The sequence below is a fragment of the Parasteatoda tepidariorum genome, unplaced genomic scaffold, assembly GCF_982258835.1.
Source record: "Parasteatoda tepidariorum strain Cologne lab strain unplaced genomic scaffold, Ptep-v5.0 scaffold_15, whole genome shotgun sequence".
In the NCBI taxonomy this organism is placed as follows: Eukaryota; Metazoa; Arthropoda; class Arachnida; order Araneae; family Theridiidae; genus Parasteatoda; species Parasteatoda tepidariorum.
The window spans coordinates 151-288,508 of NW_028257374.1; the positions used below are offsets into that span (position 1 = coordinate 151).

The 288,358-nt window shown below is 31.7% G+C and overlaps 1 protein-coding gene and 2 long non-coding RNA genes across 5 annotated transcripts; 1 reads left to right on the forward strand and 2 right to left on the reverse strand.

Annotated features, from left to right (window-relative positions):
* Nucleotides 1-3,150: 3,150 nt before the first annotated feature.
* LOC147800836 (protein CFDP2-like) lies at nt 3,151-3,663 on the reverse strand. The gene has a single exon (XM_087156351.1). It carries the CDS (start codon nt 3,661-3,663, stop codon nt 3,151-3,153), a length of 513 nt encoding a protein of 170 aa, XP_087012477.1.
* An 11,313-nt stretch (nt 3,664-14,976) lies between these two features.
* On the forward strand, nt 14,977-133,950 carry LOC147800837 (uncharacterized). 3 transcript variants are annotated; one of them, XR_015431076.1, is made up of 10 exons: nt 14,977-15,046; nt 24,544-24,595; nt 46,560-46,602; nt 67,351-67,524; nt 77,826-77,908; nt 97,330-97,406; nt 102,532-102,583; nt 110,797-110,864; nt 115,031-115,082; nt 132,489-133,950. It is a non-coding gene; the product is annotated as an uncharacterized LOC147800837 (long non-coding RNA). The 3 variants fall into 3 exon arrangements; XR_015431077.1 differs by lacking the exon at nt 46,560-46,602 and having other exon boundaries at nt 15,006-15,046; XR_015431078.1 differs by lacking the exons at nt 14,977-15,046; nt 24,544-24,595; nt 46,560-46,602 and adding an exon at nt 54,124-54,353.
* Nucleotides 112,603-114,461, reverse strand: LOC147800838 (uncharacterized). The gene is made up of 2 exons (XR_015431079.1): nt 114,089-114,461; nt 112,603-112,816 (listed from the first exon to the last, which is right to left on the reverse strand). It is a non-coding gene; the product is annotated as an uncharacterized LOC147800838 (long non-coding RNA).
* Nucleotides 133,951-288,358: the final 154,408 nt, after the last annotated feature.

Below are 288,358 nucleotides of genomic sequence, written 5' to 3' on the forward strand. Positions count from 1 at the left end.
ATTATATGCTTTAGAGAAATAAGTATTATTTTATGCGTAACAAACAAGCGACTTCTTGTATCATTCTAGCTTAAAAAAAAGTTGTGCAAGATCAATCATAAATGTCACATACAAGGACACACTTAAAAAAAAAAAAAAGGTTGTGCAAGATCAAAAGACAGAATCGTTTGGAATAAACTTTTTCTGGCGTCATCTCCTTCGCCCACACAATTCATACGATTATTTGAAACGTGGAGGTCTTTTCAAAAAAAAAAAAAAAAAAAAATTGTTTTCGAATCGTCTGGAATAAACTTTTCTAAAGTCATCTCCTTGACCTACCCAATTCATACGATCATTTGAAACGTGGAGGTCTTTTCAAAAAAAAAAAAAAAAAAAAATGTTGTTCGAATTGTCTGAAATAAGTAGGTTCTTTTCGACTGGATTTATTTCCATCTTGCAGAGTATAAAAAATTAGGTGTAATTCAAAAAATATTTGCTCTTGAATAAGTACTCTGAAAAAAAAAAAAAAAACTTGATTAGTTTAGTAGTAAGTATAGTTCCAACATATAACTTTCCTCTAATAATTTTTTTGTTGTAAAATTTCGTTGATATCTAACCCGAATAGGAACTGTGTTATTAGTATTTTTTCGTTATTTCAAGCATATAGCCATTTACTATCTGCTGCTCATTCGATATCTAACGCTTGTCAGGTACATCATAACGTTTGAGGTGGGGCCGATTCAAAACACTGAGGATTTATTTATCCTCTTTATGCAGTTATTATATAGAACATGGATTAGCAGCTTTCAAATTTACCAACCTTTCCAGAAAAATAAACACTCGGTGTTTTTTTGAATGTTTATAAAATGTGGAAGAAGAAGAAGAAGAAGAAAAAAAAACGATTGAATCTGGTAAGTACTAGTAAAGATTACGAGAAATAAATATTTTTATGTGGACTGTTTAGAGAAATAAACACTCTAATATTTTTATGTGGACTGTTTAGAGAAATAAACACTCTAATATTTTTATGTGGACTGTTTAGAGAAATAAACACTCTAATATTTTTATGTGGACTGTTTAGAGAAATAAACACTCTAATATTTTTATGTGGACTGTTTAGAGAAATAAACACTCTGTTTTTTTTTTGTTTTTTTTTTAATGTTTATAAAATGGATTTATTAAATTTTTAAAGCATTAAAACGTTCGACTACATTTTTTACAGACTGTACTGCCCTAACAATAGCTTTGTAAACAACTATTTTTGTCTTTATTTCAATATTTGACTCTCTCCAAAATTTATGTAATCCCTTAAAACATGTTCTTGCTTTGATTATTCTCTGTCTAGTATCTTCACTACTTCCACCTTTTTTTATCTACAATAGAACCTAAATAGCTAAATGACTCTATGTCATCTATTTCGTGATTTGTGATTTTAATTTTGTCATTTTTCTTTTGATTTATTCTCATTACTTTAGTTTTCTTCTTGTTTATGAATAAACCTACACTATTTGAATATTTGTTGAATTTGTCTGTTTTAAGCTGAAGTTCTGTACATTTGGATGAAATAAGTACGATGTCATCTGCAAAATCAAGGTCTTCTAAAGTAGTTGTGAAATTCCACCTTATTCCTCTTTTTTCATCTTTCAAGCTGTTTCGCATAATCCAGTCTATCACCAGTATAAATAAAAATCCTGATAAAACACATCCCTGTCTCACGCCAGGTTTTACCAAAAAGAATTCAGTTAATTCTCCATTTACTTCTATACATGTTTTGCTGTTATCATACATATCTTATTATGTTAATATATTTCTCTGGTATAGTATAAAGTGATAAAATTTCCCATAATTTCTCTCTCTTAACTGAATCAAAAGCTTTACTGAAATCAATCAAGTTTAAACATAAAGAGGTATTAAATTCCAAGCTTTGCTCAATGATATTTCTAAGTGTGAAGATTTGCTGCATTGTTCCATTTCCACTGTGGGAACCTGCTTGTTCTTCTCTTGAAATTTCATAAATTTCATGTTTTAGTCTATTCAAAATTATCCTTCCAAATATTTTTCCCGGTATGGAAAGTAGGTTAATGCACCTCCAATTTTCGCATTCTGTTAGATCGCCTTTCTTGGGAATTTTCACTATTACTGCTTCCTTCCATTGTTCTGGTATTCTTTCATTTCTCCAGATTTCATTGAAGAGCTTTTGCAACTGTCTTGTAGCGGTTTCAAAATCTGCCTTAAGCATCTCTGCCACGATTCCATCTCACCCTGCAGCCTTCTTTGGTTTTGTGGCCTTCAGGGCATTCTGTACCTCATCCAGCGAGATATCTTCCAAAGAAAAATCTACAGTAGATGCTACATTTAATGTAACATTTGGGAGTTGCTCAGAATTTTCAACATGGTGTTATGCGTATCTTCAAAATATTCTCTCCATCTTTCTTCGATCCTCTCATCCGTAGTAAGTAACGTATTGTTTTTGTCTCGTATTGCACATTGCGAATTTCGTTTATTTCCTTTTATTTGTTTCACTTTCTGATAGAAAGTACTTATTTGTCCTTTTTGCGCTGCATCTTGAGCTTCAGTGGCAAAGTCTGAAATATTTCCTTTTGTCTTTTCTAATTGACTTTATACTTCTCTATCAATTTGACTATACTGCTGTCTATACCGATTAAATAATCTTTCAGACTTTGTAGTTTCCATCTGTATTTTCTTTTTCCTTCTGTTTTCAATTAGAATTAATGTTTCTCCCGTTATCCATTCTTTGCTTTTCTTTCATTTCATTTTACCCAACACTTTTTCTGCTACATCGCAATAAATGTTTTTGATCTGTTCCCAAGTCTCTTCAACTTTTTCTTTTACCTCATTTTCTGATTGCTGAGTGTTGCTATGATTTTCTTCTTCCCTTAACAGCTCAAATCTGTTTTTCAACTCGATTGAAAATTCTTGTCTGCACTCTTTGGCTTTTAACTTAGCAATGTCATAGCTTATTGTTTTATGTCCCGTCTTCTTTGATGATTTTCTTAATTTTATTTTTAATATTGCTAGAATCAAGTAGTGATCTGATCCAACATCGGCACCTCTCATCGCTCTTACGTCTCTTAGTGAGCTCCTGAACTTGTTATTAATTGCAATATGATCTATTTGATTTTTTGTTCTTCCGTCTGGTGAGGTCCATGTTCATTTATGTATCTCTCTATGCTTGAATCTACTCCCATCTATGTTCAAACTATTTAGTTCGCACAGGGAAACAAACAGTTCTCCATTTTTGTTCCTGTCGCCCGGTGATTCGTTTCCCATGGAGGTTTCATCATCACTAATCCGTTTTCCAACCTTAGCATTAAGGTCTCCCATAAGAATTATCATGTCATGTTTTGGAGCTCGATTTAAAACACATTGTAGTTGATCATAAAATGTCTCCCTTTCCTCCTCATCGGCATCATTCGTTGGTGCATACACTTGAATAATTGATAGTTTAATGTATTTTGAATAAAATAAAATTCTATCATTGATTGGTTCCCATTCCAAAAGACTCTTCGCTGTTTCTTTATTAATGATTAGCGCCACGCCTCTTTCGTGCTTTTCTTCAGCTCCTGAGTACAAAATGATTTGTTCACTTCCAGTTTTAAGCTTGCTAAAACCTGTCCATCTTAGTTCTGATATTCCCAAGATATCCAATTGGTATCTATCCATTTCCATTGACCTGTCTGCTTTTTCCACATTGGTACATAGTTCTTACATTCTAAGCACCAATTCGTAACTTGTGTTTAGGTTTCATCAATGACTTCTTCTGCATCAAAAGCTCCAAATGGCTTTCCCTTCGACACTTCATGGGCCCGATTTCCTCATTCCAGATTAGATAACTGTCATTTGAAATTTCACAAGTCATTGCTTCCGCCAAGAGAATTTGGCCCGATATGCTTTTGGTTTCTGTAGTCAGGGATGTTTTACGGGGTAGGGGTAGAGGGACTAGCCCTACGCCCAACCCTCCTCCTTTATCCAGGCTTGGGACTGGGGCACGGAATAGCCGAAGCTATCCATGTGGCGGAGTTGATATATATTGTTAGGCTAAATTTAAAACAAAAATTAGAATTGATTTGATAGATCTAATGGTTCTCATGTTATAAATATTTTATTACTAAAGAGTAAGTCAAAATTTGCATATTTCATACATTAAATCCTCATTTCTTCTAAACAATTGCTTCAAAGGACTATTTTATGGGATTAAGCATAAAAAATTAAATTGGAAGAGAAGCCTTACTTGTCTAGATATCAATGTCAGTTGCATAAAGTGGTACAAGTCAAAGTAAAGAAAATGTTCTTTCTACACCGGAGACTTTTATAAATTTTTGAGTTGCTCAAGTATTAAATCAGACAACTTGGTTTTATTCGATTTCGCGTGTACGATACCTCACTTGCCTAGCTAGCAATTCTAGATACGTAAATATGTATAAATAAACTTTACTTTTATACATAAAACATAAATAACTTTTATAATACTAGTCACTCGATTGAACGCAAAAAAATACTAAATAGTATTTAATTCTATTCCCCTTTTATTATCTCTTTAGAGATGCAACATGGAATTCATTTGCATCTTAATATCATATTCATAAAAATGAGCTAGAAATCATAATCCTTTTTATACTATGCGAAATTGCTACTGCGAATTTACTAACTGCGAAATTGCCTTTAGAGTTGAGTTTCCGCAAATTAGGACTGGGCTATAAATCGATATATCGTGACACATCGATTTAACACCGATACAGCGACTTCAGTGGCGTAGGGAGCTTAACTCGCGCCCGGGGCACAATACCCTTTTAGCGCCCCCCCCCATTCGAAAACTATATAATATTATATGTAAAATATACTAGCAAATCAATAAATAAATAAAGTCATAGACTCAAGCTAGGCTTTAAATTTGAGACAAAAAATGTAGTTGAGAGAACAAGACTAGATTTTGAAATGTATATGATCATCTAGAATTAGTTCAAAAGATACCTATTATTTATTTTACATATTTATAAAGAAATATTTATAAAGAAATATTTTAAAAACACGCAGTTTTTAAACAATAAAAAAGTAAATATTTATTATCTCTAAGGAGATACATATATTTAATAATCATATGATTATAATACATTAATAAAACTATTACTATGTCTAAATTTTCCGTGCTTTTGATGAAGAGAATGTATCAATAATATCATCAAAATTGATCATTTAAAAATGTTCTCTTTCCACACTTAAAAATGCTAGGTCACTTAGGCGGTCTGTCAAAATTAATTTTAATTTGCAGAATGAACGTTCGCAGCTAGCAATTGATACTGAGATAGTCGGGAGTATTTCAAATGCCGCTCTCAGATTTGGAAAAACATCTTCTCCATTCGAGATTGATTATAAAAGTAAGAAATTCTAATGGAGTTTTAGGTTTAATTTCTTTTCTACTGCGGAGTAACATTTTGCTGTCACATATTTTGATAAAAAGTTCTATTACATTGAAATCTGTATTATAAAATTCACCCAGATTTTTAAAATTTTTTTTCAATGTCGTTATCAACATTATCCTTGTTTAATAAATTTTCAACGTCTAGTAGAAATCCAAATTTGAAATTAAGGTCAATTAATCGTTTACACATTTCTTGTTGGAGACGATCAAAAGTGCTTTTCATAACGCGAGAAATTTCAATTTCTGCGGAAAGACCACCATAGCCAATTCTCCAGGCACGTATTGTTGTATCCATATACCATTTTTCACAAAGAGACTCTGCTTTTTCTATTGCCTCTTTACAGAGCTTGTCTCAAATTTCGGCTAGTTCAGTCGCTAATGATTCAAGATCATGGAACACTTCTCTAAAATTCATTCTAGGATCTTGTAATCTGAGCTGCACACGATCAATCGTTCTTAAGATTTCGTACCAGATATTAACTAAAGTTATAAAACTAAAGGTTAGTATATTTTGCAACAGAATTGTAGCTTCACTTCTGTTGTCACTTGTAGTGGTAGTGTGCTCTGCTAATTTTTCTATTAGTTCTTATATTCTATAGCCCATAGATGATAACGATAACCGCTTCTATTCTGGCGCTCCATCGCGTTTCAGATGTGTGACCTGCCATCACGGCAGCATTATCGCAACATTGTGATCTGCAGTTTGTTAATGAAATTTTATCGTAATTTAATTTCTCTAAAATTGTATTTTCGATCGAGGCTGCATGTTTAGCATGTATTTCAATAAAACTCAAAAAAGATTCTTTGATGGAAACTTTTTTATTGATAAAATCAGCATCTACATACCTAGCGACTTGGGACATTTGTTCTCGATGAGAGATATCAGGAATTGAATCAAACAAAAGTCCATAATACATATTTATTTCTTTTGATATCGTTTATTAGTTGATTTCGAACTGTAGATGCCAGAAGATGAATGAATTCATTTTGAATCTGTGGTGACAAATATGAGTACAACAAATTTTTTCATACTCTATTCACTTAATAATAGAATCGTCGAATAGATGTAGTAAGTAATCTTATTTGATTTATTACTTACCAAGAATGCCTTGAACTTGAAAGGTAATAACATAGTGAAATATACAATATAATTTATGCTGACATTAAACTTATATACAACATTTAATAACATTTCAGTTTTATTCTAAGCAGAGCGCGATGACAAGGACGTGAATTAAATATTGAAATATATTTAATATGAATATGAATTTAATATAATATTTATATGAATTAAATATTATGAATAATATTTATGAATTAACATTTATTATATTACACTGGCACAAATTTAAAATATATTTTCCAGAAATCAATTATAATAAAAAAAATTATCCAGCAATTTTTTGTTTTGCGGACCATTTGGCACCCCTTTGTGAGTAGCGCCCTGGGCATGATGCCCCCCCTTGCCCACCCCTCGCTACGCCACTGAGTGACTTTCGTTCCAGGCGATGCATCAGCTGTCGAGTAAAAAAGACTAACGATATAGCGATACAAGACACGCAAGGATCTTCTCTTACGTTCCGATCCAACTCGCGCTGGGGAAGACGATGTACGTATCGTCTTGAAACGGCCTTGATTGATGAGCGGTAGAAACAGAATCAGTTTTGAGAACATATATCGTGATTTCGCATGCTCGTTTTCGCGCCTCATAGTTTTTTTCTTTTCCTTTGTCGCGACTTGATATCGTTTCTTGTAGATTATTTTCAGTGGGACTGACTTAGTGATCGCCGCCTTTACCTTGTTCTGAATGTAATCTATTATTGAAAAGAATATATAAAGAAGTGTTTCTTAATTAATTAGGTAAATTAATTATTTTAAAACAAAACTTTTTTATTTATTTTTAAATGTGAAAATTAATTTTGATATTATATGCTTAAGTAATTTTTTACATTATTGAATTTATTACAATCGGAAATCTAATTTAAGGTGCCCATAAAGAATTAAATTACAAAGTAATTAAATTTGTTAGGCTATTTTTTACTTTATTTTAATTTATTAAAAACTTTTGGGATAAAATTTCTAATAATTTAATGGGTTTTTAAATTTAATTTAAAATTTTAAATTTATAAATCTTTAGTTGTTTTTGTTTTTATAAATAAAATTAAAACAAAACTTCTTTTTTCTCTTTTGGATTTGGACATAAGTCAATCAACTTTGTTTATTCAAAAAAATTAGTAAGGTTTGCGACTTCTTTTTTTTTTTTTTTAAGCACTTCGTTTTATTAAAGAGTATAACCGTGTTTTTTAATTTTCTTTCAATATTGTCAGTTAAATATATTATTGAATATCATAATTCTTTTGTTTTTCTTTTCAAGAAATTAAACCTTACTTTGTTTTTTCGTTCAGAATTCGGTAATTATTCAATTTAACTTAATTATTTATGTGAAATAATATCTAATGATAAAAAATAGGGTTGTTTTAAAAGCGTTCTTTTTTTTTAGCACTTTGTTTTAAGCCTGCAAATAATTTTTAACGAACTTATTTTTTAAATTTTCTTTCTATATTGTTAGATAAATATTATATTGATAAATTTCAATTTTATTTATTTTTTTATTTATTTTTAAGCTAAGAAATCTTTCGTTATTTGCGCGATCATTTTTAGAAAATATAACATTAATATCTTTCTTTAGCAAAACATATGTATCTTCAAATTCATAAATTGATTTAAATCAATCTGAGTATGAAGTTTTGATAGAAATCCTACTTTCTGTGCCTTACAAGTAAATGAATTTCAAAAATACTATATCGCGATGCATCGCTATTAACGATGCATCACGATATAAAAAAATTTTTATATCGCCCGTCCTACCGTTTATAGTTGCTCTTATTTTTCTCTCGTGTGATATTCGCTTAAGACACATTTAATTTATAATTATTTTGAACCAATAAAATTATTGTAAATACTACTTCAAGATATTTGTTTTTTAAGGAACTCAAAAGGATAAAAAAAATCACTCTTTTCCTATCAGAAAATTATTCCTGATATTTAAAGCCTTTAGTAAGAAACTTATATTCACTAGAAAAAAACAGAGTTCTAATTCAATCAAAATAATTTCACTGCTTTTCTTTTTTCTTTTTTTCTAAAGAAAAGAAAGAAAAAGCAAAACTTTGTGCTTACTCTAGAAAACATCCTCATTGTATAAACACAATATAAAAAGTATATAACCATATGTAAAGGTATATACCGTAGAATAAAGGTATATTACAGTATAATAAAGATATATAATATAAGAAGGTATATAACAGTCTCCTCAGCGAGAAACAGGATACGTTTTGCTTTTATTTTGACAAAGCAAATGAGACTCATATTTATTTACAATTTATTTTTCTATCTTAGTTTTTAAATATGAAGGGGAAAATAAAAAATGAATTAAAATAATTATTTAATTATAAATGAAAACTTTGAAGCAAACTCTTTTTCAAGCTCTTAAAATAAATTAAATGGACTATTTCAGAAACAGATTGGTCTTTAAGAGAATTGGGTTTATTTCTTAAAGCTTTAAAGTGCTTATGTTACATACGAAAAGGCACATTAAAAAAATAAAGCTTTCGTAAACGCGAAAGATGTAAAGGCTCAATGTTGGATACTCTCTCCAACGAAGAGATTCTTATAAATAAAATTCTCACTACTTCTAAATTTAATATTTTTATTTTCATTTTTATTTTCACAGTTACCATTTTTTATTTCATGCAATTTAGAAGCTGTATAAAATCCCAGCAAGCCTGAATGTTTTCATTTTGATTTTATGTGTTTTTGGGCCATAAAGTGACTGTTACGAAAGTTTCCACGTCTTCCGAAAGCCAGCCAGATTGTTTCAAATCGTACCAAAATCTAGATCATGAACGATGTTTCTTGTTTTTTAAAATTTGTTATCGGATGTTCTAGATCACCACAATAGTTTAGGAAGTATTTACATATGAAAAGAAATCTGATAAGTAAGTCAAGAAATTTGTGTAAATTTAGGTAGTTACAAACTTAGAAAAACTTCCACGTGCTTTGATTAATAGTTTACTACCCACATTTTCAGCCAACCTTTCGAAACTCCGAGTTCCTTATTCGCAGTGACAAGTGACTCAGAAAAATTTAATTTAGTAAAAAAAATTTAATTAATTTAATCAAGAACTAAAAATTTTCAGTTTACCCACAAAAATTAACCAACGTATGACAAATACCGAATTTAAAAAATGGTATTAAATTTATTTGTATCAATCACTTTAACGTTAAAACTAATGTTACAGTACCAATGATTACAGAACCAAATATAAATATTTATATTATTATTATATTTTTTTTATTTATTTTATAACCGTCGTTAAACAGCCGACCTAATTTTTTGGGTTTACGACTACTAATGCTCCTCTCCGTAGCCTTGTCATTTTGAACCCAATCGAGAAGACAAGGGAATTCCAGGATCAAGTACTTGGAGAAATTTTGCCTTCGTGGAGGACTTTTTGTTGATGGAATTAACCCGCATTTTGCGTTACATGGAGTGGAGGACCACGAGATCCTCCCACGGGTAGCCTGACGATAAAGGGACTCTAACCCATGACCCTTCTGCCACTGAGGATATTTCACGCCAGCACTGTGGTCGGTGCAAACCAGATGCGGAATTTGTTTCGACAAGCCATTGCTGGATTCGAAACCGGTTTACCTCATTCGAAGGAGAACGCTTTATCCCCTGAGCGAGTTCTGTTCACGTCCGAAAGTGTCCAATGCGAGAAGTATGTGAACGACAATGTAAATGATTATCTATCAAAACGAGATAAAGTTTACATGTTTTATATACTAATGAATGGGAATTGAATAATTGTAATGGTAGTTAAGCTACAAAGTTTTTCAACGTTAATATTTGTACACAAAAATTATTAGTACAATTTTAAAAAAAAAAAAAAAACGTGTTGGAAAAGTAAGTTTCTGTCAAACCCATTTTTTTCGCTAATTTTTAAATTATTTCGATACTTTATTATATTTTAATTATTAGAGTTCAACTAAGAGCTCAGTAATAAGATAAAAGTTTGTCCTCATCAATTTTTATTTTCATTTAAGTGCCTCATTTCTAAACGCTAAACGGTTTAAAGGCAAAAGCAAGTACAGCTTATTTCTGACCTTGAATCCAAGAAATTAAGTTTGCTCTTCAAAAATTAGTTCATTGCAGGAGATAATAGGCCTACATTTTCCCACCAAATTATTTTGCTTCCTATCCCACGTATAAAAAAGTATATTGGAAAAAACAATCTTATGCTAATTTTTGAACTTGAAGACAAAAAATTTTTATTTCGCATTCAAACATTCGCTTATAGTAGGAATCCGTGATGACAGAAAAAAATTTCGTTTGCTGAATCGCAAAAAAAAATTTCCTAGTTTTTGACAACAACAAAAAAAAATTTATTAATAAAAAATAAAGAGTTGAATTTCCCCCAAATTTAAGTTCAATTTTGGAAATTATTAATCAAAACTAATTTTTAACCAAACTTAGAATAACAAAGGAGAGAATTTTCTGTTTAATTATTAAAAATGGAAAATTTTTAAAGCAAAATATATATCAAATTTAACAATTCCGAGTTGGCGTTATATGAGGATATAGTAAGTCTATGCTTGCACAGCACAAGCTTTTCATTATAAAATATGCAACAAAAAAATTTTATTTTGAAATCCATGTGTTTTTTAGCCAAAACACTTCTTTGCTAGCCAAACTAACTTTTTTTTAAATTTTATTTTAAACAGTCTTTGAACAGCCGACCCAATTTTTTGGGCTACCCATTACAACTACCGATGTTCAACTCCTGTTATTTTAAACCCAATCCAGAAGACAAGAGAACTCATGGGTCAAGTATTGGGATAAATTTTGTCTTGGTGGAGGGCTTTTAAATAGACCTAACCCGCATTTGCTTTATACGGAGAGGAAAACCACCCATGGTTAGCCTGATGGTAAGGGAACTCTAACCCATGTCGCGTCTAACACTGAGGATATTTTACATCAGCACTGAGGTCGGTGCATGCGGGATGCGGAATTCGAACACGGTTCACCTCATTGGAAAGCGAACGCTCTATTCCCTCAGCGGCAAACTAATTTTTTAATAAAATTTACGAATTTTATTGAGGACTGTTTGCCCATTGCGGGAAATTGAGATCAAAGGCTATCACGCCAAAAAGTTTCGATAGACAACCCATCAAGAAGAGGCTACGGTCATGAGCTGTTTATTGTTCAAAACCCCACTAGGTTAAATTTTTCCTCCTAGTTTAGGCTCTTTATTGAAAATGGTAAATCATGCAAAAGTTTTCGTTAGTCCACGATCCGAAACAAGATTTGTCCTAAACAAATTAGGGCTTAATTGGGTATAATATAGCCTACGTCACAGGTTGTGTTGTTCCTACTAAATTTAACCCATGAACGGCATTTTCTGCGAGCCTAACTTCAAGCCACAAATAAACAAACGAAGTGTTCGATCGTTTAAATAGCTGCTCGCCAGGTTTTATTGCATTATAAAGAAAAGTTATTGAAACTAAATACAACTAAATAAACAACAACAACTGAAACAAATAACAACAACTACTAATAACAATAACTAAATAAACAACAACTAAATTCCATTCGTTTAGCATTGCGTCATATGTTGTTCCTACTAAATCGAAGTAGTTGTGTTTTTTTCATATTATACCCAATTGTGAAATTGGCGGTGACTATGGTTACGAGGTTTAACTATTTCAAGTAGGGGTGTTGGGTCATTATTTAAGATACTAAATTTTACCTCCGAGTATTAGCTCATTACGAGAAAGTAATACCCCAGTCTAACCAAACAAAACTTTATAGCCACAAAGATTACCATATTTGATGGCTTTCCATTGATGGATCAACATAATTTTGATGGTAACCATTAATAATTCTATCATGAACCACTATATTTTTTGATGGTTACCATCACAAGTTACCATCATCCCAATGTAGGAATTCGGACCGATGAATGATGGTTCACCGTAAGAACAGCAACTTGTTTTGAAGGTTTGCTCATCATAGTTCCTTGGAAATCAAATGTTGGAACAATTATGAGCAACCATCATCAGGAATAATTTGGACTGATGGACCAACAAGAACATTGTTTTGTTGTCCTGAAAACCAATAAGAATTCCCATTAAATCATCATTGGATTCATACGAATTCTCTTGACCATCATGGTATTAAAGTAGCCATCATTGTATTAAAGTAGCGTTTTCTATCATGGAATGGTTTGCAGACATACCATGAATGCATATTGGAAAATATTGGATGATGGTGACCATCAAATGTTGTTGAACCATCATCAATCTCTCTGAAACCAACATGAACAGTCAAAATGTTTTGATGGGAACATCACGACTTTTTGACTTGGGTTGGCCAAAAAAACTTTTGGCTGAATTTTGACCAAAAGCAACAGTTTGAGTTTTGCATCAAATTTTAATCCCGTTGTTGGAAGAGGTTTCCTCGTCGTGTGGACGACTGAGGAAAGTTATATCTAAATAAGTTTTAGTTATCAAAAAACTAGAAAATTTAATTCTGCTTCAAATCTTTCGATCAAATTAAAAAAACAATGTTATTCCCTCCCAACAAAAACTTGTTACCCTATTCGGCAAAAAAAGTAGTGCCTAAAACAAGTTATATTAACTAAAATATCGCATTTCAAGAATTTAACTTAAAAATGTCAGTCCTACGAAAGTTTTCTTTAGCCTATTACCAAATTTATAGTCTTAAATCAAAATTTGGCAAATTTTTGTTTTAGGAACCACAGAACTTCACCTTCAAACTTTTTCCCAATGAAGGAAATTCTTAAAGTTTCCCTTATTCACCAAAATAAAATATGGAAAAAAGCAAACGTGGCAAATTTCTAACCAAAAAACTTTTAAGTTTAAATTTCGCTTTTAAATTAGAGCATATTATAGAAATAATTATCCTCCTAAAACCTGTGTCAAAAGCAAATTATGTTTAAAAGTTAGTAACCCGAAAAGTTAATTTTTCTTTCAAGCCTGAGCCTATTGTAAAAAACTGTTATCCAACCCACCAAAATCTATAATTGCTAAAACAAAGTTAACTAATTTTTGATCAAAAAATACAAGTTTCAATCTTGCTAACAAAGTTTAGAAAAACAAATAGCTAGATTAAATTCACGTAAAAAAGTTTTTGTTAACACAGTAGTTCTTAAATAGTTTAAGCTAAAAAATATTTAACTATAATAAAAATAAATCTTATTTTATAATTCTACTTTTATTTAATTACATTTATATTATATGTCATCATTTTTACTCAAAATTCAATACTATTGTAGAAAATCGTTTCACCATCTAAAGTTTTTGTTAATCAGCCTTCGGTTACCTTAAGGCTGTGGTAATAAACCATTGATATCAAATCTCGATGATATTAAATGTTTCATTCATAGAATTAAGGTGAAGAGAATATAAAAGGTTAAATTCTCTTCAAACAACTTATTCAAAATATTAGTATTACTTTAACAAACGAATAAGCATTATTAACAAACTTAAACATTATGAGGTCGCTATGCGACCAAGCTAACTAGTAAAAAGTATTGTTTTTCAATGTAAGGACCTCCCCTAGCCATTCGTCTGAAGAGGTGGCGGTGACTATGGTTACGAGGTTTAACTATTTCAAGTAGGGGTGTTTGGTCATTATTTAAGATAGGTTTTGCCTCCGGTCGATGAGAGAAAGGGAACCAGGGAGGAAAGGAGGTGCACTGTTTCTTGTTTCCAAAGTAGCAGACGACTGTGGCGAGGGGAGTTCTTTCTATAGTCAAACTATAGGTGCTTGTTCTTCACCTGACGGAGAATGTTTATCATAGAGTTGCCTTTCCCTCAAAACCGATGACTCAGGGGATAGAGCGTTCGCCTTCCAATTCGGCGAACCGGGTTCGAATCCCAGTCGATACGAATTCCGCATCTGGCTTGTACCGACCACAGTGCTGACGTGAAATATCCTCAGTGGTAGACAGATAATGGGTTAGTCTCCTTACCGTCAGTCTAACCGTGGGAGGTTCTCGTAGTTTTCTTCTCCATGTAACGCAAATGCGGGTTAGTTCCAACAGAAAGTCCTCCCCGAAGGCAAATTTCTCCCAATACTCGATCCAGGAGTTTCCTTGACTTCGGGATTGGATTCAAAATAACATGGCTACGGAGTTAAACATTAGTTGTCCTTAAACCCATAAAATTGGGTGGGCTGTTCAACGACAATTATAAAATAAAATTAATTTTAAAAAAAAACTTAACTCGCCAAGCTGGCGGAAGTAAAACTACTGATGAGAGAAACTGGTGACAGTTACAGATTAAAACTGATGAGAGTGGCGAGCACTGCAAAGGAATAAAATAATAAATTAAGAAACAAAATATTTTTTTGGTTAAGTTCTTAAAAGCAGATAAGAATGCGGTTTTTAAATTATAAATGGAATTGTGACATACCATGCATTTTTTAGTGTACGATTTAGACTGCTTTTTTTTGAAGTATGGTTCTACTATAGCACTTATTTTTGTTATAGGAAAGAGTTATGATGTCGATTGAGCAGTATAACGTAGTGGAACAAAATATAGGTAAGAATATAATTCTCATGTTTTATTTATTTTGATACCTTTACGTGTTTTGACCAAAAATTAAAATTTTTCAATATTTTTTTCTCCAAAACTACAGCACAAATGGATAACTACTGCAGCTATTAATTCTGATTTACAATGTACAAAAAAGTAATAAATGGACCACTCTGAATAATTTTTGATCTAATGATTGGATCTTCAAGCTCTTGGTCTTAATCTGAATGATTCGAGGGGGTCATTTCAAACATGCAATTTGTTCAAACATTAATTCATTCATTTTAAATTACGAGATCAGACACAAAAACGTACTTTCTTTGAACAAGCATATCGTCTGATTTGAAAAGGAGGTAGCCGCAATCTGAGAAATAAGGTCTCAGGGTTGAAGAGTGGTCCTGAGTTTGTAACTTTCAATGTTAATTTTACTTTTTGCGTATTTATCATAACTTAAGAACGTTTTAAGCAAACACGATTATAACCTTCGTTTTTCCAGAAATAATATTTCAACCAAAGTAAATCCTTTAGTAAATATTTGTTATTTTATTTAGTAATAGTAAGAAAAGAATTGAATTCAAAGGTATACTATTTTTGCAGCATTTTAAAGAATAAAAATAACTGAGCGAAATTGACCGAATAGTTCCTGACAAATCAATTTTTAAATATAAGACTTTTTCAAACAATGCGACTGTTTCAAAATTCAATTTCTTAGGAATTATTTGACCGATTTTCTATTTCACCATTTAAAATTGCATTACTTAAAATGATACGAAAAATGTATATACATTACAGTTCTAAAAGTTTTCGTCATGTCTCTCAATCGTACCTATAATTTTCATATTTTAAAATACTCGTTGTAGTGTGAAAAATAATTTGTTAGTTAATAATTTATTATTATTTGATATTTAGCAATAAATATATTTCATTTGTGTCCATTTCCGGAGTAAAACTACTGGTCAGAATAGAGCACAGCAGTGTTTCACTGGCTATACCTTTTTTGGAAGAAGCACAGTTCTTCCAAATCTTTTTTTTTTTTTTGTCTTCCTAAATTGCAGGAGTAAACGGTATTTCACACTATACAGTCTTAGTTATCCCAGAGAGTGGTAGCAATTTAGTTTCAAGGAGGGCAGGTTTCACGCGATCCACAGTTCGTCTACCAGGAGTTGGCACATGGATCCGCCTTCATCACGTGGTATCCGACGTTACTATTTCGCTATTTTTGGGAGAAGGATGTGAACAATCCTAAACAAGGTTGTTATTGGGCGATCGTATGACAAAAATATTTATTTCTCAATTTTTATGTGCATTTTTCTAACATTAAATATTTCATAAATTTGAATAATGTGTCCTTTTTGAGACTTTTGCGGCAATATATTTAATTAGCTAGAGTAACGAAAGGTATAATAGCAGATGATAAAGCGAAGTAAGTGACTGAAAAAGAATTCCCTGTTTGCGCATTAAGGATTGTTTCAATTTCAAGCGCGGAGACGTTTCTCCTCTTATTTCCTGCTCTGAAATGAACTCCGAGGAGGTGGAGTCAAGTGCCAACTCCTGGTGAACGAAGTAGAGATTGTTGACCTCGAATACTCAACATCAAAAGGAACCTGCAAAGGCATTCCTATCATTCCTGATGAAAACGTGACTTTAAAGGCTGGATGCGCTCACTTTTTAAAATGGCAGGAAGCTGGAGATGTTCTGATGGTAGAGAAATGTTTCTGTGAATAATAGCAAGTTGGATTTTGGACGAGTCCACAAATGGAGTAGAATCAAAAAATTCAACTGGGATGCAAAGTGTTGTTCCGCAGACGAGCTTTGAAGATGGTGACTGTAGATCTTCCATTTATACAGCTCAGAAGCCCAAGAGAATAGCCGGTAAGAAGGTTGACCAATGGTCCTGTGGGCATAACTGTAACTATGTTTATTAAGCATCAATTCACTGTAAGACATATTAACTCGATTGAATCTTGAGGTACTTTTGATAGATGAAGGTTGACATAGTCGATTTCTGCTTTCCCCATATTTGTGACCTGCTGACGTGCTATGAACAAGCTTACTTCGATGTATGGTATGCATTAAAAAGTTGACTTTCTATTTGTGTCTGAGTCATCGTCCTCCTCGCGCTGTTCTCAGTTTCTTTTACACACAACGTGATCCTGCAAACTCTAGACTGTTAATAGCAACACAGGAGAGACCACATACACTGCCATGAACTTAATACAACTCTCACCATAAATGCTCAAAATCCGGTAAACTTAACACAGTCCTAGTAGTATTCATTCATCGAATTGTATCCCTGATTAAAGTCTAGTAGCGGAGTAGTATGGCTTAACTATCCTTATTATCAAACATCAATTGATTAGTATATAAGACCTGCTAACTCGATCCAATCTTGAGGTACCTTTTGATAAATATAGGTTGGCATTGTCGATTTCTACTCTCCCCACAGTCTGTATTGTAGGCCTTGAGGGCAGCTGTCGAGGGTCGGTGCCATTGTTCTATCATTCCATTACTTTGAGGATGGTAAGGTGAGGATCAACTCTTTTGATGCCCACGAGATGTGCTAGAGTTTTGAAGAGTCTACTCTCGAACTGGTGACCCTGGTTGATCGTTATCACTGAAGGTGACCTAAGCCGGGCAGTCCCGCAGTGGACTGATCGTAAAGATACGTTTCCCAGTAGAACTCAAGCATCACTCGCTGCGATCAGTAAGTAGGGTGGGTGACCTGCCTGTGTAGGGACCGAGGCTGTGCTGTATCGGTCCTCGTTAAACTGTTCAACCGTTAAGTGCTCTAGTTCGAGAGCTGGTCGTCGGGCTGCCAAAGCAGGAGAGCCATCAAATTTGTGATGGCATGTCTTCGGATCACCCTCAGAGAAGTTTTCGAGACCGTCGCCAATAGCTCATTGTGTAGCTCTAGTGTGAGAGGTAAATAAAGTACCAAAGCGAGCAATACAGGTTTTTAAGAAAGCCTCAGCTACAGTCTCTTCTATAATCGGAACCACCCATCTAGTAAGTCTGTCGATCATCATTAAGCAGTATGAAAAGCCTTTAGATGGTGGCAATGGGCCAACGATATCAAAGATGAAAGAGGTCAAAGCGGTTGGACTTTATTGGAAAAGAAAAGATAGGGGATATAGTATGCCTTATGATTTTTGACATGGCATGCAGTATCTAGACCGCATATTGCAATCTCTATTTAAGTTAGGCTAAATAAATCCATTACCAATCAATTTATTAATTGCTTTTGTACCGGGGTGTGATAAGTAATGAATAGTATCAAATATTTGTGTACGCCATTGTTTTGGAATAAAAGGTCTAAAATATTTAGTAGAAATGTCGCAGTATATAAAAAAGTGTTTGTATCAGCCATATTTACATTTTTAAAATCTAAATCTTGGGAAATATTGATTGAACGATTTAATTCTTTATTATTTTCCTGAGCTTCTGCAATTTTGCTATAATCTACAGGATTCGGTATTGTTTATAGAAGATATTTTTGATAACGCATCTCCTGTTATATTATCAGAACCATTTGGGTATCCTATATCTGTTGTAAACCGAGATAAAAAAAAAATCTAACTGACGAGCTTGCTGGGGGTGAACATTTATCTAACTTTTGCTTAAATGCATAGGTGAGTGGTTTGTTTTCTGTGAACAAAACAAAATTTCGAGCATTTAACTGAATTGTTTGATTACAACTCCCTGTCGTAAGCGCTATAGCTTTTTTCAGTTTCGTATAAATTATTGCGAAAAAAATGCTAACAGTTGAAGAAATTAGTTTCCTGTTGCAAAATCCGAGGCAACCACGCGTAATTCTAAATTTGCTTCGAGGTTAGAATGTGTAAGCAGCATAGAGTTTGCTAAAAGGGTTTTTCAATTTTGAAATTAGACTGTTCTGACCAGTCAATCATATGATTATCATTACGCTCTTTGAGCCTTACAAAAAATCATTTAAATAAATTTGGTTATGAGCTGCACGAAGTAGAAAACAAAAAATTTAGAAATCTGAAATATCTTCATAATTCCTTAATTATTTTTGACTGTGGGCAATTTAAGATAGTGTCTACTTTATCAGGTTGTGGTTTATTGCTATCCTTAGTTATTAATTATCCAAAAAATGAAATTTCTGACACTCCAAACAGACAGTTTGATACGTTCACTATTAAACAACATTCGTTTAATTTTGAAAAACGGCTGGGACACACATTTTGTGCTGCCAAGGTGCTTTTTAAAAAGTGCTTAAGCTTGCTTATTTTCGATTTTCATTTTTTAAAAGTTTTAAAGGTGTTATTTCTCATTGGGAGTTTTTAAAAAGTGCTTAATTTTCCCTTTTCGAAAATGAGATTTTTTTTTCTTTAACGTGTCGATTTTCGCCACGTATTTTTCACTTTGTTCTATCCAACGTTTTCACAATTCATTCAACCACAATCTATTTCGGCCTACCGTCAGTCCATAGCGTATGAAAGCGCCAATCATTAGCGCCTGCTAATGAGGTGACCCGGGTTCGATCCCAGCAACAACTGGTTGATTCGAATTCCGTACTCGGCTTGCATCGACCATAGCGCTGACGTAAAATATCCTCAGTGGTAGACGAATTATAGATTCCCCTCGCCATCATTCTAAGCAGGGCAGGTTTTCGTGGTTTTCTTCTCCATGTAACGCAAATGCGGGTTAGTTCCATTAAAAAGTCCTCCACGAAGGCAAAATTTCTCCCAATACTTGATCCAGTAGTTCCCTTGTCTTCTGCATTGGGTTCAAAATGACAATGCTCCGGAGTTGAACATGAGTAGTCGTCAACCAAAAAAATTGGGTCGGCTGTTCAACGACGGCTATGAAATAAAAAATATGTGTCACTTGAAATTAATTTTATTTGAAAAGTATCAGTTTCGGTAGTTATGCCAAACAAAGAAACGTGACATCATTTTAGGTCAATCAACAGCCCGAGTGCTCTGAAAATAATTGGAATAGGTGACACGTAGCAATTAAAATTTTGTATCTTCTTAATGCTGAATTAATGTTCAATGACTGAGTTCCGCAGGTCAACATTTTTGAATTATTAGCTTTAAATAATTGTAATGGATCAAGTTACAAATTTCTAATCATTTTCGAGACGGGCGAGCAGCTCACGTCCAGACCTGAATCCACTAAAAAATTTTAATTCGTCTTTTTATCAAATACAAATAAGCGACACGAACATCATTCGGCATTTAGATCACTTGTCGCCGTCCCAGCGACAGCCGTTTTTTGCTCTCCTGGCTATTGTTGTAAGAACACGATGAACAATATTTCCTAACTTTTTGACAAAATTTCGAATGATAAAAAATGAATTTAGACGTTTTTTTTTTCCTCTTTTCCCTAGAGCTGGATCTATCTCTAAGAAAATTATTATATCTTGTTCGAGATCGATTGCGCAATCTCTCTCTAGAAAATCTTTCAAATTGCTGGCTAAGTGCTGTTATTTGCTGACGAAGTGTAATTACATCGATACCTGGTGTTACCTGGTATCGTTATCATCGATACGAAGTGTTGATATACCAGCTTCGATGTTGAAAAATCTTTTCGTGGATTTGCAGAGAGTGCGGGATTTGAACTCGTGGATTTATTTATTACACAAACGTTTAGTAAGGGATCCGTTCTAAATTTGGCTATTTTATCAGCTAGTTGAGCTAAATTTTCAAGTGGTGCTAAGCTAACGGAAAGATTTGTTGGCAAACTTTGTAGCCGTCAGGTTTTCAAAAAATGTTCATTTAAAGATGTACAGTGCACGCAAAAAAGACCACCCTGAATAACTTTTGATCTAATGATCGGATTTTCACGTTCTAGGACTCAATCTTCATGGTTCGATGAGGTGACCTCAAAAATGGTATTCAGTAAGTGCAGACGATATTTTTAGTTACGAAATCAGATACAAAAACGTACTTTCAATGAATAAACATACCTTGTTAATGACGGATTCAGATTTCTGACCCCCTAAATATCGACGCTATTTTTGTCATATGGTTCCAATAATTTGGTCAGGAGAGCGCTCCAAAGTTTGAACCCCTTAATGGTCCTTTTACTTTTAGCGTATTTCGCTATATCTCGAAAACTTTTTAAGCTAACTGAAATATTCTTTGAATACAATAATGAAATTCGTTTCCGTAGATATAGTGAAATCCGCAACAAGTAAAATTAACATTAATTGGTCCATACTTTGGAGTGTTCTGATGACCAAACTATGGACCTCCTATATTTCGGGGATCAGAAATCCGAATCAGTCTGAAAAAAGGTTTGTTTATTCAAGGAAAGTACGTATTTATGTCCGATTTCGTAACTTAAAATATCGTCTGCACTTCTTAATTAGCATGTTAGAGGTCACCCCTCGAACGATCAAGATTAAGTCCTAGAATGTGAAGATCAATTATTACATAATTATTAAAATCAATTGTTACATTATTATCAAAAATTATTCAGTGTTGTCCGTTTTTTATTTGTCGTCCCCTAACTGCAATGCGGGAAGAAGTTTGCGAATTCGTTTATTTTCAGAGTCTGTAAATTGCGCAATACGACTTCCTTTAAGAGTATTATATTTATTAGCTGCTGGAAGATGAAACAAAATATCTGAAACTGTCGATTAAGTTTCTGGGTCAATATCTGCTATAATATTGCTATAGTTCGTTTGGTCGTTAGTAATTCCTGATAAATTCAAATTACTTAACAAACCAAAATTTGATATTATTCTTCCATGTTTAGTGGTAGTTTAAAAAGTATACGTGCATATAGAGATTCAGTAAGATTCTGCTCAATTTTTAATTTTAAGCAAATTAAACTGAATTCATGTACTAACGTAATTTTGACATGTATTCTAAGTTTAGAATTAAATTTATATTAAAATTTATACTAATAACGAAAAACCTAATTTATAAGGGGAACAAATTGCATAATTAAACCAAACGAATGACCATAATAACCAATTTGAAACGTCACTCGCGTAGTAAACAATGCAAAAATTCAAGTAATATAATCTAATAATTTTTCCAAGAAGGTTTCTTTCAGCGTGCTGCGATGAACGCGGTCACCACTGGAGAGAATATAAAAGGATAAATTTTCTCAGAACAATTTATTCAAAATATTAGTATAACTTTATCAAAGGAATAAACATTTTTAACAAACATTTTGCCGCCGTTATGCGACGAAGGTAAGACTTCCCTTAGACTGAGGATGTTTATCACAGGGTTATCTTTTCTTCAAAATCTTTATTAATGTGCCGCTATGGCTCTGGGGATAGAACGTTCGCACTCCAGTAAGGTGAACCGAGTTCGAATCCAAGTCACGGCTGGGCAATATGAATTCCGGCTTGCACAGGGCTTATGGATCATGGGTTAGAGTCCCCTTGCCGTCAGGCTAACAGTAGAACGTGGTCTTCCTCTCCATGTAACGTAAATGTTGATTAGTTCCGTTGAAAAGTACAAATTTCTCCAGGAGCTCCCTTATCTTCTGGATTAGGTTCGAAATTAGAGGGCTACGGAGTTGAACATTAGTTGTCGTAATCCCAAAATTGGGTCGGTTGTTCAACGATGGTTATAAAATAAAATAAAACTTTTTCTCGCCAAGCTTGCGGGAGTGAAAAATATTAGTGAGAAACTGGTTAAAACTGGCGAGAGTGGCGAGTACATCAAAGGAATATGTAAATAAATTAAGAAACAATATTTTCTTCTGAGCTTAAAAGTAGCTAATGTAACTTTTAAATTATAAATTTTCATTATTCATATCATATGTAATTTTCATAAAGTACTCAATGCAGTGTATAAAATAATTTGATGTTTAATTAGCACTAAATATATTTCTTCGGCAATAAATATATTTCTTCAGCAATAAATATCTATCTATATTATATAAAACGCTAATACGTACGTATGTATCAATAAAACCGATGATATTTCTTTTCTCGCGCTGGCAACAGTTTTCATTTTTAATTGATTGGATTCGGCGCGCAAGAGCACGTAGTGAGCATATCATATGTCTAATCGGGTGAATTCTCACCGAATTATCTTCATCGAAGCCGATGCTTTACATCCGGCGTTCAGTACTATTTCATATTGTTTTACAACACATGGTTTTAGCCCTCTGGTGGGAAAAGCTTTAAAACAAAGCTTACAAAAGTTACTTTTCTCAACAACTGAAATTTAGAATAGTGTGATTAAGAAAAAAATGTGAACTGTTTGCAATTTCAAATTAATATTGAAATTTACAGGTTTAGAATTTTCTACAGTTAAAGTTTTCGGAACTTCAGTGTTCAAAAAAGTATACTAAAGCTAGACGTTAAGAACGTATGCAGTGCGCGAGCAAAGCGAGAATCGGATTGCGAAGCAATCCGAAATGATCTGCGAAAGCAGTTCCGGGGGTTGGCGAGCGCCAGCGAGCAGGGGGCGAAGCCTCCTAGTATTTCATTATTTTATGCGCATTTAATTTTATCTATATTTATTCAAATAAAAGTAATTTTAAAATTTATTAAATGTGTAGTTATCCACTTGTAAATAAGGAATAAAGACTTGTTCTACCAAGAAGAGTTTGTATTTAAAAATGTTTTCTCTTCTAAATTAATTTACTTTTCATTCGTCAAGTTGGTTCTCTGTCTTTGCCATTCATTATTGCTTTGAGTTTGATTTTTAAAAAAATAACTGATTACACTTATTTATTCAATAATTAGTTTGCAGTGAATAAATAATAAACTTTTTTATTATTAGTAATATTAAGAATTTTAGTTGCAGTACTAAATAATATTAAAAATTATTTTTACATTTAGTCAGACCTGTGTGTGTGATCTAACAATTTTAAAAAATGAAAAATTATAATTGGAATAAAAATAAGTCCTATGCCATGCTGAAATGCCTCAATGTTTCGCTTTGGACTGCTAAGACCCTAAGTACGTCCCTGATTGTCGTAATATGTAGAAAATATTGGAGCTTTAAATACCATGTAAAATGGTCTAAAAATTATTTAAACGATATAGATTTACGTAACGCGATGTTAGAAGAGGCAACTGGTACTAACATGACATCAAAATGTCGGAATTAAAACTTAACCATGGCTGAAAAAAACTAGCTGACAAAATAAATTTCAAACAGTAATGGATTTCACGTACACTGATAATAAAAAACGTACATGGTACACTGATAAAAAAAAAGCGATTACCTAAATATGATATTTTGAGTGTGAAAACCCGGATGGAAGGATATTATCTATAAAAAGGTTATAAAAGCAACAGAAAAACGATGTGGTTTTTCCATTAAATTGTCATTCATTGAGCTTGTAAAGTTATAAATTAAATTCATAGTATGCGCGTTATAATATCTTGGTCAAAGTATTGGAATTTGAAAAACATGAGGAAGTTTGTCTGCAGACGGAACCCAATTTTTTCCAACCCCCATAGAGAGTAGTAGCATATCTTGAATTTTTAATTGTACTTTTTAGACTGCTGTTATTTTTTAACTATGGTTTTAATGAAGCAGCAATTTTTCTTATAGGAAAGAGCTATGATGTTAAATGACCTGTATAACGTAGTACAACAAAATACAGGTAAGATTATAATCTTTACGTCTTTTGTCCAAAAATTTAAATTTTCTAATATCTGTTGCTGTTTCATTTGCTGAATTTTTCTTTTTCAAAACTGCAACACGGACGAAAAACTACTATAAACATGAATTTTGGAGGGAGCCGTAATCTGAGAAATAAGGTTCCAGTAGTTTGGACAGAATTTGGACCCCCTTAATTTTACTTTTTGCGTATTTCATCGTATCTTGAACGTATCTATCAAATTAAAAGATTTTTCACACGAAGCTTCACATGAGATTTATCCAGAAATAATTTCAAGCAAAATAAAAATTTTACCAAATATTTTTATCTTCATTTTAAATAATGCAATTTTAAATAGTGAAATATAAAATTTGAGCGAAATCGACCCAATAGTTTCTGAGAAATCAATTTTTAAATATAAGACTTTTTTTTCAAGCAGTACGACTTAAGCATTTTTAAAAATACGACTTTTTTAAAACTCAATTTCTTAGGAACTATTCGACCGATTTCCCCACATTTTCAATTTCACCATTTGAAATTGCATTATTTAAAATGATGCAAAAATTCTATACCTTACAATTCAAAATTTCTTCAACCATTTTTAAATAAAATAATTATTAAAAATGTTTGCATTGAATTATCTATGGATAAACAAATTTTATTATTTTGTGCAGAATCTTTTTTATTTTCGTTGGAAGTTCTTGAGATATAGTGGAATGCGCAAAGAGGTAATATTGAGAACGAGCAACCTGCATACGTAGGATAATCGAGTAATGTTGATTATTTTAACTAGTCTATAACTGAAAACTTTCAAAAATCAACTGATCATGTTCAAAATTAATCAGGATTTATTAAAATCATGACTCAAAATTAGCTTAAATCGAAAATAACTTCACGTGACTCAAAAAGAGGCAAGATTAGGCCGTCAGAATCCACTTAATTCGTAAGCGGATTATGCCAAACCGAAACTTGTCTTACGGTAAAGTGATGCTGTTTACAGAGGTGTCTTATTCTATGCCTGTTTTTGACAAAACTGTGTTACATTTGTGATATATTGCAAACACAGAAGAATATTTGGTTTGAGAATTAATATTTTTTATTCAAAAATTACAATTTTGTTTTGTCATTTTGCGCTATAAGTAAACTGGTTAATACGTATACATACATAAGAACTTTTTTGAAATTCTTTCACGTCAAAGTTTGATCCTAAATGGAAATATTTAAGATTTAGAATTTTAAGTAGGGCCAGGATAGACTGGTTGTTAGGACGTTGGGCAAGTGTTCAAGTGGTCGTGAGTTCCAGCACCGCAAGCAGAAGTAATGGTGACTAATGCACGTTAAATCTGTTCGGGTCACAAAGTCTTCTATGTTCCCAAAACAAATCATACCTCTGGAAGTGCTGAATTGGAGATTGATCGTTCTCTGGTTCAGGTCAAAATTACGACCTATGGATGAATAAATGCGTCCACCCTGTAATTGGGGTGTGATGTATGTGTGTGATTGAATTTGTATGTTTGGCCGTAAATGGCGTCACTGAAGCACAAGAAACACACCTCTGCCTAAAATTCGCTTAGTTTCACCAAGCAAGCCTGTTGGTATTAGCCAGTAGCATTAGAAACAACTACAACAGAATTTCATGTTTTTTTTACTGGCGATGCAAATAATACTTAAAACTTTATTTATTTTTGCTTATCTTTTTTTTTATCCCTTCTTCCTGAAAAACTACAAAAAATAAATACTTATACATTTATACATATATGAATTTTCTTGTGTATAATATTGAGTTTATTCAGGGCAATAAACTAAACACGAATGTTGTAGTTTTAAATTTTTTACTATTATTAGCTAAAATATGTTAGCAAAATGTATTTTGCAAAATAAAATTCGCGCAAAGTTTTTTTTAAAAATAAATATAAAAATACAATAGCAATTTTTTATCTGTGTTTATATCATAGATAGTTTAAAGAATTTAAAGTGCGACGTAAAAAAAGTACTACGTCTTGTGGAATAAAAATAAAGAATGATTTTTAAATTTTCCTTTTTTAAAATTTAAATATTGTTAAAATTGCAAATTTTGTTTTAAAATTTGCTAAATTATTCACAAAGAATATATTATTGAAATTGCCTTTGTAAAATTTCTAAAATTATGTAAAGATTTTTTCCTGTTGAACAATTTTTTATGCTTACATGATTGTTACTGATATTGTTTAAATGGAATTTAAGCAACTATACCTTTAGTGTAAATCAATTCCAATAACTTAAAATAAATTGACATTTGACAAAAAAATTGACTTTTAATAGAAAATATTTCATTTACCAACCAATATTCGAAATGCACCGTAAAATTGGGTATTAGTATATCACACTCGTTTCAAAAATGTTTTACCAATTTACTTTAATACCAAAATAAATTGAATGAAGTAAAAGTATCGAAACAAATAATTTAACACAAATTTTAAAAAATGCTTTTAAAAAAACCCACAAGCAATACTTCTTTATGGTTATTTTTTTATACATATTCTACAAAATTAGTAATTTATTTTTATAACCGTCATTGTAAAGTTGACCCAATTTTGGGTTTACGACTACTAATATTCAACTCCGTAGCCTTGTAATATTGAACCCAATCCAGAAGACAAGGGAACTCCTTGATCTAGTATTGGAAAGACCTCTTGATGAAAGACCTCTTGATGAAACTAACCCGCATTTGCGTTACATGGAGCGGAAAACCACGGAAGCCCTTCAAGATCCCTTGAACCCATTATCCGTCTACCACTAAGGATATTTTTACGTCAGCACTGCTGTCGGTGCAAGCCGGGTGTGGAATTCAACCAGCCACTTCATTTGAGGGTGAACGCTCTATCCCCTGAACCACCTATCCCCTGCAGCATTTAATATTCACAGTTTTTTACATAAAAAGAAACCATCCTGGATCGAGTATTGGGAGAAATTTTCCTTCGTGGAGGACTTCGTAACTATATTGTTGTTGTCGTAGCCATTAAGGCAGTGGGGGAGCGACTGTTCTTGTTTTCCAGTTTCATCATCTGTGGCCACGAATTCGACTTCTGCCACACCCGTTTATAGAGCGGACCTATTCATGCATCCATTCATTCATCCACATACAGAAATTTTGACCTGAACCATAGAACGATCAATATCCAATCCAGTACCCTAGAGGCATAATTTGTTAAAGGAACTGGAAGGACTTTGTGATACGACATATTTAACGTGCACTGGTCATCACATAACTATACAAATTCGTTGTTATACTAATCAATTAAAAATAAAAAAAATTGAATATATATTCTGAATTAATAAATAAATTTTTTAATACTTAGTAATATTTATGCATAGAAAAAGTAGAATCTTTTTTTTTTTTTAGAATAATATCGGAAGTATTATGATTATAAAAAAACTATAATAATAAACCACTTTGTTCATATTTTTAACGTTATTATGAGTCACATCTGAGCTGATTTCTTACACAATTTTGATTCATTTAATGCAGTGTTAGAAGTTTAAAAAACTTTATTTAGATGGAGATTTCTCAGAAAGCGCCCAAGAAATGATAAATGATTAGTTAACTAAAAAATAAATTGACTAGCGCTGAAAAAGAAAGACAAAATTTTTTCTACTTTCACTTTTAAAACTCTTGTTTTGTTCCAAAACGTTTAGATTAAGGGAAATTTCGGGGATGTAATAGCTTACTTTGGATGTTTCTGCATTTTACATTAATGGTTTACCATAGTAGGAATAGTGTGATTTGGCTCAGATTTATCTAGTAATAAAAAAGCCATGTATTTATATATAAAAAATGTGTTTTGTATTGCTCCCACTATTTAACTAGGGATTCTGAAATTTAATCAAAATTCATTCAAGCAGGAAAATTTAGAAATAATGATTTGTTCAAAAACATTTAGACTAATAGGAATTTCGGGAGTTTTCTTAATGAGTATATTTCTAAAAGAATATTACCTATTAACTTCAGAAAATAATATTTTAATTGGATTCTTAAATACTTATGTCTCTTTGTGTGACTCTGTCTTAAAAATTAATAGGAGAAATCTATTTTACGCTTTTATAAATATATATATACGTAAGTTATTTTTCTTATTAATTTATTTTAAAATAATTAATGAATTTTGAGTTTTAAAGTATACAAATCATTTTACAAATTTACTTTATTTTAAAGTAATTTCAAATGAAAAAAAAATGGAATAAAATCGGTCGAATAGTTTCTGCAAAATCCAATCTTTAAAAATGCTTCGTTGAAATTTTTAAAATTTTGTATTTAACCATTTAAAATTAAATACTTCAAAATTATGTATAAATCAGTATACCTTGAAATTAAGACATTTTTAAACTGCTATTAAACAATATAATAAAAAAATAATTAAAATTATTCTTTACATGTAATTATTTTCGGATAAATGAGTTTTATATTTATGTGCAAAAATGTGCAATATGCAATAAATATTTTTTAATATCACTATGACGTATATTTTTCATTAATTTTATTTTTTTGCTACTATCAAGGATTCTTAAGAACCCCAAAAATTAATTGTAATTCAATTGGAGTGAACAATTTCTGTTGGGAAATTTTTAAACTATTAAAGTTTTTTTAAACATAAAATGGTTATAGACAAATGAAATTTTTTGAAAATGTATAATTATTACTTTTTAGATTTATTATTATGATGGATTAAAGTTGCAAGTCAGTGAATAAAAAATTTAAAAAAAAAAAAACAATTTTCATAAGAAAACAAGCGTTTAGCAAATGGTTTATTCATTGATTTGGTGAATAGTGTCTATACGCACCATTTTATTTCTTAAATAAAATATAATTAAGACATCCTAATAAATGTAGTGTAAGCATTCGACAGATTCCCTTAATTTTTAAACAGAAGACTTTTTCAAGCAATACGCATTTTTAAAAACATTCTCAGGAACTATTCGACTGATTTCCTTAAATTTTGTATTTCGCCATTTTAAATTGCATTTTTTATAACGATGCTAAAAATGTAAACCTTACAATTCATTCATTACATTTTATTCAAAAATTACAATTTTATGTCATTTTGCATTGTAAACTGGTTTATACATATGAAACATCTATACTATCTATAAGAACTTTTTTGAAATTTTTTTCACATAAAGGTTTGGTCCCTAAGAGGAAATAGAAATATGCAAGATTTGGAATTTTAAGTAGGGCCTGGATAGCCTGGTAAATAATGCTTTGGGTCCATGTCCAAGAGGTCGTGAGTTCTATCACCGCCGGTCGAAGTAAATGATGAGTGGTGCACATTAATTCTGTCGGGTCACAAAGTCTTCTATGTTCGCAAAACAAATCATACCTCTGGGGTATTGAATTAGAGATTGATTGTTCTCGGGTTCAGGTTAAAATTACGATCTGTGAATGAATAAGTGGATATATGAATGTGTCCGCCCTGTTAATAGGCTGTGACGTGTGTGTCATTGAATTCACATTTTTGGTCAGAGATGGCGTCACTGAAGCACTTCTTCCATACATAAGCTTAGTTACACTAAGCAGGCTTGCTGATATTGGCAAGTGGCATTAGAATCATATAGCAGCCATTATTTATCATATAGTATTATTAATAATGTAGCCATTATTTATGATTATTTATCACAGAGCAGGCATTTCAATTTCGTTTTTATACATAGCTATTATTTTTGTTATTGTCGTAGCCATTAAGGCACTGGGGGTGTGATAATTCTTGTTTTCCAGTTTCGTCATCTATTGCCAAGAATTCGACAACTGCCACACCCATACATCACACCCACTTATAGAGCGAACCCATTCATACATCCTTCCATTCAATCATTCATCCGTAATTTTGACCTGAACCAAAAAACGATCAATCTCCAATCCAGTACCTCAGAGGCATAATTTGTTATCGGACCATGAAGGACTTTGTCACCCAACAGATTTAGCGTGCACTAGTCACCACATAACTATACTAATTCATTGTTACACTAATTATTTAAAAGTAAATTTATTTAACGAAAAAAAAGTTTATATTCTGATTTAATAAATGAAATTTTAATACTTAGTAATTTTAATGCTTACAAAAGTGGAATTCGTATCTTTTTATTACAGAATAATATCGGAAGTTTTATAATTATAAAAATAATAATAATAATAAAGCACTTTGTTCATATATTTTTCGTTATTATAGGTCGTATCTGAGCCGATTTGTGTCGGAGTTTTGATTAATTTAATCCAGTGTTAGAACTTTTAAGTCCATTATTTAAATAAAGCTGTACTCAGAAAGCGCCCCAAAAAACATAAGTGATTGGTTAGCTAAAATATAAAGTGACTAGTGCTGAGAAGAAAGATATAAATTATTCTATTTTCGCTTTTAAGAGGTATTTTGGAATTCATATTTGCCCTGAAAAAAATTTACTTATCTTAACCCCTTGTCCGAATCCAATTCGAGCAGTTACTACACGTAGTTTGTGATGCCAGACTTCGGGCAGGAAAAAAATTAACGTTTCGATTTTGCGAAGCCCGAGCTGAGTTCGTTTCTACTTTAGGATAACATAATTCACTATTTTCCCATTAGTGGTCGCAATTTTTTACCGATTACGACTTCAGTCGAGAGAGGGAAATGTGGGTGGAGGTTTTGGGATATACCATACTGTAAAATATTTTTAAAATTAAGGTATTGAAAATCATATTGTTGTGTTTTTATATTATACTAACTGACCCGGCAAACGTTGTTTTGCCATAGGAATTATTTCAAGAGTATGAAAATATATCTTATTTATTGTAAGTGTGTGCGTATGTGGTATATGAGTGGAAGAGGCATGAGGGACCGCTGTGAACGATGACGGAATGTGAAAATAACAAAACACCAAATAATATTTTTTTAAATTTATGTTAACTTTTTCTTACAAATAATATATGCAACGAATTCCGAAAATATTAGTCAACAATATTAATCTCTTAGTGCAATGGAGTACAGCATTTTTTGTCATTCCATCTTTAGCTAACACAAATAAACTGAATGGTTTGCCCACTCGAGAGCATGCCACGTATGAAAAACATGGTGTGCTCAAATCTAAGACACAAACAGACGTTGCTTGGCCTTGTCATTGCAAATGCCAATCTAATGGGGAACTGAATGCGTTTAAATTGAACTGGCACATCTGTGGGTACAATAGGGATTCTTGGAAGTAATATACTTTCACCCCGGAATTTGTCATTTAAAATAATGACTTCGATAACGTTGTTCATTAATTTTTTAACGACTAATCGCATGTCGTTGCTAAGCCGTGGTGGGTTCAAATTACGAAGCAAAATAACCCAACTTTGAGTACTATATTATGCGGTGGTATTCCTGGTAAATCCAATGAGTTTAAAAACTCTTTTGGAAAATTTGCAGCTCCAATGGGATTGCAAACTGCATCAACAGATTTATCTGCCACCAAGTTACCTGGCAATAACTGTTGTATCTTCAGACTCAATTCGTTGACGTCCACATTTTTTGCTGCTAAAATCGCCCTTTCTGCCAGCCACTCAAGATAAATGTATTGTGTGTGTACATCGGGAAATATTAGGTTAATTAGAGCATCTTGTGAATCAATGATTGTGCAGAAATCGTCCGGTAATTTTATGCATCCAGTCTCATCCTTAGTAACTTTTCCATCACCGATATCTAACAATTGTTTTGAGAATGTTTCAGCAGATGGATCTTGAAGAATTTGGACGCGTATATTTACTTTTAGTTGAACTTTTTCAACATTACGCCACAGTAGAGATGATTTCACGCGAGCATTGATCTGATCATCGCACGTTTAACGCGGAAAGACGGGGGGGGGGGGTCTGAAATCACCCGAAAGGAATAACAGAGCGCCGCCAAATAATTTGTCATTGGTTTTTTATATCTTTCAATGTCCTGTTCAACACCTCAAGCGAATGTTTGTGTGCCATAGTGCATTCATCCCAGATGATAATTTTTCAGTGTTTCCACACTGTGGCCATAGACGATTGCTTTTTTATGTTGCACACTGCATCTGGGTTGTTTTGAATACTTAGTGGCAACTTAAATACTGAATGAGCTGTTCTGCCTCCATCCAATGAAGTTGCCACAATGCCAGATGATGCAACGGCCAACGCGATGCCATTACTTGATCGTATTTCAGCGAGAATTAGCGAAATAATAAATGTTTTGCCAGTTCCACCTGGTGCATCCAAAAAAAATTCACCTTGTCCTGCCGAAACTGCGAGCATAATGCGGTCATAAATGTTCCTTTGTTCCTCATTCATTAGTGGAACATTGCGAGTAACAATCGCTGCTATTTCTATCGTATTGTATTGAAGTTCGCGATTCATGTCAGTGTTTAATATATCAGATGCACTTCGATTTGGCGGAGGCACACCGAAATGACTGAGTGGCAAGTTGGCAATAATAATGCAAAGATCCTCAATAGCAATTAGTGCTTCATTGTACATAGCATCGCTGAATGCTATCGTTAGAACGTTGCAACGTGTGCGATGTTGCTACCGTATATCATCTGTCGTCGAATTTTTGTGATTATCCCATAACGTTTCTATACGGGCAGGGAAGCATGTAGTTAATACTATAGCAAATAATAGACGAATTTGCTTTGCAGTACAGTTCAATGCTGCTTCAGCAAGCATACATTCCCACTGGTTGTCGTCTTCCAGCAAGCAGAGTGCAAAGCATGCATCTTTATATGTTGGATGCTGATGTCCATCGACTTTACGTATATCTTAAAATGACAATGAGCCGGTGACATTAACCAACAACAGTCGAAAATAAAAACACTCAGTCTGCCTTGGATTGACTGTAAATACTCTCTCCAAGGAGTTTGATTTAAATAAACAGGGACATGCATCAACCGGTGTGTCTTGCTTGCGGGGTGTCCATTTCTTTTGTTTGAGCCCATGTGAAATAGTGTGGTACTTCTGAGTAGAGTAATGTCCGTGCAAAGGCACCAAAAGCATCCGTACGATTACCCAATTCAAAAAATTTGGCGAGTGTAGTTTTTGGTGGATTTATAGCTCGGTCAATCACTGTCTCGTTTGTGAAATCTACGCTCTGACCGTTTTCAAGATGGACAGCTAAATGAATAACGGTTGGATCTCGTTCATGAATTGGGAAACCAAAGATACGCCAAACAGCTTCATTGGAGCTGATGTACCGGTCTATTTGGTACAGCGTTATTTCGTCGTTGTTATTCACTGGAAGAGCAGTCACATTGGTATTTTCAACTCGAAATACTGCTATATCACTGCCCTTATTCACATACTTACAAATATATTTGATACTCTTCTTTTAAGGGCGAGCATGAGTATTAGAGTTTAATATGACTTGTTGCAACGTGCGTGAATATTGTTTTTGATTTGTTTCTATGTCTAGTTTCGATCCGAATACGATTAAATAAAGATATATTTAAAATATACGTTAAATCTGTCCAAAAAATGAAAAAAAATTTGTCATAAACCTATTCTCAGACCTATTGAATATACATATAAAATTTCATCAAAATCGGTCGAGCCGTTTCGGAGGAGTTTAAACACTAAAACTGTGACAAGAGATTTTTATATATATAGATTTAGATTCAAAATTTTGTTTCATTTGTTTTAATTGATTTGTTTAATTGTTTTAACTGAATAAGACTAGTGCTAACGTCTAATTGGACGTCTACTAGTAACGAAGAATATATATATTTACATATAAGTTATTTTTATTAGTAATTTATTTAAAAATAATTAAATTCTAAGTTGTGAAGTGCACAAATCATGTTATTTTAAAGTAATTTAAAATGGAAAAAAAATCGTGAAATCCGCGAAACAGCTTTTGAGAAATCCAATTTTTAAAAATGTTTAGTTGAATTTTATTTCGCGATAATTTCTCAACCGATTGCATTTAAATTTTGTATTTCACCATTTCAAATTTACTTTAAAATATGTAAAAATTTGCATACCCCTGCATTTCAAATATTTTTAAACTGCTATTAATTAATGTAATAAAAAATAATTAAATTTATTCTTTATGTGTATCTATTTTCGGATAAAGCAGTTTTATATTTATGTGCAATATGTTTAAAATATTTTCGAGATTTAATGAGTTATGCTAAGAAGTGAATTTATATTTATGAGTCTTAAATTTTGATCGCTCCCCCGCGAAATTATTAGGAGCAGAGTACGACTACACCATATTTTGGACGTCAAAAATTCAAATTTGTTTAAAAAAATACCTCTGCTCTACTTAAAAATACTACGTTAGGTATGAAAGTATACGTTTTCGCACCTGATTTTGTAATTTAAAATATCGGGTTCTCTATATAATCAGCTTATTTAAAGGTAGGCTTTCGAACTATTAAGATTGAATCTTTGAAGGCGAATAACCGATCATTAAATCAAGAGTTATTAAAGGAGTTCATTTTTTTGTGCACTGCTCACAGTATAGAGGTGCCTGTGATAACCCAGTCAGAATTATGAACGCCTCTGTAGTACTAAAGAAAAAGGTTTTAATTCATATTAAAAACCTTTCATTAATATGAATCTGATCTATATGAATCCTTTGATTAATATGAATCTGATTAATATATATCCCACAATCAATACGAATCCTTTGATTAATATGAATCCCTTCATTAATATTACAACAAATCTAGATATTTTAGTTTCAATATCTTATGAAATTATTACCGATTCAAAAACAACGGTATTTTTATATTTATCATAAATTATTTATTTTTCGTGTATATCTTTAAGTGGAAATTTAATATTATATTTGATGGGGACCTATTTTATTGGTAAAAAAGTTTTAAGTACTAAGGCCAGTTCATTCCAAAGTCTAACGCAGTCCTTCTTATTTGCCTTAATTTGCTTTTCAATTTTTTTTATCACTTTTAATCGTTTTAATTTTGTTTTTACTCTTATCTAAAATTTCGTGTGGTCTACTTTCAGATTTACTTTATTTTAACCCATTTTCGGCCAAAGTTGAGCAGACGCACCATTTCAATAAATATTTTTTTATTAACATTGTGACGTATATTTTTCACTAATTTTATTTTTCTGCAATTGCCAAGGGTTCTTAGGACACACAAAAATTAACAGTAATTCAATTGGAGTAAACACTTTCTGCTGAGAAAATTTTTTATGCTATTGAAGTTTTCGTTTAACTTAAAACGTTAAATGACAAATGAAATTTTTTGAAAATGTATAATTATTCCATTTGAGATTTATCATTATGCTTTTATGATGGATTAAAGTTGCAAATAGAATTTCTATGCTTGGCCTAAAATAAAGGAATAGAATGTGGTGTTTGTGGTAGGATAAGAAGAAATGTTTCATTCAATTACAAGAAATCTTCATTTGTTAAATAATCACACAAGTAAACTCTTAATGCATACTTTTCCATTTATTTCAAAAACAAATTGTCACAATTGGGGAAGCATAATTCTTTTTTGGCAATGTATTTTTTCTATTGCTGCTTAAAAACTCTTCATAAATTTATATTATTTACTGAACGTTGAAATTATAAATGTTTCAGTTTTTTTAAATTTGAAAGTATTGCCCAAACGGGGTGATGTAGTTACTTTACATACATTGTAATGGTATACCGGGCAAATGTATGCCAGGCAATGGCACTTGATCTTTAAAAATAAACATCATTGAAGGATATCTTGAGCAAATGTTTGTCCAAACCATTTAAAGAAATTTATTTTTAATTGTTTTAAGTAGAGGGGCGCAACATACGACCTGTACAGTCGTAGGTATTGCCTGTGGCAGCAATCTAAACATAATTTTAAAAAATAAATAAAAAAAGTTCGGAAATTTTAAATTGCTCATTCAGGCTGGTATAGCCTGGTTGGTGGGGCACTGGGCCCATGTCAAAGAGTTCTTGGGTTCGATCCCAGTCGGCCGAAGACTCCCCATGTAGTAAATGGTTATTGATGCACGTTAAATCTGTCGAATCACAAAATCCTTCATGTTCCCTTTACAAATCATACTTCATCCTTTACAAATCTGGGGGTATTGATCCAAGAGTTTCCTTGTCTTCTGGATTGGTTCGAAATTACGAGGCTATGGAGTTGAAGATTAGTAGTCGTAAACCCCAAAAACTGGGTCGGATGTTCTACGACGGATTAAAAATAAAATGAAATTGCGCAATCAAGTTTTTAATGTATTAAACCTCAACCAATGTAGTTTCTCAATGGTTAATGCAACGGATTCACGCATAGTTTTGTAAATCCCAACATTTTGATTCGACATTATTATTGACGCTCTTCGTGTGTGGTGATTTCGTCGAAATGACTTTTAGATAATTATTGCTACCCATTTTCACGTAGTTTCTGAAATCGCAATTTTTTTTTCAGGAAATCGAAATACGAGTATGTTCTAACGTCTTGAAAGTTATGAGACGCTTTATTTGTGCAAACTTCATCGTAAATCTAAATGACTTTTGATCATTCTTTCGGCAGTTATTACTTCGCATTTCATCGTGGTTTTTAAAATCGCGATATTTTTAGAACATTATTATGAATTGCGAGTAATGATTCGCTCATTGAGCTAACCATTTTTTGAAGTGATTTATTTTTGACGATTTTATCGCAAATCAAATAATTTATGAATCGTTATTTCGGCAATTATAACTGCGATACATTTCAACAAGGTTTCGAAAGTTCTAATATTTTTTATGCGAATCCCGTGTATACATTACTTTTTGACGCTAGTTATACCGATTTCATCGTAAATATAAATAGATTTTAATAGTTTTTTCGGTAGTTATAGCTATTAAAATCCCTTTATATTTACGATGGGACCCTGCGCTTTTCCCCACGGTTCAAAAAGTCCTGATATCTTTATTACTATATTTTCACGGCATGCGAGTTTTGAGTCGCGCATTAAATTAATCACGTGTCAGTGTCGATCTCAACGCAAATATAAGTATTTTTTTGAACGTTTATTTTTTGGCAGTCACAATTTAAAAGTCACACATCGTAATTCGTGTTCACGCAATCTAAAAATCGCATTTCGTATTAACATTAACGAGATTTAAAAATCATCTATCGCGATTCGTATTCATGAGATTTAAAATCGCAAATCGTGATTCATATTTTGGCATTTAAAAATCATACGTTATTACTCTTCGCGCAATTTAAAAATCATACACCGCGATTTATATTCACGTGATTTAAAAACCACATATCGCTATTCATATTCACACGTTTCAAAAATTATACATTGTGAGTCTTTTCGCAATTTCAAAATCACATATCTCGATTAGTATTCTCGCAATTTGAAAATCTGGAAAGGAAGATTCCTCATATGGGACAAATCCCCAAACTAATTAAGTTATGTGCCCTAAATTTAATACTAAACCACAACAGCTTCTGTATAAATTAATGTTCCAGGTTAAGGAGCAGTCTTTAAACAAAATCATTAAATTTTCATTTAATAACCCGAAAAAGTTATCACATGATCAAGTAGATCAAACTATCACAATGTTTTAAAATTTTGCAAATTGTGGAATATGCCAATAAGAAAATTTTTTAACCATTTTACATCATTTATAATTATATGCTGAGAAATTATTTGTATATCATTAAATTTTAACTGTAAAAAATGTAATCAATTTAAGTATCATAAAGCAATGTAAATTTTAATTTATTGCTAGTACATGTGGATTAATTGCTAATAGTGTTATGTTTAAAAAGTATGGGTCATAAAGTATCTTATAATTTTTTTTATTTATTAAGGAAATAGTTCCTTCAAAATTAATGTTTTCTTTCTTTTCCTTTCTCAGCCCTTTGCCCCTTTCTCAGCCAAAAATAAATCTTTCAAAGTTTAAGTATATTCCTTAATAAATGTTGAATCTTATTTAAGCTGCAAGGGTTTTAATTTTAATCATTTTTAACCCTATGAACTTTCTTTAAATCAAAGTATTTAATTTTCATTAATGTTAATAACTGGAATATTTATTTTCTTTAATTCAATTCACTGAACAAATTTTTTATGTTAAAATTTATTATTAAATGGACTTTAGTATTATATAATGTGATTAAAACAAAGATAAATTTTCCCATTGTTTTTAATTATTTTAATTAATCTGAATTTTTTTCCTGATAAATTGATTCTGATTGTATTTTATTTTCTAAGTTATCAGTTTTGAAGTTTTTTATTTTAAACGTTTAAAAATATTTAATTTTATGCCAACGTATTACAAGGTTAACTCATAAGATTAATTTAGTGCCTTGAACAATGTTTATATAGTAATCACTACTTACAATTACTAAACATGTTTATCTAAGTACTTTGGCTTGCGGCCCTTCACTCAAAAAGGTTGTGCACCCCTACTAATATAATTTGAAGATGCTCATTTGTTATAAAATAAATTGAGTGAGGTTGTATTTTCGGCTAATTATTTATCAAACTTTTTTCATGCATTAGTTTAAAGTAATCTAAACGTTCCATCTTTGAATTATAACTAAGATTTTCAAGATTAAAAATTTCGCTCGCTTCAAACGACATATTACAGTAGGGAACCGATTATCCGGAACGATCGGGACCATCGCTATTCCGGATAACTGATTTTTCCGGTTTTCTGAATCGCTACAAAAAGCCGTTTTTTCTATTGTTAAACTCAACTAAAAAAAATATATTAGGAAATAATCTTAAAAAGAAGAAAAAACGATGAAGTAATACAGTAATGATTATTTCTAAAAAGATGGTATGGTAAACATCTTTCAAAAAAGAAAGAAAAATCCTAAAATCTTATGAGGAAAAAAATTTTTTTTTTTAAATTGCGGGAAAATTTACCGAATTTCGTTCCGGTTTTTTGGTTTTCCGGTTTTCCGGTTTTCTGATTTCCGGATAACGGGTTCTGTACTGTAATAGGAAATAACAGTCGACATGTTTCAAGTGCTCAAAACAGGTGCCCGTATTCAAGACAAGCCAAACGTGAATGAAAAGAAACATAAGTTTAAAATAAAACAAAAAGTTGTTCACGAAAAAGGGAAAAAATAAAGGTGAGAAGCAAAACTGGAAAAAACCACAGTACCCGAAAGAGATAAAAGATCCACAGAACAAGAAAAACCACAGTGACCATGAGAGACAAATCAAGGTAAAATGCATTTCCACTCGTTATGGAGAAGTGGTGAGGATCTAATATCGTTGAGAGGGGAATAAGCATTTATTTGAATAAAATAAGATTCCAAGGCATCAAGATGAGCTTATGCGGCAGTGATGGAAATAATTTCGACATCGTTAAAAATTGAATTTGCGCCCATAATTCCAACAATTTGCAGCAATAAATGATGTTTTGATAGCAGACAATCATGTTTCTTTAAGTCTAAATTTTAAAGCGCGTCTAGTTTATCCGGTATAGCCAATGTCTCACTGACAATGAATGTAGTAAATGCCACAACGATCATTAAAGCTAATAGGCTTGGTTTTTTTTGCAGCAATAAATGATATAATTACAATGATAATAACAAATAATAATATAATAACAAAATGATATGATAGCAATAATGATATAATAACAAAATTTGGTTTTGTTAAAAGGCCTAAAAAGGACTTTAAAACCAAAACAGAAGAGTATATTAGCAATTTTATAACGAGCGGGAGAATAAGAAATGATCCACGCGTAAGGATTTGAGGAAGAGGGACGTTTGAGTCTAGTTAGTTTAGTCAAGATGAATCAACTATCGAAGCGATTGAATGCACTGTCAACATCAAACGAGCCGAAGATGCAAGTTCGGAGTAAATTTAGAAGGTTGTAAATGTGTGCAAAACGGAAGTATGGAATGTAGAAATGTTATGACAATTAGGGTGAATAAAATTAATATGAGGTGGTAAAAAGACGGCTATACGCTTATGATAAACAGGGGTGTAAAAATGATCAGGGTATCTTTTTCTTTTTCTCTCTTTTGACTTCTGTGTTTTTTTTTTTACTTATGTATCTTCCTGTTATTCATTCCATTTTTCATAAGCAGCTCTTCGTTTTATAATTCAAATCCCTTTCGTTTCCTCCGATTCACATCTGGCAAGTTTTGAAAATGGGCGCCTGTTTTTGAGCGTTTGAAACATGTATACTGTTATTCCTTGTTTGAATATTTTTTGAAGCGAACAAAGTTTTTAATCGGGTTATATTTTGCCGCTTTAGTTTCCTGAAATTATTTATTTAATGTAACAAAAATGTTTATATTTTCAATAGGCAATGATAAAAATTTACGTTTAATTTTTAAAATGAAAAATAAGTACAAAATTCTGGGACTAAAAATAAAACCATGCGTGTATAATTCAACTCTAATTTATTAAATCAATCAATTTGTTGCCCAATGCAAAAATTACATGCAAAGCATAAATATAAATATTGAATTGATGCAAATATTTGCTTACCACCAAATGATACAATTCATTTTAAATGTTTAGTATCGAACAAGATGTCACAATTTATTTTTAAAAAAAGATAAATTAATCAATGTAAAATGCGAATAAAAACTATTGCAAGTAAATATTAAAACGCATTATTAAAATTTTTTTATTATATTATGTATTTAATATTCATATTATTAATATATTTTAATTGATAGAACTGGTTTGTTTACGCTAAATAACTACGAATAATGAAAATTTTTGCAATCTTTTAAGAAGGCGCTAGAGCAAGACTGTTTCATTTTTTTATATGAATGCTGATTATGAAACAATTGTGTTTTTATAATTTTTCTTTTCGGGAGGGGGGGAAGGAAAGTTTCATAAGATTGTAATGCTGGGAGCTAACTGTTTTATGAACTAAAACTTATTAAACTTTCTAATTAGATATTATATCTGGATAATAGTTCGTTCACCAGGAGTTGGCAGTTGACTCCGCCTTCATCACGTGGTATCCGACGATACTATTTCTCTAACTTTGGGAGAAGAAAGTGAGCAATCCTGACCAAGCTTGCTATTTGGCAATCGTGTGACAAAATATTTATTTAGCAATCTTTAATTGCATTTTTTTAACATTAAATATTTCATAAATGTCATGATATTTTTCTCTTTTGAGTCTATAGTTTGTCCTTTTTGAGGCATTTTGCTGTAATATATTTCATTAGAGTAACGAACGGTAGAATTGCAGATGATGAAGCGAAGTAAGTGACTGAAAAAGAATTCACTGTTTACGTTTAGCGTGCATTAAGGGTTGTCTCAATTCCAAGCGCGGAGACTTTTCTCATCTTACTCCCGCACCAAAATGAACTCTGCGTTAAAGGAGGTGGGGCCAAGTGCCATCTACTGGTGAACGAACTATAGCTGCGCCCTCTTTTTGTGGGCCCTGGTAAAATTATCAAACGTAGACCGGACCGAAGAAGGTTGATGAACACTGTTGCATACTAGTAAATTGGTATTGAATAATCGTAGTGCTACATTACTCTTACACCAGAATGTTATTTTGGATCGAATTCTATCAATGGATATCACTGAATGATTCATTGCTGCTTTTATGAGAGGCCGGAAGCGCAGTATTAAGATAACCATATTTTAAGCGCTGCTTATGAGAGATGTTTTAACATCATGGTAGTGTGCTTGATCGCTCCTCGGTTGCTTATACCAGTGTGTGCAGCGACACGTTGTGTGTGATCGAGACTGGGTAGCAACAGCGCGAGGAAGATAATGTCGCAATCACAAAAAGAATCACAAATCACAATCGTGAAAATCGATTATTGCATGAAATATTATTCAGGATGGTGCTTTTGTTTCGCACCGTACTTTCAGCGTTTACGTTTGTGACGGTTTTCGTCCTATAATAATAATGCAGAAAGAAGTTTGAGAATTTGTTTATTTCTTTGACTAAATTATTCGACACACTATAAGATTCTGCCGCATCTTTTCTTTCTTTTCGGCCTCAATTCGACCCCTGACTCAATTTTCTTTTTTATGCGTCGTTCGCTAACTTCAGAAACCTTCAATCTTCGTGATATTTCGTGGTTTGAAAATATTTTAGCATTCACGAGGGCCTTTACTTTAACTTTTTTACATGGTGAAAGATCGTCTTTTTTTTTCAAGAGTGACTTTATTTTATTTTATATCCGTCGTTGAACAGCCGACCTAATTTTGGGTTTACCACTACTAACGTTTAACTCCGTAACCTTGTAATTGTGAACCCAATCCAGAAGACAAGGAAACTCCTGAATCAGAACCCCCAGAGGTATTGATTTGTTAAGGGAACATGGAGGACTTTGCGACTCGACAGATTTAAAGTGCATCAGTCACCATTTACTACACAAGGGAGTGTCTTCGGCCAGCAGGGATCGAACCCACGAACTCTTGTACGTGGGCTCAGTGCCCTACTATCCCGGGCTATCCCGGCCCTCTTTACACGAGATTGAAGTTTTTCAATTGATTATTTAAACACTGCACACGAAATAAGCAAATAACTGCGTATTACAAAACTGTAAAACATATAAGTTCAGCACATAAAGTCACAGAAACACGTCCGCAACTGACGCACGCGACTGAAACCGGTTTGCACTTGTTTACGGTCGTGTTTCAATCGGTTAACATTGTAATGCAATAAATTGAAAATAAATATAAATAGGAAGTATATAAAGATTTCCTGAATAAAATCTCATCACATGTAAATTTAAATATATAATTATTGCATACAAACTGGTGCAAAACATGTCACTATTAAAACACTGCAGTGCTTCTAATAATTTGGTCAGGGACTTTAAGAAAGGAATTAACATTATTAACAAGCATTATTACAGGCTTAAACTGGAGAGAGTACCGAGCACCGCAAAGGAATAAGTTAATAAATTAAAAAACAATTTGTTTTGTTTTGTTTAAAAGTAGATAAGAATGTAACTTGTAAATTATAAATTTTCATTTCATATTTTAGAGCTCTCATTTCAGTGTGAAAACTAATTTGCTGTTTTATTAGCAATCAATATATTTCATTTATGACAATTTCCTTTCATATACATTTATTTAAAACTGGCCGGTTATGGCGGCCAGCTGTCCGCCACGCTATGTTTCTTGGGCCCTAGCACTGCTAATAGAGACACGATCCTCTTCCAATCTTCTTTGACCTTCCTCAGGTGTTTCTCGGGCCCTAGCACTGCTAGTTGAGACACGATCCTCTTCTAATCTTCTTTGACGTTTCTCTGATACTTCTTGGGCTCTAGAATTGCTTGTCGAAATTCGGTCATGTTCCATCCTTTTTTGACGTTCCACAGACGTTTCTTGGGCCCTTCTTCTTCTTTGAGAATCTCTTAATATCTTTTTCTTTGACAAAATACAAAGTTTTTTGGAAGGCTGTTTTACCATGTCAGTAATCGGGTTTTTAAGAAGTCAACGAATACTTTAGAACAACAATTACTACGAAAGCAAATCATAAAACTTCAATATATAAATCTAAGTGCTTACCTGCAAACTGAAACTTTCTAAAGTAACTAATTACATTTATTAAAAACTGTTAAAATAAAGAATAGAAAAACCAAAGAGATCCAAGGTAAGTGTGATCGTTCCTTCAAAAGCAATTAAATTCCTCTTTTATATATTATATAGCTACAACGCTTAAGAAAAAAAACTAAAATACTAAATACATGAAAAGAACACGAAAACGAATTAATTTTTTATGGTATCAATTTCTATTTCTATATAATTTTTTATGGTATCAATTTCTATTTCTATATCGCTACAAAAATTATCGTCTTCGCTTAAGAAAAAAAAATAGAGTGTGGAAAGAAGAAGAAAAACTTATTATAACAATTATGAACAGCAACAAATATTTAGTATTGAGTATAGTAAAGTGCGGCGTGCTCTCTGCTTTCGCTTATAGCCCTGCGTTTCAATAGGTGAGGCTTAATTTAGCCTATCAAGATTTATTTGAGCTCTGAGGCTCTTCTTCAAATGCCAACAAGTTTTGGTTCAAATTTACTTTTGTAATCGAGTGACAATGACAAAATTTATTTCAGCAACAAATATATCAAAGCGAAGCGTTCTATTTACGTGTCGAATATGTTGCCACATTTTTAATACAAAAGTTAAACTTTTCTCCACTTTGATAAATGTAAACTAATGCGAACCTTACAATTAAATTATTAATTCCTTCGTATATTATTGGTTTAAGTTGTCGAAAATTAATATTTCAATTGTAAGGTTCGCATTGTAAGGTAAGCATACATTTATAAGAGTGGAGAAAAGTATATGCATTTTTTAATAGTTTCTTGAATATGGCTCTTTGAAGACGAAAAAGCATAGATTTTCTTACAAAATGACTGATAACTAAAAAACTAATCCAAATTTTTGAAAAAGAAAAAAAATACTTCATTATGTCAAAACACAATTATGTGCCGAGTTTCGTGCCTGGGCGAGGCTTCTGGGGCGATATATTGTGATTACAGACACGCACACAGCCGCGTTTATTATTATGTATAGATAATGAATTTATTTTGAAATTAATTAAATGCGTAGTTAGAGTGTAACTCCTTGTATAAATAAAGAATAAAGACTTTTTCTACCTAGAATAATTTATATTTAAGAATGTTTTCACAACTAAATTAATTTACTTTTCATTCGACAAGTTGGTTCTCTGTCTTTGTCATTCTTTAACAGGGTGCGCAGCTTTTTTGAAAAGTGCTTAAAGGGGCTTATTTTAAATTTGGGTTTTTTAAAAATGTGGCCCTAAATGTGCTTTTTAATTCTTGGTTTGTAAAAAGGTGCTTAATTTTCTATCTTTTAAAAAAAAAATTTTCTCGATTGTCGTTCTAAATTACAAAAAAATGCATGATATTCACAATTTTCTCTGCAATATTTATCAGAAACTAGGTATTTTATTATGATTATGTAAAGTCTTTGAAAATGTTTTTAAATTTTATTGATTTTATGTTTATAAATTAAGAATTTAAAACGATAGAAAAAGAGTAATTTTTATTCCTGCACAGATCCTAACTATGAATTTTTTTTTTTTTGGAAAGTGATTAAAAATATTTTTCGTGTGCTTAAAAGGTGCTTGTTTTTTGGTGGAAAATCTGGCTACGCACGCAGTTTAATGTTTTGAGAAAAAAATAACTGGCTAAGTAAGCTAATTTATTCAGTAATTATAGTTTGAAATGAATAAATAATAAACTTTTTTAATTATTAGTACTATGAAGAATTTTAGTTAAATAATATTAAAAATTATTTATGCATTTTGTCAGATTTTTGATTGTTAAATACGAAAACAGTTTTAAAAGGTAAAAAATAATAATTGGAATAAAAAATTCTTACGTTTAATTTATACCTTGTTAAACAAAATCTGATATTTATTAACCATGATAAAATGCCTCAATGTTTCGCCCGGAGTCGCTTAAGACCTTAAGTATGTCTCTTAGTGTCGTAATATGTTTAAAATATTTAAGTTTTTATTACCATGTGAAAATGATCAAAAGATTCTTTCTTAGATTCCTTTCGTGTTTTTAGCACGTCAGAATATGATCAGCACTCAATTTCATCATAACATCACATCGAAATTTCTGAATTAAATGAATTTACCCATTTCTGAAAAAAATTAGTTGCTTAAGTAAATTTGAAATTGTAATGAATTCTGCGATGAAGTTGGTACAATGAAAAAAAAAAGCGATTACTTAAATGCGGTATTTTGAGTATAAAAGACCGAAAGAAAAAAATTTTCAATAAAAGGGTTGTAAAAGCAAAATAAAAACGATATGGTTTTTCGATTAAAATTTCACGCAGTGAGAGTGTAATTTGATAAATATAGAGTGTGTGTTTTATAATATCTTATATAATGTCTTAATCAAAGAATCGGAATTTGAAAAACACATAGGGGGTTACGTCTGGTCTAAATTTTTCTCAACCCTGGAGGGAGTCATTACATGTCCTGCATTTTTGATTGTACTATTTATACTGCTGTTTGTTTGTTTGTTTCTTTTTTTTTTTTGAACTATGGTTTTGCTAAAGCAAATGTTTCTCTTATAGGAAAGAGTTATAATGCCAATTGAGCTAGTACAACAAAACACAGGTAACATTATAATTCTCTTGTCTTTTCAATTTTGAAATCTTCACATGTTTTGTCCAAAAATTTAAATTTTTAATACCTGTTGCTACCTGTTTCGTTTGCTGGATTTTTCTTTCTTTCAAAAATGCAACACAAATGGAAAACTTAAATATGAATATGAATCTTGTATAAACATGAATTTATGGTAATCCATTAATATATATATATATATATATATATATATATATATATATATATATATATATATATATATATATATATATTAATGAATTACCATAAATAATTTTTGATCTAACGATTAGATCTTCACGTTCTAGGGCTCAATCTGAATGGTTCGAAGGGGTTATATCATATGTGTTTATTAATTTGTGCAAACGATATTTTAAGTTGCGAAATCAGTCACAAAAGCGTACTCTTTCTCTGAATAAACATATCATTTTCTTGGCGGATTCGAATAGGAGGTAGCCGCAATCTGAGAAATATGGTTTTAGTGGTTAGAACAGGAGAGTGGTGAATATGGACCCCTTAATATTAATTTTACTTTTTGCGTATTTCATTATAGCTTGAACTTTTAAAGCGATTTGAAATATTTTTCACACAAAGCTTCACATGTTCAAGTTTTGTTTCATATTGAATCCCACTGATTAATATAAATCTGATCAAAATGAATCCCTTGATTAATATGAATCGGATTAATATGAATCCCTTGATTGAAATGACAGCTAATCGGAATATTTTGGTTTTAATAGTTTATGAAATTATTACTGATTCGAAAAAAATGGTATTTTTTATTTTTATCATTAAATATTTACTTTTCGGGTATATCTTAGAGTAGATATTTAATATTTTTGATAGGTACCTATGTTGTAATCACATAATTTTTTCATGTGTCGAGTAACTCGTTTGGGGGGGGAGAGGAAGTAAGAGCTTAATGATATTAATTATTTATTTACAACAATATTTACAGATATCATAATCGCACAGGCTCACTTGCGCGCACCTCTACGCTTTCTTACATTTGCAAAACAGACACAACAGTTGCGGCGCTGCGCCACCTGCCGGACGTTAAGGGGAAGATTTTAATATTCGGGCATCCTGATGATACAATTGCCCTCAATTGACACTTACTTAACAAAAGATACATACATCGATTATTACATAATAGATATAGACAATTAACATTTTTTTTCATACTTAATACACATTTATTTATTTTTTTTTTGAAATATGAATGAATAAAAATTTTAAAGTTCTATTACAGTTCTTTTTTTGTCTTGCTTAATAGTTCTGTTTTTTTTTTTTTTTTAATTGTTCCAAAATGAAAAGTCTTTCAACTGTACAATACTAAAGTTCTTTTCTTAGAAGTAAAAAAAAAACAAAAGTTCATATTACCTGTTTCCAATTTATAAGTTACCTGAGACCTCATCATCATCATCGTGTAACGGTGGTCGCCATGGCTTTAGTTGACTCACGTGGGACGTTGTACCTATTTCCCACTTTTTCTTCCAATTGGGTCACTCTGTACGTATCGTTGAGGAGGACTTCAGTCACAAGTAGAGGACCTCTGTACTTTGGCTGAGTCTTTGTTGGTTCTCCTGTTGCTTTTGCTGGACGTCGGACAACTACTATTTCTCCCGGTTCAAAAGTCATGGTTCGACACTTTTTCTTATCGTAGTATTCCTTCATTTTACGTTGTTTCTTTTCAATCACACTGGTTGCTTCTTTTTGAAGTTCCTTGGGATCAGTCCACTATTCTGCACTCTCGTCGGCAAGTTTTCGAAGGATACCATCAGTGAATCTTGGAGAATATCCATGCAAGATTTCAAAAGCCGTTTTATCAGTAGTTTTATTGACGGTGTTGTTTAAATTTCTTTTAGTTTCTTTGATTCGTAAATCCCAATCTTTATGACGTGGATCACTCATCGATGTTGTTATTGTGGATAGAATTGTTCTATTAGCCCGTTCTACCATTCCATTACCCTTGGGATGTTGGGTAGAATTCAATGTGTGATTTATTCCATTGTCGTGACAGTATTGTTGAAACTGATGTGACGTATAGCATGAACCTCTGTCACTATTAATCCGATCAGGCAGTCCAAAATCCTGAACGAAATTCTCCAGAGCTTTTAAAACGTGTTGAGAAGATGTGTTTTTAACTGGAGAGAGTCTGGTAAATCTTGTAAAATTATCTATGATAACGAGCAAATCCTGATTTCCTCTAGAAATCTTCACAAATGGGCCTAAATGGTCCATGTGTATTATTGAGAATGGTCTTTTTCCTGGCTTAATTGGATGTAAATGTCCCTGTTGCTTTCCCCCGGGAATTTTATTCACTAGACATTCAAAACACATGGATATGTGTTTTCTTAAATAACGCTTCATGTAGGGAAACCAATAAAGCTCTTTTATTTTGTTGACAGTCCTGTCAAGAGAAAAATGTGCCATCAAATCATGAAATTTAACAGCGGTACTTTTTCTCATACTTTTTGGGATCACGTTGAGTAGTTTTTCCTTTCCTTTTTCTAGTATTCTTCGGTATAATCGATTTCTCTTGAAAATATAATTACTTATTTTCTGTCTTTCTTCTACAGATCTTTCTCCTTCATCTTTCTTAAAAATGTCTATTAATGTCTTTAACTCCTTGTCAGTATGTTGGATAATTAAAATTTGCTCATCTTCGCTCAGTGTTAGACATACATTTCTCGTAGAGGCTTGTCATGGTGTCTTCTGGGTCTGAGATAGGAGCTCTGCTCAAAGCATCTACGTGGGTCATTTTAATGCCTGGTTTGTGGCGAACTTCAAAATTGTACTCTTGTACTAGAATACTCCATCGTGCGATTTGGGGATTACTTGGCATTCATGTCGATTAATGCTTGACAATCTGTCACAACTGTAAAATTGATACCTAACAAAAACTGTCTGAGTCTTTCTAGTGTCCAAACTATGGCCATCAACTCCAATTTACTTGAATGGTAATTCCTTTCCGGTTCAGTAGTCTTCTTGCTGACACAGTAAACTAGGTGCCACTTATCATCGCTTCCCAACTGAAGTGACATTCCTGCGATGCCGTCTGCGCTTGCATCAGTATGAACTTCGGTTTTAGCTTCGGCATTGTAAAGTGCCAAAATTGGTTGTCGTGAGAGTTCATTTTTCAATATTTCGAAAGATTTCTTTTTCTTTTCGTTCCACTTAAATTCTTCATTCTTTTTAGTTAATTCGGTTAAGGGCTTAGCTTTTATGGCGTAATTCTGATTAAACCTTCTAAAAAAACTTGTTAAACCAAGAAAACGTCTAACCTCATGCACATTTTTAGGTTCGGGAAACTTGGAAATTACCTCAACCATTCTGGAGCCCGGTGTTATCCCATCTTTATTAACAATAAATCCCAGAAATTCAACTTCATTTTTTGCAAACTCACACTTGGATAATTTTAATGTCAAATTTGCTTCCCGTAATGCCTCAAATACCTTAATTAATTTATTTAGCATTTCTTCCCACGTTATAGCATGAACAAGAATGTCGTCAAGATAACATAAAACATCCTTGTTACATAAACATCCTAACACGCGATACATTAAACGTTGGAATTCTGCTGGAGCATTGGTAAGACCAAATATCATTCTTTCAAATTGTCCGGTTTCATCTGGAGTGATAAACGCGGTTTTTAATTTCGCTTCTTCGGTTAATTGAAGCTGTAAATAACCGTGAGCCAAATCTAAAACTGAAAACAGACTACAATCGTGTAGTTGTTCCAATAAGTCATCGATTTTTGGAAGGGGAAATTTATCTTTTATCGTTTGATTATTTAATTTTCTGTAATCAATAACTAACCGATTTTCACCTGTCTTTTTACGCACTAAAAGTACAGGACTCGAATATGGTGAACGCGTTTCTGTTACAATACCGTTTTCTTTCCATTCGTTTACGATTTCTTTAATTGCTTTTCTTTCGATTGCATTCGTTTTATATGGTTTCATGCATACGGGCTTTAATCCCTCAATTTCCTTAATATCCATTTTTATTAAATTTGTACAACCTAACTCCGAAATGTTTAATGCGAAACAGTCTCTAAATTTATTCAAAAGCTTAACGATATCCTGTCGTTGCTGTTCTGTTCATTTTTCATTAAATTTTATTTCATCTAAAGTTATGGGTTTTTGTTCTACATCTACTGGATTAACACTAAAATATTCTAATGATGGATTATCCTCAAGTAAATTACAATTACTTACATTTAGCACTTCTTTCACTAAATCCGCCTTACCAATGTTTTGATTTTTCTTTAATGTTATTTCTTTATTTCCGATATTAATGATTGGTACAATCGTCTAACCCTCCCTTACTTCTAGTAAAGAATCGAAATTACTTTCATTTCCTTGAATCAAAATTAACCCATTATTTACTACTTCAGTTTTTGCGCTGTTGTTTATTATTTTCGTAGTTTCTTGCGTTTTCAACTTAACACAAGGCATACTTTGATACAATTTAATTTAATGAATGGGTAATCTTTTTCATAACCCATATGCAAGGTATCGCCGACTCTAGCATATGCGAAATCTAAAAATGTCCTCCCGATAATTAGATCAACGTGTTGTGCTACGTCCGGGACGATCAAAACAGAAATATCTTTTCCCAATACATCCTCAATTTTAATATCTAACATCACTGCTCCCATGCTCTGCGAAGCAGAGTTTGTTTTGTTTCCGAAGCCATAAAGATCCTTTTTACACGGCGTTATTCGCTCCCACACCCGCACTTGCTTAGCCGCAGATTCTTTCAATAAACAAGAAGAGGCGCCGGTGGGTGTGCGTATTGACAAAACATACCGTAGATTGTAAACGTGGCGATTGCAGGTGGAGTTGGCGATGGATTACGCGTAAATGTGGTGGGAGAACGAAATTACATTAACCTAAGCAGTGTAATTCGATATTTTCTTCTTCTCCTCGACTAGCCATTATGAATAAAAATAACTCATTAATTCCTTTTAGCAGAGAAAATAAAAAAGAAAATAACACCTTTTTATTGTCAGGATTACTTTACAAATACACTGTATTCATATTTTATTAAGCGCTATAATTTATATTTTATAAAACGATCTAGTTTTTTGATAAAACAGATTCAATTTTTTAATTTTTTTTACAAGAATTGTGTTTGCGAAGAAATAAAAATAATTTATTAATGAACCAATCACAAAAAATAACGTAACATTTTAATACTATGTTTTATTGAAACGCTATTTTGAAGAATTAATTCTATTTAACTTTTATTGTAAGAAAACATAACCTGTTTTATTTTAGTGATATTTTCTATGAAATCAATATTCTCTATAAAAGAATAATGTAAGCTTTTTTATAAAGATTATTTTTTTAGAAATAAACAAAGACATATTATTTGCTAGAAAAAAAATAGAGTATTCAAAAATGTTATCACGCTTTAAAGTAATAATTTCTTGTAAACGAAATAATCAATATTTTTAAAATAAAGTTTGAAAGTGTTTGTTTCATTACTAGAAGCATTCATTATAAAAAAAATATATATTAAATTACTTTTTTGCATAATTTTATGAAATAACTTTTTTTTGGAATGAGATGAGATTTTAAACTTGGTGAAAAATTGATTCAATTCCTTAATATATATAAAAGTCGGTAAATACTTCATTCATTATGGAGGTCATACCTTTTCAATATAAGAATAATAAATGCAATTAATAGAAAATGCACAATTTTAAAAATATATTTTATTTACACGCATTGCGTACAGGTCATAATGCAACTATCATACGTAACATAAATTTATAGATTCCTAAATACTGTTATATGAGTTTGGTAATTAAAAATATAATTAAAAAATAACATAATTAAAAAATAACATAATTAAAAAAAATTTCAACCTTCAATTAAATACTTCCTGTTGTCATATATTAATAATAATTATAATTTTTAGCAACTTTTTTGGGCACAAATTTTTAATTCTCGAACTTAATACTATCCTTTATATGAAAATATCAGAAAATTTATAAAAGAAAAACCATATTTTAAAATTGAGACATTGGCGACAGCAGAGGTTAGATGTATGTGCTGAGTTTAAATAAATTACATGTTATAAAACTCACATTTAAGATTTAGATCAATTTTTTATCAGGTCATAAGAGTGTTTTTTAATAAATAAATGTAGTGATTGTTTGATTTACAATTGTAAGGTCCTGGGTGTTTAATGTTAAGTTATACATTTCTTTAGAAATAATATTTGAAATATGCAAAGCAGGGCGGCATTCATTTCAACTTAAAAATCATCAACTTAACTTTCAATAACTATAGATAAATAAAAAACAAAAGTTTGATAAAAACTTTAAAAGAAATACTTTTAGAAAAATTCTTTCTAAATAATATTTAAAAAAAACACAATCGCTTCGTCTAATGCCCTTACTTCAACCTCCTTCGAGTTATGCTTACTTTATAAATTTAATCTCAACTTTATTTTTCTTTTCACTTTTAAACTGTAAAAGACTTTTTCTCCATTTGTAAATTATGAAAAAAGTTATTAATCTGATTGCGTAAACAGTTAATTTATTAAAATTGAACATTCTCAATTAATTCCTTTTAATAGTCATTTATATTATTAATAATAATTATTTGCACAAAATTATAATAGAGGAAAGTTTGATTAGAAATTTAAAAGTTCTTGCAACAATAATTAGGGAATTTCTATTGACAAATTCAAGTAATTTTTTTTCCGGAACAAAATACATTTTTATTTAAAATGGAACGGTACTGACTTAACATTTATACGATAAAACACTCTCTAATCGCTAACACCGATGACAGGAAAAAAATTTCGTTTTTTTTTTCTTTTACACAAAAAGTTTAGAACTTAAAATGTTGTTCTTTCATTATAAAGCAATAGCATAATATTCTCGTATCATGTAAAACTTGATAACGAAGTTACTTATCTACCGTTTTACAGTTATAAAATGAAATGATTATTGAATTCTACTTGCATTTTAAAATGTCAATGTATCCATCGTTCAATGAATTTTACGATTATTTTTATAAAACTGTGTATAATGAACATTTCAACAAAAAAAATTAGTACAAAATAGCTGCTAATAATTCTCTTAAACATTTATAAATATTATACATTTATAAATTTCAGCTTTTCGCATTATTGCTAAATAACCTCTACGTCGAAAAATATTTAAGGAATTCCATAATAACTGAAAATTAAATAAAATTTAAAAAAAATTGTAAATGGTTATCGAGCAGAACCATTAAGTTTAATTAATGAATATAGAATTAGTAACAAAGTCACTGCTGAACAATAATTTTTTTTTTAATCTTTTAAGTAAACAAACTTTATTGTAATAATCATTTCATTATTAAGGATTAGAGGTTATTGTGAAATTATTAATTTTAATAAGTGGATGAGTAGGTAAAGAAGTTCACTACTCAAAATACGCGTATACATTTTGTAGTGATTGGCTCACCGCTAGAGGGCGAGTTAATCACTAACCCAATTAAAGATTTCAGAAGAGGGATTAAGAGGAGCCGGCGCGTAGGCTGGTCTTTCCTCGATAAGAGAATATTTTTATAATTCTATGTTGGCCGCTGAGGGCCCTTATTATATACTCATAATTGTTTTGTTTATCGTTTTAAATTTTAATAAATATTGTTTTGTTGTGTTACATTGGATATATTTCAAAAACAATAGTGCACATGACATTGAAAGTTATGAAAATACAGAAGGGGGCTATGGAGGTAATAATATATAATTTTTTTATCTTAGTTTTATTACGATCTTCTAAAAAACGCTAATAAACACAATTATGTTAACAAATACAAACGATTATGTCGGAGCTATAACAAAAAAATACGCTTTATATTTCATTTAATGCAGAAGAATCTAATGAAGATCAGCTTATTTGAAACTCTGAAATGTGACACCCATATATAACTTGGTGAATGATAGATACGTGATACCGAAAACAAAACAAAAACATAAGCACACAGCTGTTTGGCGATTTGCGAGACGCTCCTTCAACGCCGATAGATATTTTCGCCAACCCCTTTACAATCTACGGTATGTTTTGTCAATACGCCGCCGGCGTCAAGAATACAGTTGACGATGTGTTTATTAATTGTAGCACTCCTCAAAATATTTATCGGCGCAGGCGAAATATTCAGGGTCACTCGCACTTAAATTAACTTCCTTTTTATTCTAATTAATGCAGTTCTTTCTGCTATGCCCTTTTAATCCACATAAATTACAGGGATACGGACAATCTTTTGAGATATGCCCAAAATTATTACAAGAAAAACATTTTGGTTCACGTTTTACATTACAAATTTTTGAATTAAACGATTTATTGCTATCATATTTAGACGGACTCTCCTTTTCAAAAGATTTATGGCTCATCGCATTTCTGTTTTCAAATTTATTATCGTATCTATTTGAGTTGGGGAAGTTTGATACCCGCGAATAATTTTTGTAATCATCGTATTGACCTACAGATTTAGTACTTTTTTCACTGTTTATTTTTAATCCGGAACTCACACTATCGTATTCGTCTAATTTAGTGGCTAACTCGCTCGCGTTTACGTAATTAGGCCATGAATCAATAAAATGCTCTCGCATTAAACCTGGGACGCGTTTTTTCGTTATTATTAGTTCTTTTAATGAATCTAAATCATTTATTTTTAACCCTGACAACCACTCATTAAAAAAGTTACGTATTTCGAAAACATAATCTGACCATGTACTTTTTGAATCTTTAACGTGACTAACAAACTTTTGACGAAATTTTTCTGGACTTGACTTAAAACGTTTTAGCAATAATTTTTTAACGAATGCGTAATTACTAGCCTCTTCCTCAGATTCTCTAGCAATTAATTGAGTTATTTCGAGGGGTAACAATCCTAATAGGTGAAAAACATAATCGCCTTCTTCTAGCCCTACTCGTTTTGCCTGTCTCTCAAATAATATTAAAAATGACGAAATCTCGGATTCCTTTACATCGAATTTTTGCATTAGATTTCGAAAATCAATAGTCTTTATATTTGATTCTGGCACCGTAGTATTACCTTCATTTGACGTTTGGCATACAATTTTATTTTCGTTTTGCAATTGCAGTTTTTGCAACTCAAAATTTCTCTGTTTCTCACGGTCTTCGATTTCCTTAAGCTTAAGTCGTTCCTCTATCTCGCGTTGTTTTGCATGTTCTTGTACTTCCAATTCTCTAACTTTTTCTCGTTCTTGCAATTCTAATTGTTTTAATTTTTCCTGTTCTTGAAACTCTAACAGTTTTTATTTTTCTTTACTTTCATTTTCTTCGCGTTGGATTCTTTCTTCAATTATCCGCTCTAAAATTTGTTTAACGAATGTTTCCTCATAATTTTTACTTTTTGTGATAATATTCTTAATTTCTATTACCACTGCATTGGGTGGTACAGTTTCACCTATTTCGCTAGCCAGTTCAATCAAATCATTTTTTCTGCCTTTTCCCAGAAAAGACATTTTGATAGTTTATAGAAATACGTTAAACTTTCTTAAAATACTTTTTACTTTCTTAAAATACGTTTGACTTCCATAAAATACTTTTTACTTTCTTAAAATACGTAATACTTTCTTTAATTCATAATACCGACTCATGCATAATTTTAAAATCAAGAAAGACATACCTTGAGTTTACGTTAGGTTCTTTCACGGGGTTTTCATCCCACTTCTGATTTTTGTTGTAATCACATCATTTTTTCATGTGTCGAGTAACTCGTTTGGGGGGGGGGGGGGGAGTAAGAAGATAATAATATTAATTATTTATTTACAACAATATTTACAGATATCATAATTGCACAGGCTCATTTGCGCGCACCTCTACGCTTTCTTACATTTGCAAAACAAAACAGACACTACAGTTGCGGCGCTGCGCCATCTGCCGGACGTTAAGGGGAAGATTTTAATAGATGTGTGGTATTTCTTTAAGCAGCGGAAACAGCGAAATTGATCTTTTAGCGTTTGTTTTTTTTTCTTCGATGGTCAGAGAACAATCTTTCGATTCGTGATTTTTGGAATTACAAAACAAACAAAATATGTTGTTAGATGCCGAAACTAATGCAGAGGAAGATGAGAACTTTCGATTATAATTATGTTTACTATGGCTCTCCGAACGTTGCTGTGTTTCAAAATGAACACTTTGTTTTTTAGAACTATTAGACAACACATGTGAGGCTTCTCTACATTCTACCTCTTTTCTAATAAATGAAATTAGTTCATCAATGTCAAAATCTACACTTGATTTTCTATTTTTATTATAATCTAAATTTAAATCCTCTGGTAGCTTTTGTAAAATAACAGGACAGAGTAAATTACCATAGCTACCTTTTGTTATATTCATTGATTGCAAACTGCGAATGTGGATTTCACATTCGTCATAGAACTTACGTAGAGCTTTAATATCATATGAATTTCTTACAGAATTAATTGATAAAATTTTATTCATATGACTACTAATAATTAAATCTTGCCTACCAAATCTTTCGGTAAGCAACTCCAACTAGAAGAATCATAATTACTTTCAGTTAATGAGAATTCAGAAATTGCACTCAAAGCAACTCCCCCTAAATACATCTTAAGATAATTAAATTTATCAATTTTTTAAGACTCTCATTACTATGTATAGCTATGTTGTAGCTATTCCAGAAATTGTGCCACTCACAAGCATCACCAAAAAATTTGTTTATCTCCAATTTAGGTAATTTAACGTTAGCAACATGCGAGATATTTCCATAAGTTATATTTTCTTGTAAATTATTGTTACCACTATTAACCGTTACTTCCTGTCTTGTAGTCTGGCATTTCAGTAAATATCTTTCAATTTTGCCTTTATAAGCCACTACTCGATCTTGATACTCTTGACTTTGTATAATTTCACTCTCTAATTCATCGCTTTTATCAAAATAATTTTCAATTTTCAAATCAAGATCCTTTAAAGTTCCGTTTTTTTCAACTAACTGATTTAGTGAATCATACAAGGTCTCATCAGGAAGTATTTCTAATAACAATTTGTCAATTTTATTTATTAATTTTGTAATCAGCTGTCTGATTACAACTCGTTTGGACTTTAATTTTTCAAAATCATCCATTTTAAACAGCTCGCACGTTACTATAATAAATACAATACAATTAATACAATAAAATATCAAAATAAATTACCGACTTAAGGGAGACCAAAACAAAACAAATGTTAACTCATATTTCATGCAGGTGGCCTATTTTTCGGCCGGTGTAGCACCATAACTCGAATTCAACAATAATTACACAAATTGAAATGATTCAAATTATTTTATTCCACTGTGGTTCAGTAGGTTAAATCTAAACTGAAACTTAAGAAGTGCAGAAAAAAAATAATAAAAAAAATTGTTTGTGCTCAGCTCCATCTGGTATTATAAATCCTCAACAAGTATAGACGTCTTAAAGATATCTATGATAGACGTAATATGGCTAATACAAGCGGTGGGCTTTAGCAGACATCTACGAAACAACCATCAAGAAACGTATCTTAGAAGATTTCTCGTAGTCGAAATTTAGACGTGGATTGAACCGAAATTAATAGCTTGATGAATGTACACATTTAATTACCACCATTTACATTTATTTATAATTTATACATAATGTGTTTTAGTTAAATTTGGCATCTATTATTTATGATGCGTACTGCAAAAACAAACAATATAAAGAAAAGCAATTCTAAAATTAAGAATGATAATTAATGTTGCTAATTACAATTTAAAAACTGAAAAATTTAATATTGCTTTTAAATATTGATCAATATTAAGACAGTATAAGCCCTCGACTAACCTGCTGAAAAATATAGTGGCCACAACAGTTTTTTGTAAACATTTGATAAATTAAAGCAAAGGATTACAGGATACAGTCGTACTTTCTGATGAGCTTACATGTCTGCACATCTGCAACTATAAATAAATAAAGGCTTGTGTGCACATTTCAAAAGAACACCCATTGGCCATTAAAGGACAAGAAACTAGAGATGGAATCCAACCCACTAACTTAATACTTCAGATTATTTATCAGGTTAAACGTGAAGACGCATGAAGTATTGCCATGATTTATTCATTCGTACATACATATATGCAGGCTGGTGCGCTCAATACAAAGTAATATTTCTTTTGAACTCCAAAAAATCAGATGGTACAGAATAAGGAAGCACGGACCCAAAGATTATGTCTAGATTTGAACCCAATATTTCGATTTCCACTCGGCTAATCATTTTTTCAAGTAATAATTTTTATGTCAACATTTTTTAAGTAAGCATTTTTTGAGTAAACATTTTGCTTAATCACTTTTTACGTAAACACCCTTTACGTAATCACTTTTACGTAATAATTTTTTACTTAATCATTTTTCATGTAATCACTCTCTTGCTTTCACTATCTTGCGTTTTTGCGTTCGAGCATCCACCAAGACTAGATTACAACGAAAATGTTAGAAATTTTTTTTTAAATGTCTGAATTTTTTTTCCCAAAACAAAATTAAAAAAAAATCGTTAATCTTTCCACCCAAAAAATATGACCAAAAGGAGTTTTAGCTTATTTTGACCTAGAAAACACGATTAAATTTTTACTCTAAACAATAGCCTTTTTTTTAATAGTTATTCCATCCGCTAAAAAAATACGGAAATAGTATTTAATTTTATTTTTAACCAAGAAACTACGAATTAGAATTTTCCCTTAGATTTTTTAGAAAATTGTTAACCAACCAATTTTTTTGTTAACCTATCAGACAAAAATCAAAAATTTATTGAGAATTTAATCCATCTCTTTTGAGTTACCCTCTTTCTAACTGTTCTTGCGAATTTTCGAACTTGTGAGCTTTGAAATACTTATTATATATTGTATATTGTAATACTTATTATATACTATATATTATTATATATTATTATATATTATATTTGATTTCTGATTGTTTTTCTTGCAATTTTAGATTTATTTTTGTAAGAGAGAAGAGAAAAATTCTGTAATGGCAACTAAAATTCGACTATTTGCAATTAAGGTCGATGCGAGATAACTATGTCTACTATTTTAACAAAAAATAACTATAAATTACAATTAACAGAAAAAAAGGACAACTTTAAAAGAAATATTAATTTAAAGAAAATATTATTGCCAAACTAGTAAGTTGCGACATAATATCTATTAAACAAATTTGTATAAAATATCAGATTTTAAAAAAATAAAAATCATATGAAATGGCTAAGTAGCAATGGATAAATTCATAAAAAATGCACGGAAACGGATGTTAATTTGTATTAAAAGTTTCGTGAGCAATATCAAAAATTGATTATTAAGTTTTTTAATCGCGTGTCAAAATATCATATATCAGAATCTTATATTAAAAAAAAACCGAAGCAGAACTAAACAAAGATCAGTAAACGACGTCGATTCATTAGTGAATGCCGCAAATAAAATGCGTCAGAATGTGCTTGCTCTATAATTCGAAATTCAGGTGTCTTAATCTCGTACAAAAAAAGTGAAAAACTAAGAGGAAATATGGAATAGTCGCTAAATTAAGCGTGTTAAAATGGGATTATTTTATAACTGGGAATTCGAGTATCGTAATACGTTGAAAATAGTGGAGTTTCAAAAAACAGGGTCGGAAAAAAAAGAGATTAAGACAACGTAGGTTTACGATCGAAACTTGATTTTCACACGTCAATATGTGATCATTCAAATTCAAAATTTGCGTTTCGTAATAATATCGCATCGAAATATCGGAAATTAAACTAAATATTGCAGAAATGGCCAACAACAACTAAGGACATTGGAAAACGTCGTTGATGGAATAACTATATTGAGGGTAAAAAAAAGGGATTACTTGAAAGGGACACTCCGACCTTGAACCAATTTTTGGTAATGGCCCAAAATAAGTACAAAAAAATTTTTGGTTTTGCAATGAAACTGTCTCGTAAAAGAAAGTGATAAATCAAATTCAAAATTCGATTATCATTACATTATATTCAAAATGTTGAAATTTCATAAGCCACATTGAAAAAACGATCAAAAATCCGCATGGATTTCTTGGGAATCTGTGTGAATACAGATTATTTTTCTTATATTGTGTGCATATATATATATATATACAATGTGAGGGTAATAGAACAAAAATGTGCAAGCACAAAACGCATACAATCCATTGCCGTAAATCGCTTGAGCGCGAAACCCACGATACGATTGGAAACTAGATAGTCAGATGGAATTAGAGGCGCCTATGGCAGATCTCGTACTGGCGCCCTTCCTTAAATATTTATATTATCTTTCTTTTTTCTATACTATATGAAATAATTTAGCTAATTTTGGATACATAAATCGCAGGTTTAAGTTTTCCTTCAAATTAAAGCTAATTGTTGAATATAGTTAACAAATCAAATTATCCATCAAAACACATTTTGGCTAATTTTGAAGTTGGCAACCAAAAGTTTCAGATATAAACATTAGCCCAGTAGAGGAAATCAATAGACTATTCTAGCCAAACAAAAATGTTTGTGAACTAAACCCACCTAAGAAAAAATAGCCAAAATATCACATCGCGTCAAATTTATGATCCATTGTAGTTCTTCTTTAACCCACTTGCCAAAAAGAAGTTCTGTCTAAGCAAAGTTTTAACTATAATATTATCTGGAAAACAAAACATTTAAATTTGCTTTAAAGCGTTTTCCAAATTAACACTAAACATACCTTAACTGGTCAAATAACCGTTTAAGAACATCGAAAATGCGCTTATGATCTTTTTGCACATTTGACTTCCTGACTTTTTCTAACAATTATATACAGTTAATAATCTATATAATTTTTTTTATATTTTGTTTGTTTCGAATAATACTTGTTGTATTCTACCACAACCGGTCATTTGACCGGGAGGACAATTTATTACTTTATGAGGATCAGAAATGTGTTCAACGTATTGCATTCGATGAGTTTCTGCAAAGACTGTTGCGTTCAATCAGAATGAGTGTGAATTCAAGAAAGTACCTAAAAATTTAAAAACCACTTATTAAAGTTCGCCTCAATTTTAACCTAATGTAGGGAATATCATTGAAAATCGTCGTAAGTTCGATCACTGATAAAAAGTTTTTGGCTGAAATAAGACAACAGTAAACAAGAAATAACAAATGAACATGCTACACATATCTGTAAGACTACCTAACAACAAAATAAATTCTGCACTATCATCTAGATTAGCTTGCCTTATATGTACAGTGCACACTAAAAACGAACCATTTTGAATAACTTTTGATGTAATGATCTTATTTTTACGTACAACGACTCTATCTAAATTTAGGTAGATTTTCATAATTGCGTTTAACGCTTCTTGTTTAAGACCTGTCCAAATGCACATGCACAGATCAACTTTTCTTTTGTTTACCAATTACGTGAGCATGCGCATTTGGTCTGACGAAGGAATTAACGGGATTTCTAGATTAGAGGGTCATTTTAGAAGTGAGGTGCTTGACTCTTGTAAAGACTCTTGTGACTCTTGTTTAAGATGACAAAAATTGAAAATGTATCACGAACATCAACGGGAAAATGGCCGTCCGCGCGGACGTCGGATTCGAGAAATTTGCTGTCCGGGGGGAATTTTTGACCGCCGAGGACGGACGGACGTGCGGTTTTTCGAGCCCTGGGTTAAATGGAACAAAATTTACTAAATGAAATCAACTGTTCAAATGATTCACTTAGTTTCTTCAGAATTCCAATTTTCCAAATGTTGAAGGGATGGGAAGAGACCTTTTCTTAAATTTCAATTTTTAATTTTCCTTTATGACACGAACGTAATATTTTAGTTCTATAAATTCTCCATTATGATAAGCATATGACTGATTAAAGTGTACGCATTTCCAATAAAGTTAATGAAGTGTTATTAGTTCTTTGAAGCAGAAATTGTATTAAACATGTCTTACTTTTTCATTATATTGCATAAAAGTCAAAACAATTGAAAATACAGGGTGTTTATAAAGTCCCGGACCCATTTTGATGTTTAATAACTCATAAAATAATAAAGATGGATTAAAATTAATAACATAAATGGTTAGATAGACTCAAATAGTTTCATGACCCTTGTCAATGAACTTCCACGTGTGTTTTCTTCGTGGCACGGAGAATATCAAGTCGATAGTCAATTTCACGCCAGGTAGCGGCAAGCATGTCGGCATGCACAGAGGCTATTGCGGTTGTAATTCTGGCTTTTAGGTTATCAATGTTCGACACGATCCTCCTGTAAACATTGTCCTTTATAAATCCCCAAAGAAAAAAGTCCAGTGGCGTTATATCAGGTGATCTGGGTGGTCAAGGAATTGGACCTCCTCGCCCAATCCATCTTCCTGGAAAATGGTCATTCAAAGAACTACGAACGAAAACTTCGTATTTCCACAACTAGAAAAGCTTCAGACACATGTCTCTTTGCAACAAGATGGTGCACCACCTCATTGGGGTATCATCGTTCGTAGTTCTTTGAATGGCCATTTTCCAGGAAGATGGATTGGGCGGGGAGATCCAATTCGCCGACATGGATGCAGACATGCTTGCAGCTACCTAGCGTGAAATTGACTATCGACTTGATATTTTCCGTGCCACGAAGGGGGCACGCGTGGAAGTTTATTGACAAGGGTCATGGAACCTTTTGAGTCTATCTAACCATTTATGTTATTAATTTTAATCTATCTTTATTATTTTATGAGTTATTAAACATCAGAATGGGTCCTGGACTTTATAAACAGAATTGAATTGTATTATAGTTAGAATTTTGATCATTCTTGGTTATGAAATTGAGAATGTCAATTTTTTTTGTTGCTGTAAAGGTAAAATTCTTGCAACGCGGCTCACTTCTAAATTTAAAAATTTACACTTATTAAAAATTTATTACATCTAAGAAATAGTAATTCATCATTGAAGTTTCCTTAATTAACAAAATCAATTATTAAATTTTTGACTATAAATAAAAAAAATTAAAACTACTTTTTGGATTATGTATTTCAGTATAGATTTCAGATTATTTTAGATTTTTAGTAAATATTAGACTGATTTTAGGATTTATTATACCAAAATATATTTTTACTTGCAATCAATGTGTCAAAAGTATATAAAAGAAAAACTGGCTCACCTACGTCAAACTTTAAGGAATTGTGCGTTGGTAGGCTAACAAACTAAGTTCGTTATTTTATGTAATTCTTTTTATTCATTGAAAGCTTTTTTACACGTAGTTTCCGGATTTAAAAAGTTTTTGTATTTAAAGATTAGACTAATAAAGTCACTTAAAATTTAATTTAAAAACTTTCAAAAAAATTTTAAGCTAAATTTTGAGACTAGGTTCAATAGAACCAAATTTAAAGAATTTATTTAACTGCTCAAATGTTTCTCTTAGTTGCTTCAGAATTTTCCAAATACTAATGCGGAGGGCAGAGATCTTTTTAAAACCATTATTAAATATCATTCCTAATTTTCCAATTTTACGGATAATTTAAAAAATCAAATTTTGGAAATATGACTGAAAATTTCGTATTTGGCTTTTATAGTTTAGTATAAAGTGACGATTTTTCAGTAACTATTGAATTGTTTTTAGAATTAAAAATATATTTTGACTTGTAATTAGAGATCTTGAAAAAATATATAAGAAATACTGGCGTCTGATCTGCGTCGGTTAAAGAATTTTTCTCATTGTGTACTAGTATGTTAAACTAAATTTTGTTATTTTATGTAATTCTTCTTATTCATTGAAAGCTCTTTATACACCTGGTTACCACATCTAAACAGTTTTTGTATTTAAAAATTAGACTAGTAAAGTTTTTTAGAGCATTTTTAAAACTTTCAAAATCAAAAAAAAAAAAAAAATTGTTTAACATTTTGAGAGTAAGTTCAATAGAACAAAATTTTCTGAATAAAATAAACTGTCCAAATGGTTCACTTAGTTTCGTCAGAATTCTAGTTTTCCAAATGCTGAAAGACTTTGTCAAAACCATTATTAAATCTTAATCTTCCATTATTACACGAACGTAATATTCTAGCTATACAAATTCTCCATTATGCTAAGCAATCTCGACAAAGATAATTTTCTACTGACAAAAGTGTACACACTAACAATGAAGTTTTCTGAACTGCTTTATATCCTCGAAATACAATTCTATTAAAACAGCAAATAGTTCCCATTGCGCTGAAGATTTTATAGCTTTCAAAGCTTTTGATTATTACACAAACGCAGATCTTTGTGAAAGTACTAATTCCTTAATTGAAATTCTTATTTCCTTAGTTAAAACTATAAAAAAATAAATTCGAAAACTGTAACGGAAAATTTTATTAATTTATATGAAGATCTTATGACTGAATACTCCAGGGGCCAGAGCTTTAAATGACTAAAAAAAATGCGATTTTTATTCAGAAATATGTATAGAGCTCTTAAGAAATGTGAGTTTAATTCATATTGCTAGGATTTAATACCTTTTAGCGGGACTGAAATCTCAAGATGAAAAGACTTCATGCAGATTTTTTTTTTTAGAATTAAGCCATTCCGACTTTTTAAATGTAAGCATTGAATAGAAGAATGTGTGAAAGTTTCCACATTTCTAATCAGTATTTTTTTATTACCTAAAATATACTGAGTTGGTAATTAAGATCACACTTTTGCTTTTTTGAAATGTTTAAAATGGGGATATTATGTGTGACGGTTTCATCTGATACCAATCTTCATGAAAAACCTGGTTTAAGGCCGGGATATCCTGGTCGGTAGGGCGCCGGGACCATGTCCGAGAGTTCGTGTGTTCGCCGGCCGAAGACTCCCCGTGTAGTAAATGGTGACTGATGCACGTTAAATCTGCCGAGTCAGAATGTTCACCATGTTCTCATAACAAATTATACCTCTGAGGGTACAGACCTGGCGATGGATCGTCCTCCGATTCAGGTCAAAATGACAATCTGGGGATGAATGAATGGATGTATGAATTGGTCCGCCCTATAAACGGGTGTGACGTATGGTGTGGCAGAAGTAGAATTCCTGGTCATAGGTGCTTTTGGAAAACAAGAACAATCGCACGCCTCTGCCTTAACAGGCATACGACAGAATCGAATGATTCCATTTTTGTCTTAACTCCTTATTAACGGGTAATTTGTAATCTAAAACATTAGGCCCATTCTTACAAAAACTTTTACATTTCGGTACTGTACATGTATAAATACAATATTATTTATACAATGATATAGCATAACCGATGGAAAAAACGAAGTTCAATAACAAATATTTAAAATTGTCGGTTAACAACTACTGTTTGTGACGTCGATTAAAGACTTTGGAGATCTCAATGGTCTTATTTCGCAATGGTTCGGATCCGGAGTTTTTTTTTTTTTTTTTTTGTTTAAGCTTAAATTTTATTTTATAACCGTCGTTGAACAGCCAACCCAACTTTATGGATTTACGACTACTAATGTTCAACTCTGTAGCCTTGTAATTTTTAGCCCAATCCAGAAGACAAGGAACTCCTGGATCGAGTATTGGGAGAAATTTGTCTTCGGGATGGAGCTACCCCGCATTCGCGTTACATGGAGAAGAAGACAGCAAGAACCTCCCACTATTAGCCAGATGGCAAAGGGACTCTAACCCATGATCCGTCTACCACTGAGGATATTTCACGTCAGCATTGTGGTCGGTGGAAGCCGGATGCGGGATTCGTATCGACTGGAATTCGAACCAGGTTCGCCTTATTGGAAAGCGAACGCTCTATCCCCTGAGCCATCGCGGCTCTTTAAGCATAAATTCGTGAAATATCCAAAACATAAACGCGTTTTTTGATAATGCACGTGCACATTTTCAGGGGATAAGGCGTTTGCCTTCCAATATTGTGAACCTGGTTCGAATCCCAACTGTGACTAGTCGATACAAATTTCGCACCTAGCTCGCACCGATTACAGTGCTTGACGTAAAATGTCCTCAGCGGTATACGGATCATTGGCCCCCATATTCGTCAGGCTAACCGTGGGAACTTTTCTTCTTCATGATGCACCAATGAGGGTTAGTTGCATCAAAAAAACCTCTACGAAGGTAAATTTCTCCAAATACGTGATACAGGAGTTCCCTTCGGTTCAAAATTACGGGTAATAGTGTACCCTACCAGGGGAAATAATTATAGGCTTATTAGGGGTACACAATGTTGCCCTATAGGTTACTACGTAAGTATATATATATATATATATATATATATATATATATATATAAAAGTGTGTTAAATAGCGTTAAAATGATGAAATTCCAAGCCAATATTTTGTATTACAACATGGCCCTATATCTCCCCTTAATATTTAAATTGGACCACGTATTATATTACCGGGTACTAGCGTACCCTACAAAAGGAAATAATTATAGGTTTAATAGGGGGCCCACAAAGTGGCGCTATAAGTTACTATGTAAGTATATATAATAGTTTGTTGAATTGTGTTAAAATAATCACATTTCAATTCGTAGACTTGTTAAATCTCAAATATACATATAGAAAAATTCCCGGCGTGTAAAAAAAATCTCTAACTTCAAGTATTTGTAACCGTTTATATTCCGGAAAAATAAATCACGAGACCTTTAATTTGAGTTAAAAAGAAAGATTGAATTTGACGAAATTTGTAATGCAAAATGCATTAAATTTTACAATTTTTGTTAATAATTTATATATATATAAATTATTAACAAAGCTCCTCACACTTTTTTCAGTTCCCAAATGTTTGGTGATGGACATTACTTCAAATTCCGGAGTCTGCACTTGATTCCCACTTTGATGGATCTATTGCTATGACATCATCTGCTGGATGGAATTTCTCTGAGAGGACGCACCTGAGCAGAAGCCGAGCAGAGTGAGCGCTGCAACTAGCAAAGAAAAACAATGAGGCAAGTATTTACAATAACAACTTTTATTGCACCTTTCTGTACAGGAACAATGAACCGAATTCTTACTTTATTACATTAAAAGGAAATAGAATTTATTATCAACTACAGTACCTATATTACAACACAACTTCAAAAGAGATAAATGGAACTTTTCATAAATTTTATATCTTCTTAAACTAGAAACACCATAGAAATGACGAGGGGGGGGGGGAACTTGTACTAAAATGGAACCTTTTGTTCGTATCAATAATTTAATTTAACAATCTGATTGCTCTGTCAAATATATGAAGTCTTGATAATGCATAAGTCCTTAAGGATTTTGTTAATATGCATTTTCAATAAGAAATATGATTAATTCAGCTTTTACATCTAATATTGTTAATAAACTGCTCGTGTAAAATAATTTATAAACCAATATGCAAAACATATTTAAAAAAATTTTTTTTAGAGATCAGTAAAGGCGTAATCTTTAGAGCAAATGATTTTTTAAACCTTTTTTCAAACTTGTTTTATCATCAAGTTCATGAAATTTCAAAAATAAAATTCTTAGACTTTTCTAGAATTCTAGACTACATTTTATCTATATATGGTAATATTTCGTCAGAAAAAAATGATCTAGTTCTTATTATTTGATGTTTTAACGGATTTTGAGAGTGGAAAAACACGCAACTAAAGGAAGACATTGTGTAAACTATCGAATTGCGACGTCTTTAAAAGGACTTATTTTAATACATGCTTATAAAAATAATAAAATAAAATTATATAATAATAAAAAAAAATTTTATTCGCAATTCAATATTTAGTTAAAGTTCCCTGCAAAAAAATCAACAGTAACATTTTCTGTTATGTTAAATATAATAAATAACTTTATAAGTCAATTTGATAATTACTTAGGATTTCCTAAGTTTATGAAATGCAACTGAAATTTAGTTTCATAATTTATAACTATTTCAACAAATTTTTATTATTTTTTAGAGCATAAGCTATTATATTTTATCCATGAATTTTATAAATTCAAATTATTAACGAAAAACTTTTAACAATATATAAACTTTACTTTCCAAAAATATTTTGAAAAAGCCATAGTAACTTAAAAAAAAGAAGATAATATTAAGGGTAATTTTAAACCAAAAAATGAAAATTTCTTGTTTGGAGAATTTTTTTTTTTTGCCTCTGAAGAATCAATTCTCTGTGAAGAAAAATAAATAAAAATGTAAAATCAATGTTTGAAAGCCCAAACCTTCTGAAAGACGAATTTGTTTTTCTTGGTCATTCTAGACTTAAGTTATTACAAATTGACTGCAGATAAATAATTTTTATCAATGACAAGTTTAACTACATTTTGCAAAAAGTTATTTTCTGAAAAAGACTTCATAATAAAAAGGTCACTTGAAACATGATTTTAACCAAGACTTCATGAATCCTGTAATATATTAAAGAAGCACATTCAATAAAAAAAGAGATCAATAAAGAACCTTATCTTTATAAAATAAAGCAAAATCATACTTTTTTTTTAAATGAAAGAAAAAGAAAAAAGCATTAATTTAAATGAACAAATTTCTCATGAATTCAGATTATGTCCGGATACAATTCTTTAATAAATTTTATATATAAGTTAAAAAAGATATTTCAATCAAATAGCAACACTTCAGTTTTTTTCCCATTCCCTTATTTACATAAGTTGAAATAAATTTGTAAAGAAAAAAATATTTAAACGCAAAGCACAGGAAAATAAAATTTATGACAAAACAAATCAACAAAAATGAGTACAACAAAAATACACAAGACTGAAATTGCAAATAAGTCAGATTTAATTTAAACGTACTCCTCAAAAATGTGTATATTAATAATGGGCAGTACATTGCTAAAATCAGGCATGTAAAATTAAATTCTTTGTGTTATGCTTCAGTGCCTTTAAACATTCAGAAATTCAATATTGAACATTTTAATAAGTAATTTAATTGAAGAGTTGTATGAGAAAATAAACAAAAATGTTAAACTAAAACAAACTGAAAAATATTATGAGAAATATATTACTTTTGTAATAATAATATGATTAATAATAATAAAGATTACTAAATAATAATCATTATATTGTAATCATTATTATTTATCATATTATATTATTTTCTAAATGATAATTCTTATATAAATGATAACTATTATATAACATAATATAAATGATCACTATAATAATAAATGATATAATGAATGATTGTTTTTAATAAAAGAGTTAACAGGCTTAAGTTTTTTTTTTGGAATCAAATGAAATAAAGACATTTTTTGAAATTTTCATAAAACTCAAAAATAATATCGAAAGTAGAACTTTTTTACACTTCACACAAAATACAAGATCACTAGGTGTATTTATACATAAAATCGATTATTTAAAAAATATTTTAATTTTCCTTTAATTCTGTTGTGTCAAGTAAGTCATCTGCACCTTTATAGAAACAATTTACAATAACCAACTATGATTTATCCCTGTTTGTAAAGTATTGCTAAAACAACACTAAAGTTTAACATTAACAAAAATTATAGAACTTCATAATTTTTTTTAAATAACTGGTTAAAACATTACAAACATGAAATCTACGTACAAATAAACATGTTAGCATGAAACACTAATTAAAAGCAAATAAAAGCTGTTAAAAAAACTTCTAATTGGGTATGATTTTTTTGAAAATTAACCTTTAATGTACAAAATAAACTTTATCAAGCTTATGAGCTTATTTTCAGAAATATGTTGCATTAACTACAAGATTTAAAAAGCTTTAAACATGCTAGTAATATTTTGAGACCATCATATTTTGTCTTCAATATTAATGTATATTTAAATTAAAATGTTAGAAAAATTGAGCATAATTCTTTTTTTTTACTAATTATTTAGACACAAATTACAACATAAGTATGCCACAACTTAAATAAAAAGCATTAATAAATATGCAAAATAATAAAAAACATAAGATCACACAATCTTAATAACTGATCACACAACTGAAATAAAATAACTTTTACTTAAAATAAAAAAAAACCTTTTTCCTTGGCAGTAAATATTATTAAAAATTAAGCGTACCTTATATAATAAAATTTATCTCCAAAAATACCTCATAGTTGGTTAAATGCATTGAATACATTTTACACATAAAATAATTAACCTTAAAAAATGTTTTATGGGTAAAATAGTGTTTGTATTTAGTTTAATTAATGCAATGACATCAAAATTAATTAAATAAATAAAAATAATATATACTTTGTCAATTAAAAATAAATACTAAGACCTGCACTTTTTATGTAACTGTCAAAAATAATTGTTATAAAAATTTTTTTAAAAATTAAGCACATGATAAAGATGTTTGCAAAAGAGCAAAGCACATAACAAGTTTTTAGCAACAGTTATCAAATTTCTACAGACACTGACACTCTTTATCATTATCTTTAAAAATTAAGTACACAATTTTTTGCCACACATTCATTGTAAATATTTAAATAAAATGCCTTACGACTGTATGAAGGCTAGTAATTGATCAGATTTTAATTGGAATTAATATATAATAGTACTTTTTCATTCATTTTAATCTAATATAAAAAAAGAAAGTTTAATTGGAAAATTTTCAAAATTAGGTATGTTATAAACTCTGATTATCATGATCGTTTTAATAGAATAATTTTTAAAACAATTTTTACTTTATTTAAATTATTCAACTCCAAAATTAACCTAATAAATTAGAATCAGATTAGGAACAGTCATTATTTTATTGAAACTTAGCGACCAGGAAATAAAATTATTTTCACATATTTTTGGCAAAAACAAAATAACTTTTGAAATACAATGGGAAGACACTTCAAAATGCAATGATAAATAATAGAGTAGAACCCGAATTATACAACACCCAGGGGACTAGGGGTGTGTTGGAAAATTGAAATCCTTTTTTTGACCTTTTTATGTCAATTTTATAAGTGTGAGTAAAATTACTCAAAGCAATCAGCAATGATAATATAATCCCTTATCAGGCATGGGAGTAGGAAAAAAACAAAAAGTTTAAAAATACCTATCAATTCAAATAATGAAAACACAATAAAAAAGCATGTGAAACTATTTTTTACAAAAAGCAAATATTTAAATTATTTAGATACTTGTTTAAAGTTTTTTTTTTTTTTTACTTTATCTACAAATTGAGAGTCTAACAAAAGTTTTTCTTAAAAATAAATCATGATTAACAGAGCTGCCAACATGGATAGGAAAAAATCCAGTAGATTTTATGAAATAACATACATTTCATGATAATTATGGCATTATGTACTAAATATTTTACACATAGGGAATTTTAGGGATCTTTAACGTCATCAAAATAGAAACACTATAATATTGCCCAACTAGGATTGACATTAGATGAACTTAAAATGCTATGTATTATGTTTACACACAATTTTGAATAGTAGTAGGCATTTAGTTCCTCAAAGAAAATTAAAAGTCTTTTAATTGAAAAAGGGAGTTCAGAATAAATAAAATAACAGTACTTCTTAATACGAAAAAAGTTTTAAATTGATTATTATAAATGAGGCTCGCTTCATAATGTATCAGTAATACATATTTAAATATTCAAGCAAGCAGCAATCAGTGCAAAAATGCTATTTTAATAGGGAACTTACTTTTAGGAAACTTACTCAATTTTAGGGAATTGTACAAAAACCAGGAGAATTTTTTTTAAACCAGTAGACAAGGAGAAACTGGCCAAAATCCAGTAGACTACTAGAAAATACAGGAGAGTTGGCAGCAGAGAATAAAAATAAGGAGAGTAAAATCATATTAGAGTAAAATAGCAAAATAATGTAGAAATATTATTTAAAAAAATCAATAGTTAATATAGCATTTTCTCTCTTCTAAAATTTAGAAACTTTGAATAATCCTATGTCTGTCTTACCCGCATTTTTTTTTCTGTCATAAATAAAATAATCCTATGACACAATAGCATTAAAAAATAAGTCATTCTCAATTTTTTTTGGTCATTTCCTAGGAGTTTTTCAGAATTGTGATCATGATAGTAATTAATGAGTTTAATGACTAAAAAGAAACAATACATCAGCTAGAATGCAATATAGTTTAACAAGCGTTGAAAGAGGTGTTGGATAACTGAGGGTCTACTGTATTATGCATATAAATGAAATATATTTGTCAATAATTTATAATGAGTTTTTAACTTTTAATTAAGTAATAAACAAATAGAACAACATGACATGCAAAACACAAATACTAAAAACCAGCTTGCTGAAAAATTGATTCACGAATTCTTAAAGATCAAGAATTTCTTTTGATCATTTAACAATGAATTATATGTGTTTTTAAATTGATTATAATTAGGGTTGCAAGTTTGTCGTCAAATTTCACATAAAATTTAGAAATTTCCGAGGAATACAATTATAAGCATGTAAAAGAACAGAAAAAATTGTTCGATTTAATTTAATTTAGTTTTATGTAACGTTAAATTTATTCATATAAATATTGCAAATTGCAAAATTATTCTTTATGTTTTTTCTTTCTTCAAATATTTGTTTGCTAACATTTCTATACGTTTTTTGGTGGAAATTTTTTATAAATTTCACAGTCCTGGCCATATAGCCTGTGTTACCTCCTCACTCAGTTAATTGTCATTTCAATTCATTTTTGGTAAAGTAAGAGCTTATTGCACTATTTGGAGGGCATGTTGCTTTTATTAATTGACAATTGAAAAGATAGTAAGCAACAGAAAAGATAGTAAGCTTAATAAGATTTGGACTATCTCTGAACTATTTTCATGTGAAATTGCTATTGATCTATTTTCCTAAACATTTTATCAATAAAAAATTATCAATTTTAAAGCTGCAGAGAAGTAGTAATAGTTGTTAGAATTAGTGTTGTTGAATTAGAATGAGGTGAAAAAACTTCTCTGTTTAAACAATTTTTGCAAAAATCACAGCACTTCAAAAAATTTCTGGATTTAAGAATAATAAATCATGGAAATGAGCATGAAAATTCATTCCCTGACAAACTTGCAACCCTAATTATAACACATATTACTTCAATGACTTTTTCATGACTAGTAATTGACTAGTCTACTATAATAAATCAGAATAAGATTAAAAATAAAAACTAACGGGAAACATAACACAATTGAAAAACTGTTAACAAAAATATGTAAATACAAAGTTATATGTAAATACAAGTTGAATTCAGAGAATAAACAAAATCAAAATAGTTACTAGAATCGCATTTCAATCTACTACAATATAATTTTTCTTAAAAAATAAAATGAGATTCTATAAAAAGAGATGATTAGAGTAAAACACATACAAAGATATCCCAAAATAGATTGCAATTTACTTGTCTGTACTGCTTATAAAATATTAAAACAAGAATTTGAATAAAATACAGGGATGTTATTCACCAATTAATAACTGTATAATATAAATAACAATTTAATAACTACATAGAGCAGGGTTTCTTAACCTGTGGTTCATGAACCCCTAAGGGGTCCATGAGTCATATTTTGGGGGTCCGCTAACTACTCCAAATTTTTAAAACGTTTGGAGGCCTACCCATTGCTTGTAAAGAGATCTATGGCAGCTATAATTCCGTTTGCTACGGTGTATCTTTGCAAAGCGGGATTTTCCACACTCATGACAATAAAAACAAAACATCGAAATCGATTGAATGTTGAACATGATATGCGCGTTGCTTTGTCAAAATCTATCCCCCAATTCAATTTGTTAATTAAGGAAAAGCAGCAGCAACCTTAACATTAAAAATTTTAATTTAAAAAATTTTGTATGCTATTAAAATAATAAAATTAAATGCTTTCTAATAATTGATGTTTTTTGCAATTACTTTTTCCACAGGGGGGTCGTCCGTGACTTCTTAAAAAATTTTAAAAGGGGTCCATTATACCAAAAAGGTTAAGAAACACTGATCTAAACGGTTTGAGAGGGGAATTTATTTTTAAAATTTATTCGAATTCTCAGGAACTATTCGTACGATTTCGCTGTCTTTCGGTATTTTTTCGATTGGTTATTTAAAATTAAATTCTTTAAAAAGATGTAAAAAGTTTGGAAAGCATATATTTAAAAAATTTTTTTTGTCTATTATGAAATAAAATAATTAAAAATAATAAATACTTACTAAAAGCTATTTTTTGTATGGTATTATCTTTTGATAAACGAATTTTATAATTGCGTTTAAAACTTTTCAATTCGCTTAAAAAGTCCTCGCGTGATGGCAAATAATGCAAAAAAGTCTAAATAACATTTAAGTGTCCAAACTTTGGACAGCTCTCCTGACAAAACTATTGGAACCATATTACCCAGATTGCGATTGAGACTACCACCTATATTTTGTGGATCCGAAATCCGAATCCCCCGAAAAAAATTTAAGTTTATTCAGAGAAAGTACGATATGTGTCTGCTTTCGTAGCTTAAAATGTTTTATGCATTAATTAATTAGCATATTAGTATTTACTCCCTCGAACCATTAAGATTGAGTACTAGAACGTGAGGATCCAATCATCAGATAAAAAGTTATTCAAATTAGTTCGGTTCTTTTTTTCGCACTGTAAATTGATGAACCGTTTATTTTAATGGAAGAAAAGATATTTTCTTACTAATTTTTGATATACTACAATTGAAATAAAAAAGCAATTTTGAATTAATTTTTAAAATAAGAATATTAAACGCTTCACAAAATTGCACGTATTCGAAATTTTTTTTCATTTATCATTTTTTTAATAAATATGCGCCGTCGATAAAGTCATGAAAAGTTTAAATTGTTAACAGAAAAAATTCGAGAAAAACTCTTTAGAATAACAAACTGACTCATGCAAACATGAAAAAACATTGCGTAATTATTTCTCATTTTTAATAAGCCTATTTTTTTTTCATTCAAAAATATTTTGGACATGGTTGTAAATGAAATTCTCCAACAAAATTCGTCTCGTAAACGTCGTGAAATAGTGACTATATTTCAAAAATAGTTCGTAGTCACTGCATTTAAAAAAGTAATTGTAGTTAATTACATTTGTAATACAGTAGTCATAGTTGTATGTAGTTAACTACAATAGCAATGCAGTTTTTCAGACTACTGCCAACGCCTCAAAATAGTTCTGTCTGAACAAGTTTCAACCGATTTATGATCTGAAAAGAAAATTTTATTTAACCGCCTTATAATTTTGCCCTTAAAAATAAGATTTCTGGCCGCTGCTTTCAACTGATACGAACCAAAAGGATCAAGTACAGGACTGTGTACCAGCCTTATTAATTAACCTCCTTATGTTAGAACAACAAAAAGTTTCGCTAGATATGGTGGGGAAAAAAAGTTTTAACTCATTTTTAAGCAAACAACCACGTGCTTATATTTTTAGTCAAAAATAGACCATTACTGGAGAATCAGTTTGCCAAATATTTTTATCTCAAAAGCAAAAAAATTGTTGCGGCCAAAACATCTTGTATCCAACTTCTGATAAATTATGATAATTCAGAATTTTGATTTGAAGGAAAATTTAAAACTATTTCACGGTATATTAGCTCATCGAAGAAAATTTTTATTTTGCTCAATTTTTCATCAGTTTACCTTCAGAAGTAAATAACATTTGTAAGAATTTTTAACCGAATTTTTGAACTATAAGTAAGAGAACATATATTTTATAACCGTCGTTGAACAGCCGACCCAATTTCATGGGTTTACGACTACTTACGTTCAACTCCGTAGCCTTGTAATTTTGAACCAATCCAGAAGACAAGGAAACTCCTGGATCAGTACCCCCACAGGTATTGATTTGTTATGGGAACATGGAGGACTTTGAGACTCGACAGATTTAACGTGCATCAGTCACCATTTACTACACGGGCAGTCTTCGGCCGGCGAGGATCGAACCCACGACCTCTTGGACTTGGGCCCAGCGCCCTACCGACCAGGCTATCCCGGCCAATAGGCGAACTATATTAAAAAAATCGGCATTTGGCATCTGAAAATCTATCTTACTGCAAAAGAAAATCCACACAAACCTGTATGCCAGCTTGTTTTTGCATGCCTACCTTTAACCCTTTCTCTGTTGGTATCGCATCTCGGCCTTTTTGTGGCCGTATGGTAGACTTCTCATGCCATGTGAGGAAGAAAAAAAAATTACATCATTGAAATTGAATTCGTCGCTACCTACTCGATTCTTTAAATCCTGTGATTACTTTTGTATTTCTGAATATTGCTAAGAGATGGCGCAACTAGTCCCACTTTCGTCACAATTTTCGCATTGAGATTTTCCGCCTTGAATTGAAATCAAAATCAATTTGTACTTTCTGCAATTTAGCTTTCATTAATGTTACCGTTGCATGTCAAAATAGTTATGATGTATTCGGAGAGTGAATCCAATGACAGTGAATTTATTATCTCTCTATCCGAAGATGATAGTTCTGAAAAAAGTATTTACAAAAATATTTTTTACCTAAGTTTAATAACTATTTCTTGAAGATCATACACACTTTAAAGCAATAGAGTTAATAAATATGTTATCACATTGAATTTTTTATAAAGATAAAACAGGGAAAACTGGAGATCAGTTGTTGGGACGCCAACAATACGTCATGTTAAAAACTGCTTGAGAACAAATGTTTTGCATTTGTGAAGTTAGGATATTAATTTTCAGCAATAAAAAAAATGCTTATTTTAGGTCTGAAATTTGAAAAAAATCCGACAACCAACCACATGCATGCAGCGTAAGTGAAAGATAAACCGATAAGCTATGCTTATGTTTAATGATAATTTATTTTAAATGATTAGCCTATCGTGAAATTTAAAAAAAAAAATAATTAAGCAAGGCAATCACAGTCCGCTTTTTCAAAACACGTGAAATACTTACTTAAACCATCTCTTTTACAGTCGTTCTATTGAAAGAACTCCCCTCGCCATTCGTCTGGAGCAGAGACGGTGACGAACTATTTCAAGTTGGAGTGTTGGGTCAATATTTAAGATAGGTTTGGTGAGAGAAAGGGAATCAGGGGAGAAAAGCACCCTCTTGTGATAAACTTTTTCTGCTATTTTTCTGGTTTCCATAGCAGTAGACGGCTTTAAACTTAGTCCTAAGGTGATTTTTTAAATAGACAAACTATAAGTTATTGTCTCATTCCTCCCTGTTCTCGTAATCTTTTGCACCTTGCACACATTCGTTTTGTAAAATATAAGTGTCACTATTTTTTGAATAAATTTTTATTGTAATTTATTATTTGAAATGTCGATTACCACGTTTATTCTCTTATAATTTTCTTTGTAATTTTTACAGAACAAGATGTGGCCTTCTTTCCTGATAGAGTTGAGTCCTGATGACGTTGATTCAGGTGTATAATGTGATACACCATAATTCAGGTACGAATTTCATTCTCATGTTCCATTCATTTTAAGATCTCCCAGTGCCGACCAAATATTTAGTTCAATTTTCACTTCTCAATAAGGAATAAAAAATACTAAGAGGTTCCGCCCCCTGCTCGCTAACGCTCGCCAACCCCCGAGAATTGCTACGCAATCCTATGTAGTTCACGCCGTGAACCATGGCTCGCTGCGCTCGCTCGCCAATGAACACAATGTTCTAGCACAAAGACATAGTATATTATCATCAAAGACATAGTATTTTATCATCAAAGACATAGTATTGTACTTATGTAGAAGAATTCTATCAATGTTCTTATTGGCTTTTAAAAAAGTATATTAGCTATTTAGATTATACATGGTGAAAAAATCAAAACATTAGCTAAATGAGAAACATATTAGCAAAATAAGTTATCAAATATTGCAGTTGCTCACCTAAATTCAACTAAATGTGTATAATAAATTAGTTAATGCTAGAAATTCTGAAAGTTTTAGAAAAAAATTTTATTATTTAAAAATATAAACTTTAAACCCTAACTTTTCCTTGTGAGATAATAACCCTCAAAAAGTCTTTCATTTTCAAGAACACAAAAATTTGTTTTATCGCCAAATGAAATATTTTTTGGTGATCAGCATTATTGAAATCAATTTCTATATTAATTAACATTTGTGATAAAGTACATAACATTTTAGAACAAAATAAGGATGTTTTACATACAGTAAATTAAAATGCATGGCTGCTAGCATTACCCGAGAAATACCACGTAGAGGTCGCCATGCTGCATTTCTAATCGGGGAGTTTTGATTTTGACAGTTTCCCTTGCTTACTGCCAATAGAAGTTTCAATTAAATTTTTTCCAAAAAACATTTTTTTCTGCAAAGCTCTAAGAAATTAACACTAAGCATTTAGAATTTCTTTGAAAACGCAATTATAGATTTGGCATCTTGGAGCAATTACTGAAAGGCTGTCAAATGACTTAACTCTTGACAGGCCAACATAAAGTTGTCCGTAACTAAAAACTTGTTTAGTCAATACTAAACTGATTTTCTCAAAAGTCTGACCTTGTGACTTATTTATAGTCATGGAGAAGGCCAGCCTAATTAATTCCTAATTGAGTTTAAATTAAATATTATCATGTTATAAGGGCATGAATCTGAACTGAACAACCTGATAATGCTAACTCTGGTTATTGTTTCCGTTTTTAAAAGCGCTATATGTTGAGCCACCTCATGTGACATTTGCCATGTGACATTTTTATTAGCAATCATTGGTCGATTTTCTAACGTTGCCATTCGGGGAGTTGCAATGAGGCTTTTTTTTGGTGCCGTGTAAGAGAAATATATATATAGATTTTAAGTTTTTATTCTAGTTAGAGTAATACTATTTATGTTTGCTTGTTTTTTGAAGAAAAAAACTCTTAGTGTAACTTATTAATGTTGCTACTTGTCCCTTTTGCTGACTTTTTTTTTCTCTTTCTCAAAACTGCAATTTCCAAACACAGGTTACATACTTTTTTTAAAAACTATTTCTCCTATGAACTTGAATTTTGATGCACACAAATACTTTTCATTTTTATTAATTTAAGAGATGCTTTTTTGCCCAAATGGTTATAGGAAATAACATCATTAAGAAAATGGCGTTGCGACCGTTTCTGACAGTTCCTTTAGTGACCCTTTATAATTACAATTTTCTGGCAATTTATAAAATTTATTAAACAGCAATAAAAATTATAGAAAATTGGTAACTTAAATTTGATCTCCAAAAAGTTTCGTTTGCTTGACCGCTAAAAAATGCCAACAGTTTTTCGCTGATTTTTGACAACAAAAGAAAACTAAATGTTTGAATTTAATATCGAAATCAGAAAATTGACATCCAATAAATGTTTCGTAATTTCTCCACAAAAAAAGGCATAATAATCTTCAAAATAAATTATAGTTAGTTTTCGACGAAAAAGAACAGACATTTAAATTTCGCCTTCAAATTTAAGCCAAGTTTACGACATTGTTAATCCAAATAAAATATTCATTTGTTAAAAACAGTTTTGGATTAAATAAATTTTTAACTATATTTTGGCTTACAAAATAATTCATTTTTACTTTCAAACAGCTCGTTGCTGGAAATTATTAGTACATATTAAACTGCCAAAATTTTTTTATTCTACCCGCAAAATAATATGGCGCAACAAGAGAGAACTATAAAACTTTTTGTCCTTGAAATAACAGTTTGAATTTTGTCTTCAACTGTTAGCCTATAGTAGTAAACCTTTATCCCACCAGAAATGGTGTCTTCAAACTGTTGGTCCATAGTTAGCATTTGTTAGCAGTGTAGCATTTGTCTGTGTATTCTAAAAAAACTCCAAGCCAGGTGGATTTTATTAAGGAAACAGTCTTTTATTTAAATAGCTTTTATTGACTTTTTTTAATTTTTTAACTTACTGCAGAGAAGATTGTGCTCCGGAAAAAAATCCGGATTTCCAGATTTTTCTCTAACCGCGATCCCGAAATCCAAGGTCCAAAAGTTTAGAGAAATCAATCACATATATGTATAAAAATTCTTGTATACAATTTTATTTAGAAATATTAGAATTGGAATTTATACTTGGCATCTCTTTCATTTGTAAATATTTTTTCTGGTAGAATAATAAATGTGATTAGTGATAAAAATAAACCTATTCATAATTATTAATTTAAATTATGCTGCATATTATTTATTTAGAATTTCATGTTCTGAAAATATCAGTGATTTAAATTTATAAAACCAATATTTTTTTTGAAAAGCAGCATTAATGATTTTACTCAAGAAATTTTCAGGATTTTTGAGTTGGGCTCACAACTTTTTTGTCCATTGTGTATAGACATATTGCCTATTGTATTCAAATTGAATTTATTGATTATTTATAGTTTTCAATTAATAGTAATTTTTATGATGTAATAATGCATCAGACGTCTACTGCTGCTGCTCACAATAATTCCTGTTAAAATGATACAACAGACGTGACAGAAACAATCAGTATCTTATCTACTACAAGTTGTTTGATACAATGATTTAAAAGATATTTTCATGTCTTCAAATTGCAGAAGTTCAAATTTTATTTTTTTGAAGTAAAACTTCGTTTTTAGAAATAAGTGAATAATTTAAATTTTTATGAATTTATATACATCAAGTACAGTGTGCAAAAAAAATCAAACCACTGTGCATAACTTTTTGTCCAATGATCGGATTTTCTCGTTCTAGGACTCAAACTAAATGTTTCCGAGAGGAGACTTCAAACGTAGTAATTTGTGTGGACGATATTTTAAGTTACGAAATCATAAACAAAAACGTTCTTTCTCTGAATAAACATAACTTTTTTTTAACAGATTTTAATTTCTGACCCTCAAAATATAGGGGGGTGCCGCAATCTTTCCCAATATCAAAATAGATTATTAATAAGATTGCACTTCTTAAAATTTTTACTGTGCGAATAAACTTTAATAATACGGATATTTTTTAATTTTTTCTGAAAGAAATTTCTTCCTAGTTAAAGTTATTTACTTTTTTTAATGGTACTTATTACACAAATAGTTAAAATGTTAGTAATGTATAGTAATCCTTTTTTTGTTGTTGCAATTCATCCCATTTACTTTAAAATCAGCCTAATCATTCTAAATATCAAATCATTAAATCATCAATCAAAATCAACAATTAAAATCAGCTAAATCATTCTAAATATATTACAGTCATGTTTTAATTCGTACTAGTTGTGCTTTACATTGCTCCTGCTTAAGCAAGTATTTTTCATAAATTGTGCTGAATCTTTTTATCAGGAGTTTTCTATAAAAATCTTGGATTTGTTAAAAGTACTAATTAAAATACATTTGGTTGTAAAATTTGAGAAATTGATCATTATAATTTCAAGTAGTTTAAAATTATTGTTCTTAACACTTCTAAAGTTAACATCTGTTTCTCCAATAAACTATCCGATTTTCAAATTATCATATCAAATCATACCATGTAATGTACAGTTCGCCAAAAAAAAGGAAAAAAAAGGTATGACTCTGAATAATTTTCGTTCTAATGATCGGATTTTCACCTAAATGTCTTTTCCTCATCTTTCCTGCCGCCCTTAACATAACAAGTTTAGTTTCCAATCTAATAATTTTAATTATTTCTGTTTCAGGCTATTAAATGTTATGTCCAAATAGATTTAAATTCTGGGGTTAATTGTCACGTTTCGATTGAGCATAAATGAAACATTAACATTCTTGTCTTTTTACAATGAAATAAAAGAGCAATTTCTATTTATGATTTCTAAAAAAAGTATATTAAAACTATTTGCTGAATTACAGCTATAAAATAGTTTGTTATCTAAACATCTCTTGATATATCTTATTTTAGTATTAACCCTTTGCTGTCGTATGTCTACTCTCAGCCACCAACACTTTTTTATCGTTCCAGACGTATATCTGCTCTCAGCCACCCCAGCAAAGATGTTAGCCACAGCTTAATGGCCAACTACATATAATACGACACTGTGAAGATGTAAAGAGTAAAGATTGTTCTGAATGTCTAAACAGAAAAATTAAAGGCCAAGCTTATTATTTTTGCGACACATGTTCTCGAAAACCAGGGCTTCATATTGGAGACTGCTTTGAAAGATATCACACGATGGAGAACTATAAAATATAATTTATACTCAAAATTAAAACATATTATTGAGTCACATATATCTAAAGTTTACAAAAAGAATTAATAAATTTTATTTTTCCTTCATAATCTTGTATATTATGTATTACTGTTTGTTCAACGGGAAGTAATTCCGACCAGCATGACACCCATGTATAAACTTAATACGACAGTAAAGGGCTAAGAAAATTAATAAAAAAATAAAGTTAGAAAAACAACAATTTTTTATAATTATATTTTAAAAATGAAGCATGGTTTTGGAATCTTTTTACAATTTTCTATTTTTAGTGTTTGCTTTTTCTCAAAGTAAGGCATATCGAGCATTTTCCGGACAAATATAAAAATGTTTTTTTTTTTTTTAAAGGAGAGTTTTTAACTTTAAGCAAGTTTTATCAACATTAACCTTTTTAAGAGGATACTTTCTTAAAGTTTGTGGGCAAGAATAAGTTTGGACATCAAAGTAAAATTGTACGTACATAATGTTCATTCATTTAAAAAACAAAGCAATCTGTTACATATGCATTTACTTTTCATTTCTCAAAAAAACAATAATTTATTTTCATTTTTTGAAAAATTATTAGGAAGATCAGAGAGTAATGTCGTTTTGGTGCATTAAATATTCGTTAGTCTTAAGACTAACGAATGGAATTTAAAAACCAATTTATTTTTTTTCTTCATCCATTTCGATTCATTTTCGTTCCGGCATTGAAATTGTTGTTGCTAACGAGGGTGAATACATCATTGATTCAAAACAAAATCTTGATAACAGATATCAAATGCACCGAAACGACATTACCTTCTGATGTCCCTAATAGTATGCTCAGTAAATAGTCAGTAGTAAATAGTCAGTGTTTAGTATAGAATTTTTGATCAGCAGAATATTTTTAATTTCTTAACAAGATTTAATTCTTAGATAACTGACAATAAGTTTTCTTTTAATAAAAACTTGACAATAATTTAAAAAATAATTTTATTTTAAAGAAAACCTAAATTGAAAAAAAAATACAAAAATTATTAGTTTAATAAGAAAATAATATACGTGGTAGCGTAAAGAAAAAGATTTTGAGAAATGTTAAAGTTCAATTAAATAATTGATAAATAGTTCTGCAAAACACGCGCGGACAGGTAATTAAAAAAAATGTAAGATTAAGGCAATATATAAGATGTTGAGAAGTTTTACGATGCTTAAATATGTTGACTACGTATTCGTATTAATAATTCTAAAATATATACTGAAGAAATTGATAAATATATTATTCCAAATCAATGCATACGTATATATATTATTGAAATTGTATCAGTTATTGAAAAAAACAACTAAAAAACTAAAATTAAAAAGCTGATGAATAATCACATTCTATAAGAAACATGCTCTTATAAAACTCAGCATTCCTTAATATACTATTCTTATTTAATAAAATGTTTTATTCAAATCTCTTTATTAAATTACGAATAAGTTTTTAGACGATTAAAAATGAAACATCGTATTTTATAATTTAAAAAAAAAGGATTAGCAATCGGTTATTAACGAAAAAAATATGAAGTTTTACTCTACGCGCGTAAGTTAAATTTCTCGTAAATTATCTACTTTTAAATATTAATCATCCCTATTTAAATATTTCTTCATCTTCGACAAATTATTTTTTTAAAAACAATTTTAATTTTTCTCCGCTTCTTCTAAAAACGGTTGAAACTTCCGATTTTTTAGAGAAATACGAAGCTTAAAATGTTATAAAAATTATACCTCATAATTCAAATTTTTTTATCCTCAATTAAATAATAAAAAATAATAAGTAATTGTTAAAAATTATTTTTTTATGAAACTATCTTTGAGTAACTCATGAAACTATCTTTGAGTATCTTTTATGAGTGGGTGCATTTTTGTTTTTTTGAAATGATTAATTAATTTTTAAAATATGACTAAAAACGCAAAAAGTGAAATTAACATTAGGGAGTCCGAACTTAGGATCGCTCTCCTGACCAAACTATGGGGACCATATTTTTCAGATTGCGGCTACCCCCTGTATTTTGAAGGTTAAGAATCCAAATACGTAAAAAAAATATATATATTAATTCAGAGAAAGTTACGTTTCTGATTTCGTAACTTAATAGTTGTCATTAAATAATTAGCATATTTGAGCTCACCCCCCAAGAACCATTATGATTGACACTTAGTGCGAGAAAATATGATCGTTAGAAGGAAAGTTATTGAGGGTGATATATTTTTTTGAGCACTGTATCATTTAATTAAAACTATCAAGCTTCTTTTACGTCATCTGGTTTTTTGAAAAATATTTTGTTTTCGTAAAAGGGTGTGTTTTATTTATTTTAGTCGATCTTATTTTAGTGGTTTGAACAAAAAAAACGCACCAGCTTTGTATTATCTTGGCTTAAATCCGGCAACCCTGTTCGTCAGCTCACTAGCTAAAATGTAGTCATGGCAGAAATTGGTTTTACAAATTTTCTATAAACCTACCGTTTAAAAAAGCAGTAACAGGTGTTAACTAATGTTTTATTTGGAATTTTAGAAAGATAAGTAGAACCCAGACTCCCTCCAAGGGGTGTATACGGAGGATTAAAAATTAAAATATTACATTAAATATTTGTTGATTACAGCATAAATTGTAAGATGAAGTAAATGTTAGAATTTTCGAAAACAGAATATTGAATTTTCACTCAAAATCAGGGTTGGCAGGTTTTTGACATGTGACAGTTTTGGACGGTTTAAACAATGGTTTAAACCGTCACGTCAAAAACCTCACTGTCAAAAATGTCGAAAATGTCAAAAACCTATATTCATATGTGAAATTTAATTAATACATAAAATTTATATATTTTTTATAAAGGATAGCGTTTCTAAATATGTTCTAGAAAAAATAAATTTAAAATTTTGAAGAAAACACTTATATTTTGAATAGTAACCAAAATCTTGTACTTTTGAAAGCTCACATCTTTTGTAATATTATGTATTCATTTTCATGTGTTATTGAAAATCTGCAGTGATATTATTAAGAAATTTACTTATAACCAAATTTAGTGTATAGTATAGATTATACTAAAAATTTGACATTTTTAAAGATAAACATTACCAGTTTTGTACATTAGACATCTTTTAAAGAAAAATCTTTTTAATATTCTTTTAAATCTTCTTAATAATCTTTTTAACAAAAGACAATACAAATTTAAGTGCTTTCTGTTAAATACACAGAGTAGTTAGTGTCGATTTACAGTATATTCAGCCTATTCATTTACTATGCTGGAAATTTAGTTTATCCAAATACTTGTGAATTTCATTTTACTGAATACTATATAGTTTTGTTGAATATCTAAATATTCAGCTGTTGAATAATTACTTCTTGCTTTCAAGATATGCATTATTTGTATTCTTAATACAAGTGGGGGAAAAATTAAGAGGTAAAAATTGTTTTAAAATAATAAGTGTAATAATTATAAATAAATATAATAAACAATATGAAATATATTTATCATTATTCCCAAATATAACTACTTTTAAATTCAAATTAACATACTGGATAATAAAGATATTCGGTATAACATTAAAAAAATTTTTCATACACTTGTATCAAGTTTGTATTTATACAACATAACTTGTAAGTTCCTTATAAATATTAGTTATATGTTCCTTATATGTCAAAAATGCATAGTAATAAACTTTTAATTTTCTTAAGTATCAAAAAAAAATTTTTTTTTTCAAAATATAAATATTTAAAGAAATTTTGCAAAATTTTTCTGCACATGCATTTGAATATCAATTTCTGAGATTTTATATCTGTTATTTTACCTTAATTTTAATTAAAAAATATTTTAAAACCTGCTGATTACCTATAGTATAATTAATTTTCAATATAATGCATGGCAACTGTTGGTAGTTTTGAAGTTTATATATTTTCTTGGCAAACTTCAGTTTTTGACATTTTTGACGAGTTTTTGATGGTTTAACCCACTGACGGTTTTGATATTTTAATTTTGACCTCTTCCAAATGGTTGCAATATCTAGAAACTGCGGTTCCTGAAATAGCCACTTGCCTGTTCTAAAACCCCTTGCCAAACGGTAAGAGATAATTCCTCCCCCCTTACAATGGGAAACGGTGGTTTGAAGGGCCATTTTTCTCCTATTATTTACTTGACAGGTGGGGTGGTTTACTTCTTGAGGTGTTGTAATTATAGACTGTCCGCACTATTCACTTTGCTGAGGTCATTTTGAACATGAAATAAATACTTTTGCAGCCTGTTTGAAAATATTTCATATGATCTGTGAGTGAGCATGGAATCTCTTGCGGAAAAAAAAAGAAAAAGAAAAAAGTAAAATCTAGCGTTGCGTTTTAAAATTTGTTTTTATCAATATTTTTCTCTTTATCATATCATTGTCCTTTTTATTACAGTATTTTTTGTCGATAACGTAGAATATTTTATATAGAATACATCAAGATGTATCTAAAAATAATCCGGCATATTATGTAGAAGTGCAAGTGTTTAATTAATTTGGAGTAATCAACTTTCCCATTAATAGTATAAAGACAGAAATATTCTTTGAAGTTGTGCGAAATATTTCAAACAAACCTTTTTTAATAATTCATTTGCATTAAATCGGTTATTTAAAAAATGGCATGGGTATTTTTTTTCTAACTTTTTTTTTTTTTTTAGAATGAAATAATAAGTATTTATTCTAGAGATAAAGTAAATATGGTAATAAAATTTCAGTTTTTATTTTTTCAACAATGCAAAGGTTTATTTAGAAGTTATAAAAATTGTAGTAAAACGAAAATAAAATATCTATTTTAATTATTAAGTCCATTCAACTAAAATTCATTTAATAAAAGTTTAAAATAATGATATCAATTCACGGCTCTCGTTTTTTCTACATTAAATAAATGTTATGACAGATGAATAAAGAGTATAGTTGTTATGCAATTCATTTCCTTTCTGTACAAATCTAAATTTATACCTAAAAACATAGCAAAGCCAATGCTAACTCGATTTAGTAAAATATGTGACTTATTCTCACTTTGAAATTATCTATTTAATTTCTAGATATGATGAAAGTTCGTATGAACACTTAGTAGCAAAATAAAAATTACTAAATATTTAGTTTTTGTTTCTTCAGCTGTTTAGACTTTAACTCTTTTAATTATTAACTTTACATATTTCATGAAACTATATCTCGTTCATTATAACTATTCAATAATACTTTTATATTTACTCCAGCACATTAATTTGTGTAATTTAAGTCCACTTTACCTTAATTGAGTTATTTTATTAGAGTTTGTTACAATCATCAGAAGTTGATGGTATATTTTTATAAATTTACTATCAACACATAATTAGTAGAGACTTTACTTTTAACATTTAGCTCCCTTATTTTCTCTTATATTTTTGTAAATCAGGGAGGGACATCAGATTGACTATATATTATAAATCCCAAAGCTTAGGGAGCAATTAGAGTTGAAAGTTAAATAAGCTTAATTTACATTTCTTAACACATCCCTTTATTTTCTTATAAAAAATAATGCGCAATAATTTATTTGAGATTTTTGTAAAACTTTTTTACTATTACTTGTCCTGAATACTCTATACTAAGAAACCTATTCCAGAACGTTTCTCTATCGTTTTCTACACATTGTTAAAGTTTCCCAGGGTTTCAAAAATTGTACGTTACTGTGATATATAGTTATGAATGAGTAGTTTTTCCATTCATTCAATTTCTAATGTTAGCTGCATGATATCTTCATTTTATTCATTCTAGTCAAGTTCAAAAACTTATTCATAAAAATCCTCGTTATCAGAGTAAATGGTACTGAAATTACAGTGCGCCGAAATGTCTGTATGTAGTAAGATGACAGTACTAAATCTTCCTTCTACTCACTGATACATGTTACTAGTAAACACCTTTCTATTCCTTATCTCGCTCCATACATAAGGTGACAAAAATGATTAAGTACTGCAACTGTACACTCATACAACAGTGCAAATAATACAATACAAATTCACTGTCAAAACATCAAAGGATATTTTTTCCTTCCATATTTTAATTCTCTTGTCTCCCGAAATTCCTTCTCATCGTTTTGCCATAAAATATATCAAATTTGCAATATATGTCAGTAAAAAAAAAATAGTAAAAGGTGAGTACAGAAACAGATTATATAAAATGACAAAACAATTTATAGAAGTTGAAAATACTTAAAGTAATAATATACTTAATGGGATATCTTCAGTCAACGATGTTAAGATAAGATGTGATTATACTACCTTTTGCTTCATTTTATTCATTAATTTTTTTTAATTTGATTCTTAGTTTCATAGTTTGTATCTTACTTTTATTTTTTATGTTTTGATTGTATCTCTGAAATTTAAGTAACTGAGATTTTAATAATTAAATTTTTTGAAATTTTTAAATTCATTTATAAAATTTTTTTACGTTGGGTAAATTTGTGTAAGTTTAATAACATTCATTTTCAATGATTAAAGCCATAAAAAATACCTGTTTTTGAATTGTACTCACTGTATCCATAATTATACATTCTCTTAAAATAGTAGCTGGAAATGAAAAAAATCTTACATTTGGCTGAAATAAGTTGAAAATGTCCCTAAGAAAAAAAAAATCGAAAATATTATCGCCTTTATTTATCGGAAACTATTTTAATGCTTTCGTTTCATTTTCAGATTTCGTCATTCATTACATAATTTAAGAAATTGTAAAAAAAATCATACTCTAAAATTCGTATATTATTCTATTATTATTAAATTAATTGAGCAATGATGGCTCAGTGGTTTAGGGAACTGAGCTATCATTATGAAGTACTAAGCTTCGCTTTTCGGCTAGCAGCCATCCCAGCTTCAGTTCGATGGGTACTAGCTTGTCAGGGAAGTAAAGGTTGCCTGTGCGTAAGGTAGATCATCCCGTCACAATTATGTCATTGTATGTGGAGCCTTAACTTCAATGAACCTCTGGATCACAGCAGACTGCTGCTGAATACTTGATTTAATTAATTATTATTATTAATAAATAAGTGTTAAAATTAATAAGTATTATAAATATTAAGAGCATATTTTGGGTAAACGAATTCTAAAAATAAGATCTTGTTAGTTTTAAATAATTTATAAAATTATAACAAATTTGTGTACATTACAATTCTTAAAATGTCACATTATTTCTTTTTATTATATATTAAAAATTATAAGCGATTATTTAAAAAAAAAATTTTTTTCTAATGTTATTTCAAGAGTTTGCACAAAAAGTTATAGAACTGCTTATTTCATTTCAAGGGTATGATAAATAAATTTAAACATCAAAAATAACATAACTGAAGGGGGGGGGGGTATCTTCAAGAGCAAAATGCGAAAAAACAAATTACGATACATTTCACCTAATATTAGATATGCAGAAACTTTTTGAAACTTCAACGTCACAATATTATTATACTGGTTATTATATAAAATTCCAAGGCAAATATTTATTAACTTTTTCAAAGGCCGTGATAAGTATACTTAACACCACTTTTTAAAGTCCATGGCGAGCTTTTTTTACCACTCTCAATTTAGGTTTCCATTCGTTAACAACTTCAGCTTTCTTGAAGCGCGTTTGAATAAAATTGGAAAACATTTATTAGTTTAAAAAAGCGTATAAAAGTTATAAAATACATATTTCTTTTTAAAGTTAGTAGCATTTATAAAATTTATTTTATAAATAACGAAAAATGAAAGTCAATGAATTCCTAATAGGTCGTGGTAAATATATTTACCTAACCTAAATGAGTTTTTTTTCCTTATATCAATTACTATTTTTTTGTCAATTTCAATTCTAAGAATACTTTAACTTACCTTTACTACAAAAATGGCCCATTAAAGGATTAAAGTAGCAAATTTCCAGTGTGTTTGTATAAACTTAATTAGAGCAATTTAAGAGAAATACAAAATCATTTATTTACATCGATTTAAGAAAGAATAAAACATTTATTATTCGACAGTTTATTCGACATCGTATTATTCATCTTATTATTCGATATTATAATACTTTTAAGGTGGTACATTCCCAAGAAAAGTATGAATACCTTTCAAAGGAAATAAAATTTTATTACAAAAATTTTAGAAAATTATTTAAAATATTAATTAATTTATTACATTTCATGTGAAACCTGTGCATATATATAATTTAAATATATACACAAATTTCTGACAAAAAAAGAAAAACCTGAAAGCCCAGCTGTCAGATAATTGACATTTAATAATAATATACTCCCTTTTCTACGTTTAAATACCTTTGCACTACTTATTGATACTGATGAGTTTATGATTTTGATTAAACACTTTTCAGAGATTTCAGGGTGCTATGCTATCAGTTTACAACGTTTACATACCGATCATTCCTACTTAAATCAGCACCAAATTAGTTTCCAAATTCTTTTTCGAAGCTAATTTTGAAAAAAAAGTTGGTGCTAGACAAAATTGCTCTCACTCTGTCAAACAAATCCCATTTTTGTTACGATTCTTCCATAGGTAATCGCATAAAATGATATTTTAGTAAATGAATCGTGAATTCAGTATTAGTATAATTTTACAGTTGTTGTTCTATTAAACTGCATCGAAAGTTATTTATAACTCAACTTTCTGGAAATGTGGCAACTGATTTGGGAGGGAGAGAATATAAAAAAATTTACATACGATCATATGAAAAAAAAAAGCATTTCGAAGTTAAGTGAGATGATGCTAACCAACCAGCAATTACATCCTTAACTAAATCTACTATTGAATCATTAATTCAATAATTAATGCCTTCCTCTAAAACTTGATAATACTTTGAAAGAATAAAAATTGAAACTGAATATTAAATATTAGTTTTTTAATCACTAACAAAAAAATCACAATTTAATATTAAAAAATGCTCCTTCAACCAGCAAAAAAAAAAAAAAAAAAAAAAAAAAAAAAAAAAAAAACAATAACGGGAAAAGCTACTATTATTTACTCGCTAAATACTCTATAAAAAAAAAGAAATCTAACTAAATGGAAAACTATTTAAAGATTTGAAGACAATACTATATGTAAATCATTTATAAGCATTATTTTCAAATATATCATTTTCTTATTTTTCATACATTTAGGTGAATCACTTTTACCGAGATTTATTGCACTATATTTTCAAAATTAAAATCAATCACCTGCACTGAGTCAATTTTAACCTCTTACTTTTTTTAAAATCAATTTTAATCTTTGCGAATTAACATTAGATGAAAATTAGTTCTATTTTGTCATGTAATTCTCTTCCCATACCGATTTCTTTATTTTTTTTCTTTCCTTTTTATACTAAAAAAAAATGTTTCAGTTAAATATATTCGAAAATCCTTTCGCATTTTCTTCGAAAGCAAACTCTATTGTGTATTGAGTATTTCTACCCTTCAGGTGATGGAGTGGACATCAATTAACCATAGCTGAGAAGGGAGTGAATTTCACGCCCATTTCCGCAAGTAAGGGGGAAAGCATTAGCGACTTTTCACGTGCATGGCCGTTTCGCCGGACAAAAATCAAGAGGCTTTTTTTACGTGCAGGACCATCTATAGGGGAAAAATGAAGGGAGGTTTTCTACGTTCACGACCATTTGCGAGCGTAAAAAAAAGTACGACTTTCTACGTGCAGAACCGTCGGTGGGTTAAACCAGTATTATTCCCTTGTCATGTCAAAAACCACTTTTTGACGTCAAAAACCCAACCTTGCTCAAAATGTTAACTTTTTGTAGAAATTTCGTTACTCTACTTTAATCCTTCAAAAAATTTCGTCCGGAAATCCAATAAAAAGATAATACAAAGATGTGTTTGGAAAATAAATTGAACTTATATTAACCCAACTCGAAATGATAAACCATTAAAATTGATAATCCATTGCTTGTTAGCTCACTCCTCTAATAGTTCATTTACCATGAAACAGAAGCTTATGAAAAGAATGCCCTTAACGTTTTTTTCTGGCCAACCTGTCAAACACTGACAAGTATTTATCGGATTTTAAACCACAAATTTTAATTTTTACATCGAATTTTAAGCCCATTGCAGGAAACAGATTACGTTAATCTAGGGATAGATGCAAAAAATTTTGGATTCGCCTTTTCATTTTAACCACTAAAGTCATTTGCAATAAAATGAGTTTTGCAATAAAAAATGAATCAAGTTCATTACCAAAGTTCAAGAAATTATAATGTGCAGTAGGAATTTAAAAAAAATTTATCTATATTTGAAAAAGACAAATTTCTATTTTATTACTAAATTTTTGAACTATGATGGAAATAAGAATATTATAAAATGAGTATAGAAATCATTTACAAGCAAGAAAATGAGCTTCACAGACATATTTCAGAGCCAATTTTTTTTTTACATTTTCGCTGTAATTTTACATACACAAATTATAACATTGAAAAATTTACAGCGATGACACTTAGTTTAATTAAATTTTAGCCAGTTAATTAAATTTGATAAATTTTCGTCAGTTATTCGATTGCTAGTTGTAAATTTGAAATTGGTTAATTGTTTTTAAGATGTTCATCAGAAGGCAATGAACGGTACTTGTTTTTAAACAATATTTATTACAGAATAAAAATAGGTAGGTAACACATAAACTGAAATATCATAGAATAAATATGTAATAAACGTTAGAATGATTTTTTAACGTTGTATAGTGCTGTCCATCACAATGTTGCTAACAGAATCACAGGTCACTCAGAATGCCTATCATTTGTGGCGTGAGTTTGCCCACCTCTGCATTAATCCTTAAAAAAGTTTCATTTGTCTGATAATTTTATGGCAAAAACAAGTTTTAGCCTGACATAAAAATCAAAGTGAACATCGTGTTAAAAAATTAGCCCATTGTAAGAAGTTAATAACCCTACATTTGACCACCAAAAATTTTCTTTCCTATAAAAATTCAATAAAAAGTTATTTAAAAACTGTCGCTAGATAATTTTTGATCATTAAACGAGAAAAGTGAATTTTTCTATCGAATTTAAGCCAATTAGTAAAACTTTATCCCATGAAAAAGTTTCGTATGCTAAACAGCAGAAAAAAATATAAATAAAAAAATATAGCTAAGGCAAATTTTAATACGTTTTTGACAGCGAACTTCAAAAGAATGAATTTTACCACAAAATTTAAATCTATAATTAGCCAAACAAATATTTTGTTCTAAAATAAGAATTACGGCCAAAATAGCGTTTTGTTAAGTTTTAAAAATTCTGAGATTTTTTGGAAGCAAAATTTAAACTTTTACAACGCAGAATTAGTGTGTATGAGGATATCGTGAGCTTATAACAACAGCTTATCAAGCTTTTCATTAGCCAATTTCCTTAATTTTTTTACCACGATAAGAAAGATTCCCTATGTCTCAGTGGATAAAGTACTGAACTGTCTTTGGCAAAAACTTGGGTTCGATGACAGGGCTGATTCTTAAAGCTCATAACAGCTTCAGAGCGATTTCCATGAGATCACCGGGGAAAAAGGCGACCGGTGTGGAATGCTGACTACATTGCCACCATCATGTCATTGGTCCACGAAATAATTAACCTCCACCCCCCCCCCCAGCGTATAACAGTTTAGGCTACAGCAGAAATGCCTGCTTTTGACCTGCTTACATGTATTTCGAAGCCATAACAACTTTCATAGCTGATTGAGCTTATTTTTGGACTGAATTTACGAATTTTCTTTGGAATTGTTAGCAGGTGTGAAATTAATCTTATCCGCCAAATATTTTCGTCAGCCCACCCATTAAAAAAAAGTTTCAACAACAAGTTTTAACTGATTTTTGTTCAGGAAAGCAGAGTTTTGATATTTGTCTCAATACGTTTACCGATTCATAACTGGCATCGAACAGCTAATCCATTTTTGAGTTTATGATTCTCAAAGTCCAACTCCATACCCTTGTAATTTTGAAACCATCTCAGAAGGCAGGGAAAGTCCTGGATCAAGTATTGGGATAAAACTAGCCTTTGTGAAGTATTTTCTTGAAGAAGCTAATCAGAAGCGGAAAACAAGGAAAAGAAAAACGCAAAGCATGGAGATAAAGCCTCTCACGCTAAGTCCGACGGCAAGGGAGCTCGAACTCATGATCCATCTGCCTTCGAGGATATTTTTAGTCTGTGAGCGTAGAATTATTTAAGACCAGCCTCCTCTGGGATTTCAACCTTGGGCACCCCTTCAGGACGAGAAGCCATCTGTCTAAATGAATAATCCTACCCATTGAAAGTTTCAAAAAAATGTTTCAAAAATTGTTCCACACACAATTACAAAATCTGCAAACAAACCCATATTTATCGTTAGCTCATGTTCTCCCACAAAATATTTTCGTTAGCTCATCGCTCACACTGAAATTGTGGCCCAAATAAGTTCTACCGAATTTTTGACTTAAATACCACAAGTTTTAATTTTATCTCCAAGTGTCAGACAGTTGTATGAAGTAGTTTATAGACACGTAAAAAAGTATATTATGACTAAAACTAGTTTTTACTTTTTAACAATAGCTAATAGCTTAAATTTTGTCTCCAAACGTATTGTAGAAAAGTTTATCCTCGATAGACTATCTTCTGAAAAGAAAATTATCACTATGTCTACTTTTCCTAATTTTTTGATAGACATTCCCTTTTTTGATAGACATTCCCAGTTAAAAGCTTCTAAACTTTCCATCTGATCGTGATAAACGATATTGGTTTTTCACAAAATTTATTACATGAGATCAATAGGAAACTTAATGCATATTCCTCGATTGAAAAAACGACGAAATATTTTGGAAAACCTTTTACATTTTAATATTGTTCGCTTTTTACTTTGCTTTGGCATGTCATTCGTTGCACGCTTTGATCACCTCTGCGTTAAGTTATTTGAAAGTATTGTTTTCCCAATCTGGAGAAGAAAAAAATTGGCAAAACCATCTCATTTCTGACAATAAAAACCAATTGTTTTTATTGTCAGAATCAATCATGCCCGTTTTAAGACATCGTTAGCCTATATTAAAATATCAGATTTTCGTTAGCTCATCCACCAAACAATATTATGGCCAAAACAAATGTGAGCTAATTTTTGACCTGCAAGTCACAAGTTTGAGCTTGCCCCAAAACCTTGATCCATTCTATGGAATGGTTAGTGAAAAAAAACTTCATTCAAAATAAAAACTGCTGCCGAAACAGCTTTTAGTTAATTATTAAAAAAAATCTGCCACTTTGAAACTTAGTTCGAAATTGCACCACGTAATGTTAACTCGTATGCACTAACTTTTGCACTGCAGTTTCTACTGTGCACTACAGTTTCATACAGCCTGCTGACATTTTTTGACATGTTTTTGCTGCTTACAGATAATTTTTGAACTAAATTTAAATTTTTTTTATTTCGAAGTGATAGTTTATTGGGACTCCGGTAAAAAAGGTTTCTCAGCCGATTAAAAAAGTTATAAGATTTAAAAAAAGAAACTACGACAAAAACTGATCTTCAGCCAAAAAAATTCAGAAGTTTTGTCCGAAAACATTAGCCTATTGTAAGAAATCGTGAGCTCATGCTCGATCACCGATACTTTTCGTTAGCTATCGTTGAACAGCCAACCGATTTCGGATATACGCCTACTAATGTTCAATTCCGTAACCTTGTAATTTTGAACCCAATCCAGAAGACAAGGAAACTCCTGGATCAAGTATTGGGAGATTTTTTGATGGAACTAACCCTCATTTGCGTTACATGAAGAGGGGAATCATGTAAACCTCCCACGGTTAGCCGGACTGCAAGGGGATTTTTACCCATGATCCGTCAAACACTGAGGATATTTTACGCCAACATCGACTCAACCAGCCATTACTGGGATTCGAATCCGGTTTACCTCATTGAAAGGCAAGCTCTCTGTACTCTGAGCCACCACGGTTCCGGTAGAAAAATAGTGGCCAAAACAGATTTTTGTAAACACTTGATAAATCTAAGCATTTTTTTAATTTCAAACATTTAAACCTTATACGCCCAACTAAGGAAATCATTTGCCCACTTAAACTGTACAACTAAACAACATTACTGAAAGTTTATCAAAAAACTGGAGGTTTCAATTATGCCACCGTTATTCCGTACTCAGAAATCATTATTCTAACCCGCTCAAAAAATTCATTCGTCTTAATCATTACGGTTAAGACAAATATTAGCTACTTTTTAAACTGTAAACAAGTTCCAATTTGACCTCCAAACCTTAACCTATAAAAAATCGTTATCCTGCGGGGCACCGACCGAGACTAGGTTACAACCAAAACAAGTAAAATAAACAAAGCTGAATTTTTTCTAGCAAAACAGAAAAAAAAAATCGTTAACCTTTTCACCAAAAAAATATGACCAAGAAAGGTATTATTTTTGACCTAGAAAACACGATTAAAATTTTCCTTTAAACAATAGCCCCTTGTATTTTAATACTTATTCCATCCGCTAAAAAATACAGAAATAGTTTAAAGTTTATTTTTGACCAAGGAACTACGAATTCGAATTTTCCCTGCTAACGTTAAACTTTTATAGGAAATCGTTAAAACACCAAATTTTTTGTTGACCTATCAGACAAAAATCAAAAACTCTAAATCAAAATGATTTGAGAACTTAATCCATCTCTTTTGAGTTACACTCTTTCTTCCTGTTCTTGTGAATATTCGATTTCGTGTGCTTTGAATGCCAATATATTGTATACTGTAATACTTATTATATACTATATATTATTACATATTAAATTTAATTTCTAATTGTTTTTTTAGGCTTATTTTTGCAAGAGAGAAGAGAAAGCCCTAATGGCAACTAAAATGTGACTATTTGCTGCTAAGTTCCATGCGAGGTAACTATGGTTACTATTTTTGCAAAAAAATAACTAAAAAGAAACAATTTTCAGAAAAATAACTTTCAAAAAAGATTAATTTTAAAAAAAAATTTATTACCAAACTAGAAGGTTGTGCCATAATATCTTATTAACAAATTTGTATAAAAAGATCAGATTTTAAAAAATCAATGCCTGGAAAGCAATGGATAAATTTATAAAAAATAAAATGCTCGGAAACAAATTTGAATTTGTATTAAAAGCGCAATATCAGTTTTTGAGCAATATCAAAAAGTGATAATTCAGTTTTTTTATCGAGTGTCGTAATATCATATGTCAGAATCTTGTATTTAAAAAAAACGAAGCAGGACTAAAAAGTGATCAGTAAACAGAGTCGATTTATTAATGAATGCGCAAATTAAAGAGTCAGAATGTGCCTATTTCATAATTCGAATTTCAGGTGTCTTAATCTCATGCAAAAAATATCGCAATGTGAAAAACTTAAAAGGAAATGATCAGAAAACGACTTGGATTCACAACAGAATAGTCGCTAATTAAGCGTGATAGAATGTGATTATTGGAAAATTTAGTCAGGGATTCTCTGCATTCTGGTTTTTCTTTTAACTTGGAATTCAAGTATCGTAATATGTTGAAAATACTGGAGTTTCAAAAAACATGGTCGAAAGAAAAGAGAGATTAAAACAACGTAGGTATACGATCGAAACTTTATTTTCACACATCAATATGTGATCACTCAAATTCGAAATATGCGTTTCGTAATAATATCACATCAAAATATTGGAAATTAAACTAAATCTTGCAGAAATGGCATTTTTTCAGTTGTCAATAAAAATTCTGACAATTTGTTTAAGCACAATTATATTTTAACTTTTACAAATATAATTTAATATCAAAAATATGCACGCGCAGCAAATGTAACTATGGATTAAAAAAGAACTAAAACATAAGCGGATTATTACCCAATATTTTTAAAATTAAAACTAAAGGAAATTTTTTTTTAAAAATAATTATGCTTTTCTAACATCAAAACAATAAAATCTTCGTGATGTTATAAATTCAGTAAAGATTACAGTGTAAATGACTATAACAAGTTTCGACAATTATAAGTAAAATAGCTACAATCAAATTATATATTTTGGTTAGTTTCTTTCCTGTGCAAAAAAAAAAAAAATCGATGCTCTGAATATAATAAAGTTTTACAAACATTATGTAATAACAGATAATAAAAAAATGTGCACATAAATACCTACAAAACCTTTTCAAAATTAAACGGATTTGGATTATAAACTTTTAGTCGTTCAGGGTGCAAAAAAAAAAAATAAATAAACGAATCATTCTGTTAACTTTTGATCTAAAGATTAGATCTTCACATTCTGTGACTCATTCCTAAAGGCCTGTTTACACGGTCCAATTTCTTGTATCCGAGAAATTGGACGGATTTCTCTGTCCAAGAAATTTGATGATTCGTTGACACTATCCAAGTTCTTGAATGTCGCTGATTGGACGGGAGAAACACTTGCGCATGCGCATTGTTCCTATTCAACATTATGAAATCATACTTATATGACTTTAAAATTACTGAATAAATTCATATAAAATCACAATAACACAAATAAACCGCAACAGATCAATTTATCTGGACTAAAATATATGAAAACAGACAACAAAATGTCATAATTTGCTGCCTGCTTGTTGACGTCACAAAACCTAGGACGGTGATTGGTTAAGGGAGAAAAAACTTGGATGGAAAGTAGAACATGCTCTACTATCGTCCAAGAAGTTGGACCAAGTTCTTGGATGTTTGTTTACACGATCCAAGCTCAAAGCAAAACAAGTTTCCATCAATATCAATCAATCTCTGTCCAAGAAATTGGACCGTCTAAACAGGCCTTAAAAGTTCAAGGGGATGATTTCAAATATGCGACTTCAAAAGTGCAGAGGCGATATTTTAAGTTACGAAATCATACACTAAAACGTACTTTCTCTGAATAAACATGGCATTTTTTCGATGGATTCGAATTACTGAACCCCAGAATGTAAAGGTTAATGGCAATCTGATAAATAGCTCGAGAGCTTTTTAAGCGAATTGAAAACTTTTTGCTCTCAGTTATATTGACAAAAATTGTCTGAAATTAACTGTTAGTAAGTATTTATTATTTTATTTAATAATAGTCAGAAAAAATTTGAAGGTATACTTTTTTTAATCGTTTTAAAAGAAGGTAATATGACATGGAAAAAATACAAAATTTGAGCGAAATTGTTCGAATAGTTTCTGAGAAATCAAATTTTTAATAAATGATTTTTTTTTTTAAAGTAGATTTCTCAAGAATCCTAACACCGTATTTGAACTATATGAATTTAAACCAACCTGCATCACAAGTCTTTTCTTAAAGAAATTTTTTTAATTAATTAAATTTAATTAGTTTTAAAAGTTGTTTTGAAGAAAAAGTGCAATATGAATCATTGGAATATTAGGGGAAAAGAGGGCTTTTTATATCTTTATGAAAATACATTATAAGAATTTGCATGATTCATAATTAAACAAGCTCTGATTTTTCTATGCATAAGATGCTTATTACTTTTTTTTATTCTTAAGATAAAGATAATTATTTAATGAAAAAAAAATTACTGTTATTGTCACTTTAATGATACTTTTTTTGAGAAACTTAACTGTTGTAATGGTTGATTACAAACTACATATTATGGTCTTAATATTACATTGTTACCATATTTCTACAATTATTACTTTCAATTATAAGAGTAGAATTTTTTTTATATAAGCCTGAGCTCCTAACAATTTGCAGTTAGGTCTGTCTTTATTTTTCCAAAAAGTGGTTTGTATTCATTGTTAAATCGCTTCATGGGTTCAAATTAATTATCGAGCGTGGCAGAGGTACCTCCTATTTTTAGTATTTCACAGTTTTGTGGAGACTATTCCCACCATTGGAGGCAAAAATATTCTGTGGAGGGATTTACGCTACAACAACAGGGGATCTATTTGAAATCTATTCAACAGATTCCGAAAATGTTTTTCCAGGAGATTTCACCCCTGATAAAATTCAAGATTTGCTAGCATCTCTTTGCTTGTGGTTGTGGAACATTAAGTAAAATACAAATTTAGTCAGGGATTCTCTGCATTCTGGTTTTTCTTTGAATGCTGTAGAATTTTTTATTTTAAATTCTGCCCTATCTTAAGAATTTTATTTCATATTTTTTTTAAGTAAAAAAAAAAAAAAACTCATTTGCGTTGATCGATTTGGCTCTTTTCTGAAATAGTGCGTATATGGCATTCGCCATACTTGCCACACCCTAGATACGTCACTGGAGATGGACTGAAAAGAAACCGATAAGAAGAAGAAAATCATTTTATACATGAAAATGGAATTAAACACAACACTGTCTCCCATCACAGAAACTGTTCAAATTTGCAGTCGACAAAATTAACGTACTCTGTTCAATGCTTGGCCGTCGCACATTGGTGAAAACACCATAGTGTCAGCAACTTCGAATATCCGAGAAGCAAGGTCTTCAGCAGAATCCATAGGACCATCGTAGTAGATGAAGCTCTTCAGATGACACCAGAAGAAAAAGTCCATACATGACAAATCGGGTGAAGGCCAGTTAATTGGGCAGCCACGACCCATATATCTTGCACCCATCCACAATATAATGGGCTGGTGTCCCGTAGTGTTGGAAGCATGTGATGTGTGCTGGAGCACGGTTTAATAGTTCTGTCAACACCTCTTGCATATACAAGAGAATTTCCCTCCAGTCGTGTTGGTAGGTATGATGATCAGATGACTGTGCATGATTCCGCCAAACATTTAGCTCGAAACGTTGATGGAACAAACGTGGGTGCATTGCGTACGGGTTTTCGGTTGCCCACACGATAGTTGTAGGTATCCGAAATACTCTTCCGTGTGAATGTGCATTCGTCAATGAACAACACGTGTGCACAAATTTTTGTGTTCGCAGTCATCTTTAACACTTGTTCTATCAAAACCACGTGATAAAATTGACGACGTGTGTCTGATAATCCGATGCTTCCATGCTCTAAACTCTCAGCGCATGGTAGTGATGTATTCTTTCATTTCGCATGAATCGGGAAACTGCTTGTGACATCGTATGCGTGCTAGATACAGGCCTTTCGCTGATATGATGCAAAATTTCGTCCGATATAAATTGCATTCTTATACACCTGCCACGTCCGATATCTTGCGTGCAACTTGAAAAAGAATTTGTTGGTTCAGTCGTTGAAATATTCTTGCATCAGGGACTGTCATGTTGGAAAACGCTCTCGGTGCCATCTTTGAGCTTCCCTTGCATTGTCGTATGTAGTTCCATGCTATGCATCTCCACCTTCTCCTCTGACTTGAGTACGTATTCTTCTGAATCCACAGAGCAAATAAAAGCAGTTACTGTGAACAGCAATCGCTGTTAGGTTCTCTCGTTGCTGCTTGCGTTTGGACCATGGATTGTAAGGTGATTTATGGTTGTTTAGGTGCGTTCTATCATTCCCTAACATATGTTCCATGCGTTTTTGGACCTGTACATGATCAGGATTGAAGAGCATGTGGAGGGGAATTTTCTTATATCGAATAAGCGCTTTTCAAACTTATCCAATAATGAACCCAATTAACTCTTTATTATATTTTTTTTTTAACTTGTGTGTTACTTTTATTATTCAAGGCAACTATTATATGCAGAGAGTGTCACAATTTTATCCAGTGTTTGGAAGATTTATAGCAAACAAAATACTATCAATGCATCTACAAATTTTACTTTCACTTGATAAAGAAACTTTTTTTTCTTCCAAAAACGTTCCATATGTGAATCTTTGATGCGGCAAGAATTAGAATTCTTGCCGCTGTAATATATCACGATCAATGGTAGCAGATGTGATCCGTGGGCGTAATTCTACGAAATCACGTTATCTAGGGAATATCAATACAAAATCTTTGTGGTAACCCTATAAAAAAATATCTCAGGGATTTAAATTTAGAGATCAAACCGATTTTATTTCAAATTCTGGAAGGAATTGTAACACACCCTGCAATTCTGATGATACTATTTAGACTGCTTTTTTGGAGCTATGATACTACTAAAGTAACTATTTTTCTGATAGGGAAGAGTTCTGGCTTTAAATGAGCAGTATAATGATGTACACTATACGTCAGGTAAGAATGTCCTTTTCATGATTTGTTAGTTTTGTAATCTTCACATGTTTTGAGCAAAAATTGAGTTTTTCAGCTTTCACTTCTCAGTAAAGTTTTTGAAACAATTTTCAGTTCATCAGTCTAGTTGCAGTAGAAAAACTTTTATGTTGTTCTTTTTCGAAAACTATCACTCCTTTTTGTTAATATTGCTGCCTGTTTCTTTTGTTGGTTTTATTCTCAAAATTGCAGATTTCAACTGAAATGGGAGATCTTTAAAACTACTTCTGTAATAAAATTACATTTTGATGAACAGTGCAGAAAAGAAAAAACACAAATCAGCCTGAATACTTTTGATTGAATGATTAGATCTTCAGGTATTCGGTCTAAATCTTAATAGTTCGAAGGTAAAAACTTAAATAAGCTAATTATTAACACAGACAATATATGAAGTTACGAAATCAGACACAAAAACGTACTTTCTCTGAATAAACATACTTTTTTCCGACGTATTCGGATGTCTGACCCTCAAGATATGAGGAGTACCAGGAATTTGGAAAATATGATTCCCAAAGTTTGATCAGAGGAGTGGTTTAAAGTTTGGACCCTTTAATGTTAATTTCACTTTTTGCGCATTTCGCCATATCTCGAGAATTTTTTAAACGAATTGAAAATATTTTGTACATAATTATAAAATTCATTTATCCGATAATTCCATGCAATAAAGGACTTTTAATAATTATTTATTATGTTTTAGTTTCCTTAATGACAGGAATTTTTTTTAATAAATATTATGGTATTCTAATTTCTGCGTCACTTCAAAGAATATCACTTTAGTTTGATGAAACCAATTAAAGGAAAGAACGGTTTTTTTTAAAAAATAAATAAATAAATAAAAAGCAACACCTATATACAAATGAATTATGAGATGATAGCTAAGCTCTTCGCGCACACCTTGACAAGCAGTAGCTTGTGACATCTTATGGAAGTGGCGCTATGATCGCATTTATGTAGTGGTACCTCGTCGAATTTTCTCGCCGAATATTGTAGCGTAATAGCGTTCTGAAACATCGTAGCTTAGCCCAATATTTGTTTTTAACATTTTTTTGTTTACCCATCTTCAGTATCGCCAGTCTTCATCGTTTAGACAATGCAACACTGTGGCGGAGAGTTGGAAGACACAAAGCAAGCCAATCACAGGCTACTTGTGTTTTATATCTTATATCCGCCGTCGAACCAATTTTGCGTTTACGACTACTAACGTTAACTCTGGACCCTTGTAATTTTGAACCAATCCAGAAGACAAGGAAACTCCTGGATCAGTACCCCCAGAGGTATGATTTGTTATGGCAACATGGTGGACTTTGTTATTCGACAGATTTATGGTGCATCTGTCACTATTTACTACATAGGGAGTCTTCGGCAGGCGGAGATCGAACCCATGACCTCTTGGACGCAGGCCCAGTTCCCTACAAACAGGCTACTTGCTGTAAAGACCTCTAGGTTTCGAGAAAGTTCATAGAGATAGAGAGAGAGATGAGAAGCAGTTCGCCAACCTGATCAAGACCACAAAAGAGGAACAACGCTGTCTCAAGACAATTATTAGCCATTTCTAGCCGAAAGGGATCGCCTCGTGAAAGCCTCGCAACCTGCATAATACAGCAGAGAAATCTATTTTACGGATAAGTCAACTGGAGACCAATACAGTTGGCCCGTATGCCAGGCGTCCTGAAGCCTGCATCCCGTTTACCGTGAACCACAAAAAAAAAACTGTCTAGCATGTTTCCAAAAAAACCTCTGGGGAGTGGGTTTTCTTCAGCGATGTGTTGAGTTTAAATCTGGACACCGACTTGAGACGTATTCTCATCTAGAGAGGTCCCGGGACTCGATATTCGTCCTTTAACATTGTCGAATGATCGAGGTGGTCTGATGGTCTGGGCAGGCATCATGGTAGGCAAACATACCGGTCTGTTCGATTGAGGTACTCTGACAGGTCAGTGATACAGGGACACAATCCTTGCACTCTATGTGACACTTTTTCGCGGACCAAATTTCAACCTCTTGTTCGATAACGCTTCCCCATACAGGGCTCAGTTCGGGATGATTGCCTTTAATCGGGTAATATTCAACGATTGAATTACGACGTCCCCTGAACTGAATCCCATCGAACAGGTATGAAACATCCTTGGATGCTTCATTGCAGCTTAAAGACCAACTCCAATGACCATCGGTGAGCTAAAGGTTAACTTGGGGCAGGAGCGGGTGTGGTTGCCATAGTCATTGATATCTACCCTGATAAACAGTATGAAACACCGATGCGAACGTTGTGTAGCTGTTTGGGGTGATTATACACCCTATTAGATATATATGAAAAATTACTCACATTCTTTGAACCAGGGTCCGCTTTTACGAATTTGTGCAAATAGGGTCCAGTTATTGCAAAAAACTTTTTCAAGGAGTTTTTAAATTGTAGATACATACAAGATTATGCTCGGCACTGTAAAATTATAATAAAAAAAAATTAAATTTTCAAAAATAAACAGCAATTGCTGCTTCTAAATTAGAGATGCAACATACAGGGCTGATTGTGCTCCGGAAAAAATCAGTATTTCCGGATTTTTCGCTAACAGTGATCCGGAAGTTTCCGGAGATTGAAGGTCCAGACGTTTAAAAAAAATCATTAATCATAGAAATTTCCGGAAATCAAATTTTCAAAGGTGGAACTTAAAAACACAGTTTATTTTATTTGTTTGTAAGGGAGAGCCAGAGAGATACTTTATAAGCATGTAATCATGATTAATATTAATTTTTTATCAGTAAATAGTTGTTATAATTATAAACTCAAGAAAAAAAAGACATATTTGTAAATTTTAATTACTTCTCCAGGTCATCATAGGTATGTGTAAATGGTATAGGTATGTGTAAAATTGTAAATATATTTTAAGTAAACTAAGAAATATTGAGAAAAGGGAAAAATAAACTTTTTAAATTTTTTTCAATTTAAACCTTTTTTTAACTCACGAAATTTTCCGGAATTTTGCTCACAATCACCCTTAAACATGAAAATATATGGTATTTAGCCTATACCTGCTGAAAGCAGAATATTCATTTCCGACGAATAATGGCAGAATCGTCAGCTGGAGACAAAACTTAATTCGTTTACATCCATCTTTCTTGGTTTCTGCCCTGGGAAGGGTTTATTCGATTAACAAAACAATAATGAAGATAAACAAATTAGGGAAGGGTTCGATTAAAAGAAAAATCATTTTGTGAAGAGTCCTTTTTTAAGTTGAAATATTTTGTGAAGGGTCCGTTAACGGACCCAAATTTCTTCTAAACAGATCCCTGTGGTCTGAACAAAAAGCGCACCAGCTTTGTTCTATCTGGCTCAAATCCGGCAACCCTGTACGTTAGCTCACTTGCTAAAATGTAGTTATGGCTGAAATTGGTTTTACAAATTTAGTGATCTATAAACCTACCGTTAAAAAAAGCAGTAACAAGTTTTAATTAATCTTTTATTTAGAATTTTAGAAAGATAAGTAAAACCGCAACACACTCGAGGGGGTTATACAGAGATTATAAGTTAAAATATGCAACAAATATTTGATGTAACTGCATAAATAGTAAGATGAAGTAAATCTTAGAATTTTAGAAAACACAATATTTAATTTTTATTCAAAATGTTAGCTGCTCGTAGAAATTTTGTTTCTCTACTTTAGTCCTTCAAAAGTTTTCATTCGGAAATTCAATAAAAAGATAATACAAAGATATGTTTAAAACAAAAAGTTGAACGAATATTAGCCCACTCGAAATGATAATCCATTAAAATTGATAAACCATTGCTTGATACTGATAGCCCATTCACCATGAAACAGAAGCTTATTAAAAGAAATCGTTAGCCCCTTAACGTTTTTTCTGGCCAAGATGTCATAAAAATATGACGGTGACAAATATTTATCGGATTTTAAACCGCATGTTTAAATTTTTGCGTCGAAGTTTAAGCCCATTGCAGGAAACAGCTTGCGTTAGTTTAGGGATAGGTGTAAATTCGCCTTTTCATTTTAAAAATCATTTGCAAGGAAATGAATTTCGCAATAAAAAATGAATCAAGTTCATTACCAAAGTTTAAAAAAGTGAACATCGTATTTAAAAATTAGCTCATTGTAAGAAATTATTAGCCCTACATTTGACCACCAAAAATTTTCTTTCCAATAAAAAGTTATTTCAAAAACAATCTCTAGATATTTTTTGATCATTAAACGAGAAAATTGAATTTTTCTATCGAACTTAATGCCAATTAGTAAAATTTTATCCCATGAAAAAGTTTCGTATTCTAAACAGCAAAAAAAAAAATGTAAATAAATTTAAAAAATATAGCTGAGGCAAATTTTAATAAGTTTTTGACAGAGAACTTCAAAAGAATGAATTTTACCTCCAAATTTAAATTTATAATTGGATATCATTAGCAAAATAAATATTTTGTTCGAACATAAGAATTACGGCCGAAATAAGAGTTTTGTTAAGGTGACAAGGGACTTTCAAAGAAGCAAAAATTTGTCAAAAAATCGATATTTTACATTTTATATTTTTGAAATTTAGGCATTTAACTGAACATTTTAAAAAAAAAATTCTGGAATAAGAGCAAAATTAATGAAGTTATGGCCATTTCAGTTTTGACCACGCCCCTTTTTTTACCTTTTTTTGTCTGCAGGTAACTGTTAAAATTAGTTTAGTTTAAAATTAATTTAAAATTAGATGAATATTTTGTTAATTTTTTTAAAAAAAATTTAAAGTATATAATTATTAAACTAGTTCATTCGACAATATTTATAGGTATTTATATTAAAAACAAGAAATATTTGTTCAGATATAAAATTTGCAATGAAAAAGTACTAAAAGTCATTTTTCTCAAAATTTCTTTTTTGAGAAATTTACAATTTTCGAACTGTTCCAGCGTAATGAATTTTCATTCTATTGACCTGAGAATTTAAAGCTATATATTTATGAATATTATTAACATTTTGTTGGGAAAGTTTTTTGAATTAAGTGAATAGTATTTTTTTTATACATGATATTTTATAGAGGTATCATGATTTTTTCCTAAAAATGTAGGTTTTTTACTGTTTTTTTAATGTTATTTGTTTCTATAATAAAAAATAAAAAAAGTACTTCCAACACTTTTTTCAATATTACCTAATATGTAATATTTTAAAAGAATTTTGTCATTTTGACAAAATTTCAGACGCGAGGAGTAATATAAAAAAACATAAAAAATTTAAATTTTTTAATTTCTTAAATTTTGAAATATTTTTTTGAAATTTTGTATAAAAGTTGTTTTTAGCAATATAAATGTATCCTGAAAATTTCAAGCAAATCCCTTTATAATTTCAAAAAAAAAAATTTGAAAGCCCTTTGTCGCCTTAAGTTTTAAAAATTCTGATAATTTGGAAGTAACATTTAAACTTTTACCAGCAATAATTAGTGTATATGAGGATATCGTAAGCTTATAACAACAGCGAACTTTTCATTAGCCAACTAGCTTAAATTTTTTACCACGATAAGGAAAGATCCCCCGATGTCTCTCAGTGGGTCTTTGGGAAGAACTGAGGTTCGATGACCTTCCTGCAGTCTTCAGATCGATTTCAATGAGATCGGCTACTACATCACCATCATGCCATTGCGCAGTGGACCAGCATCCAAGGTTTCGTGGCCAAAATTAGTATTTCGATAAACTTTGTTTCAAAATTATTATATATAGCAATGAGGGGGGGGGGGTATTTAGGGGCTTTTATGTGCAGGTAAATTGAATTCATAACTAAAATTTTGAAATACACTGAAAATACCCCCCCCCCCCAAATGGCGGCTGAAATATGGCGAGCAAAAATAAAAATAATAATATAGTACGTTTAAATAATTAAATATAGCAATGAAAATATAATAATTTTCGTAATTTTATATTAAATATGAAAAGCAAATTATATTTCCGAGGTAATATTACAAAATAACGCGAAAACAGGAAGAAAAAAATATTTTTGTTTTTTGGTATATTTAGTTCACCTGTGCAATACGGGCCAAATGGGCAGGTTTTATCGAAAGAAGAAACATCAAAGAAGACAACAAAAAAAAATTAGCTAATTACCTGGTAAAACTTTTTGGAACGAAGTTTTGAATGTCATTCAAACATTGTAAAATGTCAAATGATAAGATACAAACTATAAGTTTGTCAAGAGTATTAACTAATCCAACAAATTGAAAAGTTGTACTATAATTTCAGACTAATTATTCTGATAAAAATGTAACAGTAAGGTGAAATTCCCATACATGTTTCTGAAATAAAAATTTAAAAAACAATTTTAACATATTTCTCATTACATTTTACTCTCGTCGGTTCAAAAAGTAAATTATAATGTTTGGAATGATAATGATAAATAATGTTTTAATTATGAATACTTAATTTGGGCTATATTAAAACTGCCTACACTTATTTTAGTTGAAAATTTAACTTTTAACTTTTGGCCAAAGATGATAGTCATCTGGCCCACAGTGCATTGGTCCATGAAATAATTAACCATTAACCTCCATTACCCCCTCAGTCTATAACAGTTTAGGCTATAGCAGGAATGCTTGCTTTTAACATGCTTGCATGTATTTCGAAGCCATAACAACTTTCATAGCTGATTAAGTTTATTTTTGGACTGAATTTAGGAATTTTGTTTGGAACTGTTAGCACGTGTGAAATTAATCTTATATTGATCCGCCAAATACTTTCGCCAGCCCAGCCATTAAAAAAAAGAGCTTCAACAACAAGTTTGAACTGATTTTTGGTCAGGAAAGAATAGTTCTGATCTTTGTCTCATCTCAATACGTTTACCAATTCATAGCTAGCGTCGAACAGCCAATCCACTCCTGAGTTCATGACTCTCAATGTCCAACTCCATAGCCTTGTTATTTTGAAACCATCTCAGAAGACAGGGAAACTCCTGGATCAAGTATTGGAATAAAACTAGCCTTCGTGAAGGATTTTTTGAAGAAACAAATCAGAAGTGGAAAACAAGGTAAGGAAAAGCGCGAAACATGGAGAGAAAAACCACGAAAGCCTCTCCCATTAAGTCCGACTGCAAGGGAGTTCGAACTCATGATCCATCTGCCATCGAGGGTATTTTTCGTCGCCAGTGTTGTCTGTGAGAGCCAGGAGTAGAATTATTTAAGACCAGCCTCCTCTGGGATTTCAACCTAGGGCACCCCTTTAGGACGAGAAGCTCTCTGTCTCCCGCGACTCTTATTGTCTAAATAAATAATCCTACCCATTGTAAGTACCAAAAAAAAAAATGTTTTGAAAATTGTTACACTCGCAATTTCAAAATCTGCGAACAAACGTAATCCATATTAATCGTTAACTTACGTTCTCCCTCAAAATATTTTCGTTAGCTCATCGCTCACCCTAAAATTGTGGCCAAAATAAGTTCTACCGAATTTTTCACTTAAATACCACAAGTTTTAATTTTATCACCAAGCTTCAGACTGTTGTGTGAAATAGTTTTTCCACGTGTCAAAAAATAGAGTATGACTAAAACCAGTTTTAACTTTTTAACAATAACTTAAAGTTTAAATTTTGTCTCCTATCGTAGACCTGTTGTAGAAAAGTTTATCCTGCGATAGACAACCTTTTGAAAAGAAAATTATCATTATGGCTACTTTTTCCTAATTTTTTATAGATATTCACTATATTTAAAAACAATTACAATTGTTAAAACAGAAACTGTAGTCTAACTAATTTATTAGCTGAGCTCACTTGCTATTTTCGTTTGCCAAACCGTCAAAAAAGAAATCGAATAGAAACGTTAAACTTTTGTAGAAAATCGTTAACCAACCAAATTTTTTGTAAGCCTATCAGACAAAAATGTATTGAGAATTTTATCCATCTCTTTTGAGTTTCCTGTGATTGAGTTAATTTCCGAACTTGTGTGCTTTAAAGTACTTATTATATATGTTGCGTACGCAGTGCAGCGCCATCTGTAGTAAAGTAGACTCCCTTCAAACGCTCACTCTCGAAACGGCAACGGGGAGACAGCTCTGGAAGATGTTCTAGCTATAATTATTTATTTTGTATTGTCTTTAAGTGTTTTCTTAATACTAAAAGCTTTAAATGTAACCCCGTCCTTAACATATATTGTAATGCTTATTATATACTATATATTATTATATTTGATTTCTAATTGTTTTCATTTCAATTTTAGGTTTATTTTTTGTAAGAGAGAAGAGAAAGCCTGTAATGGCAACTATTTGCTACTAAGTTCAATGAGAGGTAACTATACCTACTGTTTTAACAAAAAATAGCTAAAAAGTTAGAATTAACAGAAAAAAGAAAACTTTAAAAGAAAGATTAATTTAAGGAAATTATTATTGCCAAACTAGTAAGTTGCGTCATAATATATAAACAAATTTGTATAAAATATCAGATTTTAAGAAAATCATATGAAATGACTGAAAAGCAAAGGATAAATTGATAAAAAAATGCACGGAAACAAATTTGTATTAAAAGCGTCGTGAATCAAAAAGTGATAATTCAGAAAAGTGATAATTTGCGTCGAAATATCATATATCAGAATCTTATACTAAAAGAAAACCAAAACAGAAATAAACAATGTAAACGACGTCGATTTATTAGTGAATGCATCAGAATGTGCTTACTTTGAAATTCGAATTTCAACGTCTTAATCTCTTACAAAAAATATCGGATTGTGAAAAACTAAAGAGGAAATGATTAAAAAACGACATGGATTCACGATAGAATAGTCGCTAAATTAAGCTTGTTAGAATGTGATTATTTTACAATTCGGAATTCGAGTATCGTAATAGGTTGAAAATAGTGGAGTGTCAAAAACCATGGTTGAAAAAAAAGAGATTGAAACAACGTAGTTTTACGATCGAAACTTAATTTCGCACGTCAAAATATGGTGCACAATTTCGTCCGTTACAAATGGCATTCTTGAGGCCATATCACACATAGCGAAAATTCGTCCAATTACTCCATGTGTTCAACAACCACCTGAAACAGTTGAACTATGGTTGCCATACGGTTGAAAAGAGTTGACCATTGGTAAACGAGTGATTTCTTTCTCTTTAGGCGATTTAGCACTTTATACATAGACGGATAAAATTTTTCATCGAAAGACTCAGCTCGTGTGTTAGTTAAATTTAATTTAATCGACGGCAATGGATCCTTCCTTAGCAATTTCAAGTTTGATCATTTACAGTTTGATAAAGAAAAAAAAAGATAAGAGAAGGACACTTTGGAGTAAAGCATGGCGCTTACGAGGACAGATATTAGGCTGTTATGAAAATTAATTGAGAGAACTGTTTGTTTTCATTTGTGAAATCTTAGACATAAATGTTAAAAATATATAATTAGTTTTAATATTGGAAAAGTAATTTAGGAAGAAAAAATCACCATTTTGTTATAAATATATTCGTTGCATGCTGTATTAATTTCACTTATTATCATAAATTAAACTCATAAGTCGCAATGGATTTTTATCTTTAGTTAATAAAGATATTTTTAGATTATTTTTTACCTTTAGTCATATGCTTATTTTAAATTATTCAAATAAATTACCTTTAAGTTTTTCATATATTTAATAACATAATATAGCTTTTTGCAATTTATATTTACTATGTATATTTTACAACGGAGAAAACAAAATTTAATATAAATTATAAAAGTAAAAATAAACAGTAAGAACAAAATTTAAGAGTTTGATAAATTTTTGCACCAAATTAATGCAATAACAATTATTTTTTTAATGTTGACTTTAAGTTTTTGAAAAATTATTAAAATAGTTTTTTAAGAGTTCGATAAGTACTATTATATATATGTTTAGTGAAATGCTCTAGTGTGAAAAAAATTGTGCTATTTATAGAAAATTAAAAGTTTATGTGAAACTGAATTTTAAAAAAAAAGAAAGCTATTAAACGGCACTATTTTGTTAAAGGTTTAACATGAATAAACACAAACTATTTAAAAATTAGGAAAAAACAGGAACTGATAAAAGTGAACAATTTATTCCAAAAGAAATGTAAAAGCAGTTTCGATAAATTTTTTATGAGCTCTTAAATGATGTTTCCTGTGGTGGCGGGATGTTACATTCCAAATGTTCTCTTTTTTCTTCAAGAGTTCAATAAATGTGCTCTCCATTTCGATGCTCAATTTAAAAGTTTCCCCAACGGGCGCTTGTTCAAAATTTTGACTCATCTTTGCTGCAATACAAGTAAAAAATTTTATTAAGAAAGGTGAAGCGAGTATATTTAAGGTAACAGACAATAAGGAACAGTCATTAAAAATAAAATAATACCAACCAATTAATTCTGTCAGCATATTGTTAAGGTATGAGTAAGTTGTTTATAATCAGTAAAAACTGAAATAAATTTTTAATGGTTTTCCATGTTTTTATAATAAGATTAATAGAAAGTGAAATTAAAATTATGTATAATTACAAGGAGTATCAGTTACTTGTCCCATTTTTTCAAATATTTAACCTTAAGAAGAAGACTTCTTTTTTAGATAAATAATTTTAACCTTATCTTTAATTTCAAAAAATAAATTATTCTTTTAAATTATGAAAAAAGCAGATATAAAAAGTACCTACATATTAGTATATTTAAAGTTAAACGTGTGTTAATATTTTTTTATTAAAAATATTACCTTGAAAAAACCTGTTAAGTGCTTTAACGGGTAAAAAAATATTTTCAACTTCCTTCATAATTTATTCAAAACCTGCTTATTAATAATATAAAGCATGCAACTGCATTTGAAAAATTGATCCTTACAGACTATGTTATTTAAATTTCTATCTAATTTAATTTCATTAAATATTACTTTTTGAAAAAACCCGCTTAAAGTTTTTAATAGTAATATAAAATTACAGATTCAAGTTTCTTCAACTTTATAAATATTAAAAACTTAATCATATAAAGCATGCAAATCTATTTGACAAACTTATGCTACAGAATAAGTTACATAAAATTAAATGGGAATCAATAAGTTTTAATGAAAACATTTTTTTTTTTTAATAAAACCCAATTAGCGTCCCAAGTAGGTCTTTTTAAGGTGGGCCCACTTGTCGAACCCTAATAGAAAGTGCAAATTAATTGGAAAAAAACAAATTTTTATCCCGCGAATCCTGACAAATATACAATTTAAAAATAAAATAATACAAAGAAATTAATTCTGTCAGCTTATTGTTTAGTCATGAGTAAGTTTTCAGAAAAGTTTACTTTTTACAACGCAATTTTTTCCTTTGTAAAAAAATATTCAAAATTACTGAATTCAGTAATAACTCTAGAATAATTGCTAGTATAATCTTATCGGAACTATAGAAAGAGCAAAGTAATTGAAAAAAAAACTACATTTTAATTCGGCGAATACTAACAAATATACAGTTACGTACAAAAAAGATTAAATGCAAATCCTAAAATTTGTTTATCATTTAAAGTAATGTCAAAATATAAAACAAAACTACTTTTATGTACTTGCAAAATTTACTGCAACTTGAAAAAGAACTGCGTGCAACTTGAAAAAGAACCCCTTTCGCATAGTTGTTGATTCAGTCGTTGAAATATTCTTGCAACATGGACATGTTGGAAAACGACATCCGTGCAATCTTTGGAACTTCCCTTGCATTGTCGTACGTAGTTCCGTGCATGCAATGCATCTCCGCCGATTTGAGTAACGCATCCATCAGATCGGAGATCTACAGAGCAAATGAAAACAGTTACTGTAAACAGGCTTTTTATGGGGGTCGCTGGGAGGCACCCTCTAGCAACTTGCGTAAGGACCATGGATTGTATGGTGATTTATGCTTACTAACATATGTACCATGCGTTTTTGGAACTGTAGAAGAGCACATGATCGGGATTAAAGAGCATGTAGTGTGGAACTTTCTTATACCAAATTCAAACAGCGCTTTGCAAACTTATCCAATAATGAACCCAATAAACTGTTTATTATATGTATATTTTTTAACTAGTGTCTTACTTTTATTATTCAAGGCTACAATTATATGCAGGGAGTGTCACAATTTCATTCAGTGCTTCGAAGATTTATAACAAACAAAATACTATCAATACATCTACAAATTTTACTTTCACTTGATAAAGGAACATTTTTTTCTCTCCTAAAACGTTCAATATGAGAATCTTTGGTGATGCGGAATTAAAATTCTTGCACACACTTGCTGCAAGATATTACGATCAATGGTGGCGGATGTGGTCCATGTTCGTAATTCTATGAAATCAATATAAAATCTTTGATGTAACCCCATAAAAAATATCTCAGGGATTTAAATTTGGCGATCAAACCAACTTTATTTCCAATTCCGGGTGGAATTGTGACACACCCTTCAATTCTGATTACATTATTTAGTCTGCTTTTTTGGAGTTATGGTTCTACTAAAGTAACTATTTTTCTGATAGGGAAGAGTTGCGGCTTTAAATTAGCTGTATAATGACGTACACTATATGTCAGGTAAGAATATCCTTCTCATGATTTATCACTTTTGTAACACACATGTCTACACATGTTTTTACCAAAAATTAAGTTTTCAAACTTTCACTTCTCAGTAAAGTTTCTGGCCCCGCAAGTGGACTGATCATTCAGCAGATCACCGTAGTCAGGCATCACTGGCTGTGGTCAGTGTGCGGGTGGGTGACCACTTGAATCACTCTGCATAGGGACCCGAGGGTGTGCGGTATGGGTACTCGTTCAACTGTTCTACCGTGAAGTGCTGGACTTCGCGCGCAGGTCGTTGGGTTGCCATCCCCTCTACAGAGGATCAAAATTCTGATGGTCGGATCATCCTCAGGGATGGTTCTTAGACCCGTCGCCAATGGCCCATTGTGCAGCTCTAATGCGACGTAAATGAACTATAATGACAACAGTAAAGTTTCTGAAACAACTTCACCAGTTCATCATTTTAGTTGCAGTAGAAATACTTTTATGCTTTTTTTCAAAAAGTATCACTCCTTTTTGTTAATATTACTACCAATTTCTTTTGTTGGCTTTTTTTCTCAAATCTGCTCATTTCAACTGAAATGAGACTTCTTTAAAGCTATTTCCGCAATAAAATTTTATTTTGATGAACAGTGCATAAAAGAAGAAAAACAAATCAACCTAAATAGTTTTAATCTCATGATTGGATCTTCAAGTATTCGGTCTAGATCTTAATGGTTCGAGGATTAAATAAGCTAATTAATTAGCGCAGACGATATATAAAGTTACAAAATCGGACAAATAAACGTACTTTTTCTGACCCTCAAAATGTAAGAAATAGCAGCAATCTGTAAAATATGGCTCCCAAAGTTTTGACCCTTTTATGTTAATTTTACCTTTTGCGTAATCCCCAATATCTAGAGAAGTTTTTAAGCGAATTGAAAATATTTTGTGCATAATTATAAAATATATTTATCCGAAGATAATTCCATGCAAAAAATGACTTTTAATAATTATTTATCATGTTTTATTTTCTTTAATGATTAGGGAAAAAAAATTGAATAGTATGGTATTCTAATTTCTGCGTCACTTCAAAGAATATAACTTTACTTTGATAAAACCAATTAAGGAAGGAACGTTTTTTTTTAAAAAAATAAATAAATAAAAAGCAACACCTATATGCAAATGAGTTATGAGATGATAGCTAAGCTCTTCTCGCACACCTTGCCACGCAGTAGTCTGTGACATCTTATGGTCGTAGTGCTATGATCACATTTATGTAGTGGTACCTCATTTGCTCGCCTAAGATTGTAGCGTAAAGACGTTCTGAAACATCGTAGCTTACAAGGGAAACTAGGGAAGTGTGACTCGCCAATTTTAAAATAAACTAGTGGGATGTATGCCTTATGAGGGATAATTTAAGGGGGCAACATTCGTTTCGGCCCATAGAAGGTCCTGTGAGAGATAAAAAATAATTCAATATATAGAAAAATCGGTATTTTATTACTTCAATGCAGACTATTAGTTATTGTAATTGTCTCATACTCCAATTAATTTTGTGGTACTTACTTTCACGTACTATATAATGCATATTTATTCTCAAAATTGATTTTGAAAATTTTATATATCTGTAGTTTTTCAAAAAAAACCTGTTAGGTTAATTTAAAAAAAAAAATTGACATCAAATTTTTTAACTTTTTTTTCTTCAAAAATTTTCAAAATTAGTTGGAGTATGTAATTGCAAATCAATCAATTAATAATTAATTAATTAATTTGCTAATTGATTTATTAATTAGAAAATTAATTAATTAGCCAATTAATTACAAATTAATTGGAGTATGAGACAGTTACAATAACTAATAGTCTGCACTGAAGTAATAAAATATCGATTTTTCTATATATTGAATTATTTTTTATCTCTCACAGGACCTTATATGGGCCGAAACGAATGTTGCCCCTTAAAATTATTCCTCATGAGGCATACATCCCACTAGTTTATTTTAAAATTGGCGAGTCACACTTCCCTAGTTTCCCTTGTTAGTTCAATCTTTTTTTTTGACATTTTTTTTACCCACCTTTAGTATCGCCAGTCTTTATAGTCTAGTCAATGCAGCACGATGACGGGGAGTTGAAAGACACAAAGTGGGCCAATCACAGGCTACTTGGTTTTTATATCTTATATCCGTCTTTGAACAGCCGACCCAATTTTGGGTTTATGACTACTAACGTTCAACTCCGTAGCCTTGTAATTCTGAACCAATCTAGAAGACAAAGAAACTTCTGGATCAGTACCCCCACAGGAAGGATTTGTTATGGCAACATGGAGGATTTGGTGACTCAACAGATTTAGAGTGCAACAGTCACCATTGAAAACACGGGGAGTCTTCGGCCGGCGGGGTTAGAACCCACGACCTCTTGAACACGGGCTCAGTGTCCTACCAACAGCCTACTTGTTGAAAGAACCTCTAGGTTTCGAGAAAGTCCACAGAGAGAGGGGGAGAGGAGCAGCAGTTCGTCAGCCTGATCAAAGCGACAAAAGGGCAACAACGCTGTCTCAAGATTTTTATTAGCCAGTTCTAGCCAAAAGGGGTAGCCCCGTGAAAGCCTCGCAATCTGCATAATGCAGCAGAAATTTATTATTTTACGGATAACAGTCGACTAGAGGCTTAATACAGGTGCCCCGTATGCCAGGCGTCCTGAACCCAGCGTCCCGTTTACCGTGAACCACAAAAAAACCGTCTAGCATGGTTCCGGAAACGAAGGATGATTGAGAGTGGGTTTTCTTCAGCGATGTGTTGAGATTCAGCCTGGACACCTACTCGAGACGCATTCTCATCTAAAGAGATCCGGGGAGTCGATATGGGTCCTTTAACATTGTCGAAAAGGACCACTATGATCGAGGTGGTCTGATGGTCTGGGCAGGCATCATGATAGGCAAGCATACCGATCTTTATGTGTTCGATTGATGTCCTCTGACAGGTCAGCCATACAGGAACGAAATCCTTGCACCCTATGTGATACTTTTCCGCGGATCATGTGGACCGAATTTCAACCTCTTGTTCGATAACGCTTCCCCATACAGGGCTCAGTTCGGGATGATTGCCTTTAATCGGGTAATATTCAACGATTGAATTACGACGTCCCCTGAACTGAATCCCATCGAACAGGTATGAAACATCCATGGATGCTTCATTGCCGCTTAAAGACCAACTCCAATGACCATCGGTGAGCTAAAGGTTAACTTGGGGCAGGAGCGGGTGTGGTTGCCATAGTCATAGATATCTACCCTGATAAACAGTATGTAGCGAGAGTTGATGTAGCTGTGCGAGAGTTGTGTAGCTGTTGGGGCGATTATACACCCTATTAGATATGTTTTTCTCTGACAGGATATCGGTCAGCTTCTGCCCTGGACAAGTGACTAGTTTTTTTAAATTTAGAATACAGATTGTGCCCATTTTTTTCTCATTTATTTTGACCAGGTTTGGCTTTATTTGTCTTGTCAGTTTTTTTATTGCATAAAAAACGAACTATTTTTCTTATCATTTGTTTTAACTAATGTATATGGCAAAATGTAAAATTTGAACGAAATGGGTCGAATGCTTCCTGAGAAATAGAAATCTATTTCCAAAGAACTAAGGGAAGAAGGCTAACTTCCATAGACATAATGTAAACCGCTTTCCGAAAAGTGGGCACGGGACCTGCGTATAAGGGAAAAGGCAGCATTTAGGGGCTGAGCCGGTGATGATCTTGAAACTGGTTTTCGGCCTATTCTTCCAACCATTGCTGGGACTTGGATTAAAAGGAATGTTCTCGATTCGCTTTAAAAGTTCACGAAATACAACGAAATAAGCAAAGAGTGAAACTAGCATAAATGGATCCATACTTTCGACCGCAAAGAATTTGAACTCATCGAAAAAGATATATGTTTATTCCGAAGTTGTACGTTTCCTGAAGCAATGCCGTACTTTCCTGAAGCAATGCCGTACTTCATATTCAACTAAACACCGCATGAAATCACTTAAACGCTTCCCTTACCATTTTTTTTAAATGCAAAAAATCTATAGATTTTTTATTTCAGTAATAAATGAAGGAACTAAAACAAAACATAGTATGCAAGTTTTAAGTTGAAATTTTAATTGTTTTTATGTGTGAAACACATTTAAATTACCATCAGTTTACTATCCCCAGTTATCTCGGGCAAATGAAAAAAACTTATATATTAGTCTTTGTGTTGTCCCTTGTCTAAAATATATACAAAGTGATACTTTCTAAACGCCAGTGATGCCATTTCCTTCTACTCTTTTTTTTTCTTCTAGCAACCATCGTATGTACAATCGTACAAAAGACGTGTGCAGTTCCACAATCCAACAGCAAACCGCGATGGCTCAGGAGATAGAGCGTTCTCCTTCCAATGAGCCAAACCGGGTCCGAATCCCAATCGATCCGGCTTCCACCGACCACAGTGCTGACGTGAAATATCCTCAGTGATAGATGGATCATGGGTTAGAGTCCCCTTGCCGTCAGGCTAACCGTGAGAGGTTCTCGTGGTCTTCCTCTCCGTGTAGCGCAAATGCGGGTTAGCTCCATCAAAAAGTCCTCCACGAAGACAAATTTCTCCCAATACTTGATCCAGGAATTCCCTTGTCCTCTGGATTGGGTTCAAAATTACAAGGCTGCGGAGTTGAACATTAGTAGTCATAAATCCATGAAATTGGGTCGGCTGTTCAACGACGGTTATAAAATAAAATAAAATCAAACAGCAAAAATTCTAAACAAAACTTGTCAAACTTCCAAACCAATCGCATCATATTATATTTTTTCTTCGGGCCGTGTAAAAATGGGATAAAACAAAACGTACTGACAAATTCTACTACTCCCGAGTTTTCTCGGGATAGTCAATATTTGCAATATATACATACCCGAATTAACTCGGGATGATCAGGAAAGCGGTTAAGTGGCCATCACGTAGCCCACATCTGAATCCGGTAGAAAATCTTTGAACGATATTAGTAAGACACTTTTACAGATTGGATAGACAATTCAAGAACAACTCTTATTCGATTTATGCAATCAAGATATTTGGAAAAAAATATTGATATCAAAATTTTACGAACGCTATCTGGGTCCATGAATGTGAGATTGGAAAATGTAATTGAATACAAAGGGATCTCACGTTGGTTACTGATGTAACAATTGTACCGACTTTATACTTTTTTCCAATTTACTTTGTTGAAATCTTAAAATGACAAATTAATGTATTTTGCTATTAATTTAATTTTGCTTTTGATTTTTTTATGCCGTAATCTATGACTACGTTATAAAATAAAATGATAGAAGTACTACTTTATACGTGCTACATTATAAGTACTACTTTATTCATACGTTTCATCATTTTCATCAGTGACGTTATACTCAGAATTACTAAGCAAGCAATTTGTCTCACGTATTGTCCATCCCTGCATAACCCATCAAAATATTTCTGTCTTCATTTTCGTCCATCATTCCAGACAGCTAAAATATTTTAAAATTACAAGTTTCACGTAATTTTTGAACTAGAAACCAAGGATCTGTATTTGACCTCCAAAAGTTTGTAAGAACAAATCTTTAATCAAAATAAGAAAAACGGTTAAAACAGCATTTTATTAGCTTTTAAAGAAACTGACAATTTTAAAGCTGATATCGGAAGTCCTTGTTTTCCTCTAAAAAAATTGTTAGACGACAAGATTTTTTTTTCTCTTGGACACGATAAAGAAAGAGCCACTATGAGAAGGCACTAAAGTGTGTTTGGGAGAACCGGGGTTCGATCCCCAAAGTTTTTAGGTCCACCAGCTTCAAATCCAGTTGTACCAGCTCGTCTTCAAAGTAAAGGCGGTCAATGCATGATGCTCTCTTGATTCTTTCCCTAGAACCTATTATGCTGTTGCGGGGGAATGTTTATTTTTAACCTGCTTATAAGTAATTTTTGGCTAAAACATCTTATCAGCTTAAGTTAACTTTTAAACAAATTATCGAATTTTGCTCGGAACTGTTAGTTGGTGTGAAATTTATCTAAATTTCGTTAGCGCTCGCTTCAAAGAAAATTGCTCCATTCTATATTACACTGCTGGACAATTGCTAAGGACGGATCACAAATTGCAATGTAGCATAACATTAAGCGAGACATATGGTCTAGTAGGATAAAATATAGTTGCCACACTGTTCAGACATTAGAATAAAGAATATTCATTGTTCTGGAAAGTACAAAAGCTATGAAACATCTGAAAGAAAGAAAATGTTCATTTGATGCTGCGTACGGAAAAATGGAACAATGCATCGAAATGTCAGCAGGCAACTTGAAGAAAGGTGTCAGTACGGGATATGTCCTCCATGTAGTGTGATGCAACATTCTACACGCCGTATCATACTTTGCACAACATTATCCAGCAGCTGTTGAGGCAATTTATCCCATTCCTCTGTCAGTGCACGGATGAGGATGTTCTTGTTTGTCGGAGGATAGTTTCGACCAGCAAGTTGCCTCCCCAAAGCATCCCAAACATTTTCAATGGATTTTAGATCTGGAGAACGTGATGGCCATACGAGGCGCTGAATACCCTCGCTGTCTAGACAATCCTGAACAGCGAGTGTTCGATGACATGTTGCGTTGTCGTCCATAAAAATAAATTTATCACCGACAGCACCACGGAAAAGACGAACATGAGGAGGTAAAACTTCATCAATGTATCGTTGGCCCGTCATAGTCCCATTCTCAACCACATGTAGGCGCGTGCGGCCATTGATCATGATGCCGGCCCACACCATGACATGTCGTATATCGATCCCTTTCCTGGATATTTTCTGGACGATAACCAGTACCACTCTCGCGCCAGATCAGTTGGCGTCTACAATCCGATGACAGACTGAACCTACTCTCATCTGAGAATAATACGCATGCCCAGTCCTGTTCAGTCCAATTGTGATGCTCACGACACCATTGCAAACGGGCAGTACGGTGCTGTCTGGTCAATGGGACACACACAACAGGTCTTCGGGCGTATAGTCCTCCTCCCCTCAAACGTCTGGAAACAGTTTTTCGGGAGATCTGCTTTCCTGTGGCAGCAAGAAACTGATTTGCCACCTGCTGAGCTGTGGTGCGCCTGTTCCTTTTTGCTGATAGGGCGATGTATCCGTCTTCTGCAGGCGTCGTACTTCTAACACGACCTCCCCCGTGCCGCCTACTGCACATTCCAGTAGTTTTGAATGATTTCCACAGCCGTGAAACAACCATATATGGCAACGTTACTTTTAAAAAGTAACGAGTAAAAGTACAAGTATTTTTAAAAAAAGTAACGAGTAAAAAGTAAAAAGTTCTTATTTTAAAAAGTAACGAGTAAAAAGTACAAGTAAAAGTACAAGTACTAAACCAAAAAAGTAACGATTTAAAAGTACATTTCTGGGAAATCGAAAATTCAAAGTAACCTAAAATTTTATTGAATAATATTCTTATGTTCTTTAATGTTTTTGCAAAATTGTTGTTATTTATTTAATTATTTTTAATTTTGAAAGTTATGGACACTAATTTATTTTTAAATTCGGAAGAATATTATAATATAATTTTATAATATAATCGTATAATATAATTTCAAAATCAAATATAATTTTAATATCAAACTTTATATGGAATTGCACGAAAAAGAAATTTTATCTATTGATTTAAATTTTTAGTTTATTATTCTTATTTATTTAAATTACCATTGATTTAAAATTGTTTTACTCTATAGAAACGCGTTTTAAAAGCACAAACATAAACAAAGCAAACACGGGGTTTCAGAGAGCTTTGTGATCTTTGAGCTAGTTTTATTTGTAACAATGGCTAATGCTGAAGTCGTGCGAGAAATTCATTTTCCGAACATTTCTGCCCAACGTAATAATTAAAATTTGTAAACGAATTTTAGTATCAGCGGCTAAACTAATACCTTCAAGCTTTCAAGAGTTAAAATAGTAATTATAATAGTTTTCAATAGCACAAACAGTTCTGAAGTTCTTAGAGATCTGACTGGGCGTTGTTTGACAAGGTCGGGCATAAACATAATTTTAGTAAAAAATGTACTAGGTAAAAATGTATTTAGTAAAAAATGTATTAAGACAAAAATGTATTATTAGTGAGTTCAAAAAGAAAATTGAAAAACGCAATAACAAAATCCAACATTTTTTATTTAAAATGTATTAAATATATGCATAAAACTCAAAAATGAATGAAAATAACTTGTAGCAATAAGGGAAACGAAGGAAATAAAAATAAAAATATGACCAACGAAGCCGACGTCTTCAGGGGGTACCGGCCCCGGTAGCCATAAAACAAAACCTTTTCTATTAAGGGGGAGGCAATTGTCTAAAGTAACACCATAAGTACCCCGAAGGTTTTGTATAGAAGTCCAAGAAAAAACATGAAATACAAAGAACCAATTAATTTAGAAAAGAAACTCAAACAAATTCATCAGAAAATAAAATTATTGACAATCCAAAAAAATTCACCATAAATACTAAAAATTAATTATTTAAAATTAAATAATGAACTTATATTTGGAAAAGATCTATTAACATCAATTGTCATCCACTACAAGCTAAATAAAATGTATTTGAACTTGATTGGATAAATAGAAAGAATTACTATCTGTCACAATAAACCAGAAGGGAAAGTGATAATTTTATTTAAAAGAATGCGTCGATTTCAAATGCTTAATTTCTTTTAAATGGTATTTTTTTTCTAAGCATAATACAACTGTATTCTTTATAAATTGAAGTCGAATAATTTTTTTTTAATTTCTACTTTTGGTACATTTCTTTTGTTTTTCGTTAGAGGAACTTGGAAAAAATATCTTTCTTTTTTTTTTAACGTTAAATTTCAACAAAAAAAAAAAATTTAATAAGTTTCATCTTTAGTCAGTGTTACACTCATGTTATTTAAAAATCTTTTTCAATTCTAGTGCATAAATTTTCAATGCCAGTTTGATAAAAATCAATTTATTTTAAAACAAAATTTCTTGAGATGACATATTGGACATCTCCCATATTTTCTATTCTATATGGAATAAAGTAAAGTAAAGTGGAAATCCTATAGCGCAATATCGGTTGAGTATGGAGGCTAGTACAATACCTCCATCCCAAATCCATTGCTTTTTTACAAGGTTCATCTTCCCCATCAATGCTCATCAGAAAGATTAAAATTATTGAATCTAAAATTTGAAAAGTGCTCAAAGAAAAGAAATGAGCTGATTAAATATTTACAAACAAGCAAGTCCCTCTAACTTTAAAATATCGTTGGCGCGACTTATAGTACACAATTATAATTAATAAACCTCAATAATGTTGATTAATGAGAAACGATACCAAAATTTACGGAAACGACAGTTCTTTATTCTTTCCCTAGTCTTATTAACTATACCCTAGTTTATATTAATTTAAAGAGAGCCTTTTTTTTTATTTAAATAAAAATTTATATTTGCTAATTCAAAATAAATATTTGTTAATTTATTTAAATAAAAAAAAAGATAAAAGTGGTAGAAATCATATTATTGCGGAATAAAATCTCATTCGGATGTTACAAAGCTCCTTCAATAGTGAATATTTAAAATACCCAGAAGCCAAACCAGAAATCAAAATTATCTGTTTACATATAAAAAGGAGTCTTTTTGATGTCAGCAACAAAGGCAAATTGATGTTTTCTAAACCTAAGCATGATGTACAACAAATCATCCTGAATTATACCTCCGTTGTACTGTAAACAATTTAAAGATGTTCCAGTAGAAGTTAATGCACTTGCGTTAAACACAAATCTCAAAGGGGTACTTTTGGATTCAGGTCTAAACACACAATAACGAGGAATATAATGCTGCACATCTGGTTCTTCAGACTCTTGTACTTCCTCCATATGACCCATATTTAAATACTCTAGCATAAATGCTTTGTGAAGTTCACAAAATTGAGGTTCTCTAGCAAGGCGATTCCATAACGAATTCACACTACTTTTACTTTTACAAACACAAGATTTTTTCTTAGATTCACCCAGACACGACGGATCTTCTCTAAAGGGCATTTTAACAACATATTTTCCACTCTCTGTTCTTGAATAATTTTCAAGAAAATGCTCTTCACAAATTTCAGCTTTTTTAGTTTTAGAAATTTTAGACTCTCTCTACATTTTCTATTTCCCAAAAAGTTTTTAATGTTTTTTCTAACTCAAAATTATCTGTAACGAGCCCACAATATATTTTATTTTCGTTTTTGGTCGGAAGACTCCCACTGACAATATACCCGAAAGCGCTATTTTGCAATCTTAAATTTTGTACCCTGAAGGAAAATGTGACGCGATTTTAAGATTTCACAAAAGTGTTCTGCTCCTTACAACAAATCAATAGAACTCGGAATAAATATTATTTAGTGATAGAATATTTACATTAAGAGGATTAGCTGGTGTAAGTTCTGTAATTTTAGGAATTACTACAAAATTTAAGTTTAAATCAAAACTCTTATCTCTATTTAAAATAGTAGCATTAACTTTCGATTTTATGCTCAGAAACATATTATTTATTCCCGATACAGTTATATTTGAACTTGACTTATTTAAATTGAAAGAATCTGCTAACCTTTTTATTCATAAAATTACAATTCGCTCCCACGTCTAATAATCCTCGAACTTCAAAACACTTATTTGATTCATCTTTAATTAAACAAATAAAAGTGCTGAGTAAGATTGTTGTTAATTCTTTTCCCATTGTAGTAGAAGAAAATATATTTTCCCCACCCTCACATACAAGCGTCTCGTAATACACAGGCATTTAAAAATTGGTGCCGAAGAATTCAAGGACGATTGAATGTTCCTATTTTCATTATTCATTTGATTCCAAACTATTTATTTTTTGCTCTCGCTGAAAGTGAAGAGAAATATGATGCCTTTTTCTGCAAATACTACAAAAGATTTTGTTTCTACACTCACTTACGTTATGATTATTTAAACAGTTAAAGCATAAATATTTTGATTTAACGAACTCAACTCTATCACTTACGAACATATTTTTATAAATAGTACATTTATACAAAGGATGAAGTTCATCACATAAAATACATTTAGTATTTTTTACATCCGTTAGAAACGCTTTTGACATAGTTTTCGAGTTATTTTTATAACTCATTATCAACTACGGGTTTTCCCCTAGAAGTATAAAATAAATCAATCTCCCTAGCTAATTCTACAGGTTTAAACCAAGAACTTGCTTCTTAAATTTATAAAGCACATAACCTCTCTATCAAGTGTTTGATTAATTTTATCAGGTACTATTAATTGCTTTAATGTTTCGAAGTCAGTTACATTTTTTTAACTTTAAATAATATTCCCAACTCGTTATTAATCTAGACGCGAATTGCACGTACGTTTCACTCGTCATTTTTTACGCTTTCCTAAAATTCTCTAAACAGATTTTTTTTTTTTGGGAGGGGGATGGCTCGAATTCTCTCAAAACTATAGTTTTAACTTTAGAATAATCTCCAAATTCGTCATCTTTAATGTATGTAATTATATTTGTGGCTTTTTCCCCTAACAGATTTAGAAGAATTTCAGCCTTAAATTTCTCAGGGACATTTTTTGAAATAAAAGCTCTTTCTAATGACGAAAAGAAATATCCCCGTCCTTCTGGTCTATTAGGGATTTTATGAGTTAAAGTCCTCACACTTTTAATGAGAGAGTCTAAAGATTCTACACTTTCGTTTTTCAACCTATCAACAGGTAGTTCACTTTTAGATTCGATTCGCAATTTAGCGAGCTCAAGTTCCGATTTCACTCTTTCAGCTTTTAATTTTTCAATTAATCGGATTTCATCACTTTTTCTTTCTTCGATTATGTTATTTGCTAACTCTTCAACTAACTCAATGTTATTTTTATACGTATCACAACTCTGAATTGCTGTAATTAGATCAACAATAGTTTTCATATTAGAAATGTCTACATTAAGTTCGACAGCAAGCCGAACATAGTCCTCTTTTTTAGCACTTTTAAACATATTGAACTTTAATAACTAAATAATAAATCACGTACCTTTTATTAGGTATATTATCCACTAATTTCACTACTGATAGACAGGACCAACAATGGCTCTGACGATAGCTCAGTTTACATAAATTCTCGATAAAATAAAAGTTCTCAAAACTCAGAAAATGAACTGTAATTATTAGTCACAATACTTTATTCACATAACTCATTTCTCCCATCCGAGCTCTTCGGATTCATAACACACACTAAAATTTCATAGATGGTGCTTCTGGCATCAACAAGAAGCTTAGATTTATGTTAATTTTAGAACTATAGAATTTTTTTTTAACATTTTGTTTTTATTTTCGGAAACTTTATTTTATAAATAAATTACCTTGTTCGACAAATTTGATAAACATTATAACTTATGTTAGAAAATAAATTTTAAAAAAATACATTCATATACAGGAAACCCCTATAAATCCAATAAACTACAAATTATATTTTGTTTTTAAATATAATTTTTTTTTATTTTAAAATATTTCATAATGGCAATTTTCGGATTTGTAATAACGATGTGCAAGACTAAATCCACTCATAATCAAAAATTATGGACAAAAGTTTGATTTTAAAATTTTATGATATGAATAACTAATACGTTTACGTAATAGTATATATGTTACGTTTAATATAATTCAAAAAAATATTTTGTTGCAAAATAAAAAAAATTATTATATTTTAGATTTTTTTTAATGCATACTACATTTCCATTAAATAAAGCATTGTTTTTAGAATTAATTACTTTAACGTTCAAAAATGTAAAACTTGTGCCAAAATTTTTTGCAATAGTAATATGAAATTAGTTATTTAAATTATTTAAAAAAGCATCCAATGCGCACACAATGTTAACAAAATTTTTAATTAACATATTTAAATGAATGAAAAATGATTCAAATTAATATTAAATGTTATTTTATAAATAGAGAATAATTAGATATTAAAATATTACTTACTTTTTTCAAAAAAGATGAAGTCTTCTCAGGGGCCCCCATCAGGGGGGAAGGTGGGTGCACGATGCGCCCACTTAAAGCTTGGGGGGGGGGAATTTTTACACTAAGTAAAACGAATAGTTTGGGGGGGGGGATTTAGAATTTACCCAAGAATGCGCCCAAGAGCTTGGGGGGGATGGGGGCTACTGAGTCTTCTTAAAGCAAAGTTTCATAAAATAAGAATTCTCAATCTATGTGTAGAAATACTTGTTGAACCACCGATAGATGGCAGCGTTTATTGTAAATTAAATTGTAACCGCAACTGTAAAAAGATATTGTTAAAAAAAGAGATATCTACGCATTTTGAATGTAGCCTTTTGTCCTGTATATCACATGTTATAATATATTTTTGTTGTTACTTACCCCTTTGTGGTTATTGAGTAGTTTTCCTGTTTCTCAAGAAAACGAGAAAAATGATAAATTCACTAATAGTTTAGATAAATCTTCAGTGTATTTCATAACCCATTGGAATTAATTAAACTCGAAAAGAGAAACTATGCACATTAGTATAGGTTTCCGCGAATAAAAAGAGAAAGTTTTTTTTCTTTTCTTCTTTATGGTTACTTTTTGGAGGAGTAGCAAAAACCAAAAAAAATCAGCTTTGTGTCCAATAAGACATCAAAGATACAGTTCATTTGTTATTTAGACAAAACTATTTAAGAGGAAAAAAAGCATTCCATCACATGCGGTAATAACAGTATTCCATAGATATAAATTCCCTATATTAGTTATTCCCTATATTAGTCCCTGCAGTATTCATATGGGCATTTGTTCATTCCAACCCCCCTTGAGACGATAACCACTGGTATTCAAAACTTTTGCTATTCATGTCATCCTTTATCACAGGCAATTTTCAGAAGATGAATATTCTGGAAACACAATTCTGGAGAACACCATATTCACAATGATAGTTGCAGTCAAAAAAAGATCAAAAGCGCCGTCTTTTCCCTTTCAGGAATGACAATTTTAAAAGGTCAAGGTATTTAAACACGAAGTTAGCTGTGAATGCATATATATTGCACATTAATTTTATAAATTAAAGAAACATAAGCATTTTTTTTTTTTAATAAATTTTTTTTTTAGGAAGCTTACCGAGTTTTAGAAAAAGTAACGATATTATTCGACATTTCCGTTACAAATACTTGTACTTTTTCCCTAAAAAAGTAACGAAAGTACAAGTAAAAGTACTAAATTTAAAAAGTAACGAAGTACAAGTAAAAGTACGTACTTTTTACTTGTTCCGGCGGTACAAGTAACGAAAGTAAAAGTACTGCCATATATGGAAACAACGCTATGAGCGATGTCGAACTCCCTGGCAACATCTGTTATTTTTCGCCCTTCTTCGATCTTTCCAATAATTCGGCCACGCTTAAAATCATCTAAGTGATATCGGGAAGACATGCCGAAAATTTCAAGTTCGTCAACTAAATCTTTCCTGTAAAACTTTGACTTGAAACAACAACTCTCCACACGCGTCAAAACCTTTAAAGCTCTTATCAGCGCAATCACGTGATGAACAGACGTGGAAAAAAAAATTTGCATACGCATACCTCTTCTTACTATATCCCGCACTTATTCTAATTTTCCACATTTTGGTTCCTTTAATTTTATGGTTGCTATGGATGATAGTGTTATCCGTCCTTAGCAATTGTCCAGCAGTGTATAACCGGCGTCAAACGGCGTTTGAACTCGTGGATAAATGTAACCTTCTTGGAAAACGTTTTGAAGGAACTCACCTGCATTTGCGTTACCGAGTGAGGAAAAACTCCCACTGTTAACCCGTTGGCAAGGGGATTTGAACCCAAGATCCGTCTAACATTGAGGATATACCACATCTGGTCTGTACTAATCGGGAGCAGAATTCGTAAATATTAGGCATTGCTGGGAATTGAACCCGCATCCCCCCCCCACTGGGGGGCAAGCGCTTTATCCTCTGAGACACTGTCTCGCACATAATCGAATTGAATAAACATTCCTATTGTAGGTAGAAAACGTTCCAAAAAAAAGTTGTGGCAAATTATGAAGATGATAAACATAATTTTGAAATCTGCTTTAAAACGTAGCCCTCGTTCACTCACAAGAAAGCATCGTTAGATAATCACCTAAACAAGGCAAAAATAAGTTTAGCCCATTTTTGACCTGGACAATAACCGAAGCTAGAATTTTACCTCCAAGCGTTAGTCCGTTGCAGGAAATGATTATTCCTCTAGCCAAAAGATAAATAAAAATATATTGAGACTAAAGGAAATTTAAATCTTTCTTCATAACATTCGCCTTATTGCAGAAGTTTTTTTACCTACAGTAGGCAACCTGACCCAAAAAAATTACATTCAAAATAACTTTTTCTTAATCTAGGTTTCTTAATCTTATATAACTAGGAGGCTTCGCCCCCTGCTCGCTGGCGCTCGCCAAACCCCGGAACTGCTTTCGCAGTTAATTTCGGATTGCTTCGCAATCTGATGCTCTCTTTGCTCGCGCATTGGATACGTTCTTAACGTCTAGCTTTTGTGTACTTTTTTGAACACTGAAGTTCCGAAAACGTTTCACTGTAGAAAATTCTAAACCTGTGCATTTCAATATTAATTTGAAATTGCAAACAGTTCACATATTTTTCTTAATCACACTATTCTAAAATTTCAGTTGTTGAGAAAAGTAACTGTTGTAAGTTTTGTTTAATGATTAATCTTTGTTTAATGCTTAATCTTTTTTTGTTTAATGATTTCTAATGTCTTTCCCACCCGAGGGCTAAAACCATGTGTCGTAAAACAATATGAAATAGTACTGAACGCCGGATGTAAAGCATCCGCTTCTATGAAGATAATTTTGTGAGAATTTTTTTGATAATTCGGTGAGAATTCACCCGATTAGACATATGATATGCTCACTACGTGCTCTTGCGTGCCGAAGCCTATCAATTAAAACGCATTAGCGTTTTATGTAATATAGATTAGCCATATGATGCTCATTACGTGCTCTTGCGCGCCGAAGCCTATTAATTAAAAATGAAAACTGTTGCCAAGGCGAGAAAAGAAATATCATCGGTTTTATTGATACATACCTATTAGCGTTTTATATAATAAGATTCTCTTACGTGGCTCCCAAATTTTGGCTGTATTTCTTTTCCGCCGGTGGCAACGTTTGCTTTGTTTTGTTTACGTTACTGTTTCTCTTACACCGCGAATCGACCAATGATTGCCGCTAAAAATGTCACATGCCAAATCTAGCTGAGGTGGCTCAACATATAGCGCTTTTAAAAACGGAAGCTGAAGTAACCAGAGAGCATCAGCTGCGGCAATCTCATACTATTAAGCTAGGCAGAAGTGAGTAGTCTTTGTCGATAGATCTCTATTTTAGTATTTCTTCGAAAACGCTTTTCTTCACGAATTTATACATTACGAATTTATTTGACGATTTTTGATTTATATCACGAATTATACTACAGCACATTTCTAATAGGTTTAACGAATTACATGTCATTTATTTGAATTCAAATTTATTTTAATGACTTAGTATTTACTAAAAAGATGTAATTTTTTAAAAAAAATTTTTTATGAATTTGAATGATTGTTTTGAATTCATAGGTACATTGCAAATGCACAAAATTCTAAGTTAGTAGCGAGCGAAGCAAACCATATAAGATTGCGTAACAATTTTCGGGGGTTGGCGAGCGTTAGCGAGCAAGGGGCGCAGCCCACTAGTTTTTAATAAATCTAATCAATTTTCAAACAGTTTCAGACATTTAATCCGATTTGTTAGTCTAATAAAAAAAATTTTGGCTCACTTTGCCATTTCCTTAGCTGGATCGCCGAAAAAAGTTACGACCAAAACATAACTTCGAGAATTTTTAACTATAAAACCAAAAGTATGAATTTCACCGCCATTTGTTGACCCATGCTGGGAAATTAAAAACCCATCAAAAATGTTAGTTAGCTAACCCTCTAAAACATTTCGTGATTGGGACAAAGGTTAGCCCATTTTTGACCTACAAACTAAAATTTTTAATTTGGTTCCAAGCATTAATGTATAGTACGATACCGTTAGCACATATGCAAGAATGAATTTTGTCTTGAAACATTTTAGTTGATATGATCTAGTAATCACTATTTTGCCTCAAAATGTCATCCCCTCAACCAACAACTTTTATTACTTTAACCTTAAATAAAACGCAATGGATAAAACGAGTCTTGCATAATTTTTGACAATAAAACCTCAAGTTTTAATTTAGCCTTCAAATGATCGAGAGAATAGTTTAAACAACAAAGTCAGTCGTTGCTCATTTTCAGATATTACAGTAAGTTGTTAGAGAGAAATGTTGTTTTGACAGTAGTTATAATTTTTATAATTGTAATAACATGCTATGAAAAGACATTAAAAATGTACTTCTTGTTTCAGGATCTGTAGAGTCAATCTGTTGAATAGTTTGATACGTTGCTCACACAGATATGAATTCAATAAGAAGTGATGAGTGAAAAAAATGTCATATGATGCCAAATTAATTATTTAATACATGTGATTACGACGAATTTCAAACATTATATGTAGCCGCTTCGTAAACTGGCTAATGCAGTTTGTGCTGCAGATCATCAAATTGCAGAGACAATTCTACCACTACAAAAATATAATTCCAATTCACTTGTATATAAGACATGTTAACTCAATTCTGTGGTGGGGTGCCTTTTCATAGATCAAGTTTGACATGGTTGATAACTTTGGTGACCCCACTTTGGTGATGTGAAAATGCATACCTTGATAGAAACTCCCACTTTGATATGAACACCCCTATCTTGACAGAAACTCCCACCTCGAACCAACTATTTTAATGGATGGTCCACATTGAACAGTTGACTTGCAACTTGTGACTGCGGCATTTTTCACCTCTTCACGCTACTGCTACTAGGTCTCAATTACACACACAACGTCGGCCTGTATACACTCGACTGCTAATAGCAACATAGGAGCAACCATGACGGTGAACTTAATACAGTTTTCCCGGCATCTCACAAAACAGCAATGAGTCAAGTACTGGCATTCGAATTCTATCAGATATAGTTCTGGTGGGGGAGTACTGTAGTGTATCTACCACTACAAAAATACAATTCTAATTCACTAGTATATAGGACTTGTTAACTCGATTCTATGATGGGATACCTTTTCATCGATGACGGTTGACAATGCCGGTAACACTCGCCCCATATCCACCTTCTCATTTTCATAGACCCCGAAGTGGGAAGAGATTCATTGGAAGCAAACTTGACTGTGAAAGTATAAAAATTTTGAAAATTACATCTTGTGCAATTCTTTTTTGTCCAGTTTTGTAAGTATTTGATTGAACAATTGCCGTCCATCAGAATATAAGTGTCAGTAAGTTCATAATGGAGGGCGAAATTCAAAGCCTCTCTGATGGCAAGATTTGAGCTAACATTCGAACAGTTGTCTGTGTTGCGAAACCTGCGATGAAAATTCAAACCAACCTCTAATTTAGCGTAGACACAGTTGCCAAACCTACCGCAGTGCAATCTACTACTATCAGTGAAAAATATTAGGACCTGAGATGGGTTGTATGGTTCAGACTTAAGGTCTTACTGATACAATGAATCATCCTTAATTGCCAAATATTAAGCATCACTACAATGAAAGTAAATGGAAAACAAGCATATATCTGTTTCATTCACCTACCAAGTCTCCTTATTTACTAATTCTAGACTCAACCCTGAGAGAATATTAAATTTGATCTGATCCGACAAAAATTGAGAGTATATCAGTTGAACGAATGCCTGGAAAAGCCTTTTTTTACCTCAGAACTACAGATTAATAACAGAAGGGTAGAGTGGGTGGAGACTGGCAACCTCAAAAATTTGACAGTGCTGCAGAGGGTTCGAGAGTAGAAAGACGTTACAACTTTGAAAAACGTAAAATAATCTCAGAGGAACATTGAGGGAAATCGCAAGCGGAGTTGAAAGGGCACCATCAGTTAAATCTTTTCGTCAGATGTTTTACAGAGAGGGATGAAAGTATCTTGGTGAAGCCTTGTACCCCTCTAATCTTCATCATCATCGCCAAGGATATAGAAGAAAAGACTCTTGGAAGTGAGAACAAATGGAGAAGATAGGACAATTTAGAACCTTGTCAAGAATTTTTCTAAAATATACTTTTAGCATTTTTATCTGTAACAGTCTAATATTTTGTATATTTTTAATGCAATACAAAAAACATGCTGTATATGTGTATAACATTAATCATATACGATTGCTCAACGTTAACCCCCCTCCCCCTATTGAAGTTAAATCTCCTAATTCCCAAAAATATTTCTTAAGTATATGGATTCAACTGATCTTATATTTATATTGTATTTAATACGAATATGGCTAAGCCAGTGATGTAATTAAAAGACTATTTAGTGTGTGTGTCATATTTACAACCAAGAATAAAATTTTAGCTGAGCAGAAGATTGATCAAGTTAGACATATTTAGTTGAGTTAGTTTCTAGTGCAAAATTTAATTCGGATAAAATTTGAAAAATATATTCGCCAAAATAAGATGGTAGGTTAGGGAGTAAGATATACAGTTTCTGAAATCTAATGTTGAAAACTGTAGTAAAAATTTCAGTTTTATTCCATAAATTCTCTATTTTTAAGGTAAATAGAAAATACGAAGTAAATAAATTATTCAATCGCATGCTGAATTTTCTCTCAGCAAATAAATTTAATATTTCAAATAAAATTAATAATTGAGTACAGGGATGGACTGCCGTACCCTGAAAACAGCAGCTCGTTCAGTAGGTTACTTTCTGTTGAAATCTATTTTTTAGACGGAATTGTAAAAGTAAGCTACAACTAAATAAGTTTACAAATTCTGTATATGCTAAAAACAAATAAGTTCAAAAATATAATTATAAGAAAATTAATTTCCACATTATCTCATTTATTTTAATATGCAGCACCGCACCAAACTTTAACTCGCGGACGGTCAAGGCAACTGAGTTCCTCAATATTGATAATGATAGTAGGTTAGGCTACCGATATAAATATTAAGGTTTCAAGTATTGAACAAATGAAGGTATGTTAGATAAGTGCATGTGGATATTGGAGTATACAAACTTTTCGCAACAACTCGATTATAAAAACTTCTCAAATTTTAACGGGTTAGAACCAGTCTTGATAGTAAAAAAAATCAAAAGAGTGTGTTCGGAAAATAATTTAATGATAATAGATTAAAGTACAGATTTAAATTAGTAAGTTTGCATGGTAATGCACAATGGCAAAATTATAACATGGTCAAATTCCTAGAGTAAAGTATTGGATTTTAACACAGTAGATTTTCAAGTACAGAAGTAAAGTAAATAGGTTTTACTATTAAATTAACGCGCGCGTTTTGCTGAAATAATTACTGATAGAAACATAGATTTCGAAGCAAATGGGACTGATTAAAAGTAAATAACTAGTTTGAATGAAGGATAGCAAGTTGATTTACGAAAACTGATAAAATAATACCAAGTTCGTGTACCGATAGAAAAATAGTGTGATCAAGTATTGGTCACCGCTGAGCAGCTCTAAAAAATAAGTCTTCTGACCGATATTGCGAACCGACAAACTTTATATAGGTTGAACCTCATATAATTTGGTAATTTTTAAAAACCAATATCCTTTGACCACACTGCTCACTAAATTATATCGGTTACCACTAACATTAAAACTTTTGTTGAAATCACTCTCTAATGAACAATACTAGTACCTACTATCTATTTTTTTACCAAAATTCTTTTTAGACAATTACTCAAACCTACAATGTTTCTATCGCAACCTGCAATTCAGTTTTCGAAACTAATAACTCCATTTTAATACTCTAACTTATAAACTTTACTTCAGTACTCGAACCTACTATCATATGAACAGTTTTCAAATGCAGTTTCTTTTGATCAAATCCACTATCTGGCTATCGAATTTATCACCTTTAGTAACCAGTCATCTTATATTTTCCACTCGAACCCATTAACTTTCGATACACGGACCGACTATTGTTTCATTAGTTTTCAAAAATCAACATTTTGGCCAATACGTTTGTTTTCCACCATCCCATTCTATTATAATCGCTATATTCAGTTTTCAAACTCAGTATCTTTAATTCAATTCAATTTAATTAATTCCTTGAACCAATTTATTTTCTTCGCAACTGCAATTAATTGTTCAGTTTTAAAAACCATTTTCTTCAATTCGATACTGGAACCTATTAGTTCCTCGATTATATTCTTCAGTACTCGAACCTACTATCATTAGAGCAATTTTCAATTTCAGTCAGTCTCTTTTGTCCGAACTCGAATCTACCATGGGTCTACCGGTATTCAAAACCAATCCCTTTCGATCAATACTTGTAACCCAATAACTTTACATCGGTACTCTAACCTGCGATTATTTGATCACTTTTTAAAACTAGTATCTTTAATTCAATACCCGAATAATTCGGTAATTGTTTGGTAAAGTTACACGAATCCGTGACTAAGGTTGACAGTATCCACTGGATAACGCTAAATGAGAACATTTTCCGAGTGAAGAACTAGAGTACGGTACCTACCGTTAAAAATATATGTGTTTATTTGGTTCACAAAAGAACTATGTCGAATAGAAGTCATTTTTAGAACAGTACAGAAATATAATTCATTTGATGCTCGAACCCACTTTTTATTGATAAATTTTCGAAACCAGTCTCTTTAATTCAATACTTAAACCCATTGACTTTCTATCGTTACACGAACCTATCTGATCCGTTTTTAAAAATTAAAATTCTGTCTAGTACATGAATCCACTATCCCATTCTATTTAGATAAGTACTCAAATTCGTTATATTTCATTCGATACTCGAACCTGTTTATTTCATCAGTTTTCAAAACAGTAACTTTAATTCTATACTAAAACCTATTTAGTTTCTATCGTAGCCTTATTATTCAGTCATTTTTTAAAGATAAAATTTTTTACTTCGATACCCGAACCCACAACACTCTTCTTGGTGCGCAACCTGACCATAACTCGGTTAGTTTTCAAATAAAGTTTTTTTCGGCCAATTCATGAACTCACTAATTTTTAGCCGTATTCGAACCCACTACCTTCTTCAAGTACCGAGAGGTAGGAAGTAGATGTGAGTATTAATGAAAAGATAATTATTTTGAAAAACGACCAAATTTTAGCAGGTTCAAATACTAATAGAAATTTAGTGAGTTCAAGTATTGGTCAGGAGACTTATTTTTTAAAACTGATCAAATTATAGCGGGTTCGAAAACTGTTCAAATGATAACACATACTAGAATCGATTAAAAGAGTTATAAAAACTGATAAAATTAGAGCAGGTTTAAATACCGATAAGAAGTTACGGTTTCATACCCTCATTTTCAAAATGTTCTATAAATATTTATTTCTTCAATAATGGGGGGGGGGGGGAAACCTGTTTTTATGATGCAGTGTGTTTTCTTGATAGAATTCGATTAAAAGGGAAATCAAATGAAAATACCATATTGCAAACATGACATTTAAATTAAAAAAACCACACCACACATTAAATAAAAAAGCACAAAATTCTAAAATATCTTAACCATTACCATAAAAGTTTAAAGAATAACATGAGCAATTTAGATGTATTTTGAAATCTGTAAACACATCTATTATTTAAGCAACTTTAATTTTAAAACATTTTTTTTTCTATTTTTTTTTTCTTCACGAAGCCAAAGAATTTTAGATCTGATATACAAAGAGAATTATACTATTATTCGTATTTAACACTCGATTTTATAGGGCGCTATATTCTATTACATAAAAATTTATGTGTGTACTACAGCAACTATTGCACACTATTTATATCACAAAATTATCTCAGTTGAGAATCTTAAAAACAATTTTTACAATAAGGTTTATTGTAATTACGATTTTATAAGGACTTCATGAAAATTTTCTACGAATATTTATTCTCTGCATTTCTCCCCATCTCATCTGTTTAGGTAGAGGCTAGGGAAAACATATAGGGTGGTGTAAGATGGTGTCTCGTCTCCCTTTCTTAAAAAGGTGACAGGGAAGCCATATGAGGAGCAGGCATCGAAGAATTCTCTTTTTTCCCCCATATATTCCTTATCAATTTTGGCATAATTTGTGAGTTAAGTAGTTAGATAATAGTGAAAGAAAAGAAGAGAGAAAGGACAGCAAAAAACAGGTATAACATAAACATGTAACAACACAAGCAAACAGTTCACTTTTTTTTATTATCGTATGCCTGTTTTGGCAGCGGGGGTGCGATTGTTCCTGTTGTTCAGTGGCGCCATCTACGGCCTGAATTCGACTTCTACCACATCAACAGTTCACCTCAGCAGTCGGTTAGGAGGAACCATTTTTTTTATTTAGGTTAACAAAATAATTAATTAGTGGTTAGTAATTTGTTAAAGTTTGTATTAGTAAGCTGATGTAAAAATGAGCCGCAGTAAATCCGCGAAGGAGGGGCCAACCCAAGCAGGTGTAAATAATAAAGGTATAAAATCACATTTTTTCTTATTTGCTCGATCTCTACCTATAGCCACACTTCACATGCTTTCTGCATTAGAGAGTAGACTCATAGGAAAATAAAAGTTAATTTCTATCTTGACTTTCAAATAGATTAAAAACTTTTAAGTTAAAAAACTAAATGGAACTAAAAACTACATTAAACATAGTTCTAAAAGAAAGAGGCCTGGAAATTTGAAAAATATATTTTTGACAATTAAATACAAAAAATATTAAGAAAAGGGATGTTGTAATTCCTACACAACTGTCCCCTTCCCGATATCGTTTTCGAGCGTTGCAATCGCGAATAACGGGATGCAATGAAAATTTCTAATATGCCCACTCAAAATATTTACCGATTTTAGGGTATTTTGACAAATTTAAATCTTCAGAAAATAAATTGCCTATTCTCTTAGAAATCAGTTTCAAGTAAATCTCAAGTAGCAAAAGTAAAAAAGCGATAAAATATAAGCGGAATATCTTAAATGGGCATGCACCTTTATTATACTTAACAAGGAATCAAAATTATAAAAATATTTTTTTTTAAAAAAAAGAAAGAAGCAGTTTTAACATTTATTTTTTATTCCTTTTTTTTACAAGTAAATTCAATGAAATAGTTTAACAGTATCAATAAGTTTTAACATAAAATATATTACAAAAACTCATGTCTATAAAATGTTTTGCTGATGAATCTGTAGACACACAAGCGTTTATACAGCAACATTAGATCCGATTAACTGATAAGCTGTATCAATTGTCTGAAAAATTTAAAAACAAAATCAGTTATGGCATAACATTACAAATAAAATATAAAAACAGTTTGATAGTGAGCTTTTTGATCTGGACATAGCTCATAATGTATGTTTAAATAATGGACGCAGGTCTAAATGCGCATTTAAGGAAATGGGCTCAACTAAAAATGCCCAGTGGAAGACGGATCATTGGTTAGAGACCCCATGCTGACGGTGGGATGTTTTCGAGGTTTTCCTTTCCATGTGATGCTAATGCGCGCTAGTTCCATCAAAGAGTCCTTGTCTCAATCCAAGAGTTCCATTATTTTTTGGGCTGAGTTCAAAATTAGAAGGTTACGTAGTTGATCATTGATAGTTATTAACTCAGAATCGGGTTACAGAAATGTAAAACTCGGCTGTCCAACGCCAGTTATCTATATATAAATGAATGTGTGTCCTTTATAGACTCCTATACCATCCGACAGACAGCGTTGACATTTGACATACAGATGGTTTCAAGCAGGAGGAAGGTCACTGTCAACATCAGAACATTCTGCGACAAATCGTTCTTGCAGAATGAGCGGAAAACGAAATGGAATTTTATGATTGGTTAAGCGTTAGCCATTGCTTTAAATTTAGCTATTCAATTTTCACATATTTTAAAGATAACATCAGTGATAATTGCTAGCTTATAACTCTGTTTAAACAAAAAAATAATTTATTGCAAGCATTTACTTATTTTATATTCGCTATGTCAGATGAATTCAAAGAACATTACGTGGTAGCACGCATGGTTTACGTCATTAAATTTATACTTCTTCTGTTGCTACGCAATTTTATTTTATTTATATTAATTCTTTTAAACGTGTTTCTAAAAAAAATACTCATTTAAAACCAATGGTAATGAAAAAGAAAAAAAAATTATGTATTCAAAAGGGAAAATTAATGAGAAATACCCCACATAATTTACAAGTTGCTCTTTTATTGAAGAATTTCTGTTGATATATTCCGAAAACCCCGTGGCCAGTTAAGAATTGATTTAAATAGAAGTTTGACTGCAGGCGAGTTAGTGTGGGATCTTTAAAGAAATTATATGTCTGCCTGCCCTTTGCTGATTCACTCCAATCCATTTATTCATTGTGGCTTGTTTTATGTATCTAATAATGAAAGTTCTTTCCATTGGGAGCATCGTTTTTGGCTTGCTGATCCGCCTCCTCGTTACCTTCAATCCCAATGTTGTGCATCTTCGAGTAAGGCTAGAAAAATATTAGGTTCGAGTCGAGATTGGATTAAAAAACTATTCAAATTAAAGGAAGGTCAGGTTAAAACAATAGTAATCTATATTTATAAAAAGTCTGGTTGTTAATCAAGTCACAACATGCTCTAATGCCGATATATATGTGATTAATACTAGTGAATTTAAATCGTCCCAAAGGTGGGTAGAGTTATAAAAATTACAGCAAATTGATTATCGATAGAAAGAAAGATAAATGATTAAATTTTTTAAAAAAAGGTTCACAAACTGTTTTAATATTAGTGGATTAACCAACGGACAAAAAGATAATTCCAGTATTGGTCAAGACAGATTGATTTTTAGTAACTTATCAAATTATAGCAAGCTGGAATATCGATAGAAAAATATTGGTTAATCGAAAGGGTAATTTTTATCTTTTATTTTAATCAATGGATGGTGTTTTCTACACTAGGGAACGCTGCAAGCTCGGTACCGCCTAAATTTCCGGGTTACTGTTTCCGTTGTATTTTAAAACCATTTGGCATCATTGTGTTTTGAGATTCTTGCAAACATTGTATTTGATTACTTGTGTTTACAATGCTAAAAGTGCTAACGTAAGATGTTGCACAGCTTGCAACAAGAGCAAACAGTAATAAACTTATGAAAAGAGGCCATATCAAGACTGCCAAAAAAGCGAGTTAATCAAAATCTAGCAACCATGTCACCTTTTTTTTAATAATATATCTCTAAATAACTAAAACAAATTTTCACTTCAAACTCACCAGAATTACATAATAACATTAATATCTTATGAAATACGGCAGATTTGAGCTCAGAAATTATCTAATTTATTTATTTTATTGAAAACAAAATTATCAGTTTGAAAATATCGCCTCGCAGAATAACATGTAGTAAGCAGCTGCAAACTTTCTAACCGGAACTAGAGCAGGCATACAGCTCGAGATTGTTATTGTTTACATTTCTACTGAAAACACCATCCATACTCGAACTATCAAGAAAATTGTTTTCGTGCCCACTATCTTTCTATAGGAGGCTAATTCTGCTAAAATTTAATCAATCCCATTTCGAATCCACTACTCTTCTCTAGGTGCTTGAACCTGCTATAACTTCATTTATCAAAACCGCTTAACTAGGTACTATATACTGACGTCATAAGCAATCCCCGCTTTTTTTGAGTCCCTTGAAGGTTAGTTTCGTTTTAAGCTAGTTAATTTTGAGTTATGATTTTAAAAAATACAGGTCAATTTTAACATACTGATTTGATTTTTGAGAGTCTTATGTTATAGACTATTCAAAATCATCAAGATTACCCTACGCATGCAGGTTCCTCATAAGTCCGAAATTACAAAATAAAATTATGGAAATCTAATAAGGTTCACGAACGATTACTAGAAAATGCAAATATTACGAGAATTTTTTAAATCACTATAACGCAGGTCACTTTAATACTTCAAAAGATACTTATTATCTTTCAGTATTGCTAATAAAGCCACCATCAGAATGCAAAAAATTATAAATATATAATATTAAAAACTTTTTCTTCTTAAAATTCCTCTTTATTAAATTTGTAAATGCTTTAATCTAAGGGTCAGTATTATGAAGTGAAGAACTTCTAGTTACTTCTAAAAAGTTTTAGTGCTAGAAATCTTTAAATAACTAATTACGAATATGCTTAAATTTTAGATCTTTAGCAATTTAGTGTAAAATTAAATTAATTCACATAACTTGTAATTAGAAGTTTTTCCAAAGTTAATCAATTCCCTTCATCAAGCGTTTCAAGATTTAACACATCAAATGGTAATTCATCTTTTTCAACTCATTGGTGATTCCTTGATGAACTAACAATAAAATTCAACACTCGCAAACCTAAAAATAAAATTTTATATTTTTGCAATCATGATTAAAAATCAAATTTAAAAATGCTGATCTAATATTATACAGTAAACTCTCAATAACTTAAAGTAGAAGGTTAAAATGATTTAGAGATAGCGAGTTCAAAATAACAAGAACTAAATATGTTCTAAAACATGACTATAAAGTAGAGTAATGAAACAGAAGTATAACTATTATTAAATCTGTATATGGTGATAGATTATTAGAAGTCTAAATACAACAATGATAATTTTATTTTTAAAACTAAGACAAATATACATTAAACAGAAATGAATCGATATACAATAATTTTACATGTGATTCTTCTGAAAAAATTGAACTTCTATTTCGAAAAAAATTCGACAAAGGTTTTGAGAAAAAACTCTTCGACAAAGGAATTCAAATTAACATTACTTAGACATATAATGCCAAGGGATGAATATTTTTTGACATAGGGTTTTTCGAGATATCGAGAGTATACTTTACAAAAAATAAATTTGAAAACTAAAATTTTAGAACCATTTCATTAGTTCCGGTGTAGAAGAACCATGATATCGAGCCTGCAACCTTATGAATTAGCCTTTTTTATTTGATAAACACAATCGAGTTTAGCACGATATGGGCTCAATTTTGACACGCATCAGATAATGCAAATCTGAACGATAACACGGTCCAATATTGTCATGGGTAGAACTTTTAACCTTTGCTTTATTATCTTTGTTCAATATTGGATCTGCGGCTTATGTTCTACACAGAAGTCTCTTAATTTTGAAAACAAGGGAAAGATGCTCAACTTTGTTTCATGCTAATTAATTAATTACACTTACCAACTCTGTTTAGTCATTATTCGACTCAGATATAAAACATTGTAACAGTTTTAGGACGTCGTTGAACAGCATTCTTTAGGGTCTACTAATGTTCAAATCTTGAACTAGAAGACAAGGGGACTCCTTGATTAAGCGTTGGGAGAACAAGGTGCGTAGCGTATGTAAAAAGTACTTAAAGGTGCTTTTTTGGGGATTTCGTTTTTAAAAGCTTTTAAAGGTGCTTTTTTCAGCTGACGTTTTTAAAAAGTACTTTTTTTTCATGAATATTTTTTTTCTTCTGTGATATCTGGTGGATCCCATGCATTTCACGAAAAATAGGGTGTTTGCTATGGAATCATTCACGCAATCTTCATGTCGTACCCACGTTGTGACTTGCGCATACACTTGAAACCGAAACAGGAGTGCTCCAATTCGGATAGAGAATATCAGATCCTGTTTTTCTTTTTAATTTACTTTAATTTTATTCTTGTTTATTTTATTTTACTTCGACCACCTTTTTGACGTAGGGGGTAAGGGTACTTTTGTTCTGACTTCAGGGTCATTTGGATTGGACCAATGATGTAGGAAAGTACTGATTGTTTCGATTTACAGCCGTTTCTTTTTGGGTGAAAAATATTCTTTTAACTTTATATCGGCTGAATTAGACTGAAGAAAAAGAATGTGCATCGGTATTTTCAGACTTTCACAAACAAGTGGTCATACCTGACGCCTTCAGAAACTTTGACCATAAGAAAACAAGATTAGATCCCTTATTTTGAGAGTGATAAATTTCCTAAGTTGTAGGAAATTATTTTGAGTCATGGACAGTGGAAAGAGGATTCAGTGTGAACATTGAAATTGAGTTCCTATATTTCACAGAGAATTATTTACGATAATGTAAAAAAATGTGGGGGGCTCCATAAAGTTGAAATAACGAGAGAAATGCGTGTTTCATGTAGCAGCGCACATGCTAAGTATAGAGTGTATCTAGAAGTCCAAAAGGCTAGAGAAAAGGAAAGAAAACGAAAGAAGAAGAAATGTTCTGCATTAAAAAGAAAATAATAGATTTAGAGAAATATATAATAAACCTGAAGCAAGCGAGCTGGCTCACCAGGCAGAAAATTTTCATTTTTGAAAAAATCTAATGCTATACGAATTGATATTAATAAAAAGCAGAAAGAACTGTTGGATCTAAAAAACAAATTATCAGATAAAAAATAATGTTCCTGTCATTTACTTAACTATTTGTTGATAAGAAATAACATGAAAACTACATATGAAACTGTATGGAAAATAAATATGCCTTATGTATGTTTATATACTTTTTTGCATTTAAGTGAAATTGTTATTATAAATCTTAATAAATCTTTGTTTTATGTGATTGAATCAATTGTAATTCATTTTAAGAGTAGAGCTGGCAAACTCCACATTGCTGAAAACTGGTTAGTAACCTTTTTTTTTTTAATTATCTTGGAAAGAAAGGGTTTATTGTAGTGTAAGATTGTTAAATGGACTAGAAATTTTTTTAAAAATATAAATAAAAATTATTAATTTTTTTGTGTGCTAGATTACTTTTTTATTTCATTGATTGAATGTGAATTTTTTGAGTGCTTGAAAATTTTTGTAAAGTGCTTGAAAAGTTTTTAAAAAGTGCTTATTTTTGACTCAAAGATTTGGCTACGCACCCTGGAGAAAGTTTGTCTTCGTGCAGGACTTTTTTATGGACCCGAAACGATGGAACTAACTTGCATTTGAGGATTTTGATGGAATTAACCTGCATTTTTATTAACCATGCTGATACAATAACTCAGAATTCAAAAACGATTAATTTAAAAGCTAATTTGCACACTACATAAGAAGTTTCCTGTGAATAATTTGATCTAAGCTGGGGTTACTTTCTTAAAATATTTGCTTAGAATCACCGTTTGGTCAGCCGGGATTTAAGGCAAAACTAGTGCAAAAACATTTTGGACAAAATTTTTGAAATTGAGATTATTGTTAATTTAGAATTCATGCACTCTTAGCTTTCTAAAAATACTTTACTTTTACACTTATTTACAAAAATTATAGCAATGCTTGTATAAGATGATAACAGTGGATAGACTAATTATTTGAAGCCTTTCATGTGTTTATCTCAAAATCAGATATTTTTTTCACATGTTGCATCACGTTAAGCGACGCCCGGTGGCTGAGCGGTAGCGCTTCGCGCTGTCGTGCCACAGGTCCCTGGTTCGATCCTCGGGCCGGGCAGGGTTGACTCAGCCTTTCATCCCTTCAGTGGGTCGATAAATGAGTACCAAGCATGCTTGGGAACTAAACACTGGGGGTTCCGCGTTCGGCAGACCACCTGACCGGAACATCTGCTCCTGCACCCCAGAGCCCAAGGTCAAGAAAACTGAGATGGGCACAGTAGGCCTTGGCCCTCTATGGGCTGTCGCGCCACTGAGTTTAGTTTTAGCATCACGTTAAGCACGATATCTCATGTTTTTAAACTAATTTTTAATGAGTGCTTATGATTATACTGTCAAATATAATAAGGTTATCCGAATATAAGGTCACTTTTCCAAAGTCCCGGCTCACTGAATTGGAAATTTTTTGTTACAGATTATCGGATATATGGTCAAGTTTTAAAAATCGTTATCGCTTATAAGGTCATTTTTATCTGAGGCGAGGGGAGCTCTTTCCTGACAAAAGCCTATTTAACTTCTTTACAAGGCAATTACCCCTCTCGAGTTCTATGAAAATGTTGCAACCAACAAACAAGCTCAATTTCAGAAATTGTTTCACAGTGAGGACAATGACCCCCAGACTGTAGCTGTAACCCAAGCGGAAGCCTTCAATGCAATAAATGTCATACGAATTTTTTTACAAACCATGAGGGAGCTGAGGAACATTTTGAGAAGTTACACACATTGTTCGCTAGAACACATTGTTCGAAAAATGAAACCAAAAACGAGATGTAATGTATGTAGGTACACTTTGAGGAAATTTGTAAACAGCTTTATTTCAAATTAAATTTTTTTAAAAAATCTATTTTCTTTAATTCTTTACTAATTCTGTTAAAATTTATTGACTTAAATATTTAATTTATGGCCGATCGTTTTCATTTGTATTACCATTTTTAAAAAATCATAATGTGTACTATTTACGTGCTTAGTTACGAACTGCTAATGAATCAGTAAAAAGGTCACCCCGCTTAGAAGGTCACTTTTGTGATGTCCCTTAGGGAGACCGTATCTCGCATGTTTTGAACTACATACTAAGAAAAAAGTAGAATTTCATTTTTTATGCATGTCTTCTCTCAAAAATGTTTTGCTTTTTTAACAACATTGATCTTTAATTCAGTAGTGTATGCACTTTCTAAGATAATAGTTCTAAACAGTTTATAACATTCTAAATAAAATCCTCAAAGGATTTTGGTTTTAGGCGATTTCTTTACACTGTTTAGCGAATATTAAGAAAAAATGCTTTATTTTTACCTAAAAATAGCCATATAAAAATAATATTTTTTTCCCAGTTTTATATGTCTTTACACATAGAACAAATAAACTAGTTTTTAAAATTTTATGTAAATATTTTTAAAAAAAGTTGTCGAAACTAGTAGGATACCTTGACGCTATAGCGTTAAGGTATATCACTTATTATAATAAGTGAACGACATCAAAAATAAAGTAAGTTATAAATTCTCTGACGGATCATTTTAGAATACTTTTTTTAATTCAAAATTGGCTTCGAGATAAAGATTATACGTAAACAAATTGTGATAAGACTGGTTGACTATCAACAATCTGGGTTTTTAACTTGAAATTATGAATTCAAAATGTAAAAATTTCTCTTCCTCTGCCAACTACAAATGCAAAAGGCAGAAATTTTCCAAGTACCAAAATCGACAGAATTTTTCTAAGAACCGAAAACTTCTGAATGTTTAATAAGTATCGAAATCGTAAGAACTTTTCTAAGTACCGAAAACGTCAGAAATTTTCTAAGTACCGAAGACTTCTGAATGTTTTCTAAGTACCGAAAGGGTCTGAAATTTTCAAAGTACCGAAAAAGGCAGAAATTTTCTAAGTACCGAAATCAACAGAATTTTTCTAAGTACCGAAATCGACAGAATTTTTCTAAGTAACGAAATCAACGGAATTTTTCTAAGTACCGAAATCGTCGGAATTTTTTTAAGTAAAGAAATCGTCAGAATTTTTCTAAGTACCAAAATCAACAGAATTTTTCTAAGTACCGAAATCGACAGAATTTTTCTAAGTACCGAAATCAACAGAATTTTTCTAAGTACTGAAATCGACAGAATTTTTCTAAGTACCGAAAACGTCAGATAATTTTTAAGTACCGAAAAGGTCAGAAATTTTCCAAGTACCGAAAAGGTCAGAAATTTTCCAAGTACCGAAAAGGTCAGAAATTTTCTAAGTACTGAAATCGTCAGAATTTTTCTAAGTACCGAAATCATTCGAACTTTTTTAAGTACCGTAAAGGTCAGAAATTTTCCAAGCACCGAAAAGGTCAGAAATTTTCCAAGTACCGAAAACGTCAGATATTTTTTAAGTACCGAAATCATCAGAATTTTTCTAAGTACCGAAATCGTCAGAATTTTTCTAAGTACCGAAATCATCAGAATTTTTCTAAGTTCCGAAATCGTCAGAATTTTCTAAGTACCGAAATCGTCGGAATTTTTCTAAGTAAAGAAATCGTAAGAATTTTTCTAAGTACCAAAATCAACAGAATTTTTCTAAGTACCTAAATCGACAGAATTTTTCTAAGTACCGAAATCGTCGGAATTTTTCTAAGTACCGAAATCGTCAGAATTTTTCTAAGTACCGAAATCGTCAGAATTTTTCTAAGTACCGAAATCATCAGAATTTTTCTAAGTTCCGAAATCGTCAGAATTTTCTAAGTACCGAAATCGTCGGAATTTTTCTAAGTAAAGAAATCGTAAGAATTTTTCTAAGTACCAAAATCAACAGAATTTTTCTAAGTACCTAAATCGACAGAATTTTTCTAAGTACCGAAATCGTCGGAATTTTTCTAAGTACCGAAATCGTCAGAATTTTTCTAAGTACCGAAATCGTCAGAATTTTTCTAAGTACCGAAATCATCAGAATTTTTCTAAGTTCCGAAATCGGCAGAATTTTTCTAAGTACCGAAAACTTCTGAATGTTTAATAAGTATCGAAATCGTAAGAATTTTCATTACTTATACCGAAAACGTCAGAAATTTTCTAAGTACCGAAGACTACTGAATGTTTTCTAAGTACCGAAATCGACAGAACTTTTCTAAGTACCGAAAACGTCAGATATTTTTTAAGTACCGAGAAGGTCAGAAATTTTCTAAGTACCAAAATCAACAGAATTTTTCTAAGTACCGAAATCATCAGAATTTTTCTAAGTACCGAAAACGACAGAAATTTTCTAAGTACCGAAAACTTCTGATTGTTTTCTAAGTACCGAAATCGGCAGAATTTTTCTAAGTACCGTAAAGGTCAGAAATTTTCCAAGTATTGAAAAGGTCAGAAATTTTCTAAGTACCGAAATCGTCGGAATTTTTCTAAGTACCGAAATCGTCGGAATGTTTTTAAGTAAAGAAATCGTCAGAATTTTTCTAAGTACCGAAATCATCAGAATTTTTCTAAGTACCGAAAACGACAGAAATTTTCTAAGTACCGAAATCATTCGAATTTTTCTAAGTACCGTAAAGGTCAGAAATTTTCCAAGTACTGAAAAGGTCAGATATTTTTTAAGTACCGAAATCATCAGAATTTTTCTAAGTTCCGAAATCGTCAGAAATTTTCTAAGTACCGAAATCATCAGAATTTTTCTAAGTACCGAAATCGTCAAAATTTTCTAAGTACCGAAATCGTCGGAATTTTTCTAAGTACCGAAATCGTCGGAATTTTTTTAAGTAAAGAAATCGTCAGAATTTTTCTAAGTACCGAAAAGGTCAGAAATTTTCCAAGTACCGAAACGGTCAGAAATTTTCTAAGTACTGAAATCGTCAGAATTTTTCTAAGTACCGAAATCATTCGAATTTTTCTAAGTACCGTAAAGGTCAGAAATTTTCCAAGTACTGAAAAGGTCAGATATTTTTTAAGTACCGAAATCATCAGAATTTTTCTAAGTTCCGAAATCGTCAGAAATTTTCTAAGTACCGAAATCATCAGAATTTTTCTAAGTACCGAAATCGTCAAAATTTTCTAAGTACCGAAATCGTCGGAATTTTTCTAAGTACCGAAATCGTCGGAATTTTTTTAAGTAAAGAAATCGTCAGAATTTTTCTAAGTACCGAAAAGGTCAGAAATTTTCCAAGTACCGAAAAGGTCAGAAATTTTCTAAGTACTGAAATCGTCAGAATTTTTCTAAGTACCGAAATCATTCGAATTTTTCTAAGTACCGTGAAGGTCAGAAATTTTCCAAGTACGGAAAAGGTCAGAAATTTTCCAAGTACCGAAAACGTCAGATATTTTTTAAGTACCGAAATCATCAGAATTTTTCTAAGTACCGAAATCGTCAAAATTTTCTAAGTACCGAAATCGTCGGAATTTTTCTAAGTACCGAAATCGTCGGAATTTTTTTAAGTACAGAAATCGTCAGAATTTTTCTAAGTACCAAAATCAACAGAATATTTCTAAGTTCCGAAATCACCAGAATTTTTCTAAGTATTGAAATCGTCAGAATTTTTCTAAGTACCGATAACGACAGAAATTTTCTAAGTACCGAAAAGGTCAGAAATTTTCCAAGTACCGAAAAGGTCAGAAATTTTCTAAGTCCCGAAATCGTCTGAATTTTTCTAAGCACAGAAAACTTCCGAGTCTTTTCTAAGTACCGAAATCGACAGAATTGTTCTAAGTACCGAAATCAACAGAATTTTTCTAAGTCCCGAAATCGGCAGAATTTTTCTAAGTACCGAAAACTTCTGAATGTTTAATAAGTATCGAAATCGTAAGAATTTTTCGGTACTTATACCGAAAACGTCAGAAATTTTCTAAGTACCGAAGACTTCTGAATGTTTTCTAAGTACCGAAATCGACAGAACTTTTCTAAGTACCGAAAACGTCAGATATTTTTTAAGTACCGAGAAGGTCAGAAATTTTCTAAGTACCAAAATCAACAGAATTTTTCTAAGTACCGAAATCATCAGAATTTTTCTAAGTACCGAAAACGACAGAAATTTTCTAAGTACTGAAATCGACAGAATTTTTCTAAGTACCGAAAACGTCAGATAATTTTTAAGTACCGAAAAGGTCAGAAATTTTCCAAGTACCGAAATGGTCAGAAATTTTCTAAGTATCGAAAAGGTCAGAAATTTTTCAAGTACCGAAAAGGTCAAAAATTTTCTATGTACTGAAATCGTCAGAATTTTTCTAAGTACCGAAATCATTCGAATTTTTCTAAGTACCGAAATCATTCGAATTTTTCTAAGTACCGAAAAGGTCAGAAATTTTCCAAGTACCGAAAAGGTCAGAAATTTTCTAAGTTCTGAAATCGTCAGAATTTTTCTAAGTACCGAAATCATTCGAATTTTTCTAAGTACCGTAAAGGTCAGAAATTTTCCAAGTACTGAAAAGGTCAGATATTTTTTAAGTACCGAAATCATCAGAATTTTTCTAAGTTCCGAAATCGTCAGAAATTTTCTAAGTACCGAAATCATCAGAATTTTTCTAAGTACCGAAATCGTCAAAATTTTCTAAGTACCGAAATCGTCGGAATTTTTCTAAGTACCGAAATCGTCGGAATTTTTTTAAGTAAAGAAATCGTCAGAATTTTTCTAAGTACCGAAATCGTCAGAATTTTTCTAAGTACCGATAACGACAGAAATTTTCTAAGTACCGATAACGACAGAAATTTTCTAAGTACCGAAAAGGTCAGAAATTTTCCAAGTACCGAAAAGGTCAGAAATTTTCTAAGTAACGAAAACGTCAGAAATTATCTAAGTACCAAAAACTTCTGATTGTTTTCTAAGTACCGAAATCGTCAGAAATTTTCTAAGTACCGAAAACGTCAGATATTTTTTAAGTACCAAAATCAACAGAATTTTTCTAAGTACCAAAATCAACAGAATTTTTCTAAGTACCGAAATTATCAGAATTTTTCTAAGTACCGAAAACGACAGAAATTTTCTAAGTACCGAAAACTTCTGATTGTTTTCTAAGTACCGAAATCGGCAGAATTTTTCTAAGTACCGTAAAGGTCAGAAATTTTCCAAGTATTGAAAAGGTCAGAAATTTTCTAAGTACCGAAATCGTCGGAATTTTTCTAAGTACCGAAATCGTCGGAATTTTTTTAAGTAAAGAAATCGTCAGAATTTTTCTAAGTACCAAAATGAACAGAATTTTTCTAAGTACCGAAATCGACAGAATTTTTCTAAGTACCGAAATCAACAGAATTTTTCTAAGTACTGAAATCGACAGAATTTTTCTAAGTACCGAAAACGTCAGATAATTTTTAAGTACCGAAAAGGTCAGAAATTTTCCAAGTACCGAAATGGTCAGAAATTTTCTAAGTACCGAAAAGGTCAGAAATTTTCCAAGTACCGAAAAGGTCAGAAATTTTCTAAGTACTGAAATCGTCAGAATTTTCTAAGTACCGAAATCATTCGAATTTTTCTAAGTACCGTAAAGGTCAGAAATTTTCCAAGTACTGAAAAGGTCAGAAATTTTCCAAGTACCGAAAACGTCAGATATTTTTTAAGTACCGAAATCATCAGAATTTTTCTAAGTACCGAAATCGTCAGAATTTTTCTAAGTACCGATAACGACAGAAATTTTCTAAGTACCGAAAAGGTCAGAAATTTTCCAAGTACCGAAAAGGTCAGAAATTTTCTAAGTCCCGAAATCGTCTGAATTTTTCTAAGTACCGAAATCGTTTGAAATTTTCTAAATACAGAAAAGGTCAGAAATTTTCTAAGTACCGAAATCAACAGAATTTTTCTAAGTCCCGAAATCGGCAGAATTTTTCTAAGTACCGAAAACTTCTGAATGTTTAATAAGTATCGAAATCGTAAGAATTTTTCGGTACTTATACCGAAAACGTCAGAAATTTTCTAAGTACCGAAGACTTCTGAATGTTTTCTAAGTACCGAAATCGACAGAACTTTTCTAAGTACCGAAAACGTCAGATATTTTTTAAGTACCGAGAAGGTCAGAAATTTTCTAAGTACCAAAATCAACAGAATTTTTCTAAGTACCGAAATCATCAGAATTTTTCTAAGTACCGAAAACGACAGAAATTTTCTAAGTACTGAAATCGACAGAATTTTTCTAAGTACCGAAAACGTCAGATAATTTTTAAGTACCGAAAAGGTCAGAAATTTTCCAAGTACCGAAATGGTCAGAAATTTTCTAAGTATCGAAAAGGTCAGAAATTTTTCAAGTACCGAAAAGGTCAAAAATTTTCTATGTACTGAAATCGTCAGAATTTTTCTAAGTACCGAAATCATTCGAATTTTTCTAAGTACCGTAAAGGTCAGAAATTTTCCAAGTACCGAAAAGGTCAGAAATTTTCCAAGTACCGAAAACGTCAGATATTTTTTAAGTACCGAAATCATCAGAATTTTTCTAAGTTCCGAAATCGTCAGAATTTTCTATGTATCGAAATCGTCTGAATTTTTCTAAGTACCGAAATCATCAGAATTTTTCTAAGTACCGAAAACTTCAGAAATTTTCTAAGTACCGAAAACTTCCGAGTCTTTTCTAAGTACCGAAATCGTCAGAATTTTTTTAAGTACCGATAACGTCAGAAATTTTCTAAGTACCGAAATCGTCGGAATTTTTCTAAGTACCGAAATCGTCTGAATTTTTATAAGTACCGAAATCGTTTGAAATTTTCTAAATACCGAAAAGGTCAGAAATTTTCTAAGTCCCGAAATCGTCTGAATTTTTCTAAGTACCGAAATCGTTTGAAATTTTCTAAATACCGAAAAGGTCAAAAATTTTCTAAGTACCGAAATCATCAGAATTTTTCTAAGTACCGAAAACTTCAGAATTTTTCTAAGTACCGAAAACTTCTGAATGTTTAATAAGTATCGAAATCGTAAGAATTTTTCGGTACTTATACCGAAAACATCAGAAATTTTCTAAGTACCGAAGACTTCTGAATGTTTTCTAAGTACCGAAATCGACAGAACTTTTCTAAGTACCGAAAGCGTCAGATATTTTTTAAGTACCGAGAAGGTCAGAAATTTTCTAAGTACCAAAATCACCAGAATTTTTCTAAGTACCGAAATCATCAGAATTTTTCTAAGTACCGAAAACGACAGAAATTTTCTAAGTACCGAAAACTTCTGATTGTTTTCTAAGTACCGAAATCGGCAGAATTTTTCTAAGAACCGAGAAGGTCAGAAATTTTCTAAGTACCAAAATCAGCAGAATTTTTCCAAGTACCGAAATCATCAGAATTTTTCTAAGTACCGAAAACGACAGAAATTTTCTAAGTACCGAAAACTTCAGATTGTTTTCTAAGTACCGAAATCGTCAGAATTTTTCTAAGTACCGTAAAGGTCAGAAATTTTCCAAGTATTGAAAAGGTTAGAAATTTTCTAAGTACCGAAATCATCAGAATTTTTCTAAGTACCGAAATCGTCAAAATTTTCTAAGTATCGAAATCGTCGGAATTTTTCTAAGTACCGAAATCGTCGGAATTTTTTTAAGTAAAGAAATCGTCAGAATTTTTCTAAGTACCAAAATCAACAGAATTTTTCTAAGTACCGAAATCGACAGAATTTTTCTAAGTACTGAAATCGACAGAATTTTTCTAAGTACCGAAAACGTCAGATAATTTTTAAGTACCGAAAAGGTCAGAAATTTTCCAAGTACCGAAATGGTCAGAAATTTTCTAAGTATCGAAAAGGTCAGAAATTTTTCAAGTACCGAAAAGGTCAAAAATTTTCTATGTACTGAAATCGTCAGAATTTTTCTAAGTACCGAAATCATTTGAATTTTTCTAAGTACCGTAAAGGTCAGAAATTTTCCAAGTACCGAAAAGGTCAGAAATTTTCCAAGTACCGAAAACGTCAGATATTTTTTAAGTACCGAAATCATCAGAATTTTTCAAAGTTCCGAAATCGTCAGAATTTTCTATGTATCGAAATCGTCTGAATTTTTCTAAGTACCGAAATCATCAGAATTTTTCTAAGTACCGAAAACTTCAGAAATTTTCTGAGTACCGAAAACTTCCGAGTCTTTTCTAAGTACCGAAAACGGCAGAATTTTTCTAAGTACCGAAAACGACAGAATATTTCTAAGTTCCGAAATCACCAGAATTTTTCTAAGTACCGAAATCGTCAGAATTTTTTTAAGTACCGATAACGTCAGAAATTTTCTAAGTACCGAAATCGTCGGAATTTTTCTAAGTACCGAAATCGTCTGAATTTTTATAAGTACCGAAATCGTTTGAAATTTTCTAAATACCGAAAAGGTCAGAAATTTTCTAAGTCCCGAAATCGTCTGAATTTTTCTAAGTACCGAAATCGTTTGAAATTTTCTAAATACCGAAAAGGTCAGAAATTTTCTAAGTACCGAAATCATCAGAATTTTTCTAAGTACCGAAAACTTCAGAATTTTTCTAAGTACCGAAAACTTCTGAATGTTTAATAAGTATCGAAATCGTAAGAATTTTTCGGTACTTATACCGAAAACATCAGAAATTTTCTAAGTACCGAAGACTTCTGAATGTTTTCTAAGTACCGAAATCGACAGAACTTTTCTAAGTACCGAAAGCGTCAGATATTTTTTTAGTACCGAGAAGGTCAGAAATTTTCTAAGTACCAAAATCAACAGAATTTTTCTAAGTACCGAAATCATCAGAATTTTTCTAAGTACCGAAAACGACAGAAATTTTCTAAGTACCGAAAACTTCTGATTGTTTTCTAAGTACCGAAATCGTCGGAATTTTTCTAAGTACCGAAATCGTCGGAATTTTTTTAAGTAAAGAAATCGTCAGAATTTTTCTAAGTACCAAAATCAACAGAATTTTTCTAAGTACCGAAATCGACAGAATTTTTCTAAGTACCGAAATCAGCAGAATTTTTCTAAGTACTGAAATCGACAGAATTTTTCTAAGTACCGAAAACGTCAGATAATTTTTAAGTACCGAAAAGGTCAGAAATTTTCCAAGTACCGAAAAGGTCAGAAATTTTCCAAGTACCGAAAAGGTCAGAAATTTTCTAAGTACTGAAATCGTCAGAATTTTTCTAAGTACCGAAATCATTCGAATTTTTCTAAGTACCGTAAAGGTCAGAAATTTTCCAAGTACCGAAAAGGTCAGAAATTTTCCAAGTACTGAAAACGTCAGATATTTTTTAAGTACCGAAATCATCAGAATTTTTCTAAGTTCCGAAATCGTCAGAATTTTCTATGTACCGAAATCGTCTGAATTTTTCTAAGTACCGAAATCATCAGAATTTTTCTAAGTACCGAAAACTTCAGAAATTTTCTAAGTACCGAAAACTTCCGAGTCTTTTCTAAGAACCGAAATCGGCAGAATTTTTCTAAGTACCGAAAACGACAGAAATTTTCAAAGTACCGAAAACTTCTCATTGTTTTCTAAGTACCGAGATCGTCAGAATTTTTCTAAGTACCGTAAAGGTCAGAAATTTTCCAAGTACCGAAAATGTCAGAAATTTTCTAAGTATCGATAACTTCTGAATGTTTTCTAAGTACGGTAAACGTCTGAAATTTTCAAAGTACCGAAAAAGGCAGAAATTTTCTAAGTACCGAAATCAACAGAATTTTTCTAAGTACCGAAATCGATAGAATTTTTCTAAGTACCGAAAACTTCTGAATGTTTAATAAGTATCGAAATCGTAAGAATTTTTCGGTACTTATACCGAAAACGTCAGAAATTTTCTAAGTACCGAAGACTTCTGAATGTTTTCTAAGTACCGAAATCGACAGAACTTTTCTAAGTACCGAAAACGTCAGATATTTTTTAAGTACCGAGAAGGTCAGAAATTTTCTAAGTACCAAAATCAACAGAATTTTTCTAAGTACCGAAATCATCAGAATTTTTCTAAGTACCGAAAACGACAGAAATTTTCTAAGTACTGAAATCGACAGAATTTTTCTAAGTACCGAAAACGTCAGATAATTTTTAAGTACCGAAAAGGTCAGAAATTTTCCAAGTACCGAAATGGTCAGAAATTTTCTAAGTATCGAAAAGGTCAGAAATTTTTCAAGTACCGAAAAGGTCAAAAATTTTCTATGTACTGAAATCGTCAGAATTTTTCTAAGTACCGAAATCATTCGAATTTTTCTAAGTACCGAAATCATTCGAATTTTTCTAAGTACCGAAAAGGTCAGAAATTTTCCAAGTACCGAAAAGGTCAGAAATTTTCTAAGTTCTGAAATCGTCAGAATTTTTCTAAGTACCGAAATCATTCGAATTTTTCTAAGTACCGTAAAGGTCAGAAATTTTCCAAGTACTGAAAAGGTCAGATATTTTTTAAGTACCGAAATCATCAGAATTTTTCTAAGTTCCGAAATCGTCAGAAATTTTCTAAGTACCGAAATCATCAGAATTTTTCTAAGTACCGAAATCGTCAAAATTTTCTAAGTACCGAAATCGTCGGAATTTTTCTAAGTACCGAAATCGTCGGAATTTTTTTAAGTAAAGAAATCGTCAGAATTTTTCTAAGTACCGAAATCGTCAGAATTTTTCTAAGTACCGATAACGACAGAAATTTTCTAAGTACCGATAACGACAGAAATTTTCTAAGTACCGAAAAGGTCAGAAATTTTCCAAGTACCGAAAAGGTCAGAAATTTTCTAAGTAACGAAAACGTCAGAAATTATCTAAGTACCAAAAACTTCTGATTGTTTTCTAAGTACCGAAATCGTCAGAAATTTTCTAAGTACCGAAAACGTCAGATATTTTTTAAGTACCGAGAAGGTCAGAAATTTTCTAAGTACCAAAATCAACAGAATTTTTCTAAGTACCGAAATTATCAGAATTTTTCTAAGTACCGAAAACGACAGAAATTTTCTAAGTACCGAAAACTTCTGATTGTTTTCTAAGTACCGAAATCGGCAGAATTTTTCTAAGTACCGTAAAGGTCAGAAATTTTTCAAGTATTGAAAAGGTCAGAAATTTTCTAAGTACCGAAATCGTCGGAATTTTTCTAAGTACCGAAATCGTCGGAATTTTTTTAAGTAAAGAAATCGTCAGAATTTTTCTAAGTACCAAAATGAACAGAATTTTTCTAAGTACCGAAATCGACAGAATTTTTCTAAGTACCGAAATCAACAGAATTTTTCTAAGTACTGAAATCGACAGAATTTTTCTAAGTACCGAAAACGTCAGATAATTTTTAAGTACCGAAAAGGTCAGAAATTTTCCAAGTACCGAAATGGTCAGAAATTTTCTAAGTACCGAAAAGGTCAGAAATTTTCCAAGTACCGAAAAGGTCAGAAATTTTCTAAGTACTGAAATCGTCAGAATTTTTCTAAGTACCTTAATCATTCGAATTTTTCTAAGTACCGTAAAGGTCAGAAATTTTCCAAGTACTGAAAAGGTCAGATATTTTTTAAGTACCGAAATCATCAGAATTTTTCTAAGTTCCGAAATCGTCAGAAATTTTCTAAGTACCGAAATCATCAGAATTTTTCTAAGTACCGAAATCGTCAAAATTTTCTAAGTACCGAAATCGTCGGAATTTTTCTAAGTACCGAAATCGTCGGAATTTTTTTAAGTAAAGAAATCGTCAGAATTTTTCTAAGTACCGAAATCGTCAGAATTTTTCTAAGTACCGATAACGACAGAAATTTTCTAAGTACCGATAACGACAGAATTTTTCTAAGTACCGAAAACGTCAGATAATTTTTAAGTACCGAAAAGGTCAGAAATTTTCCAAGTACCGAAAAGGTCAGAAATTTTCCAAGTACCGAAAAGGTCAGAAATTTTCTAAGTACTGAAATCGTCAGAATTTTTCTAAGTACCGAAATCATTCGAATTTTTCTAAGTACCGTAAAGGTCAGAAATTTTCCAAGTACCGAAAAGGTCAGAAATTTTCCAAGTACTGAAAACGTCAGATATTTTTTAAGTACCGAAATCATCAGAATTTTTCTAAGTTCCGAAATCGTCAGAATTTTCTATGTACCGAAATCGTCTGAATTTTTCTAAGTACCGAAATCATCAGAATTTTTCTAAGTACCGAAAACTTCAGAAATTTTCTAAGTACCGAAAACTTCCGAGTCTTTTCTAAGAACCGAAATCGGCAGAATTTTTCTAAGTACCGAAAACGACAGAAATTTTCAAAGTACCGAAAACTTCTCATTGTTTTCTAAGTACCGAGATCGTCAGAATTTTTCTAAGTACCGTAAAGGTCAGAAATTTTCCAAGTACCGAAAATGTCAGAAATTTTCTAAGTATCGATAACTTCTGAATGTTTTCTAAGTACGGTAAACGTCTGAAATTTTCAAAGTACCGAAAAAGGCAGAAATTTTCTAAGTACCGAAATCAACAGAATTTTTCTAAGTACCGAAATCGATAGAATTTTTCTAAGTACCGAAAACTTCTGAATGTTTAATAAGTATCGAAATCGTAAGAATTTTTCGGTACTTATACCGAAAACGTCAGAAATTTTCTAAGTACCGAAGACTTCTGAATGTTTTCTAAGTACCGAAATCGACAGAACTTTTCTAAGTACCGAAAACGTCAGATATTTTTTAAGTACCGAGAAGGTCAGAAATTTTCTAAGTACCAAAATCAACAGAATTTTTCTAAGTACCGAAATCATCAGAATTTTTCTAAGTACCGAAAACGACAGAAATTTTCTAAGTACTGAAATCGACAGAATTTTTCTAAGTACCGAAAACGTCAGATAATTTTTAAGTACCGAAAAGGTCAGAAATTTTCCAAGTACCGAAATGGTCAGAAATTTTCTAAGTATCGAAAAGGTCAGAAATTTTTCAAGTACCGAAAAGGTCAAAAATTTTCTATGTACTGAAATCGTCAGAATTTTTCTAAGTACCGAAATCATTCGAATTTTTCTAAGTACCGAAATCATTCGAATTTTTCTAAGTACCGAAAAGGTCAGAAATTTTCCAAGTACCGAAAAGGTCAGAAATTTTCTAAGTTCTGAAATCGTCAGAATTTTTCTAAGTACCGAAATCATTCGAATTTTTCTAAGTACCGTAAAGGTCAGAAATTTTCCAAGTACTGAAAAGGTCAGATATTTTTTAAGTACCGAAATCATCAGAATTTTTCTAAGTTCCGAAATCGTCAGAAATTTTCTAAGTACCGAAATCATCAGAATTTTTCTAAGTACCGAAATCGTCAAAATTTTCTAAGTACCGAAATCGTCGGAATTTTTCTAAGTACCGAAATCGTCGGAATTTTTTTAAGTAAAGAAATCGTCAGAATTTTTCTAAGTACCGAAATCGTCAGAATTTTTCTAAGTACCGATAACGACAGAAATTTTCTAAGTACCGATAACGACAGAAATTTTCTAAGTACCGAAAAGGTCAGAAATTTTCCAAGTACCGAAAAGGTCAGAAATTTTCTAAGTACCGAAATCGTCGGAATTTTTCTAAGTACCGAAATCGTCGGAATTTTTTTAAGTAAAGAAATCGTCAGAATTTTTCTAAGTACCAAAATGAACAGAATTTTTCTAAGTACCGAAATCGACAGAATTTTTCTAAGTACCGAAATCAACAGAATTTTTCTAAGTACTGAAATCGACAGAATTTTTCTAAGTACCGAAAACGTCAGATAATTTTTAAGTACCGAAAAGGTCAGAAATTTTCCAAGTACCGAAATGGTCAGAAATTTTCTAAGTACCGAAAAGGTCAGAAATTTTCCAAGTACCGAAAAGGTCAGAAATTTTCTAAGTACTGAAATCGTCAGAATTTTTCTAAGTACCTTAATCATTCGAATTTTTCTAAGTACCGTAAAGGTCAGAAATTTTCCAAGTACTGAAAAGGTCAGATATTTTTTAAGTACCGAAATCATCAGAATTTTTCTAAGTTCCGAAATCGTCAGAAATTTTCTAAGTACCGAAATCATCAGAATTTTTCTAAGTACCGAAATCGTCAAAATTTTCTAAGTACCGAAATCGTCGGAATTTTTCTAAGTACCGAAATCGTCGGAATTTTTTTAAGTAAAGAAATCGTCAGAATTTTTCTAAGTACCGAAATCGTCAGAATTTTTCTAAGTACCGATAACGACAGAAATTTTCTAAGTACCGATAACGACAGAAATTTTCTAAGTACCGAAAAGGTCAGAAATTTTCCAAGTACCGAAAAGGTCAGAAATTTTCTAAGTAACGAAAACGTCAGAAATTATCTAAGTACCAAAAACTTCTGATTGTTTTCTAAGTACCGAAATCGTCAGAATTTTTCTAAGTACCGTAAAGGTCTGAAATTTTCCAAGTATTGAAAAGGTCAGAAATTTTCTAAGTACCGAAATCGTCAGAAATTTTCTAAGTACCGAAAACGTCAGATATTTTTTAAGTACCGAGAAGGTCAGAAATTTTCTAAGTACCAAAATCAACAGAATTTTTCTAAGTACCGAAATCGTCAGAATTTTTCTAAGTACCGATAACGACAGAAATTTTCTAAGTACCGATAACGACAGAAATTTTCTAAGTACCGAAAAGGTCAGAAATTTTCCAAGTACCGAAAAGGTCAGAAATTTTCTAAGTAACGAAAACGTCAGAAATTATCTAAGTACCAAAAACTTCTGATTGTTTTCTAAGTACCGAAATCGTCAGAATTTTTCTAAGTACCGTAAAGGTCTGAAATTTTCCAAGTATTGAAAAGGTCAGAAATTTTCGAAGTACCGAAATCGTCAGAAATTTTCTAAGTACCGAAAACGTCAGATATTTTTTAAGTACCGAGAAGGTCAGAAATTTTCTAAGTACCAAAATCAACAGAATTTTTCTAAGTACCGAAATTATCAGAATTTTTCTAAGTACCGAAAACGACAGAAATTTTCTAAGTACCGAAAACTTCTAATTGTTTTCTAAGTACCGAAATCGGCAGAATTTTTCTAAGTACCGTAAAGGTCAGAAATTTTCCAAGTATTGAAAAGGTCAGAAATTTTCTAAGTACCGAAATCGTCGGAATTTTTCTAAGTACCGAAATCGTCGGAATTTTTTTAAGTAAAGAAATCGTCAGAATTTTTCTAAGTACCAAAATGAACAGAATTTTTCTAAGTACCGAAATCGACAGAATTTTTCTAAGTACCGAAATCAACAGAATTTTTCTAAGTACCGAATTCGACAGAATTTTTCTAAGTACCGAAATCAACAGAATATTTCTAAATACCGAAAAGGTCAGAAATTTTCTAAGTACCGAAATCATCAGAATTTTTCTAAGTACCGAAATCGGCAGAATTTTTCTAAGTACCGAAAACTTCTGAATGTTTAATAAGTATCGAAATCGTAAGAATTTTCATTACTTATACCGAAAACGTCAGAAATTTTCTAAGTAAAGAAGACTACTGAATGTTTTCTAAGTACCGAAATCGACAGAACTTTTCTAAGTACCGAAAACGTCAGATATTTTTTAAGTACCGAGAAGGTCAGAAATTTTCTAAGTACCAAAATCAACAGAATTTTTCTAAGTACCGAAATCGTCAAAATTTTCTAAGTACCGAAATCGTCGGAATTTTTCTAAGTACCGAAATAGTCGGAATTTTTTTAAGTAAAGAAATCGTCAGAATTTTTCTAAGTACCGAAATCGTCAGAATTTTTCTAAGTACCGTTAACGACAGAAATTTTCTAAGTACCGATAACGACAGAAATTTTCTAAGTACCGAAAAGGTCAGAAATTTTCCAAGTACCGAAAAGGTCAGAAATTTTCTAAGTAACGAAAACGTCAGAAATTATCTAAGTACCAAAAACTTCTGATTGTTTTCTAAGTACCGAAATCGTCAGAATTTTTCTAAGTACCGTAAAGGTCTGAAATTTTCCAAGTATTGAAAAGGTCAGAAATTTTCTAAGTACCGAAATCGTCAGAAATTTTCTAAGTACCGAAAACGTCAGATATTTTTTAAGTACCGAGAAGGTCAGAAATTTTCTAAGTACCAAAATCAACAGAATTTTTCTAAGTACCGAAATTATCAGAATTTTTCTAAGTACCGAAAACGACAGAAATTTTCTAAGTACCGAAAACTTCTGATTGTTTTCTAAGTACCGAAATCGGCAGAATTTTTCTAAGTACCGTAAAGGTCAGAAATTTTCCAAGTATTGAAAAGGTCAGAAATTTTCTAAGTACCGAAATCGTCGGAATTTTTCTAAGTACCGAAATCGTCGGAATTTTTTTAAGTAAAGAAATCGTCAGAATTTTTCTAAGTACCAAAATGAACAGAATTTTTCTAAGTACCGAAATCGACAGAATTTTTCTAAGTACCGAAATCAACAGAATTTTTCTAAGCACTGAAATCGACAGAATTTTTCTAAGTACCGAAAACGTCAGATAATTTTTAAGTACCGTAAAGGTCAGAAATTTTCCAAGTACTGAAAAGGTCAGAAATTTTCCAAGTACCGAAAACGTCAGATATTTTTTAAGTACCGAAATCATCAGAATTTTTCTAAGTACCGAAATCGTCAAAATTTTCTAAGTACCGAAATCGTCGGAATTTTTCTAAGTACCGAAATCGTCGGAATTTTTTTAAGTAAAGAAATCGTCAGAATTTTTCTAAGTACCAAAATCAACAGAATATTTCTAAGTACTGAAATCGACAGAATTTTTCTAAGTACCGAAAACGTCAGATAATTTTTAAGTACCGAAAAGGTCAGAAATTTTCTAAGTCCCGAAATCGTCTGAATTTTTCTAAGTACCGAAATCGTTTGAAATTTTCTAAATACAGAAAAGGTCAGAAATTTTCTAAGTACCGAAATCATCAGAATTTTTCTAAGTACCGAAAACTTCAAAAAATTTTCTAAGCACAGAAAACTTCCGAGTCTTTTCTAAGTATCGAAATCGACAGAATTTTTCTAAGTACCGAAATCAACAGAATTTTTCTAAGTCCCGAAATCGGCAGAATTTTTCTAAGTACCGAAAACTTCTGAATGTTTAATAAGTATCGAAATCGTAAGAATTTTTCGGTACTTATACCGAAAACGTCAGAAATTTTCTAAGTACCGAAGACTTCTGAATGTTTTCTAAGTACCGAAATCGACAGAACTTTTCTAAGTACCGAAAACGTCAGATATTTTTTAAGTACCGAGAAGTTCAGAAATTTTCTAAGTACCAAAATCAACAGAATTTTTCTAAGTACCGAAATCATCAGAATTTTTCTAAGTACCGAAAACGACAGAAATTTTCTAAGTACTGAAATCGACAGAATTTTTCTAAGTACCGAAAACGTCAGATAATTTTTAAGTACCGAAAAGGTCAGAAATTTTCTAAGTACCGAAATCATCAGAATTTTTCTAAGTACCGAAAACTTCAGAATTTTTCTAAGTACCGAAAACTTCTGAATGTTTAATAAGTATCGAAATCGTAAGAATTTTTCGGTACTTATACCGAAAACATCAGAAATTTTCTAAGTACCGAAGGCTTCTGAATGTTTTCTAAGTACCGAAATCGACAGAACTTTTCTAAGTACCGAAAGCGTCAGATATTTTTTAAGTACCGAGAAGGTCAGAAATTTTCTAAGTACCAAAATCACCAGAATTTTTCTAAGTACCGAAATCATCAGAATTTTTCTAAGTACCGAAAACGACAGAAATTTTCTAAGTACCGAAAACTTCTGATTGTTTTCTAAGTACCGAAATCGGCAGAATTTTTCTAAGTACCGAGAAGGTCAGAAATTTTCTAAGTACCAAAATCAGCAGAATTTTTCCAAGTACCGAAATCATCAGAATTTTTCTAAGTACCGAAAAGGTCAGAAATTTTCTAAGTACTGAAATCGTCAGAATTTTTCTAAGTACCTTAATCATTCGAATTTTTCTAAGTACCGTAAAGGTCAGAAATTTTCCAAGTACTGAAAAGGTCAGATATTTTTTAAGTACCGAAATCATCAGAATTTTTCTAAGTTCCGAAATCGTCAGAAATTTTCTAAGTACCGAAATCATCAGAATTTTTCTAAGTACCGAAATCGTCAAAATTTTCTAAGTACCGAAATCGTCGGAATTTTTCTAAGTACCGAAATCGTCGGAATTTTTTTAAGTAAAGAAATCGTCAGAATTTTTCTAAGTACCGAAATCGTCAGAATTTTTCTAAGTACCGATAACGACAGAAATTTTCTAAGTACCGATAACGACAGAAATTTTCTAAGTACCGAAAAGGTCAGAAATTTTCCAAGTACCGAAAAGGTCAGAAATTTTCTAAGTAACGAAAACGTCAGAAATTATCTAAGTACCAAAAACTTCTGATTGTTTTCTAAGTACCGAAATCGTCAGAATTTTTCTAAGTACCGTAAAGGTCTGAAATTTTCCAAGTATTGAAAAGGTCAGAAATTTTCTAAGTACCGAAATCGTCAGAAATTTTCTAAGTACCGAAAACGTCAGATATTTTTTAAGTACCGAGAAGGTCAGAAATTTTCTAAGTACCAAAATCAACAGAATTTTTCTAAGTACCGAAATTATCAGAATTTTTCTAAGTACCGAAAACGACAGAAATTTTCTAAGTACCGAAAACTTCTGATTGTTTTCTAAGTACCGAAATCGGCAGAATTTTTCTAAGTACCGTAAAGGTCAGAAATTTTCCAAGTATTGAAAAGGTCAGAAATTTTCTAAGTACCGAAATCGTCGGAATTTTTCTAAGTACCGAAATCGTCGGAATTTTTTTAAGTAAAGAAATCGTCAGAATTTTTCTAAGTACCAAAATGAACAGAATTTTTCTAAGTACCGAAATCGACAGAATTTTTCTAAGTACCGAAATCAACAGAATTTTTCTAAGTACTGAAATCGACAGAATTATTCTAAGTACCGAAAACGTCAGATAATTTTTAAGTACCGTAAAGGTCAGAAATTTTCCAAGTACTGAAAAGGTCAGAAATTTTCCAAGTACCGAAAACGTCAGATATTTTTTAAGTACCGAAATCATCAGAATTTTTCTAAGTACCGAAATCGTCAAAATTTTCTAAGTACCGAAATCGTCGGAATTTTTCTAAGTACCGAAATCGTCGGAATTTTTTTAAGTAAAGAAATCGTCAGAATTTTTCTAAGTACCAAAATCAACAGAATATTTCTAAGTACCGAAATCGTCAGAATTTTTCTAAGTACCGATAACGACAGAAATTTTCTAAGTACCGAAAAGGTCAGAAATTTTCCAAGTACCGAAAAGGTCAGAAATTTTCTAAGTCCCGAAATCGTCTGAATTTTTCTAAGTACCGAAATCGTTTGAAATTTTCTAAATACAGAAAAGGTCAGAAATTTTCTAAGTACCGAAATCATCAGAATTTTTCTAAGTACCGAAAACTTCAAAAAATTTTCTAAGCACAGAAAACTTCCGAGTCTTTTCTAAGTATCGAAATCGACAGAATTTTTCTAAGTACCGAAATCAACAGAATTTTTCTAAGTCCCGAAATCGGCAGAATTTTTCTAAGTACCGAAAACTTCTGAATGTTTAATAAGTATCGAAATCGTAAGAATTTTTCGGTACTTATACCGAAAACGTCAGAAATTTTCTAAGTACCGAAGACTTCTGAATGTTTTCTAAGTACCGAAATCGACAGAACTTTTCTAAGTACCGAAAACGTCAGATATTTTTTAAGTACCGAGAAGGTCAGAAATTTTCTAAGTACCAAAATCACCAGAATTTTTCTAAGTACCGAAATCATCAGAATTTTTCTAAGTACCGAAAACGACAGAAATTTTCTAAGTACCGAAAACTTCTGATTGTTTTCTAAGTACCGAAATCGACAGAATTTTTCTAAGTACCGAGAAGGTCAGAAATTTTCTAAGTACCAAAATCAGCAGAATTTTTCCAAGTACCGAAATCATCAGAATTTTTCTAAGTACCGAAAACGACAGAAATTTTCTAAGTACCGAAAACTTCAGATTGTTTTCTAAGTACCGAAATCGTCAGAAATTTTCTAAGTACCGAAATCATCAGAATTTTTCTAAGTACCGAAATTCGCAAAATTTTCTAAGTACCGAAATCGTCGGAATTTTTCTAAGTACCGAAATCATCGGAATTTTTTTAAGTAAAGAAATCGTCAGAATTTTTCTAAGTACCGAAATCGTCAGAATTTTTCTAAGTACCGATAACGACAGAAATTTTCTAAGTACCGATAACGACAGAAATTTTCTAAGTACCGAAAAGGTCAGAAATTTTCCAAGTACCGAAAAGGTCAGAAATTTTCTAAGTAACGAAAACGTCAGAAATTATCTAAGTACCAAAAACTTCTGATTGTTTTCTAAGTACCGAAATCGTCAGAATTTTTCTAAGTACCGTAAAGGTCTGAAATTTTCCAAGTATTGAAAAGGTCAGAAATTTTCTAAGTACCGAAATCGTCAGAAATTTTCTAAGTACCGAAAACGTCAGATATTTTTTAAGTACCGAGAAGGTCAGAAATTTTCTAAGTGCCAAAATCAACAGAATTTTTCTAAGTACCGAAATTATCAGAATTTTTCTAAGTACCGAAAACGACAGAAATTTTCTAAGTACCGAAAACTTCTGATTGTTTTCTAAGTACCGAAATCGGCAGAATTTTTCTAAGTACCGTAAAGGTCAGAAATTTTCCAAGTATTGAAAAGGTCAGAAATTTTCTAAGTACCGAAATCGTCGGAATTTTTCTAAGTACCGAAATCGTCGGAATTTTTTTAAGTAAAGAAATCGTCAGAATTTTTCTAAGTACCAAAATGAACAGAATTTTTCTAAGTACCGAAATCGACAGAATTTTTCTAAGTACCGAAATCAACAGAATTTTTCTAAGTACTGAAATCGACAGAATTTTTCTAAGTACCGAAAACGTCAGATAATTTTTAAGTACCGTAAAGGTCAGAAATTTTCCAAGTACTGAAAAGGTCAGAAATTTTCCAAGTACCGAAAACGTCAGATATTTTTTAAGTACCGAAATCATCAGAATTTTTCTAAGTACCGAAATCGTCAAAATTTTCTAAGTACCGAAATCGTCGGAATTTTTCTAAGTACCGAAATCGTCGGAATTTTTTTAAGTAAAGAAATCGTCAGAATTTTTCTAAGTACCAAAATCAACAGAATATTTCTAAGTTCCGAAATCACCAGAATTTTTCTAAGTACCGAAATCGTCAGAATTTTTCTAAGTACCGATAACGACAGAAATTTTCTAAGTACCGAAAAGGTCAGAAATTTTCCAAGTACCGAAAAGGTCAGAAATTTTCTAAGTCCCGAAATCGTCTGAATTTTTCTAAGTACCGAAATCGTTTGAAATTTTCTAAATACAGAAAAGGTCAGAAATTTTCTAAGTACCGAAATCATCAGAATTTTTCTAAGTACCGAAAACTTCAAAAAATTTTCTAAGCACAGAAAACTTCCGAGTCTTTTCTAAGTATCGAAATCGACAGAATTTTTCTAAGTACCGAAATCAACAGAATTTTTCTAAGTCCCGAAATCGGCAGAATTTTTCTAAGTACCGAAAACTTCTGAATGTTTAATAAGTATCGAAATCGTAAGAATTTTTCGGTACTTATACCGAAAACGTCAGAAATTTTCTAAGTACCGAAGACTTCTGAATGTTTTCTAAGTACCGAAATCGACAGAACTTTTCTAAGTACCGAAAACGTCAGATATTTTTTAAGTACCGAGAAGGTCAGAAATTTTCTAAGTACCAAAATCAACAGAATTTTTCTAAGTACCGAAATCATCAGAATTTTTCTAAGTACCGAAAACGACAGAAATTTTCTAAGTACTGAAATCGACAGAATTTTTTTAAGTACCGAAAACGTCAGATAATTTTTAAGTACCGAAAAGGTCAGAAATTTTCTAAGTACCGAAATCATCAGAATTTTTCTAAGTACCGAAAACTTCAGAATTTTTCTAAGTACCGAAAACTTCTGAATGTTTAATAAGTATCGAAATCGTAAGAATTTTTCGGTACTTATACCGAAAACATCAGAAATTTTCTAAGTACCGAAGACTTCTGAATGTTTTCTAAGTACCGAAATCGACAGAACTTTTCTAAGTACCGAAAGCGTCAGATATTTTTTAAGTACCGAGAAGGTCAGAAATTTTCTAAGTACCAAAATCACCAGAATTTTTCTAAGTACCGAAATCATCAGAATTTTTCTAAGTACCGAAAACGACAGAAATTTTCTAAGTACCGAAAACTTCTGATTGTTTTCTAAGTACCGAAATCGGCAGAATTTTTCTAAGTACCGAGAAGGTCAGAAATTTTCTAAGTACCAAAATCAGCAGAATTTTTCCAAGTACCGAAATCATCAGAATTTTTCTAAGTACCGAAAACGACAGAAATTTTCTAAGTACCGAAAACTTCAGATTGTTTTCTAAGTACCGAAATCGTCAGAATTTTTCTAAGTACCGTAAAGGTCAGAAATTTTCCAAGTATTGAAAAGGTTAGAAATTTTCTAAGTACCGAAATCGTCGGAATTTTTCTAAGTACCGAAATCGTCGGAATTTTTTTAAGTAAAGAAATCGTCAGAATTTTTCTAAGTACCGAAATCGTCAGAATTTTTCTAAGTACCGATAACGACAGAAATTTTCTAAGTACCGATAACGACAGAAATTTTCTAAGTACCGAAAAGGTCAGAAATTTTCCAAGTACCGAAAAGGTCAGAAATTTTCTAAGTAACGAAAACGACAGAAATTTTCTAAGTACCGAAAACTTCTGATTGTTTTCTAAGTACCGAAATCGGCAGAATTTTTCTAAGTACCGAGAAGGTCAGAAATTTTCTAAGTACCAAAATCAGCAGAATTTTTCCAAGTACCGAAATCATCAGAATTTTTCTAAGTACCGAAAACGACAGAAATTTTCTAAGTACCGAAAACTTCAGATTGTTTTCTAAGTACCGAAATCGTCAGAATTTTTCTAAGTACCGTAAAGGTCAGAAATTTTCCAAGTATTGAAAAGGTTAGAAATTTACTAAGTACCGAAATCGTCGGAATTTTTCTAAGTACCGAAATCGTCGGAATTTTTTTAAGTAAAGAAATCGTCAGAATTTTTCTAAGTACCGAAATCGTCAGAATTTTTCTAAGTACCGATAACGACAGAAATTTTCTAAGTACCGATAACGACAGAAATTTTCTAAGTACCGAAAAGGTCAGAAATTTTCCAAGTACCGAAAAGGTCAGAAATTTTCTAAGTAACGAAAACGTCAGAAATTATCTAAGTACCAAAAACTTCTGATTGTTTTCTAAGTACCGAAATCGTCAGAATTTTTCTAAGTACCGTAAAGGTCTGAAATTTTCCAAGTATTGAAAAGGTCAGAAATTTTCTAAGTACCGAAATCGTCAGAAATTTTCTAAGTACCGAAAACGTCAGATATTTTTTAAGTACCGAGAAGGTCAGAAATTTTCTAAGTACCAAAATCAACAGAATTTTTCTAAGTACCGAAATTATCAGAATTTTTCTAAGTACCGAAAACGACAGAAATTTTCTAAGTACCGAAAACTTCTGATTGTTTTCTAAGTACCGAAATCGGCAGAATTTTTCTAAGTACCGTAAAGGTCAGAAATTTTCCAAGTATTGAAAAGGTCAGAAATTTTCTAAGTACCGAAATCGTCGGAATTTTTCTAAGTACCGAAATCGTCGGAATTTTTTTAAGTAAAGAAATCGTCAGAATTTTTCTAAGTACCAAAATGAACAGAATTTTTCTAAGTACCGAAATCGACAGAATTTTTCTAAGTACCGAAATCAACAGAATTTTTCTAAGTACTGAAATCGACAGAATTTTTCTAAGTACCGAAAACGTCAGATAATTTTTAAGTACCGTAAAGGTCAGAAATTTTCCAAGTACTGAAAAGGTCAGAAATTTTCCAAGTACCGAAAACGTCAGATATTTTTTAAGTACCGAAATCATCAGAATTTTTCTAAGTACCGAAATCGTCAAAATTTTCTAAGTACCGAAATCGTCGGAATTTTTCTAAGTACCGAAATCGTCGGAATTTTTTTAAGTAAAGAAATCGTCAGAATTTTTCTAAGTACCGATAACGACAGAAATTTTCCAAGTACTGAAAAGGTCAGAAATTTTCCAAGTACCGAAAACGTCAGATATTTTTTAAGTATCGAAATCGACAGAATTTTTCTAAGTACCGAAATCAACAGAATTTTTCTAAGTCCCGAAATCGGCAGAATTTTTCTAAGTACCGAAAACTTCTGAATGTTTAATAAGTATCGAAATCGTAAGAATTTTTCGGTACTTATACCGAAAACGTCAGAAATTTTCTAAGTACCGAAGACTTCTGAATGTTTTCTAAGTACCGAAATCGACAGAACTTTTCTAAGTACCGAAAACGTCAGATATTTTTTAAGTACCGAGAAGGTCAGAAATTTTCTAAGTACCAAAATCAACAGAATTTTTCTAAGTACCGAAATCATCAGAATTTTTCTAAGTACCGAAAACGACAGAAATTTTCTAAGTACTGAAATCGACAGAATTTTTCTAAGTACCGAAAACGTCAGATAATTTTTAAGTACCGAAAAGGTCAGAAATTTTCTAAGTACCGAAATCATCAGAATTTTTCAAAGTACCGAAAACTTCAGAATTTTTCTAAGTACCGAAAACTTCTGAATGTTTAATAAGTATCGAAATCGTAAGAATTTTTCGGTACTTATACCGAAAACATCAGAAATTTTCTAAGTACCGAAGACTTCTGAATGTTTTCTAAGTACCGAAATCGACAGAACTTTTCTAAGTACCGAAAGCGTCAGATATTTTTTAAGTACCGAGAAGGTCAGAAATTTTCTAAGTACCAAAATCACCAGAATTTTTCTAAGTACCGAAATCATCAGAATTTTTCTAAGTACTGAAATCGACAGAATTTTTCTAAGTACCGAAAACGTCAGATAATTTTTAAGTACCGTAAAGGTCAGAAATTTTCCAAGTACTGAAAAGGTCAGAAATTTTCCAAGTACCGAAAACGTCAGATATTTTTTAAGTACCGAAATCATCAGAATTTTTCTAAGTACCGAAATCGTCAAAATTTTCTAAGTACCGAAATCGTCTGAATTTTTCTAAGTACCGAAATCGTTTGAAATTTTCTAAATACAGAAAAGGTCAGAAATTTTCTAAGTACCGAAATCATCAGAATTTTTCTAAGTACCGAAAACTTCAAAAAATTTTCTAAGCACAGAAAACTTCCGAGTCTTTTCTAAGTATCGAAATCGACAGAATTTTTCTAAGTACCGAAATCAACAGAATTTTTCTAAGTCCCGAAATCGGCAGAATTTTTCTAAGTACCGAAAACTTCTGAATGTTTAATAAGTATCGAAATCGTAAGAATTTTTCGGTACTTATACCGAAAACGTCAGAAATTTTCTAAGTACCGAAGACTTCTGAATGTTTTCTAAGTACCGAAATCGACAGAACTTTTCTAAGTACCGAAAACGTCAGATATTTTTTAAGTACCGAGAAGGTCAGAAATTTTCTAAGTACCAAAATCAACAGAATTTTTCTAAGTACCGAAATCATCAGAATTTTTCTAAGTACCGAAAACGACAGAAATTTTCTAAGTACTGAAATCGACAAAATTTTTTTAAGTACCGAAAACGTCAGATAATTTTTAAGTACCGAAAAGGTCAGAAATTTTCTAAGTACCGAAATCATCAGAATTTTTCTAAGTACCGAAAACTTCAGAATTTTTCTAAGTACCGAAAACTTCTGAATGTTTAATAAGTATCGAAATCGTAAGAATTTTTCGGTACTTATACCGAAAACATCAGAAATTTTCTAAGTACCGAAGACTTCTGAATGTTTTCTAAGTACCGAAATCGACAGAACTTTTCTAAGTACCGAAAGCGTCAGATATTTTTTAAGTACCGAGAAGGTCAGAAATTTTCTAAGTACCAAAATCACCAGAATTTTTCTAAGTACCGAAATCATCAGAATTTTTCTAAGTACCGAAAACGACAGAAATTTTCTAAGTACCGAAAACTTCTGATTGTTTTCTAAGTACCGAAATCGGCAGAATTTTTCTAAGTACCGAGAAGGTCAGAAATTTTCTAAGTACCAAAATCAGCAGAATTTTTCCAAGTACCGAAATCATCAGAATTTTTCTAAGTACCGAAAACGACAGAAATTTTCTAAGTACCGAAAACTTCAGATTGTTTTCTAAGTACCGAAATCGTCAGAATTTTTCTAAGTACCGTAAAGGTCAGAAATTTTCCAAGTATTGAAAAGGTTAGAAATTTTCTAAGTACCGAAATCGTCGGAATTTTTCTAAGTACCGAAATCGTCGGAATTTTTTTAAGTAAAGAAATCGTCAGAATTTTTCTAAGTACCGAAATCGTCAGAATTTTTCTAAGTACCGATAACGACAGAAATTTTCTAAGTACCGATAACGACAGAAATTTTCTAAGTACCGAAAAGGTCAGAAATTTTCCAAGTACCGAAAAGGTCAGAAATTTTCTAAGTAACGAAAACGACAGAAATTTTCTAAGTACCGAAAACTTCTGATTGTTTTCTAAGTACCGAAATCGGCAGAATTTTTCTAAGTACCGAGAAGGTCAGAAATTTTCTAAGTACCAAAATCAGCAGAATTTTTCCAAGTACCGAAATCATCAGAATTTTTCTAAGTACCGAAAACGACAGAAATTTTCTAAGTACCGAAAACTTCAGATTGTTTTCTAAGTACCGAAATCGTCAGAATTTTTCTAAGTACCGTAAAGGTCAGAAATTTTCCAAGTATTGAAAAGGTTAGAAATTTACTAAGTACCGAAATCGTCGGAATTTTTCTAAGTACCGAAATCGTCGGAATTTTTTTAAGTAAAGAAATCGTCAGAATTTTTCTAAGTACCGAAATCGTCAGAATTTTTCTAAGTACCGATAACGACAGAAATTTTCTAAGTACCGATAACGACAGAAATTTTCTAAGTACCGAAAAGGTCAGAAATTTTCCAAGTACCGAAAAGGTCAGAAATTTTCTAAGTAACGAAAACGTCAGAAATTATCTAAGTACCAAAAACTTCTGATTGTTTTCTAAGTACCGAAATCGTCAGAATTTTTCTAAGTACCGTAAAGGTCTGAAATTTTCCAAGTATTGAAAAGGTCAGAAATTTTCTAAGTACCGAAATCGTCAGAAATTTTCTAAGTACCGAAAACGTCAGATATTTTTTAAGTACCGAGAAGGTCAGAAATTTTCTAAGTACCAAAATCAACAGAATTTTTCTAAGTACCGAAATTATCAGAATTTTTCTAAGTACCGAAAACGACAGAAATTTTCTAAGTACCGAAAACTTCTGATTGTTTTCTAAGTACCGAAATCGGCAGAATTTTTCTAAGTACCGTAAAGGTCAGAAATTTTCCAAGTATTGAAAAGGTCAGAAATTTTCTAAGTACCGAAATCGTCGGAATTTTTCTAAGTACCGAAATCGTCGGAATTTTTTTAAGTAAAGAAATCGTCAGAATTTTTCTAAGTACCAAAATGAACAGAATTTTTCTAAGTACCGAAATCGACAGAATTTTTCTAAGTACCGAAATCAACAGAATTTTTCTAAGTACTGAAATCGACAGAATTTTTCTAAGTACCGAAAACGTCAGATAATTTTTAAGTACCGTAAAGGTCAGAAATTTTCCAAGTACTGAAAAGGTCAGAAATTTTCCAAGTACCGAAAACGTCAGATATTTTTTAAGTACCGAAATCATCAGAATTTTTCTAAGTACCGAAATCGTCAAAATTTTCTAAGTACCGAAATCGTCGGAATTTTTCTAAGTACCGAAATCGTCGGAATTTTTTTAAGTAAAGAAATCGTCAGAATTTTTCTAAGTACCGATAACGACAGAAATTTTCCAAGTACTGAAAAGGTCAGAAATTTTCCAAGTACCGAAAACGTCAGATATTTTTTAAGTATCGAAATCGACAGAATTTTTCTAAGTACCGAAATCAACAGAATTTTTCTAAGTCCCGAAATCGGCAGAATTTTTCTAAGTACCGAAAACTTCTGAATGTTTAATAAGTATCGAAATCGTAAGAATTTTTCGGTACTTATACCGAAAACGTCAGAAATTTTCTAAGTACCGAAGACTTCTGAATGTTTTCTAAGTACCGAAATCGACAGAACTTTTCTAAGTACCGAAAACGTCAGATATTTTTTAAGTACCGAGAAGGTCAGAAATTTTCTAAGTACCAAAATCAACAGAATTTTTCTAAGTACCGAAATCATCAGAATTTTTCTAAGTACCGAAAACGACAGAAATTTTCTAAGTACTGAAATCGACAGAATTTTTCTAAGTACCGAAAACGTCAGATAATTTTTAAGTACCGAAAAGGTCAGAAATTTTCTAAGTACCGAAATCATCAGAATTTTTCAAAGTACCGAAAACTTCAGAATTTTTCTAAGTACCGAAAACTTCTGAATGTTTAATAAGTATCGAAATCGTAAGAATTTTTCGGTACTTATACCGAAAACATCAGAAATTTTCTAAGTACCGAAGACTTCTGAATGTTTTCTAAGTACCGAAATCGACAGAACTTTTCTAAGTACCGAAAGCGTCAGATATTTTTTAAGTACCGAGAAGGTCAGAAATTTTCTAAGTACCAAAATCACCAGAATTTTTCTAAGTACCGAAATCATCAGAATTTTTCTAAGTACTGAAATCGACAGAATTTTTCTAAGTACCGAAAACGTCAGATAATTTTTAAGTACCGTAAAGGTCAGAAATTTTCCAAGTACTGAAAAGGTCAGAAATTTTCCAAGTACCGAAAACGTCAGATATTTTTTAAGTACCGAAATCATCAGAATTTTTCTAAGTACCGAAATCGTCAAAATTTTCTAAGTACCGAAATCGTCGGAATTTTTCTAAGTACCGAAATCGTCGGAATTTTTTTAAGTAAAGAAATCGTCAGAATTTTTCTAAGTACCGATAACGACAGAAATTTTCCAAGTACTGAAAAGGTCAGAAATTTTCCAAGTACCGAAAACGTCAGATATTTTTTAAGTATCGAAATCGACAGAATTTTTCTAAGTACCGAAATCAACAGAATTTTTCTAAGTCCCGAAATCGGCAGAATTTTTCTAAGTACCGAAAACTTCTGAATGTTTAATAAGTATCGAAATCGTAAGAATTTTTCGGTACTTATACCGAAAACGACAGAAATTTTCTAAGTACCGAAAACTTCTGATTGTTTTCTAAGTACCGAAATCGGCAGAATTTTTCTAAGTACCGAGAAGGTCAGAAATTTTCTAAGTACCAAAATCAGCAGAATTTTTCCAAGTACCGAAATCATCAGAATTTTTCTAAGTACCGAAAACGACAGAAATTTTCTAAGTACCGAAAACTTCAGATTGTTTTCTAAGTACCGAAATCGTCAGAATTTTTCTAAGTACCGTAAAGGTCAGAAATTTTCCAAGTATTGAAAAGGTTAGAAATTTTCTAAGTACCGAAATCATCAGGATTTTTCTAAGTACCGAAATCGTCAAAATTTTCTAAGTACCGAAATCGTCGGAATTTTTCTAAGTACCGAAATCGTCGGAATTTTTTTAAGTAAAGAAATCGTCAGAATTTTTCTAAGTACCAAAATCAACAGAATTTTTCTAAGTACCGAAATCGACAGAATTTTTCTAAGTACTGAAATCGACAGAATTTTTCTAAGTACCGAAAACGTCAGATAATTTTTAAGTACCGAAAAGGTCAGAAATTTTCCAAGTACCGAAATGGTCAGAAATTTTCTAAGTATCGAAAAGGTCAGAAATTTTTCAAGTACCGAAAAGGTCAAAAATTTTCTATGTACTGAAATCGTCAGAATTTTTCTAAGTACCGAAATCATTTGAATTTTTCTAAGTACCGTAAAGGTCAGAAATTTTCCAAGTACCGAAAAGGTCAGAAATTTTCCAAGTACCGAAAACGTCAGATATTTTTTAAGTACCGAAATCATCAGAATTTTTCTAAGTTCCGAAATCGTCAGAATTTTCTATGTATCGAAATCGTCTGAATTTTTCTAAGTACCGAAATCATCAGAATTTTTCTAAGTACCGAAAACTTCAGAAATTTTCTGAGTACCGAAAACTTCCGAGTCTTTTCTAAGTACCGAAATCGGCAGAATTTTTCTAAGTACCGAAAACGACAGAAATTTTCAAAGTACCGAAAACTTCTGATTGTTTTCTTAGTACCGAAATCAACAGAATATTTCTAAGTTCCGAAATCACCAGAATTTTTCTAAGTACCGAAATCGTCAGAATTTTTTTAAGTACCGAAATCGTCTGAATTTTTATAAGTACCGAAATCGTTTGAAATTTTCTAAATACCGAAAAGGTCAGAAATTTTCTAAGTCCCGAAATCGTCTGAATTTTTCTAAGTACCGAAATCGTTTGAAATTTTCTAAATACCGAAAAGGTCAGAAATTTTCTAAGTACCGAAATCATCAGAATTTTTCTAAGTACCGAAAACTTCAGAATTTTTCTAAGTACCGAAAACTTCTGAATGTTTAATAAGTATCGAAATCGTAAGAATTTTTCGGTACTTATACCGAAAACATCAGAAATTTTCTAAGTACCGAAGACTTCTGAATGTTTTCTAAGTACCGAAATCGACAGAACTTTTCTAAGTACCGAAAGCGTCAGATATTTTTTAAGTACCGAGAAGGTCAGAAATTTTCTAAGTACCAAAATCAACAGAATTTTTCTAAGTACCGAAATCATCAGAATTTTTCTAAGTACCGAAAACGACAGAAATTTTCTAAGTACCGAAAACTTCTGATTGTTTTCTAAGTACCGAAATCGGCAGAATTTTTCTAAGTACCGAGAAGGTCAGAAATTTTCTAAGTACCAAAATCAGCAGAATTTTTCCAAGTACCGAAATCATCAGAATTTTTCTAAGTACCGAAAACGACAGAAATTTTCTAAGCACCGAAAACTTCAGATTGTTTTCTAAGTACCGAAATCGTCAGAATTTTTCTAAGTACCGTAAAGGTCAGAAATTTTCCAAGTATTGAAAAGGTTAGAAATTTTCTAAGTACCGAAATCGTCGGAATTTTTCTAAGTACCGAAATCGTCGGAATTTTTTTAAGTAAAGAAATCGTCAGAATTTTTCTAAGTACCAAAATCAACAGAATTTTTCTAAGTACCGAAATCAGCAGAATTTTTCTAAGTACTGAAATCGACAGAATTTTTCTAAGTACCGAAATTGTCAGATAATTTTTAAGTACCGAAAAGGTCAGAAATTTTCCAAGTACCGAAAAGGTCAGAAATTTTCCAAGTACTGAAAACGTCAGATATTTTTTAAGTACCGAAATCATCAGAATTTTTCTAAGTTCCGAAATCGTCAGAATTTTCTATGTACCGAAATCGTCTGAATTTTTCTAAGTACCGAAATCATCAGAATTTTTCTAAGTACCGAAAACTTCAGAAATTTTCTAAGTACCGAAAACTTCCGAGTCTTTTCTAAGAACCGAAATCGGCAGAATTTTTCTAAGTACCGAAAACGACAGAAATTTTCAAAGTACCGAAAACTTCTCATTGTTTTCTAAGTACCGAGATCGTCAGAATTTTTCTAAGTACCGTAAAGGTCAGAAATTTTCCAAGTACCGAAAATGTCAGAAATTTTCTAAGTATCGATAACTTCTGAATGTTTTCTAAGTACGGTAAACGTCTGAAATTTTCAAAGTACCGAAAAAGGCAGAAATTTTCTAAGTACCGAAATCAACAGAATTTTTCTAAGTACCGAAATCGATAGAATTTTTCTAAGTACCGAAATCAACAGAATTTTTCTAAGTACCGAATTCGACAGAATTTTTCTAAGTACCGAAATCAACAGAATATTTCTAAATACCGAAAAGGTCAGAAATTTTCTAAGTACCGAAATCATCAGAATTTTTCTAAGTACCGAAATCGTTTGAAATTTTCTAAATACCGAAAAGGTCAGAAATTTTCTAAGTACCGAAATCATCAGAATTTTTCTAAGTACCGAAAACTTCAGAAATTTTCTAAGCACCGAAAACTTCCGAGTCTTTTCTAAGTACCGAAATCGACAGAATTTTTCTAAGTACCGAAATCAACAGAATTTTTCTAAGTGCCGAAATCGGCAGAATTTTTCTAAGTACCGAAAACTTCTGAATGTTTAATAAGTATCGAAATCGTAAGAATTTTTCGGTACTTATACCGAAAACGTCAGAAATTTTCTAAGTACCGAAGACTTCTGAATGTTTTCTAAGTACCGAAATCGACAGAACTTTTCTAAGTACCGAAAACGTCAGATATTTTTTAAGTACCGAGAAGGTCAGAAATTTTCTAAGTACCAAAATCAACAGAATTTTTCTAAGTACCGAAATCATCAGAATTTTTCTAAGTACCGAAAACGACAGAAATTTTCTAAGTACTGAAATCGACAGAATTTTTCTAAGTACCGAAAACGTCAGATAATTTTTAAGTACCGAAAAGGTCAGAAATTTTCTAAGTACCGAAATCATCAGAATTTTTCTAAGTACCGAAAACTTCAGAATTTTTCTAAGTACCGAAAACTTCTGAATGTTTAATAAGTATCGAAATCGTAAGAATTTTTCGGTACTGATACCGAAAACATCAGAAATTTTCTAAGTACCGAAGACTTCTGAATGTTTTCTAAGTACCGAAATCGACAGAACTTTTCTAAGTACCGAAAGCGTCAGATATTTTTTAAGTACCGAGAAGGTCAGAAATTTTCTAAGTACCAAAATCACCAGAATTTTTCTAAGTACCGAAATCATCAGAGTTTTTCTAAGTACCGAAAACGACAGAAATTTTCTAAGTACCGAAAACTTCTGATTGTTTTCTAAGTACCGAAATCGGCAGAATTTTTCTAAGTACCGAGAAGGTCAGAAATTTTCTAAGTACCAAAATCAGCAGAATTTTTCCAAGTACCGAAATCATCAGAATTTTTCTAAGTACCGAAAACGACAGAAATTTTCTAAGTACTGAAATCGACAGAATTTTTCTAAGTACCGAAAACGTCAGATAATTTTTAAGTACCGAAAAGGTCAGAAATTTTCTAAGTACCGAAATCATCAGAATTTTTCTAAGTACCGAAAACTTCAGAATTTTTCTAAGTACCGAAAACTTCTGAATGTTTAATAAGTATCGAAATCGTAAGAATTTTTCGGTACTTATACCGAAAACATCAGAAATTTTCTAAGTACCGAAGACTTCTGAATGTTTTCTAAGTACCGAAATCGACAGAACTTTTCTAAGTACCGAAAGCGTCAGATATTTTTTAAGTACCGAGAAGGTCAGAAATTTTCTAAGTACCAAAATCACCAGAATTTTTCTAAGTACCGAAATCATCAGAATTTTTCTAAGTACCGAAAACGTCAGAAATTTTCTAAGTACCAAAATCAGCAGAATTTTTCCAAGTACCGAAATCATCAGAATTTTTCTAAGTACCGAAAACGACAGAAATTTTCTAAGTACCGAAAACTTCAGATTGTTTTCTAAGTACCGAAATCGTCAGAATTTTTCTAAGTACCGTAAAGGTCAGAAATTTTCCAAGTATTGAAAAGGTTAGAAATTTTCTAAGTACCGAAATCATCAGGATTTTTCTAAGTACCGAAATCGTCAAAATTTTCTAAGTACCGAAATCGTCGGAATTTTTCTAAGTACCGAAATCGTCGGAATTTTTTTAAGTAAAGAAATCGTCAGAATTTTTCTAAGTACCAAAATCAACAGAATTTTTCTAAGTACCGAAATCGACAGAATTTTTCTAAGTACTGAAATCGACAGAATTTTTCTAAGTACCGAAAACGTCAGATAATTTTTAAGTACCGAAAAGGTCAGAAATTTTCCAAGTACCGAAATGGTCAGAAATTTTCTAAGTATCGAAAAGGTCAGAAATTTTTCAAGTACCGAAAAGGTCAAAAATTTTCTATGTACTGAAATCGTCAGAATTTTTCTAAGTACCGAAATCATTTGAATTTTTCTAAGTACCGTAAAGGTCAGAAATTTTCCAAGTACCGAAAAGGTCAGAAATTTTCCAAGTACCGAAAACGTCAGATATTTTTTAAGTACCGAAATCATCAGAATTTTTCTAAGTTCCGAAATCGTCAGAATTTTCTATGTATCGAAATCGTCTGAATTTTTCTAAGTACCGAAATCATCAGAATTTTTCTAAGTACCGAAAACTTCAGAAATTTTCTGAGTACCGAAAACTTCCGAGTCTTTTCTAAGTACCGAAATCGGCAGAATTTTTCTAAGTACCGAAAACGACAGAAATTTTCAAAGTACCGAAAACTTCTGATTGTTTTCTTAGTACCGAAATCAACAGAATATTTCTAAGTTCCGAAATCACCAGAATTTTTCTAAGTACCGAAATCGTCAGAATTTTTTTAAGTACCGATAACGTCAGAAATTTTCTAAGTACCGAAATCGTCGGAATTTTTCTAAGTACCGAAATCGTCTGAATTTTTCTAAGTACCGAAATCGTTTGAAATTTTCTAAATACCGAAAAGGTCAGAAATTTTCTAAGTACCGAAATCATCAGAATTTTTCTAAGTACCGAAAACTTCAGAATTTTTCTAAGTACCGAAAACTTCTGAATGTTTAATAAGTATCGAAATCGTAAGAATTTTTCGGTACTTATACCGAAAACTTCAGAAATTTTCTAAGTACCGAAGACTTCTGAATGTTTTCTAAGTACCGAAATCGACAGAACTTTTCTAAGTACCGAAAGCGTCAGATATTTTTTAAGTACCGAGAAGGTCAGAAATTTTCTAAGTACCAAAATCAACAGAATTTTTCTAAGTACCGAAATCATCAGAATTTTTCTAAGTACCGAAAACGACAGAAATTTTCTAAGTACCGAAAACTTCTGATTGTTTTCTAAGTACCGAAATCGGCAGAATTTTTCTAAGTACCGAGAAGGTCAGAAATTTTCTAAGTACCAAAATCAGCAGAATTTTTCCAAGTACCGAAATCATCAGAATTTTTCTAAGTACCGAAAACGACAGAAATTTTCTAAGTACCGAAAACTTCAGATTGTTTTCTAAGTACCGAAATCGTCAGAATTTTTCTAAGTACCGTAAAGGTCAGAAATTTTCCAAGTATTGAAAAGGTTAGAAATTTTCTAAGTACCGAAATCGTCGGAATTTTTCTAAGTACCGAAATCGTCGGAATTTTTTTAAGTAAAGAAATCGTCAGAATTTTTCTAAGTACCAAAATCAACAGAATTTTTCTAAGTACCGAAATCGACAGAATTTTTCTAAGTACCGAAATCAGCAGAATTTTTCTAAGTACTGAAATCGACAGAATTTTTCTAAGTACCGAAAACGTCAGATAATTTTTAAGTACCGAAAAGGTCAGAAATTTTCCAAGTACCGAAAAGGTCAGAAATTTTCCAAGTACCGAAAAGGTCAGAAATTTTCTAAGTACTGAAATCGTCAGAATTTTTCTAAGTACCGAAATCATTCGAATTTTTCTAAGTACCGTAAAGGTCAGAAATTTTCCAAGTACCGAAAAGGTTAGAAATTTTCCAAGTACTGAAAACGTCAGATATTTTTTAAGTACCGAAATCATCAGAATTTTTCTAAGTTCCGAAATCGTCAGAATTTTCTATGTACCGAAATCGTCTGAATTTTTCTAAGTACCGAAATCATCAGAATTTTTCTAAGTACCGAAAACTTCAGAAATTTTCTAAGTACCGAAAACTTCCGAGTCTTTTCTAAGAACCGAAATCGGCAGAATTTTTCTAAGTACCGAAAACGACAGAAATTTTCAAAGTACCGAAAACTTCTCATTGTTTTCTAAGTACCGAGATCGTCAGAATTTTTCTAAGTACCGTAAAGGTCAGAAATTTTCCAAGTACCGAAAATGTCAGAAATTTTCTAAGTATCGATAACTTCTGAATGTTTTCTAAGTACGGTAAACGTCTGAAATTTTCAAAGTACCGAAAAAGGCAGAAATTTTCTAAGTACCGAAATCAACAGAATTTTTCTAAGTACCGAAATCGATAGAATTTTTCTAAGTACCGAAATCAACAGAATTTTTCTAAGTACCGAATTCGACAGAATTTTTCTAAGTACCGAAATCAACAGAATATTTCTAAATACCGAAAAGGTCAGAAATTTTCTAAGTACCGAAATCATCAGAATTTTTCTAAGTACCGAAATCGTTTGAAATTTTCTAAATACCGAAAAGGTCAGAAATTTTCTAAGTACCGAAATCATCAGAATTTTTCTAAGTACCGAAAACTTCAGAAATTTTCTAAGCACCGAAAACTTCCGAGTCTTTTCTAAGTACCGAAATCGACAGAATTTTTCTAAGTACCGAAATCAACAGAATTTTTCTAAGTGCCGAAATCGGCAGAATTTTTCTAAGTACCGAAAACTTCTGAATGTTTAATAAGTATCGAAATCGTAAGAATTTTTCGGTACTTATACCGAAAACGTCAGAAATTTTCTAAGTACCGAAGACTTCTGAATGTCTTCTAAGTACCGAAATCGTCAGAATTTTTCTAAGTACCGATAACGACAGAAATTTTCTAAGTACCGAAAAGGTCAGAAATTTTCCAAGTACCGAAAAGGTCAGAAATTTTCTAAGTCCCGAAATCGTCTGAATTTTTCTAAGTACCGAAATCGTTTGAAATTTTCTAAATACAGAAAAGGTCAGAAATTTTCTAAGTACCGAAATCATCAGAATTTTTCTAAGTACCGAAAACTTCAGAAATTTTCTAAGCACCGAAAACTTCCGAGTCTTTTCTAAGTACCGAAATCGACAGAATTTTTCTAAGTACCGAAATCAACAGAATTTTTCTAAGTGCCGAAATCGGCAGAATTTTTCTAAGTACCGAAAACTTCTGAATGTTTAATAAGTATCGAAATCGTAAGAATTTTTCGGTACTTATACCGAAAACGTCAGAAATTTTCTAAGTACCGAAGACTTCTGAATGTTTTCTAAGTACCGAAATCGACAGAACTTTTCTAAGTACCGAAAACGTCAGATATTTTTTAAGTACCGAGAAGGTCAGAAATTTTCTAAGTACCAAAATCAACAGAATTTTTCTAAGTACCGAAATCATCAGAATTTTTCTAAGTACCGAAAACGACAGAAATTTTCTAAGTACTGAAATCGACAGAATTTTTCTAAGTACCGAAAACGTCAGATAATTTTTAAGTACCGAAAAGGTCAGAAATTTTCTAAGTACCGAAATCATCAGAATTTTTCTAAGTACCGAAAACTTCAGAATTTTTCTAAGTACCGAAAACTTCTGAATGTTTAATAAGTATCGAAATCGTAAGAATTTTTCGGTACTTATACCGAAAACATCAGAAATTTTCTAAGTACCGAAGACTTCTGAATGTTTTCTAAGTACCGAAATCGACAGAACTTTTCTAAGTACCGAAAGCGTCAGATATTTTTTAAGTACCGAGAAGGTCAGAAATTTTCTAAGTACCAAAATCACCAGAATTTTTCTAAGTACCGAAATCATCAGAATTTTTCTAAGTACCGAAAACGACAGAAATTTTCTAAGTACCGAAAACTTCTGATTGTTTTCTAAGTACCGAAATCGGCAGAATTTTTCTAAGTACCGAGAAGGTCAGAAATTTTCTAAGTACCAAAATCAGCAGAATTTTTCCAAGTACCGAAATCATCAGAATTTTTCTAAGTACCGAAAACGACAGAAATTTTCTAAGTACCGAAAACTTCTGATTGTTTTCTAAGTACCGAAATCGGCAGAATTTTTCTAAGTACCGAGAATTTCAGAAATTTTCAAAGTACCGAAAAAGGCAGAAATTTTCTAAGTACCGAAATCAACAGAATTTTTCTAAGTACCGAAAACGACAGAAATTTTCTAAGTACCGAAATCAACAGAATTTTTCTAAGTACCGAATTCGACAGAATTTTTCTAAGTACCGAAATCAACAGAATATTTCTAAATACCGAAAAGGTCAGAAATTTTCTAAGTACCGAAATCATCAGGATTTTTCTAAGTACCGAAATCGTCAAAATTTTCTAAGTACCGAAATCGTCGGAATTTTTCTAAGTACCGAAATCGTCGGAATTTTTTTAAGTAAAGAAATCGTCAGAATTTTTCTAAGTACCAAAATCAACAGAATTTTTCTAAGTACCGAAATCGACAGAATTTTTCTAAGTACTGAAATCGACAGAATTTTTCTAAGTACCGAAAACGTCAGATAATTTTTAAGTACCGAAAAGGTCAGAAATTTTCCAAGTACCGAAATGGTCAGAAATTTTCTAAGTATCGAAAAGGTCAGAAATTTTTCAAGTACCGAAAAGGTCAAAAATTTTCTATGTACTGAAATCGTCAGAATTTTTCTAAGTACCGAAATCATTTGAATTTTTCTAAGTACCGTAAAGGTCAGAAATTTTCCAAGTACCGAAAAGGTCAGAAATTTTCCAAGTACCGAAAACGTCAGATATTTTTTAAGTACCGAAATCATCAGAATTTTTCTAAGTTCCGAAATCGTCAGAATTTTCTATGTATCGAAATCGTCTGAATTTTTCTAAGTACCGAAATCATCAGAATTTTTCTAAGTACCGAAAACTTCAGAAATTTTCTGAGTACCGAAAACTTCCGAGTCTTTTCTAAGTACCGAAATCGGCAGAATTTTTCTAAGTACCGAAAACGACAGAAATTTTCAAAGTACCGAAAACTTCTGATTGTTTTCTTAGTACCGAAATCAACAGAATATTTCTAAGTTCCGAAATCACCAGAATTTTTCTAAGTACCGAAATCGTCAGAATTTTTTTAAGTACCGATAACGTCAGAAATTTTCTAAGTACCGAAATCGTCGGAATTTTTCTAAGTACCGAAATCGTCTGAATTTTTATAAGTACCGAAATCGTTTGAAATTTTCTAAATACCGAAAAGGTCAGAAATTTTCTAAGTCCCGAAATCGTCTGAATTTTTCTAAGTACCGAAATCGTTTGAAATTTTCTAAATACCGAAAAGGTCAGAAATTTTCTAAGTACCGAAATCATCAGAATTTTTCTAAGTACCGAAAACTTCAGAATTTTTCTAAGTACCGAAAACTTCTGAATGTTTAATAAGTATCGAAATCGTAAGAATTTTTCGGTACTTATACCGAAAACTTCAGAAATTTTCTAAGTACCGAAGACTTCTGAATGTTTTCTAAGTACCGAAATCGACAGAACTTTTCTAAGTACCGAAAGCGTCAGATATTTTTTAAGTACCGAGAAGGTCAGAAATTTTCTAAGTACCAAAATCAACAGAATTTTTCTAAGTACCGAAATCATCAGAATTTTTCTAAGTACCGAAAACGACAGAAATTTTCTAAGTACCGAAAACTTCTGATTGTTTTCTAAGTACCGAAATCGGCAGAATTTTTCTAAGTACCGAGAAGGTCAGAAATTTTCTAAGTACCAAAATCAGCAGAATTTTTCCAAGTACCGAAATCATCAGAATTTTTCTAAGTACCGAAAACGACAGAAATTTTCTAAGTACCGAAAACTTCAGATTGTTTTCTAAGTACCGAAATCGTCAGAATTTTTCTAAGTACCGTAAAGGTCAGAAATTTTCCAAGTATTGAAAAGGTTAGAAATTTTCTAAGTACCGAAATCGTCGGAATTTTTCTAAGTACCGAAATCGTCGGAATTTTTTTAAGTAAAGAAATCGTCAGAATTTTTCTAAGTACCAAAATCAACAGAATTTTTCTAAGTACCGAAATCGACAGAATTTTTCTAAGTACCGAAATCAGCAGAATTTTTCTAAGTACTGAAATCGACAGAATTTTTCTAAGTACCGAAAACGTCAGATAATTTTTAAGTACCGAAAAGGTCAGAAATTTTCCAAGTACCGAAAAGGTCAGAAATTTTCCAAGTACCGAAAAGGTCAGAAATTTTCTAAGTACTGAAATCGTCAGAATTTTTCTAAGTACCGAAATCATTCGAATTTTTCTAAGTACCGTAAAGGTCAGAAATTTTCCAAGTACCGAAAAGGTTAGAAATTTTCCAAGTACTGAAAACGTCAGATATTTTTTAAGTACCGAAATCATCAGAATTTTTCTAAGTTCCGAAATCGTCAGAATTTTCTATGTACCGAAATCGTCTGAATTTTTCTAAGTACCGAAATCATCAGAATTTTTCTAAGTACCGAAAACTTCAGAAATTTTCTAAGTACCGAAAACTTCCGAGTCTTTTCTAAGAACCGAAATCGGCAGAATTTTTCTAAGTACCGAAAACGACAGAAATTTTCAAAGTACCGAAAACTTCTCATTGTTTTCTAAGTACCGAGATCGTCAGAATTTTTCTAAGTACCGTAAAGGTCAGAAATTTTCCAAGTACCGAAAATGTCAGAAATTTTCTAAGTATCGATAACTTCTGAATGTTTTCTAAGTACGGTAAACGTCTGAAATTTTCAAAGTACCGAAAAAGGCAGAAATTTTCTAAGTACCGAAATCAACAGAATTTTTCTAAGTACCGAAATCGATAGAATTTTTCTAAGTACCGAAATCAACAGAATTTTTCTAAGTACCGAATTCGACAGAATTTTTCTAAGTACCGAAATCAACAGAATATTTCTAAATACCGAAAAGGTCAGAAATTTTCTAAGTACCGAAATCATCAGAATTTTTCTAAGTACCGAAATCGTTTGAAATTTTCTAAATACCGAAAAGGTCAGAAATTTTCTAAGTACCGAAATCATCAGAATTTTTCTAAGTACCGAAAACTTCAGAAATTTTCTAAGCACCGAAAACTTCCGAGTCTTTTCTAAGTACCGAAATCGACAGAATTTTTCTAAGTACCGAAATCAACAGAATTTTTCTAAGTGCCGAAATCGGCAGAATTTTTCTAAGTACCGAAAACTTCTGAATGTTTAATAAGTATCGAAATCGTAAGAATTTTTCGGTACTTATACCGAAAACGTCAGAAATTTTCTAAGTACCGAAGACTTCTGAATGTCTTCTAAGTACCGAAATCGTCAGAATTTTTCTAAGTACCGATAACGACAGAAATTTTCTAAGTACCGAAAAGGTCAGAAATTTTCCAAGTACCGAAAAGGTCAGAAATTTTCTAAGTCCCGAAATCGTCTGAATTTTTCTAAGTACCGAAATCGTTTGAAATTTTCTAAATACAGAAAAGGTCAGAAATTTTCTAAGTACCGAAATCATCAGAATTTTTCTAAGTACCGAAAACTTCAGAAATTTTCTAAGCACCGAAAACTTCCGAGTCTTTTCTAAGTACCGAAATCGACAGAATTTTTCTAAGTACCGAAATCAACAGAATTTTTCTAAGTGCCGAAATCGGCAGAATTTTTCTAAGTACCGAAAACTTCTGAATGTTTAATAAGTATCGAAATCGTAAGAATTTTTCGGTACTTATACCGAAAACGTCAGAAATTTTCTAAGTACCGAAGACTTCTGAATGTTTTCTAAGTACCGAAATCGACAGAACTTTTCTAAGTACCGAAAACGTCAGATATTTTTTAAGTACCGAGAAGGTCAGAAATTTTCTAAGTACCAAAATCAACAGAATTTTTCTAAGTACCGAAATCATCAGAATTTTTCTAAGTACCGAAAACGACAGAAATTTTCTAAGTACTGAAATCGACAGAATTTTTCTAAGTACCGAAAACGTCAGATAATTTTTAAGTACCGAAAAGGTCAGAAATTTTCTAAGTACCGAAATCATCAGAATTTTTCTAAGTACCGAAAACTTCAGAATTTTTCTAAGTACCGAAAACTTCTGAATGTTTAATAAGTATCGAAATCGTAAGAATTTTTCGGTACTTATACCGAAAACATCAGAAATTTTCTAAGTACCGAAGACTTCTGAATGTTTTCTAAGTACCGAAATCGACAGAACTTTTCTAAGTACCGAAAGCGTCAGATATTTTTTAAGTACCGAGAAGGTCAGAAATTTTCTAAGTACCAAAATCACCAGAATTTTTCTAAGTACCGAAATCATCAGAATTTTTCTAAGTACCGAAAACGACAGAAATTTTCTAAGTACCGAAAACTTCTGATTGTTTTCTAAGTACCGAAATCGGCAGAATTTTTCTAAGTACCGAGAAGGTCAGAAATTTTCTAAGTACCAAAATCAGCAGAATTTTTCCAAGTACCGAAATCATCAGAATTTTTCTAAGTACCGAAAACGACAGAAATTTTCTAAGTACCGAAAACTTCTGATTGTTTTCTAAGTACCGAAATCGGCAGAATTTTTCTAAGTACCGAGAATTTCAGAAATTTTCAAAGTACCGAAAAAGGCAGAAATTTTCTAAGTACCGAAATCAACAGAATTTTTCTAAGTACCGAAAACGACAGAAATTTTCTAAGTACCGAAATCAACAGAATTTTTCTAAGTACCGAATTCGACAGAATTTTTCTAAGTACCGAAATCAACAGAATATTTCTAAATACCGAAAAGGTCAGAAATTTTCTAAGTACCGAAATCATCAGAATTTTTCTAAGTACCGAAATCGTTTGAAATTTTCTAAATACCGAAAAGGTCAGAAATTTTCTAAGTACCGAAATCATCAGAATTTTTCTAAGTACCGAAAACTTCAGAAATTTTCTAAGCACCGAAAACTTCCGAGTCTTTTCTAAGTACCGAAATCGACAGAATTTTTCTAAGTACCGAAATCAACAGAATTTTTCTAAGTGCCGAAATCGGCAGAATTTTTCTAAGTACCGAAAACTTCTGAATGTTTAATAAGTATCGAAATCGTAAGAATTTTTCGGTACTTATACCGAAAACGTCAGAAATTTTCTAAGTACCGAAGACTTCTGAATGTCTTCTAAGTACCGAAATCGTCAGAATTTTTCTAAGTACCGATAACGACAGAAATTTTCTAAGTACCGAAAAGGTCAGAAATTTTCCAAGTACCGAAAAGGTCAGAAATTTTCTAAGTCCCGAAATCGTCTGAATTTTTCTAAGTACCGAAATCGTTTGAAATTTTCTAAATACAGAAAAGGTCAGAAATTTTCTAAGTACCGAAATCATCAGAATTTTTCTAAGTACCGAAAACTTCAGAAATTTTCTAAGCACCGAAAACTTCCGAGTCTTTTCTAAGTACCGAAATCGACAGAATTTTTCTAAGTACCGAAATCAACAGAATTTTTCTAAGTGCCGAAATCGGCAGAATTTTTCTAAGTACCGAAAACTTCTGAATGTTTAATAAGTATCGAAATCGTAAGAATTTTTCGGTACTTATACCGAAAACGTCAGAAATTTTCTAAGTACCGAAGACTTCTGAATGTTTTCTAAGTACCGAAATCGACAGAACTTTTCTAAGTACCGAAAACGTCAGATATTTTTTAAGTACCGAGAAGGTCAGAAATTTTCTAAGTACCAAAATCAACAGAATTTTTCTAAGTACCGAAATCATCAGAATTTTTCTAAGTACCGAAAACGACAGAAATTTTCTAAGTACTGAAATCGACAGAATTTTTCTAAGTACCGAAAACGTCAGATAATTTTTAAGTACCGAAAAGGTCAGAAATTTTCTAAGTACCGAAATCATCAGAATTTTTCTAAGTACCGAAAACTTCAGAATTTTTCTAAGTACCGAAAACTTCTGAATGTTTAATAAGTATCGAAATCGTAAGAATTTTTCGGTACTTATACCGAAAACATCAGAAATTTTCTAAGTACCGAAGACTTCTGAATGTTTTCTAAGTACCGAAATCGACAGAACTTTTCTAAGTACCGAAAGCGTCAGATATTTTTTAAGTACCGAGAAGGTCAGAAATTTTCTAAGTACCAAAATCACCAGAATTTTTCTAAGTACCGAAATCATCAGAATTTTTCTAAGTACCGAAAACGACAGAAATTTTCTAAGTACCGAAAACTTCTGATTGTTTTCTAAGTACCGAAATCGGCAGAATTTTTCTAAGTACCGAGAAGGTCAGAAATTTTCTAAGTACCAAAATCAGCAGAATTTTTCCAAGTACCGAAATCATCAGAATTTTTCTAAGTACCGAAAACGACAGAAATTTTCTAAGTACCGAAAACTTCTGATTGTTTTCTAAGTACCGAAATCGGCAGAATTTTTCTAAGTACCGAGAAGGTCAGAAATTTTCTAAGTACCAAAATCAGCAGAATTTTTCCAAGTACCGAAATCATCAGAATTTTTCTAAGTACCGAAAACGACAGAAATTTTCTAAGTACCGAAAACTTCAGATTGTTTTCTAAGTACCGAAATCGTCAGAATTTTTCTAAGTACCGTAAAGGTCAGAAATTTTCCATGTATTGAAAAGGTTAGAAATTTTCTAAGTACCGAAATCATCAGAATTTTTCTAAGTACCGAAATCGTCAAAATTTTCTAAGTACCGAAATCGTCGGAATTTTTCTAAGTACCGAAATCGTCGGAATTTTTTTAAGTAAAGAAATCGTCAGAATTTTTCTAAGTACCAAAATCAACAGAATTTTTCTAAGTACCGAAATCGACAGAATTTTTCTAAGTACTGAAATCGACAGAATTTTTCTAAGTACCGAAAACGTCAGATAATTTTTAAGTACCGAAAAGGTCAGAAATTTTCCAAGTACCGAAATGGTCAGAAATTTTCTAAGTATCGAAAAGGTCAGAAATTTTTCAAGTACCGAAAAGGTCAAAAATTTTCTATGTACTGAAATCGTCAGAATTTTTCTAAGTACCGAAATCATTTGAATTTTTCTAAGTACCGTAAAGGTCAGAAATTTTCCAAGTACCGAAAAGGTCAGAAATTTTCCAAGTACCGAAAACGTCAGATATTTTTTAAGTACCGAAATCATCAGAATTTTTCTAAGTTCCGAAATCGTCAGAATTTTCTATGTATCGAAATCGTCTGAATTTTTCTAAGTACCGAAATCATCAGAATTTTTCTAAGTACCGAAAACTTCAGAAATTTTCTGAGTACCGAAAACTTCCGAGTCTTTTCTAAGTACCGAAATCGGCAGAATTTTTCTAAGTACCGAAAACGACAGAAATTTTCAAAGTACCGAAAACTTCTGATTGTTTTCTAAGTACCGAAATCAACAGAATATTTCTAAGTTCCGAAATCACCAGAATTTTTCTAAGTACCGAAATCGTCAGAATTTTTTTAAGTACCGATAACGTCAGAAATTTTCTAAGTACCGAAATCGTCGGAATTTTTCTAAGTCCCGAAATCGTCTGAATTTTTCTAAGTACCGAAATCGTTTGAAATTTTCTAAATACCGAAAAGGTCAGAAATTTTCTAAGTACCGAAGTCATCAGAATTTTTCTAAGTACTGAAAACTTCAGAATTTTTCTAAGTACCGAAAACTTCTGAATGTTTAATAAGTATCGAAATCGTAAGAATTTTTCGGTACTTATACCGAAAACATCAGAAATTTTCTAAGTACCGAAGACTTCTGAATGTTTTCTAAGTACCGAAATCGACAGAACTTTTCTAAGTACCGAAAGCGTCAGATATTTTTTAAGTACCGAGAAGGTCAGAAATTTTCTAAGTACCAAAATCAACAGAATTTTTCTAAGTACCAAAATCATCAGAATTTTTCTAAGTACCGAAAACGACAGAAATTTTCTAAGTACCGAAAACTTCTGATTGTTTTCTAAGTACCGAAATCGGCAGAATTTTTCTAAGTACCGAGAAGGTCAGAAATTTTCTAAGTACCAAAATCAGCAGAATTTTTCCAAGTACCGAAATCATCAGAATTTTTCTAAGTACCGAAAACGACAGAAATTTTCTAAGTACCGAAAACTTCAGATTGTTTTCTAAGTACCGAAATCGTCAGAATTTTTCTAAGTACCGTAAAGGTCAGAAATTTTCCAAGTATTGAAAAGGTTAGAAATTTTCTAAGTACCGAAATCGTCGGAATTTTTCTAAGTACCGAAATCGTCGGAATTTTTTTAAGTAAAGAAATCGTCAGAATTTTTCTAAGTACCAAAATCAACAGAATTTTTCTAAGTACCGAAATCGACAGAATTTTTCTAAGTACCGAAATCAGCAGAATTTTTCTAAGTACTGAAATCGACAGAATTTTTCTAAGTACCGAAAACGTCAGATAATTTTTAAGTACCGAAAAGGTCAGAAATTTTCCAAGTACCGAAAAGGTCAGAAATTTTCCAAGTACCGAAAAGGTCAGAATTTTTCTAAGTACCGAAATCATTCGAATTTTTCTAAGTACCGTAAAGGTCAGAAATTTTCCAAGTACCGAAAAGGTCAGAAATTTTCCAAGTACTGAAAACGTCAGATATTTTTTAAGTACCGAAATCATCAGAATTTTTCTAAGTACCGAAATCAACAGAATTTTTCTAAGTACCGAATTCGACAGAATTTTTCTAAGTACCGAAATCAACAGAATATTTCTAAATACCGAAAAGGTCAGAAATTTTCTAAGTACCGAAATCATCAGAATTTTTCTAAGTACCGAAAACTTCAGAAATTTTCTAAGCACCGAAAACTTCCGAGTCTTTTCTAAGTACCGAAATCGACAGAATTTTTCTAAGTACCGAAATCAACAGAATTTTTCTAAGTGCCGAAATCGGCAGAATTTTTCTAAGTACCGAAAACTTCTGAATGTTTAATAAGTATCGAAATCGTAAGAATTTTTCGGTACTTATACCGAAAACGTCAGAAATTTTCTAAGTACCGAAGACTTCTGAATGTTTTCTAAGTACCGAAATCGACAGAACTTTTCTAAGTACCGAAAACGTCAGATATTTTTTAAGTACCGAGAAGGTCAGAAATTTTCTAAGTACCAAAATCAACAGAATTTTTCTAAGTACCGAAATCATCAGAATTTTTCTAAGTACCGAAAACGACAGAAATTTTCTAAGTACTGAAATCGACAGAATTTTTCTAAGTACCGAAAACGTCAGATAATTTTTAAGTACCGAAAAGGTCAGAAATTTTCTAAGTACCGAAATCATCAGAATTTTTCTAAGTACCGAAAACTTCAGAATTTTTCTAAGTACCGAAAACTTCTGAATGTTTAATAAGTATCGAAATCGTAAGAATTTTTCGGTACTTATACCGAAAACATCAGAAATTTTCTAAGTACCGAAGACTTCTGAATGTTTTCTAAGTACCGAAATCGACAGAACTTTTCTAAGTACCGAAAGCGTCAGATATTTTTTAAGTACCGAGAAGGTCAGAAATTTTCTAAGTACCAAAATCACCAAAATTTTTCTAAGTACCGAAATCATCAGAATTTTTCTAAGTACCGAAAACGACAGAAATTTTCTAAGTACCGAAAACTTCTGATTGTTTTCTAAGTACCGAAATCGGCAGAATTTTTCTAAGTACCGAGAAGGTCAGAAATTTTCTAAGTACCAAAATCAGCAGAATTTTTCCAAGTACCGAAATCATCAGAATTTTTCTAAGTACCGAAAACGACAGAAATTTTCTAAGTACCGAAAACTTCTGATTGTTTTCTAAGTACCGAAATCGGCAGAATTTTTCTAAGTACCGAGAAGGTCAGAAATTTTCTAAGTACCAAAATCAGCAGAATTTTTCCAAGTACCGAAATCATCAGAATTTTTCTAAGTACCGAAAACGACAGAAATTTTCTAAGTACCGAAAACTTCAGATTGTTTTCTAAGTACCGAAATCGTCAGAATTTTTCTAAGTACCGTAAAGGTCAGAAATTTTCCAAGTATTGAAAAGGTTAGAAATTTTCTAAGTACCGAAATCATCAGAATTTTTCTAAGTACCGAAATCGTCAAAATTTTCTAAGTACCGAAATCGTCGGAATTTTTCTAAGTACCGAAATCGTCGGAATTTTTTTAAGTAAAGAAATCGTCAGAATTTTTCTAAGTACCAAAATCAACAGAATTTTTCTAAGTACCGAAATCGACAGAATTTTTCTAAGTACTGAAATCGACAGAATTTTTCTAAGTACCGAAAACGTCAGATAATTTTTAAGTACCGAAAAGGTCAGAAATTTTCCAAGTACCGAAATGGTCAGAAATTTTCTAAGTATCGAAAAGGTCAGAAATTTTTCAAGTACCGAAAAGGTCAAAAATTTTCTATGTACTGAAATCGTCAGAATTTTTCTAAGTACCGAAATCATCAGAATTTTTCTAAGTACCGAAAACTTCAGAAATTTTCTGAGTACCGAAAACTTCCGAGTCTTTTCTAAGTACCGAAATCGGCAGAATTTTTCTAAGTACCGAAAACGACAGAAATTTTCAAAGTACCGAAAACTTCTGATTGTTTTCTAAGTACCGAAATCAACAGAATATTTCTAAGTTCCGAAATCACCAGAATTTTTCTAAGTACCGAAATCGTCAGAATTTTTTTAAGTACCGATAACGTCAGAAATTTTCTAAGTACCGAAATCGTCGGAATTTTTCTAAGTCCCGAAATCGTCTGAATTTTTCTAAGTACCGAAATCGTTTGAAATTTTCTAAATACCGAAAAGGTCAGAAATTTTCTAAGTACCGAAGTCATCAGAATTTTTCTAAGTACTGAAAACTTCAGAATTTTTCTAAGTACCGAAAACTTCTGAATGTTTAATAAGTATCGAAATCGTAAGAATTTTTCGGTACTTATACCGAAAACATCAGAAATTTTCTAAGTACCGAAGACTTCTGAATGTTTTCTAAGTACCGAAATCGACAGAACTTTTCTAAGTACCGAAAGCGTCAGATATTTTTTAAGTACCGAGAAGGTCAGGAATTTTCTAAGTACCAAAATCAACAGAATTTTTCTAAGTACCGAAATCATCAGAATTTTTCTAAGTACCGAAAACGACAGAAATTTTCTAAGTACTGAAATCGACAGAATTTTTCTAAGTACCGAAAACGTCAGATAATTTTTAAGTACCGAAAAGGTCAGAAATTTTCTAAGTACCGAAATCATCAGAATTTTTCTAAGTACCGAAAACTTCAGAATTTTTCTAAGTACCGAAAACTTCTGAATGTTTAATAAGTATCGAAATCGTAAGAATTTTTCGGTACTTATACCGAAAACATCAGAAATTTTCTAAGTACCGAAGACTTCTGAATGTTTTCTAAGTACCGAAATCGACAGAACTTTTCTAAGTACCGAAAGCGTCAGATATTTTTTAAGTACCGAGAAGGTCAGAAATTTTCTAAGTACCAAAATCACCAAAATTTTTCTAAGTACCGAAATCATCAGAATTTTTCTAAGTACCGAAAACGACAGAAATTTTCTAAGTACCGAAAACTTCTGATTGTTTTCTAAGTACCGAAATCGGCAGAATTTTTCTAAGTACCGAGAAGGTCAGAAATTTTCTAAGTACCAAAATCAGCAGAATTTTTCCAAGTACCGAAATCATCAGAATTTTTCTAAGTACCGAAAACGACAGAAATTTTCTAAGTACCGAAAACTTCTGATTGTTTTCTAAGTACCGAAATCGGCAGAATTTTTCTAAGTACCGAGAAGGTCAGAAATTTTCTAAGTACCAAAATCAGCAGAATTTTTCCAAGTACCGAAATCATCAGAATTTTTCTAAGTACCGAAAACGACAGAAATTTTCTAAGTACCGAAAACTTCAGATTGTTTTCTAAGTACCGAAATCGTCAGAATTTTTCTAAGTACCGTAAAGGTCAGAAATTTTCCAAGTATTGAAAAGGTTAGAAATTTTCTAAGTACCGAAATCATCAGAATTTTTCTAAGTACCGAAATCGTCAAAATTTTCTAAGTACCGAAATCGTCGGAATTTTTCTAAGTACCGAAATCGTCGGAATTTTTTTAAGTAAAGAAATCGTCAGAATTTTTCTAAGTACCAAAATCAACAGAATTTTTCTAAGTACCGAAATCGACAGAATTTTTCTAAGTACTGAAATCGACAGAATTTTTCTAAGTACCGAAAACGTCAGATAATTTTTAAGTACCGAAAAGGTCAGAAATTTTCCAAGTACCGAAATGGTCAGAAATTTTCTAAGTATCGAAAAGGTCAGAAATTTTTCAAGTACCGAAAAGGTCAAAAATTTTCTATGTACTGAAATCGTCAGAATTTTTCTAAGTACCGAAATCATCAGAATTTTTCTAAGTACCGAAAACTTCAGAAATTTTCTGAGTACCGAAAACTTCCGAGTCTTTTCTAAGTACCGAAATCGGCAGAATTTTTCTAAGTACCGAAAACGACAGAAATTTTCAAAGTACCGAAAACTTCTGATTGTTTTCTAAGTACCGAAATCAACAGAATATTTCTAAGTTCCGAAATCACCAGAATTTTTCTAAGTACCGAAATCGTCAGAATTTTTTTAAGTACCGAAATCGACAGAATTTTTCTAAGTACCGAAATCAGCAGAATTTTTCTAAGTACTGAAATCGACAGAATTTTTCTAAGTACCGAAAACGTCAGATAATTTTTAAGTACCGAAAAGGTCAGAAATTTTCCAAGTACCGAAAAGGTCAGAAATTTTCCAAGTACCGAAAAGGTCAGAATTTTTCTAAGTACCGAAATCATTCGAATTTTTCTAAGTACCGTAAAGGTCAGAAATTTTCCAAGTACCGAAAAGGTCAGAAATTTTCCAAGTACTGAAAACGTCAGATATTTTTTAAGTACCGAAATCATCAGAATTTTTCTAAGTACCGAAATCAACAGAATTTTTCTAAGTACCGAATTCGACAGAATTTTTCTAAGTACCGAAATCAACAGAATATTTCTAAATACCGAAAAGGTCAGAAATTTTCTAAGTACCGAAATCATCAGAATTTTTCTAAGTACCGAAAACTTCAGAAATTTTCTAAGCACCGAAAACTTCCGAGTCTTTTCTAAGTACCGAAATCGACAGAATTTTTCTAAGTACCGAAATCAACAGAATTTTTCTAAGTGCCGAAATCGGCAGAATTTTTCTAAGTACCGAAAACTTCTGAATGTTTAATAAGTATCGAAATCGTAAGAATTTTTCGGTACTTATACCGAAAACGTCAGAAATTTTCTAAGTACCGAAGACTTCTGAATGTTTTCTAAGTACCGAAATCGACAGAACTTTTCTAAGTACCGAAAACGTCAGATATTTTTTAAGTACCGAGAAGGTCAGAAATTTTCTAAGTACCAAAATCAACAGAATTTTTCTAAGTACCGAAATCATCAGAATTTTTCTAAGTACCGAAAACGACAGAAATTTTCTAAGTACTGAAATCGACAGAATTTTTCTAAGTACCGAAAACGTCAGATAATTTTTAAGTACCGAAAAGGTCAGAAATTTTCTAAGTACCGAAATCATCAGAATTTTTCTAAGTACCGAAAACTTCAGAATTTTTCTAAGTACCGAAAACTTCTGAATGTTTAATAAGTATCGAAATCGTAAGAATTTTTCGGTACTTATACCGAAAACATCAGAAATTTTCTAAGTACCGAAGACTTCTGAATGTTTTCTAAGTACCGAAATCGACAGAACTTTTCTAAGTACCGAAAGCGTCAGATATTTTTTAAGTACCGAGAAGGTCAGAAATTTTCTAAGTACCAAAATCACCAAAATTTTTCTAAGTACCGAAATCATCAGAATTTTTCTAAGTACCGAAAACGACAGAAATTTTCTAAGTACCGAAAACTTCTGATTGTTTTCTAAGTACCGAAATCGGCAGAATTTTTCTAAGTACCGAGAAGGTCAGAAATTTTCTAAGTACCAAAATCAGCAGAATTTTTCCAAGTACCGAAATCATCAGAATTTTTCTAAGTACCGAAAACGACAGAAATTTTCTAAGTACCGAAAACTTCTGATTGTTTTCTAAGTACCGAAATCGGCAGAATTTTTCTAAGTACCGAGAAGGTCAGAAATTTTCTAAGTACCAAAATCAGCAGAATTTTTCCAAGTACCGAAATCATCAGAATTTTTCTAAGTACCGAAAACGACAGAAATTTTCTAAGTACCGAAAACTTCAGATTGTTTTCTAAGTACCGAAATCGTCAGAATTTTTCTAAGTACCGTAAAGGTCAGAAATTTTCCAAGTATTGAAAAGGTTAGAAATTTTCTAAGTACCGAAATCATCAGAATTTTTCTAAGTACCGAAATCGTCAAAATTTTCTAAGTACCGAAATCGTCGGAATTTTTCTAAGTACCGAAATCGTCGGAATTTTTTTAAGTAAAGAAATCGTCAGAATTTTTCTAAGTACCAAAATCAACAGAATTTTTCTAAGTACCGAAATCGACAGAATTTTTCTAAGTACTGAAATCGACAGAATTTTTCTAAGTACCGAAAACGTCAGATAATTTTTAAGTACCGAAAAGGTCAGAAATTTTCCAAGTACCGAAATGGTCAGAAATTTTCTAAGTATCGAAAAGGTCAGAAATTTTTCAAGTACCGAAAAGGTCAAAAATTTTCTATGTACTGAAATCGTCAGAATTTTTCTAAGTACCGAAATCATCAGAATTTTTCTAAGTACCGAAAACTTCAGAAATTTTCTGAGTACCGAAAACTTCCGAGTCTTTTCTAAGTACCGAAATCGGCAGAATTTTTCTAAGTACCGAAAACGACAGAAATTTTCAAAGTACCGAAAACTTCTGATTGTTTTCTAAGTACCGAAATCAACAGAATATTTCTAAGTTCCGAAATCACCAGAATTTTTCTAAGTACCGAAATCGTCAGAATTTTTTTAAGTACCGATAACGTCAGAAATTTTCTAAGTACCGAAATCGTCGGAATTTTTCTAAGTCCCGAAATCGTCTGAATTTTTCTAAGTACCGAAATCGTTTGAAATTTTCTAAATACCGAAAAGGTCAGAAATTTTCTAAGTACCGAAGTCATCAGAATTTTTCTAAGTACTGAAAACTTCAGAATTTTTCTAAGTACCGAAAACTTCTGAATGTTTAATAAGTATCGAAATCGTAAGAATTTTTCGGTACTTATACCGAAAACATCAGAAATTTTCTAAGTACCGAAGACTTCTGAATGTTTTCTAAGTACCGAAATCGACAGAACTTTTCTAAGTACCGAAAGCGTCAGATATTTTTTAAGTACCGAGAAGGTCAGGAATTTTCTAAGTACCAAAATCAACAGAATTTTTCTAAGTACCGAAATCATCAGAATTTTTCTAAGTACCGAAAACGACAGAAATTTTCTAAGTACCGAAAACTTCTGATTGTTTTCTAAGTACCGAAATCGGCAGAATTTTTCTAAGTACCGAGAAGGTCAGAAATTTTCTAAGTACCAAAATCAGCAGAATTTTTCCAAGTACCGAAATCATCAGAATTTTTCTAAGTACCGAAAACGACAGAAATTTTCTAAGTACCGAAAACTTCAGATTGTTTTCTAAGTACCGAAATCGTCAGAATTTTTCTAAGTACCGTAAAGGTCAGAAATTTTCCAAGTATTGAAAAGGTTAGAAATTTTCTAAGTACCGAAATCGTCGGAATTTTTCTAAGTACCGAAATCGTCGGAATTTTTTTAAGTAAAGAAATCGTCAGAATTTTTCTAAGTACCAAAATCAACAGAATTTTTCTAAGTACCGAAATCGACAGAATTTTTCTAAGTACCGAAATCAGCAGAATTTTTCTAAGTACTGAAATCGACAGAATTTTTCTAAGTACCGAAAACGTCAGATAATTTTTAAGTACCGAAAAGGTCAGAAATTTTCCAAGTACCGAAAAGGTCAGAAATTTTCCAAGTACCGAAAAGGTCAGAAATTTTCTAAGTACTGAAATCGTCAGAATTTTTCTAAGTACCGAAATCATTCGAATTTTTCTAAGTACCGTAAAGGTCAGAAATTTTCCAAGTACCGAAAAGGTCAGAAATTTTCCAAGTACTGAAAACGTCAGATATTTTTTAAGTACCGAAATCATCAGAATTTTTCTAAGTTCCGAAATCGTCAGAATTTTCTATGTACCGAAATCGTCTGAATTTTTCTAAGTACCGAAATCATCAGAATTTTTCTAAGTACCGAAAACTTCAGAAATTTTCTAAGTACCGAAAACTTCCGAGTCTTTTCTAAGAACCGAAATCGGCAGAATTTTTCTAAGTACCAAAAACGACAGAAATTTTCAAAGTACCGAAAACTTCTCATTGTTTTCTAAGTACCGAGATCGTCAGAATTTTTCTAAGTACCGTAAAGGTCAGAAATTTTCCAAGTACCGAAATGGTCAGAAATTTTCTAAGTATCGAAAAGGTCAGAAATTTTTCAAGTACCGAAAAGGTCAAAAATTTTCTATGTACTGAAATCGTCAGAATTTTTCTAAGTACCGAAATCATTTGAATTTTTCTAAGTACCGTAAAGGTCAGAAATTTTCCAAGTACCGAAAAGGTCAGAAATTTTCCAAGTACCGAAAACGTCAGATATTTTTTAAGTACCGAAATCATCAGAATTTTTCTAAGTTCCGAAATCGTCAGAATTTTCTATGTATCGAAATCGTCTGAATTTTTCTAAGTACCGAAATCATCAGAATTTTTCTAAGTACCGAAAACTTCAGAAATTTTCTGAGTACCGAAAACTTCCGAGTCTTTTCTAAGTACCGAAATCGGCAGAATTTTTCTAAGTACCGAAAACGACAGAAATTTTCAAAGTACCGAAAACTTCTGATTGTTTTCTAAGTACCGAAATCAACAGAATATTTCTAAGTTCCGAAATCACCAGAATTTTTCTAAGTACCGAAATCGTCAGAATTTTTTTAAGTACCGATAACGTCAGAAATTTTCTAAGTACCGAAATCGTCGGAATTTTTCTAAGTCCCGAAATCGTCTGAATTTTTCTAAGTACCGAAATCGTTTGAAATTTTCTAAATACCGAAAAGGTCAGAAATTTTCTAAGTACCGAAGTCATCAGAATTTTTCTAAGTACTGAAAACTTCAGAATTTTTCTAAGTACCGAAAACTTCTGAATGTTTAATAAGTATCGAAATCGTAAGAATTTTTCGGTACTTATACCGAAAACATCAGAAATTTTCTAAGTACCGAAGACTTCTGAATGTTTTCTAAGTACCGAAATCGACAGAACTTTTCTAAGTACCGAAAGCGTCAGATATTTTTTAAGTACCGAGAAGGTCAGGAATTTTCTAAGTACCAAAATCAACAGAATTTTTCTAAGTACCGAAATCATCAGAATTTTTCTAAGTACCGAAAACGACAGAAATTTTCTAAGTACCGAAAACTTCTGATTGTTTTCTAAGTACCGAAATCGGCAGAATTTTTCTAAGTACCGAGAAGGTCAGAAATTTTCTAAGTACCAAAATCAGCAGAATTTTTCCAAGTACCGAAATCATCAGAATTTTTCTAAGTACCGAAAACGACAGAAATTTTCTAAGTACCGAAAACTTCAGATTGTTTTCTAAGTACCGAAATCGTCAGAATTTTTCTAAGTACCGTAAAGGTCAGAAATTTTCCAAGTATTGAAAAGGTTAGAAATTTTCTAAGTACCGAAATCGTCGGAATTTTTCTAAGTACCGAAATCGTCGGAATTTTTTTAAGTAAAGAAATCGTCAGAATTTTTCTAAGTACCAAAATCAACAGAATTTTTCTAAGTACCGAAATCGACAGAATTTTTCTAAGTACCGAAATCAGCAGAATTTTTCTAAGTACTGAAATCGACAGAATTTTTCTAAGTACCGAAAACGTCAGATAATTTTTAAGTACCGAAAAGGTCAGAAATTTTCCAAGTACCGAAAAGGTCAGAAATTTTCCAAGTACCGAAAAGGTCAGAAATTTTCTAAGTACTGAAATCGTCAGAATTTTTCTAAGTACCGAAATCATTCGAATTTTTCTAAGTACCGTAAAGGTCAGAAATTTTCCAAGTACCGAAAAGGTCAGAAATTTTCCAAGTACTGAAAACGTCAGATATTTTTTAAGTACCGAAATCATCAGAATTTTTCTAAGTTCCGAAATCGTCAGAATTTTCTATGTACCGAAATCGTCTGAATTTTTCTAAGTACCGAAATCATCAGAATTTTTCTAAGTACCGAAAACTTCAGAAATTTTCTAAGTACCGAAAACTTCCGAGTCTTTTCTAAGTACCGAAATCGGCAGAATTTTTCTAAGTACCGAAAACGACAGAAATTTTCAAAGTACCGAAAACTTCTGATTGTTTTCTAAGTACCGAGATCGTCAGAATTTTTCTAAGTACCGTAAAGGTCAGAAATTTTCCAAGTATTGAAAAGGTCAGAAATTTTCTAAGTACCGAAATCATCGGAATTTTTCTAAGTACCGAAATCGTCGGAATTTTTTAAGTAAAGAAACCGTCAGAATTTTTCTAAGTACCAAAATCAACAGAATTTTTCTAAGTACCGAAATCGACAGAATTTTTCTAAGTACCGAAATCAGCAGAATTTTTCTAAGTACTGAAATCGACAGAATTTTTCTAAGTACCGAAAACGTCAGATAATTTTTAAGTACCGAAAAGGTCAGAAATTTTCCAAGTACCGAAATGGTCAGAAATTTTCCAAGTACCGAAAAGGTCAGAAATTTTCCAAGTACCGAAAAGGTCAGAAATTTTCCAAGTACTGAAAACGTCAGATATTTTTTAAGTACCGAAATCGTCAGAATTTTCTATGTACCGAAATCGTCTGAATTTTTCTAAGTACCGAAATCATCAGAATTTTTCTAAGTACCGAAAACTTCAGAAATTTTCTAAGTACCGAAAACTTCCGAGTCTTTTCTAAGTACCGAAATCGGCAGAATTTTTCTAAGTACCGAAAACGACAGAAATTTTCAAAGTACCGAAAACTTCTGATTGTTTTCTAAGTACCGAGATCGTCAGAATTTTTCTAAGTACCGTAAAGGTCAGAAATTTTCCAAGTACCGAAAAAGTCAGAAATTTTCTAAGTATCGATAACTTCTGAATGTTTTCTAAGTACCGAAAACGTCTGAAATTTTCAAAGTACCGAAAAAGGCAGAAATTTTCTAAGTACCAAAATCAACAGAATTTTTCTAAGTACCGAAATCGATAGAATTTTTCTAAGTACCGAAATCAACAGAATTTTTCTAACTACCGAATTCGACAGAATTTTTCTAAGTACCGAAATCAAAAGAATATTTCTAAGTTCCGAAATCACCAGAATTTTTCTAAGTACCGAAATCGTCTGAATTTTTCTAAGTACCGAAATCGTTTGAAATTTTCTAAATACCGAAAAGGTCAGAAATTTTCTAAGTAACGAAAACGTCAGAAATTATCGAAGTACCGAAACTTCAGATTGTTTTCTAAGTACCGAAATCGTCAGAATTTTTCTAAGTACCGTAAAGGTCAGAAATTTTCCAAGTATTGAAAAGGTCAGAAATTTTCTAAGTACCGAAATCGTCAGAAATTTTCTAAGTACCGAAATCATCAGAATTTTTCTAAGTACCGAAATCGTCGGAATTTTTCTAAGTACCGAAATCAACAGAATTTTTCTAAGTACCGAAATCGACAGAATTTTTCTAAGTACCGAAATCAACAGAATTTTTCTAAGTACTGAAATCAACAGAATTTTTCTAAGTACGGAAAACGTCAGATAATTTTTAAGTACCGAAAAGGTCAGAAATTTTCCAAGTACCGAAATGGTCAGAAATTTTCTAAGTACCGAAAAGGTCAGAAATTTTCCAAGTACCGAAAAGGTCAGAAATTTTCTAAGTACTGAAATCGTCAGAATTTTTCTAAGTACCGAAATCATTCGAATTTTTCTAAGTACCGTAAAGGTCAGAAATTTTCCAAGTACCGAAAAGGTCAGAAATTTTCCAAGTACTGAAAACGTCAGATATTTTTTAAGTACCGAAATCATCAGAATTTTTCTAAGTTCCGAAATCGTCAGAATTTTCTATGTACCGAAATCGTCTGAATTTTTCTAAGTACCGAAATCATCAGAATTTTTCTAAGTACCGAAAACTTCCGAGTCTTTTCTAAGTACCGAAATCGGCAGAATTTTTCTAAGTACCGAAAACGACAGAAATTTTCAAAGTACCGAAAACTTCTGATTGTTTTCTAAGTACCGAGATCGTCAGAATTTTTCTAAGTACCGAAAACGTCTGAAATTTTCAAAGTACCGAAAAAGGCAGAAATTTTCTAAGTACCGAAATCAACAGAATTTTTCTAAGTACCGAAATCTATAGAATTTTTCTAAGTACCGAAATCAACAGAATTTTTCTAACTACCGAATTCGACAGAATTTTTCTAAGTACCGAAATCGTCAGAATTTTTCTAAGTACCGATAACGTCAGAAATTTTCAAAGTACCGAAATCGTCGGAATTTTTCTAAGTACCGAAAACTTCAGATTGTTTTCTAAGTACCGAAATCGTCAGAATTTTTCTAAGTACCGTAAAGGTCAGAAATTTTCCAAGCATTGAAAAGGTCAGAAATTTTCTAAGTACCGAAATCATCAGAATTTTTCTAAGTACCGAAAACGACAGAAATTTTCAAAGTACCGAAAACTTCTGATTGTTTTCTAAGTACCGAGATCGTCAGAATTTTTCTAAGTACCGTAAAGGTCAGAAATTTTCCAAGTACCGAAAAAGTCAGAAATTTTCTAAGTATCGATAACTTCTGAATGTTTTCTAAGTACCGAAAACGTCTGAAATTTTCAAAGTACCGAAAAAGGCAGAAATTTTCTAAGTACCAAAATCAACAGAATTTTTCTAAGTACCGAAATCGATAGAATTTTTCTAAGTACCGAAATCAACAGAATTTTTCTAACTACCGAATTCGACAGAATTTTTCTAAGTACCGAAATCAAAAGAATATTTCTAAGTTCCGAAATCACCAGAATTTTTCTAAGTACCGAAATCGTCTGAATTTTTCTAAGTACCGAAATCGTTTGAAATTTTCTAAATACCGAAAAGGTCAGAAATTTTCTAAGTACCGAAATCATCAGAATTTTTCTAAGTACCGAAAACTTCAGAAATTTTCTAAGCACCGAAAACTTCCGAGTCTTTTCTAAGTACCGAAATCGACAGAATTTTTCTAAGTACCGAAATCAACAGAATTTTTCTAAGTCCCGAAATCGGCAGAATTTTTCTAAGTACCGAAAACTTCTGAATGTTTAATAAGTATCGAAATCGTAAGAATTTTTCGGTACTTATACCGAAAACGTCAGAAATTTTCTAAGTACCGAAGACTTCTGAATGTTTTCTAAGTACCGAAATCGACAGAACTTTTCTAAGTACCGAAAACGTCAGATATTTTTTAAGTACCGAAAAGGTCAGAAATTTTCTAAGTAACGAAAACGTCAGAAATTATCTAAGTACCGAAACTTCAGATTGTTTTCTAAGTACCGAAATCGTCAGAATTTTTCTAAGTACCGTAAAGGTCAGAAATTTTCCAAGTATTGAAAAGGTCAGAAATTTTCTAAGTACCGAAATCGTCAGAAATTTTCTAAGTACCGAAATCATCAGAATTTTTCTAAGTACCGAAATCGTCGGAATTTTTCTAAGTACCGAAATCAACAGAATTTTTCTAAGTACCGAAATCGACAGAATTTTTCTAAGTACCGAAAACTTCAGAAATTTTCTAAGTACCGAAAACTTCCGAGTCTTTTCTAAGTACCGAAATCGGCAGAATTTTTCTAAGTACCGAAAACGACAGAAATTTTCAAAGTACCGAAAACTTCTGATTGTTTTCTAAGTACCGAGATCGTCAGAATTTTTCTAAGTACCGTAAAGGTCAGAAATTTTCCAAGTATTGAAAAGGTCAGAAATTTTCTAAGTACCGAAATCATCGGAATTTTTCTAAGTACCGAAATCGTCGGAATTTTTTAAGTAAAGAAACCGTCAGAATTTTTCTAAGTACCAAAATCAACAGAATTTTTCTAAGTACCGAAATCGACAGAATTTTTCTAAGTACCGAAATCAGCAGAATTTTTCTAAGTACTGAAATCGACAGAATTTTTCTAAGTACCGAAAACGTCAGATAATTTTTAAGTACCGAAAAGGTCAGAAATTTTCCAAGTACCGAAATGGTCAGAAATTTTCCAAGTACCGAAAAGGTCAGAAATTTTCCAAGTACCGAAAAGGTCAGAAATTTTCCAAGTACTGAAAACGTCAGATATTTTTTAAGTACCGAAATCGTCAGAATTTTCTATGTACCGAAATCGTCTGAATTTTTCTAAGTACCGAAATCATCAGAATTTTTCTAAGTACCGAAAACTTCAGAAATTTTCTAAGTACCGAAAACTTCCGAGTCTTTTCTAAGTACCGAATTCCGCAGAATTTTTCTAAGTACCGAAAACGACAGAAATTTTCAAAGTACCGAAAACTTCTGATTGTTTTCTAAGTACCGAGATCGTCAGAATTTTTCTAAGTACCGTAAAGGTCAGAAATTTTCCAAGTACCGAAAAAGTCAGAAATTTTCTAAGTATCGATAACTTCTGAATGTTTTCTAAGTACCGAAAACGTCTGAAATTTTCAAAGTACCGAAAAAGGCAGAAATTTTCTAAGTACCAAAATCAACAGAATTTTTCTAAGTACCGAAATCGATAGAATTTTTCTAAGTACCGAAATCCACAGAATTTTTCTAACTACCGAATTCGACAGAATTTTTCTAAGTACCGAAATCAAAAGAATATTTCTAAGTTCCGAAATCACCAGAATTTTTCTAAGTACCGAAATCGTCTGAATTTTTCTAAGTACCGAAATCGTTTGAAATTTTCTAAATACCGAAAAGGTCAGAAATTTTCTAAGTAACGAAAACGTCAGAAATTATCGAAGTACCGAAACTTCAGATTGTTTTCTAAGTACCGAAATCGTCAGAATTTTTCTAAGTACCGTAAAGGTCAGAAATTTTCCAAGTATTGAAAAGGTCAGAAATTTTCTAAGTACCGAAATCGTCAGAAATTTTCTAAGTACCGAAATCATCAGAATTTTTCTAAGTACCGAAATCGTCGGAATTTTTCTAAGTACCGAAATCAACAGAATTTTTCTAAGTACCGAAATCGACAGAATTTTTCTAAGTACCGAAATCAACAGAATTTTTCTAAGTACTGAAATCAACAGAATTTTTCTAAGTACGGAAAACGTCAGATAATTTTTAAGTACCGAAAAGGTCAGAAATTTTCCAAGTACCGAAATGGTCAGAAATTTTCTAAGTACCGAAAAGGTCAGAAATTTTCCAAGTACCGAAAAGGTCAGAAATTTTCTAAGTACTGAAATCGTCAGAATTTTTCTAAGTACCGAAATCATTCGAATTTTTCTAAGTACCGTAAAGGTCAGAAATTTTCCAAGTACCGAAAAGGTCAGAAATTTTCCAAGTACTGAAAACGTCAGATATTTTTTAAGTACCGAAATCATCAGAATTTTTCTAAGTTCCGAAATCGTCAGAATTTTCTATGTACCGAAATCGTCTGAATTTTTCTAAGTACCGAAATCATCAGAATTTTTCTAAGTACCGAAAACTTCCGAGTCTTTTCTAAGTACCGAAATCGGCAGAATTTTTCTAAGTACCGAAAACGACAGAAATTTTCAAAGTACCGAAAACTTCTGATTGTTTTCTAAGTACCGAGATCGTCAGAATTTTTCTAAGTACCGAAAACGTCTGAAATTTTCAAAGTATTGAAAAGGTCAGAAATTTTCTAAGTACCGAAATCATCGGAATTTTTCTAAGTACCGAAATCGTCGGAATTTTTTAAGTAAAGAAACCGTCAGAATTTTTCTAAGTACCAAAATCAACAGAATTTTTCTAAGTACCGAAATCGACAGAATTTTTCTAAGTACCGAAATCAGCAGAATTTTTCTAAGTACTGAAATCGACAGAATTTTTCTAAGTACCGAAAACGTCAGATAATTTTTAAGTACCGAAAAGGTCAGAAATTTTCCAAGTACCGAAATGGTCAGAAATTTTCCAAGTACCGAAAAGGTCAGAAATTTTCCAAGTACCGAAAAGGTCAGAAATTTTCCAAGTACTGAAAACGTCAGATATTTTTTAAGTACCGAAATCGTCAGAATTTTCTATGTACCGAAATCGTCTGAATTTTTCTAAGTACCGAAATCATCAGAATTTTTCTAAGTACCGAAAACTTCAGAAATTTTCTAAGTACCGAAAACTTCCGAGTCTTTTCTAAGTACCGAATTCCGCAGAATTTTTCTAAGTACCGAAAACGACAGAAATTTTCAAAGTACCGAAAACTTCTGATTGTTTTCTAAGTACCGAGATCGTCAGAATTTTTCTAAGTACCGTAAAGGTCAGAAATTTTCCAAGTACCGAAAAAGTCAGAAATTTTCTAAGTATCGATAACTTCTGAATGTTTTCTAAGTACCGAAAACGTCTGAAATTTTCAAAGTACCGAAAAAGGCAGAAATTTTCTAAGTACCAAAATCAACAGAATTTTTCTAAGTACCGAAATCGATAGAATTTTTCTAAGTACCGAAATCAACAGAATTTTTCTAACTACCGAATTCGACAGAATTTTTCTAAGTACCGAAATCAAAAGAATATTTCTAAGTTCCGAAATCACCAGAATTTTTCTAAGTACCGAAATCGTCTGAATTTTTCTAAGTACCGAAATCGTTTGAAATTTTCTAAATACCGAAAAGGTCAGAAATTTTCTAAGTAACGAAAACGTCAGAAATTATCGAAGTACCGAAACTTCAGATTGTTTTCTAAGTACCGAAATCGTCAGAATTTTTCTAAGTACCGTAAAGGTCAGAAATTTTCCAAGTATTGAAAAGGTCAGAAATTTTCTAAGTACCGAAATCGTCAGAAATTTTCTAAGTACCGAAATCATCAGAATTTTTCTAAGTACCGAAATCGTCGGAATTTTTCTAAGTACCGAAATCAACAGAATTTTTCTAAGTACCGAAATCGACAGAATTTTTCTAAGTACCGAAATCAACAGAATTTTTCTAAGTACTGAAATCAACAGAATTTTTCTAAGTACGGAAAACGTCAGATAATTTTTAAGTACCGAAAAGGTCAGAAATTTTCCAAGTACCGAAATGGTCAGAAATTTTCTAAGTACCGAAAAGGTCAGAAATTTTCCAAGTACCGAAAAGGTCAGAAATTTTCTAAGTACTGAAATCGTCAGAATTTTTCTAAGTACCGAAATCATTCGAATTTTTCTAAGTACCGTAAAGGTCAGAAATTTTCCAAGTACCGAAAAGGTCAGAAATTTTCCAAGTACTGAAAACGTCAGATATTTTTTAAGTACCGAAATCATCAGAATTTTTCTAAGTTCCGAAATCGTCAGAATTTTCTATGTACCGAAATCGTCTGAATTTTTCTAAGTACCGAAATCATCAGAATTTTTCTAAGTACCGAAAACTTCCGAGTCTTTTCTAAGTACCGAAATCGGCAGAATTTTTCTAAGTACCGAAAACGACAGAAATTTTCAAAGTACCGAAAACTTCTGATTGTTTTCTAAGTACCGAGATCGTCAGAATTTTTCTAAGTACCGAAAACGTCTGAAATTTTCAAAGTACCGAAAAAGGCAGAAATTTTCTAAGTACCGAAATCAACAGAATTTTTCTAAGTACCGAAATCTATAGAATTTTTCTAAGTACCGAAATCAACAGAATTTTTCTAACTACCGAATTCGACAGAATTTTTCTAAGTACCGAAATCGTCAGAATTTTTCTAAGTACCGATAACGTCAGAAATTTTCAAAGTACCGAAATCGTCGGAATTTTTCTAAGTACCGAAAACTTCAGATTGTTTTCTAAGTACCGAAATCGTCAGAATTTTTCTAAGTACCGTAAAGGTCAGAAATTTTCCAAGCATTGAAAAGGTCAGAAATTTTCTAAGTACCGAAATCATCAGAATTTTTCTAAGTACCGAAATCGTCGGAATTTTTCTTAGTACCGAAATCGTCGGAATTTTTTTAAGTAAAGAAATCGTCAGAATTTTTCTATGTACCAAAATCAACAGAATTTTTCTAAGTACCGAAATCGACAGAATTTTTCTAAGTACTGAAATCGTCAGAATTTTTCTAAGTACCGAAATCATTCGAATTTTTCTAAGTACCGTAAAGGTCAGAAATTTTCCAAGTACTGAAAAGGTCAGAAATTTTCCAAGTACCGAAAACGTCAGATATTTTTTAAGTACCGAAATCATCAGAATTTTTCTAAGTTCCGAAATCGTCAGAAATTTTCTAAGTACCGAAATCATCAGAATTTTTCTAAGTACCGAAATCGTCAAAATTTTCTAAGTACCGAAATCGTCGGAGTTTTTCTAAGTACCGAAATCGTCGGAATTTTTTTAAGTAAAGAAATCGTCAGAATTTTTCCAAGTACCAAAATCAACAGAATATTTCTAAGTTCCGAAATCACCAGAATTTTTCTAAGTACCGAAATCGTCAGAATTTTTCTAAGTACCGATAACGACAGAAATTTTCTAAGTACCGAAAAGGTCAGAAATTTTCCAAGTACCGAAAAGGTCAGAAATTTTCTAAGTAACGAAAACGTCAGAAATTATCTAAGTACCGAAAACTTCTGATTGTTTTCTAAGTACCGAAATCGTCAGAATTTTTCTAAGTACCGTAAAGGTCTGAAATTTTCCAAGTATTGAAAAGATCAGAAATTTTCTAAGTACCGAAATCGTCAGAAATTTTCTAAGTACCGAAAACGTCAGATATTTTTTAAGTACCGAGAAGGTCAGAAATTTTCAAAGTACCGAAAACTTCTCATTGTTTTCTAAGTACCGAGATCGTCAGAATTTTTCTAAGTACCGTAAAGGTCAGAAATTTTCCAAGTACCGAAAATGTCAGAAATTTTCTAAGTATCGATAACTTCTGAATGTTTTCTAAGTACCGAAAACGTCTGAAATTTTCAAAGTACCGAAAAAGGCAGAAATTTTCTAAGTACCGAAATCAACAGAATTTTTCTAAGTACCGAAATCGATAGAATTTTTCTAAGTACCGAAATCAACGGAATTTTTCTAAGTACCGAATTCGACAGAATTTTTCTAAGTACCGAAATCAACAGAATATTTCTAAATACCGAAAAGGTCAGAAATTTTCTAAGTACCGAAATCATCAGAATTTTTCTAAGTACCGAAATCGGCAGAATTTTTCTAAGTACCGAAAACTTCTGAATGTTTAATAAGTATCGAAATCGTAAGAATTTTCATTACTTATACCGAAAACGTCAGAAATTTTCTAAGTAAAGAAGACTACTGAATGTTTTCTAAGTACCGAAATCGACAGAACTTTTCTAAGTACCGAAAACGTCAGATATTTTTTAAGTACCGAGAAGGTCAGAAATTTTCTAAGTACCAAAATCAACAGAATTTTTCTAAGTACCGAAATCATCAGAATTTTTCTAAGTACCGAAAACGACAGAAATTTTCTAAGTACCGAAAACTTCTGATTGTTTTCTAAGTACCGAAATCGGCAGAATTTTTCTAAGTACCGTAAAGGTCAGAAATTTTCCAAGTATTGAAAAGGTCAGAAATTTTCTAAGTACCGAAATCGTCGGAATTTTTCTAAGTACCGAAATCGTCGGAATTTTTTTAAGTAAAGAAAACGTCAGAATTTTTCTAAGTACCAAAATCAACAGAATTTTTCTAAGTACCGAAATCGACAGAATTTTTCTAAGTACCGAAATCAACAGAATTTTTCTAAGTACTGAAATCGACAGAATTTTTCTAAGTACCGAAAACGTCAGATAATTTTTAAGTACCGAAAAGGTCAGAAATTTTCCAAGTACCGAAATGGTCAGAAATTTTCTAAGTACCGAAAAGGTCAGAAATTTTCCAAGTACCGAAAAGGTCAGAAATTTTCTAAGTACTGAAATCGTCAGAATTTTTCTAAGTACCTTAATCATTCGAATTTTTCTAAGTACCGTAAAGGTCAGAAATTTTCCAAGTACTGAAAAGGTCAGATATTTTTTAAGTACCGAAATCATCAGAATTTTTCTAAGTTCCGAAATCGTCAGAAATTTTCTAAGTACCGAAATCATCAGAATTTTTCTAAGTACCGAAATCGTCAAAATTTTCTAAGTACCGAAATCGTCGGAATTTTTCTAAGTACCGAAATCGTCGGAATTTTTTTAAGTAAAGAAATCGTCAGAATTTTTCTAAGTACCGAAATCGTCAGAATTTTTCTAAGTACCGATAACGACAGAAATTTTCTAAGTACCGATAACGACAGAAATTTTCTAAGTACCGAAAAGGTCAGAAATTTTCCAAGTACCGAAAAGGTCAGAAATTTTCTAAGTAACGAAAACGTCAGAAATTATCTAAGTACCAAAAACTTCTGATTGTTTTCTAAGTACCGAAATCGTCAGAATTTTTCTAAGTACCGTAAAGGTCTGAAATTTTCCAAGTATTGAAAAGGTCAGAAATTTTCTAAGTACCGAAATCGTCAGAAATTTTCTAAGTACCGAAAACGTCAGATATTTTTTAAGTACCGAGAAGGTCAGAAATTTTCTAAGTACCAAAATCAACAGAATTTTTCTAAGTACCGAAATTATCAGAATTTTTCTAAGTACCGAAAACGACAGAAATTTTCTAAGTACCGAAAACTTCTGATTGTTTTCTAAGTACCGAAATCGGCAGAATTTTTCTAAGTACCGTAAAGGTCAGAAATTTTCCAAGTATTGAAAAGGTCAGAAATTTTCTAAGTACCGAAATCGTCGGAATTTTTCTAAGTACCGAAATCGTCGGAATTTTTTTAAGTAAAGAAATCGTCAGAATTTTTCTAAGTACCAAAATGAACAGAATTTTTCTAAGTACCGAAATCGACAGAATTTTTCTAAGTACCGAAATCAACAGAATTTTTCTAAGTACTGAAATCGACAGAATTTTTCTAAGTACCGAAAACGTCAGATAATTTTTAAGTACCGTAAAGGTCAGAAATTTTCCAAGTACTGAAAAGGTCAGAAATTTTCCAAGTACCGAAAACGTCAGATATTTTTTAAGTACCGAAATCATCAGAATTTTTCTAAGTACCGAAATCGTCAAAATTTTCTAAGTACCGAAATCGTCGGAATTTTTCTAAGTACCGAAATCGTCGGAATTTTTTTAAGTAAAGAAATCGTCAGAATTTTTCTAAGTACCAAAATCAACAGAATATTTCTAAGTTCCGAAATCACCAGAATTTTTCTAAGTACCGAAATCGTCAGAATTTTTCTAAGTACCGATAACGACAGAAATTTTCTAAGTACCGAAAAGGTCAGAAATTTTCCAAGTACCGAAAAGGTCAGAAATTTTCTAAGTCCCGAAATCGTCTGAATTTTTCTAAGTACCGAAATCGTTTGAAATTTTCTAAATACAGAAAAGGTCAGAAATTTTCTAAGTACCGAAATCATCAGAATTTTTCTAAGTACCGAAAACTTCAAAAAATTTTCTAAGCACAGAAAACTTCCGAGTCTTTTCTAAGTACCGAAGACTTCTGAATGTTTTCTAAGTACCGAAATCGACAGAACTTTTCTAAGTACCGAAAACGTCAGATATTTTTTAAGTACCGAGAAGGTCAGAATTTTTCTAAGTACCGAAAACTTCTGAATGTTTAATAAGTATCGAAATCGTAAGAATTTTTCGGTACTTATACCGAAAACATCAGAAATTTTCTAAGTACCGAAGACTTCTGAATGTTTTCTAAGTACCGAAATCGACAGAACTTTTCTAAGTACCGAAAGCGTCAGATATTTTTTAAGTACCGAGAAGGTCAGAAATTTTCTAAGTACCAAAATCACCAGAATTTTTCTAAGTACCAAAATCATCAGAATTTTTCTAAGTACCGAAAACGACAGAAATTTTCTAAGTACCGAAAACTTCTGATTGTTTTCTAAGTACCGAAATCGGCAGAATTTTTCTAAGTACCGAGAAGGTCAGAAATTTTCTAAGTACCAAAATCAGCAGAATTTTTCCAAGTACCGAAATCATCAGAATTTTTCTAAGTACCGAAAACGACAGAAATTTTCTAAGTACCGAAAACTTCAGATTGTTTTCTAAGTACCGAAATCGTCAGAATTTTTCTAAGTACCGTAAAGGTCAGAAATTTTCCAAGTATTGAAAAGGTTAGAAATTTTCTAAGTACCGAAATCATCAGAATTTTTCTAAGTACCGAAATCGTCAAAATTTTCTAAGTACCGAAATCGTCGGAATTTTTCTAAGTACCGAAATCGTCGGAATTTTTTTAAGTAAAGAAATCGTCAGAATTTTTCTAAGTACCAAAATCAACAGAATTTTTCTAAGTACCGAAATCGACAGAAATTTTCTAAGTATCGAAAAGGTCAGAAATTTTTCAAGTACCGAAAAGGTCAAAAATTTTCTATGTACTGAAATCGTCAGAATTTTTCTAAGTACCGAAATCATTTGAATTTTTCTAAGTACCGTAAAGGTCAGAAATTTTCCAAGTACCGAAAAGGTCAGAAATTTTCCAAGTACCGAAAACGTCAGATATTTTTTAAGTACCGAAATCATCAGAATTTTTCTAAGTTCCGAAATCGTCAGAATTTTCTATGTATCGAAATCGTCTGAATTTTTCTAAGTACCGAAATCATCAGAATTTTTCTAAGTACCGAAAACTTCAGAAATTTTCTGAGTACCGAAAACTTCCGAGTCTTTTCTAAGTACCGAAATCGGCAGAATTTTTCTAAGTACCGAAAACGACAGAAAATTTCAAAGTACCGAAAACTTCTGATTGTTTTCTAAGTACCGAAATCAACAGAATATTTCTAAGTTCCGAAATCACCAGAATTTTTCTAAGTACCGAAATCGTCAGAATTTTTTTAAGTACCGATAACGTCAGAAATTTTCTAAGTACCGAAATCGTCGGAATTTTTCTAAGTACCGAAATCGTCTGAATTTTTATAAGTACCGAAATCGTTTGAAATTTTCTAAATACCGAAAAGGTCAGAAATTTTCTAAGTCCCGAAATCGTCTGAATTTTTCTAAGTACCGAAATCGTTTGAAATTTTCTAAATACCGAAAAGGTCAGAAATTTTCTAAGTACCGAAATCATCAGAATTTTTCTAAGTACCGAAAACTTCAGAATTTTTCTAAGTACCGAAAACTTCTGAATGTTTAATAAGTATCGAAATCGTAAGAATTTTTCGGTACTTATACCGAAAACATCAGAAATTTTCTAAGTACCGAAGACTTCTGAATGTTTTCTAAGTACCGAAATCGACAGAACCTTTCTAAGTACCGAAAGCGTCAGATATTTTTTAAGTACCGAGAAGGTCAGAAATTTTCTAAGTACCAAAATCAACAGAATTTTTCTAAGTACCGAAATCATCAGAATTTTTCTAAGTACCGAAAACGACAGAAATTTTCTAAGTACCGAAAACTTCTGATTGTTTTCTAAGTACCGAAATCGGCAGAATTTTTCTAAGTACCGAGAAGGTCAGAAATTTTCTAAGTACCAAAATCAGCAGAATTTTTCCAAGTACCGAAATCATCAGAATTTTTCTAAGTACCGAAAACGACAGAAATTTTCTAAGTACCGAAAACTTCAGATTGTTTTCTAAGTACCGAAATCGTCAGAATTTTTCTAAGTACCGTAAAGGTCAGAAATTTTCCAAGTATTGAAAAGGTTAGAAATATTCTAAGTACCGAAATCGTCGGAATTTTTCTAAGTACCGAAATCGTCGGAATTTTTTTAAGTAAAGAAATCGTCAGAATTTTTCTAAGTACCAAAATCAACAGAATTTTTCTAAGTACCGAAATCGACAGAATTTTTCTAAGTACCGAAATCAGCAGAATTTTTCTAAGTACTGAAATCGACAGAATTTTTCTAAGTACCGAAAACGTCAGATAATTTTTAAGTACCGAAAAGGTCAGAAATTTTCCAAGTACCGAAAAGGTCAGAAATTTTCCAAGTACCGAAAAGGTCAGAAATTTTCTAAGTACTGAAATCGTCAGAATTTTTCTAAGTACCGAAATCATTCGAATTTTTCTAAGTACCGTAAAGGTCAGAAATTTTCCAAGTACCGAAAAGGTCAGAAATTTTCCAAGTACTGAAAATGTCAGAAATTTTCTAAGTATCGATAACTTCTGAATGTTTTCTAAGTACGGTAAACGTCTGAAATTTTCAAAGTACCGAAAAAGGCAGAAATTTTCTAAGTACCGAAATCAACAGAATTTTTCTAAGTACCGAAATCGATAGAATTTTTCTAAGTACCGAAATCAACAGAATATTTCTAAATACCGAAAAGGTCAGAAATTTTCTAAGTACCGAAATCATCAGAATTTTTCTAAGTACCGAAATCGTTTGAAATTTTCTAAATACCGAAAAGGTCAGAAATTTTCTAAGTACCGAAATCATCAGAATTTTTCTAAGTACCGAAAACTTCAGAAATTTTCTAAGCACCGAAAACTTCCGAGTCTTTTCTAAGTACCGAAATCGACAGAATTTTTCTAAGTACCGAAATCAACAGAATTTTTCTAAGTGCCGAAATCGGCAGAATTCTTCTAAGTACCGAAAACTTCTGAATGTTTAATAAGTATCGAAATCGTAAGAATTTTTCGGTACTTATACCGAAAACGTCAGAAATTTTCTAAGTACCGAAGACTTCTGAATGTTTTCTAAGTACCGAAATCGTCAGAATTTTTCTAAGTACCGATAACGACAGAAATTTTCTAAGTACCGAAAAGGTCAGAAATTTTCCAAGTACCGAAAAGGTCAGAAATTTTCTAAGTCCCGAAATCGTCTGAATTTTTCTAAGTACCGAAATCGTTTGAAATTTTCTAAATACAGAAAAGGTCAGAAATTTTCTAAGTACCGAAATCATCAGAATTTTTCTAAGTACCGAAGACTTCAAAAAATTTTCTAAGCACAGAAAACTTCCGAGTCTTTTCTAAGTATCGAAATCGACAGAATTTTTCTAAGTACCGAAATCAACAGAATTTTTCTAAGTCCCGAAATCGGCAGAATTTTTCTAAGTACCGAAAACTTCTGAATGTTTAATAAGTATCGAAATCGTAAGAATTTTTCGGTACTTATACCGAAAACGTCAGAAATTTTCTAAGTACCGAAGACTTCTGAATGTTTTCTAAGTACCGAAATCGACAGAACTTTTCTAAGTACCGAAAGCGTCAGATATTTTTTAAGTACCGAGAAGGTCAGAAATTTTCTAAGTACCAAAATCACCAGAATTTTTCTAAGTACCGAAATCATCAGAATTTTTCTAAGTACCGAAAACGACAGAAATTTTCTAAGTACCGAAAACTTCTGATTGTTTTCTAAGTACCGAAATCGGCAGAATTTTTCTAAGTACCGAGAAGGTCAGAAATTTTCTAAGTACCAAAATCAGCAGAATTTTTCCAAGTACCGAAATCATCGGAATTTTTCTAAGTACCGAAAACGACAGAAATTTTCTAAGTACCGAAAACTTCAGATTGTTTTCTAAGTACCGAAATCGTCAGAATTTTTCTAAGTACCGTAAAGGTCAGAAATTTTCCAAGTATTGAAAAGGTTAGAAATTTTCTAAGTACCGAAATCATCAGAATTTTTCTAAGTACCGAAATCGTCAAAATTTTCTAAGAACCGAAATCGTCGGAATTTTTCTAAGTACCGAAATCGTCGGAATTTTTTTAAGTAAAGAAATCGTCAGAATTTTTCTAAGTACCAAAATCAACAGAATTTTTCTAAGTACCGAAATCGACAGAATTTTTCTAAGTACTGAAATCGACAGAATTTTTCTAAGTACCGAAAACGTCAGATAATTTTTAAGTACCGAAAAGGTCAGAAATTTTCCAAGTACCGAAATGGTCAGAAATTTTCTAAGTATCGAAAAGGTCAGAAATTTTTCAAGTACCGAAAAGGTCAAAAATTTTCTATGTACTGAAATCGTCAGAATTTTTCTAAGTACCGAAATCATTTGAATTTTTCTAAGTACCGTAAAGGTCAGAAATTTTCCAAGTACCGAAAAGGTCAGAAATTTTCCAAGTACCGAAAACGTCAGATATTTTTTAAGTACCGAAATCATCAGAATTTTTCTAAGTTCCGAAATCGTCAGAATTTTCTATGTATCGAAATCGTCTGAATTTTTCTAAGTACCGAAATCATCAGAATTTTTCTAAGTACCGAAAACTTCAGAAATTTTCTGAGTACCGAAAACTTCCGAGTCTTTTCTAAGTACCGAAATCGGCAGAATTTTTCTAAGTACCGAAAACGACAGAAATTTTCAAAGTACCGAAAACTTCTGATTGTTTTCTAAGTACCGAAATCAACAGAATATTTCTAAGTTCCGAAATCACCAGAATTTTTCTAAGTACCGAAATCGTCAGAATTTTTTTAAGTACCGATAACGTCAGAAATTTTCTAAGTACCGAAATCGTCGGAATTTTTCTAAGTCCCGAAATCGTCTGAATTTTTCTAAGTACCGAAATCGTTTGAAATTTTCTAAATACCGAAAAGGTCAGAAATTTTCTAAGTACCGAAATCATCAGAATTTTTCTAAGTACTGAAAACTTCAGAATTTTTCTAAGTACCGAAAACTTCTGAATGTTTAATAAGTATCGAAATCGTAAGAATTTTTCGGAACTTATCCCGAAAACATCAGAAATTTTCTAAGTACCGAAGACTTCTGAATGTTTTCTAAGTACCGAAATCGACAGAACTTTTCTAAGTACCGAAAGCGTCAGATATTTTTTAAGTACCGAAAAGGTCAGAAATTTTCCAAGTACCGAAATGGTCAGAAATTTTCTAAGTATCGAAAAGGTCAGAAATTTTTCAAGTACCGAAAAGGTCAAAAATTTTCTATGTACTGAAATCGTCAGAATTTTTCTAAGTACCGAAATCATTTGAATTTTTCTAAGTACCGTAAAGGTCAGAAATTTTCCAAGTACCGAAAAGGTCAGAAATTTTCCAAGTACCGAAAACGTCAGATATTTTTTAAGTACCGAAATCATCAGAATTTTTCTAAGTTCCGAAATCGTCAGAATTTTCTATGTATCGAAATCGTCTGAATTTTTCTAAGTACCGAAATCATCAGAATTTTTCTAAGTACCGAAAACTTCAGAAATTTTCTGAGTACCGAAAACTTCTGATTGTTTTCTAAGTACCGAAATCGGCAGAATTTTTCTAAGTACCGAGAAGGTCAGAAATTTTCTAAGTACCAAAATCAGCAGAATTTTTCCAAGTACCGAAATCATCAGAATTTTTCTAAGTACCGAAAACGACAGAATTTTTCTAAGTACCGTAAAGGTCAGAAATTTTCCAAGTATTGAAAAGGTTAGAAATTTTCTAAGTACCGAAATCGTCGGAATTTTTCTAAGTACCGAAATCGTCGGAATTTTTTTAAGTAAAGAAATCGTCAGAATTTTTCTAAGTACCAAAATCAACAGAATTTTTCTAAGTACCGAAATCGACAGAATTTTTCTAAGTACCGAAATCAGCAGAATTTTTCTAAGTACTGAAATTGACAGAATTTTTCTAAGTACCGAAAACGTCAGATAATTTTTAAGTACCGAAAAGGTCAGAAATTTTCCAAGTACCGAAAAGGTCAGAAATTTTCCAAGTACCGAAAAGGTCAGAAATTTTCTAAGTACTGAAATCGTCAGAATTTTTCTAAGTACCGAAATCATTCGAATTTTTCTAAGTACCGTAAAGGTCAGAAATTTTCCAAGTACCGAAAAGGTCAGAAATTTTCCAAGTACTGAAAACGTCAGATATTTTTTAAGTACCGAAATCATCAGAATTTTTCTAAGTTCCGAAATCGTCAGAATTTTCTATGAACCGAAATCGTCTGAATTTTTCTAAGTACCGAAATCATCAGAATTTTTCTAAGTACCGAAAACTTCAGAAATTTTCTAAGTACCGAAAACTTCTCATTGTTTTCTAAGTACCGAGATCGTCAGAATTTTTCTAAGTACCGTAAAGGTCAGAAATTTTCCAAGTACCGAAAATGTCAGAAATTTTCTAAGTATTGATAACTTCTGAATGTTTTCTAAGTACGGTAAACGTCTGAAATTTTCAAAGTACCGAAAAAGGCAGAAATTTTCTAAGTACCGAAATCAACAGAATTTTTCTAAGTACCGAAATCGATAGAATTTTTCTAAGTACCGAAATCAACAGAATTTTTCTAAGTACCGAATTCGACAGAATTTTTCTAAGTACCGAAATCAACAGAATATTTCTAAATACCGAAAAGGTCAGAAATTTTCTAAGTACCGAAATCATCAGAATTTTTCTAAGTACCGAAATCATCAGAATTTTTCTAAGTACCGAAAACTTCAGAAATTTTCTAAGCACCGAAAACTTCCGAGTCTTTTCTAAGTACCGAAATCGACAGAATTTTTCTAAGTACCGAAATCAACAGAATTTTTCTAAGTGCCGAAATCGGCAGAATTTTTCTAAGTACCGAAAACTTCTGAATGTTTAATAAGTATCGAAATCGTAAGAATTTTTCGGTACTTATACCGAAAACGTCAGAAATTTTCTAAGTACCGAAGACTTCTGAATGTTTTCTAAGTACCGAAATCGACAGAACTTTTCTAAGTACCGAAATCGTCAGATATTTTTTAAGTACCGAAAAGGTCAGAAATTTTCTAAGTAACGAAAACGTCAGAAATTATCTAAGTACCGAAACTTCAGATTGTTTTCTAAGTACCGAAATCGTCAGAATTTTTCTAAGTACCGTAAAGGTCAGAAATTTTCCAAGTATTGAAAAGGTCAGAACTTTTCTAAGTACCGAAAACGTCAGATATTTTTTAAGTACCGAGAAGGTCAGAAATTTTCTAAGTACCAAAATCAGCAGAATTTTTCCAAGTACCGAAATCATCAGAATTTTTCAAAGTACCGAAAACGACAGAAATTTTCTAAGTACCGAAAACTTCAGATTGTTTTCTAAGTACCGAAATCGTCAGAATTTTTCTAAGTACCGTAAAGGTCAGAAATTTTCCAAGTATTGAAAAGGTCAGAAATTTTCTAAGTACCGAAATCATCGGAATTTTTCTAAGTACCGAAATCGTCGGAATTTTTTAAGTAAAGAAACCGTCAGAATTTTTCTAAGTACCAAAATCAACAGAATTTTTCTAAGTACCGAAATCGACAGAATTTTTCTATGTACCGAAATCAGCAGAATTTTTCTAAGTACTGAAATCGACAGAATTTTTCTAAGTACCGAAAACGTCAGATAATTTTTAAGTACCGAAAAGGTCAGAAATTTTCCAAGTACCGAAATGGTCAGAAATTTTCTAAGTACCGAAAAGGTCAGAAATTTTCCAAGTACCGAAAAGGTCAGAAATTTTCCAAGTATTGAAAAGGTCAGAAATTTTCTAAGTACCGAAATCGTCAGAAATTTTCTAAGTACCGAAATCATCAGAATTTTTCTAAGTACCGAAATCGTCGGAATTTTTCTAAGTACCGAAATCAACAGAATTTTTCTAAGTACCGAAATCGACAGAATTTTTCTAAGTACCGAAATCAACAGAATTTTTCTAAGTACTGAAATCAACAGAATTTTTCTAAGTACGGAAAACGTCAGATAATTTTTAAGTACCGAAAAGGTCAGAAATTTTCCAAGTACCGAAATGGTCAGAAATTTTCTTATTACCGAAAAGGTCAGAAATTTTCCAAGTACCGAAAAGGTCAGAAATTTTCTAAGTACTGAAATCGTCAGAATTTTTCTAAGTACCGAAATCATTCGAATTTTTCTAAGTACCGTAAAGGTCAGAAATTTTCCAAGTACCGAAAAGGTCAGAAATTTTCCAAGTACTGAAAACGTCAGATATTTTTTAAGTACCGAAATCATCAGAATTTTTCTAAGTTCCGAAATCGTCAGAATTTTCTATGTACCGAAATCGTCTGAATTTTTCTAAGTACCGAAATCATCAGAATTTTTCTAAGTACCGAAAACTTCAGAAATTTTCTAAGTACCGAAAACTTCCGAGTCTTTTCTAAGTACCGAAATCGGCAGAATTTTTCTAAGTACCGAAAACGACAGAAATTTTCAAAGTACCGAAAACTTCTGATTGTTTTCTAAGTACCGAGATCGTCAGAATTTTTCTAAGTACCGAAAACGTCTGAAATTTTCAAAGTACCGAAAAAGGCAGAAATTTTCTAAGTACCGAAATCAACAGAATTTTTCTAAGTACCGAAATCTATAGAATTTTTCTAAGTACCGAAATCAACAGAATTTTTCTAACTACCGAATTCGACAGAATTTTTCTAAGTACCGATAACGTCAGAAATTTTCTAAGTACCGAAATCGTCGGAATTTTTCTAAGTACCGAAAACTTCAGATTGTTTTCTAAGTACCGAAATCGTCAGAATTTTTCCAAGTACCGTAAAGGTCAGAAATTTTCCAAGTATTGAAAAGGTCAGAAATTTTCTAAGTACCGAAATCATCAGAATTTTTCTAAGTACCGAAATCGTCGGAATTTTTCTTAGTACCGAAATCATTCGAATTTTTCTAAGTACCGTAAAGGTCAGAATTTTTCTAAGTACCGAAATCGTCAGAAATTTTCTAAGTACCGAAAACGTCAGATATTTTTTAAGTACCGAGAAGGTCAGAAATTTTCAAAGTACCGAAAACTTCTCATTGTTTTCTAAGTACCGAGATCGTCAGAATTTTTCTAAGTACCGTAAAGGTCAGAAATTTTCCAAGTACCGAAAATGTCAGAAATTTTCTAAGTATCGATAACTTCTGAATGTTTTCTAAGTACCGAAAACGTCTGAAATTTTCAAAGTACCGAAAAAGGCAGAAATTTTCTAAGTACCGAAATCAACAGAATTTTTCTAAGTACCGAAATCGATAGAATTTTTCTAAGTACCGAAATCAACAGAATTTTTCTAAGTACCGAATTCGACAGAATTTTTCTAAGTACCGAAATCAACAGAATATTTCTAAATACCGAAAAGGTCAGACATTTTCTAAGTACCGAAATCATCAGAATTTTTCTAAGTACCGAAATCGGCAGAATTTTTCTAAGTACCGAAAACTTCTGAATGTTTAATAAGTATCGAAATCGTAAGAATTTTCATTACTTATACCGAAAACGTCAGAAATTTTCTAAGTACCGAAGACTACTGAATGTTTTCTAAGTACCGAAATCGACAGAACTTTTCTAAGTACCGAAAACGTCAGATATTTTTTAAGTACCGAGAAGGTCAGAAATTTTCTAAGTACCAAAATCAACAGAATTTTTCTAAGTACCGAAATCATCAGAATTTTTCTAAGTACCGAAAACGACAGAAATTTTCTAAGTACCGAAAACTTCTGATTGTTTTCTAAGTACCGAAATCGGCAGAATTTTTCTAAGTACCGTAAAGGTCAGAAATTTTCCAAGTATTGAAAAGGTCAGAAATTTTCTAAGTACCGAAATCGTCGGAATTTTTCTAAGTACCGAAATCGTCGGAATTTTTTTAAGTAAAGAAATCGTCAGAATTTTTCTAAGTACCAAAATCAACAGAATTTTTCTAAGTACCGAAATCGACAGAATTTTTCTAAGTACCGAAATCAACAGAATTTTTCTAAGTACTGAAATCGACAGAATTTTTCTAAGTACCGAAAACGTCAGATAATTTTTAAGTACCGAAAAGGTCAGAAATTTTCCAAGTACCGAAATGGTCAGAAATTTTCTAAGTACCGAAAAGGTCAGAAATTTTCCAAGTACCGAAAAGGTCAGAAATTTTCTAAGTACTGAAATCGTCAGAATTTTTCTAAGTACCGAAATCATTCGAATTTTTCTAAGTACCGTAAAGGTCAGAAATTTTCCAAGTACTGAAAAGGTCAGATATTTTTTAAGTACCGATAACGACAGAAATTTTCTAAGTACCGATAACGACAGAAATTTTCTAAGTACCGAAATCGTCAAAATTTTCTAAGTACCGAAATCGTCGGAATTTTTCTAAGTACCGAAATCGTCGGAATTTTTTTAAGTAAAGAAATCGTCAGAATTTTTCTAAGTACCGAAATCGTCAGAATTTTTCTAAGTACCGATAACGACAGAAATTTTCTAAGTACCGATAACGACAGAAATTTTCTAAGTACCGAAAAGGTCAGAAATTTTCCAAGTACCGAAAAGGTCAGAAATTTTCTAAGTAACGAAAACGTCAGAAATTATCTAAGTACCAAAAACTTCTGATTGTTTTCTAAGTACCGAAATCGTCAGAATTTTTCTAAGTACCGTAAAGGTCTGAAATTTTCCAAGTATTGAAAAGGTCAGAAATTTTCTAAGTACCGAAATCGTCAGAAATTTTCTAAGTACCGAAAACGTCAGATATTTTTTAAGTACCGAGAAGGTCAGAAATTTTCTAAGTACCAAAATCAACAGAATTTTTCTAAGTACCGAAATTATCAGAATTTTTCTAAGTACCGAAATCAACAGAATTTTTCTAAGTACTGAAATCGACAGAATTTTTCTAAGTACCGAAAACGTCAGATAATTTTTAAGTACCGTAAAGGTCAGAAATTTTCCAAGTACTGAAAAGGTCAGAAATTTTCCAAGTACCGAAAACGTCAGATATTTTTTAAGTACCGAAATCATCAGAATTTTTCTAAGTACCGAAATCGTCAGAATTTTTCTAAGTACCGATAACGACAGAAATTTTCTAAGTACCGAAAAGGTCAGAAATTTTCCAAGTACCGAAAAGGTCAGAAATTTTCTAAGTCCCGAAATCGTCTGAATTTTTCTAAGTACCGAAATCGTTTGAAATTTTCTAAATACAGAAAAGGTCAGAAATTTTCTAAGTACCGAAATCATCAGAATTTTTCTAAGCACAGAAAACTTCCGAGTCTTTTCTAAGTATCGAAATCGACAGAATTTTTCTAAGTACCGAAATCAACAGAATTTTTCTAAGTCCCGAAAACGTCAGAAATTTTCTAAGTACCGAAGACTTCTGAATGTTTTCTAAGTACCGAAATCGACAGAACTTTTCTAAGTACCGAAAACGTCAGATATTTTTTAAGTACCGAAAAGGTCAGAAATTTTCTAAGTAACGAAAACGTCAGAAATTATCTAAGTACCGAAACTTCAGATTGTTTTCTAAGTACCGAAATCGTCAGAATTTTTCTAAGTACCGTAAAGGTCAGAAATTTTCCAAGTATTGAAAAGGTCAGAAATTTTCTAAGTACCGAAATCGTCAGAAATTTTCTAAGTACCGAAATCATCAGAATTTTTCTAAGTACCGAAATCGTCGGAATTTTTCTAAGTACCGAAATCAACAGAATTTTTCTAAGTACCGAAATCGACAGAATTTTTCTAAGTACCGAAATCAACAGAATTTTTCTAAGTACTGAAATCAACAGAATTTTTCTAAGTACGGAAAACGTCAGATAATTTTTAAGTACCGAAATCATTCGAATTTTTCTAAGTACCGTAAAGGTCAGAAATTTTCCAAGTACCGAAAAGGTCAGAAATTTTCCAAGTACTGAAAACGTCAGATATTTTTTAAGTACCGAAATCATCAGAATTTTTCTAAGTTCCGAAATCGTCAGAATTTTCTATGTACCGAAATCGTCTGAATTTTTCTAAGTACCGAAATCATCAGAATTTTTCTAAGTACCGAAAACTTCAGAAATTTTCTAAGTACCGAAAACTTCCGAGTCTTTTCTAAGTACCGAAATCGGCAGAATTTTTCTAAGTACCGAAAACGACAGAAATTTTCAAAGTACCGAAAACTTCTGATTGTTTTCTAAGTACCGAGATCGTCAGAATTTTTCTAAGTACCGAAAACGTCTGAAATTTTCAAAGTACCGAAAAAGGCAGAAATTTTCTAAGTACCGAAATCAACAGAATTTTTCTAAGTACCGAAATCTATAGAATTTTTCTAAGTACCGAAATCAACAGAATTTTTCTAACTACCGAATTCGACAGAATTTTTCTAAGTACCGAAATCGTCAGAATTTTTCTAAGTACCGATAACGTCAGAAATTTTCTAAGTACCGAAATCGTCGGAATTTTTCTAAGTACCGAAAACTTCAGATTGTTTTCTAAGTACCGAAATCGTCAGAATTTTTCTAAGTACCGTAAAGGTCAGAAATTTTCCAAGTATTGAAAAGGTCAGAAATTTTCTAAGTACCGAAATCATCAGAATTTTTCTAAGTACCGAAATCGTCGGAATTTTTCTTAGTACCGAAATCGTCGGAATTTTTTTAAGTAAAGAAATCGTCAGAATTTTTCTATGTACCAAAATCAACAGAATTTTTCTAAGTACCGAAATCGACAGAATTTTTCTAAGTACTGAAATCGTCAGAATTTTTCTAAGTAACGAAAACGTCAGAAATTATCTAAGTACCGAAACTTCAGATTGTTTTCTAAGTACCGAAATCGTCAGAATTTTTCTAAGTTCCGTAAAGGTCAGAAATTTTCCAAGTATTGAAAAGGTCAGAACTTTTCTAAGTACCGAAAACGTCAGATATTTTTTAAGTACCGAGAAGGTCAGAAATTTTCTAAGTGCCAAAATCAGCAGAATTTTTCCAAGTACCGAAATCATCAGAATTTTTCAAAGTACCGAAAACGACAGAAATTTTCTAAGTACCGAAAACTTCAGATTGTTTTCTAAGTACCGAAATCGTCAGAATTTTTCTAAGTACCGTAAAGGTCAGAAATTTTCCAAGTATTGAAAAGGTCAGAAATTTTCTAAGTACCGAAATCATCGGAATTTTTCTAAGTACCGAAATCGTCGGAATTTTTTTAAGTAAAGAAACCGTCAGAATTTTTCTAAGTACCAAAATCAACAGAATTTTTCTAAGTACCGAAATCGACAGAATTTTTCTAAGTACCGAAATCAGCAGAATTTTTCTAAGTACTGAAATCGACAGAATTTTTCTAAGTACCGAAAACGTCAGATAATTTTTAAGTACCGAAAAGGTCAGAAATTTTCCAAGTACCGAAAAGGTCAGAAATTTTCCAAGTACTGAAAACGTCAGATATTTTTTAAGTACCGAAATCGTCAGAATTTTCTATGTACCGAAATCGTCTGAATTTTTCTAAGTACCGAAATCATCAGAATTTTTCTAAGTACCGAAAACTTCAGAAATTTTCTAAGTACCGAAAACTTCCGAGTCTTTTCTAAGTACCGAAATCGGCAAAATTTTTCTAAGTACCGAAAACGACAGAAATTTTCAAAGTACCGAAAACTTCTGATTGTTTTCTAAGTACCGAGATCGTCAGAATTTTTCTAAGTACCGTAAAGGTCAGAAATTTTCCAAGTACCGAAAAAGTCAGAAATTTTCTAAGTATCGATAACTTCTGAATGTTTTCTAAGTACGGTAAACGTCTGAAATTTTCAAAGTACCGAAAAAGGCAGAAATTTTCTAAGTACCGAAATCAACAGAATTTTTCTAAGTACCGAAATCGATAGAATTTTTCTAAGTACCGAAATCAACAGAATTTTTCTAAGTACCGAATTCGACAGAATTTTTCTAAGTACCGAAATCAACAGAATATTTCTAAATACCGAAAAGGTCAGAAATTTTCTAAGTACCGAAATCATCAGAATTTTTCTAAGTACCGAAATCGTTTGAAATTTTCTAAATACCGAAAAGGTCAGAAATTTTCTAAGTACCGAAATCATCAGAATTTTTCTAAGTACCGAAAACGTCAGATAATTTTTAAGTACCGAAAAGGTCAGAAATTTTCCAAGTACCGAAAAGGTCAGAAATTTTCCAAGTACTGAAAACGTCAGATATTTTTTAAGTACCGAAATCGTCAGAATTTTCTATGTACCGAAATCGTCTGAATTTTTCTAAGTACCGAAATCATCAGAATTTTTCTAAGTACCGAAAACTTCAGAAATTTTCTAAGTACCGAAAACTTCCGAGTCTTTTCTAAGTACCGAAATCGGCAAAATTTTTCTAAGTACCGAAAACGACAGAAATTTTCAAAGTACCGAAAACTTCTGATTGTTTTCTAAGTACCGAGATCGTCAGAATTTTTCTAAGTACCGTAAAGGTCAGAAATTTTCCAAGTACCGAAAAAGTCAGAAATTTTCTAAGTATCGATAACTTCTGAATGTTTTCTAAGTACCGAAAACGTCTGAAATTTTCAAAGTACCGAAAAAGGCAGAAATTTTCTAAGTACCAAAATCAACAGAATTTTTCTAAGTACCGAAATCGATAGAATTTTTCTAAGTACCGAAATCAACAGAATTTTTCTAACTACCGAATTCGACAGAATTTTTCTAAGTACCGAAATCAACAGAATATTTCTAAATACCGAAAAGGTCAGAAATTTTCTAAGTACCGAAATCATCAGAATTTTTCTAAGTACCGAAATCGGCAGAATTTTTCTAAGTACCGAAAACTTCTGAATGTTTAATAAGTATCGAAATCGTAAGAATTTTCATTACTTATACCGAAAACGTCAGAATTTTTCTAAGTACCGAAATCAACAGAATATTTCTAAATACCGAAAAGGTCAGAAATTTTCTAAGTACCGAAATCAAAAGAATATTTCTAAGTTCCGAAATCACCAGAATTTTTCTAAGTACCGAAATCGTCTGAATTTTTCTAAGTACCGAAATCGTTTGAAATTTTCTAAATACCGAAAAGGTCAGAAATTTTCTAAGTACCGAAATCATCAGAATTTTTCTAAGTACCGAAAACTTCAGAAATTTTCTAAGCACCGAAAACTTCCGAGTCTTTTCTAAGTACCGAAATCGACAGAATTTTTCTAAGTACCGAAAACTTCTGAATGTTTAATAAGTATCGAAATCGTAAGAATTTTTCGGTACTTATACCGAAAACGTCAGAAATTTTCTAAGTACCGAAGACTTCTGAATGTTTTCTAAGTACCGAAATCGACAGAACTTTTCTAAGTACCGAAAACGTCAGATATTTTTTAAGTACCGAAAAGGTCAGAAATTTTCTAAGTAACGAAAACGTCAGAAATTATCTAAGTACCGAAACTTCAGATTGTTTTCTAAGTACCGAAATCGTCGGAATTTTTCTAAGTACCGAAATCAACAGAATTTTTCTAAGTACCGAAATCGACAGAATTTTTCTAAGTACCGAAATCAACAGAATTTTTCTAAGTACTGAAATCAACAGAATTTTTCTAAGTACGGAAAACGTCAGATAATTTTTAAGTACCGAAAAGGTCAGAAATTTTCCAAGTACCGAAATGGTCAGAAATTTTCTAAGTACCGAAAAGGTCAGAAATTTTCCAAGTACCGAAAAGGTCAGAAATTTTCTAAGTACTGAAATCGTCAGAATTTTTCTAAGTACCGAAATCATTCGAATTTTTCTAAGTACCGTAAAGGTCAGAAATTTTCCAAGTACCGAAAAGGTCAGAAATTTTCCAAGTACTGAAAACGTCAGATATTTTTTAAGTACCGAAATCATCAGAATTTTTCTAAGTTCCGAAATCGTCAGAATTTTCTATGTACCGAAATCGTCTGAATTTTTCTAAGTACCGAAATCATCAGAATTTTTCTAAGTACCGAAAACTTCAGAAATTTTCTAAGTACCGAAAACTTCCGAGTCTTTTCTAAGTACCGAAATCGGCAGAATTTTTCTAAGTACCGAAAACGACAGAAATTTTCAAAGTACCGAAAACTTCTGATTGTTTTCTAAGTACCGAGATCGTCAGAATTTTTCTAAGTACCGAAAACGTCTGAAATTTTCAAAGTACCGAAAAAGGCAGAAATTTTCTAAGTACCGAAATCAACAGAATTTTTCTAAGTACCGAAATCTATAGAATTTTTCTAAGTACCGAAATCAACAGAATTTTTCTAACTACCGAATTCGACAGAATTTTTCTAAGTACCGAAATCGTCAGAATTTTTCTAAGTACCGATAACGTCAGAAATTTTCTAAGTACCGAAATCGTCGGAATTTTTCTAAGTACCGAAAACTTCAGATTGTTTTCTAAGTACCGAAATCGTCAGAATTTTTCTAAGTACCGTAAAGGTCAGAAATTTTCCAAGTATTGAAAAGGTCAGAAATTTTCTAAGTACCGAAATCATCAGAATTTTTCTAAGTACCGAAATCGTCGGAATTTTTCTTAGTACCGAAATCGTTTGAAATTTTCTAAATACCGAAAAGGTCAGAAATTTTCTAAGTACCGAAATCATCAGAATTTTTCTAAGTACCGAAAACTTCAGAAATTTTCTAAGCACCGAAAACTTCCGAGTCTTTTCTAAGTACCGAAATCGACAGAATTTTTCTAAGTACCGAAAACTTCTGAATGTTTAATAAGTATCGAAATCGTAAGAATTTTTCGGTACTTATACCGAAAACGTCAGAAATTTTCTAAGTACCGAAGACTTCTGAATGTTTTCTAAGTACCGAAATCGACAGAACTTTTCTAAGTACCGAAAACGTCAGATATTTTTTAAGTACCGAAAAGGTCAGAAATTTTCTAAGTAACGAAAACGTCAGAAATTATCTAAGTACCGAAACTTCAGATTGTTTTCTAAGTACCGAAATCGTCGGAATTTTTCTAAGTACCGAAATCAACAGAATTTTTCTAAGTACCGAAATCGACAGAATTTTTCTAAGTACCGAAATCAACAGAATTTTTCTAAGTACTGAAATCAACAGAATTTTTCTAAGTACGGAAAACGTCAGATAATTTTTAAGTACCGAAAAGGTCAGAAATTTTCCAAGTACCGAAATGGTCAGAAATTTTCTAAGTACCGAAAAGGTCAGAAATTTTCCAAGTACCGAAAAGGTCAGAAATTTTCTAAGTACTGAAATCGTCAGAATTTTTCTAAGTACCGAAATCATTCGAATTTTTCTAAGTACCGTAAAGGTCAGAAATTTTCCAAGTACCGAAAAGGTCAGAAATTTTCCAAGTACTGAAAACGTCAGATATTTTTTAAGTACCGAAATCATCAGAATTTTTCTAAGTTCCGAAATCGTCAGAATTTTCTATGTACCGAAATCGTCTGAATTTTTCTAAGTACCGAAATCATCAGAATTTTTCTAAGTACCGAAAACTTCAGAAATTTTCTAAGTACCGAAAACTTCCGAGTCTTTTCTAAGTACCGAAATCGGCAGAATTTTTCTAAGTACCGAAAACGACAGAAATTTTCAAAGTACCGAAAACTTCTGATTGTTTTCTAAGTACCGAGATCGTCAGAATTTTTCTAAGTACCGAAAACGTCTGAAATTTTCAAAGTACCGAAAAAGGCAGAAATTTTCTAAGTACCGAAATCAACAGAATTTTTCTAAGTACCGAAATCTATAGAATTTTTCTAAGTACCGAAATCAACAGAATTTTTCTAACTACCGAATTCGACAGAATTTTTCTAAGTACCGAAATCGTCAGAATTTTTCTAAGTACCGATAACGTCAGAAATTTTCTAAGTACCGAAATCGTCGGAATTTTTCTAAGTACCGAAAACTTCAGATTGTTTTCTAAGTACCGAAATCGTCAGAATTTTTCTAAGTACCGTAAAGGTCAGAAATTTTCCAAGTATTGAAAAGGTCAGAAATTTTCTAAGTACCGAAATCATCAGAATTTTTCTAAGTACCGAAATCGTCGGAATTTTTCTTAGTACCGAAATCGTCGGAATTTTTTTAAGTAAAGAAATCGTCAGAATTTTTCTATGTACCAAAATCAACAGAATTTTTCTAAGTACCGAAATCGACAGAATTTTTCTAAGTACTGAAATCGTCAGAATTTTTCTAAGTACCGAAATCATTCGAAATTTTCTAAGTACCGTAAAGGTCAGAAATTTTCCAAGTACTGAAAAGGTCAGAAATTTTCCAAGTACCGAAAAGGTCAGAAATTTTCTAAGTAACGAAAACGTCAGAAATTATCTAAGTACCGAAAACTTCTGATTGTTTTCTAAGTACCGAAATCGTCAGAATTTTTCTAAGTACCGTAAAGGTCTGAAATTTTCCAAGTATTGAAAAGGTCAGAAATTTTCTAAGTACCGAAATCGTCAGAAATTTTCTAAGTACCGAAAACGTCAGATATTTTTTAAGTACCGAGAAGGTCAGAAATTTTCAAAGTACCGAAAACTTCTCATTGTTTTCTAAGTACCGAGATCGTCAGAATTTTTCTAAGTACCGTAAAGGTCAGAAATTTTCCAAGTACCGAAAATGTCAGAAATTTTCTAAGTATCGATAACTTCTGAATGTTTTCTAAGTACCGAAAACGTCTGAAATTTTCAAAGTACCGAAAAAGGCAGAAATTTTCTAAGTACCGAAATCAACAGAATTTTTCTAAGTACCGAAATCGATAGAATTTTTCTAAGTACCGAAATCAACAGAATTTTTCTAAGTACCGAATTCGACAGAATTTTTCTAAGTACCGAAATCAACAGAATATTTCTAAATACCGAAAAGGTCAGAAATTTTCTAAGTACCGAAATCATCAGAATTTTTCTAAGTACCGAAATCGGCAGAATTTTTCTAAGTACCGAAAACTTCTGAATGTTTAATAAGTATCGAAATCGTAAGAATTTTCATTACTTATACCGAAAACGTCAGAAATTTTCTAAGTACCGAAGACTACTGAATGTTTTCTAAGTACCGAAATCGACAGAACTTTTCTAAGTACCGAAAACGTCAGATATTTTTTAAGTACCGAGAAGGTCAGAAATTTTCTAAGTACCAAAATCAACAGAATTTTTCTAAGTACCGAAATCATCAGAATTTTTCTAAGTACCGAAAACGACAGAAATTTTCTAAGTACCGAAAACTTCTGATTGTTTTCTAAGTACCGAAATCGGCAGAATTTTTCTAAGTACCGTAAAGGTCAGAAATTTTCCAAGTATTGAAAAGGTCAGAAATTTTCTAAGTACCGAAATCGTCGGAATTTTTCTAAGTACCGAAATCGTCGGAATTTTTTTTAAGTAAAGAAATCGTCAGAATTTTTCTAAGTACCAAAATCAACAGAATTTTTCTAAGTACCGAAATCGACAGAATTTTTCTAAGTACCGAAATCAACAGAATTTTTCTAAGTACTGAAATCGACAGAATTTTTCTAAGTACCGAAAACGTCAGATAATTTTTAAGTACCGAAAAGGTCAGAAATTTTCCAAGTACCGAAATGGTCAGAAATTTTCTAAGTACCGAAAAGGTCAGAAATTTTCCAAGTACCGAAAAGGTCAGAAATTTTCTAAGTACTGAAATCGTCAGAATTTTTCTAAGTACCGAAATCATTCGAATTTTTCTAAGTACCGTAAAGGTCAGAAATTTTCCAAGTACTGAAAAGGTCAGATATTTTTTAAGTACCGAAATCATCAGAATTTTTCTAAGTTCCGAAATCGTCAGAAATTTTCTAAGTACCGAAATCATCAGAATTTTTCTAAGTACCGAAATCGTCAAAATTTTCTAAGTACCGAAATCGTCGGAATTTTTCTAAGTACCGAAATCGTCGGAATTTTTTTAAGTAAAGAAATCGTCAGAATTTTTCTAAGTACCGAAATCGTCAGAATTTTTCTAAGTACCGATAACGACAGAAATTTTCTAAGTACCGATAACGACAGAAATTTTCTAAGTACCGAAAAGGTCAGAAATTTTCCAAGTATTGAAAAGGTCAGAAATTTTCTAAGTACCGAAATCGTCGGAATTTTTTTAAGTAAAGAAATCGTCAGAATTTTTCTAAGTACCAAAATGAACAGAATTTTTCTAAGTACCGAAATCGACAGAATTTTTCTAAGTACCGAAATCAACAGAATTTTTCTAAGTACTGAAATCGACAGAATTTTTCTAAGTACCGAAAACGTCAGATAATTTTTAAGTACCGTAAAGGTCAGAAATTTTCCAAGTACTGAAAAGGTCAGAAATTTTCCAAGTACCGAAAACGTCAGATATTTTTTAAGTACCGAAATCATCAGAATTTTTCTAAGTACCGAAATCGTCAAAATTTTCTAAGTACCGAAATCGTCGGAATTTTTCTAAGTACCGAAATCGTCGGAATTTTTTTAAGTAAAGAAATCGTCAGAATTTTTCTAAGTACCAAAATCAACAGAATATTTCTAAGTTCCGAAATCACCAGAATTTTTCTAAGTACCGAAATCGTCAGAATTTTTCTAAGTACCGAAATCGTTTGAAATTTTCTAAATACAGAAAAGGTCAGAAATTTTCTAAGTCCCGAAATCGTCTGAATTTTTCTAAGTACCGAAATCGTTTGAAATTTTCTAAATACCGAAAAGGTCAGAAATTTTCTAAGTACCGAAATCATCAGAATTTTTCTAAGTACCGAAAACTTCAGAATTTTTCTAAGTACCGAAAACTTCTGAATGTTTAATAAGTATCGAAATCGTAAGAATTCTTCGGTACTTATACCGAAAACATCAGAAATTTTCTAAGTACCGAAGACTTCTGAATGTTTTCTAAGTACCGAAATCGACAGAACTTTTCTAAGTACCGAAAGCGTCAGATATTTTTTAAGTACCGAGAAGGTCAGAAATTTTCTAAGTACCAAAATCAACAGAATTTTTCTAAGTACCGAAATCATCAGAATTTTTCTAAGTACCGAAAACGACAGAAATTTTCTAAGTACCGTAAAGGTCAGAAATTTTCCAAGTATTGAAAAGGTTAGAAATTTTCTAAGTACCGAAATCATCAGAATTTTTCTAAGTACCGAAATCGTCAAAATTTTCTAAGTACCTAAATCGTCGGAATTTTTCTAAGTACCGAAATCGTCGGAATTTTTTTAAGTAAAGAAATCGTCAGAATTTTTCTAAGTACCAAAATCAACAGAATTTTTCTAAGTACCGAAATCGACAGAATTTTTCTAAGTACTGAAATCGACAGAATTTTTCTAAGTACCGAAAACGTCAGATAATTTTTAAGTACCGAAAAGGTCAGAAATTTTCCAAGTACCGAAATGGTCAGAAATTTTCTAAGTATCGAAAAGGTCAGAAATTTTTCAAGTACCGAAAAGGTCAAAAATTTTCTATGTACTGAAATCGTCAGAATTTTTCTAAGTACCGAAATCATTTGAATTTTCTAAGTACCGTAAAGGTCAGAAATTTTCCAAGTACCGAAAAGGTCAGAAATTTTCCAAGTACCGAAAACGTCAGATATTTTTTAAGTACCGAAATCAACAGAATATTTCGAAGTTCCGAAATCACCAGAATTTTTCTAAGTACCAAAATCGTCAGAATTTTTTTAAGTACCGATAACGTCAGAAATTTTCTAAGTACCGAAATCGTCGGAATTTTTCTAAGTACCGAAATCGTCTGAATTTTTCTAAGTACCGAAATCGTTTGAAATTTTCTAAATACCGAAAAGGTCAGAAATTTTCTAAGTACCGAAATCATCAGAATTTTTCTAAGTACCGAAAACTTCAGAATTTTTCTAAGTACCGAAAACTTCTGAATGTTTAATAAGTATCGAAATCGTAAGAATTTTTCGATACTTATACCGAAAACATCAGAAATTTTCTAAGTACCGAAGACTTCTGAATGTTTTCTAAGTACCGAAATCAACAGAATTTTTCTAAGTACTGAAATCGACAGAATTTTTCTAAGTACCGAAAACGTCAGATAATTTTTAAGTACCGAAAAGGTCAGAAATTTTCCAAGTACCGAAATGGTCAGAAATTTTCTAAGTATCGAAAAGGTCAGAAATTTTTCAAGTACCGAAAAGGTCAAAAATTTTCTATGTACTGAAATCGTCAGAATTTTTCTAAGTACCGAAATCATTTGAATTTTCTAAGTACCGTAAAGGTCAGAAATTTTCCAAGTACCGAAAAGGTCAGAAATTTTCCAAGTACCGAAAACGTCAGATATTTTTTAAGTACCGAAATCAACAGAATATTTCGAAGTTCCGAAATCACCAGAATTTTTCTAAGTACCAAAATCGTCAGAATTTTTTTAAGTACCGATAACGTCAGAAATTTTCTAAGTACCGAAATCGTCGGAATTTTTCTAAGTACCGAAATCGTCTGAATTTTTCTAAGTACCGAAATCGTTTGAAATTTTCTAAATACCGAAAAGGTCAGAAATTTTCTAAGTACCGAAATCATCAGAATTTTTCTAAGTACCGAAAACTTCAGAATTTTTCTAAGTACCGAAAACTTCTGAATGTTTAATAAGTATCGAAATCGTAAGAATTTTTCGGTACTTATACCGAAAACATCAGAAATTTTCTAAGTACCGAAGACTTCTGAATGTTTTCTAAGTACCGAAATCAACAGAACTTTTCTAAGTACCGAAATCATCAGAATTTTTCTAAGTACCGAAAACGACAGAAATTTTCTAAGTACCGAAAACTTCTGATTGTTTTCTAAGTACCGAAATCGGCAGAATTTTTCTAAGTACCGAGAAGGTCAGAAATTTTCTATGTACCAAAATCAGCAGAATTTTTCCAAGTACCGAAATCATCAGAATTTTTCTAAGTACCGAAAACGACAGAAATTTTCTAAGTACCGAAAACTTCAGATTGTTTTCTAAGTACAGAAATCGTCAGAATTTTTCTAAGTACCGTAAAGGTCAGAAATTTTCCAAGTATTGAAAAGGTTACAAATTTTCTAAGTACCGAAATCATCAGAATTTTTCTAAGTACCGAAATCGTCAAAATTTTCTAAGTACCGAAATCGTCGGAATTTTTCTAAGTACCGAAATCGTCGGAATTTTTTTAAGTAAAGAAATCGTCAGAATTTTTCTAAGTACCAAAATCAACAGAATTTTTCTAAGTACCGAAATCGACAGAATTTTTCTAAGTACCGAAATCAGCAGAATTTTTCTAAGTACTGAAATCGACAGAATTTTTCTAAGTACCGAAAACGTCAGATAATTTTTAAGTACCGAAAAGGTCAGAAATTTTCCAAGTACCGAAAAGGTCAGAAATTTTCCAAGTACCGAAAAGGTCAGAAATTTTCTAAGTACTGAAATCGTCAGAATTTTTCTAAGTACCGAAATCATTCGACTTTTTCTAAGTACCATAAAGGTCAGAAATTTTCCAAGTACCGAAAAGGTCAGAAATTTTCCAAGTACTGAAATCGTCAGAATTTTCTATGTACCGAAATCGTCTGAATTTTTCTAAGTACCGAAATCATCAGAATTTTTCTAAGTACCGAAAACTTCAGAAATTTTCTAAGTACCGAAAACTTCCGAGTCTTTTCTAAGAAACGAAATCGGCAGAATTTTTCTAAGTACCGAAAACGACAGAAATTTTCAAAGTAACGAAAACTTCTCATTGTTTTCTAAGTACCGAGATCGTCAGAATTTTTCTAAGTACCGTAAAGCTCAGAAATTTTCCAAGTACCGAAAATGTCAGAAATTTTCTTAGTATCGATAACTTCTGAATGTTTTCTAAGTACGGTAAACGTCTGAAATTTTCAAAGTACCGAAAAAGGCAGAAATTTTCTAAGTACCGAAATCAACAGAATTTTTCTAAGTACCGAAATCGATAGAATTTTTCTAAGTACCGAAATCAACAGAATTTTTCTAAGTACCGAATTCGACAGAATTTTTCTAAGTACCGAAATCAACAGAATATTTCTAAATACCGAAAAGGTCAGAAATTTTCTAAGTACCGAAATCATCAGAATTTTTCTAAGTACCGAAATCGTTTGAAATTTTCTAAATACCGAAAAGGTCAGAAATTTTCTAAGTACCGAAATCATTCGACTTTTTCTAAGTACCATAAAGGTCAGAAATTTTCCAAGTACCGAAAAGGTCAGAAATTTTCCAAGTACTGAAATCGTCAGAATTTTCTATGTACCGAAATCGTCTGAATTTTTCTAAGTACCGAAATCATCAGAATTTTTCTAAGTACCGAAAACTTCAGAAATTTTCTAAGTACCGAAAACTTCCGAGTCTTTTCTAAGAACCGAAATCGGCAGAATTTTTCTAAGTACCGAAAACGACAGAAATTTTCAAAGTAACGAAAACTTCTCATTGTTTTCTAAGTACCGAGATCGTCAGAATTTTTCTAAGTACCGTAAAGCTCAGAAATTTTCCAAGTACCGAAAATGTCAGAAATTTTCTTAGTATCGATAACTTCTGAATGTTTTCTAAGTACGGTAAACGTCTGAAATTTTCAAAGTACCGAAAAAGGCAGAAATTTTCTAAGTACCGAAATCAACAGAATTTTTCTAAGTACCGAAATCGATAGAATTTTTCTAAGTACCGAAATCAACAGAATTTTTCTAAGTACCGAATTCGACAGAATTTTTCTAAGTACCGAAATCAACAGAATATTTCTAAATACCGAAAAGGTCAGAAATTTTCTAAGTACCGAAATCATCAGAATTTTTCTAAGTACCGAAATCGTTTGAAATTTTCTAAATACCGAAAAGGTCAGAAATTTTCTAAGTACCGAAATCATCAGAATTTTTCTAAGTACCGAAAACTTCAGAAATTTTCTAAGCACCGAAAACTTCCGAGTCTTTTCTAAGTACCGAAATCGACAGAATTTTTCTAAGTACCGAAATCAACAGAATTTTTCTAAGTCCCGAAATCGGCAGAATTTTTCTAAGTACCGAAAACTTCTGAATGTTTAATAAGTATCGAAATCGTAAGAATTTTTCGGTACTTATACCGAAAACGTCAGAAATTTTCTAAGTACCGAAGACTTCTGAATGTTTTCTAAGTACCGAAATCGACAGAACTTTTCTAAGTACCGAAAACGTCAGATATTTTTTAAGTACCGAAAAGGTCAGAAATTTTCTAAGTAACGAAAACGTCAGAAATTATCTAAGTACCGAAACTTCAGATTGTTTTCTAAGTACCGAAATCGTCAGAATTTTTCTAAGTTCCGTAAAGGTCAGAAATTTTCCAAGTATTGAAAAGGTCAGAACTTTTCTAAGTACCGAAAACGTCAGATATTTTTTAAGTACCGAGAAGGTCAGAAATTTTCTAAGTGCCAAAATCAGCAGAATTTTTCCAAGTACCGAAATCATCAGAATTTTTCAAAGTACCGAAAACGACAGAAATTTTCTAAGTACCGAAAACTTCAGATTGTTTTCTAAGTACCGAAAGCGTCAGAATTTTTCTAAGTACCGTAAAGGTCAGAAATTTTCCAAGTATTGAAAAGGTCAGAAATTTTCTAAGTACCGAAATCATCGGAATTTTTCTAAGTACCGAAATCGTCGGAATTTTTTTAAGTAAAGAAACCGTCAGAATTTTTCTAAGTACCAAAATCAACAGAATTTTTCTAAGTACCGAAATCTATAGAATTTTTCTAAGTACCGAAATCAGCAGAATTTTTCTAAGTACTGAAATCGACAGATATTTTCTAAGTACCGAAAACGTCAGATAATTTTTAAGTACCGAAAAGGTCAGAAATTTTCCAAGTACCGAAAAGGTCAGAAATTTTCCAAGTACTGAAAACGTCAGATATTTTTTAAGTACCGAAATCGTCAGAATTTTCTATGTACCGAAATCGTCTGAATTTTTCTAAGTACCGAAATCATCAGAATTTTTCTAAGTACCGAAAACTTCAGAAGTTTTCTAAGTACCGAAAACTTCCGAGTCTTTTCTAAGTACCGAAATCGGCAAAATTTTTCTAAGTACCGAAAACGACAGAAATTTTCAAAGTACCGAAAACTTCTGATTGTTTTCTAAGTACCGATATCGTCAGAATTTTTCTAAGTACCGTAAAGGTCAGAAATTTTCCAAGTACCGAAAAAGTCAGAAATTTTCTAAGTATCGATAACTTCTGAATGTTTTCTAAGTACCGAAAACGTCTGAAATTTTCAAAGTACCGAAAAAGGCAGAAATTTTCTAAGTACCAAAATCAACAGAATTTTTCTAAGTACCGAAATCGATAGAATTTTTCTAAGTACCGAAATCAACAGAATTTTTCTAACTACCGAATTCGACAGAATTTTTCTAAGTACCGAAATCAACAGAATATTTCTAAATACCGAAAAGGTCAGAAATTTTCTAAGTACCGAAATCATCAGAATTTTTCTAAGTACCGAAATCGGCAGAATTTTTCTAAGTACCGAAAACTTCTGAATGTTTAATAAGTATCGAAATCGTAAGAATTTTCATTACTTATACCGAAAACGTCAGAATTTTTCTAAGTACCGAAATCAACAGAATATTTCTAAATACCGAAAAGGTCAGAAATTTTCTAAGTACCGAAATCAAAAGAATATTTCTAAGTTCCGAAATCACCAGAATTTTTCTAAGTACCGAAATCGTCTGAATTTTTCTAAGTACCGAAATCGTTTGAAATTTTCTAAATACCGAAAAGGTCAGAAATTTTCTAAGTACCGAAATCATCAGAATTTTTCTAAGTACCGAAAACTTCAGAAATTTTCTAAGCACCGAAAACTTCCGAGTCTTTTCTAAGTACCGAAATCGACAGAATTTTTCTAAGTACCGAAATCAACAGAATTTTTCTAAGTCCCGAAATCGGCAGAATTTTTCTAAGTACCGAAAACTTCTGAATGTTTAATAAGTATCGAAATCGTAAGAATTTTTCGGTACTTATACCGAAAACGTCAGAAATTTTCTAAGTACCGAAGACTTCTGAATGTTTTCTAAGTACCGAAATCGACAGAACTTTTCTAAGTACCGAAAACGTCAGATATTTTTTAAGTACCGAAAAGGTCAGAAATTTTCTAAGTAACGAAAACGTCAGAAATTATCTAAGTACCGAAACTTCAGATTGTTTTCTAAGTACCGAAATCGTCAGAATTTTTCTAAGTACCGTAAAGGTCAGAAATTTTCCAAGTATTGAAAAGGTCAGAAATTTTCTAAGTACCGAAATCGTCAGAAATTTTCTAAGTACCGAAATCATCAGAATTTTTCTAAGTACCGAAATCGTCGGAATTTTTCTAAGTACCGAAATCAACAGAATTTTTCTAAGTACCGAAATCGACAGAATTTTTCTAAGTACCGAAATCAACAGAATTTTTCTAAGTACTGAAATCAACAGAATTTTTCTAAGTACGGAAAACGTCAGATAATTTTTAAGTACCGAAAAGGTCAGAAATTTTCCAAGTACCGAAATGGTCAGAAATTTTCTAAGTACCGAAAAGGTCAGAAATTTTCCAAGTACCGAAAAGGTCAGAAATTTTCTAAGTACTGAAATCGTCAGAAATTTTCTAAGTATCGAAAAGGTCAGAAATTTTTCAAGTACCGAAAAGGTCAAAAATTTTCTATGTACTGAAATCGTCAGAATTTTTCTAAGTACCGAAATCATTTGAATTTTCTAAGTACCGTAAAGGTCAGAAATTTTCCAAGTACCGAAAAGGTCAGAAATTTTCCAAGTACCGAAAACGTCAGATATTTTTTAAGTACCGAAATCAACAGAATATTTCGAAGTTCCGAAATCACCAGAATTTTTCTAAGTACCAAAATCGTCAGAATTTTTTTAAGTACCGATAACGTCAGAAATTTTCTAAGTACCGAAATCGTCGGAATTTTTCTAAGTACCGAAATCGTCTGAATTTTTCTAAGTACCGAAATCGTTTGAAATTTTCTAAATACCGAAAAGGTCAGAAATTTTCTAAGTACCGAAATCATCAGAATTTTTCTAAGTACCGAAAACTTCAGAATTTTTCTAAGTACCGAAAACTTCTGAATGTTTAATAAGTATCGAAATCGTAAGAATTTTTCGGTACTTATACCGAAAACATCAGAAATTTTCTAAGTACCGAAGACTTCTGAATGTTTTCTAAGTACCGAAATCAACAGAACTTTTCTAAGTACCGAAATCATCAGAATTTTTCTAAGTACCGAAAACGACAGAAATTTTCTAAGTACCGAAAACTTCTGATTGTTTTCTAAGTACCGAAATCGGCAGAATTTTTCTAAGTACCGAGAAGGTCAGAAATTTTCTAAGTACCAAAATCAGCAGAATTTTTCCAAGTACAGAAATCATCAGAATTTTTCTAAGTACCGAAAACGACAGAAATTTTCTAAGTACCGAAAACTTCAGATTGTTTTCTAAGTACAGAAATCGTCAGAATTTTTCTAAGTACCGTAAAGGTCAGAAATTTTCCAAGTATTGAAAAGGTTACAAATTTTCTAAGTACCGAAATCATCAGAATTTTTCTAAGTACCGAAATCGTCAAAATTTTCTAAGTACCGAAATCGTCGGAATTTTTCTAAGTACCGAAATCGTCGGAATTTTTTTAAGTAAAGAAATCGTCACAATTTTTCTAAGTACCAAAATCAACAGAATTTTTCTAAGTACCGAAATCGACAGAATTTTTCTAAGTACCGAAATCAGCAGAATTTTTCTAAGTACTGAAATCGACAGAATTTTTCTAAGTACCGAAAACGTCAGATAATTTTTAAGTACCGAAAAGGTCAGAAATTTTCCAAGTACCGAAAAGGTCAGAAATTTTCCAAGTACCGAAAAGGTCAGAAATTTTCTAAGTACTGAAATCGTCAGAATTTTTCTAAGTACCGAAATCATTCGAATTTTTCTAAGTACCATAAAGGTCAGAAATTTTCCAAGTACCGAAAAGGTCAGAAATTTTCCAAGTACTGAAATCGTCAGAATTTTCTATGTACCGAAATCGTCTGAATTTTTCTAAGTACCGAAATCATCAGAATTTTTCTAAGTACCGAAAACTTCAGAAATTTTCTAAGTACCGAAAACTTCCGAGTCTTTTCTAAGAACCGAAATCGGCAGAATTTTTCTAAGTACCGAAAACGACAGAAATTTTCAAAGTAACGAAAACTTCTCATTGTTTTCTAAGTACCGAGATCGTCAGAATTTTTCTAAGTACCGTAAAGCTCAGAAATTTTCCAAGTACCGAAAATGTCAGAAATTTTCTAAGTATCGATAACTTCTGAATGTTTTCTAAGTACGGTAAACGTCTGAAATTTTCAAAGTACCGAAAAAGGCAGAAATTTTCTAAGTACCGAAATCAACAGAATTTTTCTAAGTACCGAAATCGATAGAATTTTTCTAAGTACCGAAATCAACAGAATTTTTCTAAGTACCGAATTCGACAGAATTTTTCTAAGTACCGAAATCAACAGAATATTTCTAAATACCGAAAAGGTCAGAAATTTTCTAAGTACCGAAATCATCAGAATTTTTCTAAGTACCGAAATCGTTTGAAATTTTCTAAATACCGAAAAGGTCAGAAATTTTCTAAGTACCGAAATCATCAGAATTTTTCTAAGTACCGAAAACTTCAGAAATTTTCTAAGCACCGAAAACTTCCGAGTCTTTTCTAAGTACCGAAATCGACAGAATTTTTCTAAGTACCGAAATCAACAGAATTTTTCTAAGTCCCGAAATCGGCAGAATTTTTCTAAGTACCGAAAACTTCTGAATGTTTAATAAGTATCGAAATCGTAAGAATTTTTCGGTACTTATACCGAAAACGTCAGAAATTTTCTAAGTACCGAAGACTTCTGAATGTTTTCTAAGTACCGAAATCGACAGAACTTTTCTAAGTACCGAAAACGTCAGATATTTTTTAAGTACCGAAAAGGTCAGAAATTTTCTAAGTAACGAAAACGTCAGAAATTATCTAAGTACCGAAACTTCAGATTGTTTTCTAAGTACCGAAATCGTCAGAATTTTTCTAAGTTCCGTAAAGGTCAGAAATTTTCCAAGTATTGAAAAGGTCAGAACTTTTCTAAGTACCGAAAACGTCAGATATTTTTTAAGTACCGAGAAGGTCAGAAATTTTCTAAGTGCCAAAATCAGCAGAATTTTTCCAAGTACCGAAATCATCAGAATTTTTCAAAGTACCGAAAACGACAGAAATTTTCTAAGTACCGAAAACTTCAGATTGTTTTCTAAGTACCGAAATCGTCAGAATTTTTCTAAGTACCGTAAAGGTCAGAAATTTTCCAAGTATTGAAAAGGTCAGAAATTTTCTAAGTACCGAAATCATCGGAATTTTTCTAAGTACCGAAATCGTCGGAATTTTTTTAAGTAAAGAAACCGTCAGAATTTTTCTAAGTACCAAAATCAACAGAATTTTTCTAAGTACCGAAATCGACAGAATTTTTCTAAGTACCGAAATCAGCAGAATTTTTCTAAGTACTGAAATCGACAGAATTTTTCTAAGTACCGAAAACGTCAGATAATTTTTAAGTACCGAAAAGGTCAGAAATTTTCCAAGTACCGAAAAGGTCAGAAATTTTCCAAGTACTGAAAACGTCAGATATTTTTTAAGTACCGAAATCGTCAGAATTTTCTATGTTCCGAAATCGTCTGAATTTTTCTAAGTACCGAAATCATCAGAATTTTTCTAAGTACCGAAAACTTCAGAAATTTTCTAAGTACCGAAAACTTCCGAGTCTTTTCTAAGTACCGAAATCGGCAAAATTTTTCTAAGTACCGAAAACGACAGAAATTTTCAAAGTACCGAAAACTTCTGATTGTTTTCTAAGTACCGAGATCGTCAGAATTTTTCTAAGTACCGTAAAGGTCAGAAATTTTCCAAGTACCGAAAAAGTCAGAAATTTTCTAAGTATCGATAACTTCTGAATGTTTTCTAAGTACCGAAAACGTCTGAAATTTTCAAAGTACCGAAAAAGGCAGAAATTTTCTAAGTACCAAAATCAACAGAATTTTTCTAAGTACCGAAATCGATAGAATTTTTCTAAGTACCGAAATCAACAGAATTTTTCTAACTACCGAATTCGACAGAATTTTTCTAAGTACCGAAATTAACAGAATATTTCTAAATACCGAAAAGGTCAGAAATTTTCTAAGTACCGAAATCATCAGAATTTTTCTAAGTACCGAAATCGGCAGAATTTTTCTAAGTACCGAAAACTTCTGAATGTTTAATAAGTATCGAAATCGTAAGAATTTTCATTACTTATACCGAAAACGTCAGAATTTTTCTAAGTACCGAAATCAACAGAATATTTCTAAATACCGAAAAGGTCAGAAATTTTCTAAGTACCGAAATCAAAAGAATATTTCTAAGTTCCGAAATCACCAGAATTTTTCTAAGTACCGAAATCGTCTGAACTTTTCTAAGTACCGAAATCGTTTGAAATTTTCTAAATACCGAAAAGGTCAGAAATTTTCTAAGTACCGAAATATTCAGAATTTTTCTAAGTACCGAAAACTTCAGAAATTTTCTAAGCACCGAAAACTTCCGAGTCTTTTCTAAGTACCGAAATCGACAGAATTTTTCTAAGTACCGAAATCAACAGAATTTTTCTAAGTCCCGAAATCGGCAGAATTTTTCTAAGTACCGAAAACTTCTGAATGTTTAATAAGTATCGAAATCGTAAGAATTTTTCGGTACTTATACCGAAAACGTCAGAAATTTTCTAAGTACCGAAGACTTCTGAATGTTTTCTAAGTACCGAAATCGACAGAACTTTTCTAAGTACCGAAAACGTCAGATATTTTTTAAGTACCGAAAAGGTCAGAAATTTTCTAAGTAACGAAAACGTCAGAAATTATCTAAGTACCGAAACTTCAGATTGTTTTCTAAGTACCGAAATCGTCAGAATTTTTCTAAGTACCGTAAAGGTCAGAAATTTTCCAAGTATTGAAAAGGTCAGAAATTTTCTAAGTACCGAAATCGTCAGAAATTTTCTAAGTACCGAAATCATCAGAATTTTTCTAAGTACCGAAATCGTCGGAATTTTTCTAAGTACCGAAATCAACAGAATTTTTCTAAGTACCGAAATCGACAGAATTTTTCTAAGTACCGAAATCAACAGAATTTTTCTAAGTACTGAAATCAACAGAATTTTTCTAAGTACGGAAAACGTCAGATAATTTTTAAGTACCGAAAAGGTCAGAAATTTTCCAAGTACCGAAATGGTCAGAAATTTTCTAAGTACCGAAAAGGTCAGAAATTTTCCAAGTACCGAAAAGGTCAGAAATTTTCTAAGTACTGAAATCGTCAGAATTTTTCTAAGTACCGAAAACTTCAGAAATTTTCTAAGTACCGAAAACTTCCGAGTCTTTTCTAAGTACCGAAATCGGCAGAATTTTTCTAAGTACCGAAAACGACAGAAATTTTCAAAGTACCGAAAACTTCTGATTGTTTTCTAAGTACCGAGATCGTCAGAATTTTTCTAAGTACCGAAAACGTCTGAAATTTTCAAAGAACCGAAAAAGGCAGAAATTTTCTAAGCACCGAAAACTTCCGAGTCTTTTCTAAGTACCGAAATCAACAGAATTTTTCTAAGTCCCGAAATCGGCAGAATTTTTCTAAGTACCGAAAACTTCTGAATGTTTAATAAGTATCGAAATCGTAAGAATTTTTCGGTACTTATACCGAAATCGTCAGAAATTTTCTAAGTACCGAAGACTTCTGAATGTTTTCTAAGTACCGAAAACGTCAGATATTTTTTAAGTACCGAGAAGGTCAGAAATTTTCTAAGTACCAAAATCAACAGAATTTTTCTAAGTACCGAAATCATCAGAATTTTTCTAAGTACCGAAAACGACAGAAATTTTCTAAGTACCGAAATCGGCAGAATTTTTCCAAGTACCAAAATCAACAGAATATTTCTAAGTTCCGAAATCACCAGAATTTTTCTAAGTACCGAAATCGTCAGAATTTTTCTAAGTACCGATAACGACAGAAATTTTCTAAGTACCGAAAAGGTCAGAAATTTTCCAAGTACCGAAAAGGTCAGAAATTTTCTACGTAACGAAAACGTCAGAAATTATCTAAGTACCGAAAACTTCTGATTGTTTTCTAAGTACCGAAATCGTCAGAATTTTTCTAAGTACCGTAAAGGTCTGAAATTTTCCAAGTATTGAAAAGGTCAGAAATTTTCTAAGTACCGAAATCGTCAGAAATTTTCTAAGTACCGAAAACGTCAGATATTTTTTAAGTACCGAGAAGGTCAGAAATTTTCAAAGTACCGAAAACTTCTCATTGTTTTCTAAGTACCGAGATCGTCAGAATTTTTCTAAGTACCGTAAAGGTCAGAAATTTTCCAAGTACCGAAAATGTCAGAAATTTTCTAAGTATCGATAACTTCTGAATGTTTTCTAAGTACCGAAAACGTCTGAAATTTTCAAAGTACCGAAAAAGGCAGAAATTTTCTAAGTACCGAAATCAACAGAATATTTCTAAATACCGAAAAGGTCAGAAATTTTCTAAGTACCGAAATCATCAGAATTTTTCTAAGTACCGAAATCGTCGGAATTTTTCTAAGTCCCGAAATCGTCTGAATTTTTCTAAGTACCGAAATCGTTTGAAATTTTCTAAATACCGAAAAGGTCAGAAATTTTCTAAGTACCGAAATCATCAGAATTTTTCTAAGTACCGAAAACTTCAGAAATTTTCTAAGCACCGAAAACTTCCGAGTCTTTTCTAAGTACCGAAATCGACAGAATTTTTCTAAGTACCGAAATCAACAGAATTTTTCTAAGTCCCGAAATCGGCAGAATTTTTCTAAGTACCGAAAACTTCTGAATGTTTAATAAGTATCGAAATCGTAAGAATTTTTCGGTACTTATACCGAAAACGTCAGAAATTTTCTAAGTACCGAAAACTTCAGATTGTTTTCTAAGTACCGAAATCGTCAGAATTTTTCTAAGTACCGTAAAGGTCAGAAATTTTCCAAGTATTGAAAAGGTCAGAAATTTTCTAAGTACCGAAATCATCAGAATTTTTCTAAGTACCGAAATCGTCGGAATTTTTCTAAGTACCGAAATCGTCGGAATTTTTTTAAGTAAAGAAATCGTCAGAATTTTTCTAAGTACCAAAATCAACAGAATTTTTCTAAGTACCGAAATCGACAGAATTTTTCTAAGTACCGAAATCAACAGAATTTTTCTAAGTACTGAAATCGACAGAATTTTTCTAAGTACCGAAAACGTCAGATAATTTTTAAGTACCGAAAAGGTCAGAAATTTTCCAAGTACCGAAATGGTCAGAAATTTTCTAAGTACCGAAAAGGTCAGAAATTTTCCAAGTACCGAAAAGGTCAGAAATTTTCTAAGTACTGAAATCGTCAGAATTTTTCTAAGTACCGAAATCATTCGAATTTTTCTAAGTACCGTAAAGGTCAGAAATTTTCCAAGTACTGAAAAGGTCAGAAATTTTCCAAGTACCGAAAACGTCAGATATTTTTTAAGTACCGAAATCATCAGAATTTTTCTAAGTACCGAAATCGTCAAAATTTTCTAAGTACCGAAATCGTCGGAATTTTTCTAAGTACCGAAATCGTCGGAATTTTTTTAAGTAAAGAAATCGTCAGAATTTTTCTAAGTACCAAAATCAACAGAATTTTTCTAAGTACCGAAATCGACAGAATTTTTCTAAGTACCGAAATCAACAGAATTTTTCTAAGTACTGAAATCGACAGAATTTTTCTAAGTACCGAAAACGTCAGATAATTTTTAAGTACCGAAAAGGTCAGAAATTTTCCAAGTACCGAAATGGTCAGAAATTTTCTAAGTACCGAAAAGGTCAGAAATTTTCCAAGTACCGAAAAGGTCAGAAATTTTCTAAGTACTGAAATCGTCAGAATTTTTCTAAGTACCGAAATCATTCGAATTTTTCTAAGTACCGTAAAGGTCAGAAATTTTCCAAGTACTGAAAAGGTCAGAAATTTTCCAAGTACCGAAAACGTCAGATATTTTTTAAGTACCGAAATCATCAGAATTTTTCTAAGTACCGAAATCGTCAAAATTTTCTAAGTACCGAAATCGTCGGAATTTTTCTAAGTACCGAAATCGTCGGAATTTTTTTAAGTAAAGAAATCGTCAGAATTTTTCTAAGTACCAAAATCAACAGAATATTTCTAAGTTCCGAAATCACCAGAATTTTTCTAAGTACCGAAATCGTCAGAATTTTTCTAAGTACCGAAATCGTTTGAAATTTTCTAAATACAGAAAAGGTCAGAAATTTTCCAAGTACCGAAAAGGTCAGAAATTTTCCAAGTACTGAAAACGTCAGATATTTTTTAAGTACCGAAATCGTCAGAATTTTCTATGTACCGAAATCATCAGAATTTTTCTAAGTACCGAAAACTTCAGAAATTTTCTAAGCACCGAAAACTTCCGAGTCTTTTCTAAGTACCGAAATCAACAGAATTTTTCTAAGTCCCGAAATCGGCAGAATTTTTCTAAGTACCGAAAACTTCTGAATGTTTAATAAGTATCGAAATCGTAAGAATTTTTCGGTACTTATACCGAAATCGTCAGAAATTTTCTAAGTACCGAAGACTTCTGAATGTTTTCTAAGTACCGAAATCGACAGAACTTTTCTAAGTACCGAAAACGTCAGATATTTTTTAAGTACCGAGAAGGTCAGAAATTTTCTAAGTACCAAAATCAACAGAATTTTTCTAAGTACCGAAAACGACAGAAATTTTCTAAGTACCGAAAAGGTCAGAAATTTTCTAAGTAACGAAAACTTCCGAGTCTTTTCTGAGTACCGAAATCGGCAGAATTTTTCTAAGTACCGAAAACGACAGAAATTTTCAAAGTACCGAAAACTTCTGATTGTTTTCTAAGTACCGAAATCAACAGAATTTTTCTAAGTACCGAAATCGATAGAATTTTTCTAAGTACCGAAATCAACAGAATCTTTCTAACTACCGAATTCGACAGAATTTTTCTAAGTACCGAAATCGTCAGAATTTTTCTAAGTACCGATAACGTCAGAAATTTTCTAAGTACCGAAATCGTCGGAATTTTTCTAAGTACCGAAAACTTCAGATTGTTTTCTAAGTACCGAAATCGTCAGAATTTTTCTAAGTACCGTAAAGGTCAGAAATTTTCCAAGTATTGAAAAGGTCAGAAATTTTCTAAGTACCGAAATCATCAGAATTTTTCTAAGTGCCGAAATCGTCGGAATTTTTCTTAGTACCGAAATCGTCGGAATTTTTTTAAGTAAAGAAATCGTCAGAATTTTTCTATGTACCAAAATCAACAGAATTTTTCTAAGTACCGAAATCGACAGAATTTTTCTAAGTACTGAAATCGTCAGAATTTTTCTAAGTACCGAAATCATTCGAATTTTTCTAAGTACCGTAAAGGTCAGAAATTTTCCAAGTACTGAAAAGGTCAGAAATTTTCCAAGTACCGAAAACGTCAGATATTTTTTAAGTACCGAAATCATCAGAATTTTTCTAAGTTCCGAAATCGTCAGAAATTTTCTAAGTACCGAAATCATCAGAATTTTTCTAAGTACCGAAATCGTCAAAATTTTCTAAGTACCGAAATCGTCGGAATTTTTTTAAGTAAAGAAATCGTCAGAATTTTTCCAAGTACAAAAATCAACAGAATATTTCTAAGTTCCGAAATCACCAGAATTTTTCTAAGTACCGAAATCGTCAGAATTTTTCTAAGTACCGATAACGTCAGAAATTTTCTAAGTACCGAAATCGTCGGAATTTTTCTAAGTACCGAAATCGTCTGAATTTTTCTAAGTACCGAAATCGTTTGAAATTTTCTAAATACCGAAAAGGTCAGAAATTTTCTAAGTACCGAAATCATCAGAATTTTTCTAAGTACCGAAAACTTCAGAAATTTTCTAAGCACCGAAAACTTCCGAGTCTTTTCTAAGTACCGAAATCGACAGAATTTTTCTAAGTACCGAAAACTTCTGAATGTTTAATAAGTATCGAAATCGTAAGAATTTTTCGGTACTTATACCGAAAACGTCAGAAATTTTCTAAGTACCGAAATCATCAGAATTTTTCTAAGTACCGAAATCGTCGGAATTTTTCTAAGTCCCGAAATCGTCTGAATTTTTCTAAGTACCGAAATCGTTTGAAATTTTCTAAATACCGAAAAGGTCAGAAATTTTCTAAGTACCGAAATCATCAGAATTTTTCTAAGTACCGAAAACTTCAGAAATTTTCTAAGCACCGAAAACTTCCGAGTCTTTTCTAAGTACCGAAATCGACAGAATTTTTCTAAGTACCGAAATCAACAGAATTTTTCTAAGTCCCGAAATCGGCAGAATTTTTCTAAGTACCGAAAACTTCTGAATGTTTAATAAGTATCGAAATCGTAAGAATTTTTCGGTACTTATACCGAAAACGTCAGAAATTTTCTAAGTACCGAAAACTTCAGATTGTTTTCTAAGTACCGAAATCGTCAGAATTTTTCTAAGTACCGTAAAGGTCAGAAATTTTCCAAGTATTGAAAAGGTCAGAAATTTTCTAAGTACCGAAATCATCAGAATTTTTCTAAGTACCGAAATCGTCGGAATTTTTCTAAGTACCGAAATCGTCGGAATTTTTTTAAGTAAAGAAATCGTCAGAATTTTTCTAAGTACCAAAATCAACAGAATTTTTCTAAGTACCGAAATCGACAGAATTTTTCTAAGTACCGAAATCAACAGAATTTTTCTAAGTACTGAAATCGACAGAATTTTTCTAAGTACCGAAAACGTCAGATAATTTTTAAGTACCGAAAAGGTCAGAAATTTTCCAAGTACCGAAATGGTCAGAAATTTTCTAAGTACCGAAAAGGTCAGAAATTTTCCAAGTACCGAAAAGGTCAGAAATTTTCTAAGTACTGAAATCGTCAGAATTTTTCTAAGTACCGAAATCATTCGAATTTTTCTAAGTACCGTAAAGGTCAGAAATTTTCCAAGTACTGAAAAGGTCAGAAATTTTCCAAGTACCGAAAACGTCAGATATTTTTTAAGTACCGAAATCATCAGAATTTTTCTAAGTACCGAAATCGTCAAAATTTTCTAAGTACCGAAATCGTCGGAATTTTTCTAAGTACCGAAATCGTCGGAATTTTTTTAAGTAAAGAAATCGTCAGAATTTTTCTAAGTACCAAAATCAACAGAATATTTCTAAGTTCCGAAATCACCAGAATTTTTCTAAGTACCGAAATCGTCAGAATTTTTCTAAGTACCGAAATCGTTTGAAATTTTCTAAATACAGAAAAGGTCAGAAATTTTCCAAGTACCGAAAAGGTCAGAAATTTTCCAAGTACTGAAAACGTCAGATATTTTTTAAGTACCGAAATCGTCAGAATTTTCTATGTACCGAAATCATCAGAATTTTTCTAAGTACCGAAAACTTCAGAAATTTTCTAAGCACCGAAAACTTCCGAGTCTTTTCTAAGTACCGAAATCAACAGAATTTTTCTAAGTCCCGAAATCGGCAGAATTTTTCTAAGTACCGAAAACTTCTGAATGTTTAAAAAGTATCGAAATCGTAAGAATTTTTCGGTACTTATACCGAAATCGTCAGAAATTTTCTAAGTACCGAAGACTTCTGAATGTTTTCTAAGTACCGAAATCGACAGAACTTTTCTAAGTACCGAAAACGTCAGATATTTTTTAAGTACCGAGAAGGTCAGAAATTTTCTAAGTACCAAAATCAACAGAATTTTTCTAAGTACCGAAATCATCAGAATTTTTCTAAGTACCGAAAACGACAGAAATTTTCTAAGTACCGAAATCGGCAGAACTTTTCTAAGTACCGAAAACGACAGAAATTTTCTAAGTACCGAAAAGGTCAGAAATTTTCTAAGTAACGAAAGCTTCCGAGTCTTTTCTGAGTACCGAAATCGGCAGAATTTTTCTAAGTACCGAAAACGACAGAAATTTTCAAAGTACCGAAAACTTCTGATTGTTTTCTAAGTACCGAAATCAACAGAATTTTTCCAAGTACCGAAATCGATAGAATTTTTCTAAGTACCGAAATCAACAGAATCTTTCTAACTACCGAATTCGACAGAATTTTTCTAAGTACCGAAATCGTCAGAATTTTTCTAAGTACCGATAACGTCAGAAATTTTCTAAGTACCGAAATCGTCGGAATTTTTCTAAGTACCGAAAACTTCAGATTGTTTTCTAAGTACCGAAATCGTCAGAATTTTTCTAAGTACCGTAAAGGTCAGAAATTTTCCAAGTATTGAAAAGGTCAGAAATTTTCTAAGTACCGAAATCATCAGAATTTTTCTAAGTACCGAAATCGTCGGAATTTTTCTTAGTACCGAAATCGTCGGAATTTTTTTAAGTAAAGAAATCGTCAGAACTTTTCTATGTACCAAAATCAACAGAATTTTTCTAAGTACCGAAATCGACAGAATTTTTCTAAGTACTGAAATCGTCAGAATTTTTCTAAGTACCGAAATCATTCGAATTTTTCTAAGTACCGTAAAGGTCAGAAATTTTCCAAGTACTGAAAAGGTCAGAAATTTTCCAAGTACCGAAAACGTCAGATATTTTTTAAGTACCGAAATCATCAGAATTTTTCTAAGTTCCGAAATCGTCAGAAATTTTCTAAGTACCGAAATCATCAGAATTTTTCTAAGTACCGAAATCGTCAAAATTTTCTAAGTACCGAAATCGTCGGAATTTTTTTAAGTAAAGAAATCGTCAGAATTTTTCCAAGTACCAAAATCAACAGAATATTTCTAAGTTCCGAAATCACCAGAATTTTTCTAAGTACCGAAATCGTCAGAATTTTTCTAAGTACCGATAACGTCAGAAATTTTCTAAGTACCGAAATCGTCGGAATTTTTCTAAGTACCGAAATCGTCTGAATTTTTCTAAGTACCGAAATCGTTTGAAATTTTCTAAATACCGAAAAGGTCAGAAATTTTCTAAGTACCGAAATCATTAGAATTTTTCTAAGTACCGAAAACTTCAGAAATTTTCTAAGCACCGAAAACTTCCGAGTCTTTTCTAAGTACCGAAATCGACAGAATTTTTCTAAGTACCGAAAACTTCTGAATGTTTAATAAGTATCGAAATCGTAAGAATTTTTCGGTACTTATACCGAAAACTTCAGATTGTTTTCTAAGTACCGAAATGGTCAGAAATTTTCTAAGTACCGAAAAGGTCAGAAATTTTCCAAGTACCGAAAAGGTCAGAAATTTTCCAAGTACCGAAAAGGTCAGAAATTTTCTAAGTAACGAAAACGTCAGAAATTATCTAAGTACCGAAAACTTCTGATTGTTTTCTAAGTACCGAAATCGTCAGAATTTTTCTAAGTACCGTAAAGGTCTGAAATTTTCCAAGTATTGAAAAGGTCAGAAATTTTCTAAGTACCGAAATCGTCAGAAATTTTCTAAGTACCGAAAACGTCAGATATTTTTTAAGTACCGAGAAGGTCAGAAATTTTCTAAGTACCAAAATCAACAGAATTTTTCTAAGTACCGAAATTATCAGAATTTTTCTAAGTACCGAAAACGACAGAAATTTTCTAAGTACCGAAAACTTCTGATTGTTTTCTAAGTACCGAAATCGGCAGAATTTTTCTAAGTACCGTAAAGGTCAGAAATTTTCCAAGTATTGAAAAGGTCAGAAATTTTCTAAGTACCGAAATCGTCGGAATTTTTCTAAGTACCGAAATCGTCGGAATTTTTTTAAGTAAAGAAATCGTCAGAATTTTTCTAAGTACCAAAATGAACAGAATTTTTCTAAGTACCGAAATCGACAGAATTTTTCTAAGTACCGAAATCAACAGAATTTTTCTAAGTACTGAAATCAACAGAATTTTTCTAAGTACCGAAAACGTCAGATAATTTTTAAGTACCGAAAAGGTCAGAAATTTTCCAAGTACCGAAATGGTCAGAAATTTTCTAAGTACTGAAATCGTCAGAATTTTACTAAGTACCGAAATCATTCGAATTTTTCTAAGTACCGTAAAGGTCAGAAATTTTCCAAGTACTGAAAAGGTCAGAAATTTTCCAAGTACCGAAAACGTCAGATATTTTTTAAGTACCGAAATCATCAGAATTTTTCTAAGTACCGAAATCGTCAAAATTTTCTAAGTACCGAAATCGTCGGAATTTTTCTAAGTACCGAAATCGTCGGAATTTTTTTAAGTAAAGAAATCGTCAGAATTTTTCTAAGTACCAAAATCAACAGAATATTTCTAAGTTCCGAAATCACCAGAATTTTTCTAAGTACCGAAATCGTCAGAATTTTTCTAAGTACCGATAAGGACAGAAATTTTCTAAGTACCGAAAAGGTCAGAAATTTTCCAAGTACCGAAAAGGTCAGAAATTTTCTAAGTAACGAAAACGTCAGAAATTTTCTAAGTCCCGAAATCGTCTGAAATTTTCTAAGTACCGAAATCGTTTGAAATTTTCTAAATACAGAAAAGGTCAGAAATTTTCTAAGTACCGAAATCATCAGAATTTTTCTAAGTACCGAAAACTTCAGAAATTTTCTAAGCACCGAAAACTTTCGAGTCTTTTCTAAGTACCGAAATCGGCAGAATTTTTCTAAGTACCGAAAACTTCTGAATGTTTAATAAGTATCGAAATCGTAAGAATTTTTCGGTACTTATACCGAAAACGTCAGAAATTTTCTAAGTACCGAAGACTTCTGAATGTTTTCTAAGTACCGAAATCGGCAGAATTTTTCTAAGTACCGAAAACGACAGAAATTTTCAAAGTACCGAAAACTTCTGATTGTTTTCTAAGTACCGAGATCGTCAGAATTTTTCTAAGTACCGAAAACGTCTGAAATTTTCAAAGTACCGAAAAAGGCAGAAATTTTCTAAGTACCGAAATCAACAGAATTTTTCTAAGTACCGAAATCGATAGAATTTTTCTAAGTACCGAAATCAACAGAATTTTTCTAACTACCGAATTCGACAGAATTTTTCTAAGTACCGAAATCGTCAGAATTTTTCTAAGTACCGATAACGTCAGAAATTTTCTAAGTACCGAAATCGTCGGAATTTTTCTAAGTACCGAAATCGTCTGAATTTTTCTAAGTACCGAAATCGTTTGAAATTTTCTAAATACCGAAAAGGTCAGAAATTTTCTAAGTACCGAAATCATTAGAATTTTTCTAAGTACCGAAAACTTCAGAAATTTTCTAAGCACCGAAAACTTCCGAGTCTTTTCTAAGTACCGAAATCGACAGAATTTTTCTAAGTACCGAAAACTTCTGAATGTTTAATAAGTATCGAAATCGTAAGAATTTTTCGGTACTTATACCGAAAACGTCAGAAATTTTCTAAGTACCGAAAACTTCAGATTGTATTCTAAGTACCGAAATGGTCAGAAATTTTCTAAGTACCGAAAAGGTCAGAAATTTTCCAAGTACCGAAAAGGTCAGAAATTTTCTAAGTACCGAAAACGTCAGATATTTTTTAAGTACCGAAATCATCAGAATTTTTCTAAGTTCCGAAATCGTCAGAAATTTTCTAAGTACCGAAATCATCAGAATTTTTCTAAGTACCGAAATCGTCAAAATTTTCTAAACACCGAAATCGTCGGAATTTTTCTAAGTACCGAAATCGTCGGAATTTTTTTAAGTAAAGAAATCGTCAGAATTTTTCCAAGTACCAAAATCAACAGAATATTTCTAATTACTGAAATCATTCGAATTTTTCTAAGTACCGTAAAGGTCAGAAATTTTCCAAGTACCGAAAAGGCCAGAAATTTTCCAAGTACCGAAAAGGTCAGAAATTTTCTAAGTAACGAAAACGTCAGAAATTATCTAAGTACCGAACACTTCTGATTGTTTTCTAAGTACCGAAATCGTCAGAATTTTTCTAAGTAGCGTAAAGGTCTGAAATTTTCCAAGTATTGAAAAGGTCAGAAATTTTCTAAGTACCGAAATCGTCAGAAATTTTCTAAGTACCGAAAACGTCAGATATTTTTTAAGTACCGAGAAGGTCAGAAATTTTCTAAGTACCAAAATCAACAGAATTTTTCTAAGTACCGAAATTATCAGAATTTTTCTAAGTACCGAAAACGACAGAAATTTCCTAAGTACCGAAAACTTCTGATTGTTTTCTAAGTACCGAAATCGGCAGAATTTTTCTAAGTACCGTAAAGGTCAGAAATTTTCCAAGTATTGAAAAGGTCAGAAATTTTCTAAGTACCGAAATCGTCGGAATTTTTCTAAGTACCGAAATCGTCGGAATTTTTTTAAGTAAAGAAATCGTCAGAATTTTTCTAAGTACCAAAATGAACAGAATTTTTCTAAGTACCGAAATCGACAGAATTTTTCTAAGTACCGAAATCAACAGAATTTTTCTAAGTACTGAAATCATCAGAATTTTACTAAGTACCGAAATCATTCGAATTTTTCTAAGTACCGTAAAGGTCAGAAATTTTCCAAGTACTGAAAAGGTCAGAAATTTTCCAAGTACCGAAAACGTCAGATATTTTTTAAGTACCGAAATCATCAGAATTTTTCTAAGTACCGAAATCGTCAAAATTTTCTAAGTACCGAAATCGTCGGAATTTTTCTAAGTACCGAAATCGTCGGAATTTTTTTAAGTAAAGAAATCGTCAGAATTTTTCTAAGTACCAAAATCAACAGAATATTTCTAAGTTCCGAAATCACCAGAATTTTTCTAAGTACCGAAATCGTCAGAATTTTTCTAAGTACCGATAAGGACAGAAATTTTCTAAGTCCCGAAAACGTCAGATATTTTTTAAGTACCGAAATCATCAGAATTTTTCTAAGTTCCGAAATCGTCAGAAATTTTCTAAGTACCGAAATCATCAGAATTTTTCTAAGTACCGAAATCGTCAAAATTTTCTAAACACCGAAATCGTCGGAATTTTTCTAAGTACCGAAATCGTCGGAATTTTTTTAAGTAAAGAAATCGTCAGAATTTTTCCAAGTACCAAAATCAACAGAATATTTCTAATTACTGAAATCATTCGAATTTTTCTAAGTACCGTAAAGGTCAGAAATTTTCCAAGTACCGAAAAGGCCAGAAATTTTCCAAGTACCGAAAAGGTCAGAAATTTTCTAAGTAACGAAAACGTCAGAAATTATCTAAGTACCGAACACTTCTGATTGTTATCTAAGTACCGAAATCGTCAGAATTTTTCTAAGTAGCGTAAAGGTCTGAAATTTTCCAAGTATTGAAAAGGTCAGAAATTTTCTAAGTACCGAAATCGTCAGAAATTTTCTAAGTACCGAAAACGTCAGATATTTTTTAAGTACCGAGAAGGTCAGAAATTTTCTAAGTACCAAAATCAACAGAATTTTTCTAAGTACCGAAATTATCAGAATTTTTCTAAGTACCGAAAACGACAGAAATTTCCTAAGTACCGAAAACTTCTGATTGTTTTCTAAGTACCGAAATCGGCAGAATTTTTCTAAGTACCGTAAAGGTCAGAAATTTTCCAAGTATTGAAAAGGTCAGAAATTTTCTAAGTACCGAAATCGTCGGAATTTTTCTAAGTACCGAAATCGTCGGAATTTTTTTAAAGAAAGAAATCGTCAGAATTTTTCTAAGTACCAAAATGAACAGAATTTTTCTAAGTACCGAAATCGACAGAATTTTTCTAAGTACCGAAATCAACAGAATTTTTCTAAGTACTGAAATCATCAGAATTTTACTAAGTACCGAAATCATTCGAATTTTTCTAAGTACCGTAAAGGTCAGAAATTTTCCAAGTACTGAAAAGGTCAGAAATTTTCCAAGTACCGAAAACGTCAGATATTTTTTAAGTACCGAAATCATCAGAATTTTTCTAAGTACCGAAATCGTCAAAATTTTCTAAGTACCGAAATCGTCGGAATTTTTCTAAGTACCGAAATCGTCGGAATTTTTTTAAGTAAAGAAATCGTCAGAATTTTTCTAAGTACCAAAATCAACAGAATATTTCTAAGTTCCGAAATCACCAGAATTTTTCTAAGTACCGAAATCGTCAGAATTTTTCTAAGTACCGATAAGGACAGAAATTTTCTAAGTCCCGAAAACGTCAGATATTTTTTAAGTACCGAAATCATCAGAATTTTCTAAGTTCCGAAATCGTCAGAAATTTTCTAAGTACCGAAATCATCAGAATTTTTCTAAGTACCGAAATCGTCAAAATTTTCTAAACACCGAAATCGTCGGAATTTTTCTAAGTACCGAAATCGTCGGAATTTTTTTAAGTAAAGAAATCGTCAGAATTTTTCCAAGTACCAAAATCAACAGAATATTTCTAATTACTGAAATCATTCGAATTTTTCTAAGTACCGTAAAGGTCAGAAATTTTCCAAGTACCGAAAAGGCCAGAAATTTTCCAAGTACCGAAAAGGTCAGAAATTTTCTAAGTAACGAAAACGTCAGAAATTATCTAAGTACCGAACACTTCTGATTGTTTTCTAAGTACCGAAATCGTCAGAATTTTTCTAAGTAGCGTAAAGGTCTGAAATTTTCCAAGTATTGAAAAGGTCAGAAATTTTCTAAGTACCGAAATCGTCAGAAATTTTCTAAGTACCGAAAACGTCAGATATTTTTTAAGTACCGAGAAGGTCAGAAATTTTCTAAGTACCAAAATCAACAGAATTTTTCTAAGTACCGAAATTATCAGAATTTTTCTAAGTACCGAAAACGACAGAAATTTCCTAAGTACCGAAAACTTCTGATTGTTTTCTAAGTACCGAAATCGGCAGAATTTTTCTAAGTACCGTAAAGGTCAGAAATTTTCCAAGTATTGAAAAGGTCAGAAATTTTCTAAGTACCGAAATCGTCGGAATTTTTCTAAGTACCGAAATCGTCGGAATTTTTTTAAGTAAAGAAATCGTCAGAATTTTTCTAAGTACCAAAATGAACAGAATTTTTCTAAGTACCGAAATCGACAGAATTTTTCTAAGTACCGAAATCAACAGAATTTTTCTAAGTACTGAAATCATCAGAATTTTACTAAGTACCGAAATCATTCGAATTTTTCTAAGTACCGTAAAGGTCAGAAATTTTCCAAGTACTGAAAAGGTCAGAAATTTTCCAAGTACCGAAAACGTCAGATATTTTTTAAGTACCGAAATCATCAGAATTTTTCTAAGTACCGAAATCGTCAAAATTTTCTAAGTACCGAAATCGTCGGAATTTTTCTAAGTACCGAAATCGTCGGAATTTTTTTAAGTAAAGAAATCGTCAGAATTTTTCTAAGTACCAAAATCAACAGAATATTTCTAAGTTCCGAAATCACCAGAATTTTTCTAAGTACCGAAATCGTCAGAATTTTTCTAAGTACCGATAAGGACAGAAATTTTCTAAGTCCCGAAAACGTCAGATATTTTTTAAGTACCGAAATCATCAGAATTTTTCTAAGTTCCGAAATCGTCAGAAATTTTCTAAGTACCGAAATCATCAGAATTTTTCTAAGTACCGAAATCGTCAAAATTTTCTAAACACCGAAATCGTCGGAATTTTTCTAAGTACCGAAATCGTCGGAATTTTTTTAAGTAAAGAAATCGTCAGAATTTTTCCAAGTACCAAAATCAACAGAATATTTCTAATTACTGAAATCATTCGAATTTTTCTAAGTACCGTAAAGGTCAGAAATTTTCCAAGTACCGAAAAGGCCAGAAATTTTCCAAGTACCGAAAAGGTCAGAAATTTTCTAAGTAACGAAAACGTCAGAAATTATCTAAGTACCGAACACTTCTGATTGTTATCTAAGTACCGAAATCGTCAGAATTTTTCTAAGTAGCGTAAAGGTCTGAAATTTTCCAAGTATTGAAAAGGTCAGAAATTTTCTAAGTACCGAAATCGTCAGAAATTTTCTAAGTACCGAAAACGTCAGATATTTTTTAAGTACCGAGAAGGTCAGAAATTTTCTAAGTACCAAAATCAACAGAATTTTTCTAAGTACCGAAATTATCAGAATTTTTCTAAGTACCGAAAACGACAGAAATTTCCTAAGTACCGAAAACTTCTGATTGTTTTCAAGTACCGAAATCGGCAGAATTTTTCTAAGTACCGTAAAGGTCAGAAATTTTCCAAGTATTGAAAAGGTCAGAAATTTTCTAAGTACCGAAATCGTCGGAATTTTTCTAAGTACCGAAATCGTCGGAATTTTTTTAAGTAAAGAAATCGTCAGAATTTTTCTAAGTACCAAAATGAACAGAATTTTTCTAAGTACCGAAATCGACAGAATTTTTCTAAGTACCGAAATCAACAGAATTTTTCTAAGTACTGAAATCATCAGAATTTTACTAAGTACCGAAATCATTCGAATTTTTCTAAGTACCGTAAAGGTCAGAAATTTTCCAAGTACTGAAAAGGTCAGAAATTTTCCAAGTACCGAAAACGTCAGATATTTTTTAAGTACCGAAATCATCAGAATTTTTCTAAGTACCGAAATCGTCAAAATTTTCTAAGTACCGAAATCGTCGGAATTTTTCTAAGTACCGAAATCGTCGGAATTTTTTTAAGTAAAGAAATCGTCAGAATTTTTCTAAGTACCAAAATCAACAGAATATTTCTAAGTTCCGAAATCACCAGAATTTTTCTAAGTACCGAAATCGTCAGAATTTTTCTAAGTACCGATAAGGACAGAAATTTTCTAAGTCCCGAAAACGTCAGATATTTTTTAAGTACCGAGAAGGTCAGAAATTTTCTAAGTACCAAAATCAACAGAATTTTTCTAAGTACCGAAATCATCAGAATTTTTCTAAGTACCGAAAACGACAGAAATTTTCTAAGTACCGAAAACTTCTGATTGTTTTCTAAGTACCGAAATCGGCAGAATTTTTCTAAGTACCGAAAACGACAGAAATTTTCTAAGTACCGAAAAGGTCAGAAATTTTCTAAGTAACGAAAACGTCAGAAATTATCTAAGTACCGAAACTTCAGATTGTTTTCTAAGTACCGAAATCGTCAGAATTTTTCTAAGTACCGTAAAGGTCAGAAATTTTCCAAGTATTGAAAAGGTCAGAAATTTTATAAGTACCGAAATCGTCAGAAATTTTCTAAGTACCGAAATCATCAGAATTTTTCTAAGTACCGAAATCGTAGTACAGAAATCGTCGGAATTTTTCTAAGTACCGAAATCGTCGGAATTTTTCTAAGTACCGAAATCGTCGGAATTTTTTTAAGTTAAGAAATCGTCAGAATTTTTCTAAGTACCAAAATCAACAGAATTTTTCTAAGTACCGAAATCGACAGAATTTTTCTAAGTACCGAAATCAACAGAATTTTTCTAAGTACTGAAATCGACAGAATTTTTCTAAGTACCGAAAACGTCAGATAATTTTTAAGTACCGAAAAGGTCAGAAATTTTCCAAGTACCGAAATGGTCAGAAATTTTCTAAGTACCCAAAAGGTCAGAAATTTTCCAAGTACCGAAAAGGTCAGAAATTTTCTAAGTACTGAAATCGTCAGAATTTTTCTAAGTACCGCAATCATTCGAATTTTTCTAAGTACCGTAAAGGTCAGAAATTTTCCAAGTACCGAAAAGGTCAGAAATTTTCAAAGTACCGAAATCGTCTGAATTTTTCTAAGTACCGAAATCATCAGAATTTTTCTAAGTACCGAAAACTTCAGAAATTTTCTAAGTACCGAAAACTTTCGAGTCTTTTCTAAGAACCGAAATCGGCAGAATTTTTCTAAGTACCGAAAACGACAGAAATTTTCAAAGTACTGAAAACTTCTGATTGTTTTCTAAGTACCGAGATCGTCAGAATTTTTCTAAGTACCGTAAAGGTCAGAAATTTTCCAAGTACCGAAAATGTCAGAAATTATCTAAGTATCGATAACTTCTGAATGTTTTCTAAGTACCGAAAACGTCTGAAATTTTCAAAGTACCGAAAAAGGCAGAAATTTTCTAAGTACCGAAATCAACAGAATTTTTCTAAGTACCGAAATCGATAGAATTTTTCTAAGTACCGAAATCATCAGAATTTTTCTAAGTACCGAAATCGTAGTACAGAAATCGTCGGAATTTTTCTAAGTACCGAAATCGTAGGAATTTTTTTAAGTTAAGAAATCGTCAGAATTTTTCTAAGTACCAAAATCAACAGAATTTTTCTAAGTACCGAAATCGACAGAATTTTTCTAAGTACCGAAATCAACAGAATTTTTCTAAGTACTGAAATCGACAGAATTTTTCTAAGTACCGAAAACGTCAGATTATTTTTAAGTACCGAAAAGGTCAGAAATTTTCCAAGTACCGAAATGGTCAGAAATTTTCTAAGTACCCAAAAGGTCAGAAATTTTCCAAGTACCGAAAAGGTCAGAAATTTTCTAAGTACTGAAATCGTCAGAATTTTTCTAAGTACCGAAATCATTCGAATTTTTCTAAGTACCGTAAAGGTCAGAAATTTTCCAAGTACCGAAAAGGTCAGAAATTTTCCAAGTACTGAAATCGTCAGAATTTTCTATGTACCGAAATCGTCTGAATTTTTCTAAGTACCGAAATCATCAGAATTTTTCTAAGTACCGAAAACTTCAGAAATTTTCTAAGTACCGAAAACTTCCGAGTCTTTTCTAAGAACCGAAATCGGCAGAATTTTTCTAAGTACCGAAAACGACAGAAATTTTCAAAGTACTGAAAACTTCTGATTGTTTTCTAAGTACCGAGATCGTCAGAATTTTTCTAAGTACCGTAAAGGTCAGAAATTTTCCAAGTACCGAAAATGTCAGAAATTTTCAAAGTACCGAAATATCGATAACTTCTGAATGTTTTCTAAGTACCGAAAACGTCTGAAATTTTCAAAGTACCGAAAAGGCAGAAATTTTCTAAGTACCGAAATCAACAGAATTTTTCTAAGTACCGAAATCGATAGAATTTTTCTAAGTACCGAAATCAACAGAATTTTTCTAAGTACCGAATTCGACAGAATTTTTCTAAGTACCGAAATCAACAGAATATTTCTAAATACCGAAAAGGTCAGAAATTTTCTAAGTACCGAAATCATCAGAATTTTTCTAAGTACCGAAATCGTCGGAATTTTTCTAAGTCCCGAAATCGTCTGAATTTTTCTAAGTACCGAAATCGTTTGAAATTTTCTAAATACCGAAAAGGTCAGAAATTTTCTAAGTACCGAAATCATCAGAATTTTTCTAAGTACCGAAAACTTCAGAAATTTTCTAAGCACCGAAAACTTCCGAGTCTTTTCTAAGTCCCGAAATCGGCAGAATTTTTCTAAGTACCGAAAACTTCTGAATGTTTAATAAGTATCGAAATCGTAAGAATTTTTCGGTACTTATACCGAAAACGTCAGAAATTTTCTAAGTACCGAAGACTTCTGAATGTTTTCTAAGTACCGAAATCAACAGAACTTTTCTAAGTACCGAAAACGTCAGATATTTTTTAAGTACCGAGAAGGTCAGAAATTTTCTAAGTACCAAAATCAGCAGAATTTTTCCAAGTACCGAAATCATCAGAATTTTTCTAAGTACCGAAAACGACAGAAATTTTCTAAGTACCGAAAACTTCAGATTGTTTTCTAAGTACCGAAATCGTCAGAATTTTTCTAAGTACCGTAAAGGTCAGAAATTTTCCAAGTATTGAAAAGGTCAGAAATTTTCTAAGTACCGAAATCATCAGAATTTTTCTAAGTACTGAAATCGTCAAAATTTTCTAAGTACCGAAATCGTCGGAATTTTTCTAAGTACCGAAATCGTCGGAATTTTTTAAGTAAAGAAATCGTCAGAATTTTTCTAAGTACCAAAATCAACAGAATTTTTCTAAGTACCGAAATCGACAGAATTTTTCTAAGTACAGAAATCAGCAGAATTTTTCTAAGTACTGAAATCGACAGAATTTTTCTAAGTACCGAAAACGTCAGATAATTTTTAAGTACCGAAAAGGTCAGAAATTTTCCAAGTACCGAAATGGTCAGAAATTTTCTAAGTACCGAAAAGGTCAGAAATTTTCCAAGTACCGAAAAGGTCAGAAATTTTCTAAGTACTGAAATCGTCAGAATTTTTCTAAGTACCGAAATCATTCGAAATTTTCTAAGTACCGTAAAGGTCAGAAATTTTCCAAGTACCGAAAAGGTCAGAAATTTTCCAAGTACTGAAAACGTCAGATATTTTTTAAGTACCGAAATCGTCAGAATTTTCTATGTACCGAAATCGTCTGAATTTTTCTAAGTACCGAAATCATCAGAATTTTTCTAAGTACCGAAAACTTCAGAAATTTTCTAAGTACCGAAAACTTCCGAGTCTTTTCTAAGTACCGAAATCGGCAGAATTTTTCTAAGTACCGAAAACGACAGAAATTTTCAAAGTACTGAAAACTTCTGATTGTTTTCTAAGTACCGAGATCGTCAGAATTTTTCTAAGTACCGTAAAGGTCAGAAATTTTCCAAGTACCGAAAATGTCAGAAATTATCTAAGTATCGATAACATCTGAATGTTTTCTAAGTACCGAAAACGTCTGAAATTTTCAAAGTACCGAAAAAGGCAGAAATTTTCTAAGTACCGAAATCAACAGAATTTTTCTAAGTACCGAAATCGATAGAATTTTTCTAAGTACCGAAATCAACAGAATTTTTCTAAGTACCGAATTCGACAGAATTTTTCTAAGTACCGAAATCAACAGAATATTTCTAAATACCGAAAAGGTCAGAAATTTTCTAAGTACCGAAATCATCAGAATTTTTCTAAGTACCGAAATCGTCGGAATTTTTCTAAATCCCGAAATCGTCTGAATTTTTCTAAGTACCGAAATCGTTTGAAATTTTCTAAATACCGAAAAGGTCAGAAATTTTCTAAGTACCGAAATCATCAGAATTTTTCTAAGTACCGAAAACTTCTGAATGTTTAATAAGTATCGAAATCGTAAGAATTTTTCGGTACTTATACCGAAAACGTCAGAAATTTTCTAAGTACCGAAGACTTCTGAATGTTTTCTAAGTACCGAAATCAACAGAACTTTTCTAAGTACCGAAAACGTCAGATATTTTTTAAGTACCGAGAAGGTCAGAAATTTTCTAAGTACCAAAATCAGCAGAATTTTTCCAAGTACCGAAATCATCAGAATTTTTCTAAGTACCGAAAACGACAGAAATTTTCTAAGTACCGAAAACTTCAGATTGTTTTCTAAGTACCGAAATCGTCAGAATTTTTCTAAGTACCGCAAAGGTCAGAAATTTTCCAAGTATTGAAAAGGTCAGAAATTTTCTAAGTACCGAAATCATCAGAATTTTTCTAAGTACTGAAATCGTCAAAATTTTCTAAGTACCGAAATCGTCGGAATTTTTCTAAGTACCGAAATCGTCGGAATTTTTTAAGTAAAGAAATCGTCAGAATTTTTCTAAGTACCAAAATCAACAGAATTTTTCTAAGTACCGAAATCGACAGAATTTTTCTAAGTACTGAAATCGACAGAATTTTTCTAAGTACCGAAAACGTCAGATAATTTTTAAGTACCGAAAAGGTCAGAAATTTTCCAAGTACCGAAATGGTCAGAAATTTTCTAAGTACCGAAAAGGTCAGAAATTTTCCAAGTACCGAAAAGGTCAGAAATTTTCTAAGTACTGAAATCGTCAGAATTTCTCTAAGTACCGAAATCATTCGAAATTTTCTAAGTACCGTAAAGGTCAGAAATTTTCCAAGTACCGAAAAGGTCAGAAATTTTCCAAGTACTGAAAACGTCAGATATTTTTTAAGTACCGAAATCGTCAGAATTTTCTATGTACCGAAATCGTCTGAATTTTTCTAAGTACCGAAATCATCAGAATTTTTCTAAGTACCGAAAACTTCAGAAATTTTCTAAGTACAGAAAACTTCCGAGTCTTTTCTAAGTACCGAAATCGGCAGAATTTTTCTAAGTACCGAAAACGACAGAAATTTTCAAAGTACCGAAAACTTCTGATTGTTTTCTAAGTACCGAGATCGTCAGAATTTTACTAAGTACCGTAAAGGTCAGAAATTTTCCAAGTACCGAAAAAGTCAGAAATTTTCTAAGTATCGATAACTTCTGAATGTTTTCTAAGTACCGAAAACGTCTGAAATTTTCAAAGTACCGAAAAAGGCAGAAATTTTCTAAGTACCAAAATCAACAGAATTTTTCTAAGTACCGAAATCGATAGAATTTTTCTAAGTACCGAAATCAACAGAATTTTTCTAACTACCGAATTCGACAGAATTTTTCTAAGTACCGAAATCAAAAGAATATTTCTAAGTTCCGAAATCACCAGAATTTTTCTAAGTACCGAAATCGTCAGAAATTTTCTAAGTACCGATAACGTCAGAAATTTTCTAAGTACCGAAATCGTCGGAATTTTTCTAAGTACCGAGATCGTCAGAATTTTTCTAAGTACCGTAAAGGTCAGAAATTTTCCAAGTACCGAAAATGTCAGAAATTTTCAAAGTACCGAAATATCGATAACTTCTGAATGTTTTCTAAGTACCGAAAACGTCTGAAATTTTCAAAGTACCGAAAAAGGCAGAAATTTTCTAAGTACCGAAATCAACAGAATTTTTCTAAGTACCGAAATCGATAGAATTTTTCTAAGTACCGAAATCAACAGAATTTTTCTAAGTACCGAATTCGACAGAATTTTTCTAAGTACCGAAATCAACAGAATATTTCTAAATACCGAAAAGGTCAGAAATTTTCTAAGTACCGAAATCATCAGAATATTTCTAAGTACCGAAATCGTCGGAATTTTTCTAAGTCCCGAAATCGTCTGAATTTTTCTAAGTACCGAAATCGTTTGAAATTTTCTAAATACCGAAAAGGTCAGAAATTTTCTAAGTACCGAAATCATCAGAATTTTTCTAAGTACCGAAAACTTCAGAAATTTTCTAAGCACCGAAAACTTCCGAGTCTTTTCTAAGTCCCGAAATCGGCAGAATTTTTCTAAGTACCGAAAACTTCTGAATGTTTAATAAGTATCGAAATCGTAAGAATTTTTCGGTACTTATACCGAAAACGTCAGAAATTTTCTAAGTACCGAAGACTTCTGAATGTTTTCTAAGTACCGAAATCAACAGAACTTTTCTAAGTACCGAAAACGTCAGATATTTTTTAAGTACCGAGAAGGTCAGAAATTTTCTAAGTACCAAAATCAGCAGAGTTTTTCCAAGTACCGAAATCATCAGAATTTTTCTAAGTACCGAAAACGACAGAAATTTTCTAAGTACCGAAAACTTCAGATTGTTTTCTAAGTACCGAAATCGTCAGAATTTTTCTAAGTACCGTAAAGGTCAGAAATTTTCCAAGTATTGAAAAGGTCAGAAATTTTCTAAGTACCGAAATCATCAGAATTTTTCTAAGTACTGAAATCGTCAAAATTTTCTAAGTACCGAAATCGTCGGAATTTTTCTAAGTACCGAAATCGTCGGAATTTTTTAAGTAAAGAAATCGTCAGAATTTTTCTAAGTACCAAAATCAACAGAATATTTCTAAGTACCGAAATCGACAGAATTTTTCTAAGTACAGAAATCAGCAGAATTTTTCTAAGTACTGAAATCGACAGAATTTTTCTAAGTACCGAAAACGTCAGATAATTTTTAAGTACCGAAAAGGTCAGAAATTTTCCAAGTACCGAAATGGTCAGAAATTTTCTAAGTACCGAAAAGGTCAGAAATTTTCCAAGTACTGAAAAGGTCAGAAATTTTCTAAGTACTGAAATCGTCAGAATTTTTCTAAGTACCGAAATCATTCGAAATTTTCTAAGTACCGTAAAGGTCAGAAATTTTCCAAGTACCGAAAAGGTCAGAAATTTTCCAAGTACTGAAAACGTCAGATATTTTTTAAGTACCGAAATCGTCAGAATTTTCTATGTACCGAAATCGTCTGAATTTTTCTAAGTACCGAAATCATCAGAATTTTTCTAAGTACCGAAAACTTCAGAAATTTTCTAAGTACCGAAAACTTCCGAGTCTTTTCTAAGTACCGAAATCGGCAGAATTTTTCTAAGTACCGAAAACGACAGAAATTTTCAAAGTACTGAAAACTTCTGATTGTTTTCTAAGTACCGAGATCGTCAGAATTTTTCTAAGTACCGTAAAGGTCAGAAATTTTCCAAGTACCGAAAATGTCAGAAATTATCTAAGTATCGATAACTTCTGAATGTTTTCTAAGTACCGAAAACGTCTGAAATTTTCAAAGTACCGAAAAAGGCAGAAATTTCTAAGTACCGAAATCAACAGAATTTTTCTAAGTACCGAAATCGATAGAATTTTTCTAAGTACCGAAATCAACAGAATTTTTCTAAGTACCGAATTCGACAGAATTTTTCTAAGTACCGAAATCAACAGAATATTTCTAAATACCGAAAAGGTCAGAAATTTTCTAAGTACCGAAATCATCAGAATTTTTCTAAGTACCGAAATCGTCGGAATTTTTCTAAATCCCGAAATCGTCTGAATTTTTCTAAGTACCGAAATCGTTTGAAATTTTCTAAATACCGAAAAGGTCAGAAATTTTCTAAGTACCGAAATCATCAGAATTTTTCTAAGTACCGAAAACTTCTGAATGTTTAATAAGTATCGAAATCGTAAGAATATTTCGGTACTTATACCGAAAACGTCAGAAATTTTCTAAGTACCGAAGACTTCTGAATGTTTTCTAAGTACCGAAATCAACAGAACTTTTCTAAGTACCGAAAACGTCAGATATTTTTTAAGTACCGAGAAGGTCAGAAATTTTCTAAGTACCAAAATCAGCAGAATTTTTCCAAGTACCGAAATCATCAGAATTTTTCTAAGTACCGAAAACGACAGAAATTTTCTAAGTACCGAAATCATCAGAATTTTTCTAAGTACTGAAATCGTCAAAATTTTCTAAGTACCGAAATCGTCGGAATTTTTCTAAGTACCGAAATCGTCGGAATTTTTTAAGTAAAGAAATCGTCAGAATTTTTCTAAGTACCAAAATCAACAGAATTTTTCTAAGTACCGAAATCGACAGAATTTTTCTAAGTACTGAAATCGACAGAATTTTTCTAAGTACCGAAAACGTCAGATAATTTTTAAGTACCGAAAAGGTCAGAAATTTTCCAAGTACCGAAATGGTCAGAAATTTTCTAAGTACCGAAAAGGTCAGAAATTTTCCAAGTACCGAAAAGGTCAGAAATTTTCTAAGTACTGAAATCGTCAGAATTTCTCTAAGTACCGAAATCATTCGAAATTTTCTAAGTACCGTAAAGGTCAGAAATTTTCCAAGTACCGAAAAGGTCAGAAATTTTCCAAGTACTGAAAACGTCAGATATTTTTTAAGTACCGAAATCGTCAGAATTTTCTATGTACCGAAATCGTCTGAATTTTTCTAAGTACCGAAATCATCAGAATTTTTCTAAGTACCGAAAACTTCAGAAATTTTCTAAGTACCGAAAACTTCCGAGTCTTTTCTAAGTACCGAAATCGGCAGAATTTTTCTAAGTACCGAAAACGACAGAAATTTTCAAAGTACCGAAAACTTCTGATTGTTTTCTAAGTACCGAGATCGTCAGAATTTTACTAAGTACCGTAAAGGTCAGAAATTTTCCAAGTACCGAAAAAGTCAGAAATTTTCTAAGTATCGATAACTTCTGAATGTTTTCTAAGTACCGAAAACGTCTGAAATTTTCAAAGTACCGAAAAAGGCAGAAATTTTCTAAGTACCAAAATCAACAGAATTTTTCTAAGTACCGAAATCGATAGAATTTTTCTAAGTACCGAAATCAACAGAATTTTTCTAACTACCGAATTCGACAGAATTTTTCTAAGTACCGAAATCAAAAGAATATTTCTAAGTTCCGAAATCACCAGAATTTTTCTAAGTACCGAAATCGTCAGAATTTTTCTAAGTACCGATAACGTCAGAAATTTTCTAAGTACCGAAATCGTCGGAATTTTTCTAAGTACCGAAATCGTCTGAATTTTTCTAAGTACCGAAATCGTTTGAAATTTTCTAAATACCGAAAAGGTCAGAAATTTTCTAAGTACCGAAATAATCAGAATTTTTCTAAGTACCGAAAACTTCAGAAATTTTCTAAGCACCGAAAACTTCCGAGTCTTTTCTAAGTCCCGAAATCGGCAGAATTTTTCTAAGTACCGAAAACTTCTGAATGTTTAATAAGTATCGAAATCGTAAGAATTTTTCTAAGTAACGAAAACGTCAGAAATTATCTAAGTACCGAAACTTCAGATTGTTTTCTAAGTACCGAAATCGTCAGAATTTTTCTAAGTACCGTAAAGGTCAGAAATTTTCCAAGTATTGAAAAGGTCAGAAATTTTCTAAGTACCGAAATCGTCAGAAATTTTCTAAGTACCGAAATCATCAGAATTTTTCTAAGTACCGAAATCGTCGGAATTTTTCTAAGTACCGAAATCGTCGGAATTTTTTTAAGTAAAGAAATCGTCAGAATTTTTCTAAGTACCAAAATCAACAGAATTTTTCTAAGTACCGAAATCGACAGAGATTTTCTAAGTACCGAAATCAACAGAATTTTTCTAAGTACTGAAATCAACAGAATTTTTCTAAGTACGGAAAACGTCAGATAATTTTTAAGTACCGAAAAGGTCAGAAATTTTCCAAGTACCGAAAAGGTCAGAAATTTTCTAAGTACTGAAATCGTCAGAATTTTTCTAAGTACCGAAATCATTCGAATTTTTCTAAGTACCGTAAAGGTCAGAAATTTTCCAAGTACCGAAATCGTCTGAATTTTTCTAAGTACCGAAATCATCAGAATTTTTCTAAGTACCGAAAACTTCAGAAATTTTCTAAGTACCGAAATCGGCAGAATTTTTCTAAGTACCGAAAACGACAGAAATTTTCAAAGTTCCGAAAACTTCTGATTGTTTTCTAAGTACCGAGATCGTCAGAATTTCTCTAAGTACCGAAAACGTCTGAAATTTTCAAAGTACCGAAAAAGGCAGAAATTTTCTAAGTACCGAAATCAACAGAATTTTTCTAAGTACCGAAATCGATAGAATTTTTCTAAGTACCGAAATCAACAGAATTTTTCTAAGTACCGAATTCGACAGAATTTTTCAAAGTACCGAAATCGTTTGAAATTTTCTAAATACCGAAAAGGTCAGAAATTTTCTAAGTACCGAAATCATCAGAATTTTTCTAAGTACCGAAAACGTCATAAATTTTCTAAGTCCCGAAATCGTCTGAATTTTTCTAAGTACCGAAATCGTTTGAAATTTTCTAAATACCGAAAAGGTCAGAAATTTTCTAAGTACCGAAATAATCAGAATTTTTCTAAGTACCGAAAACTTCAGAAATTTTCTAAGCACCGAAAACTTCCGAGTCTTTTCTAAGTACCGAAATCGACAGAATTTTTCTAAGTACCGAAATCAACAGAATTTTTCTAAGTCCCGAAATCGGCAGATTTTTTCTAAGTACCGAAAACTTCTGAATGTTTAATAAGTATCGAAATCGTAAGAATTTTTCGGTACTTATACCGAAAACGTCAGAAATTTTCTAAGTACCGAAGACTTCTGAATGTTTTCTAAGTACCGAAATCGACAGAACTTTTCTAAGTACCGAAAACGTCAGATATTTTTTAAGTACCGAGAAGGTCAGAAATTTTCTAAGTACCAAAATCAACAGAATTTTTCTAAGTACCGAAATTATCAGAATTTTTCTAAGTACCGAAAACGACAGAAATTTTCTAAGTACCGAAAACTTCTGATTGTTTTCTAAGTACCGAAATCGGCAGAATTTTTCTAAGTACCGAAAACGACAGAAATTTTCTAAGTACCGAAAAGGTCAGAAATTTTCTAAGTAACGAAAACGTCAGTAATTATCTAAGTACCGAAACTTCAGATTGTTTTCTAAGTACCGAAATCGTCAGAATTTTTCTAAGTACCGTAAAGGTCAGAAATTTTCCAAGTATTGAAAAGGTCAGAAATTTTCTAAGTACCGAAATAGTCAGAAATTTTCTAAGTACCGAAATCATCAGAATTTTTCTAAGTACCGAAATCGTCAGAATTTTTCTAAGTACCAAAATCAACAGAATTTTTCTAAGTACCAAAAACTTCAGAAATTTTCTAAGTACCGAAAACTTCCGAATCTTTTCTAATTACCGAAATCGGCAGAATTTTTCTAAGTACCGTAAAGGTCAGAAATTTTCCAAGTACCGAAAAGGTCAGAAATTTTCTAAGTATCGATAACTTCTGAATGTTTTCTAAGTACCGAAAACGTCTGAAATTTTCAAAGTACCGAAAAAGGCAGAAATTTTCTAAGTACCGAAATCAACAGAATTTTTCTAAGTACCGAAATCGATAGAATTTTTCTAAGTACCGAAATCAACAGAATTTTTCTAACTACCGAATTCGACAGAATTTTTCTAAGTACCGAAATCAACAGAATATTTCTAAGTTCGGAAATCACCAGAATTTTTCTAAGTACCGAAATCGTCAGAATTATTCTAAGTACCGATAATGTCTGAAATTTTCAAAGTACCGAAAAAGGCAGAAATTTTCTAAGTACCGAAATCAACAGAATTTTTCTAAGTACCGAAATCATCAGAATTTTTCTAAGTACCGAAAACTTCAGAAATTTTCTAAGCACCGAAAACTTCCGAGTCTTTTCTAAGTACCGAAATCGACAGAATTTTTCTAAGTACCGAAATCAACAGAATTTTTCTAAGTCCCGAAATCGGCAGAATTTTTCTAAGTACCGAAAACTTCTGAATGTTTAATAAGTATCGAAATCGTAAGAATTTTTCGGTACTTATACCGAAAACGTCAGAAATTTTCTAAGTACCGAAGACTTCTGAATGTTTTCTAAGTACCGAAATCGACAGAACTTTTCTAAGTACCGAAAACGTCAGATATTTTTTAAGTACCGAGAAGGTCAGAAATTTTCTAAGTACCAAAATCAACAGAATTTTTCTAAGTACCGAAATCATCAGAATTTTTCTAAGTACCGAAAACGACAGAAATTTTCTAAGTACCGAAAACTTCTGATTGTTTTCTAAGTACCGAGATCGTCAGAATTTTTCTAAGTACCGAAAAGGTCAGAAATTTTCTAAGTACCGAATAGGTCAGAAATTTTCCAAGTTCCGATATCGTCAGAATATTCTAAGTACCGAAATCGGCAGAATTTTTCTAAGTACCGAAAACGACAGAAATTTTCTAAGTACCGAAAAGATCAGAAATTTTCCAAGTACCGAAAAGGTCAGAAATTTTCTAAGTACCGAAAACGTCAGATAATTTTTAAGTACCGAAAAGGTCAGAAATTTTCCAAGTACCGAAAAGGTCAGAAATTTTCCAAGTACCGAAAAGGTCAGAAATTTTCTAAGTACTGAAATCGTCAGAATTTTTCTAAGTACCGAAATCATTCGAATTTTTCTAAGTACCGTAAAGATCAGAAATTTTCCAAGCACCGAAAAGGTCAGAAATTTTCCAAGTACCGAAAACGTCAGATAATTTTTAAGTACCGAAATCATCAGAATTTTTCTAAGTACCGAAATAGTCAAAATTTTCTAAGTACCGAAATCGTCGGAATTTTTTTAAGTAAAGAAATCAACAGAATTTTTCTAAGTACTGAAATCGACAGAATTTTTCTAAGTACCGAAAACGTCAGATAATTTTTAAGTACCGAAAAGGTCAGAAATTTTCCAAGTACCGAAATGGTCAGAAATTTTCTAAGTACCGAAAAGGTCAGAAATTTTCTAAGTACTGAAATCGTCAGAATTTTTCTAACTACCGAAATAATTCGAATTTTTCTAAGTACCGTAAAGGTCAGAAATTTTCCAAGTACCGAAAAGGTCAGAAATTTTCCAAGTACCGAAAACGTCAGATATTTTTTAAGTACCGAAATCATTAGAATTTTTCTAAGTTCCGAAATCGTCAGAATTTTCTATGTACCGAAATCGTCTGAATTTTTCTAAGTACCGAAATCATCAGAATTTTTCTAAGTAACGAAAACTTCAGAAATTTTCTAAGTACCGAAAACTTCCGAGTCTTTTCTAAGTACCGAAATCGGCAGAATTTTTCTAAGTACCGAAAACGACAGAAATTTTCAAAGTACCGAAAACTTCTGATTGTTTTCTAAGTACCGAGATCGTCAGAATTTTTCTAAGTACCGTAAAGGTCAGAAATTTTCCAAGTACCGAAAAGGTCAGAAATTTTCTAAGTATCGATAACTTCTGAATGTTTTCTAAGTACCGAAAACGTTTGAAATTTTCAAAGTACCGAAAAAGGCAGAAATTTTCTAAGTACCGAAATCATCAGAATTTTTCTAAGTACCGAAAACGACAGAAATTTTCCTAGTACCGAAAACTTCTGATTGTTTTCTAAGTACCGAGATCGTCAGAATTTTTCTAAGTACCGAAAAGGTCAGAAATTTTCTAAGCACCGAAAAGGTCAGAAATTTTCCAAGTTCCGAAATCGTCAGAATATTCTAAGTACCGAAATCGGCAGAATTTTTCTAAGTACCGAAAACGACAGAAATTTTTTAAGTAACGAAAACGTCAGAAATTATCTAAGTACCGAAACTTCAGATTGTTTTCTAAGTACCGAAATCGTCAGAATTTTTCTAAGTACCGTAAAGGTCAGAAATTTTCCAAGTATTGAAAAGGTCAGAAATTTTCTAAGTACCGAAATCGTCAGAAATTTTCTAAGTACCGAAATCATCAGAATTTTTCTAAGTACCGAAAACGACAGAAATTTTCCTAGTACCGAAAACTTCTGATTGTTTTCTAAGTACCGAGATCGTCAGAATTTTTGTAAGTACCGAAAAGGTCAGAAATTTTCTAAGCACCGAAAAGGTCAGAAATTTTCCAAGTTCCGAAATCGTCAGAATATTCTAAGTACCGAAATCGGCAGAATTTTTCTAAGTACCGAAAACGACAGAAATTTTTTAAGTAACGAAAACGTCAGAAATTATCTAAGTACCGAAACTTCAGATTGTTTTCTAAGTACCGAAATCGTCAGAATTTTTCTAAGTACCGTAAAGGTCAGAAATTTTCCAAGTATTGAAAAGGTCAGAAATTTTCTAAGTACCGAAATCGTCAGAAATTTTCTAAGTACCGAAATCATCAGAATTTTTCTGAGTACCGAAATCGTCAAAATTTTCTAAGTACCGAAATCATCAGAATTTTTCTAAGTACCGAAATCGTCAAAATTTTCTATGTACCGAAATCGTCGGAATTTTTCTAAGTACCGAAATCGTCGGAATTTTTTTAAGTAAAGAAATCGTCTGAATTTTTCTAAGTACCAAAATCAACAGAATTTTTCTAAGTACCGAAATCGTCAGAATTTTCTAAGTACCGAAATCGTCGGAATTTTTCTAAGTAAAGAAATCGTCAGAATTTTTCTAAGTACCAAAATTAACAAAATTTTTCTAAGTACCGAAATCGACAGAATTTTTCTAAGTACTGAAATCGACAGAATTTTTCTAAGTACCGAAAACGTCAGAAATTTTCTAAGTACCGAAAACTTCCGAGTCTTTTCTAAGTACAGAAATCGACAGAATTTTTCTAAGTACCGAAATCGTCAAAATTTTCTAAGTACCGAAATCATCATAATTTTTCTAAGTACCGAAATCGTCAAAATTTTCTAAGTACCGAAATCGTCGGAATTTTTCTAAGTACCGAAATCGTCGGAATTTTTTTAAGTAAAGAAATCGTCAGAATTTTTCTAAGTACCAAAATCAACAGAATTTTTCTAAGTACCGAAATCATCAGAATTTTTCTAAGTACCGAAAACGACAGAAATTTTCTAAGTACCGAAAACTTCTGATTGTTTTCTAAGTACCGAGATCGTCAGAATTTTTCTAAGTACCGAAAAGGTCAGAAATTTTCTAAGTACCGAATAGGTCAGAAATTTTCCAAGTTCCGATATCGTCAGAATATTCTAAGTACCGAAATCGGCAGAATTTTTCTAAGTACCGAAAACGACAGAAATTTTCTAAGTACCGAAAAGATCAGAAATTTTCCAAGTACCGAAAAGGTCAGAAATTTTCTAAGTACCGAAAACGTCAGATAATTTTTAAGTACCGAAAAGGTCAGAAATTTTCCAAGTACCGAAAAGGTCAGAAATTTTCCAAGTACCGAAAAGGTCAGAAATTTTCTAAGTACTGAAATCGTCAGAATTTTTCTAAGTACCGAAATCATTCGAATTTTTCTAAGTACCGTAAAGGTCAGAAATTTTCCAAGCACCGAAAAGGTCAGAAATTTTCCAAGTACCGAAAACGTCAGATAATTTTTAAGTACCGAAATCATCAGAATTTTTCTAAGTACCGAAATCGTCAAAATTTTCTAAGTACCGAAATCGTCGGAATTTTTTTAAGTAAAGAAATCAACAGAATTTTTCTAAGTACTGAAATCGACAGAATTTTTCTAAGTACCGAAAACGTCAGATAATTTTTAAGTACCGAAAAGGTCAGAAATTTTCCAAGTACCGAAATGGTCAGAAATTTTCTAAGTACCGAAAAGGTCAGAAATTTTCCAAGTACCGAAAAGGTCAGAAATTTTCTAAGTACTGAAATCGTCAGAATTTTTCTAAGTACCGAAATAATTCGAATTTTTCTAAGTACCGTAAAGGTCAGAAATTTTCCAAGTACCGAAAAGGTCAGAAATTTTCCAAGTACCGAAAACGTCAGATATTTTTTAAGTACCGAAATCATCAGAATTTTTCTAAGTTCCGAAATCGTCAGAATTTTCTATGTACCGAAATCGTCTGAATTTTTCTAAGTACCGAAATCATCAGAATTTTTCTAAGTACCGAAATCGTCGGAATTTTTTAAGTAAAGAAATCGTCAGAATTTTTCTAAGTACCAAAATCAACAGAATTTTTCTAAGTACCGAAATCATCAGAATTTTTCTAAGTACCGAAAACGACAGAAATTTTCTAAGTACCGAAAACTTCTGATTGTTTTCTAACTACCGAGATCGTCAGAATTTTTCTAAGTATTGAAAAGGTCAGAAATTTTCTAAGTACCGAATAGGTCAGAAATTTTCTAAGTACCGAAATCGTCGGAATTTTTTTAAGTAAAGAAATCGTCTGAATTTTTCTAAGTACCAAAATCAACAGAATTTTTCTAAGTACCGAAATCGTCAAAATTTTCTAAGTACCGAAATCATCAGAATTTTTCTAAGTACCGAAATCGTCAAAATTTTCTATGTACCGAAATCGTCGAAATTTTTCTAAGTACCGAAATCGTCGGAATTTTTTTAAGTAAAGAAATCGTCTGAATTTTTCTAAGTACCAAAATCAACAGAATTTTTCTAAGTACCGAAATCGTCAGAATTTTCTAAGTACCGAAATCGTCGGAATTTTTCTAAGTAAAGAAATCGTCAGAATTTTTCTAAGTACCAAAATTAACAAAATTTTTCTAAGTACCGAAATCGACAGAATTTTTCTAAGTACTGAAATCGACAGAATTTTTCTAAGTACCGAAAACGTCAGAAATTTTCTAAGTACCGAAAACTTCCGAGTCTTTTCTAAGTACAGAAATCGACAGAATTTTTCTAAGTACCGAAATCGTCAAAATTTTCTAAGTACCGAAATCATCATAATTTTTCTAAGTACCGAAATCGTCAAAATTTTCTAAGTACCGAAATCGTCGGAATTTTTCTAAGTACCGAAATCGTCGGAATTTTTTTAAGTAAAGAAATCGTCAGAATTTTTCTAAGTACCAAAATCAACAGAATTTTTCTAAGTACCGAAATCATCAGAATTTTTCTAAGTACCGAAAACGACAGAAATTTTCTAAGTACCGAAAACTTCTGATTGTTTTCTAAGTACCGAGATCGTCAGAATTTTTCTAAGTACCGAAAAGGTCAGAAATTTTCTAAGTACCGAATAGGTCAGAAATTTTCCAAGTTCCGATATCGTCAGAATATTCTAAGTACCGAAATCGGCAGAATTTTTCTAAGTACCGAAAACGACAGAAATTTTCTAAGTACCGAAAAGATCAGAAATTTTCCAAGTACCGAAAAGGTCAGAAATTTTCTAAGTACCGAAAACGTCAGATAATTTTTAAGTACCGAAAAGGTCAGAAATTTTCCAAGTACCGAAAAGGTCAGAAATTTTCCAAGTACCGAAAAGGTCAGAAATTTTCTAAGTACTGAAATCGTCAGAATTTTTCTAAGTACCGAAATCATTCGAATTTTTCTAAGTACCGTAAAGGTCAGAAATTTTCCAAGCACCGAAAAGGTCAGAAATTTTCCAAGTACCGAAAACGTCAGATAATTTTTAAGTACCGAAATCATCAGAATTTTTCTAAGTACCGAAATCGTCAAAATTTTCTAAGTACCGAAATCGTCGGAATTTTTTTAAGTAAAGAAATCAACAGAATTTTTCTAAGTACTGAAATCGACAGAATTTTTCTAAGTACCGAAAACGTCAGATAATTTTTAAGTACCGAAAAGGTCAGAAATTTTCCAAGTACCGAAATGGTCAGAAATTTTCTAAGTACCGAAAAGGTCAGAAATTTTCCAAGTACCGAAAAGGTCAGAAATTTTCCAAGTACCGAAAACGTCAGATATTTTTTAAGTACCGAAATCATCAGAATTTTTCTAAGTTCCGAAATCGTCAGAATTTTCTATGTACCGAAATCGTCTGAATTTTTCTAAGTACCGAAATCATCAGAATTTTTCTAAGTACCGAAAACTTCAGAAATTTTCTAAGTACCGAAAACTTCCGAGTCTTTTCTAAGTACCGAAATCGGCAGAATTTTTCTAAGTACCGAAAACGACAGAAATTTTCAAAGTACCGAAAACTTCTGCTTGTTTTCTAAGTACCGAGATCGTCAGAATTTTTCTAAGTACCGTAAAGGTCAGAAATTTTCCAAGTACCGAAAAGGTCAGAAATTTTCTAAGTATCGATAACTTCTGAATGTTTTCTAAGTACCGAAAACGTTTGAAATTTTCAAAGTACCGAAAAAGGCAGAAATTTTCTAAGTACCGAAATCATCAGAATTTTTCTAAGTACCGAAAACGACAGAAATTTTCCTAGTACCGAAAACTTCTGATTGTTTTCTAAGTACCGAGATCGTCAGAATTTTTCTAAGTACCGAAAAGGTCAGAAATTTTCTAAGCACCGAAAAGGTCAGAAATTTTCCAAGTTCCGAAATCGTCAGAATATTCTAAGTACCGAAATCGGCAGAATTTTTCTAAGTACCGAAAACGACAGAAATTTTCTAAGTAACGAAAACGTCAGAAATTATCTAAGTACCGAAACTTCAGATTGTTTTCTAAGTACCGAAATCGTCAGAATTTTTCTAAGTACCGTAAAGGTCAGAAATTTTCCAAGTATTGAAAAGGTCAGAAATTTTCTAAGTACCGAAATCGTCAGAAATTTTCTAAGTACCGAAATCATCAGAATTTTTCTGAGTACCGAAATCGTCAAAATTTTCTAAGTACCGAAATCATCAGAATTTTTCTAAGTACCGAAATCGTCAAAATTTTCTAAGTACCGAAATCGTCGGAATTTTTCTAAGTACCGAAATCGTCGGAATTTTTTTAAGTAAAGAAATCGTCAGAATTTTTCTAAGTACCGAAATCAACAGAATTTTTATAAGTACTGAAATCGACAGAATTTTTCTAAGTACCGAAAACGTCAGATAATTTTTAAGTACCGAAAAGGTCTGAAATATTCCAAGTACCGAAATGGTCAGAAATTTTCCAAGTACCGAAAAGGTCAGAAATTTTCCAAGTACCGAAAAGGTCAGAAATTTTCAAAGTACTGAAATCGTCAGAATTTTTCTAAGTACCGAAATCATTCGAATTTTTCTAAGTACCGTAAAGGTCAGAAATGTTCCAAGTACCGAAAAGGTCAGAAATTTTCCAAGTACCGAAAACGTCAGATATTTTTTAAGTACCGAAATCATCAGAATTTTTCTAAGTACCGAAATCGTCAGAATTTTTCTAAGTACCGAAATCATCAGAATTTTTCTAAGTTCCGAAATCGTCAGAATTTTCTAAGTACCGAAATCGTCGGAATTTTTCTAAGTATAGAAATCCTAAGAATTTTTCTAAGTACCAAAATCAACAGAATTTTTCTAAGTACCTAAATCGCCAGAATTTTTCTAAGTACCGAAATCGTCGGAATTTTTCTAAGTACCGAAATCGACAGAATTTTTCTAAGTACCGAAATCGTCAGAATTTTTCTAAGTACCGAAATCATCAGAATTTTTCTATGTTCCGAAATCGTCAGAATTTTCTAAGTACCGAAATCGTCGGAATTTTTCTAAGTATAGAAATCGTCAGAATTTTTCTAAGTACCAAAATTAACAAAATTTTTCTAAGTACCGAAATAGACAGAATTTTTCTAAGTACTGAAATCGACAGAATTTTTCTAAGTACCGAAAACGTCAGAAATTTTCTAAGTACCGAAGACTTCTGAATGTTTTCTAAGTGCCGAAATCGTCTGAATTTTTCTAAGTACCGAAATCATCAGAATTTTTCTAAGTACCGAAAACTTCAGAAATTTTCTAAGTACCGAAAACTTCCGAGTCTTTTCTAAGTACCGAAATCGGCAGAATTTTTCTAAGTACCGAAAACGACAGAAATTTTCAAAGTACCGAAAACTTCTGATTGTTTTCTAAGTACCGAGATCGTCAGAATTTTTCTAAGTACCGTAAAGGTCAGAAATTTTCCAAGTACCGAAAAGGTCAGAAATTTTCTAAGTATCGATAACTTCTGAATGTTTTCTAAGTACCGAAAACGTCTGAAATTTTCAAAGTACCGAAAAAGGCAGAAATTTTCTAAGTACCGAAATCATCAGAATTTTTCTAAGTACCGAAAACGACAGAAATTTTCCTAGTACCGAAAACTTCTGATTGTTTTCTAAGTACCGAGATCGTCAGAATTTTTCTAAGTACCGAAAAGGTCAGAAATTTTCTAAGCACCGAAAAGGTCAGAAATTTTCCAAGTTCCGAAATCGTCAGAATATTCTAAGTACCAAAATCGGCAGAATTTTTCTAAGTACCGAAAACGACAGAAATTTTCTAAGTACCGAAAACTTCAGAAATTTTCTAAGCACCGAAAACTTCCGAGTCTTTTCTAAGTACCGAAATCGACAGAATTTTTCTAAGTACCGAAATCAACAGAATTTTTCTAAGTCCCGAAATCGGCAGAATTTTTCTAAGTACCGAAAACTTCTGAATGTTTAATAAGTATCGAAATCGTAAGAATTTTTCGGTACTTATACCGAAAACGTCAGAAATTTTCTAAGTACCGAAGACTTCTGAATGTTTTCTAAGTACCGAAATCCACAGAACTTTTCTAAGTACCGAAAACGTCAGATATTTTTTAAGTACCGAGAAGGTCAGAAATTTTCTAAGTACCAAAATCAACAGAATTTTTCTAAGTACCGAAATCATCAGAATTTTTCTAAGTACCGAAAACGACAGAAATTTTCTAAGTACCGAAAACTTCTGATTGTTTTCTAAGTACCGAGATCGTCAGAATTTTTCTAAGTACCGAAAAGGTCAGAAATTTTCTAAGTACCGAATAGGTCAGAAATTTTCCAAGTTCCGATATCGTCAGAATATTCTAAGTACCGAAATCGGCAGAATTTTTCTAAGTACCGAAAACGACAGAAATTTTCTAAGTACCGAAAAGATCAGAAATTTTCCAAGTACCGAAAAGGTCAGAAATTTTCTAAGTACCGAAAACGTCAGATAATTTTTAAGTACCGAAAAGGTCAGAAATTTTCCAAGTACCGAAAAGGTCAGAAATTTTCCAAGTACCGAAAAGGTCAGAAATTTTCTAAGTACTGAAATCGTCAGAATTTTTCTAAGTACCGAAATCATTCGAATTTTTCTAAGTACCGTAAAGGTCAGAAATTTTCCAAGCACCGAAAAGGTCAGAAATTTTCCAAGTACCGAAAACGTCAGATAATTTTTAAGTACCGAAATCATCAGAATTTTTCTAAGTACCGAAATCGTCAAAATTTTCTAAGTACCGAAATCGTCGGAATTTTTTTAAGTAAAGAAATCAACAGAATTTTTCTAAGTACTGAAATCGACAGAATTTTTCTAAGTACCGAAAACGTCAGATAATTTTTAAGTACCGAAAAGGTCAGAAATTTTCCAAGTACCGAAATGGTCAGAAATTTTCTAAGTACCGAAAAGGTCAGAAATTTTCCAAGTACCGAAAAGGTCAGAAATTTTCTATGTACTGAAATCGTCAGAATTTTTCTAAGTACCGAAAACTTCTGAATGTTTAATAAGTATCGAAATCGTAAGAATTTTTCGGTACTTATACCGAAAACGTCAGAAATTTTCTAAGTACCGAAGACTTCTGAATGTTTTCTAAGTACCGAAATCCACAGAACTTTTCTAAGTACCGAAAACGTCAGATATTTTTTAAGTACCGAGAAGGTCAGAAATTTTCTAAGTACCAAAATCAACAGAATTTTTCTAAGTACCGAAATCATCAGAATTTTTCTAAGTACCGAAAACGACTGAAATTTTCTAAGTACCGAAAACTTCTGATTGTTTTCTAAGTACCGAGATCGTCAGAATTTTTCTAAGTACCGAAAAGGTCAGAAATTTTCTAAGTACCGAATAGGTCAGAAATTTTCCAAGTTCCGATATCGTCAGAATATTCTAAGTACCGAAATCGGCAGAATTTTTCTAAGTACCGAAAACGACAGAAATTTTCTAAGTACCGAAAAGATCAGAAATTTTCCAAGTACCGAAAAGGTCAGAAATTTTCTAAGTACCGAAAACGTCAGATAATTTTTAAGTACCGAAAAGGTCAGAAATTTTCCAAGTACCGAAATCGTCAAAATTTTCTAAGTACCGAAATCGTCGGAATTTTTTTAAGTAAAGAAATCAACAGAATTTTTCTAAGTACTGAAATCGACAGAATTTTTCTAAGTACCGAAAACGTCACATAATTTTTAAGTACCGAAAAGGTCAGAAATTTTCCAAGTACCGAAATGGTCAGAAATTTTCTAAGTACCGAAAAGGTCAGAAATTTTCCAAGTACCGAAAAGGTCAGAAATTTTCTAAGTACTGAAATCGTCAGAATTTTTCTAAGTACCGAAATAATTCGAATTTTTCTAAGTACCGTAAAGGTCAGAAATTTTCCAAGTACCGAAAAGGTCAGAAATTTTCCAAGTACCGAAAACGTCAGATATTTTTTAAGTACCGAAATCATCAGAATTTTTCTAAGTTCCGAAATCGTCAGAATTTTCTATGTACCGAAATCGTCTGAATTTTTCTAAGTACCGAAATCATCAGAATTTTTCTAAGTACCGAAAACTTCAGAAATTTTCTAAGTACCGAAAACTTCCGAGTCTTTTCTAAGTACCGAAATCGGCAGAATTTTTCTAAGTACCGAAAACGACAGAAATTTTCAAAGTACCGAAAACTTCTGATTGTTTTTTAAGTACCGAGATCGTCAGAATTTTTCTAAGTACCGTAAAGGTCAGAAATTTTCCAAGTACCGAAAAGGTCAGAAATTTTCTAAGTATCGATAACTTCTGAATGTTTTCTAAGTACCGAAAACGTCTGAAATTTTCAAAGTACCGAAAAAGGCAGAAATTTTCTAAGTACCGAAATCATCAGAATTTTTCTAAGTACCGAAAACGACAGAAATTTTCCTAGTACCGAAAACTTCTGATTGTTTTCTAAGTACCGAGATCGTCAGAATTTTTCTAAGTACCGAAAAGGTCAGAAATTTTCTAAGCACCGAAAAGGTCAGAAATTTTCCAAGTTCCGAAATCGTCAGAATATTCTAAGTACCGAAATCGGCAGAATTTTTCTAAGTACCGAAAACGACAGAAATTTTCTAAGTAACGAAAACGTCAGAAATTATCTAAGTACCGAAACTTCAGATTGTTTTCTAAGTACCGAAATCGTCAGAAATTTTCTAAGTACCGAAATCATCAGAATTTTTCTGAGTACCGAAATCGTCAAAATTTTCTAAGTACCGAAATCATCAGAATTTTTCTAAGTACCGAAATCGTCAAAATTTTCTAAGTACCGAAATCGTCGGAATTTTTCTAAGTACCGAAATCGTCGGAATTTTTTTAAGTAAAGAAATCGTCTGAATTTTTCTAAGTACCAAAATCAACAGAATTTTTCTAAGTACCGAAATCGTCAGAATTTTCTAAGTACCGAAATCGTCGGAATTTTTCTAAGTAAAGAAATCGTCAGAATTTTTCTAAGTACCAAAATTAACAAAATTTTTCTAAGTACCGAAATCGACAGAATTTTTCTAAGTACTGAAATCGACAGAATTTTTCTAAGTACCGAAAACGTCAGAAATTTTCTAAGTACCGAAAACTTCCGAGACTTTTCTAAGTACTGAAATCGACAGAATTTTTCTAAGTACCGAAATCGTCAAAATTTTCTAAGTACCGAAATCATCATAATTTTTCTAAGTACCGAAATCGTCAAAATTTTCTAAGTACCGAAATCGTCGGAATTTTTCTAAGTACCGAAATCGTCGGAATTTTTTTAAGTAAAGAAATCGTCAGAATTTTTCTAAGTACCAAAATCAACAGAATTTTTCTAAGTACCGAAATCGTCAGAAATTTTCTAAGTACCGAAATCATCAGAATTTTTCTAAGTACCGAAATTGTCAAAATTTTCTAAGTACCGAAATCGTCGGAATTTTGCTAAGTACCGAAATCGTCGGAATTTTTTTAAGTAAGGAAATCGACTGAATTTTTCTAAGTACCGAAATCAACAGAATTTTTATAAGTACTGAAATCGACAGAATTTTTCTAAGTACCGAAAACGTCAGATAATTTTTAAGTACCGAAAAGGTCTGAAATATTCCAAGTACCGAAATGGTCAGAAATTTTCTAAGTACCGAAAAGGTCAGAAATTTTCCAAGTACCGAAAAGGTCAGAAATTTTCAAAGTACTGAAATCGTCAGAATTTTTCTAAGTTCCGAAATCATTCGAATTTTTCTAAGTACCGTAAAGGTCAGAAATGTTCCAAGTACCGAAAAGGTCAGAAATTTTCCAAGTACCGAAAACGTCAGATATTTTTTAAGTACCGAAATCATCAGAATTTTTCTAAGTACCGAAATCGTCAGAATTTTTCTAAGTACCGAAATCATCAGAATTTTTCGAAGTTCCGAAATCGTCAGAATTTTCTAAGTACCGAAATCGTCGGAATTTTTCTAAGTATAGAAATCCTAAGAATTTTTCTAAGTACCAAAATCAACAGAATTTTTCTAAGTACCTAAATCGCCAGAATTTTTCTAAGTACCGAAATCGTCGGAATTTTTCTAAGTACCGAAATCGACAGAATTTTTCTAAGTACCGAAATCGTCAGAATTTTTCTAAGTACCGAAATCATCAGAATTTTTCTATGTTCCGAAATCGTCAGAATTTTCTAAGTACCGAAATCGTCGGAATTTTTCTAAGTAAAGAAATCGTCAGAATTTTTCTAAGTACCAAAATTAACAAAATTTTTCTAAGTACCGAAATAGACAGAATTTTTCTAAGTACTGAAATCGACAGAATTTTTCTAAGTACCGAAAACGTCAGAAATTTTCTAAGTACCGAAAACTTCCGAGTCTTTTCTAAGTACTGAAATCGACAGAATTTTTCTAAGTACCGAAAACGTCAGAAATTTTCTAAGTACCGAAGACTTCTGAATGTTTTCTAAGTGCCGAAATCGTCTGAATTTTTCTAAGTACCGAAATCATCAGAATTTTTCTAAGTACCGAAAACTTCAGAAATTTTCTAAGTACCGAAAACTTCCGAGTCTTTTCTAAGTACCGAAATCGGCAGAATTTTTCTAAGTACCGAAAACGACAGAAATTTTCAAAGTACCGAAAACTTCTGATTGTTTTCTAAGTACCGAGATCGTCAGAATTTTTCTAAGTACCGTAAAGGTCAGAAATTTTCCAAGTACCGAAAAGGTCAGAAATTTTCTAAGTATCGATAACTTCTGAATGTTTTCTAAGTACCGAAAACGTCTGAAATTTTCAAAGTACCGAAAAAGGCAGAAATTTTCTAAGTACCGAAATCATCAGAATTTTTCTAAGTACCGAAAACGACAGATATTTTCCTAGTACCGAAAACTTCTGATTGTTTTCTAAGTACCGAGATCGTCAGAATTTTTCTAAGTACCGAAAAGGTCAGAAATTTTCTAAGCACCGAAAATGTCAGAAATTTTCCAAGTTCCGAAATCGTCAGAATATTCTAAGTACCGAAATCGGCAGAATTTTTCTAAGTACCGAAAACGACAGAAATTTTCTAAGTACCGAAAAGGTCAGAAATTTTCTAAGTAACGAAAACGTCAGAAATTATCTAAGTACCGAAACTTCAGATTGTTTTCTAAGTTCCGAAATCGTCAGAATTTTTCTAAGTACCGTAAAGGTCAGAAATTTTCCAAGTATTGAAAAGGTCAGAAATTTTCTAAGTACCGAAATCGTCAGAAATTTTCTAAGTACCGAAATCATCAGAATTTTTCTGAGTACCGAAATCGTCAAAATTTTCTAAGTACCGAAATCATCAGAATTTTTCTAAGTACCGAAATCGTCAAAATTTTCTAAGTACCGAAATCGTCGGAATTTTTCTAAGTACCGAAATCGTCGGAATTTTTTTAAGTAAAGAAATCGTCTGAATTTTTCTAAGTACCAAAATCAACAGAATTTTTCTAAGTACCGAAATCGTCAGAATTTTCAAAGTACCGAAATCGTCGGAATTTTTCTAAGTAAAGAAATCGTCAGAATTTTTCTAAGTACCAAAATTAACAAAATTTTTCTAAGTACCGAAAACTTCCGAGTCTTTTCTAAGTACTGAAATCGACAGAATTTTTCTAAGTACCGAAATCGTCAAAATTTTCTAAGTACCGAAATCATCATAATTTTTCTAAGTACCGAAATCGTCAAAATTTTCTAAGTACCGAAATCGTCGGAATTTTTCTAAGTACCGAAATCGTCGGAATTTTTTTAAGTAAAGAAATCGTCAGAATTTTTCTAAGTACCAAAATCAACAGAATTTTTCTAAGTACCGAAATCGTCAGAAATTTTCTAAGTACCGAAATCATCAGAATTTTTCTAAGTACCGAAATTGTCAAAATTTTCTAAGTACCGAAATCGTCGGAATTTTTCTAAGTACCGAAATCGTCGGAATTTTTTTAAGTAAAGAAATCGACTGAATTTTTCTAAGTACCGAAATCAACAGAATTTTTATAAGTACTGAAATCGACAGAATTTTTCTAAGTACCGAAAACGTCAGATAATTTTTAAGTACCGAAAAGGTCTGAAATATTCCAAGTACCGAAATGGTCAGAAATTTTCTAAGTACCGAAAAGGTCAGAAATTTTCCAAGTACCGAAAAGGTCAGAAATTTTCAAAGTACTGAAATCGTCAGAATTTTTCTAAGTACCGAAATCATTCGAAATTTTCTAAGTACCGAAAAGGTCAGAAATTTTCCAAGTACCGAAAAGGTCAGAAATTTTCAAAGTACTGAAATCGTCAGAATTTTTCTAAGTTCCGAAATCATTCGAATTTTTCTAAGTACCGTAAAGGTCAGAAATGTTCCAAGTACCGAAAAGGTCAGAAATTTTCCAAGTACCGAAAACGTCAGATATTTTTTAAGTACCGAAATCATCAGAATTTTTCTAAGTACCGAAATCGTCAGAATTTTTCTAAGTACCGAAATCATCAGAATTTTTCTAAGTTCCGAAATCGTCAGAATTTTCTAAGTACCGAAATCGTCGGAATTTTTCTAAGTATAGAAATCCTAAGAATTTTTCTAAGTACCAAAATCAACAGAATTTTTCTAAGTACCTAAATCGCCAGAATTTTTCTAAGTACCGAAATCGTCGGAATTTTTCTAAGTACCGAAATCGACAGAATTTTTCTAAGTACCGAAATCGTCAGAATTTTTCTAAGTACCGAAATCATCAGAATTTTTCTATGTTCCGAAATCGTCAGAATTTTCTAAGTACCGAAATCGTCGGAATTTTTCTAAGTAAAGAAATCGTCAGAATTTTTCTAAGTACCAAAATTAACAAAATTTTTCTAAGTACCGAAATAGACAGAATTTTTCTAAGTACTGAAATCGACAGAATTTTTCTAAGTACCGAAAACGTCAGAAATTTTCTAAGTACCGAAAACTTCCGAGTCTTTTCTAAGTACTGAAATCGACAGAATTTTTCTAAGTACCGAAAACGTCAGAAATTTTCTAAGTACCGAAGACTTCTGAATGTTTTCTAAG

Bases quoted from the DNA above. Each gene is read 5' to 3' on its own strand.
- LOC147800836 (XM_087156351.1), bottom strand. From the start codon at position 3,663: ATGGATAGATACCAATTGGATATCTTGGGAATATCAGAACTAAGATGG.